This window comes from Anabas testudineus, chromosome 3 (assembly GCF_900324465.2).
Source record: "Anabas testudineus chromosome 3, fAnaTes1.2, whole genome shotgun sequence".
Lineage (NCBI taxonomy): Eukaryota > Metazoa > Chordata > Actinopteri > Anabantiformes > Anabantidae > Anabas > Anabas testudineus.
This window is the reverse complement of record NC_046612.1, coordinates 9,091,942-9,358,167: the sequence shown is the minus strand read 5'-3', so window position 1 is coordinate 9,358,167 and position 266,226 is coordinate 9,091,942. Positions and strand designations below refer to the sequence as shown.

Here is a 266,226-nt window from a genome sequence, read left to right as displayed (position 1 = left end):
ATGGTTTGAAGACCTCTCCCAAGTGATTATGCTGATGACATGAGCGAGTTAGGTCGCTTATTAGCTGAAAAAAAGGGGGGGGGGTGCAGTTTGCAAAACAGGGGCGGGGGGCTTAACACATGACATTAATGCAATTTAGATATGAATATAACCCTTGAGTGATGGCACTGGGGCGGAGAGGGCACAATTTTACGCTTCATTTGCAATGGTTCATCAAGGGTAAATCATCCATAGTCAGACGATTGTGTCCCTATACAGTCAACACTGTGGCTTCTCAATAAGCTGGGATACGTTTTTGAAATACTTGAATTATCACTTGAAACGAATTTTAGAGTCACTTGCATCCTATTTTTTTATTTTAACCATAAAAAACCGTTTTGATCTGTCATTTAAAGCAACGTGAGGAACCAAATACTTTATGATTTTAATGTGGAAAATATAGTTCTGCATGTGCACCAGGCCTGCTTAAATACAGGTGGACTCAAATCCATAATAATAAGGTTACTACAATATTATGTATGCTATATTACTGTCTGCAGCTCTCATATTTAAATGAATTAGGACTCATCAATCAGTTTTGTCCCTTTAGTTTTTCACTTTGGATTTGAGAAATACAACCTTCTTAAACTAACATCAAATATAAAAGGCTGAAGATTTCAAATAGATAAATAAATAAAAATAGTGTTTATTCTGCGTATAACTAAATAAATAAATTTACAACTGGATTCCTGCCTTTTATCTTTACTGAGTTATTTGTAGAGATTTTAGTCATTTAAGAAAGACCACCTGATTTATACTGTAACACCATGAAAACCATATAATAAATAAATCTATGTAATTTCTTACTAGAACATATTTTAAACTAGTCAGTGCTGGTATTGCATTATTGTAAAACCTGCATAAATATATTATATTGTAAGATTACTTATTCTTTAATTATATGACTTGGCCTTCATGAATCAAATATGCCCTAAAATATTCTATTAAAATGTTGAATGTTGTACAAATATATTTAAAACCATCTATCTAGTAAATCTGATACAATACAAAACAGGAATTCCATAAATGATCAAATTGAGTTAAACAATCATGGTAATGCAGCTAAATAATATGCAGGTTTCTCCATGATCCACAATGCACCAAAATAAGTACTGTCATGTTAACCTGTATGTATATGTGGTTATGAAAATTATAAGTGTACTGGGATCTATCATGGTTCACATAGTTTATACTAGTGTGAAAATAAAGAACTGATGTGTGTATTAAAGACACATAGCAAGTTTCCACCACAATTATTTTATATAAAGAACTAAAAAAACTAAAAAGAACAATATTTGAATAGCATTAACTTGACAAATGCATGCTGGGAAGTCTATTAATATGTTAACTTGTTTTGTATTTGATCAACTTAATTTTATGAGTCGAGTGAACTCTAATAAATTAATTCATTAAACTCATAATTTTAAGTTAAGATGTAACCTCAGAACAACTAATGATTATTAGTTCTGTTGATAAAAACACAAAATCTTAAGTTGAATTAGCTTGAAAACACAAAACTTAGATATTTAGATACAGGTTTGGCTAAATAAAAAAAATAATTTACAACTGTTAGTTAGTTAATTGTATTTGAGTAAATTAGATGCTCACACATATATCTCAACTTATGACTGTTGCACAAAAAATTATATTACCCAAGATAACCCTGAATTATTGTCTCAAACTTTTTAAAAATGTGGATTTAAGAAATACAGTTTGGTCGATCTTTATCTGCAGGCATAAGTGTGTGTGTGTGTGTGTGTGTGTGTCTGCCTTTTTAGTCTGGCAACTTTATGTTTGTTCCTCTTCTCCTATGGTGGCACTCCTCCCTCGCACACTCGCTGAGCTTTTAAGCAACCAGTAAAAAAAAAAAAGTAACAGACGTGCAGCTCCAAAGCTAGGGTGTGCATACTACAACAAACACACAATCATATCCATTCAGTCATGCACACATGGTGGACACATGCACACATACAGTACGAGCACATGTGTGAGGGGAAAAAAAGAAAGCAACTGAGCGAAAGAGGAGTTGAAATCTACTCCATTTACATGATTGGTTTTTAAATTAAGTCCATCGGGGTGAAAGGTGCCCATAGTTGTGCGTCTGATGTAATGTTCATGCTCTGGCTCGCACTCAGCTGCAAACTGAGTGTCTCTAGGGGGATAAAGATAAAATGACTTTACAGCAGTTTGTGTTTCATCGAATACAGTCAAACAAATATCTAATTACTTTTAACTCTGGTTCCATATGTCAGCAGCACGATCTATTACAGTGAACCAGACTTAATGATTATTCAGCCGAATTGTCAACCTGCTGGAGCAGTGTGCATCTGTCTGTGCTATTCTTAGTGAGCTGAACCTAGGTGATCATGCTGTAATAATGTTACAGCTTTTACACCGCTGAGGGGTCTTTGGTTACTCCGCAGTCCTTCATTGTAAGTCAAGAATGTTTTGTGTTTGTGCAGTATTTTTCAGGTGTGCTTCGACATATTTAAACACGTTTTGTTCACCACCTCTCAGCACTAAATGTTCACTAATTAGTCATTTCCAACATTAAAAGCTGTACATGCAGTATTCACACGTACTCTGAAATGCTATACTGTTTTTATCTCTAGTGTAGCTCCAGGACGTCTGCAACTGCTGTAAATAAAGATGGAATATAGTGTGTTTTGTATTTCCATTGGCATGTTTAGTGGGTGGTTCACGCTATGGTCACAGGCATGGTTTCATCCTCTTTTAGTTCAAAGGGAAAAGTGTCCCCAGTTTTACTTACTGTAATTGCTTTATTATAAGAACCATGCACTGTTGTTGTTGTTGTTGTTTTATTTATTTATTTTTTACAGTTACAACGAAAGCGATTAGTTTTCTGAAAAGTTACCTACACAACACTTTTCTGGCACGGCTAACCAACGTTTCCTTCAGCAGTAGGCCCATCTGTGGTGAATAAGGGAGTATTAAAAAACACATATAGACTCATGGACGCACACTGTGACAGAAAATGCACTCTGTGTAAATACATGCACGTAAAAAAGAAATGAACCAGCATGTATCTTTACTTTTAGTTTGCATTAAAACTCTATTTAATGTAATTCCTTAAAAAATGTATTTTAAAACTGTGCCAAATAACTAAATGAAAATAGAAATGCATGTATGCTGAATATTTGAAGTCACTCACTATGACGATCAAGAGTTAAATGAAGCCTTTTAGTCTCCTGTGGTGACACAACTGGTCTAAATCTGCTATAAAGACATGATGACAGTCAGCAGATGATAAAACGTTCATTTGATGAAATCTACATCTACATACTAGCGACAAATACGTTTCACTGGCAGCAAAACAACAGACTGCTCGACGTTTGTTTATGACTAAATTATCCAGCATTTTGCATTAAATAATGCTTTCGGTAAAATGTGAAAGAAAGATTTAATTAATAAATTGAAGGGAAGTTTAAGACTGATGCAAAACACACTTTTCCATTCAAGAAGAGAAAATGTCAGCAGACAGTCAACAGCTTCTTAAATATTTCTCATTGCCGGATACTTCTAAACTAAGAGTCTATTGACTTACAGCCGTGACTAATTTTTTAGGAAGCCCTGCGTAATTATGTTTTATTTTCTGAATTTTCCACTATGTCAGTGAAATACATAAAGACATTGAGTACATTGAGGCGCTGAGTAAAACATTGTGCTAGTCACAGAGAGGCACAATGAGTAAGACTGTTGTGACATTTGGTGACCCTGAGATGGCCCTTTGGTGAGTGCTGTTTTCAGATGCCTTGTTCCATTCGCCAGACTTGGGAGATATTTGTGAACGCGAGGGAAAACAACTCCACAAGAGACATTAGCCCACATCCTCGCTGCACTGGCAACATTAAACTTTAGCCTCTCCAGTTTGACTTTAGCCTGTGGCAAAGCAACTTGATTGAGGCCTTTGATGGGCATTAATACACCGTGGAGAGGCGGCTTTGTTCAGGAATGGAAATGAACATAAAACGGAAAGCAAAACAGGAAGGAAAGATGCCCACAAGCTGATGTTATTTAATTTCGCATACAGTAAAAGAGAAATTCCATCTTCACAGTATCAATTTGGGCATCTCAGCATACAGCACTGAGAACCATGCACTGTGTTTGTGCACGGCAGAGATTTGTTGAGCCTTTCTGAAACCAAACCAGCAGAGTCTGGCCCACGTTTTAAGATATTACATGGTACACAGTAAGCATTGAAACACATATGACTTAAATAACTATGGCACTGGACAAATCAGCACTAAGGAATGCAACAACCTTTCATGACAGCGGGCAACTCTGCCCATAGGTAAAACATATGTAATTGGTCTAAACCACATTCTGTCTTTTCCAGAGGAAATAATCAGCTAAACTCCAGTGTTTCATCTTGATGATATGCAAATATCTGCAGCATGTCTGCATTTTCAGTAGTGGTAATATAAACATTTAGTTTTTATTTTACAGTTGCCTATTTTTGCAGTCACTGCCTTTTGTTATCATCCTCCCTTTTCAAATAAGTTATATGTTAAGTTATTACTTAGCAAAATAAAAAGCAGACTTACACTTGTTTTCACCGTGTTTTAAACATGATTTATTGTTTATTTATTCGGCACTGACACTGACAATTATTTCTTACCATACTTTGGCCTGCTGCGTCACAGCAGGTATTCCATCACACATACCATAAAATATTTTCACTTCTTCAAAGCCATAAATAAAATGAAGAACCATGTGTTTAGATTTAAGTGTACACTCTGGTGAACAAAAAGTTTGCTTTACCGATTACGCATCTTGTGCCAAGTTCGTTAGTAGTGCAGATTAGTATTAAATGTAAATGTGGTTCAAAACATTGTAGAGAAATGCACTTGAATGAACTAATGTTGTTAACTCAATATAATTATATGCATTTTATTAATGAAAATATTTAACTTTAAATGTCTTAATTACATTTTCAAAGCAGTTCAAAACATCTATTTAAGCTGAATGAACATATCTTGAGTGTTCACTTCATTACTGTTTTTTATTATTAGCATATAAAACATTGTGTAAAGAAATCACACATGATGAAAATTTGCTGTATGTTTTAATACTCTACATGATATGTCATCGATGTTTCCTCTGCTAATAATGAAAACAACCCTCACACCCTTTACAGATTTAATGAGAACAGTCATACATGTTGTCTTTGTACTCTGGTGCGGAAGGTGCTGGACTGGAGCAGCCACAGCTGGAAGACATCTGCAGCAAGTGAAGAACTGATTCTTCAGACTATGAAAATAAAATGAGATTAAAGGCAAATGTAACACGTCAGTGGGACTTAACAAAGTGGGTTTTACATTACAGTAACTCATGAGTTAAATTTGAGTTAATCGTTGAAGTTTGGCTCAGTCAGCTCAGAGTATCGAGACAGCAGAACTTAGCTGTATTGGATATAATATATTTTTGAATCTCTGTGTTCAGCTGCTATACTTCCTGTTAGTATGTATAAATCAAATTACAAAACACATTACAGCATATTCCTTCTCATACTGTCTGAAACTCTATGCTTGATGTAGCAACACATGCAGCCAAGTTACATTTCACTTATGGGAAAGCTTTATTGGCAAGTGAATACATTTCTATGGTACTCATATTTGCCGGTAGTATGTCATTCACTTTGACTCTCAACTGGGCTTCTGTGTGCGCTCACTGTGGATTTTGGCACACAGGACAGTGAAACTGTAACACAATGTGCATATTAGTGAATGTCAGAGAAGTGAAACAAAATTTTACACAGATGTATAAATGATAGTAATTCTTTCTGATTTACTGTCCATCAGTGAGCAATAGATGAAATTAGTGCTGTCTGAATCGCAAAATGCTGATGCATGCAAAACACAGACTTATTTACTGTAGTATTTATAGTAGAACGTTAAATTAATCCTAAAGCAACAATCTCAAAGACACAAGACCATAGCCGTTCTATTCAAATCTTAGTTTACGGCATTGTGTACTGTATGTGTGTGTGTTTTCTGGTAAATGGCCTGGTCTCTCTCCCGTTCACAGTGGTACACAGAATTTTTTTGCCACTACATCACGTTTCTGTGGTTCTGACTGACTGCACAATGAACATACTGTTGCTTTGTTCTCGTGTAGACATCAGATCGTGTGATAGTGAGTATCAGCCTTTGGTTTTTTGAACACGCGAAACACCGTCTCCTCTGTCCCTGCAGTGGTAACACACCTGCTTGCCCACACATCTATGGGATATCGAGTGTTTGTATGAGCTGATTCTCTCTGTGTTTGAAGCTCTGGAGCAGGTTTTTTATGTGCTTCTGAAATTGGTTTCACATGAGTGAGGGACTGCACTGTGTCAGACGATTTTCTGAACAAATTAAATGAAGAAAGAGAATAGGAAAATGGCTGCAATTATCTTGAATTTGAAGAGGTAAAGATAGAAAACTTATGTGTCCTCACTTTGTTCATAGACGTTTGGGCTGGTGTATGATCTTGGTATATACTACTGTGCACAGTGCACATGATGCTAGTGAAATATTTGCTGTACTTCCTGTGGAGTAGCATTAAACATCTGGTACCTTGGGTCAGTTTCAAAGATAAAACAGGTACGGTTCCAAAAGCACACAGTTTGATTTCTAAATGTGTTTTTATTGTATTGTGTGTCTAGAAACATGTTTTTTTCCTCCCTCTGAACCTTTTTTGCATGTTAAGTCCCTGTTTACCAATCATTTTAATAGGTAAATATCCTGTGGTGTCTCTTTCTTTTCAGTCTTTTCCTGTTTAGGACAGGTTTGTGTTCATACTTTGTGTTTGTTTCAATGTACTGTTCATGTCTACGTGGATTCAGTTCAGCACATTTTCCTTCTGCCTTCCATAAAACACCTTGATTTCAGGACTTGCAGAAAGCCTGACATGGTGGCTAGGTCACCCAGCACACTCAACACCACCACATCCACATATGAAAGTTTATTAGGATCTGGAAAAATGTGTCCCATATGTGACTACCTCCAGAGTCTGGCGTTGATCTTGAGATTCCTCCTTCACTGATATGATCAGTTGAGAAAATTATCCTGCTTCATCAAATTCAGAGCACACACCCAGTTGGCACGCACAGAAAGTAGGGCGACGTGTGTGTGTTCATGTACAGTGTTTCTGAGGAGTTGGGTTCAAGTTAGCAGATTACAGACTATTGCATCCAGATAACCTTTGGAAGATATTAGGGATCACACTTAAGTGTTTTTACTCGACACACTGGTGTGCGCTTTTGTGGTTGGATGTAAGATGTTGGCCTCCTTGTGTTAAAGGGTGTGAAAAACATGAACGCCTCTTAGCTGCTTACGAGCTGCTAATTGTTCAGGTTTAAGTCATTGATTTAGTGTTTCATGCTGAGTATTAAGATGTAAATACGCAGACAATATTTAAGCTTTCACATCAGACCTACACTTCACTCAACAGATGCTTTTGTCTGAAGCAACAGACATGTTCACCTGCTCAGTGGAAATCAGGTTTTCACTATCTTACTGATATACAGTAATGTGTGTATAGGAGCAGCTGGGACTGAATCGTCCATCCAAGCAATAGGTGCCTTCACAATGTGGGAAGCAACAATGGGGCTGACCTCACGCTGTGGTACACGCTGATTTGTGAATGTTGTGCATGAAACAGAAAAGAGAGGCTGTTGTCATTAATCAAATTCTTGTCTATTTAGCAATCACCCACTTGCGTTTAAATGGCTAATGCTCAGCATATTTGGTAACCTCTCTTGCCTAGTGTGTACCCGTACCTATAATTTAGTTCCCAACAGAAACTGTTGTGGCTCTACAGGGCAGAACGCATTTGGGGAGGTCTTCACTTGGCTCTACATTCTCTGGAAACCACAGCCACAAATATGTCCATAGGGCTCCTCAGAGGATAATAACGCTTGAACATGGTAATTGCACAGCTGACAGCAACAAATGTGATAGCAGTGTTTCAAAATGTGCTACTGTATGTATTTTAAAGAGCAGGATAACATAATATGTATTGTAGATTGTGAAGCACGATGTTGCTAATCAACTTTGAGAAAATAAAAAAATCTGGTAACTTTTCTCATTGTGTGTGGATGCATGCGTTGAAGAGATGCTCTGAATGCATTCCTGTGTGAACTAAGCCAAGGTTTTGTCAAAATAACTGAAGTAATATGACATTTCTAACTTCCAGGATGGTGTAGTAAAACAAGCAGTGGAGACATGTGATACTAATGTGTTCAACTATGAAGAGACTTCAGAAATGCCGCATTGGCACCTCAACCAACTCCAACCACTTCTGAGAGATAATGCTGTGCAAATAGGTTGCAGGCTGCAATCTAGAGCACACTGTATTCTGAATAAATTACACAAATGTCCAGCAATTTGTTGTCTCCCTCCCTCCCTCCCAGCCTGTCTTTGTAAATGTCCAGATGCTGAGGTGTTCTGCTTCCTTATAAACTTTCTGGTTTCACGTATTGTGCGTTTCCTGCTTCATTCTTTCAAATGTATACTTATAAAAATAGTATGGACCTTTTATGAAAAGCAAGAAAGCTGAGTGTTCACAGCTGACGGTTTTGTGAAACCCAGAGTCGCTTGCAGTACACAGAGAAAGGGTCTGGAAAACCGCTGAAGGGCAGTTGCTGCCAAAAGCAGAGTTAAACTTTTAGTAATTCTTTAAAGAAGAGACTGACTCAACGCCAAGTGTCTTCAATTCAGACCAAGTACATAACTAGATATTTTCAAGGTTGTTAACTGGAGCTCTTCTGCCTCAAACTAACCTCAACCTTGGTGTTAAAATTTCAGTACCCTACCATGAATATAAAGGTTTATTTAAAACCATAATGTATCTGGTTTTATGGGGTTTTCCAATAACAATAACAAATAGCTTCTTGTTTCAGAAACCATTATCGGTTTATAATGTTCTAATCATATGAAATAGCTTATTTTGATTACAATTAACCAATGATTCCACATTTTTGTGATATATCTAATCTTATTATGCAACACACCCTCATAATCTCGCATTTAAAGTTGCACAGAAAAATATGAAGTCCTCAAAGTAGACAACCTCAAAGTCCTTCACTGTGATATTTTACTGTATATAAGCCTGTGGAAAATTTCTGAGTAATGTGCAAACAGTTAAAATTAATCCATTAATTCATTGATCTATTTATTTATATATTCAGTTTTATTTTCTTCACCGGCCACTGTGTATTCCAACCCTACACCACCTCATGGCAGCAGCCAAACACTTTAAGCTTGTTTGCTGCTCACCCAGCTTAACTTCTTACATTAAGTTCACTTGCAACCATGTATTTAATATATTATGGAGGAAAAATTCCTCAATCTTTCTTTTCAAAAAGGTGGTGTCACATTGTAACATCTAAATGAGTACAAATACAACATATCAACTGCAGAAACTGGAACCTTTTATTGCTTTTGGAAACATGCTAATTTTGAATTTGATGCGAACAACACAGCAACACATTTTTAAAAATGTTTGGACTGGGCAACAAAAGAGTGGAAAAGTTGTGTAATGCTAAAAACACCTGGTGGAACATCTCACGACGAATTAAACCAAGTTGGAATCAGCAGAAACGTACAGAGATGAGACCAACATTCACCTCTATCAAAGAGATGAGAAGGCCAAAGTGTCTAGCAGGAAGAATCAGCTCAGAGCTGTTGGGATGCTTGGCAGCTTCTGGAATATATTTATTGATGCAAGAATTCATGATCAGAAACAATTCAAAACCAGGAGCGTCATCCAGCAAGAAAATCATCCAAAAAACTCAACTAAGGATTTCACTGGAATAAAAAAGTAGTTTGGTTACATCAGTGAGTCACAAGTTTTATGTAGTCATCGCAAATATTACTATTCCAATACTATATCTGTCCCAATACTTTTGCTCACTCAAAATTGGAGTCATCTGGTACAAAAGGTGTTACCTTCTGTGTTATTTAATGTGTTGACGTGTACATGATCGGTAGACGGAGATGAACTGAGGTAACAACAAACGCTAACACAAACTAAAAAAATACTGGGAGAAACTGTTTCACTTTTAAAAACAGGGGCATCCATTAATGAAAAAGACAATAAAGTGGCCCTTATTTTTATTTTTATTTATTTCATCCATGAACGACTGTAAAGGGGATGAATGGATTGAATTGTGAAGACAATGAAATAATTGAAATGACTGTGATATATGTAGTTTTGATGTGATTTCTATGACAGTGACAGATGTGGACTGTCATGTACTTGGTTTACTGATTCATGTGTAAGCAGAGAAAAGAGAAAGACAAACAGGTAGTGGTGAAAAGATCCTCAAACAAGAGTCCCGTAAAAGAAAACAGCCAGAATTCTCCGTCCATCACAGTAAAGCTATGTTTGGTGGAGAAGTGTCACTGGGATAAAAGTTGCTTGTGATCTTCCAGCTTGACCTTTGATCCTGACAGTATTTTGATTATAGAAGGCAGGATCCTGTGCATCCTTACTGTTTAATCTTTGAGACTCAGTCAGAGCTGGACAGGGGGTGCTGTGGGAGGGCTGCAGCCAACCCTCCTTTGTTTATTTTGGTGGGCAGAAAGGAGTCTCGCAGCAAGGTGCTTGCTGTCATCACTGTGACCTACGAACTCAGGCTGCCGGACATCCCCGAGACTCCAGAGATGAGGGCCACTGCCGCATGTGGGATGCACAGTGAGGTCAAAGAGCACGGCTGCTGCTAAACATGAGCACAGATGTCAAGAAATAGCATCGGTGCCTTTTCCATTTTCTTTGACTTGGTGCAGTCTTTTTTTGCAGATGCAGATTTTTCATGAAACAGCCAAATGTGCCACAGACACGACTTCCTTTTAATTAAAGCCTTTCACATGGTTTCTCTGGACGAGACGCGGTTTAACAAGCATGATGACACATTAACATCTTTTGTGGCAACTACATGAGCTTGAAAAGGACGTGATTCCAGTACAAAGACAGCGGGAAGAAGTCATGATACCTGCCAGTCAAACCCTTTCTACAGTATCTCAGTGAATAGATGAACTTTGAAAAATTACCATTACAGTTGTTTGTTTTCTGAAATATCATTTATAAGACATGTTTGGTGTTGTTTCTTCTTGAGATCTCACACATAGTGCTAACCAAGACTTTCACATGAGGTTTTCTGTATGTAAATGGATGGAAATGTGGTTTCTTCTGTTGCACCAGGGGTATGGCTGCAGCGGATGGCTGTTGATTGGCTGCACTACAGAGACACCGCATACTTTAAGATTCAAAGCCAGTAAACCCCATTGTTCACAATTTGGAAACACGTTCAGCTGCTCAGATAAACCATGCAAAAGCATACTGTAGTACTGTTAGTGTCCCCAACTCGTTATACTCTATAGCACTATCTCTTCACAAAGTCTGTTAATGTCTTTTTGAGTTAGATTATGTTGTGCTTCCACAAATCTTTCTTCATTTCAGGATATCTTCGATGGGCAAAGATCAAATTACTAAACATATGGAACCAACACTGTTAAAGTCTGTTCGTGTTTTCAGGTTTTGATTTCAGTCTTGAACGTCACAGAGCTGAGTGCATCTGCACCTCGATAAAGAGTCCGTGACAAAGATGGGTGATTATCCTGCTTAGACCCCGAACAGTAAAACAACATTGATGACCAGCATTGAATCCCCTTTAGTGACCTTTTTTAGCAAAGGTCAGGACCAAGAGAAAACAGAGAGCTCACTCACTGGTCTAATGTCCTGGAATGTCCTGGAAGCTGTGGGGAAAAAACCTCCTTTCAAACAAGAGCTTAATCAGAGTCATGTTCTTTATTTAATTTAAGAGGACATTCACACACATGCAGATGCTCCGTTCTCTTAAGAAGGCCATTTATTCACTTAAGGAAGTTTGAGGAATCAAAGAATGAATGGTTGCTATTTCTGCCACTCTTCATACCAACTGACATTTCATAAGTCTTATGGTCTTTACTCATATTAAACGTTAATGAATTCATAGCACAGATGTAAAGACTGAAACACTGACATGAAAGAAAGTTCCTTCTCTGGTTTGTTTCTCCCATGGAAACAATGGGACACATAAGAGTTTATTATCTTTGTTAGTTCACCATGTGACCGTGTTTTTTAAATACATAGGAATCATCACAAATCTTCTCATCTTAGTTCTGCAGGTGCGTAAACCTGGACAAATTATTTTCAGCAACATCCAATAACGTACTACTAGTACTTAACAGTACTCAACAAAAACCAAACAGACAATTCCACTAGGTTACATCATAATAACTGTGTTTATTCTCTGCCAGATGCTTTATTAATCACACAACGGACACCCGAAGAATGTGCTACATCTCATTGTATCTGCATGTTAAAATATGTTTGCATGTTACTGCTTCTGTAACTATAACTATATCAGTTCAACAAGGAAATCTTCTAAACAGTCAGAAGTTCACTTGGTAAATAGCAACAAGTGCTTGTAAATTAAAAACATCTGTGGAATTAGTCATGGAAATTTGTGTCATTGTGTTCTTTTTTTTGTTATTTTGTTGTCTTGCATTTATTTTCCCAGCCTTTGACATACTTTAACTCTTTAAAGGGCATAATTAATTTGAAAATCTAATCAATATAACTGATTGGAATGAGAACTCAATGAGTCCTTGTTGTTTCCATAGTTTTTAATAGATGCATTCGAAAGTATAACGTCACTGTGAATCAGATTTGATCAAAAATAAACAGTATCATTGTCAATTCTGCCAGTGTTGCTATTATCTTCATTGACGTCGCTATTATTAGCACTGGGAGAGCAATTGACGTTAATAAAGCTCTATCACTGACCACAGTTGCATGGTTTCTGTGGTCCTTTGACCTCCTTGAAGATGTATATCAGGTTCTGGGAGCTGCCACTCTGGCAACAAAGCCCTGTTCATCTTGCTTTAGGGTGACCAAGTGATTCCAATTAAAGCTGCATATGTTGTTTACTGAGGCTGGGGCCGTGCAAGTCAAATTTGAAGAGTCTGATCTTACAATAGAACCTTGGATTACTCTGTCCTGAGTCTGTTCAAACAAACACAGGGTTCTGCTGTCTTTTACTAAATGTTTGGACAGTACAACAGTATGCAACCTTTAAATGCAACACAGCTACAGTTCGTAATAACAGCACCCAGTGCATACAAACATGCATGTTTGCCAGACTTTTACCAGGCTTTGCTCTGAAACACCAAAAAAGAGAACAGCAGAACTCATACATCCTCAGAAAACTAATCAGATCAAATTGAAGGCAATTAGGAAAAAGCAAGACAAATCAATTAGTTTTAGTATAATATGACATCCGCTGACTGAAAGAAAGAAGTAGTCAGTCTGAGAAGGCAGTGAAAGCAGAAGATAAATGATAGAGCCTGAGGTCCCCGAGGACACTGAATAGTAAAGCTTACGTATGCTTTGGTAGAGTCTTGTAATGCAATCTGTTGTCCAAACTCCATGATGCTCATAAAGTTGTTTCACTTTGCTTCTGTAACAATGAGCCAAGGTTAATAAGTCTGTTCAGTTACAGTCACTGTTCACGCACGAGGACAATAGAAATGTAATTTTTAGGAGACTGGTTTGATGAAAAAGGATAAATAGGAGCAGCATGTGGTGGCCGTGCATCCCTGTTGATATGCCAGCTGTTGAATTGGAAAACAGTATAGACTGCTCAGCGGCAGCAATACAAAACACAGCTTCACAGCAATTCAGAAAAAGCGAAAACTGCCGGATAAACGCGGTTGTGCTTTGTTTTCAGACGTCCATAAATAGGCTTTAGTTATCTTGAAAGTGTGTTCATGTACTGTTCTTTGGTTGTGTAAAGCTGCTTTGTGACAATGTCAATTGTAAAAAGCGCTCTACAAATAAAATTGAATTGAATTGAATTGAATTGAAACATACATTTTAGAGATTTTCTGGGCATATTACAGCACTGATGGTCATTATAAAAGTTCTCTTATGTTGGCAGGCTAACTACTGGCCTTGTAGCACAACCTAAAATATGAATGGCATGATGGTTCTGTGGTTTGCACAGTTGCTTCACAATAAAAAAAAAAAGTCCAAAGATCCAACTCCCACAAGGGTCAACTATGGCCTTTCTGTGTAGAGTTTACATGTTTATAGTCAGCATTTGTCAGGACTTTTCAGCTCATAATGCATTACTATGTATAGTAGAACTATAGTAGAGTTGCCTTATATTTGAAGTTATTATATTATTATTTTTTTAAATAAAACTGTCTATTTTATTGTTTCAGTTTCAGGTTCCTGATATTGTGGACCTTGTGGACCATTGTCAATTTAATTAGTAACATCTGTGTTTTTCTGCAATGAGGAGTAAAAATGTCTGCAGTAATCAGGACTATTGTATCATCGGTTCTAATAATGAGAAACTGTGTTTGTCGTTTGTCTATTTTTGCTTGTACAGCTAATACTTGTGATCTTTGGGTCTCATCTTAAGGGAAAAAACAGATTTGACAACTGGCAGCAGCAGTGCATGGGGCTTTAAATATCCCCTTATAGCTTTCCACTTGTCTTTCAGCATAAAGAACATAAAGAATATTGTATATACATATATTACAAATGTATAAGAATAAGTATAAGAAATGCGTCAGGAAGGAAGGGTAAGTTGATTTTTTAGAATGAACAGAGGTGTGTACCATCTGTCCAGACTTCACTCTGAGCAGGGCAGCACACTGTTGGCCAAATGTTGCCATCAGCTTGTGACTTACTGCCTGTCAAAGTTAGGGACTGTGACTGTGAGCGCTGAACAAATGTCCTTTTCATTTCATGCTTTACGTCCACACACTCCTCTGCTTCTCTGCTGCTGATTTAATTACAGCTAATCACCCTATTGAAATCACATGTATGAGCGAGTAAATAACCTATTCAAAGGATGGTGCACAGAAATAACTTTTTCTTCTTTTGTATGTCTGAGAAACAATGTCTTGCTGCAGCTATTCTCAAAAGCTGGTTCGTAGCTCATCTAAACCATTTCCTATTGTAGATTCTAGTTTTTAACTTATTTCCTCTGCCCGCAAAAACACAAACTGCCATAGAAAGTCTATACACTTTTGTTTGAGGGAGATTCTGCGTACAGAAGAAGACGTAAAGCAAGGAAATCAGGTTTGACATGTTGACTCAAGACTGAATTTCCCAGGGAGCTCCATGTGGACACCTATTCAACTGTAATTGCTCTCCTTGCTCATTGGAAGAACTGTGAGAGGACTGGTGAGGTGAATTTTAATGTTCAGTTCACACCTGTTAGTAAAAGGTTATCAAAAAGGGGCTCCGACATGTGTCCGCCCTGCGTGTCATTATTTTAGATGTTTTTGTATCAAACGTAAAAAACAAAAATACCAAAACGCTGTGATCCCGAGGAAAATAGCAGATGACAACAATAACACTTAAAATTTCCTAACACCAGCCCAATTTCCTCATTATCCAAGGAACAAATGCCAAAAAAAAAAAAAAGTTTCTGAGCTTTGTTTCTCGATTATTTGCATAATACACTTTGATGGGTGGATACTCATCTCAATCCTCAGCTCTTTTGTATCTGCAGATTACAAAAGGCCTTTTTCCAGAGCCATGCAGGCTACCAAGAAGAGACTATCAAAGGGAAGGAATGGGCTTTCAAGTCAGGACCCTTCGATTGTGTTACAGATTGATTCCAGGTGATGCAGCTTTGGGAAGTTCAGCCGGAGGAAAATTGCCCGTCCGTGCAGCACTTGTGAGACGCAGGGAGGCTTCACGGTTGGCATGGTGTTCCGGAATTCCAATACTACTCACGTTTGGTGGGATTTCTGAGAGATGAACGCTGGGCCTCAAATATCTTGTTGTGGTTGATTGCAGTTACATTAAAAGCTAAGCCTAGACCAAAAAAAAAAAAAGGGGTATACAGAGAGCCTGGCTGTTTCAAAAAGCATTCTGAATAGCTGGATAGCACCACAGTCCGCAGACAATAATTGCCAACTTCATGTTCAAAACATCCCTTTGATTCACTCATAAGATAAGGCTTAGGTTTATTTTTCAAAACAGACATTTTCCAGCTCCAGTTTTGTGTTAACGTGATTATCAAAATGAGCTATTATGGCAGGAAACTATCTCAAGGACTCCTGGCAGTGATGTACCATAAACATTTTAGCAAAGAATCGTAGCACAACATAGCCATACAGGATTTCCATCTATCACAGTATTGATTCATTGCCTTTCTCAGACCACATTTGCAGAACATTTATATTTATACGGATACGACTGGCTGTTCTTGCATCTTTAGCTTTCAAGCACCAGACAAGTGTCCATAAAACATCCACCAACAGAAGCATCATCACATTTGCGCATCAATCCTAAGTTACCTTGACAACTTCACAGAGTCCTCCAACCAACATCCTGCATCTTTATCTCCTTTTGATGTACTGGTACCCACATTGCCCAACCTCACCTCACAGCCAGGGCCATCTGTACAGTGAAATGCTTCTTAAACAGGTCCCCAGGGAAACTCTAATCAGATGCTTAAGTGTTGCACACATATGTGAAGAGTGATTCTGTATGTCTGCTGTGAACACTCTGCCAGTGCTGATCTGAACCAGGCGATGTGTGGGTTGGACAATTAGGCAGAGGCAGAGCTGAGCCGCGCACAGGCACGCCAAGCGAAGTCATTATGCATCACTCACCTGTCTGACCAAATAAACTAACACAGGGAAACATCTGCTCATGTTTTCAAATAGCAAAAACTCTACAAATATTAGTCACAAAACTAAGGCCATCACTTGTCTCATTTTTCTTATTGATACATTTACTTGTGCATTCGCTGCATCGTATACATCCTTGTCAGTTTCTAAACTGTAAGACGGCTCAGCAGAGATGTTTAAAACCAATCAAAACAGCAAAGGGTGAAAATTTAATTTTACAATGAATGAAAAGATTGTTTCCACTTTCATCGAGCACAGAGCCCGACAACAAAGAGCCTCCTGCAAACTACAGTCACTCCACCTTTCATCAAGGCCACACAGAGGAAATAAGCTGTTATTCCACTGTTGTTTTGAAGGATTGTGAAGAGATTGGTCTTGTAATGAAAAGAAAATAGAAGTGATGTTCCCATGACGGATATGGTAAACTAAACTGGAAGCGCTCGCTCTGTCGGCTCGGACTTCACACCTGTGGTCCAACAGCGCTCCTGCCCCCACCCCTCCTTACATTCATGGCTTATCCTCTAACTTCATTGACTCAACCTTTCCAAAGAATCTGATCGGGCCTAGAGGCCCATGTGCTCATGTCCTGTCGAGGATTTGTTGATTTCTCTAATCACTGTTCCAGCTCTGCTTGTCTTTGTTTGTTTTGTAGAACAAGCAGCAAACACAAGCGCTTAGGATGGTCCTGTGGAACAAAGAGAAGAGAACTGCTGCAGGATACTGAGCTCTTGATTGCATCTGTAAGGTCATTGTAATTACTTTGTCCTGTGCTTTTGTCCTGACGTAGACTGCAGCAGAATCATGTCAAGTGTAATTACAGATGAGATTGTTTTGCACAGACTCAACATCAAATGCATAAAAAAAAAATTAATTCTTGCTTGTTTTGCTCTGTCAGCATGGGATTGGACACTGTTTCTTGTCATTTTACATAGGTTGTCCGTAAGTGGACACACAGCCGTACCTAATTGGGTCTGTGGGTACATTTCTGTGTGTGTTTTTGTCTGTGAAAGATCTGGGAGGAGATGCACAGAGTGGAAGGAGAATGCTGATGAGAATGAAAACCATGAGGAGGAGGAAGTGCTGCATTTACACTGTTCATGGTCTCCTCTCTTTACTGACAGGGGGAAACAAGCCCTGCTGGCTATCTGCATGGCTTGGCCTTATTTCACTGACAGGAGAGTCTCTGAAGCACTCTCTGTTCCTCCTGTGGCGGATACACTGTGTTTAAAACCAGAACCACAGCTCTGTTCCTATCCCGAAGAACCCAGACATGTACCCCCAGACCTAAAAAAATGTTTATTAATATGAACTCAATGGGTGTAATGGAGGCCTTGCTGTATTTTTCTACCAAAAGAGTTGTTTTTGATTGAGGTAGAAAGTATCCCATAAACAGAGAGTTTTCAGACTAGGTGGACTAAGATACCACAGAAAATTACTGACCGAATAGTCAATAGGAACTATTCGAAGGCCTCAGTCAGAGCACAAATCCAAGTATCACTGCCGTCAATTCTTTCCTATGAGCATCAGGAGGGATTAACCCCAGCTTCACATAAGTCAAAGCAAGACAAGCCAAACAGATGTCATGTTTGACCAAGATACATACGGTAACACATATGGAGGCCACTGCAGCACTACAGGCTTATTAGCATTGCTACTTCAAGGCAACAAGCCTAAACAGCCACCAGATTAGCAGGTCGAAAAGTAGCAGGTCTCCCCACAGCACATTGCCGTGTAATGGGACAGATGATTTGGCAAAGTTCTCCATTCTTTTATAGGCAAACAATTCTCAAGTCTACTTCATTTTATCAATAAACCAACAGTGTGGCATTATATTAACACAAAGGGCTTGTTCATTTATTTATTTTTCTTTTTCCTAATACTTTTCTTTTTGTATGGGGTGAGTAAAGCATCTTTGCTTGTCATTGTCCAAAATGTGAATTCCATAGGGTTTAGTTGTCTTAATTAGTTCTATCCTATTTGAACACATCACTCACCAGTCTGTGAAAAAGTTTAGTTTTTCTCTTAATAAAAACATGTTTGGAGATTCTTGCTTACAATCATTTTTAAAGGTCTGTCTCTAGCTCCAGAGCTAACTCAATCCAAATTCAGGACACTTTCTGCTTACACATGGTGGAACATAATTGCGAGTGTATTTGCGTCAGAAGAAGTGCTCGGAATTGGGGTTTCCTTTGAAGGTTGTCCTCTGTTATCAGTTTTAGAACTATATGTTCTGGATATTTTCTCCTCGACTTAATAAACCAACTTCATTTAATGGTTGACAACGGGAAAGTTGCCAAGCTCAATTTTCTGTGGACAGTTTTTTTCTCTACCTGATGTAGCATAAAGCTGCCTCAATGAATGCATAGTCACACCACCACCAATACCACTTGATCTGCAGCTTTAACTACATAATGAACTGTTGCAACTCAGATGTCAGTCACACACAGTCTCCCTCTTTCTGTTTCTCTGCTTGGATCTTGCTCTACTGTACTTTTTATTGGTAAGAAATTGTGTTTTTAATCTCAACTAACTCAAAAACACTTCACATACATTTATTGACAAGAACTTCTAGTAATCGTCATCTTTATACATTTGATAGAATGAGTGAATAAGAACACAAAGATAATTCAATACTAGTGCATCAGTATGGTGCACAGTAAGCTTGTTTTCCACCTTAATCTTGATCCCAGCGACTCAAATCTGTGCTGTGAAAACATTAAAATGATGTGCAGTGATTAAAAAATGGGAGCCGTGGAGTTAGTTCACTGAAAGTGTGCCCTTTTTTGAACATGCACTTTTACTGAGGCACATGAGTCAGGCTGGTGACGGTAATGTGCACAGTATATACTGGTACTGTACACTCTGCCAGAAACACATGACCTCCTCTTCACATGCCCATTCAATAAACAGTGACCTGTTGTAGAACTCTCCTTGACTAAATTCAGCCCTGGTCATTGTGGTGTTCCTGTCGTGCTTCTGGTACTCTTCTTAAGGGGATGTCGCTCTTTACATGGCAGTGTGTGGTTGTGTCTGTGACAGAGTCCAAAGATGCTTGTTACTCTGAATAAATCCACATACAGTGACAGATGCCTAGTGCGTAATGTCAAAATCTGGCCTTTCCTTAAAAGCTCTTCAGGCTCAATCTAGAGTCTGACCCCAGATCATCCACAGAGCACCTGCCACATCAGCCCGTCATCACTGCCACAACACCCACTCACTCACCAGCTCCAGACATGGAGCTAGACAGATGTGTGCACAGTCCTATAATAGCAATGAGACATGAAGGGATAGGTGGGAATGACAACCACACAGCCTCATGTTATTTCTATCATTCGAAATAGCAATCAAAGCTGATCTAATTAAGCCTGCCTGTATAATTGAGGTCTTCAGGGAAACACTGACAGGGTCCAGATACTCTCTCTTTCTGTGCAAACGTTTCACCACAAGCATAGAGAATTGTGGGATACGGGGGAGTCATGACGGAGGCTCTTGTTGAGGATGTAAACCAGACGTCAGCCACCCGTGTGTGTCCTGAAGTTCTATGAATGCTTATATGAAACAATTATACATGTTTCAGAGCTCTGTGTGCACACTCATTTAAAACAGTCCTATTTGTCATTGTCCAGGTCTGCACTTGTTTGTTTCAACTCCGACTTGGCATATGATGAATGTGTATTGTATTTCGTATTTAGGCACTGTCTTTCCAAACCAGTCATGTGGGCCCTTTCTGTGCAGGTCCTCCCGGTCTGCCTTTTTACGTTTCATTTACTAGTGTGGACTTTAGGATGCTTTGTTTACCGATTTCAAATTATAGATCTGAAGTATTTCTGCAAGTCATTGTCTGACTAAGGATTTAAATTTTGAATTTCTACTGTTGCAACACAAACCTTATTTTAGGTCAGATGTTTTTTTGTGGCCGCTCGCAGTTGGTGGTTGATATCATCTTCGCGATCAGGCTACATCCAAGTATGTTTCTAGTTTAACTTGCTTGGATGAAACATTATCATCTCCACATCTCTTTTGTTTTGGTTTTTCTGAGAGTATAGATTTCACCCGAGGTAACAGTGGAAGGCTGAACCTCTTCCATAACTTTGAAATACACAGACTGACAGTGGAGGTTATTTGGCACCAAGTTTAGGTTTAGATTTTCATCTAAATTGATTTGAATCTAAACCCAGAGTAAACATGACACATTCCATCCGCTTTACAGCAAAATATAGTGAGTTTTAACTCAAACCACATAATGTTTCAAAGCATGTATTTCAGCTAAACTCATCTCTTGCTGTCTCCCTGGAGGATCTACTAAATATACTGTGGCATCTGCCCATTTTGACTTTGACTGTTTGACTGTATTTAGTGTATTTTTATTTTATTTTTGCTTTTTTTTATCTCCTTATACACATTTCTATACCTTTAATTCAGTGTGCTACATATGGACGGAAGTCTCATCTTAAATCCTGGTGCTGGACTCTACAGCTTGTTTGTGATTGTGCAAATCCTGGCCACGATTTTGATAAGGTTGAACACCGAGATCTGCCTTTTTGCAAAGGTATGCTACTATTATTACTAACATTATTGCTACTACTGATTGAATTTGTGTATATTTTTGTGTATATTTTTAGGTGGAATTTAAAAAATATATAACCTAGTGCCAGGGGATAATTTTTGTTTTTTGCCTAACAATAATAATAACGAGTTGCACATAAATATGTTTACCCTTCAATACAACATTTAAGTCCTAGATGATGATCAAATAAAACAAGAAGAAGAAAATTGGCCAAAAGTATATTTGTCTTAATGCGGCATGAGTTGGATTTTGTTTAGTTATTAAGTAATTATGTAGCTGGAACTGAGAAGCTGCTTCATGACTGACAGATGTTGCTTCAAATTTAGTTTCAGAGGTGGCTGAAAGTTATGAAACCGTGGTGTTTCATCCTGAAGCTTGCGTCCTATGATGCTGATGGACAGAACTGCCAGGCCTGCTCTAGTTTCATGCTATCAGATAAATTCTGATTGCGTGTTGAATATTTATTACTGAGAGGACCAGGTTAGTCCTGAACCAGCACTACACATTGGGCTTCAAGAACCAAGTCACACATTGCAGAAGAGGAAGTCAAAGGTCATAGTTTACTTTTCTCGTTAATGTTCTGACAATTGACAAATATTAATTTACATTGTAAATGTGTTGAAAGGGGGGTTTAATATTTTATCAAAGAATATTTAATGTAGCAGAGGAGGCCAATAAACATTACCTCAGAACAGCTGTCAATTAATAACAATAAAACATTTTTGGCAATTAGACGCAACAAGACTCAAAAGAAGCTAATTGTCCTTTAAATGCAAAGTAGAAGTAAGCTCTATCATCTTTGGCTAGCTGTCACATAAGTCATGTCATAGTATTTTTCATTTAAGGACTTCTGTGTGGCCTTTAGATGCAGATCAAGCACTTTATTAAACAACAAGAAGTGGAAAGAAGGAACACTTACACCATAGAATTGAAAACTGCTATATGTAGAAATTAAAAATAACCACTCAACAACTACTCATCAACTGTTTATTATAATATATATATTTAACAATCATACATTAAGTGGTTATTAAAAGCAATTGTCTGTGGTATTGGACATTATCAGTCATGTAAAAATTCCCATTTCCTGAAAGGCATCTCTGGTATGGTCTCATTAATATGTTGCTCAGAGAAAACAGTGTCTTTGGTTTTTTAATACAAAGGACCAGATACTAATCATCATAGTTTATCCCCAAGGGTTGCACTGTAAATAAATCCACCCTTGCCTAGCTACACCGTCATGATTCACTTTTTGCAACATGGTAAATACAAATCTCCAGCTGTAATAATGATAATGATGGTAGTTAGGTGGAGATGCTTGTAATCTGTCTGTAAGACATGTGGGACATGAATTATTAATGTTGCCCAACTATTTGAAGAGAGGTTAGGAGTGGAAAAACTCCATCATCCCTCCAAAATGTCTGAAAACATCCAAGAGTTTAGCTTCTGGTGATTTATAAGAAAACTAAAAGCATTTGTTTAGGATAGAAGAAGAATGTGAGAAAGGCAAATGGATAAAAACATGTTAAGATGCATTCTTTGAAAGGGAGAGTAGAAATAGACACAGAGGAAGCCCAAGGGGTTGTAGATGAATTCCTGAGCTCGCCTGGGCTGCACTACAAGTGGTCTGGGGCCAAAGTGTTCGTGGGGCTCTTGTGGTTTTTCAGCCAATAAATCCTCTGCACATATTTAATCCAGTCAGATGTTCTGCAGAAGAGAAGCACTGAAGGATGTACGGCCATTACTCAGCAACCCACATCAGAGAAAGGAGCAGGGATCTATTTACCCCCACCTCAGATAGATGATATATCCATACAGAAATAGACACAGGTGTAAGTAAAGGTGTGAAAATGCAGTGGGGACGTTTATTAGAAAAGGTTCAATAACACGGACGCCCTCATACTATAAGAGGCAAAGTGTAAGTAATGGAAACTTTCACTTTCTGATGTCTTAAAGTGTAAATATCCTTCTAAATCAGAATCTGTTTATTAACCACCATTAGCTTCCCAAATGTAAATATAGGAGAAGAATAGAATAAAGAATAAAACAAAACAAATAGTAAACAAACATACAAAGCCAGCAGGATATTATAATCAGAAATATGACCCGATCTTTACCCAAGACACAAATATCAACAAACACAATCTTTCTAGGTTGATAAAACACAAACAGTCACAACCTTTCCTGTCTTTATGGAACACACCTGAAGCAGGTGCTTCCTGTAACTGTGGATTAAACCTGCACAATGTTCAGGAGGAATTCTTTATAGATCTGCTTCGGCTCAGACAAATTCTTAGGATGTCTGGTGTGAACAGCTCCACAGCTCCCTAGGGGTCATTCCACAGCATCTCTGTACGGTTGAGGGCTGGGCTCTGACGGGGCCACTCCAAAAGACTGATTTTGTCTGTGTAGAAGATTTGCTTCAGTGTTAAGGGTCATTGTCCTGCTGCATCACCCAACGTCTGCGCTTCAGCTTGCAGTCAGTCACCGTAACATTCCCCTTTTGGATAAACTTCATTCTCCTCTCCAGGATGGTAAGTTGCTCAGGCCCAGACGCAGCAAAAGAGACTTAAATTAAGATGCTTCCTCCAAAATACAAAATACTTCACCACTGGCATGATTGATGATTTTCATGTTGGTTCGTGGTTATCTTTTTGCCATGAATAGCGCTGAGAACAATTCAACCTTAGTTTAATCAGACCACAAATCTTTTTCCTAGTACCACTGTGACATGTCAAGGTGTTCTTTGACAAACTTCAGACTCCACATTTTTTATTTCATTTATTTATTTATGGGTAAAGAACACACAACATTACATACGGTGAAAAAGAGCAATGCGAACCGACATGAACACATCATCCCAGCTGAGTCCGTTCTTTAAGGACCAATGGTCCAAAGTTCCTTCTGGGCGTTGTACAGGTCTAATCTACAGCCGCAGCACTTGCTTGAGGCTATTGCTGCCAAAGGCGGTTCAACCAGTTCAACCAGTTATTAAAAGTGTAATGTCTTTACTTTACCACCATTAGTGCATATTTAATCCATGTGTTCCATGTGATAAATGAATGACAGATCATGACTGTGTGTGTTTTGTCAGCTTAAAAAGTAAAAAGTAGTTCTGTTTAATGACCAATTTATGCAGAAAGCCAGGAAAGGAAAGATTATAGCATGACAAGAACATATTGACTATGACAAAAACTGTCCAAATATTTTTTGTCGTTTGGCTCATACCTATAATCTCAACAATTTCCTGTGTTGAATTTGGATTGAGTCGCCATTGTGTGCAACCACTAAAAACAATTTTCAACAACAACACAGTGAACAGAGGATTATCTGATCAGCTAGACCTAGTTTGGGGACAGAGCACATTTTAAGCACCATCATTTTCCAGTATACTAAACATGTCTGCCATCTTCTGTTCACTCTTTGATATTACTGGGGGGCTTTTTATTTCTGCTGGACTCTAAGACCTACACTGGCTCCATCACTTCATCTCATCCTGAGATTTCTCGTTTGTGAAAACTCTACTTAAGGAGAGACTTATAGCAGTGCTGATAGAACCATAAATCATTTTGCATGATGCCATTAACAAAAAACAAACAACAATAAAATAGTAAACCTTTCTGTTCTTGTTTTGGAAATATGTGCTACAAGAGTTTCTAGTATCCAGCAGAATGACTTTAACATTATTTAGACATCAGAATGGACAGTGGATGAACATTTGCAACTACAGGTGACAAAGTCAGCCCCATCAAACACTGAACACAGTAACACAGTCTCATCTTTTCCAGATGAGTCTCTACAACTCCTCTTTTTTCCCCAAATGGAGGTTTTACTGTCAGGCATTCAGGAGGGAAGCACAGGGGTCCTTGTAGCCGCTACAGTTAGCTCCGTGGCAGCTAGTCAGCTATCGGCCGGTGAGAGACTGAGCATCCTTCTAGAAGAATACCACTGAAAGTAAGAGACACGGCCGACACTTAAACAATACTAACGTTAAATCCCACAAAGGAAATCTCTTTGAAGACAAAGAGTATAAAGGTATGACATTAATTCCACCGTCAAAATTGTCTGTTGGTTGAATCAATCGTGTTTAATTACCTTTTACACGAGACGATCGCTCTGAACGACTTGTCGCAGTGTCCCGGGTTTGTCTTTGTTTTTCACAGTTGAAAACGTCGTCGTACTTTTATACAAGAACCCAAATCGTGTTTCTACTGGGGTCTGTTAAAAGACATGCGGTTAACTCACATGCCACTAACACGCATGTTAGCCTCTCTGCTAACAATGGGACAGGCGTATTAGGTCCTGTGTTCGTCGCTGATTTAATAGATTTGATGCAGCTAGCTAACGTTAACGTTGTACCGGTGAAAAGCTAGGCTGCTAACGAAGCTAAAGAAAAGAGGAGCTTACAACGTTAACGGCCATTAGTTAACAAGTTACGTGGATTGGGTAGATGTGTATTGTTAGCGTTTGTCATTAAGGCTAGCCGGTTTAAAACTTTAAACACAGGGCCGACAAATTAATTTTATGTAACTTAGCCTCCTTACATGTGACGTTCGCTAATGTTACAGTTAGCCCCAGAAAACTAGCTAACTACCTAACGGCCAATACTGTAGCTATTAAACATCAGAGCAGTGATAAACTCATGAAAATCGAGATTATTTATCTACTCGGTCACATCACCATCACTTTCACTCTTCTGTGTGATGGGCTACAGGGAAGTTTCAGTGTCCTGATTTTAATCTGTAGACAGCATAAAGTATGTTAAGCTAGTAAAACCAACAGCAGTCCTGTTCCAAACATGCAGACAACAGGCTTGTATGTTGCTGTAGTTTGCAAACAATTAATATTTTAATGTGTAAAATACATTTGTCCTTATAGATGCCTTCAGCAATAGTTGGCAACAATGCTGTCCAGTCTGCCACTCCAGATCTGGGAAATGGAAGTCAATCTGAGACCATGAAGCAGTTCCTTGGTGTTGTTGACAAGAAGGTCCGCAACATGGAAAAGAAAAAGGTATGTTTAGATTTACAATGTTGTGTCACAGCACAAATAGGTTGTACAGGATATAATGAAACATTTTGAAAATGTTTGAAAATGACTAATTACAGTCGAAATCTAATTTGAATGATGAGTAGAACATCAGGTACTGTTTGTTCATAGGTTTGTGAAGTGGATTCTTCTAGGTGATTGAACCCCTGTCAAAACATAATTGATATTATAATGTCAGAAACGACTCATTTCACTTAAACATTCTTCTAAATTATAATATAAATTCAGAATTTCAGGATATTTCTTCCCAAATGTGGCACGTAGCAGCAGAAGTCGTTTGTCTGTTTTTTGACCACTTGGCTACAGTCCTAGTTTTTGTTCAGTTTGTTCTTACTTGTCTGGAAATGAATGTATCTTTTCTTACAACATTTTTACAGTCCAAACTGGATGACTATCAGGCAAAGAAGAATAAGGGAGAAAGACTGAATCAGGATCAGCTGGTAAGATAAGGCAATTGACACTTGATTTTAAGAAAAATGTGTTGCATAGCAGTTTGCTACATTAAAAACTTTAATTAAATCATATGACTATTTACAAAGAAATGGTAGCAACATTATCAAAATCCCACTAGTGTTGTGTTCTGTAAAACAATGCACCTTTATCTGAATCATTTTTTAATTTTCTTTCAATGGTGTACTTGAAGGAGGCCTTGTCTAAGTATCAGGAGATCCTCAACAACATTGAGTTTGCTCGAGAATTGCAGAAGAGCTTCCTGGCGTTAGGCCAAGAGGTGAGTCCTGAGTTTCAGTTGTTCTTACAATTTGCAGATCAGTTCAGTTTATTTGTTATAAATATTATTGGGAATTATTGGGTGTTTTGTAGAAAAAATACACTAAATGTATTTCTTCTAATTTTGTATCAAGAATTTGCTTACAAATATCAATCCATTGTAACAAATATTTAAGGGTTATCCCAATGTCAAAGGACAATAATTCACTGAGAAGAGACTGTGTCAGAAAACATCGAATAGCACAAGTCATTGTCAACAGGAGAGTGATCGATAACACAGTTCAGAGCCTATATAGTGATATTTAGGTACTTTACAAGTGCTGCAGGGTGCAACATGACTAGGTACTGATTTGTTTAGAAACATGTCCGACTGTATTTTTAGGTTCAAAAGGCAGTGAAAAAGTCTGCAAGACGGGAGCAGCTGCAGCGGGAGGAGATGGACCAGCGGCGACTGAAAACGGTTTTGGAACTTCAATTTTTACTGGACCAGTTGGGAGATGACCGTGTCAGGCAGGACCTCAAACGGCCTGATGCCACTGGTTCATCTTTGCTCACTGACACAGACCTCACATCCCTTGATGAGTTTTACAAACTGGTGGGACCTGATAGGAATTATGATGTCAGGTGTGTGTGTGCATACTACAATATGTGCAGTACTTAAAATATATTTATCACTGCTTAAGTATGTTCTATAAATTATAGTTGTTCTAAATTGTATATTTATCCTCCTGCGTAACTTGTAGGTTGACTGAACAATATGAAGAAGCCTCGCTACACTTGTGGGAACTGCTCGAGGGCCGAGACAAGCCTGTGGCAAGAACCACATGTAAGTATTTTGATGGCTCTTGATCCCACCAAAAAAAAAAGAAAACGGTTGACTTAACAGTTGATCAATATTAAATGCATGTCATTAAGCCATGTTTTTGTTTTCTTACTTCTCTCACTGTATTTGAATCAGACAAAGCACTGAAGGATACTCTGGACAAAGTGCTACTGAGTGGTTACTTTGACAGAGCACACACTCATCAGAATGGGACATGTGAAGAGGAAGAAGAGCAAGAGGAGCAAACTGTGGTGGCCGACTCTAAATCTGGAGAACAGCCATCAGAACCTGGTAACCAAAAAAAACGCATTAACAAATATGTATTAGAGATTTTTTGAGTAAAAGAAAATGTCTTCACATTTCTCTTTTCTTTTTACCAGAAGGAACCGCCACTGAGAACTACACAGAGCCAATTAAAGTTGAAACTACAGAGGTGAGATTTCTAAGTGTTACATAAATGATGTAAGACATACAAATCAGCAGTGATATACGTATATGTATATATTTTTTTCTCTTGTTGTATTTAATTTTCAGTATGTTGTTTTGTGTTGTAGTTTGTAAATAGACAGTTCATTCCAGAAACTACATACAGCAGTACAGACAAAGACCAAGTGGAGGAGTGGACAGTGGAGGCTCAGGTATGCTGTACTCTCATATCACAACTGTTCTTAATGCTAATATGCATATGTTTCAACACCTTGCATTCTAACATGCCTGTCACATGTCTGCGTGTTGCATAGATGGTGAATTCCCTCCAGCACCAGTCTCCCGCACAGATGACTCCAGAACCAACCGTTGCTGTAAACCATGTAACTCCCACTCCGGCCACTGACCCAGTGGTCAGAAAGCAGGCAGTGCAAGACCTCATGGCACAGATGCAGGGAACATACAACTTCATGCAGGTAGGAATGTTCAGCAATTGTGGCATTGTTACTACAGATTAAAACTAATATGGTAAATATTATTCCAAATAAATAAAAGAAATAAATCAGCCAGGATAAGATAATTAAAAACATCACATATCATCATCTTCTTTTTCTTTTGGCTGTTTCCTTTCAGGGATTGCCACAGTGAATCATCTGCTTCCATTTAACCCTATACTCTGCATCCTCTTCTCTCACACCAACTAACTTCATGTCCGCTTTCACTACATCCATAAATCTCCTCTTTGGTCCTCTAGACCTCCTGCCTGGCAGCTTCAGCCTCAGCATCTGTTTACCAATAATCTCTCCTCTGAACGTAAAACCACCTCCATCTGGCCTCTGTGACTCTATCTCCAAAACATCTAACATGGGCTGTCTCTCTGATGGACTCATTCCTGATCCTATCCATCCTCATCGCTCCGAAAGAGAACCTCAACATCTTAAGCTATGCTACCTCCAACTCCCTCTAAGCCGTACAGCATCACTAGTCTCACCATTGTCTTGAACACCTGTCATGTCGTTCTCGCAGATACTTTTGTCACAGTGTCAGGTGTGTTGCCTGAGACTCTTCTCCACCAGTTCCGTCCTGTTTGCACATGCCTCTTCACCTCTTTGTCACACTCTCCATTGCTGCGAACCTACCTAAGTACTTAGTATTACCCCTTCTTTACCTCTGCTCCCTGTAACTTCACTGTCTCTCTTGGTTCCCTCTCTTTCACACACATATTTATTCTGTCTTGCCGTGGCTAACCTTCACTCCTCTGCTTTCCAGAGCACAGCTCTAGATTTTCCTCCACCTGCTGCCCGCTCTCGCCACAGATCACAATGTCATCTGTCATCATAGTTCACAGATCATCACATTTCATTAACTTTTCAAACTCCAACAAGCAAAATATACGCTGGCATAGAAAATCTTGCAGTTAACGATAGTGCGAATCACTTTGTCACAGCACTGCTATTAAGTCTGATCCATTTTCTCTTGTTTTTCCTAGGACTCTATGTTGGAGTTTGACGGCCAGGCTCTGGACCCGGCCATTGTGTCTGCCCAGCCGATGAAACCTGGGCAGACTGTTGACCTGCAGCAGATAGGCTGCCCATCAGGTGAGCACCAGTTAACGTATTCAGAAAAGATTCTCTCACAGATATTATTAGTCTGGCTACTGCCAATTAATTGGAGTCAGATTTTTTTTTTCAACAATATTTTTTTCTGAAGTGCTTGTATTTTTAAACTTTCTTCTGAACAGCACACTCAGAGTCCAGACTTCCTCAAACAAGTGCAGTGTCTGGACCACAGGAATCCTCACAAGTAAGTAGAGCAAAGCAAAACAAAACGGGAAGTATTTGACGAACTGTGGTGGTTTTGATTTACCTGAAAAAGCAATCCGTTTGTTGAACAACAAGTAGGATATTTATGAGACTACGTAGGCTCGATATTTAAAAGCGTTACTACAAGGATTAAACGTGATCCTAGCATGTCTGATGTTATCCACTGTGGTATAGGGAGTTATTTGATTCATTTGAATGCGATAATAAGGCAGAAAGTAGCATTAAAGTGGAAAAAGACATTCCATCCTTCCCTCTGACCTCACTACAGTCCTTGTTTATTTGCCTTCTAAATCCCCTCCTCCCTTCCTTCCTCCCTCCTCAGGCCTCCATGTCTCTGTCTTCTGAGCAGTCCCCTGCCCCATGTTCCCTGTCCTCTGCCTTCCCACCTGTATCCAAACCCACTCACACTGGAGGCATCAATGTCAACGCCGCACCCTTCCAGTCAGTGCAAGCGGTACGATTTCTACCTGGGTCAAATTAAACGATTTAACGGTGAATGTTTTCAGCTTAAATAAAACATTCTGCTGGAAACATTCAGGTTCCATACTTGTTACAAGCTAATGCAACAAAACAGGTTGATCAAAGGTTCATTATTAGTGTACTAAACAGGCAACAATTGGAAACCTACAGTACCGCTTCCTCCCCAGATTTTATATTTATCTTATAACTTCCTGATATATATAAACTGTAATTGTGATATTGTTTTGGAATGAATGAAAATACAGAAAATACTTTTCTTTCCCTCTTCAGGTATTTAATCTAAATGCACCTGTACCCCCAGCCACTGATGGTCAAGCAGACACTCTGAAACAACACAGCCAATTCCCTGGTGGCTATGGACAGGGCTATACTAGCCAGTCAGAGAGTACTGTAGACCAGCCAGACATCCCACAGGAAACATTACAATCAGGTGAAGGCTTGTGGAGTTGGAGCAGTGTGTAAAGCCCATGCAGATGTGCAGCACCTTAAATTTTCATTGTGTCTGAAAAGTGCTATATAAAAAAAAACAGATTTTAACATTAACATTGACAAAATTTTGATGTTTTTGTATAGAGCCTCTAAATACCTGATATTTTATGTTGCATGACTTTATACTAGATAAATTGTGTTTCATAAGGCTTTTAGTTTTGACTCTATTTTATCTGGCAAAACTGAAATCTGAGTTGAGTGAATGAGTTGATCAGCATGCCAGGAGGCAAAACACTGCAGCTTAAAAGAAAGAAAGCAAAGCCAAACACATACCAGTACGTCATATACATGTAAAGTCATGTGTTTTATTTATTTTTGTCCAGTTGTCGGTGGGTTCCAGCCACAAGACCAAGTCATGCCCCCATCAGGTGGCCATGAAGATTCCTCTTCAGGTGTAGGCTTTGGACAGTCGGGTCAGTCCTATTACAACAACAGGGCTGTGCCTAGGGGTGGACCCAGAAACGCTCGTGGCATGATGAACGGATATCGAGGCTCCTCCAATGGTTTTAGAGGTACAAGGATAAAGCACTTTTTACATTATTAATGTAGAAGAGACTGTAATGACAAAAGCAGGGTTTGAAATTAAGACCTACCCAGCGCCAGGGGATAGAGCTACCTGTTTGGCATGTAAATGCCAGAAGACCATCTGCCTCGCTGGTGGATTAATATTAATAGCAAAAAGGTCAAGTAAAAAATCAATATCTTATAATTCTTTACTGAGTTATAGGAACTCTTCTGTCCTGTGTCTGTGTTGAGTTTGAGTTTGACAAAACATGGCTGACATGACCTCCCAAACATTTGTGTGATTGAGAATCTAACAGCTAACTGGATATTTCTCTGCACTATTAAGAAATGATGGTAGTGGAGAGGGATTTTCCTTGTTATAAGTGGACTTATCACTTGCCTTTTTGCATATTAAATGTGTGTAGCGTTTGCTTCTGTCAGAAGCACCTGATCAGTGTGAGGCGTTCAGGGTCTGTACTGAATGTAAGTCATCTGTTCTTGAGTTGTTTTCTCCCTTTTTTTTTTTTTTCTTGTCCACCATCCTCCTTGGCTGGTAATGAAAATTAATTTTGAACCCTCTCTTATTTATTGTCATTTGTCATCAGGTGGATATGAAGGCTATCGCCCTCCTTTCTCAAATGCTCCCACCAGTGGTTATGGTCAAACCCAGTTTAACACATCTCGGGACTATTCCAATAGCACCTACCAGCAGATAAAGGTTTCTTTGATTAATAACTATAATACACTTTATGCATGACATAGCTCAAATAAAATTTCTTTCAGATTATTGTGTACATTTCTAATTTTCAAACATGGCTCAACCCTGTTAATCTCTTTTGTTTCTTTAAGGAGGGATATCAGCAAGGCTACAAGCGGGGAGCTGGCCAAGGACCTCGAGGTTTGTCTCGAGGAAATGCTCAAGCAATGCGATCCTAAAGGTATAAAAGGACCTTCAAGTTACGCCACGTTGAACATTCAGGATTTTTGAATGTGTTCGTCCCAGCTCACTTTTCTAACAATGTTTCCTTTCTCATCTGTGATGTTTTGTTTATTTTTTTAACTCCTGGCCACTTACCAGTCTGCTTCGGTCTGTCTACATTCTCGTAATGTTTTAACACAAAATGCTGAACTTCATTACGTATGATTATCAGCAAGTCTGTGATGTAAAACAAACAGATATTCCTGTAAACTTGAAAGATTTAATTAATTTATTTTTTGTACAAAATAAATGTAAACAATACCCTGCCACTGTCGATCTGATTCCATGAGAATGATTTTCTTCTGCCCTGTGCTCTCAGCCACTTTCTCCTTTCGATCTTATTTTCATCAAGGCAATTAATGTTTTTTTTTTTGTTTGTTTGTTTTTTTTAAAACCTGTCACTTCTTGCACCATCACTTCTTTGTACACTGTTGAGACTGTTTCAATAAAGCATTCTGTTACCTTCTGTTTAACAATATTACATTCTGCTATTTTAATTGTTTTATTTTGTCAAATTGGTTTGCTTAAGTTACTGAATCTTGGTTAATTTGGTTGGTGGTTACATGGATTTTAAATTTAGTTATCTTGAATTATAGATCTTGTAAATTATGTCTTTGTAAAAACAATTGTAGTAGAAACTGGTGCAGACATGACATTCTAAGATGAGGCATTACAGACACCCATAAGGACAAACATTTTAAATGATGTTTAGGATAATTTGTCATGGTCATACTTAAGATTTCCACTCCAACCAACAAGGTGCCAGTGCCTTACATTTTAATATGTAGTATAGATTTACATCTTTAACTGCTGTTTGACATTGTACTTTAATAGTTTGATAACTCATCAAGTCTGTTCATGTCATAACTGTTTTATTATCTTGAACTGAAGTGTACAGTATGGTCAAATGACTTTATCCAGCAGCAAGCAATCAGAAACACCACCTGTACAGTTTGTGCAAATTATGATGCAGTATTGTTTCAAAGGAACACTTGTCACACAGAAAACAGATGACACAGCAAAAAAAATGGATCTATTCCATGTCAAATGTTTGTATAACGTAAAACCACAGTAAGGCAGAGCTGTCAACACCTATTTTCCATGGCCACAGTCTTCCACCTATAATAAACCACAACATTACATTATAAGAAAGACAAAAGCAAACTGGCCAACACAGCAATTACACCAAAGTGGTCATTTGTGGGGGGAAATATGTAAGTTATTCCATTTTTCAAATAAGACCGAATTATGCTGATGTGCCAAATAAAATGAAAAGAATAAGGAAACCAAACTAAGCTTTATATATATATATATATATATATATATATATATATATATATATTACACTTTGACTCACTTAAAATACAGCTGCTTACTGTGACCACAGTGATATCAGACTCAGAGGTCTGCTCTTTAAAATCTATCCATGAATTCATCTTGAAATGAACTAAACCAATTAAAGAAATCTAGCAGTTGAATTTCAAATCTACACCCTAACTTGTAAAATGAGCAACATCACCACCGTTTTGAATTAAAAAGGATCAACTCATAAATAAATATAAAAAATACACATTTGTGTATGAAGAGACAAAAATTACAATTGTTATAGTGCTGTTAAGTGAAACAAAGCATATACACTGCCTGTCAAAAAACAAAACACCACCTTAAGTAGGCAAATAGATGTGAGCTTCCCATTAGATAATTACTGCTTATTAGCTGGCACCAAGTTATTTAACTCTAACTGAAGCAGTGAGTAGCTTCTCATTTCTTAAACAACTACGTCTGAAGACACATCGAGTGGTTGTGGAAAAGATGTTCATCTGTTTCAGAAGGGTCAAATTATCTGCATGAATCAAGCAAAGAAAACACCTAAGGAGATTGATGTAATTACTGGTTGCTGCAGCTGGTCAGGTTTAGGTTCAGCAACATTATGTGCTCAAAGAATGAGGTCAGCTGACTACCTGAATATACTGCATGACCAGGTTATTCCAACAATGGATCAAGATGACGTCAGGATTCATTGAGCTCAAATTGTGAAAGAGTGGTTCAGGGAGCATGACCAATCATTTTCACATATGGATTGGCCACCACAGAGTCTAGACCTTAACACCATTGAGAATCTTTGGGATGTGCTGGAGAAGACTTTGCGCTGCGGTCCGTCTCTCCCATCATCAATACAAGATCTTGGTGAAACATTAATGCAACCCTGAAAGGGAATAAATGTTGTGACACTGAAGAAGGTGGACGGGCAGTGTATATGAATTTAACATTGGCTCACTCTGGAAACATTACAAATTCTTATTTGCAGAAATGTGGGCTTAGGGTTGTAAAGAAATTCTGGTAATATTTGTTATTTGGGGTATGTGATTTCACACTCATATTCGTTTTAAGAACCTAGCACCTTTATTTATTTGAATGTCAAAGTCAGCAGAGAATAGCTGCAGTGTGGCCCAAACATAGCCAGTCCAGTACCTGATATGTTGTTAGGCAGAGCAGACAACTTTTGAAGTTGAAAAAACTAAGAAATTCAGACTATACTGTTAGAAACCTTTGTTTTGTGGTAGGTAAACAGTTTGTAGGTTAACCGCAACAAGAATAAAGTAGCAAAAGAATTGGTAAAATTAACTCTTGACAAAAGTATGAGGACTGTGAACAACCTGACTTATGAGAATATTTCTCGTTAAAATATCATAATGTTATCTTTTTTTAAGAAATGTGGGATTATCCTGATAATAATGCCAAAAAATTTAACTCAAAATATTAAAATTACATTTTACACCTCATCTCCCTCATCACCTGCACTGTATGTATGCAACAGGTTCTTGGATCAAACCTATCACATGGCCAAACTTTCTCGATTGTTTCATGTAATTAAAACACCACAAGAGTATGCACATCTTAAGATGTACTTCCTTGGTTGGTCATTTTACTAATGTACGTCCATTAGTAAAGATTACAGTTATTTTTAAACACTTTCAACAGGGATTCCGTTTGTGCTACTTTCCTTCAACTCAAGTGTCCACTACACGCCTAAGTCATGCTGGTTAAAGAGACCTAACACTCAGGAGGGACTGTTCCTCTGCACGCTGGAGTGGAGGTGCTGCATAAGTCTGGTTGTGGACGCTCCGGTTTTAACAGTGATGTTATGGCTGGTTCTGATGGCCCTGTTCAGCCTGGTGGCCTGGTGGCTGATCGTGATGTGTCTGAGGCACGACTTGCTGGGCCTGGACTTCATTATGTTGTTCATGTATCTGTGGGTCCTGATGTGTGTCTTGAGGAGATTGGGATGGTAAGTGATGCTCTTGTGGTTGGGCCTCTTGGTGGTCAACTGGATGCATCTCCGGTATAGCATTGCCTTCAAACGTAACAAAGAAGCATTCTCAGAAGTCAGCCTGTATAAATAATTCAACTATGATGACACAAACAAAATGCCGCAATAAACAAACACTCACCTTCGATCTCTGGAGGAGGTTCTATTTTCTGTGATTTCAGCCGTTCCATGTGTTCAACTGCCTGTAACAAAGGTTTTCTTTTAAATATTATTAAAGTACACACAGTGCTGTGGATAGTTACAGTAATGTCATGCTCTAATAAAACATTAATGAAGTTCAAGAAAATTAACTGTTAGCTGGAATTTAGAAAATACAGTCACAGTGAGAGTCCACCTTTAATTTCTTGTTCAGTTTGAACCTCTACAAATCTATTATAGTATTTTATTGTAAACTTACAGAATCTGGTTTTGATTTAAACAGTGTTACTTTTAGAGTACATCTACAGTATCAAGTCTGTTAAACCAGTTTTATGTCCCTTTACCTGTTGCAGCTCTATTTTTTGTGCATTAAGCTGCTCCTGCTGTCTCTCCAGTTCTTCTCTCTGTTTCTGGAGGTCCATGGCTTTCTCGCTGAGGTCCTGTTCCTGCTGAGCGAGATGCTCCTCAAATTCCCTCATTTCTTCATCTGTGTAAGCCTGGTTCTGCTCCAGGGTCTGAGGAACACCATTCATTTTAAATATTTCTCCTCAAATCATTTTTTTTTATTGTTGTTATTGATTTATTGTTATTTATTGTGCCTCACCTCCCAACTATCTGGCTCCAAGAATTCTTTTTTCTTTGTAGCAACCATAAACTCGTCTAACGAGACCAGCCTGTCTTTATTAGAATCCACCTATGACAAAGACAAGGGCACAGAGGTTTATACCAAGACTACATATTCTACTACTCACTGACAAGTATTCAAAGCAAATAGAGAGAAAATTAAAGTCTATTAGTGGCACTATTGTAAAAAGGTGCACTGACTTTATACATAGTTTAATTTTTCTATAAGGTGAGTGCAGCAATACACTGGATAAAGAACAGCTTTTAAAAATCGTGTGAAGGAGTTAAAGAAGGCAACATCACTGGAAATCTATGCAGCATGGTGTCTCAATTCTAACTGACATCCACAGTTGATTTGTTGTAAAATAAAGTGGTGATAGTAACTTACAGTACCTCATTCATAACATGTTCTCTCATACGTAGCCTCTCTTCCTCCATCTCCACCATATCATCCTCTTCGTTTGTTGGGTCATAAATTTTTTCCAGCTGAAATCACAGTCAGTCAGTGATAAGATCATTCACTGAAGCATCACTAACTCTTAGATGCTATGGTTTTACCTCTTTGGTGAACAATGCCTCCAATTCCTGTTCATCAAAGAAGCCATCTCCATTGGTGTCTGCATTATGAAGAAAGGAAAATATATTGATGAACAAATGCCCAATTTTCTGTGTGTATCCTTCCATTCTTTAACAGACACAGGTTGGTAAAAGTTTTACCATGCAGATTGAAAAAGGTCTTAGGGTCAAAATCTTCAGGGTCCAAGCCATCAGCTTCCTCCCACACCTCCTTCAGCTGATTCTGGCTACCCTGAAACATTGAAGCAAAATCACATTAGAATTACAATGAAAGAAAAACAACATACAAGAGAAAATATTTGTGTGGACCTAGATCAAACTTACAGGGTGGTTGACTTTAGGATGGTCAGCATGTTTCTTCCTCATCTCCTCATAGTGCTCCTCTTCTTTCTTCCTTTCTTCCTCATCCAGTGTTTTCAGGTGTTCCCGTCTGTCGTGCTCTTTCATCATTTCATACCTCTTGAACTCGTCGTGTCTGTCTTTGTCAAAGTTCTCCAGATCCTTAGTGGCCTAGATGTAGGGAAAAACATTTTGACAGTTATTGATAATGAAAAGTAGGTCAAAGGAACCTAGTTGCAGAATACTGCAGGTTTCCCTACTGAATAAACTGTTCCACATCTATATACATTTAGCTTTTCCTGGGCCATTTTTCAGAGTACAGATAAAGTGGTTGTGTGTTCTCCTGTTTTAACATTCCTCTACTACCATACTCCACTATGCTAATACACAAAATTTCTGTAAAAAGTGTGTTTGCTCTCTGGCTTAAATAAGTGATACCCTTTTAACATGTCATTTTTATGAATTGACAATGGAATTTACCGATTTGATGAGTCGATCCAGGTCATCCACCTCAAATGTATGTGGGTTCATGTGGTTCAAGTACTCAAACTGTTTCAGCAGAGCTTGGTGGTCCACTGCAATGTCTATCCAGGGATTAATTGACAACATAAATACATATATATAACTTAAGTTGTAATATCAAATTTATAAATAAATATAAATGAAATTGAAATTGTACTGTACAGCATACCGTTCCCTCCTTCAATGTCTTGCTTTGCCTTAATCAATGTTCGGAGGCGGTTCACTTCCTGTCTCTTCAACTCATCCAGTTTTGTTCTGACATGGTGACTGACAAAGTCCAACTCTTTGGCCAGCTTACCTTGCTGTATTATACATGGATACAAATGTTAATATTATTTGCATTTCGATTTATAGCAGTACATTTAATTCTATAATTCTTCCAGAGGATATGTCAAGTTAAAGTCATTTACTATTACTTTATACAGACCTACCGAAAGCTCCCAGTCATGCTAACATAAATATACCAAAGAAAAGCAGGATACCTTGATGTCTTCCATGTCTGTGTTGTGTAGTTTTTCTCTGAAATGCTGATCTTTCTCTAGAAAATCGATGACTTCCCTGAGGTAGCGGTCATAGTGGAGTCCAGTGTCCTAAAAAATGTGACAAGTCATGTTTTACCTACAGTAAAAACTGTGTGATCTAGTACCAACAACATAATCAGTAATTATCCAATCATCATCACTTTGTGGTCTTTGCTCTTTAATCATGTTACTTTATAAATTAATATATTATTATCATCATTTATTTCAGTGGTTTGATGAATGTCTGCTGACTTATGTAACAGATTCCCTCTCTAGATGTTAGAGAAATGATAGGTTATGGTCATAATGTACAGTATGTATGTAAGTTGCGCTCTACAAGCTGCCATACACAATACCACTTTGTCCAAGTGGTCCACACTGTTTCACCACGATGACCACAAATATCTGCCAATTTGTCAATATTCAACATTAAAATAATGAACATTTTCTAAAATAAACATCGGAGACTCCAACCTGTGCACTGACAAAGCTACAGCATCTGTAGCTGATGCACTGAAGGGCACATATGGGATTTGTGCTTGATTAAAAAAAAAAAAAAGATCAGCAATTGATCAAAATCAGTACCACATTAGCTTGAGTTTCTTCAGGCTTTGGTTCGGGCTCTTTGACTTTTGTCTTATCTATGCTGATGGGTACTGCCTCTAGGCACAGCAGGTGGACCAGCACCAGCCCCCAGCCAGTGAGAAGGGCCCGGCTCCAGCACATCTGGAAACGAGAACAATTATTTAACTTATGAATTACAACATTATTTATATTATAATATATAGTATATTTAGATAAACAATCAGCGTGTCTCTGAATTGTCAGATTCTTATTCAATCAGCTTTTCTAACACAAATAGCGTGTTTACTGTGGCTGGCTAACAATATGAGGGGATGCTGTTAATGTTAGCAAACTAGCTAATGACAATCAAGCCCTAAAAAAACTAGCCACTCATGTAATGTGCTGTCAGTGTGAGCAGCGCAGCTAACGTGACATTAAAGGTGATGTTAAAGGGTTCACTAAGAAGCACAACACATGTATGTCACTGTTATACTCACTTTATTATGATTCCTAGACCTCATCTACTCTGCTTTACCACCGTTGCTTCCTCTCAGCTGGACTATCAGATGCTAACTCGCTAGTCAGCACGGTGGGTTGCGTACGTGCTAGCGTTAACCGCATTGGTCAGTTCAGCTTTCTGTCAGACGGACTAGCAAGTTGCGTTGCATTGAATCGTACGTGGCGAGATGACGATGAAGCAGGTGGGCGGGCCTTTCTTGGAATCGAAAGCCGCATTTAGAAAGACAAGATCGGGAACCAGCTGGGTACATAAAAGACATATCTCCTGTATTATTATTTTTTTTTTTATAGGAACTGTTTTCTAGTGTCCTCTCAATGTGTACTTACTTTTTCTATTTCAGTTTCAAGTAATTTGCACAATTCAGCTTTTTCCTATCAGTCAGATATTTCAGTAAAATGCCCTACCAATAATGCACATCACATTAGTTTTTCTTATATTTTATCTGTGAAAAAGTCAATATGAACGTTAACATTTATACCATTGCTTCACTGCACCAGTGACTTTGAAACTGTTACTAACCAGCCTAAAAATTGATTTTGTATTCCTCTAGTTTCTGCAGAAGTAAAGGGTGAGTAACTAAAACCCTGTCTCTTTTCCCCCTCAACACAGGAAACAGCAGTCTGTGATTAAAGGCTCCAGTCCACCTCTCACCCCTCACAGGGAGGTCTTACCTGGGACCTTGCAGCTGTACTTACAGATGGTGACATCTCTGTCAGTGCAATATTCATTTTACAGGCTGATGAAAACAGAATTGTGGGTCCAATGTGTAGCACTTTTTAATGACATTATTATATTATATTATTATATATTATATAGTATTATTTTATGCCCTTGGTGTAACCATAACCACAAGGATTCACACAGCAAAGGCAGAGAAGTCGATTATCCTCAGTCCATGTGCAGAATCACATGCTGAGCTCCCATCTCTCCAGCAGAGCTCGCTGTTGTGATATATTGGCTGAGTCCATTACTGCTGTACATCTGTACAGGCTTAGTTTAACTGGTCAAATATGCTTGAAGGCACAGGAGTTAATGAGTGCACGATTAAAACCAACTAAAAACTATGATCAGTGTTGACCTGCAGCAGTTGTTCTGTTCATTTTTCTTTATTATAAACAATGAAAAAAATCATTCAAGAGAAAATGCTGGAGCTATGACTACAATATAAATACACAAAAATACTTTTTATGTGTCTTGGCAGGTACAGCAAGGCAATGAATCTAATTTATATCTGGTTCGGTTGGCTTATGACTAAAATAACATCCCTGCCCTAAATGTCAGTGTAATAGTTCAATGGACTGGAAGGCAATTAATCATTGTCTTTAATCATAACTAACATGGTAAGTGAAAGAAAGCTCCAGCAGATGGGGACAATCACAATTTCTTTATAAACGACTACCATATGATGATTAAATGTGTTGCATAATGAACAGACCACTGTTGTCTAAAGATGACTTTACACTGTGAGTTAGGTTACCGTGCTGTAGACCTTGCTGTGCTGCAATAAAGGGATAATTTGAGAAAAAAGGCAGTTCAAATAAAGATGGCATTGATTTCCTATGTGGGCATTTGCCAGACAGTTTCTAAAGTACTCTTAACTGAAGATCTCAAAATCACAAGAGAATCTTTATTATATTTTCTGCTCAACACCTTTAGGAATCCGTGATTCAGCAGGAGGGGGCTCTCTGAGGAGAAGACAATAACATTGAGTCACCTTGCTGCATTGTGAGCCTCTGGCAGCCAAGAGGCAGGAATCAGCAGCAGAAGCAGCAGAGTTATACTGCAGCGCTGCACTGGACTGCGCATCAACACTGTGCGGATTTTTGTGTTGAAATTAGTATCTAGAAGTAAGTGTATGTGTAGTAGAAAGGATGATAAATAATAACAAGGTCAAATAAGAGCCGCTGACTGTTGAGGTCAGTTGATTAAATTGTAGCAGGTATGGTTTCCAGCTACCCTGTGCTTCATTTGGCAAACTAGGTTGTTGAGTGAGTTCATTGAACACAATCCAAACGGCATAGAAGCTATTGGTGGTATTTGTTCTGTTTCTAAACTTCCCTACATATAATTTGTCAGTGTTGTATTCAAACTTTTCAGTGCTATGTGAACACAAAACGATTTTGTTTTGTTAACCTTTCCTGTAAAGCAGATAAGACTTTGCAAAGTTTACACTGAACTGATGTGAGCAAAGAAGCTGTACTAATGTTTTTCCAGGAAATGTTTTGTCTGTCTCTGATGAACGGTGCCTTCAAACAGTGTTTCAACAAAGTCTCCCCGAAAGGGAATCAGAGATCAGACCTTTATATGGTTGTCAGTGTGTTGCTCTTTTCCTGCTGATGTTTCCTTTCACATTGGACACAGAAGAGTTACTGTTATACGCCTCACTAAGTCTGACTTAGTGTTGCTGTATTTCTCTATTATTATTATTGCTGTATCATTTTACAGTATGTATTTCTGTTCTGTTATTTTTTCTATAGTTATTGGACACATTTTGCTGCCCGAATTAAAGCACATATTTGTTTAACTGAGCACATCGCGTTGAATTTAAACCTTGCTGTTTGTCTCCTAGCGTTCGATGCTCAGCAAAATAACTCCTGTGTCAACACCGCTGTGACTTTGAACATTACCTGCGCTCTTGTAGCTCAAGTGAAATTTATGGCAGCATTGGTAAATTGGGCAGGTCTCTTTGATGCAGTGTAAGCATTATTGTAATGTGTCATGGTCAGGGAGGCTCATTGTCCTCAAAGCGTGACTGCAGTGAAGGTGATGTGAGACGGATAAACTTCACCTAAAGCTTCCTGTACAATTTATGCACAGGGACACACATGGAGTCAGGCTGTGCTCCACGCACACAGACAGTAGCATTTTTATACACACCTTCTCTCAGCTGTACTGTGTCTTTATCTCAAGACACAAAACCACACCACACAAAAATATCTTAAATTTAACTCTCAAATGTTGTTATGTGTACAAATTATTCAACTTGAATAAATGAATGGAGGAACGTAACAAAGCCAGATGCTTCCACACTGCATGGTGCACTGGATGGCACAATTAAACAATTGACACTGATTCACATTCACTCATGCTTTCTTACATGTTTAGAAATGCTGAACAGGCTCAATGGATTAGATTGAATTTGGATGAAGGTACCAAGAGAGGCCTTGAAATAACATTTTTAGAAGGGATGCAGGAGATTCAGTCACTTCTCAACTTGTCAACAAGTGAATAAAGTGACATCTGCATTAAGATCTTTGGGAAAGACGTCAGTGGTTGGTGGCAAATTAATGAGATGCTAACGCATTTGTTTTTTTTTGTTAGGAATAACAAGAGAGAACCTCTTCCTCACGTGAGTGAGAATGTCAATGCAGAACGTGATCAGACTGTGTCAGCAAGAACAGTTCATCGACAATTACACAGAGAGGGTTATTGGATTGCACTGCATAAACCCCTCATTACAAAGATAAATGCACATTTGAGAGTTCAGTGTTGCAAAAACTAAAGACACTGCTGGTGCCGGTCAGATGAGTCATTCCACTCTCAACAACTGGGAAAGCATGTGTGGCGTATATTGAGAGAGTGGTGCAGATCTAAACACACGTGCCCTGGAGTGAAGGGATCCAGTGTCCAGTGCTGTGCTGTAGGGGGCACTTTACCAGCGTGGTCTGGGTCCACTACTCCCTTTAGAGGGTAGGGTCACTGCAAATCAATAAAAAGTTGTGAGTGATCACCTGTGATGAAATATTTTTATGATGAAGGGGGTTCTCTCTTCCAGGATGACACTCATAGGGCATGAGGGGTCAGTTGACGGTCTGATGGGCATGGAAATGACCTGAATCATATGCTTTGGCCTTCACAGTCAGCTGATCCTAACCCAGCTGAAAACACAGTATAGGTATTAGCCAGACATCGGTAGGCAGTCCCTCTGCCGAAGACTCACCTAGTTGCCCTTTTCTTTTTAAGTTAATCCTTGTTTGCTACCAACTTTCTCTTGTTTGACAGTGTCACTCTCAAATATTCCTAATTTATATTCCCAACTAAAAGAAATGCTGGCTAAAAATGAAGTTGTAAATTAATTCAATATCCCCTCAGACACAGCTCATCTGTTTCTTACAAAAACAAACAAAAAAAAATTTCCTGAAAAGAGATAATTATACTTCATAACACTTTAGGAACTAGATGTTTCTCTATGTTCTGTTGTACTTATGTGTTAAAAATCACTGAAGTGAAAGGCTAGGATCCAGTGCACCTCCACTACACCCTCGGGGCTACACCCTGCTGCTGTCTGCAGTGAGCTCCACGCTTTGTTACCATCATGCAGACCAGACTGCTGCTGCTGCTGCTGCTGCTGCTGCTTGTGGGAACAGGTTAACGCGTTTCCGTCTGCTCACATTACAACAACTACAACAGCACACAGAATAGGAGCCTCGCAGCGAGCCTGACGCCCTGTGTGGTATTCTTCCCCTTTAAAAGTATGCAGCCCTAGCGGTGGTATTATCTGGGATCCCTGGGAAAAGTCTGCGGAGAGGAGAGATCATGGCGGCACCTCTCGGACGGGACACTCTACCTGACCACTGGTCGTATGGAGTTTGCAGAGATGGCCGGGTCTTCTTTATCAAGTGAGCGGCTTTTACCGATCAACACTTGGTACTTTACGAGTCCATGTGAAGGCGGTGTGCAGGATTTGTGTTGTTTTATCACCGTCCAGTAACAGGTGTCTTTCTTGCAGTGATACAACTCGTAGCACCACTTGGCTACATCCGCGCACTGGAGAGCCCGTTAACTCCGGGCACATGATCCGGTCAGGTACGCGTCCGATGAGCACCATTTGTGGAGACGTGTGTTAAGGCTGCAGTGTGTTGTTCAGTGTGTTTTCTCTTTTTGTTCGTGTTACAGACTTGCCGAGAGGATGGGAAGAGGGATTCACGGACGAAGGAGCCAGCTACTTCATCAAGTGAGTGGCTCATGAGCCCTGTTGCATTGCTTCAGCCGTGCACAATTGGATCCTATTAGCTGGTTGTCTGGTTTTAAAGTGCTGTGTGTGGAAGGGATTTTCTACTCCTGTCGTTTCTTATGTCACTGTGCACTTCTCACGTGTTGGAACTGCAATCAAACCCTGTTAAAAACAAAACAAGGCCATCCTGTAAACACTCTTTTATCTACAGCTGTTGGCAGAAACACACTGACATGTGGATGAACAAGGCACATCAGGTGTGACCTGATAGGTAAAAACCAATTATCTGTGTGTGCCTTTGTGAATGGAAAGTGGCACAGACTGGCAGGACAGGAAGAAGGCTATTAAAATTCTCCTCACATGCTCCATGCAGGACCTCTAGTCCCTCTAATAGATAGGTGTACAGCCTCCTGTGTGTGTGTGTGAGAGAGAGAGAGAGGGGTGTGACCATGTGGTGACAGAGATGTATGGCATAATTGCATTATTGAAGCAGATAGGGCAGAATTTCCAAAGTCACAGCCGACGCTGTGAAGTTCTTTTCTGTCAGATGTTCATGTCCTTCCCACATATTGAAGCGCAGCATGTGGTAACGAAATGGGAAAGGTACGGGGACGTGTTGCTGTAGATGCAATGTCAAGACCTGTGTGCATTTTCATCGTCAGTCTACACTATATCAGGTGGTTACTGTGAAAGAAACCGGGACACGAGGTCAGCTAGAAAATCAAACCAATCGGACACCAACATTTGTTCCAGACAGAAGGTCTGGATGGAGATTTTATATCCCTGCAGTTGCAGTTTTTGTGAGGTCTGACACCAGTAGGTCTCAGCAACATCCAGTGCTTTGCAGCAGGAAATAACAGTACAAACACTTGAATTTTCATTCATTTCCCAAATATCTGCTCTACTTAGAAATATAAATCATGTTGTTTTATAAAAAACAACTAATTACTACACTACAACTTAGAGGTTACACGGGGTCAAACAAATGGACATCCAGAGATGTGGGCCGTGAAGAGAAACACACAACACGGTTTCAACTAACAAATTTGTTGTGGCCGACTCTTACATTGTGTGCAGAATAAAGGCGGACTTTGTGTTTCCCTGGTTCACTAACTTTCTCAGTAAGAAGCGAGAACAATGCAGCAGTGAAGTTGTGTGATATATGGCAGCCTAAATGTCAAGGCTGTTAAATCAGTGGACCACTTGTTGCCCATTTGGCTTGGTGGAAGGATCCTGTTTTGCTCGTGCTCCCTGTTTTTTCTTTGTCTTTCAGGACTTATTTCTTGGAAACTGTGGACAGGAACACCCTAAAACTGTTCCCCTGTTCTATTCAGCGTATTGTGAGCACAGATTACATTTGTCCGTGTTGCCTTGGTGTGTAAACAAAAAAGGTAAAACTGCTGGTTAGTTGTTTTCATTAAGTCACCAATGCCATAGACACAGATGCCACAGACACGTGGTCTGACGTGTCTTGGTCTTTTGGTTTCTGCACAGAATTGGTGTATGGCTTTCTTCTTGCATAATAGAGTTTCAGGTCGCATCAGCTGCAGACTGTGTTGTGACAAGTGACAATGGTTTTCTAAATTAGTCACAAGCCCATGTAGGTATATTCATTACAGCAGCATGACAGTTCCTCACCTAATGCCACCTGAGGGCTCAAAAAGGTCATGCACTCTGCAGTGGCCTTTGCTTTGACTTTATCTTGGCTGTTTTATTTAATTTATTGGAGACATAGATGATGCCAGTTGTCTGTCTCATGTATCAGCAGGTTATTTTTATAGTAAGCGTCACATTTGTCAAGCTTGACTGGCTTTTTGCTCCAGCACTCAGCTGCAAAGGAGGATACACAGGTGTGGTTGATTTATTACCAATTTCCTAATAAAAATGAGTTGGTTTGGCAAATGAAAGAGTAAAACAGCTTAGCTTCTAGTAATATCATAACAGCAAGATAGCTGTAGTTATTAATGTTAGCTGGCAAAGCTACAACACTGCGGACAAATAGTTAACATTCAGTGGGTTTATTTCTCCAAAAATTGGAGATGGTGTCCCATTTAAGACCATTATTGTCACAAGTGTTAGTTTTTAGTTTGGCCACAAGTCTGTATTTTATAAATCCCTTTTATTCTAAATGGGATAACCACTATCAGCACTCAGTTAGGTGAGATTATTTTTTTGATCCAGGATATGAATTTGATCCCACACTGTAATTTTTAAACAACAGACTCGCTTGAACCAGACAATCAGATTTTTTTTAGCACACAGCAAGTTGGCTCAGTCTGCTGCTGTCGATCCCGCTTTTCTTCTCATTTCTTAGCCGTCCAGGAAGCACAGAGCAACAAACTCAAGCAACAAACGCTGCTACCGTTGCCACATGGTGCTGTCGTGACAACAGTGGGTAGACGTGGTTGTGTGTTGATGGTGGAATTTAGCTGAGTTGGACAAAGGAGGGATTGTTCAGACACTGCCGCTGTGGCAAAACTCACATTTATTTACATCGTGTTTTGTAGGCCAGCCTGTGGCCTACAGACCTGAATTATGATTAATGGTTGCCGCTATTATGTTCAGTGTGGCCCAAAGTGCCTTAGCTCAAACTAAGTAGGATTTATTTATGATGAAATATAGTTTAAATATAGTTAACAGTACAGACACTCTGACATTAAGAAGTCAGTACACTGAGTTGTGGAAATTGGAGGAGAATATTATCTAAACGAATAGGCAAGGTCTGCTGTCATCTGTGGCAGCAGATTGAAATAGTGTGTGTCTGGCTGTCATACTTTTGGCAGATCTCCAAGGAAGTGACCCATTTTGAAAATCATCTTTTAACATCACCCCATTTCAATCCCTATAGATAATGTGGTACAGATGAAAGAGGTCTGTGCACATCAAGTCATGCAGGTCTGTGTTAGGGTCCACACATCTAATGAATCTGGATCAGTAATATTTAGCAACAAGGATGTTACCTGACATGTGCAAATGAGATAACACACTATATAATGTTACAGCTATTACAGCAAAGTTAAGCATCCATTCAACTTTTAATAGTATTTGTGTTTAAGTAACTCTTAATTAAAAGTGGGAGTTCAGGTGGGTTTACTCATTCACTGAGCATAGTAAAAGTGCAACACTATAGCTCCCAGAGGGGAAAAAATGACCCCGGTGAAGCACAATGGTGTCCTGTTGAGGACACAGTTCACATTGTTGAATGGACTTCCAGTGCTGTGAGACAGACCAGGAAGAACTGTTTGATACCCACACTAGAACTCATATATCACTTTCATCTACTCATCTGATGTAATAACCCCATCAATATTTTATTGTTAACTCTGATGCTTGAGATAAAGTGTTTATCTTCCCATTCTCCAGCTGCTTGCTATGTTTTAGGTTGTGCTCGCATTTTTAACTAATGGACAAGTTGATCAGGGCTGTGTGAGTTAATTAGCTACGGGATGTTCTGGGAGTTTTGAAGCAGGGTGTTTTTGTAGGGGATGATGAAGAAGAAGAAGTTTAGCATCCCTACAGGCCCTTATCTTAAGGCGCGCTTAATGAATCTTTGTGTTTGTGCAAGCACAGCAAATCTATACCTCAAAACATCATTGCCAAAAAAAGATACATCATAAATTAGGCACAAGTGCCTCAAATAACCTTTGCACTTTGAGGCACTTTATATATTTATGTGTAGTCTGTTTTCTAACAACAAGGTAACATTTATTCATTATTTGGCTCAAATATCATCACATCTGAAGACTCCATGTGAGCTTGTGTGTAAACAGAGTTCAGTGTCTCTCAACTTTCCCTCAAGCTGTTTACCGAGACAGTGACCTTCAGCAGCAAACAGTCATTCTTGACAGCCAAAGTCCTGATGGATCAGATTATTTCTGCCTTATCTTTCCAAACTATTTTAGATTTTTAGGGCATTATTAGTATGACAGGAGACTTAATTGTAGAAATACTAACAAATTGAGCGCAGACTCAGTGGTACCATATTGCAGCCAAATGTTTTGTTCACTTTCTGCAGGTTGCTGCAGGTTTGGAAAGGATTATTATTCTGTGGCTGAGGCAATAACATCATGCATTTTATTTGTACTTTCTCATGAAATTATCAGATTATCAAATGAGCTCAAAACATGATGTCCTCCATCTGGCTCATTGTTGCATCAGCGTTTTTAACAAACTCTCGGATTGCTTATTTTTCCATCATTGCACCATTTACGCTGTGCAGGGAATTAAAATACTGAATGGACAGGTTAAATGCATTTTAATTTCAAGGGAATAGAGCATGGTGCTGTACTCCTTTGCCAGTCCTTGCACCACATATTACCAAAGTGAAGCAAAGAGAGAACGCACACACAGACGCAGATTGCATGGGGCATTAAAAACACTCATTTTCCCTATAACAGACACGCATTGAGTCGCAACCTTGCCGTGAAGCATGAATCATAAATCCTGTGCACATGCATCCTCTGCAGCTTCAGCAGCAGATGCAGGGATGCAGAAATAGATATTGGGATTCATGGCCTAGCAATTGTAAATGGGCTGCAGACGAGAGAGCAAGTCAGACGAGTCCTTTCACCTCTGTAGGGGGATTTATGTCATTATCGTCACAGCCTTGTACCATGTTTTAAATGTGTGCAGTGATTATGTTTGCACATTTATCTTCTCCCCATGCCTGCTTGGTGTTATGAACCTTGAGGCCATTTTATAAACAGAGGTGTCTTGTCAATATCATGTCGGCGGTGACTTATCCTAAAGCTTGTGACAGTTAAACAATACACATTGTAAAGTACTGTCAGGGCCTATAAACAGAGTTAAAGGTCAAAGCAATGGACTGGATAAAGATGTTGAAAACAAAGAGTAGATTGAGAGTCTGGTACAGTGGGCTTTTGTGCTGCAGAACAGAACGAAAGCTTTCCATCAGGCAATATTTAACCCAAGAACCTTCACTGAATGAATATATTAGGAGCACCGGGCCTGAGGAGTGCTCTGTGTGATGATATACATTATCTAGAATGAGTCACTCACTGTCGAGCCAGCTTTAGCAGGTTGACCAGTCGGAGCTGGAGCAGGAGTCAGAGCAGGTACAGGACAGGGGAGATGCCAGAGTCGGGATGGGGACCTGCTGTTGCAGCTGTTTGCCCCTTGGTCAGGGGACTGACACGGCACATCATGAAACACAGCCGGTTGATGAGGTGCAGCTCTCCAGTGTGGAGAAGAAGAGGCAGATTGAGACAAGGTAACACTGGTTTAATGTTATTACACAGTGAACCTAAAGATTTCCTATGATATGGGTAACTGTAAGATGATATAATAATGTAGGCTACTGCAGATCAGTATGAAAAAAAAAACAGCTGACAAAGATCCTAACATGTTTTATAGAATGACAGCAGACTCTTTATCTGTCATTCATCACTTTGTATATTTCCTTAAAGAAGGAAGCTCTGCACCTGAGTAATTACAGCTGCCTCTCTGAAGGAACGAAAGTGTTTGTAGACTCACTCTGATTGAATTCAGATGGCAGTTCTTTGTGCCGCATTCTGTCAGCTGAGTGTGACTGGAGCCACTGCAGAGAGATCCAGGTCCCACACTGTTCTCATCTCTCCAGACGAGTGAGAAAAGAAGTGGTTAGTTAGCAGCCACAAAGAGAATAACATATTATATAGAAATATTATTTTCTTCAGAGATTTAAATTTGTTAAATAGCATCTAGACAATAAGCACTTTGGTTTCGGTGTAAGTATGACCACCTGGTAAAAGTTAGAAATTGTATGAGAAGTACTGTATATTACTTAGTTGTTAAACTGCTAAAGAGCACTTGTTCATGTCAGTTCAATTCAACACAATGTGCAACTTTTGGGAATGAAACCAGCTGTAGTATGAAACCTGAACTCATCCACCCAGTGCGTCGAATACTCATCAAAACCAGCTCATGGTCAAATCCTGTGGTGTCTCCTAGAAATGTGCACGTATCATTTTGCATTTGTGACGCACAGGCCTCCTCATGACAGCAGACATGAGGCTCTGCAGGCTGAAATTCATCTTCATTTTACTCTTCTGTGACATTTCTGTGAACAAAACTTCACCACAAATGAGCAGACAACTTTACATGTCATATTCCTCAAATCTCATGAACCGAGAGTGCAGTAAAGAGAGTTTAGTGAATCTCACGTGGAACTCTCGTATGAACAAAACTCACAGACGAGGAATATTTAAGCCAAAAACAATTTCTTATATAAGGGCAGTTTTTTGGTTTTGTTGTTTTGACTGACTCTTGTCTATTTCATTCGTGTTGCTTTCAGCTTTAGCATGCAGTTATGTTTTGTTTTAGCAAACAAGCTCTGACAAACCCTTTTTACACGTCTTGTCCAGCATTAAAAAGCAAAGTTAGCCACTGGCTGGTGCCCAAAGTGGTTCAATGAGCAGCTAAAGAACCAGATATTTATCTCAGTTGATAAAGCTGAGTGTCAATATTAGACTTAAATTTACCAGGTGGTCAAAAAACATGTTATCTGTAAAAATATAGAATCCACCTAACAGTGTGTTTCTATGCATAAGAAGTGTTTTTGTGTGAATTGCTTGGTAGAAATCAAGTCAAGGAAGAAAACAACTTGTCAAGTACAAGATGACCTTGAACATAATTGTTATTTCTCTGTGCTCCATGATCTTGTAAGAACAGGGAACGGTGCCATGATCTGATACCAGCAGCCAGTGTGTAAACTCCCTACACCTATTATCACCTTTTTTATTTATACACATTTGTCAGCTTAATTTGCGTGATCCAATGCTTGTAGCTGTGGAATCTGGCTCTGTGTACTGTACATCTGTATGATCTAATACAATCCAGTACAGCAGCTCTGCAAAGAAGTCTACTTGTATTAAATTGTAATTTAATATTTTGGTTGAAACTGTCAGAAAGGTGATAATTCTATAATATTTTTATTATTGAGATCATAGTGGGTGGTGAAGTCGTACTGGGATGCATTTTATGAAGAGGTGTTTATAATGTTTTGGTCCCTCTGTTTACATAAATAACGGGGCCAAAATATTACACCTCAAGTTATAAAGCACTCTAGCTGAATTGCATTGCATTAGATTGTACAGCCGTACCTAATAAAGTGGGCAGTGAGTGTATTCCTTCAAGTAAATTGTCTGAACTCTGAATAACCTAACACTTCAATTACCATACTGTGTGTTTAATAACAGATTGAATGCACAAGTTCTAAAAAAATATTTCTCATCACGTAGGTCTTTATTGAATATTGCCGTTCCCATGAATGGAGTATTGAGTGTGAAAAAGATTAATGAAATGAGCCGTCTGACTACTGCTAGTGAGATGAGGTGGTCATGAAAATCCCACCCACTGCAGCATTTATTGAACATATGGACCACATACAGCTGTGGGAGTCCTCTCCAACGGATTTATAGCAGACTGCTAGACTGATTTCTGTGACCTGACTAATTTCTAAATGTTTGCAATTTGATCATTTAAGGTTTATGTGATTGTTTTCTTTTGAGGTAAAGCTTGGATTGAGCAGCACGGCTGAAATCATATTTCATATTTGTAACTTTTCTAATCACGATCTATGATGATAGACTCTCTTATCTGTCACTGAATCACTGAGACCTAGTACGTGTGCTGATGCTCATTTGTTAGTGAGTGTAGTTCTGTGTGTAACCACTAGATATCACTATTGAGTCTTTGTCATTGTGACATTTTAACACAATTTCTTATTTGTTTCTGTTTCTTTTTAATCAAGACAGGCCATTATATATATATATATATATTGAACAATAGAAGAAAATTGTTTATTTAGTTTAACTCACTGACAGAGTATTTTACCTTCACACATTCAGTCCAACATTGCACAGTCCTTTGACAATATTTTCAGTTTACAATATTTGAGTCTCTTCAACCTGTGGTATATTTACTTTAAGTCTTTTTCTGGTTTGATGAACACAACAAGCTTGATGCGATGTTATTAAAACTTGATTATGTTATACAACAGTTAGGGTGACAGGAGAAGTGTTGACCTGGCTGTCCATCGTTTATATTGAACTAAACCGACCTCATTCAGGCCTCCACTTTTATCTATATGTCTGTCTGTGGATTATTGAACTGGCACTGCAGCAGCCTGAGACAGCTACTCAGCTATAGTCTGCCCTCCATCCTTAAGCCTTCTCTCCCTGAGTGGGATGTGATCTCATAAAATAGGACTCTGGGTGAGGCAGAACCAGGCTCTGGTTGCATGCAGAGACCAAGGTCAGCACTTTATGTCGACTGGACAACACACCGAGGTGAATACTGTTCATCTGGTCACCAGAAAGAGGAGTAGTTCAGTTTCTTAGCACGAAGGGCCCCATTCTTTTATCCTTATATATGCTTTGAACAACTGAGGTGTAGAATTAGGACAGTTTGCTGAGTTGATCAGGAGGAGTGGAGAAAGGGAAAACGCAAGAGGGGAGTGGCCAGGTGTGTGGGAGAACATGACATGGGAGTGGGAGAGAGTGGAGCGAACTTAGTAACAGGGGGAAACCAAGGGCAGGACCTGATTATAGGACAGAACCATGACATAAAGAAGGCTATGTAATGTAAGTGCTGGCAGTGTTAGAGAGTGATCAGTAGATAGAGAGGGCTGAAACAGCAGTTATACATACTTCTGTCTGACACAGCTCTTTGTGTCCTTTTTAGCACGCCCACCTAGCTGAGTGCACACCGTTAAAACAGGCTCAGTGAGTATGTTAAGAGAAAGAATAGAAAAAGGACCCGTGATATTTTTCATCTTCAGAATAAGGAAAGATTTGGACATTTGAATTTCTTTCTGCATCTACATCCGCGGTAAGTGGCAATGTAGTGATGTGCATGACTGAGAGGAGGCAAGCTGAAGATACTGAGAATATGCTGAGTAGAGGAGAAGAGAAAGAGATCCATGGCTTATTTATATTGACATCAACCATGGTTGATGGGGGGAAAATATAAAAATGTCCTGTTTTCCAAATGGAGTCTATGTTGTTTAATCTTTGAAAGTGACGTCCCCTCTGCCAGATTTATAGTTTCATATACATGTTATTGGACTGTTATAGCTTTTATAGTACTAGTAACTAGTATGCGGAAGTAAAGGCAATATGCGTCTATCATAAAGAAATAAAAATACACAAGTTTTTACAAATATTTATTATATATATTTAATTTTGTTATTCAATATTTCTGGCATTTTGGTGGTTCATCGTTGTTACTTTTAAATCATGTGCATGTTGCAGTCAGTGAAGGAGAGGCCTGATGAACAATTCTGAACAATTCATTCTGATCTTCACAGCACTGAAAAGGTCTTTACTTGCAGTGGGAGTGCCTTTGACTCCTGGGGTGTGCTAACGAGATGTAAAGGAGAGTGTACATAGATGGATGGGAAAGAGCAGCAGAGGATAAAACTCATGGGAAAAGAAAGAGGTGCAGCTGGATACAATACCTGCACCTCTGTGTGTGTGTGTGTGTGTGTGTGTGTGCATGTGCAGCTAATGTGAGATTAATGTGTGAGTTGACTTCCTGAGTCCTCAGATGCTGCAGAAAACATTTTTCATGTGCACACCCCCTCTCTTTATTAGTTGATAGGAGACATCATTCTATTCAGCTGTTGGGTCAAAGCCCGGTCTTCACTTCTATTTCTCATCTCATCTGCAGTTCACATTCTCTCCCCTTCATTTAATTTATCCTGCACGGTAAAATTACTACATTTTTTAGATGACATGTTGTTGATGTGCTACAGTAGAATGTGTAGTGAACATGTAAGAGCTGAAAATCATATCATGTCATAATGATCTACTTCATACAACTATCTACCATAGCATTCCATGTTAAAGCTACAGTGACCTTCTGTCCCTTTCTCTCTAAAACTTCACCTTATCTTTTTTCCATAGTCACTACTGTGTTTCCTCCTTCTCACTGCTCACTCCTGAGTTTGCTGTTCTTGCTTGCTGTGCATGCTGTGTGCCTGCATGACTGCAGAGGGAATAGAGCAGAGGGAGCGTCCGGTTAAGGGAAATACACTGATGGCAGAGATCTGCTGTGGAGCATTAGAGAAGAGGTGAGGAGAAAAACAGTACCACGTCGAGGAGGAAATGTTAGAGAGGAGAATAAGATTATATGGGTATTGGTTAAGGCAATCTGCCTGTGCTTTTATTTATCGTAGATGATGGTTGTTGACCGGCCTTAATGATGCCCATAACTCTCAGCGACAAGGGACAGTCCAGTGATTGCATGTATTTTTAGCACCACCTCAGCCCAACACAGGAGAGGCGGGAAAGAGGAGGTTTTGAATGAATTGACGCCACAGTGCTCAGCAGAGGACGTCAGCAACAGCAGCACTAACAGCTGAGAAGCGTATACACACACACAGAACCACCACTGAGAAGAGCACTGCACAGCAAATCACAGACCTGCGGCTAACATGTTGGGCCAACCAGGACAGTCAGCCCTACGCGTCCCTTACAAGAGGCAGCCAGTGTATCAGGCGACTCACAGGTGTGTATCCGAGCCCCTCTCTAAGCACATAAAGTATGTGCAATTGCAATGCTACATAGCTACTCAGGTGGTGTGTCTGCTAAAGCTCTCCAGCAGCTGCAGGAGATAAAGTGCTTCAGATTGCATGCTGTTAAGTGTTTGTGCAGGCAGGAGAATTTAAACTTGCATGTTGGAAAGTGCCTTTGTTTCGCTTTTGTGCCAGAAAAGGCAACAAGCTGCTTTGTCTTTATCCTTTTGCTTCTCTTTTAGGAAATGGTTGGTATATACTGTATATCAATATGTATTATTGGAGCGGTCTTTACTGGAATGAGAAGACAGAGAGGGAGAAAGAGAGACAGATACTCACTGCAGTGCCTCATGATCACAGGTCATTGACCGCTGTGTTGATGTCAGCAGAACTGATCAGGCAGATTATATATGCATGATTAATGTGGGATGCCCCTGTAAGTTGGACCGGAGTGAAAGTTTGAGGCAGGAATGTACATGTTTACATGGATTTTCTTCTAAATCCGTAGAACTTAACCCATACACAGTCCAAAGACATATAAACACATATCAGACTCTTGGCATATCCGCTCATGTTATAGAGTTCCACATATGAAAATAGTTGTACTTTTAAATTGTGTGTGTGTTATTTATTTGTTTGACTTTAAGCAATGAGATCTAACCATTCACTGATACATGCAAAACATAAAACATCAGCTTGTTATTATTCTATCTGGGTCTCCATGTCAGGTTACTTAGCCTCTTTGTCATTTCCGTGTGCTTCCTCATTGGTGAGCCCTCCTGCTATGCTGTCACCCACAGAAGCAATGAGTTGTTAACACCAGGCAGCAAAATTTCACCTGTGGGCATCAGATAACAGAGGGTGACAGATCTGAGCCATTGCAGGATATAGTTCACTTTAAACTAACATCGGTGATAATGTTTAGTGTGGTTGTCTGTTTTTAATAGTATAATAAGAACTCTGGTTCTACTCAAGGTGGTTGATAACAGCTGATTTTATGTTTCCTCCACCCAGTCGGTTCCAGTAATGTTGAGTACAGCCCAGTCACACCCAGGTTAGTTCATCCTTCCTGTTTAATCCCTTGGCAACGGGGTGAAATGTGGCCAAAAGCCACAGCTCTTTATTAGTATGCATGGATGGTACAGAGGTCATATCTTTGTTAAGTGTGGGTTTTAATGGCTGGACCACTTGAGTCTGAAAAACTAGACCTAAAATTGGTGCAGGAGACAGAATATTCATGGACAGAGGAGAGACTGGATCAGAGTAAGGAGGGGACCTCTCCTTAACCACAGACATTCTGCACATTTCCAGGGAGATCGAATACTTCTAAGAATAGACTTAATGATGATACCTAACAGAGGGTTGAGGTATTTGAAAAGGGAGTATGTTCTCTCCGTATGAAGATCATGACCTTTTAAATTCCCTCGATTGTGATTTAGTTCAACCTTCATGAGTGGAAGGGGACTGCTCTGCTAAGCTCTCAGTCCTGCAGGCCGGTTAGCTTTAGAGCCGTGCACCAGATGTGGCCTACCTTCCTCCACTGATGCCTGACTTAATAGGCCTACTAAGTCTCTACAAGCTCTAAAAATAGGCTCTAAATTTATTTACCCTCTGCCAGCCAAGTGGAACCTCACCTAATTCATTTAATCCATCTGTTTAATTTCCTCTATAAAATGATAATATGATAGTCTTTGTGCTTTGTCAACCAAGAGGGACACACTGGAGTGGACTTTAACTCCATTTTTAGATCTGTATTGGATTTTTGTAACACTATGTATTATGTTACCATACATTTTATTTTTATCTAATGTATATGAAAATGGCAGCAAGTAACACTTTAGATACTTATATAGAAATAGAAAGAAACCTGCTGATAGCTCTGTGTGTGGACATTAGCACATCCACACTGCAAGAACAACAAGTTTTACGACATTTAAAAAATCCTCCTGTAGTAAATGCTTGCGTTTTTTTGGGCTCTTTTTCGTGCCTCTGTGTTGTTTATTGCCACCGAACAGTGCAGACATGGAGTTGCTGTGTTGTCTTTACCCTGTGTATCACTGTAATGTAACTCCCCAGTGGGAGTGTGTTGAGTGGCTGCTTTTTTTCTCTGCGGCATGTGTCTGCACAGATTCTGTAATGAGAACTGCAGTAGTGTGGCCCCTTTCAAGGCTGGAGCCAGTCTGGACACAGTAAGCAGAGGGAGAGTAAATATTACACGTATATTCTGTATTGTGAGTGATAGAGGAGGCATTTGCTAATCATAGTCATCACTCAAACAATTCTTCTGTGTTTCTGTGTTTTGCCCTGCTGATAACACGTTGTACACACCAAGGCAAACACTGCTGTAAAGACTAGTCTGCTGCAGCAAAGTATGCTGCGCTATACAAGCTGGGACACCCTGTGGGCCAAGTGTGTCTGCAGCAGATTTTACCAGACTAATCACATTTCTCTCATACAGTAGCTTCTTTATTGCTACTTAAATGTGATGACTTTATCATTTGCCGCTCTACATTATGCAGAAGAGTCATTTGATGTAAGCAAAGGTATGAACAATATGTTTGTCTCTTACAGATCCTTACAGTGCATTTTCAGAAGTGGGATAATTTGATAAACTGTCATCTTCTTGCTGACAGAAGCCCCCTGGTGTTAAAACAAATGCTTGTTTTTATGTGTGTGGCAGCTTGTGTGTATATGGGAATATGAGGATTTTGCGTAGGAATAGTTGGAATGACATAATAATGCCTCTAACATGACGTGACTGTGTTTGGGATTTAGACATGTTTCACAGCATGAATCCGATTGTTAGCGGATCCAGTGGCTGCTCATCTGCTCTTGTGCTTTTGGAGAGAAGTGTTGGCAAGTGACCTGCCTTTTATGAAACGGGGATTACCCTGGTTCACATAATGTAATCCTTAAGGATACAATGAAATCCAACTCCATTTTTAGTTTCTCTACATTGTGAAGGGCAGATGTTAAAAGGAAGAACCACATGAAGACACTGTGTCAAAACATACTTCCACTCCAGGGATACATCCCCCCTAATTAATAACCTAATAATTATATTATATTAAAGAAGCGATACTGTAGATGAGAAAAGTTGTGTTTGGGCTTGCTGAGCATAATTTTACTGACATACAGGTCTTACAGAGGTGTTCATGTAAAAAACATAACGTAAATAAACTGCTCTGCTGTGTTCATCTGTGTGCTAGGTCTCATTAGTCAACCCATCTGCAGCTTTTTTTTTTTCAAACACAGTCACAAATATGATCATCTGCCTGCTTACCTACCCAGTTCCATGAACTACTGTATTTTGTCATCTAGCAGAAATGGGACATATTTAATACAGCTATCATTCACACAGGTCATATTAGATAAACTAGGGATTAGGTAAGAACTGGTCAAAGGTAAACTGGAAAATCTGCCCTAGTCATATCATTTCTTGTTCAAACATTGGGATGGCCTCAAAGATTGCCTGACTATGTTTGTCAGAACTGTCTGTGAATAGGAGTTTTTTCGTGAAGTTTGATTTATTTTTGATGTTGAGGGATTATGGGGCTTAGAGATCAGACAGATAATCTAAGCAAAAACATATGCAATTTGTGTTTGTGTGTGCGCTTTGGAGGATGTGTGTGCAGTATGATAGACAGTGTTCCTTTGGCAGAATCAGTTGGGCTGCAGGTCATTAATTTGGTAGTATATATTATTAGGAAGCAGGAGGCGCTTTGAACTATTAAGACGAAGGAAAATGATTGATGACAGCTGCTGCATGGTGCTTGCACTGAGAACATACAGGTAAGCCATCTTTGGGCTAATATACTTGTTCCATGTGTTATGTCTGTCTGGATTAATAGTAATAAAGATGAAGGATAAGTGATAAGTGAAACAACTGCCTACTTAGGTGCTGGTGCATTGTCTAGTTGACTGCCTTTCTGTTGCACAATGCTTAGACAAGAAGGATAAGATAAGTTGCATTTCTGTTAAATGGTCTTAGCACTTGTGACTAGGACGAGCATTATCTTTGATCAGAAAAGAAAAACTTACTATACGTCTCTCAACTCCACATCCTGAGCATCGCTGAGAGTCATTTATTGTGTAACTCTAAAGCTGTCACCTCCACCTGGCATCTGCTGCAAAATCACTGCAGAGTTCAACACAAGCCGCCTTGCTATAAACTGTCTGTTGAGCCATAACCAGCAGCATAAGTAGGCACTTAACATGGATGTACACATGCATCTTTTAGAAAGCTTGCTGAGAGCCTGTGCAGTGATGCGCCATCTCCATTAGGAATGCAGAATCAGTTTTATCATAGGGAGGATGCTGTGACAGTCTGTCAGTGTTCTTTGGATGAAGGTCAATGACAAATGCAGTATTTCATTATGAGTGAAAATGTAATGTAGAGTGAATTTTACTCTACAGGAAGACAGAGTGAATCCTGGTCTCATCCTCTTCTCCACTACTCTCATAATTCTGCTTTGGAGAGATGTTTGGGAAACATTTAATCTCATCCTGCTTTCTAAATGTGTGTGTTTGAATGGTAAATAATCTTGATATCTGACAAGGTCACTGGAGCTCGACTTTAAACTTCTGCTCTGTATTTATCATCAGTCCAGAGACAAGATGAAAAAAGTGTGATCTTCTCATGATCACTGCTGTCTGCATAGTAACATAGTACTTTTCTATTGTATGTTTCCCTTAATTGCATGGCATAGGGCCATTTTGAAGTGTTACTGTATGTGTGTTTTCTCCACTATCTGAATTTTATGTCTTATAAGACAGTCATTTCTTCTAATGGCACTTTGCTTCAAACAATTTCCCCCTGACTTAGATTAGTTACTTCATTCGTTTTAAAAACATCTGCTGTCATTGATATGTGGTGGTGTGTGTTTTGGATGAAATTAAATGGACATATGGGGTGTGTACAGGATGTCTTTGACCTTGGAGGAATTATATCTTTCAATCTGGTCGGACTCTTTTGGGACCAGAAAAGACCAAATTCTTGGAAGCTTGTGGATGAGGATGTGGAAAAGAAGGAGTGTTATCTTGTCTGATTCTTTCTGTAACCTCAGGCTCTTTAATATTATTTCTTTCTGTTCTGCTGACAGTGTGATGATCATTTCGCTATAGTTAAGCCTTGTACACATGGGTGGAGCTCCCTGAAGGGATTCGAGGGTGAATCGGTCACATTCAAATGAATTACTCCTTAAGTCTCTTTCATGGGGATGTAATAAAAGTTTAATCAGTGAGCACCATTTCACACCAAATGTGGGATTTTCATTGGTGTGATTGTTAAAATGTATATAATTGCCATTAGATGTGATTTACAATATTTCACATTTTAAGATTTAGTTGTGCTTTTGTTGTTGTTATTACACAACGTCTCTTGGTGGTTTAGTGTTTTCAAGTTACAGATGGCAGCACCATCAACACATTATCAGCGCGGCTGCACATCATTGCCACTGGCCTATCTCAGTTCCCTCCTGCCCACAGCTGTATCCATACCCTCTCCCGCCTGAGATTTTCAGCTTTAACATTCCCTTGCACTTCACATCCCCTTCTGTCCTACATTGCGCAGCTAAGGCTAAACGTTTAGCTGTGTTTGGCTTTGCAATGTGGGTTGGACTTTGCCTTTAGCTACTGGGACACACTATGCAACACAGAAGCAGATGCTCTAGTTCAGTGTTTTTTAGCCACAGGCAAAGATTAGATTACATATCGGATTAGGTATGATATGTAACACTTTAATTAATCTGAGTGAATTTAACAGTTTAAGGGGTCGATGACTAGAACTCTTCAGACTGTCAAACAGCGACTGTGTATTAGCCGTCCTGAATAAAGAAGATTGCAGCAACATCTCAGACTCAGTTTCACTCAGGAAATCTTCTAGAGTAGAAAAGAATGAGCCAGAGTGTCTTTCTTTCTGCTTGTCCATCAAAGAGTAGAGCTGTGCGAGCATGGGAAAGCCATGAGTGTGCCATTGCCAAATGGGAGGATGGAGGCTCATCTAAAATCAAAGATAACCTATCACAATTTATATGTAGTATCATCATAGCTCTCAAGCAGTTCATCAAACGTACACTCGTCCAATTTTGGATGTTTAACGTATTTTTTCCTTCCATGTCCCATATACACTAGTAGATCTTAAAAAAAGGGAATATTGTGAACACTTTTTTTTCTGGCTGTAAATCAGTCCTCCAGCCGAACAGATCCTGTGAGCACAGAGAGGACGTGACACTGTTGCTGGTGTCCTGCTGAGTGCTGACGTGCTGTTTTCACTAGACGGCCGTGTACACTGTGATGACTTATCCATGCTTCATCTTTCATGCTCAAATTCCCCCTTTTAGTTTGGCTCATTTATCTACATCTCCCTATGACCTACAGAGGTTAGAGAACAGAGGTCAGGGGTCAGTGTGCTTCTTCTCATTAAGCTGTGGTTTCCTGAGGTAAGTGGCTCATGGTCTCCTCAAGCTCTTCTAGTGATGTGCTGATCACAGTGAAAGTAACGCTGGCAGGAAAGAAAAGAGGCATTGGCTATTCTCATTTCATTAGGTTCAGAGTTGGCTAGAGTAAAGGTTTGATTAGTTTTCTGTCAGCACATCACTTAGTCTGACCTATTACACATTTTAGGATGGTCTGTTTATGGGATAATTTGGAACTCCACTGATAGGATCCACTGCAAAATACGGGTTGCAGCTTAGACTAATGGCATCCTCGCGTGGGCTGTGAAAACTACTTCTCATCTCTTGTGCACTGTCAGGTATGTGATGCATTGATGCATTGTTTTGGTAAAAGATAATTGCTTTGCAAAGTTGTCTATCTTGCAGCTTTTTCGTGCCCAAAAAATATTTTTTGTGTGTGGATAAAATACATCAGTAAGGTTGATTTTAAATGCAGAGTTGCAATAGAGACTGCATTTGTCACATATCTACTATTGACTAAAAGAGGGTCTCACGCACTGTCTGCTGGGGTCTATAGTCATATTTCTTTGAGTAATATTTGGTCACAACTGAGCAGGAAACTGCTGCAGGTTGGTTTCTCAGAACTAAACCGATTGATAGGTTGGTGTTAATAAAGGGGAATTTCACTAATGTTGCATTGAGAACCAGTGAAGCTGTCATTTACGCTGACCCCATTTTATTGTAGATTAGGTATCAAACCTTCACACTTTTCAGATTCTGATCATTCTTGACATCACAAATGAAAAGATGGAATAAAGTTGACATCTGGTTGCCCTGGGTCATCATTATTCAGTGAGTAAGGTGCAGGATAAATCTACCTGTGTTAAATATTGACATGAGGCTGCAGGGACCCTCTATTGATTTAAACTCCAGAGTAATGCTTGCTGCAGAAAAGATTTTTTTTTCTGTTGTAGCATATCCCTGTCATTATTGATCGCAAAGATAAGTGCTTTTGGAAGTCATATTATAGTCATGGTTGGAGGCATTATAAAACCACAGTTCATTTGATCAGTTACTTTAAATCACCCTTTATAAATATTAATCAGTTGAGCTAAATGTGTGCCAATGGGTAAAGGTACTGCCCACAGTCCTGTATGTATTGATCCTTCACTAATTTTGTCAGTGGCTGCAGGTATTTGTATTAATGATTTCAGGTTATAGGTCAGTTTATAATCATACAACCAAGAACCAAATGTCCATGTGTACAATGTATTGATATGAGCTTTTGAGTGTGAAAACATAATTTCCTACTGAGCAGGATTGAAATGAGATGTAGCTGATGGGCAAAGAAGGAAGAGCGATATCTACATATTCACTCAGAGCAGTGTTTTTGTTTTGCTCAGAATTGGACTGAGGAGCCTTTCCTTGCATACTAAGTCTTTATTATTGAACCAACACAGACCTTTTCTTGCATTCACTGCAATGCCATTAGTTGTTGCTTTGCTTATGTTCTAGTACAGCGTGGCCTAAAGGACCATTGTGACTAAACTGAAATGTGCTGTGTCAGTGTGTGCTTGTTGAATACTAATAAGGTGACAGCTCTTTCAATTTCTGCCAAACCCTCTGTTTGACACTGGTTCAGGCACTGGCAAGTCTTTGCACCTGCTTCTGTTCTGCATTGGGCCTGTTTGAGTCTGTTTTTTCCCAGTGCTGCTTGAGTGGTTTGTTGGACTGCAAGCTCCATAAAAGCAGAGTTTGCACCAGTTTTTCTTCCTGTTTCATTGATACTGTTTTAGTTAACTGTACGAGCATGCAGAGGCCCAACTGTTCTCCAACTGTGTTGTACTTAATGTAATATACTTAGCTTGGAGTTTCTGCACTTGTAAACGATAAAGATTATAATGATAGCAGTCAATGTGTTCAATGACAGGGAACAGCCAGTGTGTTTGGTTGGCTCCCCTAATTTCCATACAGAATGACAGGGAAATCTCCCAATAACTCCTTGGAGAGGCTGTCTCGATCATTTCCAGAAATGTCAGAGAAATGAAGCTGAGCGAGGCTGCCGAACTGCTCTGCTATGAAACCGATAAAGGTCAGTCGACATGTGAAAATCTTGCTGCAGACTGCTTATCTCCTTAATGGCTCACTGTGTCTGGATGCTGTGCACAAACCACTGTTATTAGGGTTTAATTAATTTTGCGTGCTAGGCCTGGGATGCTGCAGAGTGTTTGGAGCTCCATGATATCTGTCTCTCACAGAATGTAATGTCCTGTCACACTCTGTCACACTACCTGGGTCCTGGGTAGGCTGTCGTACACACACAAATTACCGTCATTATAGGGTTCAGTATCGGTTCATAGCACCTCATTTGACCTATCATGTGTTTATGCCTGCAGCCTTTTTTAAAAATGTATCTTATTCTTTGGATTCTACAGACGAATATCATCTTCACACTAATAACTTAATGATATCAGTGATAAATTGTCTACAGCTAATTGAATTGGTCTGGAAATGAAGTCAGCAGCCGATCTAACTTAAATGATTGCTGCTCTGTGTTTTGTGGTGATTAGTAGAATTGCACAACATTGATCTGTGTGTCACTTCACTCAGAGCTACAATGTACTGTAAGACCAAATGCAGGGTACTAGATGACATTTACTATATCGCACTAGTTTCAGAGGTGAGTTCCTGTTCAGCTGCAACATTCATCATTTTGATTATCACATATTTATCTTCATCATCAGTCACTAGAAATCTTAGCAGTCAACTCAAAATGTACATAACTGATTAAAAATGGTGCATGAAGTAAGGTGAAGAACAACAGAAATAAGAGGTGCTCTCATTTGCCATCGATTCCTCCTGCTTGAGATTTCAGACATCACATTGATGCTGTGATGCTTATTATGAAAACTGCATGAAGAGAGACAAGAGGCTCTTCTTATCTGTATCTCTAGCACTGGAAGTAATTGCTTGCCGTTCGGGTTACAGCTAAGGTACTTCTCTATGGGTTATATAACTTTAAATTTGATATTGTTTGAAGGCATATGAATTAAGACAGTTGACAGTGAATAAAAAAAAGATATTAAAAAATGTCTAGGGCAAAACACTGGAACAAACTCAGACCTCTATAGTTGGACCTCTATAGTCGGTTCAGTATTTACCACATGGCTGGTGTATGTTGCTTTCACCTGCTCCCTTGGTTTTTGCATTCCTCAGGATTAGATCCAATTCTCTCTTAGTGTAGGTCAAAGGTCATTATTATCGTTAAACTAGTGTTTCAAACACGGATGCTAATGCGCTCTTGAAGGGGCCCAAGAACTTTGAGAGGTTATCTATTTTTGGTTTTTGGTTTGAGTTTCTTGTTTGTTTTGTATTGAAGTAGGAACACCAGCCTAAAATGATGCCGTAGCAGCACAGCAGATTTTTAGCAAAAGCTGGTGTGGATTCTCCAAGTCTGATTCAGTAACACTCTCCATTGCTATAAATATTATAGAATGAGGCTGACTTGGCCGGTAAAATAATGTACTTACTCTTTCTGACTGAGAAAAACAAGATTGATGGCATGTTTCATTACCTCCGCTGCAATGCTGTTGCTTAAACCAACCAGTATACTTGTGTGAGAACACTAGTCAAAACCCATCAAACATGCATATTTGAACAATATCGAATGCGTTTTGACAGCACAGATGGAAGTCTGTAAAACAACTGCAGTAATGCAGCAATAAATCAGACCCTGTACAAAAACTTACTTTTTCCTTGAAAGAGAAATATTTCTGGAAAAACATGAGGGGAAAGCAGAAAATGCAGAGGGAGGAGGATCTGATGAGCAGTGGATGTATTCCCTTCATGGGAGGGAGTAAGATCTCCACCATCCACTCAGCAAGTGTGGGACGAAACTCTTAGCATGCTTGGGTGGGTGAAAGTGAGAGCTCCCCCTCCTGCCCTCATCCTGCTGGCTCTACTCTACTCTGCTATTTGCAGATGCCAGCTGCTATGAGAGACCCTCCCTGCATCTTCCACCTGACATGATAATGCAGACAGGATTTCCGTGACCTGCAGCACCACAGTGAATCTAACAGCTGATTCACAAGGATTCACTCTCTCCCAGCAGGTGAGGCTGTCTCCACTGTGTGCATGATACTACAGAGCATAGTCAGTGATGAGCAGAAGTAGAGAGAGACCTGAGTAAGTAGTGAGTATTCAGTTTTACAGTGTCCTTTTTTTCCTAGAGGAGAGGGATGTAAATACATACAGGAGTGAAAACTGTATGCGGATGTTGTATTTGATGTGTTCTTGAGCACTTTGTGTGTGTTAGAAAAGAGAAAGAGGTTCACAAACCACAGATCGTTTTTTCAAGCCTTAGCCCTTAGTGCTGGACAGGTATTACCCTGAACCTCTTGCTTTGTTGCTGAATTGTAAACTCTCGTTCTTACAAGAAAAGCTTATTGCTCCTATGATGTGTGCTGCTGTGTCTACACAGTTCCCACTGAAAGGTTTTTGCTGAAATCAGTTCATCCTTGTTCACGGTTTTGCCTTCTTTAGATCAACATTTGTTAGTTTCTAACTGACACAAGCTTCTTTTCACAGCTAGGTTTGAACCCGGTCTGTTTACATTGTGGTAACACTGCACTGTACACGTCAACACTGCTGCATTGAGAAATGCCCTCTTGAGTCTCTCAAGGAGACATACCTCTCATTCTTTCTCTTCTTTATCTGGCCTGATGGAAGCAGAAACTCTTGACCTGGTTGTTTGTGTTTTGCAACCCGGTAACATAGTAGAGGTGTGAGGCTGTGCCTGACTTTGGAGTCTACAATACTGTAGTGTTGTTTACCAAAGCTTTATTGACATGTACTGAAGTTTTGATCAGTTTTTGTATTAATGAATAAGCCTGTTTCAGCAATAAACCAATAATTTGATTTATTAATGTATATATTTCATATAGTTATAGTAAAAAAAGTTGGGTAGAGTCTTAAATCCACACGTAACTCTTTCTTTTTAAGTTTCTCTGTGAGTTGAACTTTTCTTTTGGGACAGTGTTGTCATAAGTGTTGATGGAAGCTCGTTTTCAGCAAACAAATAGACGTGCTGTGCTGCAGTGTTTGTATACTAACTGGGGATGCTGCAAATTCCATGACAAATAGTTCAGAAGTAATGCAGCTAAAACAAAAGCCTCAAACAATGCACATTCGTAATTAACAGGGGAAGCTGGTGCAGTGCTGTATGTGCTTGGCAAATTATGGATTGTTACGAGGAACAAGCGCATTCGAGCCCGTGTCTATATGCCTGTGTGTGTATGTGTGTGAATACATGCATGAACAAAAGTGGCAGCTTTATATAGTGTTTATCTTTGGTGCGACGTTGTTTGTGTGTGCAGTATTGCTCAGCATCATTCCTGGTCAGTGCACCCTCTGAACTTTTCTGAAATGTCAACTCATAAATCTTTCCACTCTGCTCCCTTTGCTGCATGCTGCGTCTACTTTGTAGTTTGTTTTCTGCTTTTTGTTTAATAATTTTGCACCTTCATAACGCAGAGGCTTTGCAGCTGTCCTTTAGGTGATTCATCCCTTACTGGTCGGGTCGATATTCGGTCATTTATTCACCCTTTAGTGAAGGAAAGAATTGTGTTTATCTCGGCTGTTTGTGCCATGTGTTCATGAAAAAGCAGCATGTTTATTTAACCTCTGCACAGCAGTATTTACTCTGTTTTTATTGGATGCTTGTGCATCGTATTTTCCAGCCTCTGGGAAAATAGTGTAATTTGTTTTTTTTTTGTTTTTTTTTGGCTGTATTAAACTGTGTATGATGGTGATGCTTAAAAGATAAGAGAGGGTCAGAGGGAATAAAATCCAGACTTGAAAGCATAATATTGAAGTTCTCTACATGATCCCCCCCAGTCGTTTGCCCTAGTTTCTCTTCTACACTGAATGGGGTAAAGAGTCTCATACATATCTATTGTATGAGTTGGGAATTATAAAAATATATAAATACATGAGTGATGAAAAAGTGATTTAATCGTTTTTTTATAAATCATAAAAAGTGTCATCAATGTGTTAGATCAAAGTTTGCTTAGACCCAGTGATCAGCAGTTTATGAATGGATTGATGTAAGATTTTGTTTTATCGAAAACTGTAAAATCAAAGTCAATAGTCCAAATCCTGTCATATCTGGTTACATATAAATATAAAATAGACAAGAAAAACAAGAGGCATGGCAAAATATTTCAATGCTCTCAATACCAGCACCCCTGACCAATCGCCCTTTTCTTATTCTTTCTATCCAGTGACAGTTACATGCATTTATGCTCTAGTTAAAGCAATGAATGGTCTTGTCTAATTGAAATCAATACAGCCTGGTGAGCTGGATGAGGGCGAGTGCTGAGCTCCACATTTTGTGTAAAAGAATATGAGCTGCGGTTCCTGACCTGGCTGCAGTGCTACCATAGATTTTTTACTGCTGACTGAGGAATCATTGTAAGCTTAGAAACTTGATGTGGTTTGGATGTAACCTCGACCAGCAGCCAAACAGAAGTATAGAAAAACATGATAAAGCAGGAATCTGATTAATGAGTTGATGCTCATTTTGTTAACTCCCTCTGTGTTTTCTCTCCCTCTCCCTCTGTCCTGCAGCCACAACCTAAGGGCCACATCATTTCGGCACCCTGTGACTGGACAGATTTCCCCCGAAAACACAGAATACACACTGCAAGACAGGTGAGTGAGCGTATCACAGGCTTGAACACATAGAGGTTAGTTCAAGGTCACGCAGTAGGAATGAGCATTCATTAACTAACTGTACTACTGTGACAGCTGACTGGTGTATTCATAGCAAAGACTCCGCTGCAAGCAGAAGCATTTTAAGCGTTAAGTGTTAAGTTCTCAGTGATTAAAGCTGTTCTGCGGAAGCAATGCAAAACTCATTGTGGTTAATCTACATCCTCCACTGTCATTCATGTTCATTATCCCTAGTTCAGTTCTGTTGAGCCATTGATTTGTATACAATCAAGGAGCTTTAAAGCTATAGCTGCCTCACTTGCATAGTTCCAACAATATAGGGATGACTATGGTATTTTGAAATGCCAATCTTAATCTCTTAAAGCTCGCTGTAGTAAAAATAGAGTGAGTTTTATTCCCACCCCACAACAACATGACATCTAATTGGCAAAACAGTTAAACTGCAGCAGGTGCCCCTAGCTCGTAGGCTAAGAGAAAAAGCTTATTTTTGGATATACATATGTGTGTGTATATAGCTTACAGGAGTAAGGTGGACTGATACCTGTACAAGAGTTTGAGCTTCAGTTTAAGAACTGCATCACTCACTTGTGTAATGCAGTGGAATGATACCACATAATGCTCCATTATTCACGCACTGGTACAGTAGTTTAAGCTCTGTCATAAAATAAGTAATATTTGGCAGGTTTTGTGGTGTAGGTTCATTCCGCAAAGTTTAGTTAGACCTATTTAACTCTTGCATTTATGCCTAACCACACTGTGATTTAATATTACACTTATTATATTACACTACAAAAGGCATCTTCCGTTAAACTTTCCTGTTTAAAATCACAAGTCTCACGGTGAAGCAGAGGAAATCCTGATGACATTTCACATTTATTCTCTCAGCCTTTAGAAAGCTCCCTCAAGCGCCACAGAAGATATTATACAACTGTTTTCACAGACTGGGGGCTCACCCTTGTGTAAAATTGGAGGACTGCCCTTTAAAGCTATTTCCGTCTTTCTTCTGCACCTACTTATATTTACTTCATTTCCAGTTTTTGTGCCTCACTTTTCCACCCTATTCTGTTGAAAATCCTGTTGAAGACTTGAGCCTAGAGTGTGACAGCCAGGATGCTGTTTTAGTATTGAATGTGTTTGATGCAGGCATGACTGTGACTGTAGAACGTCCTGTGCACAGACGTGGTGTTGTTATGGGCTTATAATGGTTTCTGGATAGGAGGTGGTTTATGAATCACAAACTCTCTTAGTAAAGAATACCAAACTGTTTTTCCTGGAGACCCGTGTGGTGTTGAGGACAAAGTAGGAAGGAGAGCTTTAGAAAACCCTGTTGACCCCCTTGTTATAGATGATCATACATGCATTGCCTTTAAAAATGTCAGATATGCCCGCCATGTTTTGCAGCAAGAAGAATTAGGAGAAACTCAACTGTATGTCTTTCTCTCATCTACACTTCTTGATGTGAAATATTGCTCCTCCCCTCCACATGCTGCAACAAATTTCCCAGGAACTGTTCCAATGACAGTGGTGGTAAACAGTGTGTAAGCTTCACATAAAACATAAGTCCGGCAGTCCCCTTATGACACAAATATCCTGAAAAATGCTGGCTGTAGTCCAGCCCATGAGTGCAGATACTGTAAGCTTTGTTCCACTATAATATCCCTCTTTTCCCTTTGTTCTAGCAGATTTTTTTCTTGCTTTAGTCTTAAGCTTCAGTGCAGTGTGAGACACAGCAGGAAAAAGCAAGAGGGTCAGTGCTGCTTTTAACCTCTTGCAAAACAACAGGAGGGGCTAGTTGCCATGGTGTCAAAGAGATAGGTCACACATTGTTTTGCACTATAAGAGCAGTCCTGCAATCAGGAAAGAGGAGGTTCTCCTAAGTAGTTGCATGTTGCAGTTGCATGTCAGTTATGTGGCTGATGATGAGGGTTAAAAATGGTGCAGAGGTTCAGCTACCATTCTGGCTTTTGTTAACAGTGGTGTTGGTATTGCAAAGGCCAGGCCACACTAGAATCACATTGTTGCTACCTTGTTGCACCCATTCTTGGGTTTTTAATTGACTTAGCAGAGCTAAAACAGTCAGTAGTAATCATCTGAAGACAGTAGAGTGTGATGTACCAATTTGTTCAAAAATTAAATGTTAACACTTAATCAGCATTGACTATAATTTGTGAGAAATATTTTGGAGACCTAGCCTGGGAAAAAAACTAACTGGAAGCGAATATGATGTGATAACTAGAGAAAAAAATGGCTACCAGTCTACTTGTAATGCTCCATTATGCACATCAGTTCTTCTTTTAATATAATTTTCACATTGTACACACGTTAGTTGTAAACATTAATGTTGTGTGTTTTCCTCTTGACATTATTATTATAAAGGCTTTATTTCTGATGTCTACTTTATTTAATGTGAAGTACAAGCCCACACCAAATGTGCTTATGCTCAGAGGTATCTGTAATGTTTGAGCTTCGAGTGACATCAAGCTCTGGGAGTGTCTGGCAGAGGAACAGGTCCACTGCCGGCTGCCTCACTGTTCTCCTCATTGTTCTTTACTGCAGGTTGAAACTATTTGAAATATGTGACGCAACACTTTGAAAGGCATTATGTAACAAAGAAAGAGGCAATTACCATAACAGTTCAGTTCATTCAATATCATTGTAAGATGTAAGTGGCCCAGGATACTGAAGTTAACTGTGTTACATGTACATACATTTTTATAAATTAAAAACAAATATATTATAAATAAATGTCTTTTTTCCTACATTTTTTTAAAATAATCAATATGGTTTATTTACAAAATAGAAATATTATTGCTTGTATGATTTTTATAGGTCATTAATCATGAGTTCCTGCTAAATTAATTCTAACCTCTAATTTGTTCTTGTGTAGGACGCTTCACTAGTGCTTAGGGATATTTTGCTGTAATCGCCTCAAACTGTCCCATTCGTCTGACTCATCATAATACCTTTGTTGTACTTCGACATTTGGCATCATTTCTAATTTCATAAGTGATGAGTCACAGCTAAATAGGCCACCGCGACGTTGGGGACAAAATGTGAACAGTAATAACACAAACAGATACAGCACTGAAGACTCACACGTAAAGACATCCTTCTTAAGAATGTACCACAATATCATGTGTACTTTACTGTAAGCGTATTCACACTGGGGATAGCTTGGGACACAGCACTCTCTGAGATCAGCTGTCATGTCCATATTATGTATGTACTCTAGTTGCTTTAGGCCCAAAAGAACCTTGTTAAAAACGGTTCTAACATGTTTAACCAGTCAGTGACACGATCACGTTTGGACAATCTCTCTGATTGTAACAATAAAATGATGTTATGTGTGTATGTGTGTGAGCTCAAGCCTGCGTATGTCTTCAGATGAAGCTTCTGTTTGTTTGTTTTTTTGCTTGGGGTTGTCATCTTATTGTCTATAAGTTGTATGCCCTCGGGTGAGAGTCAGGCCAGGTGTCAGTGAACACAAAGTTTCCAGCGCTAAGGTGTCCACTAACGAGCCATTGGCTGTGACAGGTCGCGTGGCGGTGTCAGGAAACTGTCACATCCTTTATATGTGAAAGCTCAGCGCAGGGCTGTGCTCCGTTTCACTGCATGTCTGGAGGATTTTCAAAAGGGACATCCCTATCCGATGTTTCTCATTATGTGCTGCTGATCTCCTTCTTCTGCTGCTGTCCGTTCAACTGTAGGATAGAGTCCCGTATGTCCAAGTCAGCAGCCAATCAGAGATCCCCCAGCATGGTCACAGAGTCTTCCAAGGCTGTGACCTCAGCAGCAGCAGATACCACTTCAGGGTCGAAGGTGAGTTTTTTTTTTTTTTCCAGTCCAGCTGGTCATGTCGAGTATGTTTACTTGTGTTAGTTATTTTTATTATAAGAACTAAACATTCAACATCAAATCAAATTGATCCTAAAACATTTTTTTTAGCATATTAAAACTCAAATGCACATCCTGTGGGACTGAACAGGGGTGCGGTGTACAGAATGCATTTTTTTAAAGGCTTGCTGTTGTTTCCAGTAGGAGAATGGAAATTTTCACAGCAAAAATGTTTTGTACTGAATATGGGACACACCACAGAAACAAAGGACAGTGATAACACACCACATTAGCCTCACATCGCTACTGAAAAGCAACTGAAAGCCACTTAAAGAGAGTTTTCACTACTCTTTCTAAAATGACCCTGCCTAAAAATATGAGTATAAATAGCAAGTTGGTATTTCCCCTTCACATAATGGGCAATAAAATGAGTTCCAGGAAAGAAGGAAACATTTCTGAAACTTTTGTTTCTGTTGTGAGAGTAGGGATACAGTCAAAACAATACTACTCCCCATTCATTACTGTATCTAACCTCACATAATCACCTAATTCGTTTTTTCTTTGCTTTCTGCAGAGCTCCAGAAGTACAGGGAAAATACACAGTTTTGGCAAGAGGGATCAGGCTATTAAAAGAAACCTCAACATCCCAGTGGTGGTGAGAGGGTGGCTCTATAAACAGGTGAGTAGTGGTGGAAGTATTGTGATATTATGTTATGTGATATTTCACTGATTCCCAAAACGCTATTGATTTTAATAAATAGTTGACATGCAAAGATCTATGTCAGAGAGTGGATTACTGTTGGAATCTATGCAACATAACAACATAAACTCTAGTTTGTTTTTGCTGCCATCCTTGCAGCTTCTGATTGGCTAAGCACACCTGATCTAGGTAATCAGCAATGTGTAGGAATGGAAGGCAAGGATAACTGAAAAACAAGCAGGAGGGGGTTAGACACCAGGGACATGAACTGTTCTTTCTACTATAACAGTTTTCCTAAAATTTGATTTAATAAACCACCTTGGTTTAAGTAGTGTACATCAAGCTGTTACTGTCACACTATGTTTTTTTAAAACATGACCTCCAATCCAAACCCAGTTAGAGACCTACAGTACTGAGATAAGTGTAGAGGGTGCAGCACCACAAAACGAAACACATGAAATTAAATTACGTTATTGTTGTAATGATATGCATAAAAAAACACCCCCATTCCCTTCTTTTTAATAAGCCTTCTATTCCCAAACTGAACTTTCTAATTAAAATGTGAATTAACTCAAGTTCTTCGGTGCATTTCTAAACTCGCTGTGTGTCCCCTGTCCACCTCCAGGACAGCTCTGGAATGCGACTGTGGAAACGGAAGTGGTTTGTTTTGTCAGACTATTGCTTGTTTTACTACAAAGGTGAGTCAATGAGAAGTGCACTTGGCCATAGTTCAGCAGAAAACACAAACATAAACATGGCTGTGAAATGAACTTGTGGTGATCTTCTGTAGGAAGATGCATTTCCTGATTAATAACAGCCTGTAATTAGACATATGACATATCCTTCTATCTCTTACTCTCCTGGGCTTTCTCTTCCTCTCACTTCTCCTTCCTCATTAACTTGAGTGTTTTACTATGGGATGTAATCTTTGCTTGTGTTGCCACAGCATCTACCTCCTCTAGACCACATGCCACCTCATGCCACATGCTGCCACATGGCCCCATCCAGACAAGAGTCACCCATGAATTATATCTCAGTCATTTACCTGCTGTTCATAAATCTGCAGCCAGTTGTAAACATCGTGAAAGATTTTATTCGAACTAGAGGATGTTGTTCTGGATGCTTGTAACAACATTCTGTGTCTGTGTGTGTATGTGTGTGTTTTTTTTGTTTCACAGACAGTCGTGAGGAAACAGTGCTCGGTAGCATCCCTCTGCCCAGTTATGTCATTGCACCAGTTGAGCCTGATGACCACATTAACCGCAAATATGCTTTCAAGGTAACACTGAAGTTGTGTCTTCATGCATCTTCATGTGTAGTTAGCAAAATGTGTAAACTTTTTACACTTTTTTAGGAATACTTGTAGATAGTGTGCATCATATTGTATACTTGATATAATGATTGTACAATCAGATGCTTCTTGTTTCAGTTTATATGTTTTCTGTTTATAGTTTATTTTATTTTAAAGATTCAGTACTGCTTAGTGTGTTATAGTATAACTGAACAAAACACTAAGAGGTTCCACTAATTCTGTTAATTTAACAAAGGAGTTTTGTAGAAAACATAAAACTCTTGGTTTTTATATCTGTATCCTCCTCGAATTTGCATTTCAAGTTTAGCAGACACAAGCATTGGCTGATTTTATTCAACAAAACCTTTCTGCTGTTCTTTGGTAGTCCCACCAGTGTGCCGGAGAAGCTGCAGCAGTGCAGTCTTCAGTATGATGTTCACGGCGCACAAGCTTTGTTCTTTCCCTGAAATATGAATGACACATAACTTGCTTATTATACCTGAAACAGTCAACCAGCCTTTGGTAATGGTGTCATTTTAACTTGAAAATGTGTGGCAGAACTTTTACTCGCATGCTGCAAAGTCTCTTTCTTTTCTTCCTTCTGTGAATTCTCAGTACAGCAAAGGGATTTATGTCGTTTGGTTACAGCAGGAGTGTTATCTAGCTCCTCCTCTGTGGAAACACAGAGCTTACTGCAAAGAACAATAGTGCCTGAATGTTTGATGCACCACTGTAGCTCCATGGTATTCTGTCGCAGTCCTTTCAGCTCTTTGGTATTTGGGCTTTTTGTTCTTGGATTCTGTTTGTAGATGCGTGTCTGAGTGTGAGTGTGCATCAGTGTGGGAACACACAAGGTCTGCTGCATTTTAAAGATCATATTACTTACAATGGAATTTGTATAATTGTTCTGCTGGGAATATTAATTATACATTCAGCCTGTTCACTGCTTCCTTCCAGCACCTGCAGGGGAGAATATGTAAGATTAGGTGAAAGAGGCTGCACCACTCTATTTAAGAGATCCTTATTCCCCTCTCAGCTTTCCTGGAGCCGCCATGCATAAAAAAAAATAATAAAAAAAACAGGAGATTTCATTACCTATATCTGAAGTGCTTCTCAGTCACTGCTAAGTAAGCATGACAAAAGCTCAGCATGTGTCGGATGTTGTTCAACAATCGGATGTTCCAGGCTGTTAGAGCTACTGACATTTTATGGTGTATTACAATTACAGTATCAGGTAGGCCTGAGATAGATAGAGAGATAGATAGATAGATAGACAGATAGATAGATAGATAGATAGATAGATAGATAGATAGATAGATAGATAGATAGATAGATAGATAGATAGATAGTCCCACTGAGAAGTACAGTAGGAGAATAGGTTGGAGTCAGTACAGTAATTAGTAATAGCAGTAAATATTTACACTGAAGAGTATATTTTTAGCTTCTTTAAAGAACTGTGAGCTGTGATCTGATTGTAAACTCATGATTCTCTCACTTTTACTCATCTTTGCTTCTGTGATGACTGTCAAAAGACTATAGCCAGGGACATTTCTGTTCTGAGTCAGCACTGATCTGCTGTAACGTCCTCTTGTTTTCTGTTCTCTTATTTTTTGCTCATCTGACTGTGTTTCTCTCATTCCCTGTTGGTCAATTGCCTCCCATTGTGACCTGGTGTGTGTGCGCGGGCGGAGTGAGTACTGTTCTCTGCGGGTGGCCATCCTGAATCACACAGGCTTCCTGTCTTGCATGAATAGGTATTTGGTTTCACTTTCCACTCATCAGTGGATTGCCATCCTTAGCTCCCCTGGTTTCATATCATCCTTCTCGCTGCTGAATGCACATTTCTAAATGTGCATCGAAGTCTCACCATGTATGGACATGACTAAGGCAGCAGTCATCTATGGACAATGTCAGAGCTCATACTAGCGCCATTAGCTGTGTGTTTTTTCTTTTATCATTAAAACTAAGTATCGAGGCACTAACACTTTTGTTACTGCTGTTATTGTACTGAACAGCAAATTGGTTAAAAGCAGCAAAATTTTTCACATCCAGAGAGGGAATCTTAAGTTGTATTTGTAGTTTGGCTCAGGAAGTAGAACAGGTTGTCCACAATAAATTGTCAAAGTAAAGGTGGAGGTTGGTACTTTAATTTGAAACTCATGGTTAAATTTAAATGTCTTGTGCTGGACCATCAAGTAGCACATAGCAGCATATTTAGTAAATTAGTCTATTGTCAGTTTTAGAAATGTGATCAATTGGTGGAGCATGAGACTCATATTACCAATGGATCTCTCTCATGTACACACACTGTACGTTCAGTGGCTCTGGCATTTGTCTTGTCAAGCTGCACATCACCTATCACATTCTCATAACTATGGGAGAGGTGGGACAGCAGGGCCTCAGCCATTTTTTCCACATTGCATTTCCTTGAATGTTTGTTGCCATCAGTTATTTGTCCCTTTTTGCATTATTTTTATACAGTTGCAGAATACAGAATATAAGTGCCTTATTATAACTGATAACTGATAAACCATGTTGCTTAGTATGCTCGTATTGTGACTCTCAAGCACCTACAGTAAACCAACGAAGAGCTCAAAGGCCAAAACCACAGAGCAAGTATGATATATTCGTATTGCGGGTTGTGTGCATCATGGAGTTTGAAGGATTTAATGGCTACGTTGTACATTCAAGCTTTTAGAGCTGATCTTTACCACTGTATAGAAATAACAAAAGGTAAGCTGATATGTATTGTGTGATAAATGTTTATATGTATCTCAACTATAGGGGTGGCAGATGCTCTTAGTTGCCTTTTCTTTGCTACTGTACGGTTGTTTGCTGCAGTTGCTGACAAATTTCTGTGTGCTAAAGAGATTGTAATGAGCTTTTCTCAAAAGCAGCTGGAAAACATAACCTGTGTTATGCCTTTTCTTGCCAGTAACGCCGCATTGTTCACATTGTTTCTGCTGCAGCACTTTGCTTCTTCCCACTTCTTATTTTCAGTGATGCTGTTAACTTGAACCTCACTGAGTTGACAGTTGTCAGTCTCAGTACAGAGGAAAGCAAAGTTGTTTTCTCACTGGCAGGTTGTTTCCTGTTTTCAGGAGGAAGGTCTCACATCTGTCCCTTTTCTCTGTCTCTCAATCTCCTTCTCTTTGATAGGCGAGCCACACAGGAATGCGCTCCTACATTTACAATAAGAACTCTGTGATTGGCTCACAGGCAGAACACTGCGGGATGCGGACATATTACTTTAGTGCGGACACACAGGAGGACATGAATGGCTGGATCCGGGCCATGAACCAGGCTGCACTGATGCAGCAGAGTCACACAATAAAGAGGTTGGTCTCGCTCTACAGAGTAAGATTCACCTTTCACCGTAGTTGGATGTGTACTAGTACCAACATCTCGACTTCCATAAAGCACAACAGTCTCTTTGAGCTAAATAAGCCTTGAGATGATATATAGAGAACCTGGTTGAATAGCTGCATGGTATTCGGCTGTATAGCCTGGTAATTCTTCAGTTTTTCTGTCTTACAGTTTTAAAATTATAGCAGCTAAAGCAACTGCTTTAATATTAGTTTGAAAATAGAAATTTCCTCATTTTTCCTGCTTTCACAGACCTCATTTCAACAACAGTCTTCCGCAGCCCTGTCCGTCTGTTCTGGGGCAGCAACATCTCTGCAGTTATTGTGTGTGTATCTATGTCTATGTGTGTTTATGGCATCATGCATCTGGCTCTGATATAGATGAGGCTTAGTGTAGCCACTGCCAGCTGAGGTAATACTCACGAGACCTCCACTGCAGAATGTGTCTACAGCAGTAATCACAATGTACAGATGACGCTGGTGTAAATAATGTCTTCTGAAATTGTGAAAATATTCCCAGTCGGTGGCATAAATAGTCTGCAACACATTCTGATAGTGTGTGGCAACTGTATGTGTGGTAAACTGCATTTAGATATCTTCAAATCAGCTGGATTTACTGCAGGGGTTTAATAGCCTGTGCAACAATGTCACCTAGAGGCCAATGTGAGTCAATACTTTTGAAATTCTTTTTTTTTTTTTTTTGTGAATGAGTAATCATCAAGTTTGTGTTTTATAGAAATTGAAAAAATATATTTTTATTTCTTTAACTGGGGGAGATGATTATGAATTCAAATGTAGAACCTAATGAATTAAATTAAATATAATGATAATAAATATTACAGTAGTATGAAGAGATAATTTCAGTTTCTGTTTGTGAATTCTCCACCAAAACATTACTAGTCTTAAAAAGTTTTTAATTGAAACTAGCTACCTATGGTCACTGATCTTTCCTATACCATAGAGTATAATTCAAAAGGCTATCTGATCATCTGATTATGTGTCTTTGCAAATTAACTGGATGGAATTAGGACTGGTCATTAAAAACAATTTAAGTGACCACTGTGTTTTTTATTCACCTCTTATTGCTTTTTTTAATCCCTCTTTTCAAAAACGTCGCCATTCTTCACCATAATCTGCAGTAAAAACGTAAAACAAGATAGTGAATAAAGTGTAGCATCACAAACTATCAGGTAACTACCACACTAGCAGAATATATTAACTGTTTTATCATCCGCTGTCACTTTTTTACAGAGAGGTGGAGAAAGCAGAGAAGGCTGCACAGCAGGCAGTCCCTCAAACCAACCACGTCCGCATCAACCAGAACTCATCTCAGCCAGAAAACCTTCGCAGGACAGACAGAGAGGAACCTCAGGGTAATGGTGTCAGACTGGCTCATGGAGATGAGGCGAGGTATGGATTAGAGATCCAAGGGAGGCCCAGTCAGTCAGCCACAGAGGAAAGAGTAGAAAGACTCTCTCCAGACTCGGTTGATGGTGCCGCTCATAAGAATGGACAACAAACTGTAATCCAAGTGTCCCTGCTGCCAGAACAAAACGGGAATCTTATCTATCAGAGAGGTTTTGTTTCGCAGAAAGACACTGAAAAACACGTGCAGAGAAAGAATACACTAGCTCAGGTGGAGCAGTGGGTCAAAGTTCAAAAAGGAGACCCACCAAAGAGGTGAGTTTGATGTCACACAATCAACCATTCAATCATTCTGCTGCATTACAACAGAACTCCTCTAATACCTAATATGATGATGTGTATTTAAAATTGCCCAATGACTGTTGTTGTTTGATTCTACATAGTAGAAAACATTTCCTTATACAAGTAAAAGATGTCACTGTGTTTTTCTGTCAGTGTTTCCACTGCTGAGTACAACCTCCCTCGGCGGACTCCTCCCTTAAAGCCCAAAGCCAGCACAACGGATCCCGCCTATCAGTCATTGCCAAAGTCTCCCCGTCTCCCATCGGGCAGCAACTCTCCTCCAGCAACATGCAACCTGCCCAGTGACTACAAGTATGCCCACGACCGACTCAGCCACTTCCGCATGTCCACAGATGAGAGAATGGCCACCAAGGAGGGAATGGTGTGGCAGCTGTATGAGTGGCAGCAGCGGCAGCAGTTCCGTCACGGCAGCCCGACCGCTCCTATGTACACTGGTCCCAACTTCACAGACTCTTCATCTTTTAGAGTTACTGTGGAGATGCCACGCTCCATCTCTGTCCCTCCATCCCCGTGTGAAGTCCCACCGTCAGTTCCCTCCTCTTTCAAACCCCCTTCCCCTCGCAGGCCACACACTCCTTCAGACAGACGCACTGTCAGACCCCTGGATGATGTGGCACCAGGGGACAGCACGTGGTCCAGCTCCCCTGGTCATATTTGTGCCCATCTTTCTCAGGTAGGACTCCTACATATGGAGGAGAGGTGTTCTCTTAGTATTTAGAAAGAATTGTTACCAGACAATTTAGACATTTATTTAATGTCAGCTTTAGGTGTTAATAAGTCAGCATTACTCATCATAAAACCAAAAGAAATGCAAATATTGGTGCACTGGTTAAATCAAAGAGGTAAAGTCATTTCAAGAGAAAGATACATTATAATTCTGGTAATTTGTTCTATTTATTACCTCATTTTAGTTAAGACATCTTCAAAATGCTTTTATTTTAAGTCCCACACTGATGACCAGTCCAGAGTGGACTGCAGTGAGCCTCTTGTCCAACATCTGCTGTGACAAATCTAGTTCCCCACAACCCAGCACAGAATAAACAGGCACAGATAATGTTGAAACAGATGACTTCATGTTTCATGTTTTTGTGTCATTGGTGCTTTAACATTGTAATCCTGGCACACAGCAAAAGTCAGTAGGCTGTCATTGCCATGGGACTGAAGTAAAAATTGTTGTGAGACAACAAAGGTCTCATTCTCACGGTAGCTGTGGATAGTGGGTGTGAGGGGCCTATTGATGTTCACTTGAAGGATGTTGGGAGCACACAGGGACACCATGGGAAGATTAGCATATGGAGCATGAGAAGGCTCCGACTTCTCAGCGCACACACTTTGATGCTCGTGTGAATCATTTGCAGATTCACACAGTCCACACCCAGGCACCCTCCACAGGTGGTGTGAGCGTGTGTGAGTAAAAGCTCGCTCCTCTGCCGTTCCCCAAACCGTCACAGCGCTCAGACAGCACCACTGTCGCCGCAGGAGACGAAGCGAGGGGACGTCCTGTCATCCACACCCTGTGCTGTCTCCCCACCACACCCTCCACATGTGAAAAGCTCTCTCTCCAAACCATCGCCACATTTGCCAACACACACAAGCCTCATAACCAACCCGTTGGCCTTGCACAAGTAAACAAAGTGTCGCAGATCCTCTGTTTCCTCCATCATTCACCCGAGTGACAAGACACTAATTATAACCGTAAAATAGAGTGACGCACAATTATGGAAAACCTTGTAAAGAAGATACTGTACATTTTTAACAAAAGGAGCCACGGTGACTTTGCAAGATGATCCAAGGAAGAAATGTTTATGGGAACTACATTTAGTCGGCGATGAACTTGAGTTTTGGTGCATCCAGCATCTTTGAGGCTGATTGTGCTCTCTGGCTGGAGTTCGCTTAAGTAATAGCAATCTGTATACCTCTCTGGAATATCATTAAGAAGTATATTTTATTAGCAGCTAATCCAATTTGCCCAGGGCTCCTCAGCACCCTATAAACATCTCTACTGTATCTCAAACATCAGCAGCGGTCTCTTTCTTCTGATCTTGCATTTAAATAAAAAACCTATTATACAGCAAAAAAATAGTGGCATGGGAATCTCAAAGGGAATGGCTTACAGTGCTTCTCTTGCTGGTAGCAAACAAATGTTATTTTAAGAAAGCAGGTTTAGTATAATTTATGTGTAGTTAATTAAATCTCTTGTTGTTTGTGTCCTTTTAAGGTTCTGTAGTGGGTCTGATTTTCATTAATTCTGTATGTTAAGCAAAAACGTCATATTTTCCAAGCCCTCTAGCATCCGAAACTCAGGGCACACCTTGTTTCGAATAAGAGTACGAGTGATGAAAGGGAGAAAGGGATACATGGAAAAAAAAATCTGCTGTGTAGTCAGATTTGTTTGCAGACTTGGAGGCAATGCTTTCACTTTGATTCAATGTGATAGAGTGGTCTATCTCTCTCCTTTAAGTCTATTGAAGATTACTTATTGAATTAGATATTCTGTTTGATTTCTCTTAATAGGATCTGTAATAACAAGTTTAATGAATTTTGTTTTTCCACAGACTTCCCAAATAGAGAGAAGGTCCATGCCATCCATGGGCTACATCACACACACTGTCAGTGCACCCAGCTTACATGGCAAAACGGTATTATTCTCTTTACTCCATGCACCACATAACTTAGACTCATTTATCAATGGTGTTGACATATAGTATTGCCATAGTCTGTTAGTGGTACAGGACAGTCCATCATGGTACAGGATTAATTCTGTGACAGATGTAGAATCTAGAGCTGACTAGAGGTGACTGATTACCTCAAAACATGGATCAGTTTGTATGTAGCATTTGTTTTAGTGTTCTCAGTTCTGGTCTTGAGATAATCCCCGACTGCACAATAAATCATCAGCGTAGTGCAGCTCTAGCTTTTACATCTTATTACAGTTATTAGGAAGCTAAATATACAGGCATCTGCACCACTTGGCTCTCTCAGCTCAGCTCTCAGCTACTGTAGCTCAGCCTCTGTATTGCCCAGATGGTTCTCAAGTATTTTCTCTCATCCCTCTGCACTTTCACTGGCCTCCGGGCCCCTAAACCTGGGCTTGGCTACAGCCAGAGGAGCTGACTCTGCTCCTCATTCAGCTTCGGAGGCACCAGGCCAAGATGGCTGGTGTGCATAGCCCCAGCGATGCGTTTGCTCACCTGCAGCACCACCAGCACAATGGCCTTCTAGGCCCCAGCATGCAGGTCAGGGGCCCTTGTACTTCCCTTACCTCTTGTACAGCTCACTGCAACCCCTGCCAGTGCATTGTGGCCATCTTTTCCCCAACCAGTCCCATACATTACTTCCCTGCCATTCATAATAATGTGCAGCCTGTTGGTTTTGCTTGGTTGTCTTGTTCGTTCAACCATGTTGGCATGAGATATATTACTCTTCAGACTTTTAAGATATATGTTAGTGTCTTAACAGTTAGGATCCACCTTGCTCAGAAATTGAAAAAAAAAAAAAAAAAAAACTACCCAAGCCTCGTGTCATTTGATTTGTAAAAGGAATACGCCCATTTAAAGCATGTTGCTCGTTGACTGTGCCTGCACTGTAAACCCAACTTCGTTGGATAGATATATAACCTTTTGCAGCATCAAATAATATATGATGAATGCTGCACATTTGTATCCACGTCTCTGTTTGCTCTGATAAGTCTTTTGTTTCTGTATCCCATTCTGAAGCAGCCATTAGTCTCTTTAGTGAGCCTGTTAAAAAACATTGCATTGCTGTAAGACTAGCAGACCACAGTGAAGCTGCAATGCTGCTCAGTAATGACAACTCCACCCAGTTCCTAACATCCAGCTATTCTCTTGTCATTCCCCACGTTTATGAAGATGTGTAATCACTCAGTTTGACCACATGTCATGCACTAGACCCGTGTTGCTCAGTTGTGTACGAGGTCAAACATGAGACATTAAACCAGTTCAAAAATTACACAATTACTTAATTACAGTTTAGCTTTACTCACTGCAGATAAAAATACAGAGGTAGGAGTAAACTGTAATTGAGACCAAGTTAATTAAAGTTCTGTTAGTAAAGCCTGAACAGCAAATAAAGGCCTTAGGAATCATCTGGTCATCCATTATCCTTTGCAGCTTCATTTCAAATATTTATCTCTCCACTGCTCATTTGAAGGCTGATGATACTTACATACAACTGAAGAAGGACCTGGAGTATCTAGATCTGAAGGTGGGCCCCAACAAAGTAAATGCCACTTTATTCTTTTCATCCTCTACTTCATCTCCCTTCTGTGGACTGCTGCTGCTTCCTCCAACATCTGCCTCCCTCTCTCCATTTTCCTGTCTTTCCTCTGTTCCCATGTTTGTACTCTCTACTTATGAATTAACATATCTTTTAACTTTGATTGTGTAAACTTTTATAAAAATTAATTTTTGCATTAATAAACTGGTGAATCCAACAAATCGTCCAATGTTACACAAAGCGATAGCTAGTTTCACTGTATTTTCTATGAGACAAAAGTACTATATGTTCATTTTAAGCTTGTTTTTGAGGTAATTTCAGTTTTTACAAGCACATGGCTGAATTAATTTTGAAAATGTTTGAGTCTTGTGAACTCAAATTCATATATATTTATATATAAGGCAATTTCAATTGCCTTAGTATTGCTTTATTTATTTAAGCAATTCAGCTATTGGCATATATTCCATTCACACCTAATTGATTTGTATGTTTTACACCACAATGCATTAATTAGAAATTTGAGTTGTATTATGGGATGGAGGGAGATCATCTAGCAATCTATTTCCTGTTTCAAAGCAGATCCAAAGTATTGACCCAATGATCGTTTCAGTAGACAATACCCCTCCAAGTTTTGGCTACTGTTTGAATGTAAGGATGGTGTGCATACAAAGTGAAACAGGTCATTCCACTGCTTTTTAAATTGAATGTGCTGCATCCCTGGAAATTATGACAGATTTTGCACAATAATCCCTTCACCGTAGCATCCACTATGTCATACTTGAGCACTGCTATGAGGTTTGAGATGCTGGAAAGGAAGTCGTAACGGCAGATGGCTTCCTTGCATGCTGATGAGCACTTCTGAATGAACTACTTAATGTCTCTTTGATATCCTCACTTTGCTACTGTTTTGCTTATTAGGCGATAAGAGACCCAATGGTGCTCTTTAAGAAATAGATTTGCGACGTCATTACGATGTGACAGTGACCACCTACGTTGTGGGGCCTCTAGTTTCATAGTGGTAACAGTAGGTGGACTGAATGAAAACCTGCCATGGTGTGTGTTCTTAGTTATACACGTAAATTTTGCAAATTTGTCTTTATAGTTAACTTTCAACTTGATACGGTTTTTCCTGTGACCCACTCCGAACGAACACAGGCCTTTTATTAAAAACTCGTAGTGTCCAAGCTAAGACATCCTGATGATCACTTCAGTAATTTCCCAGACTTGACAAAGCCCCCTCCAGAACCACAGAAACATTGAAAAACTATTCTCACGGACTGTACAGTACTCCTGACTACTGTAGTACTGTAATTTGACATGTAAAGTAGGTGGAAAACTAAGTCTCAATCTTAGCAGTTCATACCACTGGGCTGGGTGTGGTGACCCTGATGTGGGTGTTATGACTATTCCACCCACACTTCTCAGCTTCATGCATTACTAACTGTGACGAGCAACTGGCAGACAAATCTCTGACCCTTTATCATTAGTACTTGTGGTGCTGGAAAAAACATTTACTCAGGCGTTGTACCTGAGTACAATGATGTACTTAAGTTGAGCATTTTCAGTTTACGTTACTATTTAATCGTACTCTACTACAATTCAAATGACAAAATACACTTAAAAATACATGAAATAAAAATGACACACATTTTATAATGTTTCCACCTAAATATTGCTTCTGTTTTTCACTAGGTCAATAATTCAGTGCAATTTATCTTCTGCCATTTTCATTTAATACAGAAATACAACAGGCAAAATCAACAACTCACTTCAAGAGTAACCCAGTTGTTAGTGAGATACAGAGAAATGGAAAACAATAAGAAGAAACTAAATACTAATTTAGCACAGGGGACAGATTTGCTTATTTTTGGAAATGCTAATTGCATAGCTCTAGGGATAGCAATGTCGGTCTGTTGCTTGGTCCACCACTTTGGTCCGGACTGAAATATCTCACTAACTACTGGAGGGATTGCCAAGGAATTTGGTGCATATATTTATGCCACCCTTAGAGAAAAATTGAATCACTTTGGTGATTTTCTGACTTAAGGGCTAGATCCATCATCATCATCCTCATTAGGTTAAAAATGACCAGCTTCAGCTGTGCCTTCTGCTCATGCACAAAACAAAACATACAATAGTGGACATGGTAAAGATGAAATCAGTTTAACATAAGTATATTAATGTTGTGTCTGGGAGCATATAATAATAATAATAATAATAATGAATACTTTATATTAGCATATTTTGCTCAAAGCATCTCAGTTTATAACTACAGTCTCACAGAGCTACTATCGCGGCTGTAGAGTTTGCTGGAGGCATAAAGTATTAGCTACAATCAAGACTTAATCTGTGAAGATGTTTCTAAAACAATGCCTAGAACACATTATTATATTTGATTATTCCCACACTGCCAGTACTATTTGTGGCAGAATATACTGCGTTACCACACATGATACTAGAGGCTAATGAAAACTTAAGCATTTTGTATAAACTCTGTTTCCAGAAAAGTTGGTTTTGGTTGAATTTTTCTAAAATTCAATAAAAACATAAATATGTGATTTGTTAATTGACTTGAACCTGTGTTTATCTGACAAAAGTACTCAATCCAATAATCAATTCACAGATAAACTTAATGGTATTATGTCAATGTAGGTTCCCACCTATTCTGGAAATGGGATTTATGGCTGAAATTAAAGTTTATATTAACCTTAAATCTTGTCGATTTAAAACAATATTTTTCTAGCCATTACATTGCAATTTCAAGAATTAGATCTTTTCCGTGTTGTATTTATAAATGACCTTGTTGTTGAACTTACCTACGACAGTCATGAAAGCAGCTTTGGGGTTTTTATTATTTCCCTAAATACAAAGATGCAGAAACTCCCCCTGCATCCAGTAAATGTTTTTGCTCAGTTACGGCAGCTGCTTTGTTTTTTTTTGTTTGTTTGTTTGTTTGTTCATTACTTCCAACTTGACTTGGACAGAAATCTTACTGTATTTTGAAAATCCATGCAGTAGTTAACTGGAAGTGTCTGGAAGGAAATGTATTGAAAATCCATTGATTACTAAACATTTAATTTTATTTGTGGCTGTTGGGAATTTCAGGTTACTGGACGCGAGATTTTAAAAAAAGAAAGACCCTCCAGGCCTGTGAAAATAGCAGAAAGTGATGCTGATGTAAGTGAATCATTATGTTCTCAAGATTTAAAGAAACAGACGCACCCTGTTTTGAAATCTCTTTTTTTCTTTAAGAGCTCCCGTTCCACTACAGAGAAGCAGCTGACTTTAGTCTGACTTTACTGTGTGTTTTACCATGGTGTGTGTGTGTGTGTGTGTGTGTGTGTGTGTGTGTGTTCTTAAGTTGTGGTAAACAGAGGCTACAGAGGGAAGGGAATGTATGTACATTGCAACACTGCGGGGACATCCATCCACACTGCACAGTGAGGGCCTGAGTGTATCGACCACAGCCTTTATTTTCCACCCTGCAATTTAAAGGGAAAAATACATGTAATGGGAGTTTTAGATGTTGAGCTGTTAAATTTTTCAGTTTGATTTTCCTGATCCTGCTTTTCTCATTCTTTGTTTTCTGCTGAATGGAGGTAAATAAGATGGATGTCCTGGCTTTTCATCATTAGCATTGTTCCACTTTAACAATTTATAAGAAATTGCCAGTAAATTTGTCTGAACAATGAATATTTTATGCAATTAAAAACAACAATATACGGCAGCAAAATAAAAACAGCTTAATTATTAATTGAACAGAATGATAAATAGATCTGAGAAAAAAATACACTGTGTGAGAAAGACTGTGAACTAGGCAGTCTTATGTTGTTTTCATAAACACATAACCCATTTCTGGGAAAACAAATCTGTCGCTCTCAATAAACACGGTTTTCTCCAAAAGTGAATTTGAAAATATGGATTTTTGATTATGATTACTCATAATGGGCATTACCAGATCTCACCCCCAAACTAGACAGTATAGAGCCTTTTGATATTTCTCACTGCGCTGATGAGAGGAACTCCTCTGGGCTTTTCACATAGATGAGCCTTATTGATATATTTACAGACAGCGGAGACTACAGTAGACGATCAATTCATCTGATCTGGCTGTGTTGTTAAAATATGTAGTTGAATGGAGACAAGAGTGGAACAGGTGATATCTAATGTGGACAAATACTGTATCTCGTCAGACAAGTCGTGTCTTTATTTCTGTCCCGTTTCTGTTGCATTATGTCTACACCACACTGCATATTAAGCAAGAAGGAGAGCTAGATCTAAATTCTTTTCCCCCATTCATATTATGTCAAATGTTTTCCCTTTAGGTGAAACTAAGTCGACTTTGCGAACAAGACAAGATTCTTCAGGAGCTAGAGGCCAGTATGCGCACTTTGAAGGAGGACAAGGTTTTTTATTTAAACTTATAATATATCATTTGTATGTATTGTATGTATTTACATGTACATGGCTGTATTAGTGTTTTCCTAGTGTGTTATTACAGTGTCTTTAATGTCCTCATCTAGGACAAGCTGGAGTCTGTTCTGGATGTTTCCCACCAGCAGATGGAGCAGTACAGAGATCAGCCGGCACATGCGGAGAAGATTGCCTATCAGCAGAAATTACTACAAGAGGATGTGGTGCACATCAGGGCTGAAATATCCCAAGTCTCCACCGTAAGACACACGCTACACTCACAGGTTCATTATAATTGTAATGAAAAATGCAGCTTCTTTGACCACTACAATGTCTATTGTGCCTCATCATGTGTGGTTCATTTAGTTTTAACAAGTGAGACTGACATTGATTTAGACTGTGCAGAATCTGTCTTCTGCTACATTTTACCATTTTATGTTTTTATTGGTTAAAAACAAGAAGTTCACTTCTATTTTTAGTTGTTCCCTTTTAATGGTTTCTGCAACTGGCGCAATGTTTCAGATTGACTGTGACTTTCAAGATGAGTGCTCAGGGACAATCCTGGGGCGACAAAGAAACTAATTTTTCTGTCGCTTTGGTAATAAAGTTAATTTACATTCAAAATATTCAGCGTTAAAGTGAAAAAGATGAGTTGCAAAAGAACAAATAAACCACAAGACTGCACAACAGTAAACAAGAGTATTTTTGACTCTCAGTCTGAAAGTCATTTTGTGCCACATTGCTTGTATTCAAACATTTGTGACGCTCTCTGTGGTCCATTGTCCAACTGAAGCAAAAGATGACGTCCAAGTGATTCAGATTTAAATTATGTGATTACAAGTTAAAAAACCTAATAAAACTGAAGTACCTCAACACACTTTTTTTTTTTTCTACAACACTTCATCACATACTGAATGAAGGTGTTCAGCGGCACATCATGTCTATGATGTGGGGGAACTCTCAAAGCATTAAAGCAGCATTGCCTTTGTGAGATGAGTACAATATCAGAAATCTGTTTCATGTCTTCGAAAACATGAAGTGTGTTCTGTTTTGCTCCACAGGAGATGGAGAATGCGTGGAACGAGTATAGCCGGCTGGAGAGAGATGTGGACTGGCTGAAGTCGGCCCTGCAGGGACAGATGAACCGCAGTGATCTTTCTCAGGTCTGTGGCTCAGTGATCTCCGTTAACGCACACAAGCAGTCGCTCACTCTCATGGATGGGTGTGTGTGGGAAAATGACTCGAGTACTGATTTCGCATGCACAGACAAAGCATTCTGTGGGCTTGATGCTGCGTCGGTATCAACCACAGCTTCAAATTAAAAGCAATATTATGATGAGGGCACATTAAAGTAAATGCGCCTCTGTATGTGTGTGTTTCTTTGTCTGTGAGCAGCAAGAGAAAGTCCAGATCAGGAAGGAGCTGTGGAGGATAGAGGACGTTATTGCTGGTCTTAGCGCCAGTAAAGCCAACTACAAAGTCACTATTTCCTCTGTTACCAACCCAGGTGAGACAAATGCTACCTTGATATTTGATTGTACAAGTCATGTGGTCATGTCGCTGTATCTTATCTTTAAAGCTCTTGATCACATACATGGTGCTAATGTCTTGAACATTTCCCATGGGAAAGGAAAGCACTGTCTTTACACCATGCGTGTATTCTTGTTAACATGTTTATATACATCCAAATCCCCAGAGAGGAAATTTGTGCCTTCAGTGTCGGCATCATCAGTGCCTTCTGTATCTGGGAGCCCGTCTGCTATGGAGATGAGGTTGTCCCAACAGCAGCAGCACAGCCCCCACCTCAGCCCTAGCAGCCACACCCCTACCCTTTCCTCCAGCCCCAGTCAGCAGCACTTACATCAATCTGTAACCATCACCGGTGGACTTAAATGGGTGAGTGAGCTCTGCCATAGAAGTAAACTTCAGCTGAGTCTTCCAAAGTACTGTAATTCATCTGTGTCTTTCCTATGTCTGTAAAGAAGGCTGAAGCTTGGGAGCACGTATCTACATGTTTATGTAGCATTAGATATTGACAGAAATGACACAGCACAGTCAAAGTAATGTGAGGTAGATGCCTGTCTGTTATTTGAACTATTAAAAGTTGTTGCTTCGTGTTCAGGGGGAGGAAGATGTGCCTCCTAGACCGCCTCTACCTCAGCTCTACAGTCCCGATGAGCATCCCCCTGCTGTGCCCCCATTACCCCGGGAGACAACGGTCATCAGACACACCTCTGTACGTGGCCTCAAGCGACAGTCAGATGAGCGTAAAAGAGACAGAGAGATTGGCCAGTGCACTAATGGAGACAATAAGGTACACACAGTGTGCGTGAATTTTGGTCTTTATGCTGTTGAAATGTCTCAATTTCAGCTTCACGTCTGTCTTTTTATTCCTTTCAGGTGGAACTGAGGCCTTTTCTGAGTGATCCAGAGCTTATGGGAGGTGGAGATGGCTCCAGCCACATCAGTGTTGTAGCATCTGGACATGTTGGAGGTTACCAGACTTTACCTAGCAGGGGTATGTGAATGATATAGAGAGTTGAACTGATTTATTTAGTTGAAGCACATTTATTATGTTAAAAAATCCAACTAGTGCTACATGTCACCTCCATTCAGTAAGATTTTTTTGGCTGGAGTTTAAGGTGAAGAACAGTGTTTTAATGTTTTTTCGACTTTCCCTTAGGAGTGTCTGGCTCCTCACTTAGGCTAAATCAGTCTTCAAGTATCTCCTCATACGTGACCCTCCGAAGAGCAGCCTCAGCTGCTGGCATGAAGGTGAGTCTTCTCATCAAATGATAAGAATCACATCAGAAGTGAGTGTCCAAATATGTAGACAGTACAGATAGAAGCATATGTAGCTTAATGAATTACTGGAAAGTTAATTTGCAGTTCAAACCAACACTTCCTACTGCAAGTCAGAAGTACTCTGGAGGAATACACAGAGGGAAAGTGTGTAAACATCCTGTTTTTATTTGTGCACCAGAAACTTTAAAGAATACAGTGTTCTTTTAAAAGTGCTATGGTCATATTCAGATGGAGATAGTGTAGGGTGTTCTGATGCACCTTATACTCCTGTTATCAAGTCTGTTTCCTCCCATGTCTCTCAGGAGAGACCAAAAAGTGCCTTGGAGCGTCTGTACTCTGGGGAGCCAGCGCAGCAGCAGCAGCAGAGGGGAAAGATGAGTGCAGATGAGCAGCTGGAGAGGATGAAGAGGCACCAGAAGGCCCTCGTCCGCCAGCGCAAACGCACCCTAAGTCACGGGGACCGCCACGCCTCGTCATCGTCCCGCACGTCTTCTTTGCGGCCACTTTCAGCAGACCTGGGATCAGTATGTTACTAGAACAGTATTACATGTCACACCTTCATGCATGACGGCAACCAAACCGAGAGGGGGATCTACTGTAGTAGTGCATGCTTCTCCGGAGAGAAGTCGTTTTTTTTTTTTTTATAAAGTGGATAGAAATACAAGAAATAAGCACAGAAGGGGAGTTTACTATGTGGCTATCTGTGCTTGTTAATTTCAGACTTTAATAAGCCCTTTTTTGACAGCACACAGTTTTATTTGTTATAGTAGAAGAGCACTGTTAGGCTGCTACTAATAACTTTTTACAATGACTGTTATTCTACTGTCTCATTAAGAGATGACAGTGCAACAGTGAGCCTACATGTCAAATATAAGGAGCAGCTACATGGAATTCATCATTAGTTGATTATTTTCCCCCTTTCTTATACTATTGTGACATGTCAGATTGTGGTCTGTGAAAAAGATCTATGCAGTCAAGTGGATAACAGTTTCTGCACAATATATATGTATAACTGCTGACCAGTGTTTTTGAAGTGTTAATAATTACATTTACATTCAAATAGGGGAGTGGTCATGCTTAATTCTTTACAATTAATAAGGTATCCCACCTATCAAACATGTAACACACTGATTTACTTCATTTTCACATTCAAACTTCACGTTTAACAGTTTCTGGGTGTTTCTCCCATTATTTTGTTGTAGACTCTAACAGTTCTTTATCCATCCCTTCTTATTTACATTTCCTTTCATTCTCACAGCATTTTTTTTTTCACCTTACTACCATACAGTTTCCTACCATATAACAGCGGCTGTGCTTTAGAATCCAAGTGTCTGTCCACCAGAGTCCTGTCTCTCTTTTAGACATTAATGTCTGCAGTTGTTCAGTTAAGTGCTGCTGCTGTCGTTTTATATATGTGTGTGTGTGTGTGGGTGTGTGTAAGAGAGAGAGGAAGAAAGTGCCTACTTATTTTCTACTGACCAAAACACTGACATAAACTTAGCAATGCCTATTTAAGCTTCCTTATCACAACTTCATCATATATTTCCCGCTGGATGTTTTATATGTAAATGAAGCTGCTTCAGATGGCCTGATGGTTTATTAAACAAAGGGGCCTTCTACTATCCCATTTACTACTTCCTGGTTTATAGACAATACTAATGTTTATGCCCTCTATTTCATATCAAATCATAGGTTAAATGATTTCAGTGTTTGCTCAGTGTTATATCTGCTAAATAATTTAGTTAAAAGAACTCTTCCTATTTCACATGTGAATGTGTGCAAATAAACACTATTTTCTAATGAACACATATTGCCATGTTTTTTTATTTCAATACATACCAGTGTACTACGGTTGTGTTTGGTGACGTTGTCTTAAGTGTGAGTGAAGTGATACTTCCTGTTTATTTTAGTGGCACTGCGCTGTTTTCTTTATCACTGTGGTAGAGAATCTACAGCATGCTGTGATTTGAGAGCTTTCAATTTCATAGAGCATGCATACTCATCTATGCTTGCTCCCTCTTTTTTATTTCTTTTACACACCTGTACACACACACACACACACACACACACACACACACATCCCTGTATCCTGTACATTACAAGTTACATGAAGAGTGTGAGGACAAGTCAGTTTCACATTTATTTGATAATCAAGACAACTTAATGGCAGGACTCTGTTATTTGATTCATAGTCTCCTGTGTTTCCTGTGTGCGTTGTCCAGTGGAAGAGAGAGCAGGAGTTTGACCTACAGTTGCTCGAGAGGGCTGTTCAGGGGGAGGAGGCACAGACAGTTAGGAGCGTCCAGGGGGAGGAGAGACCTCCAGAGCACAAAGAGAGACCCCGCTCGCACTCTGACGAATGGCTGACCTTCCGTTCTGTGACCACAACTCCTACTCTTGAAGTTGACGCAGAGCCACTAGACTATGACCTGGATCTTAATAAAGAGGTAAGCTGCTTCTGTCTGAGCAAAGAAATAGAAATATAATTGATGAACAATATGATAAGGGTGGAAGACTCAACTTATTGAACGTAGACACTAAATAAAAAACAATCTAGCTAAATTGAATCATGAAATCTATGAAATGCTTGAACTACAGTTTAGTTCATTAGCTCGCATGAAAGGGTTTTATCATGAATACAGAATAAGTAGAAAAGACTGGCTGTGGCACAGCATAGGAAGACAACAGAGTCTTCTACACATGTACACCAGACAGTGTGTAGCAACTCCTGTACGTCTGTATTAGATAACGAAGGAGGAAGATAAAGCAGCTTCAGTCTTAACACACCTTATCTATGTTGTAGCTGTCCAAGCCTCAGAAAGTGTTGATCCCGGAGCGCTATGTGGATTCAGAGCCTGAGGAGCCTCTCAGTCCTCAGGAGGTGGAGGAGCGTCATCGTAAGGTGGAGCGCATCAAGAGCATCTTGGCAAAGTCCAGGTGAAATTGGATGATTTATTTCTATTTTAGTGTTTGGTGGTAGAGTCATACAGCAGTGACATATATTGTATCACGTTATTAACTCTCTTGTATTGTTTTCTTTCTATGTGCATCCACAGTGTACAAAACCTAGTACCAACAGTGTCCGTGGACAAGCAGGATGTGGGGCTGGTGGCAATCGACTCAGCTCTACAGGAGCAGGAGAGGATCATCACCATGTCTTATGCTCTTGCCTCGGAGGCTTCACTCAAGAGCAAACTAGTCACAGGTTGGCCATTCACATCATTTCAAATCATTTCCTGGAGAGATTACTTTGGATTAAGGAAAATCACTGCACACTTAAAACCATCACATTCAAGTCAATAAAAATACGTTAAGTATAAGAAAAGAAAAATAAAGAAAAATAAAATAAGGCGTGTGTATATAAACCTTGGTCAAGTTAATCACTAACCATTCACAAAAATCCTTATTCTACAGAAACACTTACAGAAATAATCACTGTGTTTGCGAAAAAGAAAAAAAAGCACACCGATGCCGACAATTTCTCCCAGCATCAAACTGACATTTTCTGTGGAAAACGAGATAAAGAGAGGGAAGCAGCCTTTCAAGAATGCTGGATTGATAGAGTGGAGATGAGACGGGCATAAGGTGCGGAGTTGCTCAAGCAATAAGGCTGTTCATTTCCTAATAACTCAACATTATTCCTTATTAGGAGCTCAGATAGTCTCTAATTGCAATGCGTGTAGAATCTTTCAGACAGGGGAGGAATCACTTGATGAGGCCATTTTGTGTGTTGATCAATGACCCAGTCAAATTCCACTCTCCTTCTGCATACCATCGCTGCTGCTTTGAACGTAGCTCTGAACTTGCATAAAAGACACTGAGCTCACTTTTCATCTCTTTCATACTCTACAGCAGGCAGGCAAGTTCATTTTCACTGTAGCTGCAGCAGATTGTCAGTCTGTCTGCCTCGCCCACACACACACACACACACACACACACACACGTATGCATGCACGCGCACACACATATCTGTCACACACAGTAACACTCAAGCTGTCAGCGTGTGTGGAAGCTTAATATGCACAGTGAGGCAAAGTCAACAATTATAACATTATTTCCAGCATAGAGAAATGTCAGAGAATATAACTGGTGGCATCTTGTCAGTGGAGACTGAATCAATGACTTTCTCTCCCTTTGGTGTTAAAGGAAGGTACGCTGGTGCACTTTCAAATCCCTGAATTAAAAGAAGAGTCTTTTTTCACAGTATTATGCATGAGAGACTTCAATAATGCTGCCATGAAAGCAGGAATATTCTGCTCCCTGCAACGACGTACAGTATACATTAAAAAGGTGTTTTTGATTGTTGAATTTGTTATTCTCAAAACTGAAATCATTTGGTATTTTGTAATACTTGAATATTGTGCAGGAAGAATTATCCACAAAATATTAATGCTCTACAAAATCAACTTCATATTCTGTAGCCCTAAACTCCATAAAACGATATTTTTATAGTATTATAAAAAATATAGTGTATATTCTGTCAATCTCTTAATTGACTCATTGCAGTTTATACTTAACTGTCTCCAGTCACACACACACCGCAGTAATATTGGATTTATAGGACTTGTATCAGTAGTCGAGTAGTTTGATCTTAGGGGTTATTTATTAATTGCATTAACATTCCCAACTGGTTATTTCAATTAAAAAAGGTTTCTAACGTGAGTTATATATAGTGATATTAGACTGTATCTGTGTCGTTTTTATTATGCAGAACACAGGAAGTGAGAGAGAAGCTGAGAGAACTTAATCACGGTCACAGTTGTGTGTCCTCTCTGAAAACACTGTGTGGTACTCAACCGGTTCTAACCTTCAGTGTGGCTTTAAAACTGTCCCTGAACAGGGCACTTGGCTAACAACCAATGTCCCTCTCTGTCTTTTCCTCCTTTTCTCTCACTATAGTTCCACCACAGGCTAACATCCCCACTCCTCCACCCCCTCCTCCTCTTCCTCCTCCACCTCCTCCTCTTCCTCCAGTATCTCTGGCGCCTCCTTCTCCTCTAAGCAACGGAATTCACTACACATTTGTCTAAACCATGAAATAAAGTAAGGCCTAACCGCATGTTTTACGGTGCTCGTGCTTTTGAGGCCCTGATAATTCTCTGTAACGCCGGGCTCCTGTGTGCTTTGCACCTCGCTGCATGCTTACTGCTCTGTTGTGATTATAGGAAACACGTCTTCTCTAGCTTAGGGAAGCCCTGCCTCTGCTCCCATTATAATCAAAACAAACATCTGCAGGCAGTCTGCTCATCCCACTGTGATAATTGTGTGTAAATTGTTTTTTTTTTTTTCTTTTTTGTACCACTGCCAAAATATTTATGGCTGGTTGAGGAAAGAAAGGGCTGAAACGAACATGACTGTTTGTAGCATTGTGTATAATTAACAAAAGAGACAGCTTTTGATTTAGCACCTTGACAGTTCACTAGTCTGCACAGCTGCATTCCACAGCACCAATTAGCTCCCCATCTGTAGCCTGGCGGAGATAAGTCGAAGTAGATATCACTGTTGTTACTGGGAACGCAGCGCTTGTGTCATTTTTAATGCCTTATTTAAAACACTTCCATCCATCAGCCTCTACTGACAAAGGCTTGATGACTATATTTAGTTTCTTAATTTTTAATGATAATAATCATTAATATGACTATTAGTCGCCCATTGTCGAAAAGGTGTGAGATTTAAAACTGTTTTATTTTATTCATATATATTATAATGAGCAGTGGTGGAAAGCGCTTTTACAGTGGGATTTTACACTGCAGTACAGTATTGTAACTTTTACTAAAGTATTTCTTCCACTGCTGATAATCAGATGATAAATAAACACACACACACAGTAACAAACTGTCTGGTTCGTTGTGTTTGACCTTTGACCCATCAGCATAATGCAGCATTCGTGTCAAATCAGAAGAAGTAAAAGCATGAAATAACCAGTTTGCAGTCTGGCATGACTTGAATGTGTAATTATCTACTGTATAAGGAATAATTATTCCTTGACAATGCGTGTGACTGCATGCTTTTCTGTTTATTGTTTCACTGTGTGTGATTTGTATTTTTCACAAACTTTTTTTTTTCTTCGCTGTAGTTCATGCACCTATGTCCAGCTCTGCCATTAGAGGTGGGCCTGTAATCTGTAGCTTAATAAAAGTGGTCTGTGTGTGACCTTTTACACATTGTATCAGTGCAGTATCTAAACAGTACCATTACTGCATTGTTGCCTCTCTTTATATTATATTTATTACGTGTCTCTCATATAGGGATAGCAGCTTACATCTGATTATGTCTTTGATGACTGTCGTCCAGAGCCCCTTTAGTAAAGTGCATGTTATTATAGTTATAGTAGGTGTAGTGATGTAGTTAATGTTGCATCTTTACAGCAAAAAGAACATCTTAAAAATCAGTACGACTCTCTTTGTCTGTCAAAAACAGTATTATATCATTTTGATTTATTCTTCTGTGAGAGCTATCTTGTTTTCTAATATCAACCATTCTTGGACTTACTTTGTTTTTCTCTCTTATCACTTAACAGCTCAAGCAATTTCTGGACACTGAGGTGCTATTCCACGATAGAAACAAACAACTGGATTCTGCAAGAAAAGGGGAACTAGAAGAATTGTACTAAACATTTAACTGCCCATCCGAGGCACACACAGCGCTGACTTCATTTGTAGCTGCTAAATGTGACTGTCCTGAGGAAAACAGAAGATTCTGCTGTGGGAAAGACTGGGCGTTATAATTATGGAAGCGTCTAACAAATGTAAATCTCATAATAATGAACATATTTTCTACACATTGTTGCACTTTTAATTGTACTCTATCATATTTTGAAGGTGTGACTGAGTTGGTTTTACTACAGTGTGATCTCAACTGGAAATGTTCACGTTATTTGTTTTTTCCAGGTACAAAATGTTACAGACAAGAGGTTTGAATGCATCATGTGTCTTTTTGTCGGAAATATTCTTACATCAAACCACTTGAAATACCATATGTTTGTACCTGTAGCACTGCCAGTCTCCTTTTAGCTTGCCAAAATGAATTTTATTTTTGCTTACATCACAAGGAAAATAGCCCTTAACATATTTTCTGTGTGACTGGGGAAGTTGCACAATGGAAATTTATAAAAATCAATAATAAAGAGATTAACACAATCTGGTTGGCCACATATGTATTTATTTCAAGTGTATTTCTTTGTTTCATACTTATTTGAATGAGTTTTAGGCCCAAAAAGAGAAATTCTCTGATATTTAAAGGGAAATGAAATTATCTATTTCTGACCTTTTGTCTTCATGCTTTAATCATGAGAATGTTGTTTGTGGCACAGTTGCTGCCTCGTAATTAACACAAGTGGCATTTGATTGTTACAGTTATGTGTCACTCCCTTAAAGAGAAACTGTCGAACTGCACACGAGAAACAGAGGTTTGCTAAAAAGCACACTGACACTCCTCAGCAATATTGGCAAACTGTTTTGTGGACTGACAAAACCTAGATTGAACTATTTGGAAAGAACACACAGCACTACATCTGGCATAAAAAGGTCACTGCGTGTCATCATGAAAACATCATCCCAATCATAAAGTATGGTGGAGGAAACATCCTGATTTGCTTTGCTGCATCAGGGCCTAGACAGCTTTCAGTGATTGGGGGGAAAATGAATTCCCAAGTGCACAAAAATGCTTTAGGATAATGTGAAAATGTCTGTGCAACAGCTGAAACTCTGTAGAAGTTGGGTGATTCAACAGGACAATGACCCAAAACACCAGAGCGTCCACAACAGAATGGCTTCAGAAAAATATTGAGAGCCCAGACCTCACATACGTTTTCTTGCCTCTGTAACTCGTCATTTTTCTGTCTTTTATGATAATAAATGTTTATTTTGGCCTTGATGCACAACTGAGCGGTGATACCAGTTCTAACTTTCAGTAGACATTTATTCACCTCGGAAACAACAGGTGACGAAATAAGTGTAAATGATCTGCAATTATAGCTCTTTTACACTCATTCACCCATTGTCACACACACACTTACCAATGGCAGACCTGAGTCAGAGGCAACTTGGGGTTCAGTATTTTGCCCAAGGACACTTCAACATGTGACAGGAGAAGCCAGGAATCGAACTACAAATCCCTTGATTGCTGGACGACTGCTCTACCTCCTTAGCCTCAGCCGCCCTGAGTTCCCTTGTCAAAGCAACTGCAGAAGCAGGAAACTGTTGCTTTATTCTTACTGATTAAGAAATCAGAATAAGAAAGGGAACTTTGACTAAAATGACTACTAATACACCAGCGTTTGGCTCTTTATTACATTGCACTGATGCATTTATTGACCGTATCTTTATTCTAATCATGTACAAAGGAATAGTACAAAACGTGCACTCATCATAGCTCTAAGATTCTCTTTGAACCTCCACATTGATTGCCTTGACCTATTAAACTTCGTTCTATTATTTGAAAAGGGAACCAAACTATGGCATGCTCAAAGGAGGTGAACTTTCAATACAAAAAAGGAGAGTCTTCTTGAAATGTTTCTTAAGTTCAAAGCTTTTTCCATCTCAAAAGGCATTTTTAATTCCGTGTATTTTCAACCAAGAAGGTGGATACTAATAACTGTGGATTCTGAAGTACAGAATTTATATCTTTAAATCATGAACTATGCTTCCATTGCAATTGTAAAATAAACCTGTGAGAAATACATTTATTGAATTTCTGATTCAAAAAGAAAAGAGTGGGTTTTTAAATGGAGGGTGTAACAGTGCTGTTATTAACAAATCTTACAGTTTTAAACACAAATAATATAATTGGGAGTGATTATTTATCACGGATCACTGTGGTGCTCATGCCGACAGGATGTGATATATACACTTTTAATGGAGACAGCACCCTCGCCTTCGTTTGCTCGCCCGCTAGTGAGCTGTTGTGCGGCGGCTCCCTCCCAAGTGACATCTTTATCTTTAATTGGAGAGTAATTACTTTCACTCGTCTGCATCGTGGTGTGCTTTCAAAACACCTGAGAGAGAGGATGCACCTCCCTCGGCAGCCGCATCCTCTCTGCCTCCCTCTCTCTCTCCTCCAGGATCGGGGACCCCACAGCTCCTGCTGGCCCTGGTGGCTAGAAGACCCATCGCATCCTCTGTTCTGCTTATTCTGCAATAAAATGGGATGTTTTTCCCTCCCCCTGCAAAAATTCACCCAAGACCCTCCACTGAGGATTGTGGCATTTCCATGTATTGACGTTTGGCTGGTGGTTCATGTACATTTGTTATTCTATGCTCTGGACTTCAAAGAGAATGAAAGACAGCCTATTATGCTAATTGGGTCCTGTTCTGTTAAACGCAATCAAGGCCTCCCGCATTAATCCTTTACTAAATACTTACTGGCTTCAGAGATGCTTTTTCAGTTGCAGAGAGACTGAGACACATACTGCTCAGTTTCCTGTCAGGGAGGTTTAGAAGGAGGTAGTTTTTGTACAAGTAAATAAAAGATAATAAGCAAGTAAAAGTAAATAAGATGGCTCATTTTAAATCACACAAAAAGTAAATGAGCTTCACGCCAGTGTTTATAGGCTTCGTAGAGTGGCATTGATCCGAGTCAGGCTTTAACTTTTGTTGCTTTTTTTTTTTTTGCCAGGTCTGTGGTTGAAAGGAAGAGCCTTTTGAGACCATGCTGAGGAGCCTGACCTTGTTCTCAAGTATGTATTGTTCACCGCACTGCACATTGCATTTGTAACATATTCACACTTTTTCCCCTGACAGGAGCAGAGAAAGGAGAAATCCTACACCGATTCCCAGTGATACCTATATTTCCATCACATAAATATTATTGTTACTTGCCGTGAATGTCTGAGGATTAGACTACATTGGAAACACAGCCGGGGCCTCCTTCCCCACACTGTGGGGATCCAGATTGTAGTCCAATTGTACAAACACAAAACCAAGGAAGCCGGTGCAATAGGTGCTTTGATTTCAAAATAGTATTTTATGCTGTTTTATCATTTTCAAGCTCCACATACGGTACATTTTTTAATATGTAAGAAATGCAATGGTGATTTGTTGAATAATTGAAGAGTTAGGAATCACTGAGTACTCTTCCCAATGTGCACACATGCTATAAAAAGAATAGAGAGAAAGCTGAATTACAGGCATGCTGCACTACATTAACCCAACTATTTACAGAGATTAAAACAATACATTTTGTGGAATCTTTTCTTTCAAAGCTATTCTGTTCAGGTATAGCTATTGTGGTGCAATTTGGGAGATGATAGGGGGAACATAAAACTGCTAAATATTGAATAATCCGTTTACCGACTTAATATATTAAACACAAAGAGAACACAATTCCTCCGACATAAATGATTAAGTGAGTGTTGAGAATGTGCTGTGTTACATTAAACAATGAATGAATCTCGTGTTCCTTAAACGGAAGGCTTTTTACAATACCTACAGTGAATTGGGCTTTTTGTACATAAAAGCAATTGCTTTGTAAATGAACAAATGCCCCTGGGCCTGCGCTTTAATCTAGCAGCTTGGTGCACACATACACACTGAACTAAGTCAAATTTACTACATCAAATGAAATGTGAAAAGGCTGTGAATGAACCATATCTTCAGCTCTGAGATGCATTGTAATGGTGATAAAATAAAGGAAATATTATATTCTCGTCTCTTACAATGCAAAACAATTACTTTGCACATATCTAGATGCAGAGCATTCATGAGTGCTACAGAGTCGATGTGTGTAGTATTGTTGGTCAGGCTGTGTGATGATGTCCCTGATAGCTATATAATTAGAATTGGCATGTTACACTCCTTATTTCAACATGATAAATCAGTGGCTGTCTGTTAACTTGAAAGGAAATATTAGATCCTGACTAAACTTTGATGAAATCCAGAGTTACAAGTAAGAGTTTTGGGTCAACTAATGAGAACAGAGCGTCCCACTTTGAAAGTCCAATTGGGAGAGAGACGATTTGCATGTATGCAAATAGTTTTTGAGTTAATTGCATAACTTGGCTTCAGTTATGACTAAGATGTGGTGGTTTTGGGGATGTTTGTCCTTTACGACCGGATGATGTCACTGACAGAATCGTCACCTTGGTGGCAGGTCAGGGTTGTTCACAGTTTATGGAGGTCATTTCCTGATCTTCTAAGAGTTAGACATTTATAGGTTTTTATAAAATACATGACGACATTTCAGGATAATGCTTGTGCATAGACAGTTTTTACTATTAAAAAATGCACATTTTAAACACTTGTTTTCACTGTCCATCCATACTTCTCACCATTTGGTTTAAGACTGGCTGTTGGCCTCACATGGAAAAGACAGCAAATTTAGCCACGTGTGTACAAATGAATCCCTGTAAACATCATTATTGTACTAACACAGAAGACAAAGGTGTGCCTGCTCATCTGCATCTCTTAAGTCAGGGTGCATAGCTCCAAATATCACAAATATAAGGATTATGATGTTTAATAACTAGTCAAATTACTATTATTTGTCATATTAAAAGTCCATGGTGAATATAAACATATCTGAATGCATGTGGCTGCATACAATTTATTTCAGCTATATTTTTATGGAGTTGTCAACAAATAAAAAGGTCACTTGTTTCCGTTAAATGCAAAATAGGGGGTTAAAATAAATACAATTTAAAGGTATTGTGTCCCGTCACAAGTTAGCTTTAATTGTCGTAATGTCATGCTCAAATGTTGATGTAGATCTTTTACAATATTCTTCTTTTACAGTATAGATAATTGTGACTCCTCGTTGACGATACCAATCACAGTAGTTCTGAGCTTGAATCAGCAGCACACCTTTCAAACCTGCTCTGGCTGCACTGTAATCAAAGCAGCCTGCCTCATCCTCATTCACTGACTGAATGGTGTGCTCTAATTAACCATGCAGAACAGGAGAAGAACACATGTTAATTTAATGTAACAAAAATGTTGATTTTCATGCACTCTCCTTTTCAAATATTTATGGGCTAGACTTGAATTTCTAGATGCATCAAAGACTCACAGGGTATGCAAATGTGTCTGCCTTACCCCCCAACAAGTTGGACTGTCTTTTACTCTTCATGCACTAACATCTGAGCTATAAAGAGGAAGCCATCGCAGTCACCTCTATAAAAATAGCAGCCTGTACTTGTGTTTTGAGAACTATCGTGGCACTTGCTGGCACCTGCTCGGCTGCACCCATAAGTAATCATCTCTCACAGGTTAAAGCCGGGTAATATGTTAAGAAAATCACTGAGTTGTGCCACTTTGCATCTTTTTTTTTTTTTTCCATTTCCTCTAATGCAGATCACATTGTCACGTTGAAAGCAGCAACAATGTCACTCAAAAGAAACAAACTCATGTGTTTGGAAGAAATAATTTTACTCCTAACATGCAATCGTTACAATGAACCCGTCTGAGTGCGCACCACAACACAGTGTTGACCACATGTCAACAAAATGTAAGCAGCAGAAGACACTGAGGTAGAGGGCTGGAGGTCAAATCGTTTGACTTTGTCTCTGCTTTCCGTCATCATGGTATTTGTGGGATGGATGGTGTCAGTGCAGGTGTTTCTCGCAGTATCCAAAAGGTGGCGCATGAGACACGTCAAACACACATTTCAGTCCCGGTGGTGAAAGGAAAAGTCCGCTTCTGTAGGAGCTGCTACACACACACACACACACACACACACACACACACACAGCAGATACGACGTATGATTCATCACGCGTGGATGTGAAAAACACTGTGTTGGACTGGTGCAAGAGTGTTTCGAAGTTTCCCATACAACGACATTTCCACTGTGTGAGAGTTTCTAGTTAATAAAGCAGGTGACATGTGATGTTCCTGCAGTTTCACACTGTTGAATCTCAGGAGTCGCACAAGTCGCAGAAGTCTAGAAAAAGTTTCTCTCCTGCAGGTAAGTCTGTCTGTCTGTCTGTCTGTCTGTCTGTCTGTCTGTCTTTCTTTCTTCCTTTCTCATCTCCAGCCCCGTGAAAACAAAGACAGAAAAAAACAAAACAAACAGGCTTCAACTTAAACTTTGCGCCTAAGAGGAAATGAAGTGATGCGCACGGCGCAGACGGTGCTGGACACGGGGGTGGATGCTCCTCGGCGGAGCTGTGGTGCGTTTGACTTCATCACGAAACAAAAAGAAAGAGGAAAGTGCGGCACACACGAGTCTGAGCTGATGTTGTAGATGAGTTGTGTAGACAACTCTCTCTCTCCCTCTCTCTCTCCCTCTCTCTGTCACTCTCTCTCCCTCTATGTGTCTTTCTCAGCTTCTCCTCCCTCTTTTACTTCTATGTGACTCTGCAGTTAACAATCTGAATTTCCTCCTGCTGTCTCCTCTCTTTGTAAGTAACTTTCTTCTTTCTATTTTGTGATACATGACACTGATCGTACTGCTGTGACACTGAGGGCAGCTTGGAGAACAGGCTGGTTGTGGATGGCTGTTGTGTTTGTTTTTCCCAAATGCTGCTGTTGATTTCTAGATTACAACTTCACCGTCGGTTGTTTCGCTCCTTTTGCTTCTTTTTTCTGAAATGTCTTGAGATCTATTGTGATTTATTTTGTGTGACTGACGTTTGGGGGCCTCCTCCAAGCTTGAGCTCATAATTTAAAGCGTACCCTCCATCACTGGAGATAAGTGTCTCGTTGTAAAAGCTGCGGTAATGGAAAGTGATCCTAACCTGTGGGTAGCCCGGGTCAGACGCTGGACGTTTGCTGTAAATGTCAGATGTCAAAGATCTTTTTCTCAGATCTTTTAAACATAATATAGGATTTAATTGAATTAATGACATCGGTCTGACATAATATTAAATTAGTTTACATGATCATACTGATTATTTCAGTTAAAGCTTCTAGTAGAAGTGTTAAAGAAGAAGAATTTTTACACTAAAAAAACAAAATTGAATAAATAAAATTAAGCTGTGAGAGTTAAAAGTTAGTGTGTTGATGGAAATGGACATTTTCTGTCGTATCCATGTTCAGACTACACGCTATTACAATTACAAATTATTTTCTATCTATAATCGGTGTGTTAACCTCATTGATCAGGCTCTCAACGCTGACCAGGTCAGGAAGGAAAGTCTTTTATTTTTCACCATATTTCTTTTTAAATATATTATCATTTAATTACCTAAAAACAAATAGATGGCATGAAAACAATAAAATAATAATACAACTCCTAGCACAAGGAAAATAATGTCAAACGTTGGATAAACTGTGAAAATAATCATTTCTAAATGTGGAAAAGCTGATGTGCACACTGCGACTTCCAGTTCATTTCATTTACAAATATCTGAAGAAGAAGAAGAAGAAGAAGCTGGAGACGTCTGGGTGGCGTGCACATCCAAATGTCTCACTTCTAACGCGAGTGGCTAAAAGAAAGAACAGGGAATCTCATTTTGACATATTTGAGGTGCTGACTTAATGTATGCAAATAAATCCTGTTGTATCACACAAGTCTCAACTAGTCCCTGAACTCTGCAGCTTCTGCAGCGTTTCTCTCACCTGCTCTCATATTATTTCACATCAGCTCAAGTCATTTTTTCACCCCTAAGGAAGCGGTGATTTTGAAACTGTTTCGGCGCGTTTGGAGAGGTTATATCTCCTCTAACGTAATTAATTAAAAACAAAGGAAAGGTGTATCGCTCCCAGGGGGGGAAAGTCGTGCTGAACTTTGCAGCTTGTAAGTGATGTTCATTTAAGTAAGCTAATTAAACGGACTAAACTGCGGGCAGCCATCCTCCACTTTTATTTCGCAACAAATCTCTCTCTCTCTCTCTCTCTCTCTCTCTCTCTCTCTCTCTCGCTCTCTCGCATCTCTTGTCTGGGAGGAGGAGGGGGAGTCCTGCCTCTTTGGCTTCCTCAGATCAATGCCCTGGCCACTCACTTTCTGATGTTGCACGACGGGAAATGCTTTGAATACTTGCGACATGGCTGCGCGCATTGATTGCCAAGATTGACAGCAGCTCTACCCATCGTCTTCTCTTGTCTGAGTGTGTGTGAGAGAAAGAGAGAGAGAGAGAGAGAGAGAGGGAGAGAGAGAGGGGAAGATAGAGAACAGATAGGCGGACAACAAAAGGTACTTGTAGTTTTGGACAGCTCAACTTAACAGAGAGTGTACAGGATCCCCTCATATGGCCCCGAGTGAGTAGACTGAAGTTTTCACTCAACAGATAGCGCAGAGATCCTTTTCTACAAAGTACAGCAGTCTAGTTGTCTTTACGCACGGGGAAAGGACGCGCACTTATCTTCTCCACGGCTCGGATCATCAAGGTAAACAACACGTTTGCTGTACTTTTCACCACGCTCTGTGTTGTCCTGATATTTCCTCACCTTGTCTTTTATTGCTCGCTCCTTCAAGCCGAGCGCGCTGTCGGTGAAATGTTCCGCTTGAAAACCTCCAGAAAGTAGCTCAAGTGTCGAGGCTTTCCACGTGTTCGCGTCTTTTGCGACCCGGGGAAAACGACTGTCAAACTTTAATTATTCGCGATTATTTGATGCGTCGCTTTCGGCCACACGCGAGACGAGAGCTGCGTTCAGCTGCGAGACGAGAGCGGAGGAGCGCAGCGCTCAGCGCCGAACTTCACCGCAACTAAAGTCCCAGCAGCCCGACGCGTCGCTTGAAGGTTTGCAATCACATTATTATTATTTGTATTTTCTTGTTGTTGTTGTTGTTGTTGTTGTTGTTTGTTTCAGCAGCGCGAAGCCGTGATAGCGGCGGACTCAGGCTGAACAGTGCGGCGCGGACTCCTGTCACCGTGAACCTTTTTTCACTAAACAACCTGGAAAACTGACGATTCGTGCCGAGCACTTAAACATTTCAAGTTTGCCGAGGCTTCGGTGTCTTGTGTTTACATGCCCCGTAACTTTCTTCTGCTGGTGGCAGTTTCACTTCTGTCCACACAGCGGTACCATTCATTGACAATGACGCGCGCCCTGGTAGGTTTCCTGTCTCAGCATGTGAGGTGGACAAGTTTATGTGAAGCTTTCGCCCAAGTCTCATTAGAAGCTACGTTTTCTACGTTTTATCCCTCAAACTGCACCAGGCTCCCACAAACTGTTGTCAGATATATATATTTTTTAATGTCAGCACCCGGGAGTTTCTGGCCCCAGTGTAGCCTGGGAATTTGCTCTTCCTTAACTTTCTCGGGAGGTCAGGGGAATTGACCTCTAAAGAATGCATAAGCCATAAATTAAATTCAACAATCGCAGGGCTTGTCCATTTAGAGAAGATGTACTTGAACAGACAGTTTTCCATTTAAGCCGAAAGCTGTGTAGCTCGGCACTCCGGACTCCACAGACAGACAGACACAAGTTCTCCAGTGAAAAGTGCAAGTAGAAGAGCTTAATACGGATTAATTCACGTCTTTTATCCGGTGGTTGTTGCGACACAATTACAACAAAATAACGAGCAGACATTTAAATGAAATAACTTTTGGTTAAATGTTTTTTTTTAGAAGCACAACAATAACAAAAACGATTTTATTAAGAGTCGAATTACTTATTTTTTCCTTACACTTTGAATTATACAATTTTTTTATGTTGCACAAACCTAATAATAAATTTCCTGCTTTATCAGAAACAGGGAAATATCACTGACAGATGAGGATATTGAACGCGTGTGTTGCGCGGACATGGCTCCTTCTTTTGAGATGTTTTCCAAAATTAGACACACTCCCTGTGAGCAACGAGGAGCCTCTGAAACTGCCGCGGGAGTCGTGATAACGTTTTAATAAGTTGTTTTAAAAAAAAATGTGAACTACTCACTTGTGTCTTTCTTTTTCCTCCATTTAACACTAATGACGCGCGTTTTGCCCAAACACACCTGTGGCTCATTAATGAAAACACCATTATCTGTGTTATAATACATTCTTGTCTAATTCTCTATGTTGAGAGACTCGTGTGCGGTGTCAGAGTAAAGTTTGTGTTGAGTTTGGAACAGTTGCTCTCACTGTAGCTGCGGACGTAGGTTTCCTCATAAGGTAAGACGGTCCAGGAGACCAAACGCATGTCTAAATGGCACATTTATAATTAGACTGCCCATTCAGCACATTGTCCTGACTGCTATACAGGGACACTCGGCTGTGTCTCTGTCTCTGTGAGAGTTTGTGTCTGACGGCTTGTGCAGCTCAGCGTGTCGAGAGAGGAACGAGTGAAAAGCGGCATTAGAGCCTTTTGATGCCAGGGAACCGCACTTGGCTCCTATTTAACATCTCTCTCTCTCGTATTTCTGCACAGGAGAACCACACCGGCATCTTAATTAATCCCCTTCTCCCTTTGTGCGCCTTCCTGCGATTGTTACGCACAAACATAAACGAGCGTTTTAATAAGTGGAGAAATTGTTACATGTTAATTCCTTCAATTAGTTTCTGCACTTTTCTTGCAGATGTGCTTTTCTCCCGCACTCATTAGAGCCGATTTAAACATTTAAGCAAGTTGCTGGTGATGCTTGTGAAATAATATCACAGTGATCAGGTTTCATCCTCACTGGCCTCGCGCATTTCTCTGTATTTTCAAGGACTAATCTGCGGGTGGATCTCGGGGTTGAGCATTTCCCACCTGGACTCAGCGTAACATTTAGACTCGCTGACGCTGGTGTGCCAGTAAGTTCAAAGATTTTAGGACTTTCGTTTTGGCATGAAGGGAGAAGCCACCGGGCTCACTTGTCTAAACACATCCTGCACTCTGTCCAAGTCCAGTTCCTCCCCTTGTTGTAGGAGCAACTCTGCTGCTGACAATCATTAGCTGTTCATCACAATCAGAAAAGATTTTACAGTTTGTTTTGTTGAGTGAAGGGAGAGATAATGTGAGCCCATCCTAAAAAAAATATGCCACCAGCTGAATTTCCTTTTAGCTGGAACTGTCCTTATCACCTACAGGTAGTGTTTGTTTAAACTGAGGTCTTGTGCCAGCAATTAGTGGGATCAAAGAAATAGCAGGAGAGAAAAAAGGAGAGGGGAAGTAGGGAGGAAAAAGGGTGGTGGGGGGGTGGTCTAAAGAGTCAGAAGGGAAGGGATGCACACAGAAATGTGCTTCATTTGATATCGTTTGAACGTTTTTCTATATTTTTCTCCATATGTACAAACTGATTATTCTTCAGGCTGATTTTCTGTTAACACACAAGGTGAATCTGATCTTTTTCACTTAACAACAACTTGTGGTGGGAATTTTATTCTCTGTTTAACTTAGTATGAAGTACTAGTCGGTGCTGTGTGTTAGTCATTGCAAAGTGTTTTTTTATTATTATTTTGTGTTAAAAAAAAAAAAGCAGCTGTTATTTATGGTTAAGCTACGCAGTGATGCAAATGAAAGTGCTGGTTTGTGTAGGTTTCATTTTACGGCCTTGCTCTTCTGCTTAACAGTTTTACCCGGAGTGTATTCCCCTGCCAAACAGAATTCTTTAATGATATTACAACCAATTCCAACTCATGACAAGCTGATTTCACAGTTGTTGGGGGAAAAAAAAACCAACATTTTTATTTAATTTTGCAATGGGAATATAAATAATTCTGATGTGTTGTCATTTGCAGACAGAGAAATGCTGCAGACAATATCTGTGATACTGTATGCAGATAATTTTGTAGTCATTCCAGTCAAGAGCTCCGTCAGTCTCCCCAGCCCTTGATATTTTACATTGTAAGGTGCAAAAGTCTTGCTATTTTATTATGCTGGCGTGTGTGTGTGAGCCCCTGTACGCTTTGGCATGCATGCATGAGTGATATTTTTCCCCTGAGATGCAGTGCGAGAATGTCTTCACTCTTGACACTGATAAACGCCGCTGTTTATTTTGATTTGAAACGTCAAAATTCAAAAAAGCCACTCCGTCTCTCGCAGCTCGATGTCATTTAGGCGGCGTAAGTGCGACCTTACACCTTGTGTTATCGTTCCATATATACTGTGTTCTGCAGAAAGACAGCTATTTTGTTCAAAGTGACAGGACACTGCGAGGATGTGAGGAGAGAGAGCAGGGCTATAGAGGTGGGGGGCTGCAGCTGAGGGATGCACAGGTACTAGCCTCCCTCTCTTCATGGTAGTGGAGGTAGCGGCTGAGACCTGATGATAAACAAGATGAGAAGAGGTAAACAACAGCAGGCCTGGTAAAGGTAGAGGAGGGGGGCAGCAGAAGGGTGGAGGACTGCAGGAGATAATAAATGTGGCAGCACATGTTGTGACATCTGTCTTTCTAAGTGTTATCTAATTTGCTGTAGAATATTTCAACAATGTTCAAAACTGATGGGAATATGCCACAGCAGATTTTTTTTTTCAAATTATTTTATTCAACAAGAAGTTTGTGACAAGTTGGTGACGAGTCACAGTCGGTCATAGTCTTAATTTTCTTTCACAGGACACTGTGGTTTGACGTTGCACAGTATTATTTCTGATGAATGCATGCATGACAGGGAGTCCTTGTCCATACAGCCAAGTAGCGTTTGGGTAGAGTAGAGCCGGTTTGCCAGACTGGGTCGTGGCTAAAAGGAAGTAAGTAGAGTGCAGACGCTTTCTCTTTAGATGAAATGAAATTGTGCTCACACATGAAGAAATTGAGACTTTTCTCTGTCTGCACCATTACCACTTCTCACAGAGGAGAAATACTGATGAAATCAATGGTCAACTGAGTCATTAGGAGCAGACAGTGGAGCATCACCTCCACTAAGTCACCGCTTTATATGAAAAGCTGCGAGAACACGGAGCCAGACAGATTAATGCGAGACCGCACTGAATACAACAGCTGTTTGAAAAAGTATCCCGAGCATTTAGATTTAATTTTCATCCAGCTTTTGCTGTTAATTTGCCACAATCTGATTGAGAGACTTTCTTAAGGTCATGTTTTTCCCTGAACAGCATAATGTCAAAGATTCATCTTAAGAACACCTCATTCTTTACTCCAAACAAATAGCACCTATATGTATGTGCGCCAACACTTACTGAGCAGTGACAAGGGCAGGGGCAAATTTTTTTCTGCTCTGTTAGATCTGCGTGTCCCTCTGGCTGCTGTAAGTGAACAGTATCGCTGACATTAAGGGATTACAGATGGAAAAAAAAAACAAAAAACAAAAACTAAATATGTGCATCTTTACAGGAAGTGTATAATTGTGCTAGTAACCTAAGTGGACTATTTTGATCTGTATCATTCACTCTCCCACTGAATATGTTTTTCTCAAAATAATTGGACATTTTCTTTTAGTCCATAGCATAGTTGTGCATAATTAACATTGACTTCAAAATGCAACAGCCCAGGCTATGGTAAGTAGCCTCTGTTGATTTTTTTTTTTAAATCACACATTAATATGTAGAATTAATTGAAAGGGCCTTGGTGGCCGTGTGTTCCTGACACAGGTCTGGGACTGTAATCAGGTGGAGGAATTAATCAGGCTCATTGTTTTTTATGAATCACATGAAGATTTGTACAGTGACTGTGTGAAGATGGTTGCCTTTATTTCCATATCAAAGAGACACATAGTGCAGCCGGGCAGTAATTAAAATGTGGTGGATTTTAGAGTCCCTGCACATGTACACACACACAAACACACACGCACACACACATTTTCTCTCTCACACACAGGCACGGGGGCGCAGGCACATGCAGCATGTGCATACACACACGCGCTCTCTCACACACGCGGCATATGGACGAAGGCTGGGAACTGTCAGGTTGTGTGAAAAGAGTGCAGGTGTTTGAAACTGAATTTTAAACAAACACTTATGTTGCTCCCATGTTCCATTTGCAGACATTTAGGTATACAATCCAAAGCTAGTCAAAAAAAAACTGTTTTCTTTTTTGTGGCAACCATGTTGTTAACTACAGAACTGTTTTTTAATATTATTTTTATTAGTCTATGTAGCTCCGTGTGACCTTGCTGCAGAAAGCTGACATTATTTAACAAAAACAGAAAAAGAATTTGTGATCTTCTACCCTGAGTGAATTCTGTCCTACTAGAATTGGAGAAACTCTGAAGACTCGAGATTGTGTCTTGTGAGTCAACAAGGGAAAAGAGATTAGTGTAATGTGGGCTTTTGCGCTGCTCACACACAAAAGCATCACAACAAGCCTTTTCCTTGTGATCCCCCCTCCCATTGTGTTTGGATCAGGCCTTCCCATGGGCAAACCATTGCCTTGGAAGAAGTGTTAAAGAACTCTGTGAAAATATCACTTGAGCCAACATGGGCAGCTGTGACAGTAAAAGTTTTCATATAAATATAATGTCAACGCAGACCTTAAAAACCTCACCCTCTAATAAGGGACATAATGAATTTGAATTTCTTGGCTCTTATGAATAACCCTGTTGCAGAAAAAGAAATCCATCAATTATTTCAGCATTTAGGGTTGAGCATGAGTCACAAGGCTGTAATCATTTACCATTTGTGAATGGAAATATAATTAATCCAGTTTTGCAAAGTTTACGTATGCCATAGTTTTCACTCCATTGTCTGTAAAAGCTGAACAATCAGACATTATCCAGCCGGTGGAAGCTGACAGCCAGCCTGCTATCTGCCAGCGTGATCTGACAGGAGATGTAAAATATGCTCCATAGTTATGATTAAGTCAGCCAATCTGGCTTCTGTACACTACAGATCAGCCTTTTGGATGCTGGGAACCGTTTTGTTGGCCCACAATCGTGGGCACCTTAGTTTTTTAGCGTGCACATTTGTGGGTGGTTGTATTTTGCCTGTTTTTGGAGTATGTGTACACACTCATGAGTAATATGTGCTTTTAATACATGATATTGTATGTTATATTCTTCAGCATCCTCTGAAATGACGCAGCCACTATGAGCACTTTCACTATAATGTGTCATTTCTGTCTACGAGGCAGAAGGCAGGTTCAAATATTTGGCTTCACTAGTTTGATTGACAAGTTTGAGTCAAACATAAATATGAAACCAAAGGCCTGACTTCATCAAGAAAATCCATCATGCAATTGCATAAATGCAAAAATGACCTGAGGCACCAATCGTGCATATTCAAACCTTTATTCAACTATAACTTGTTGGTTTCATTACATTTTTCAAGACAAGCCTCATAACAAAAACACACTAGCTCTTTCGCTGCTGCTAAATTTCAGCCTTTCTATATATTGTGTGTCAGCCCTCTTGGATGGAAACAAATACTGATTAACCACTTGCATCATGGAGCAGCTACTGTGACATCAAAAACAGGCAAGGAAGTTATGGAAAAGAAAGGACATATTGTGCCAAAAATCAGATTCCCAACAGTTTTTCCTGTGGAAAATGCTAATGTGTGGTGCCAAAAATAAATCAAAGTGACAAAGAAGGAGGGTGGGGGAATAGATGGAAAGGGTTTTGTGGCTAAATGTTCTGATCATGTTAACCATAGCATCTCCTTGCCCAGGTCTTTTGTTTCCTTTCTGAATAATTTCTTCTTACACTGACTTGGATGTATTACAAGGCTTTGCCCTTAATATGCATTATGAGAAAATGGCTTCAGCAGACCTGACCACAAGCTTTCTCTTGGTCTCTGTCTTTCTCCTGCTCTGTCTTTTTGTTATCCTCCGTCTCTCTTTTTCTGTCTCAGTCAAGGGAAGGAGTATTAAGGCCTTGTTGGTGAAATGATGGGCTAGCAGGATATTCCATACATAATAATAATAATAATAATGTTCATGCTGCTTCAGACCTCTGTGTCACTGAGTAAGTAGCAGTGGAAAGGGATTTTTCTCCTGACCTGCACAAAGTGAATTCTTCTCAATTTTCAAGGTGGTCATGAATAGCTATTGTACTTCCACAACAGTAGAACGAGATTAGACTAGATGATACTTTCTCATTTAATCGGTTTCAAAATGTCAGTGTCCTGCTCTCACTAGCACCAGTGGATTTTATCCATCACTCTGTCTTTTAGCATAATAATCACAGCAGCAACACTAATGTTGGGGGGAAAAAGTCAACTTTGAAGAAACAAAACAAACATCTGATTTAAATTTACAGTCATCTGCTTGTTCTTTGACATTCAATAAATTAACATACACACTTTAGAAACAACTGTTGAAGGCAATGGAAACATCTTGCACAGTTTGTAATTGCACCCAAGACATCTCTGATTGGCTCAGCTGCACATTTATAAGCAAAGTGCTGCTCTAGTGAGGAAAGCCCAGAAAGCTTAGAGCTCGAAGAATAAAGCCAAAGAAAGAACCGAGTGCCATAATCACTTTCTTGAATGGGACTAAAAAAGAGAAATCTGCTGAAATGATAGAGAAAGCCTGTGGTTTGGCCCATGCAGTAAATTTCCCATGAGCCTCTTTGACAATCTGAGGGGATAGCCACTCTGGCACACGCCACCCGCCCACATACAATACACACACACTAACACACACAGAGCGCTGTTTCTGCCTGGCAGTATGGGTGTAGAAACCTCTGGGAGAGGGATGGTCCGAGGGAGGATGACTGACAGGAGGTGGGTGAAGACTAGACTGAGGAGGACCAGAGGAAGACGGGAGGAGTAGTCCCGTCTGACGAAAAGTAACACTCTTTTTCCACTCGACAGGACGTCTGCAAAGTCTGCAGAGGCTTCACCGAGGAGAGTGCGATGACACTGTGGAACAAGAATTAAAAAGCAAAACTATTTTTAAAAGAGATGGATATTTAATGGAATCTTATATAAGCACCATTAATGACCCTGTAGACTTCAAAAATGTGTACACAAACGGCTTCCGAACCTTCCCGCATGTGTGATCTATTCATATGCGACTAATATCTAAAAGCTATTTGTGTTCGCCGTCAAAGCTTGTTCACAGAGTTACGCTCTTACACCACAGTGTAGAGTCAGAGGGGGAAGGTCAGGGTGGACAGCCAGGCACATGACTCCTGCGCTGGGTTTTACTTGCCATCAAAGTGGACTTTTTTTTTTTTAATATTTACCATACTCACAATGTCTCTCCTAACCTTAACGAAGTCTTTCAGTTTTCCAGACTAAACCGTAATGTACTTAGCATGACCGCAATGTTTCTCTAACTCAAACTCAGTGCTCTTGAGTTCCTTAAACATAACCATAGAAAATGTAATTATGCTTTAATTGCAGTGAATGTTTGTAGCAAATGCCCAAATGAAAAACACAGACAGTAAACATTTTGGAGCAATGGTTAATCTGAATGTTTCGTGAAAAAAAAAAGCTCCCAAAAGAACGGCAAAAACGGAACACAAACTGATATGACCATAGATCTCGGTTGGACTTTACAATTACACTGAAACACTTGCTCGTACGCAGGCACGCGTAGGGCTATGGTTGTGTTTTTTTGTCAGCAAAGAGAAAGGGTTTATGTCCTTGGTTAGGGGTGGGGCTGAGGGTAAAATGGGAAGGTACAATGTTCCTCCTCATCTTCAGCAAAGCTAAATTTATTGGTTACCATCTGCAGGGTGGAGGAGTTTGGGGTTGTGGCCAGGCCAAAGAAAGGCTTCTAATTAAACAGTCATCATTATCAACTTGTGGTCAGCGATCATCATCCCCAACACTGGTTCTCCAAGATGAACATGGAATCATTGAGGCTTTCCTTGAAGCCCATGCTGGACTGAATTAGAATAGAAGAAACAGAGGAGAAAAGTGCTAGCGAGAATGTTTTTTTTCCTCTCTTGGCAGAACAGGCAGCATGAGGCTCTGTGCCATATCCACTCAGGTTTAAACAATTACCCGACATCAGAGAAACCAGTACAGCCTCAGTGCTGGCACAACCATCGTGCTTTTGACTGCTGTACTTCAGGCCATGGTTTCAGACGTGGCCAAGTGTCACATGTAAGCAGAGCTTTCGATAATTTCAATTAGCGTAAGAGGGTGTGCCTGCAGTATCTGTATCACTGCTGCTGGAGGAGCTTTCCTTTGAGGTTGACAGCCCCTTAATATAGTATTTCATGGTTTGATGTGTGAGTGACACAAAGGCGCTCCAAGAGGATGGCAAAATGGTTTATTAGGACCTAATTAGAGCCCTGTGATTAAAGGGGAAGTGACTGTGATTAGGAAACCTGCAGATGATGTGGAAACATAGATGAATATTCAGAGGAGAAGAGCACAGTATGTATTAGCCTGTGTGTGTTTCCTGTGTGTGCGCGCCTTTGTAGAATATGTGAGCACTACAGAGTCCACGCTGCCTCGAAGCAGCCGTGTTATGATATCATCTTTACAGCAGAGCTCGGCGGAGGAGCCTTGCAAGTTAAGCTATTAGGTGCAAAATCCACCAAAAATATGCTGGTAGAACCCTAAAGATGATGTTTGTTTGTTTGTTTGTTTGTGTGTGAGTGTGTGTGCACTTGCTTCATGCAGGAATTCAGAAATTTGATGAGCAGCTCTTTAACCCCAAACATCATTAAAAAAACGAAAATGACCTCCATCTCTGCTTGTTTTTAATGGTTTCAATCCAGCATGGACAAGCAACGCTGTGGACTTTTACAGCCAATTGAACATGAAACCATGAGGAATGTTCAGCAAAGCCAGGTCTACTTCAGGAAGCTTAGGGCACTCGCAAAGAATCCCACATTCTTGCGATTGTCAGAATATGTGCTGTTTAATCAAAGCGATAAATGGTCTTATTATTATTAGTCTCTATCAATGGAGAGATTACCATTGGATTTTCTTTCTTTTCGCCTCACAAACTTCAAACTTTTTCAGATATGTGATAGCCACTGCCATTAGAAATCATTTATGGGAGTGTTCTGAGGGCAGGAGATTGTCAGCAGGGCCTTGCGATTTTACAATTTCACAACTGACTTCCTCCTTAAAATGACACTGGCTTACCTGCCTATTACTCCCTTTGATTTCTACAGTACATGCTTCTGCGCTCTGAGAGGTATTCATAATAAGCTTAAACTCCACTGGCTTCATTGCTAAAGGGTGCTTATCTCTCGGCTATTCAAGAGAAAGAAGGGTAATATTTTTTCCAATTTCGACATTTTACTGGTAGGCTACATTCTACAGCCCAAAACCACATTCAGGGGACCGTTGTGGAGATCAGGCATGCACACACATGGATATACGGACACATACCTGCACACACGCTCTGACACAAGCAAAAGTACATGCACACACTCAACACACACACACACACACACTTTGTCCATGACTGTTCTTTTAAAACATTATTTTTGCCATTTAAAAATTGAAATGGTCCAGCTGCAGATTTTTTTACATGAATGGAAGTCACATATTTCAGCACATTTATTTATATGTTTTATTCAGTATACATTTTAATCCACATTTATGAAGGTTGTGGGAACCAGTCTGCTAGTTTTATTTAAAAATCTGCTTGACTCATTCAATTGAAATTCATGTCTACTACATCCAAAGAGAACCCCCCGAAAAAAGGTGTTTTTCTTTTATTACATTGATCATACTGCACTTAACTTGCAGCACTTATTTCAACTATGAACACGCAATTCAGTCTATTTATATTTTCATTTTGTCCCAATGGCATGTTCAAAGCATATTCAGCTTCACAATGTATACTCATATGTAATAGAAGATATACTTAAAAATTAGTTTGCGGTGAGTTGTAGTGGCCATAAAGGGCACGCTCTCTTTTACTTGGACCAATGACAGTTTTACTTGTGGAATAATATGAAGCATATGTCTGGGCAAGTAAAAAAAAAAAGATCATACATGATTTAACTGTATTTTATGTGATCTACCACTATGTTGCTATTGTCTAGACAGCTACTTATAAGACTATGCACCTCTGCTGCTTTCCTACTTCTGCAAAGACGCCTTAAGGTGTTTACTTATCACTAGCTGTAGCAAACAGAAGCCAACTAGACACCGTAATGACTACTAGAATTTAAATACACATAATCAGTAGGTGCAAAGTGTTTATTTGAACTATACCTTTCTCCAGCAGTTAACAGCGTGCAGAAGATTTGTACTGTGAGACTAATACTCCCCAACCCCCTCTGCCTGTAGACTCAGTCTGATGAGTTTCTCAGTTTTACCGTTGCTTGTGCCATGCTGTAATGGGCTCCCAGGACATGATGGGAATATAATAACTGCTTGATGATGTTTTTCTTACCCCCCTCATTCTCCACTAAATGTAAAATGTGCCCAGAAACATGGCATATATGGTACAGATTGTGATGTCAGTTGTTATTACTGGGCATGCAAACCAGTAAATCTTGGATTATTTTCCACAATATGCTGTGCTGAGTGCATTATGTCACAAAGGCCACATTGTTAGTTGAGTGTGGAGCAGTGTTGTCGCCCTCTTTCTTTCCCTTGTTCTGTGCATTTCTTGACCACCTTCTGTGCTTCCAGTCCAGACTGCAGCCTACTTTATGCCCATTTCCTTTCCTTGCGGTGCAATCAATGGACAATGGGCCTATAGGATAGCTTTAATTTTATTTTTCTGTGTAGCACTTTCACTTTCCTTGCTATATAAATAAAGTTGTCTTGCCCTACATAATGAGAAAATCATGCATTAAAAAGCTTTCAATCTAAAGGCCAAGAATTTTATGCAGAGTGAAGTTGTTTTTCCTCCATAATCGGTGTTTGTAATTTGATCATGTAAAAATGTGCTGTGGCTGTGTTTGCAATATGATAATTTAAAAGACAGATTTCTTTCACTTTGGGGACTTTATATTTGTACTGATGGCACAAGATGGTTGCAAGCTCTGTGGATGTTGACTTTAAATCATAAGATTGTGGTGATTTTAAATCCTTTACTTTGCAATTGTTGCCTTTTGGGACTCCAACACCGGTTTTGTTCAATGCAGTATGGAATGGAAGAGTGTCTGATAGAGAGCCTCCTGTTTTTCCACTAATTAAATTTGCCACTAACATATGCTGGCAGGAACCTCTTACCTTGTTTGACTTATTTATTGCCTGACTGTGGAGGTAATTTGACCTTTCATTTCAAAGGTTCTTTTTTAATCCAGAAAAGGAGTGTTAAACTCGATTATACTAGTGATCAGTGACTCAAACACTACATTTGTTTCCTCTGAGGGGACAAGCCAACTATAGACCTGCTCTTAGCTCCTTGTCCCTTTCCCCCAGCCCTTCCACTCTTACAGGGCAACAAGGAGGGGGAGAGGTAAATTAGGAGGAGAGAGAAATGGGGATGGGGGGTGGGAGGGAGAGATGAGTGAGATGGGAAAGGAAGAATGGGGAAAGAGAGAGAGGCAGAGAGGAAAGTGCCCTACAGTTCCTGCCATGTCACTGGAGATTTGTGTCCTCCTTTTAAATCATTTCCCTCTTTAGAAGATTAAGAAGGCAGAAATATTCTCAAACTGATCATTTTCCCTCCCCCTAAATGGACTAATTTGCATTTTCAAACGCTGCCATTAATTGTGGGTTTCAAAAAAGACAAATGACCTCTGCAACTGTAAATAAAAAGAAAAACAGAGGTTATAATGTTAATTGTTAAAATGGCTGTACAGGGCCCAGTGGAGCTGAAGCAAAGCATATGACCCATCACTATGAAATTTACACCTCGGCCACACAATCTGCAGTATAGGCTGATTTTTGTTATTTACAGTATATGACCCTTAAATCTTAATCAGGATTTCAGTCATTTTTTCTCAGGTAAATTAAATTGTCATGTGCGCCTGCTCCCTTTTTTGCCAGTCATTTATTTTGTTTAGTATTCCAGCAAAAAAGAAAAATGGCTTCATTCTCTATATCAGTTTTTAGCAGGAGAAACATGCAGAGTGAAACGCTGTTATGATGTAGAGTGCAGTATTATATGAATAGAAGATGAAAAGTGATTTTTGCAACATGGAAATGAACATTCAATGTAGCCCTTTATTTTCTCCTAAGAACCCCACAGTCCATTTCAGACTTGTAACATACAAAGGTTTCCCACATGTCCCGAGTTACAGTTGTCTGTTTGCACGACGCTGAGGTCGCCAGTAAAATAATTATTTGTCAACTTAAGCCTGCTTTTGCAAATGGAAACTTACAACGGCAATACATGTCATTGAAGGAAGAGGCCGCGATCAAAATTGTACATGTCTGCTTCTCCTGGAATAAGGAAAACACAGAATAATTTGTGGACACCAATGCCTTGTTGTAACCTGATCATTTATGGATCAGTTGTTTCCTTTCTGGTTTAATTCACCATGTGATTGATTTTCTGTGCAGTACTGTTGGAAAATATCCACACTAAACCATGCCTGAAATGGGGAATCATTTGAATACAGATGCTTACGGCTTAGGCCTTGTCACTGGAAACCACTTGGAGCCAGGAGACAATTGCAGGTTGATTATGTTGCTTCTGACAGAAGTTGCAAGTCCTTTGTACAAGGCAGCGATATTTGCATCTAAATGCTTATTGTAGACATCTAAACAGCATAAAGACTGATTGTAAATGCCAGCTGTTGGGTTGTACTCAGGAATGAAAAAAAAAAAAGAATTTCAATAAGGAAAATTGGGATGGAAATGAGGAAATTATTTTCAAACAGTGGAGCTTAAATCAATAAATAGGAAATGGCAGCGTTTGTTGTGCTGGTTGTATTTGTCATTTTTATTGAGCATGTTTGTACAATCACATATGAATCTATTTACAGTTAGCACTGTACGTCGTAGACGAACCAGTGTTTGTATTTATGTTATTCTTCGCTTACAGTTGTGGGTTCTTTGAATCTCTAACGGTGAAGTTAACGTTTTCTACCTGTAATATAATATGACGCTTTTATATTTAACATCTGCTTCTTTTAAACACATTGTGTTTACAGGTATTTGAGATTGTTGAAACATGTCATTCCAACCTTTTGTGATGCTTGTGCGTGATGTATTTGTATGTGCACTCTGTACTGTATGTAAGTGCAGCTATATACGTGGGTGTACATGTGTGTGTGTGTGTGTGTGTGTGTGTGTGACTGGTGCCCAGAGCAGAGTGATGCCCCTGCTGATTCTGCTCCTCTAGCTCTTTGTCCTGCAGCACTCAGTGTGTCTGCCTCCTCGGGAGACTGGCAGGCTTCTCTAGTGTGGCTCCACAAAGGCCCAGCCTCCTTTGAGGTGTTAAAAACTTCCATTTATGCATCTCCCTGGACAAAAAAGCACCAAGCCCATTTGAGTCCAGTAGCAACACAGGCAGACATTGTGGCCACGCTTCTCTAGCACTCATTTCACAGATTCTAAAACCAGTATGTGGTGAACAGGATTTGAGGGGCTAAAGTGCCCCGCGAGGGCCAGGCGATAAGAGGGGAGAAACGCCACCACACAGTAAACTAGAAGATGGGTCCAGGAAAATAAACACATTACCTGGGAGAGAGCGAGAGACTTGTTTTCATACCCCTGCCCCCAACATACACAAATATACAAACCCCACACTGAATAAGAAAGAAAGAGAGGAAGAAAGAAAGAAAGAAAGGAGAAGGAGAAAAGGGGAAAATAAAATATGTGTGTATTTCTTTTGGAAGTTAAGAAAAGAGGTCTCAGTGTGCAAAAAGACAAGCCTATTCTGTGTTGTCTTTACAGTTACACTTTGGAGTGAAGAATATGTGAGAGGGAATCAAAGAGAATTGATAGGTTGCACACCCGCCTGTTAGGAGCACTGGGGACTGAATGCCGTCCACTGTGGAGGAAAACATTCTATTTGCTGGTCGTTTCTCTCCCTTCACCCTGCCTCAACCCAGTTGCTCAGTAAATAGACTTTTATTCTTGTTATTTGACGCAGAGGAAATGACAGATAATGTATTTGCCAAGCAGCACATGAAACCCTCGTTCAGCCACAGCAACATATCGGTATTAGACTGTTGCTTGTAACAAACGGGGTAGAATAAGCTTCTCGAGGGTGGAGTATTTCTGATTTTATCCAACACTATAGCACTTCAGCTCTGCCAATATATGGGTCACAGTTTTACTCTCAACAAAGATCTTTAATTGGAGTGACACTCTGGTAGTTTTTCTTGACACTTTAACGCTAGACGTTTTTTTGAGTGTCTCGACTGCAGTAGTTTAATGTCAGAGAAAGAAAAACGGAGTTTGAGAGAGACAAGAGGGTGAAGAGAAAAAGGAAGAACAGAGATATCTGTAAGGTTGTGACAGTTAACAGTGTGCTCGAGCATGAAACAGCTGTTTGCATGTGTTTGACCTGCTTCCAACACCAAATAACTCAATGATATGGTGGCTCTCTTGTAGAGATTCAGCTTGTCTTTTTAACGACAGTAGACTGAATGCACTGGGCGCTTTATTTACTATGTCCACTGCTGTCCCCATTTTACACCACTAGGAAATAAATACATTTCAAAGCTAACAATGACTTCACAAATACTATCTGAGTAAACTGTTCCGTGCCAGCGTCCACCTGAACTCTCGCTGCTTCCTGACCAGCAATGTTCTCTCATATTGCGGCTATGGATATTACTCACTGCATGGAAGCTGTCGTTTCATATTTCACAGATGATGCGACTGCAGAGAGGATTGACTTTGAGGAAGTGGATATTTAACAGACAATCACACGTGTTCAATTACTCTATCAGACATTTCTGTGCCAGAATGTTCTGCGCTTCGCCCCTTCGCCCTGCGCGCTCACCACCCCCACCTCCTCCTCCTCTTCCCATTTTCCTATTTCCCCTGAGACCACTGTTATAGCCCCACCTCATTGCATCCCAAACTCCCCCGTGCAGTCCCCGGGCCTGACTGGCTGTGTGGCTGCTGCTTCTGCAGAGATAACCACACCGCATCCAGGTAGGGAGCAGGCTGCTGATGGCATAGATTACCTCTATTGTCAAAATAACTAACTCGGCAGAATTCCTACTTTAGCTTGTTTGGACACAGGAGAAAGTGAGGATTTGGAATAGAGGATTGGGAGAATATTTTTTAACATGTTGCAGATCTGGATGAATTCCAAACAGAAGTTGAAGTACAAGTTTTAGCTTGCCTAATGCACATTCACATACAACTACAACAAGGTACAACATACATATATGTGCATACGTGCACACATGTATGTAGTAGACACATTAACATACGCAATACACCTGTACATATAATTTAAACATTTCCTACTTATACTAGGGTGAATGCAATAAAGAGTTAACTAGAGTACATGAAACACTAAATCTGAATTAGGCCCAATTCAACCCAAGCCATACATGAACACGGGACATTTCTGAGCTGCGGTAGTAAAGCTGCTGTTCTTCGTGTACTGTACAAGAGGCTTTAGCTTGTATTGCAATTCTTGCAGGCAGACAGTATATTAGATCTGTAACATAAAGGCACATGAGCTGGATTGGATCGATTTTAAAACGGTATGGATCAGGGACACTTTATTCAGCTGGTTCCCCCAATTTCATCTGCAGGTTCATCAAACACAAACAACATGGCTTCTCCCTAATGCTCCCTAATTTAGGGCCCAAAAGACTAAGACCAGTGTATGAGTGTGTGTGTGTATATTCCCTTACAAATTTCAGCACTGGAAACGATGTTATAATTTTCGACTGTGCTTCAGTGCATATGAAATCTCTCATGGCAGCGTGTGTGTGTGTGTGCATGTTTACATTTTCATTTACCTCTTTCTTTTGTGTTGAGGACGTGTTTGTGTGTGTGAGGCAGCTATGACCAGCCAAAGCCAAAGAAAAGGCCACTCTTTGACAGAAATGCCACAGGTGACTGTCTGTCCCTGCTCCTTTGATGTCAGCATCAGTCTATTTGGATTTTTATGTGTGAAAGCAGTAGTAATGTCAGTTTAGTAAAAGTATTTAAACTGAAATAATAGTGTTTGTGGCTCGGTCATATGGGGCCTAATGGGACCGAATTTACTAATCTCCTCTTGCCAACAGGTTTTGTCTCTAACAAAAAATAAAAAATAAATAAAATAAAATAGAAATGAAAAAAAGAGGATAATATTCTGGTTAGGTGGTTTTCAGTTTATTTATGAAAACGTGGCGAAACTAATAATATGAAATTGGGGTTGACTGGAATTGTGTTTAATACGTCCTCAGTCCACTAATTAGGAATGGGGAGTGCCTGCTTTATATTTCCTGTCTGTAGGTCTAAGTCACAGCAGGAAAAGAGCTGCTACATGCAGCTACAATAGGCTGGTTGACACTGACTCTTATTACACCACAGGGATTTCTACATTTGCTTCATTATAATATCATTTGGGGTTGCTCATTATTTGCAATCATATATTCTTTTGTTTTTTCCCCATCAGACGAATAATTAACTTAAATAACCAATGAATAAGGAAACATACAATTCCCCATTTATTATTTACCTCATTGTTCTCAATTAACATCAGATTATGAATTCAAAGGTTTATTAATATCTACTCTGTGTAATGATAAGAGTGCTCATTTATTTAGACACAACAGGAATTAAGCCTATAGTCTGATGTTGACAAAGACTGGTTTACTGAATTACCAACCATATAATATGTGGTTTATCCAGCAGGCAAGGATTGTTGTGTAGACTGAATAGCTGCTAATATAACTTAATCGTGTGTGTCTGTGAATACAGGAGTGGGTGGTTGCAGCTAGAGCATAGTTCAGAGCAGCGACATAGTGTGTATTTAGCACGATTTGAGAGGCAGACATAGACTTTAAACTCAGAGGTGCTATTCATGTAACAGCTTTTCATTCATCTGGGGTCACCTGGGTCCCCACTCCCCCATTGTCACCTCCAGCCTCAAGGATACCACATTCAGACCCGTCTGAAACTCTTGCCTTTATCTGGCTCATTCTGTTAGCCCTCCAGCCTCCCACGCTACAGACTCCATGCTGTGGTCCAACAACAATGCAGTGGTAGTTGGTACATTTATCTGGTCTTGTTGTTGGTGGCTTATTGGCCCCGGCAATAGGAGACTGAAGTGCTGTAGTGCAAATTAGTGACAGATCAGTTAAGCATGACCTTAAAAAACCCTTGGCCTTGTTTAATTGGCAGTGCTGAGGCGGGCTAATTGTGTAAATCAGCTGGTAATGAGACCTTGGCTTATTGTGAAAAACAAGATAATGTGAGAAAATGAACATCAGTGAGCTTACAGTATTTCCCTCCCTCAAGCTGGACGGTCTGATCAGTAAATTGTTATCTCTATTGCCATTACTTCAAAACTTAGTTTGACGCCTAAAACTCTCTGCAACGTGCTGAAGTTTCCTATTTGAGTGTTTCCAACAAAGCTCTTAAGTTGCAGCCGTTCAACAGGCACGCTGAAACTAGCAGAGCGTGGCCCCCAAATAAATCATTAGCAGGCAGTGCTTGAATAAAGAAAGTAAAATTAAATAAAACAACTGCTTTATATGAAAGCTGCTTATTAGTGGAATCTGCCAACTGGAAGACAGATTAATGAGGTAACAGAGAAGTAGATTTTAAACATTGTCTTGGATGGATTTCCATTGGTGTGAGCTGTGAGCACTGGAGGTCAGACACTAACAAAGCTGTTTTAGCTCAGCTGTGGAGACTCTGACCCTCAGCCAACAGTCACTATGGCCTCAATTCTCTTCCTCTTGTTCTGTCTCTGTTTGTTCTGATGTGGGTAAATATAGTTATCTAACCCCTTGTTGATAACCATGTTCCAAATTCACTGATGTTTTTTTTTAATTTTTTTTTTACTATTGACACAATAGCTTTTACTAACAATGAAAATATGTTGCATACAAGGACACACGTAAAAAGTCATTTTCTGTCTTATTTTTGCTTATATTTCAGGTTATTTACATGAATTCAAAATCAACCAACCAGTGATCGCTGGAAGCTGGGGATTGAGTCTTTCAGTTTTTGTAAGTATCAATTTGCCTTTTCAGCTATTTCTGTCTTGCCACATGTCTCATACACTCCTGCTGTCTTTCACCCACACTGAACACCTGCATCAAATGAGGTGGACAATTGGATAGGTGCACAATGTAGGCACGAAATTACTGAAAGGCCTCTTAAAGATTAGACCTTAATGGTTATTAAAAACCTTTTCTAACAGTAGAAAAAAAAAAAAAAACAACCTTTAGCCAGACGTGTTCTGAAAGTCACATAAAAATGTATGTGCCAGTGAAATTAAACTTATAAATGTATTACTGAACATGTTGCTCACTTGTAAACAAATTTTTGCCTTGACATGTGCAGTGTTTTTCATACAATAAACAGGACTCGATCATTACTGTACCTTCACGTCAATGCAAACACATAGATCTGAGTACATGTAAAAAAAAAAAAAAGATGTAAAAGACTCAGGCCGCAGTCACAGAGCACGCTTTGTATAACTCTGGTCTTATATCAAAATATCAGCTTAAAAAATGTTTTAAGTGAAAAATTTCAGAGCAATACAGTAAGACGGTTTCCATGAAGTGTGGCATTTTGCTTTAAAAAAACAGACTAGAGAAAACTGCATTCCTCTCTGCATCAATATAATATTACTTTAACAATCTTTGCTCAGCTGCTGCTGGTGCAGGTTTTCCAATAAAAATTTATTGTGGATATTAAGCAAATAAAGGTGAGAAACTTAGTTGATGTTATTCTTTTCTTCCAAATGTCAGTAGGAGATATCATGGGAGTCATATTAATGTGGTTGAGAAGCTCTTCAATAACAGCTGCGAAATATCTCTCTGAATTCAAAGTTCAAGGCCATTTACCATTGTTTAATCATGCCATCTCACGTCACACGCTGCATTCTGCACAGATGAACATGCACCTGTCTGCTAGTGAGACGCCTCTGCTGCTGCGTACGAGTTTGTTGTGAATGACTGAACTCGTAAAACAGTCTTACTATGACAATCGGTCGTCAGTCAGATGATGCTCCCCACGTTTTTTCAAAACATAAAGAACATCTGATTAATCAATATTGGGCAAAACACTGTGTAGACACATCAGTAAAATACCTTAATGCACACATTGTTGACAGTGATGCATTAGATTTAGAGATACAACACTACCAACAATCGATAATCATAATTGGCATTTAACAGTTTTTTTGCAAACGTACAATTTATTGTAATTTTAAAAACAATATGTCTGCGACAGGTGTGAGCAGGTCAGATATACTGTACCTAGCTCAACATGTACATTATACAATTAACTGCTGCAGCATCTCTTTTAATATCCTTTTGGATTATTTGTAACACGCAGTGTTAGGTGTTATGATAATACTGTATAAAATCAATAGCGTATTTAAAATATATACAAGATTAGATCCCATGTATTTATTCAATGAAAAGGTGTTTAGGTTTAAGACTTAAGAAGTGACTAGTTTCTTTGCTGTTGAAATGTAGGACAGGTAGGTGATTGCTATTAAGATTCCAATAAATGAGAAAATCAGAAATAAAATCAAATCAAATCAAATCAAATGCTCCAAAACTTATTAACCAATCAGAATTAATAGAAAGTTCTCTGATTGGTTAGAAGGGCGAGCCTCACATCTTACTACCTTAAAAGCAAATATAGAAATATCTCTGCATTTCTGGGAGTGATTGTAGCTTAGGGCAGAACCTCTCCACATTAAGATATGTTTTGCAGTATATTTCAAGTAATAAAAAGTTACCTAAGGTATCTTTAAGGGCTTGGCTGAATTCATTTAGCTGTAAAACGGGCCTATCTATGGTATAGTAATGACCATACAGCAAAGAACAAAGCCACATCTCTACTGAAAGGCATATGCCTGTTTCAAAATAATGCAATATGAATCAAAATAAAGATTACTGAATAATCTACTTGTTCTTGTTGCTAGCTGTGACTACTGCCACCTGCAGGTCTGCTTAAAAGTTCTCTTTCTCACATAGTTAATGAAGTTTTCATCATATATTTTCATATTAAAGACTCAAAACTAAAGTGTTAATGATTATGTTATCTGTTGGATTATAAAACTTATGTTTTAACCTAACTATGAAGTTCCAAAGTTATTTGAAAAAACACTGCATGAAGCCCTAGTGTACTAGCTTTCATTGCCATATCATCCTACAGAGACATTCTCATACAAAATCTACATTCATTGACCTACAGGTTTAATTAATCTAAAAAAAACACGACAGGAAGTAATTTAGTTTGTCTGGAGCACTTATACAACAAGATTAATTACACTCATGCAATCTCATTTGGAAACACCTGAGGATACACTAGACCATCTGAATAGGCCATATACACACTTTGTTAGTATGTGCCATTTATTTAATAAGCCACAGTCACACTTCCTCACAGCCCACTGTCGCTGCACCACTGAAGGGAAGGATGCGGGGGAGCCATTTTGTCAGAAATTAAATAAACAGCACTTCACCATAAAATGAAATTAAATAACCTCTGAATGGTTATTCCTCATCTATTATTTATCAAATGGGCCTCTTCAGTCCACTGACCCTGCAGTGATTATGGTCAATACGTTGTTGAACACAAACTGCTCGACAAAGACTGCCTAACAAAGATTTTAATTTCATCAGCCTCAATTACTTCAGAGGATCCCAGGGCGAATTAGGAAAACTAATTGTTGCACATGCCATTACCTGGCAAGAATGTGAAAACCCACCTGAACTTATTCTATCTTCCTAAACTCTGCATTCAATTAATAGGCTGCTCTCTCTATTACTCATGGATAACCTCAGTCTGAAGTGCTTAAACTAAAATATACTTTAACTGTTGGCAATTTGTGTGGGCGGGCTGTTGTCTCTCCTTACAGCTGCTGATTAAGTGTGATCTATGTTGAATCACATAAAAATGACCTAACCCATCAGTTTATCGTTATTATTATTTGAAGGTTTAATGGAGTTTATTTCATTTTCAGTAGAATAAAAACCTAATATGGCTGCTGTCCTGCTCCTCAAAGTATGTTCCCTTGTACTGTAGGACAGAGTTTCACCTAGCAGCTATATACAGCAGAACGCAGGGCCGGAGAACATGCCATTAATCTTCTTGTTACCCCAGCTGTGGAAAGTAATGCATAACTAAAAGTCCGGTAAAATGAATTAATGATTTCAACCATGAACTTTTCTCCCAAAACACCATGAATCGTCTCCAACTGATAATGCACCACGACCCTGGAGTGTGAAATCCCTGTTGCGTTGAGAGTAGCCAGTTAATTGATTCGCAAATTATTTAAAGTTTGTGGTGCCCAAGGGAGTGCTAGGACCTAATGACGGCCCATTTTGAAAGAGACGGAAAAAAAAAATCTTCTGAGGCAAACCAGTATTAGGTCTAATGGTAAGCCAACAAGTCCAATCTGAGCTCTACAGCATCGCTGATTTACAGTATTGTGTTGACACAGGTTTTTAAAATTTTGATATATCTCATTTAATAGAAGGTTAAATTTAATTATCACTTCTTTCTTTATTGAGATGCTCAATTACTTCTTTTTTCTTAGTTGCACTGAAGTGTACTATAGAAATAATGATCAGTTTTTAATACAGGTACAAAATCATTTTTACATTTTATATTCGGCCAGTTTGCAGATGATGTTGTTTCTAAACTAGGTATATATGACACTCGTAGCAAATTCGATTATAAACTTTGTGTAAACTCCAAAGTGGATGGGGTGTGATTGAGTTGGTCAGGGTTGGATGTCGTTACTCTGTTTCATACTGGTTGATGAGCATTACTTTCCGCCTGTGGCATGTGTGATATTTAAAAGGAAAGCTGAGTATATGAGTCAGAAATTAGTGAGTAAAAAATAAATTAAATATGTCCAGAATGTTTTGTTCTGGTATTTCAGTTAAAAACTGGTCATTCTGTGCAGAGGAGGCTCCTCTAGTAGTACAAACACAGTACTGTTTGTTCCATAGCTTTTTAGTAGAAGTTGTTGGATCTCTGCATTAGTATGAAGAAGCCTCTAATCTTGACTCATTAGCAACTGCTGTCATTCAGACACACGGTGTCGGCCTGATTTAAATAAAATGAAATGAAGATAGTTGTTTCTGGTCCCTTGGCTTCACTCATTGCCATAAACATATGCTCTGTGCCCCGCTTCTTTCCATCTTATTTATGACTTTAATTTGTTGTGTGGGCTGCACAAGAAATCAAATTTAATCCAATCCTCCCAGGGACCCTGTCATATAATAACATGGTAATTTCTGTGTATCCTTTTGAAAAATGAGGAAATTAATTCTTCCTGACATGTTCTAATTATTCCAGTGTGAACGGCGGATGGGCTCCCCTCCTTTCTCCCCATCCCCCCAGCCCCCTAAGTGTCAGTTGCCGGCGGGTGGCGAGGTGCTAATGCTGACCAGCAGCGCGTTTAATTTGAAACATGAGCAGACACCTTTCAACACACCTTCCTAATGTTGGAGTGGCTCACACAAATTAATTCACTACTCATCTGGCAGCTTTGACTGAAATATGTGTGTGTGTTTGTGCGTGTGTGCGTGCAAGTGTATGTTAGGGGATGGGGTCAATGGGACACCAGTGCCATTAGTAAAGGTAACATAAGGTGTATCTATGTGTGTGTGACACTGTAGGTGTATTTGCATATATGTCAGTGTGTGTGTGGACACATGTGCTGGGCCAGGTATCACCATATTTCATGTGACTGGGTGTTGACTTGGCGTAATGCTGCCTGTTGGGATGTTGGGATTGCTTGGACAGCTTTTTTTTTTTTCTTGCCTGGATCTCCCTTCTACCGAACCTTTTCACACATCCCACTGCTCCACTGAGAGCACTGAAGGCTTATTTAATTAGCCTGTCATCAGGCAGTCTTTAGCTTATCACTTCAATTTACATAGGAACACTACTGGAGGAGACGTCGAACAATAATTTGTTCAGGTATAAGGGTTAAAAACTTTGATGTAATAACAGCCTTTTATATGCAAAAGCATTTTTAAAAGAAAAACACTACAAGCTGTTGTAGATGTAAATGTGTAATAAAGTATGTTATCTAACATTTTTGCATAACACTACTACTAGTACTACTACTAGTACTTATACTAATACTACTACTACTGATAATAATAATAAATCTTTTTATAAATACGTTATTTAAAGAAAAACCTTAATAGCAAGGGATGATAGATGCATATACTATTATCATGGAGAAAAAAAATTATTAATGACAAGAAAATCAGAAAGTAAGATAAGAAATCAATTATATATAAAATTATGAATCACGTATTCAGATTTTTCAAAAACTACTCAGCACTGTAGACATGAAGGCTGAGGAGAGAAGAAATGTGTTTTCACTCTAATTGTACAGTATCCCAGCAGTCATGACAGGTCAAAAAAATAAACAAACAAAATTTACTGAACTTTGGAGTTGGGTTAAAATCACAGAACTGTAATTGATTTGGTGTGTGTGTGTGTTTGTGTGTGTGTGTGCGTCTCTGGGCTGTAGAGCAGAGGGCTCTTAGCCGTGGCGTCATAGTCGAGGAGAAAAGAACACGGCTTTGTGAGCGGTGGGTGGGTCCCCCCATGACTCAGAAAGGGAGAGGCGTCAACATGGCCGCCCGGCCCACAGGGATTAAAGTGCCCCCCCCCGATACACACCCTGCAGGGCTAATCACTTCCATTTTGGATCCATGCAGAGGGAGCAAATGAACTCTCCATCACTGTGGAAGAACTGAGACATAAGCCACCAGTTAGACTGTCACTGCAGCAGCTCCGTGGGTAGATCTACTTCATAAGCTTGTTTCCACTCAGTACAGTAGGGTGTTTTGAGCCCTGTTTCACTTTCTAAAGAAGGTTGGAGTTCCTGGATTAGTGCAGGAGTCTCGCTCTTTGTATCCTCATCTTTGGATATTGCTACTTTTTCTCATCTGGGTTTGTTTAAGAGAAATACCAAGTAAACTGGCATGTAGTTAGTGTTGGAATCTGTGGAGCTAACTTCTGTGTCTTGGTGAGCACTGCACACTATGTGAGCCTGTTAATGACTGAAGGCTGAGAGAGCCGCCTCGTGCCAAGACCCACATGGCTGCTGGCGGTGCATTAAATCAGCAGTCAATTTGACTGGAAGTTTGAAATCTGGGCTAGGTTAAGGGGATGTGCTGAAGCCGCGTTAATAGCTAGCTTGTTGTCCATATGGTACTGCTTTAATAGAGCACATTTGTTGCAGATGGTGAGAGACTTGGTTAGGCAGAGGCAGCTTTTGGCAGAGGCTCATTCTTCGAAAGGGCTGCCGTGCTGCTCAGACTGGCCCGGGCCAACTTAGTGATGTCTATCCTCCCCGTTTCTCCTTTGCCGAAAAGCCTGCCCTTGAATTGTGGCCTAACCTTAATTTAAAGACATTCTTGTTTTTTTGTGTTCAGAGACGAGCAAATACAATGCGGCTCAGTCACTTTTTCCTGAGTTTGGTCATTTGCTCTCCAAACCACACTTTTGCTTCCATAGGCTAAGTTCAGTTGTTCCTGACCACAATGGGACTGCAGACAGCAGGCACAGCTGAGGAAACACAAGCACACAGAGAGCGAAAGAACAAGGGTTATGGAATATAACCAAAGATAAAGATAGAAACTGAGCAGGGCCTAATCTATTTCATTTTCTCTTCTGCTACTTAACTGTTTTTGCAAAACAGCTGAAGGTTTGAAGATTAAAAAAACAAAAAAAAAAAACAGAAAGTGCAGGTGCCAGTGAAGTAAACACACATGCAGGAAAAAGAGCAATGTCCTAATTCTTTGCTTCTGCATTAAACTTGTTGTTTTTATCCGTCCTCTTAATTTCTGATCCAGGGATTGCTGTATAAAACTGTACTATAAGTTGAGAGAGAACTGTTTTAGTTTGTGTGCACCTTGTGTGCGAGTATGTGTGCTTTTTGCACTCAGATAAGTGAGGAGACACGCTTGATCTGCTCTGCACTGTTTGACGGTTGTTTTCTCACGTTGTCACTGGCTTGGTGTGCTGTGGTGTGGTGATGGTATTATGTGCGCTGGGCCCAGCTGAGTGGAGAAAAGAGCAGAGCTGTAGCGACCCTGGCTATGCCACTCCCGCCTCCCCAGACACCTTATTGTGAGAAAAGTCTCGGCTGAGCCCTCTGGGCCTTGTGGATCCACTGCCTCGCTAAGTGCTGGCCAGACTGAAAGGCACAGTGTCCTTGGGCCCAACTCATTCTTTCCATTCTCTCAGAGGCTTTGTCTCACAAGCCAAGAGAGCAAGGGGAGAAAATGCCAAATTACACCCATGTCGCTAAAACTTAAGGTGTTAAAGGGCTGAAATGTCATTTGCTGTTGTGGCTGGTGTTAGTCATGATGATATGCATGGGGGAGTGTTTGAACAGAAGAAGTTCAGAAAATACTATTTTTCTTTCTAATCGTGTTAAAAAGTAGTGATTTTCACAGAAGGAGTCCTGATCTGTGGATTTGTCTGTCGCCCCTCGTAGCTCTTGAATGTAAACGTTATGAAATAGATATTTGATATTCACAGTGATGAAATGTTAAAATGAAATGACCTGTGATTCTAGATAGATATCTTTGCCATATGCCAGTGGCTGGGTGTCTTTACAAGGCCAGTTGTGAGATCTGAAAGACACTTAAATTTCACCCACTGACAAACGTTCCACTCACAAATGTGTTCTCTGGAGTTACTGCTTGGTTTTACCACTTAAAACATGCAAGCTCTAATCAATTTCCACCCAATCTTAACACAATAAAACCTTATATTATACAGACCAATAACATAGGCTAATGGAAACCTGTTGTAAGTAATTTTTAGCAATGTGTCGCCAGTATTTTGTGGGCAAGGCTTCTGAACGACCCCTGCGAGTGGTGACATCATGACCACATCCTTTTGCCTCATTGGCGCTGTGAATCCTAGCTTGCGTCCTTTGCGGCCGGCCTCCCAGAAACCACAGCACCCTCGCCACACATGTGCTGCATCTGGACCACCGTTGGCTACTCTGAACAGATCGGAGCTGAATCTGTGGTTACAGAGCTGGATGTACATGTATATATCTGCACACAGCCGTGGAAAAAGACTATATAGAGATCAGTAGGCAGAGTTTATTTGATGCAAACATATCATCAGGCTCTCAGTGCAAACCGATGTTGTATGCAAATCCACTCCCTCGATGGAAAGAGGTATAATTAATGATGTCAGTTCATAAAAAGAGAGGATGGGTTCGTAGCTATATTTCTGCTTTAATTAAAGACATGCCTTATTATAGGAAGAAGATGTATGCTCTATGTGCTTTTCTTTCTTTCTTTCTTTTTCTCTTTCTCTCTTTCCCTCCTTCTTCTTTTTGATTATCACTCGTTTCATAGTGAAAATGGTTCTCTGTGATTTCTCCTGCCAGAACCCCACACGCTGACATGGATGGCTTTCTTCGTAGCAGCTTTTTACTGAGGTTAGTTTCATTTCCGTTGTTGCCATTTGCCAACACAGGTCGGGCAGGGGTGGTAGTGGGTTAACGGGGGTTAAACGTTCGGACACATTGTTAGCTTTAGACTTTGTCCTGTGTGTGCGTATGTGTCCATGTATTTGAACAATGTCTAACATGGATTCTGACATATTTACACAAGCTGTGTGTTATCATTGTGTTCATGTACTGTGGGGCTAACTGGCATGCTCACCCTGATAGTCACCAGTCAGACAGAAAGCACACACCTACAACTTGAGGGACATGTACAACTGTATACAGTAGATGAGTTTTTTCTTCCTTCTCTTCCTCTCACAGTTCTAAGAATGTGCAGACCAGCCTTTCTGTGTCTTTACACTGCATGCTTTTGTCTGACCACTCTCCCCATCTGCCCTCCCTTAATAACCACCCTAATCAGGGATGTTGGGGCAAGGCAGCCTCTGGCATACTGGTCTTGTGATGCGCTGTTGTTTCCTGTTGTGTTCTGTGTTTGTATTCAACCTACCATAAAGATTTACATTTTTTGTCTTTACCCTTCCTGTGATTCTAATTAAAAATCGGAGCTGTCATTACACACAGAGGAAGTAAATAAGAGAGCGTATTTACCATTGGCTCCTTTCCTAGTCAACCACCTTCTCTAGGCTCCAGTGTTGCTCCCTAATTAGGGTTGGCTCATTAGAAGCCACAGCAGCAGCATCTGCCTTTCAAAGCTGCTGTCAGCCAAACTTTACTAAAGCTAATGAATCCTCTTTGATTTCTTTTTCAAAAGGTCACTTATTTGATTAAATTAACAGCATTTTTTTTTTCTCTCAGAACTGTTGGGGGCATTTTAAAGAAAGGACAATTTGATACCATTACTCTCACTAGTCAAAATGTCCTTCAGGGATTCAATAGGAAAAATTCTCATGCATTTAAATTTACTTTATTTATCTTTAGAATTCAAACATTTAAATTGATTTGAGTACCACATTTAAAAGCTCCAGAGAAAAACAAGTTGAGTTCTTAGTGGTGACAAAATTGAAATTAGGACCAAAGTTAATTCTGCAGAATTATACTTTATAAATTATAGGCACAAGGACTTTTCAGGCAGGCATTTATGACATAATTTGAAGGATATTTAACAAAATAGAAAGAGCCATTCATAATTTATCTTACATATACATTATACAGTATATATTTACTGTATACACACAAATACTATATATACAAGTGGAGTAACCACACAAATATAGTATGTTCAGTCATATAAAAATGTCCAGCACCAGTTTGTTTGGTGTGCTATACAGTATTTTCTGTGGTTGGACAGGAGCTGTTGCTCATTTCTACTTTCTAACCCAAACCCTGGAGCAGTTCTACAACGTGGACAAGGGAGTTTAAATCTCACCACCTGACAAAATCTGTTTGGTGTATACCTACTGTACTGAAGATGTACTGCATCCTGTTTGCTGCAGTGGTAACACAGGATAGTAAAGCTATGTATTAATGTAAATTCTGGACTTTATGCATGTAAAAAAAAATCACTCAGTATAGATTTGTTATTTGTCATATTCACCAGAGACATTTCTACATGAAATCCCACATCTACAGAGAAAAAGAAAGAGGATGAGAGAGAAAAAAGACTTGTGACCTTTGACCTTGGCTGTTTCTCAACAATTTCCTTTTGTTCTCGGAGCTGTGAGAAAACACTGTGATCATTCTGAGTAAAGACATTATTGCAGTGCTAATCCACATCCTTCTGTCAATGTCTGTTTTAATTAAAGGAGAAGCGCCAGTAGAAAGATATCACGCTCGCTGGCTGGAGATTGGAGGCCGCAACAATCAGGCCAAGATTAAAGGCAGGCTTTGCTGTGGGGTTAGCCCTTTTGCTTGGATAAGACTAGTGTCCTGGAGTGGGCGGAGGTGTGGGGGCGGAGGGGAAAAGGGAAGAAGAAGATAGAAACATGAGTTGGAGGGATGTGGCCGTTAGACATTCCTCCAGAACAACTGAGTGAGGTGAAAGGGGGCTTTCTGAACATGCTCATACATATCTGCTTTGTGTGCAGATGTTATTGACTTTTGATACTGTACTTCATATCTCGGTCGTGCAACGGATGAGCCTTTCATTATTGCAATGAGTCATGAGTTTGGTTTTGAGTTACATGGCAGTGAGTTTTAATAGCTGTAAAACTGCTTCCTAATGGCACCGGATGCATCAAACTCTTCAGATGTGATGGAGAAAAGTTTAAACTCACATATTTTATGTACAGGTTAAAGCCTTTGTACTGTCTCATAAAAATAATGCCAGTCTGTTTCAAATTCTCAATATTTATAAAAAAAACAAAATACTTCCAAACTACCACAAAAGTCTCTTTAATAGACAACTATTCATGCTCACGTTATTGTAAGTCTCACAGTTTCTCCTCGGGCTGAAAAGGAGACGTGATTTCATTTTGGATCAATTTTTTATGTTTATGAAAGACGTTTACAGGTTTTTGTTTGTGTAGTCAAAGAGACTGAGAAAATGAGGGTGAGAGTATGAGAGAAAGGGGAAGGAAAAGAGACAGTGATGTGATCACACACACACACACACACACACACACACACACACACACACACACACACACACACACAGAGTGATATAAGCAAAGAAAGAGAGAGAGAGAGAGAGAGAGAGAGAGAGATATCTAGCCTGTCTACTCCCAGTGGGCAGGACCTCCCCCTACATTTCTGCCATTATTTGATGTAATGAAAGGAGAAAGTGTGTAACATTGAGATTGTTAATTAATTTAGTCTAACAAGATGAAGATAAATGAAACCCACTGAAGGTTGACTAGGCTAAGGGGCCCACTTAGCATTCCTCCTGCCCTCGAGCTCTGTCTCTCTTACTCCTATACAATGGCGCACAGCTAATAGGTGCAGCGCCGTGTTTGTACAACCCTGCTGAGCTCTCACCCAGTAAGTTTAGATGTAGAACTTTTTGACTAAATATTTCATTTCCAGCCTATTTATTATACTCTACTTGGATATTTTAATTTCCAAATGGCTGAGCTGCATTTGTAATGAAGTTAGTTTTGGAGCACAGATATGCAATTATCTAATTGAATCATCTTGACATGTTAGATAAAGCTCAGTTGACATACATGAGTGGTAAAACAAATTGACTTTTTACATATATGTAGCAAAGCACTGATCAAATATGAATAAATTATGACGTTAAGAACACTTTACAGCGCTCCTGTGGATAACAAACACATCTTTTATTATCTTCTGCTAGAGACAGTTATATATATTTCTGCTACCTTATATTTTAGTGAAATGGAGGGAGGTTATATAAATGGCAGTTCTCTTGAGAAACTATGTGGCCCCTTCACATCAGCCTGTGTGACTCCCAGCCTTTCACCATATGAATGGTTCTTGTCTAATGCGGCTTGGGGGCTATTTGAGCGGCAAGTCAGACAAAAAGCAGAAAGGACTTTTTTTTTTCTTCTTTCTTTTTTTTTAACAAAGCCAGACAGTTGTCTTCATCCACAGCCCATATAAGCAAATCAGTAGTCTATCGAGGTTCTTCCTCAGTGGACACTTTGTACAGGATCTTCATTGCAGCACAGACCAATCATTATAGCACCCATTCTTTGCTCCTTTGGTTCTCAAGTCATCAACAATGGGTTGTTGATTGTATGGAAAACACCAGAACAATTATGTCCTCTGTTTTGGTGGCAGGGCAGCGTTAAAGTGCAATCCCCGATAATGGCCTCATTATTGTTATTCTTGGAGCAGGCCTCAGGAGAAAGACGTAGCTGCTTGTAGTACGTCATTATTTCGTAAATTTCGATTAGCTCATCATGCTGTCTCCTGGCAAACCGAATCATAGCTAATTAAAAGTGAGGGAGCGCTCATGCCTGTGACTTAAAAGGTAGTACTCGATAGGCTGTTAATATAAAAAAAGTGGTAAAAAAAGGAGGATTAGAGCTGTTACCCTGGTAACTTCAACTTCCATCTGTGAGGGAACAATGAACTTATGTTCCTCCACCACGTTCGCTTGAAAAAACAGAAAGCAGGGAAGTGAGTGTTCTGAAAGGACAAGACCCTTTTTAACAACAAAGTGGGACCCAGGCCTAATAGGCTCTTTGGTGCGAGTTGTTAGGCGAGATCACTGGGGGAAAGAGGAGCAGAAAGGTCAGCGTGTAATCCTAGGACAGTGAAGGTTGCCTGAGGTTTTTTACAATAGCAGTTTGTTTCCTGAGTCTGTTTGTGTAAGAAAAACTCAAGTTAGGCTTAAAAAAAAAAAAAAAAAGATTGACCAAAATACTGCTAATAACAAGTCTCTTTGTGATAAAGGGGGTAAGATGCCTCAAAGCCAAAAAAATGTATACATTCCCTCAGCTGATTAAATAAACAAACAAGATGCCGAAGAGTTAGCCCAATTAGATGGAGCTGTCAGAAGCTGTTTGAATTCTCTCTTGCATCTCTTTTACTGATACAACTGATTCTGCATTGCTTTCTGACACTTCAGCTCTGTTGGAAACAACATGAACTCATACATGCTTCTTTAAAAAAAACACTTTAATATTTAACCAGTGCACTCTTAACTTGCACTTCTTTTGCCTTTTTTAAACACAAGATGCTATATTGTAACCTCAGCATTTCAGTTAAATCATTGGAAATCTTGAGGTGAGAATTGGTGATACTGGTTGTTATGAAAATGCTGGTTGTTGTGAGTAATACATTTCCATAATGTTCTTTTTTATTTCATCCTGCATTAAATCAGGTTTCTATGGCATTACTAGAAATAAAAGCATTGGATGGGCTTGTAGTTAAAGAGCTGCTAAAGAGCTGCTACTCTGAAAAGGAACGCTCCTGCTCTAAAACACTGCTGAGTTATAATGATCCATGACTGTGGAGGAACAGTATGTGTTTCTCTTTGAGTTTTATGTCCCTTATTACAGCTGCAATACGTCTGCTCACATTAAGCTAATTTATTGCTGAGGCCAGCGTAACAGCAGTACAGGTTAATGAATTTGGCATTACTAATTAAACGTTATTGAGGGATGAATATGAATCCTGTGGTCGGGTGGGACCACAGAGAAAAGGTGAGGAGAGGAGAATGGGACAGAGGACTTTTCTGCACCGACTCTCTTCTTCATTTCTCTCTCTGAGTTGTGTTTTCAATGAGTGAGGTAAATGTAAAGACAGCACAGTCATTGAAATGAAATGGGGTACAGTTTAATATCTGACACAACACTATACAACAATACAGACTAGTGTCTGATTAGATGCATTTAATATGATTACTTGTTAATCCAGTGTGTAAGGAAAGGGGAGGAGGGTAAAAGGATAAATGAACAGCTACAGTGATTGGACACTCTCCTGTAAGCTGAGCACCATTGTGTTCAGCATAGCGCAGAACATATCTCCTTTCACACGATGGTTGTAACGCAACTGCTTCAGTGCACTGCTGAAAACAGGAATTTAGGACCCACTTACTATGGTCTACTCAAGCTAAGAGGGATGATGGTGACAATTACTGAACCACCCTCTGACCAAGCTGTGAGTGTGAAAACAACACTTCCCTGGGGTTTTTAATATTTGCCCCTAGTTGTTATTAAAAGATTAAACTACAAAGAAAAGATGTGTTTATAGAGCGATTAGCTCATCTCGTTAGGTTCACTGTGAGCTGAATACGCATATTGATACTGAAAGTAGCGGCAGGAGTAAGCACCAATTCATGTATGAAGAAAAGTGAGCTTTTAATAATGTATGTCAATTTTAGAAATGATTATTGTTTTTTTATAGATGTCAAACAAGTTTTACCTCCTAACTGGATTACAGAGACATTTGTTAGAGCTTGTTATAGTACACGTGTAAAGCAGCCCTATTTTTCCCGTGTGCATTGTTAGAGGTGTGTGTACTACACGCACAATTTAAATCTTATTTTCCTGCCACTCTTTCTCTCCCTCTCTTTCACTCTCACTAGCATCTCTACACTCCATGTCTGACATACTCTCCCTAAGAGCTAAGCCTTTCAATTTAGATTTCAATTATCATGTTAGTTTTGTGATTAGACTTTAGTCCTCCAGGAATCAGACATCTCTGCTCCTCTCTATTCCACTCTATTCCACTTCCCCTGCAATCACATCACATCTGATGAATTGCGCATGTAATTACGGAAGTTATTGAAAATGCAGATCACTGCTGACTCTTGGTGTGTGGTTCATAATGCATCAACTCTAACTGTATCAAACAAGGGTCTCTGATAAAGACCCACTCTGATAATGAGAGAGGGCCAATGTATGCTATTAGTCAGAGATAACAGACACTACAAAGGATGAGACTCAATTATAACAGAGCTACAGAATAATCTGTGGGGCTCCATGTGTATATGTATGTGTGTGTGTGTGTGTGTGTGTGTCCCTAAACAACACTCAGGCAAGTGTAGGAGGTTGGCACTGAGCACAGTCAGCTCTACCATTACAACCAGCGCAGCACAGACCAGTCTAAGTGGCCAGGCAGCCAGTGTACAAGGTGTTTATGAATCAACCAACATGAAGTATTTCCCTCATGTTACAGTATGTTGCTACCATCGCCTTACACTCCATCTCATGATGCAATCCCTTAGAGCTTTTCAAGAGAGAGGAATGAAGCACTTTACAGGCACACCCACAGGAGGAGGATGTGGGAAATTTTGAAACTTTTGCTTTTAGAGAGCTTTCTTAAAATCTGGCTTGCAAGCAAAGACTAAAAGGTCTCTCATGCTATAATTTTTTTGCAATTTACTGTCAAAATACCAGAGATTTGTTACTTGCTTTTCAATAAATCCAAAACCAATATAATTTTTCCCCACATAAAGCTAGTCTTACAGGGTTTCTCAGCTCAAGTTTCATACACAATTGAGAATACAGGGAAACGGAAGAAAGCAGGTCCTGTATTTTTAGCCTGTGTTGTAGTGATGTAGCTTCCATTTATAGCTGATATGCCAGGCTAATGCTGGAATGCTGCCCTGCTGAACCAGAGAGGACGTTTTATAGACCGCAGAAACTCTGCACAACACATTCTCCAACTTAAAAACATGCAAACTAAATAGACGCTGGTTCATATTAGGCAGTGTGTAAAGTATAAGACACACAGACTACATATTTCATTAAAAAACAGATATCGCTAAAATAAGCAAGTAAAATGTAAATCAGTTCGGCTCAGATATATTTAATTGCTGAGCAAAGTATCATATGTCTGTATTTTAAGATTTGTGAGACTTGGTGACTCATTCTGTGGACATCTAATAAGTGGACCCGAATGACAAAGGCAAAAAAAAAGGAAATCCCTCCAGACTAACATACATGAGTCTGGAGGGTGCAAACATCAAAACGTAAACATTATAGAAGTGTAGCAAATATTTGTGATAAACCACTATTTGTATTATGTCATATACACACGTGTGTGTTCAATATAGCAGAGACACTTTTAGGGCCTTTTTGACCACACCCAAGTAGTTGACAAGCTCATGCAAAACACCTTCTGCAGCTCACCACCTTTCTCCTGATTGGTTATTACTGAAAATCTATTTAAGTCTCAAGAATCACATGCTCTGTAAGTCACGGACAATGGTTCTTTAAAACTTGTTGCATCTGATGTGATTGTTCTAGTTTCTTTTTGTCTGAACACCGGTGTTTTTTTTTTCTATAATGATGGGACCTGTTCATTGTGGCTATCTACTCATAATGACGCTTCCTGGTAAGTGTGAAATCAGTAGTGAGAAAACCCTTCCCACATTGTTACTTCGGTATGCATTTTACTCACAGTAGCTTAAGTGGTTTATTCATAAACAGACCATATTTGAAGTTTCCCTCTAAATGTGTTTATAGCCTCTGAACTGAAAATAGCTTTACAGCACATTAAAATAAAACCATCATTGATCTGGTATGTTGTGAAATGTAGTCACTCTTTTGTTTCCCCACATCCTGTGGTCACAGTGGCAGGTATTAGAAGCGTAGCTGCTGCTGGATCGTTTTCACTGTCATGGCTGTCTGTTATAATTAAGACTCAGAGCAGGCTTTTAGCACAAGGCACTGTGACACTTTACCCACTCCAATGTATATTATTAGGTTAATAGGATTGAACATGTTTATACCAACTGTTAGCTTAACAGGAGGTCAAAAAAGTGACTTAAACTTTGCTAAGGGGCTTACAGTGGAGCTCAGATAGCATTACACTGGCTGACTAATGGGCCTTAACAGAAAATACACACAACACATGGACTGCACTTGTGTGAATTAGTGGTCTGTAAAAAGAAAACTAAAAATTAAAGGGCACAGGACCACCGAGATTTGACTGGCCTTTACTGTGAAAAATAAAGGCCAGTTGCAAGTGCAGCGACCTTTGTCAAGTTCCAACTATTGTTTGCAGATTGGTTACACACTCCACAGGCTGTGAAAGACACATCTGCTACCTTCAGCTCAGTAGAGAACAGATAGTTAGTTAAGGGGTGTGTGTGTGTGTGTGTGTGGGGGGGGGGGTCTTCGGCTACCCTGTTGTGCAGCTCAGCTACAGTCCCTATCCTGTTATCAAATATTTGTCTGGCCTTCACTCCTTGTTTGCCTTCCATTCTGTTTGATTTGTTTATTGAAATCTATCTAAGGGGGTTTGATAAAGTTTCCAGAAAGTTGCTTTCAGATTTTTTTTTTTTGTTACATAGTGCTTATGTTTAGATTTAGGTGTTAGATGTATTTCTATATTTTTTATTGTACTTATGTTCGTAAAGATTTTATGCTGATACAAACATTTGGCCCATTATTTAGGTTTCTTTGTTTTTTGAAAAGTCACAGTAGGAACTGTGGTTTGATAATACAGGAGTATTAAATCAGATATAAAACTATATTTGTTTAATGTGTTTTTGATTGATTTCCTGATTGAGATCTGAAGGGTGGCCATGAATGTTTTGGGACAAAGGGTCTCTTTGTGTGAATGTGGCCCCAATTGCAATGGAGGTGGTTGAGGTTTGAGATTACCCGATTATTTCCTACTAGCCCAGTGAGTGAGTGAGTGAGTGAGTGAGTGAGTGAGTGAGTGAGTGAGTGAGGGAGGCAAGGCGAGCCACAGCCGTGCACCGTGCTGTGCTGAGTCTGAGTATAATGAGTGCGGTGGCAGGGAACCACAACAGAGTCGGGGCAGAGGCTGCCTGGGAACCAGAGGCCCATGGCCCGCAGCCAAACACACACACAAATCCTGCTGCACACTTGTGGCTTTTTAAGAAAGCAATTTAGTTAATGATTTCATTTTGAAGCACTGTCATGATGCATGTGTCTTCTGAGTGAGTCAGCAGATGAATAAAGAAGAAACTAACACAGAGAAGAAAGGTACCGGTAAACCCAAGCCTCCCCCGACAACCACTGAGGAAAATAACATGCAACAGAGCGTAATGTGGCATTTGTTGTGAACACAGCACAAAAATCACTTGGGGAAAAGATTGGTGAGAGGTATAGTGCTTGTGGCTCCTGCGTATTTTGCCCTGGACAAATGCAGGGAAGAGTTGAAGTACAGTATACGAGTGGTCAGACACATGGTTAGCAGCAAACTGCTGAGGCATTTTGTGTTTCAGTCAGCGTCTAATCCACTACAGTGCCCACCTCTCCGGACTGGAAATACAGCACATTTTTTCTGTTCAACCATGTCTGTCAGCTATCTGATTTTATTAGGGCTGTGTTTCACATTCATTTACGTAGGTTTCCTCTGTGCCGACCCATGAATGAAACCATCTTAGCATTTCTGAAACAGCAGCTTGTATGTCTTCTGTGAATCACATTTTTGGGCAATTACTTAGATCAGTGGTTGGGCTTCCTGGTTTTGCTCTTCAGATCTCATTTTTCTCCAGTCCCTCTCTTTTTTTTTGTATCAGCTGTCAATCACTTGTGGTAACTTTTAACCACCTCCAAACAGAGCTGGGTGCCAGCCATTCATTTAGTGCTTCGCTTTTGCTCTGCTTCTTCCTACCCAGACTGTCAGAATGACACACACTGTTGACCATGCTTTCTATTCAGCACTGGCAAATTAATTGGTTTCAGTGGTTTAAATCAGCAATCAATGTCAGTTTCTCAACATAATAAGCCTTAATCATAAATCTTTGAGGTGTGGCTTGCCTGACCCCTATTCATCATGGCTCTACTAGATGGCCTCATCTGGGTGGAGCAAATGAACTACCCCTGTTTTGATTTTCCAATTGACGTGTCACATGAAACATGGTTACTCTCTCCCCTCCCCATTTCTATGCCAGACCTTGTTCTCACAGCCCTTCAAAAAAACACACACAGACAAGTCTAAAGACAAATAGGCACAAGAAGTCCAGTTGTCACAAGAGAAGGCACATTTGTATACCTTCCCTTGTTCAAGAGCGCTCAATGAATACCATTAATTTATTCCAAGAAAGAATAAGAATAGCAGAAAGGAAAAAAACAACAACAAAAGAATTAGAGGTGGGTCCAACTGTAGCTAATGAGCTGTTGTCCTCCCAGACCCTAGAATAAGAATAGAGCAGCTTAATTACAAGAGTGTTGATGGTAATTTCCTCATTTTTTCCCCTAGTTACAGAAATCCATTTATGAGAAGAGAATAAAAGGGAACAAAACTGCTATTCTTTCCTGTAGGCATTGTAAAATTGCCAATTTGGTGACCAGGACGTGTGAAGCAATCTACATTAGGAAAAATGAAAAAGAAACACGGATAGTGACGGAGAAAGTGGCACACCATGCGTCGACACTCCAGATGTCCTAACCAAACCGGCAGTTGTACCAACTCCGTTTCTGCTGGGCACTGAAGTTGCCAATGATGACTTCACGATGGCAAGACCAAAGACTGAGGCCCACAGTTCTCCTGCCATGCATTACAATAACCCTTCCCCCACCCACCCCCACTTTCATAAACCATTCACAGTCACCAATACCCATGCTCTCTGGAAAGTTGCCTTCATAGTTAGCTATTGTTCTTATTTGGCCAAAAGTCTGAGATTGTGGTGCTTTTTAATTTTCTTTGCTCCAAAGCTTTCGTCTTTTTAAAGTCTCCTCCTTTAGAGTTGTCTGTGCACCCTATAGACTTATTGTGCATCTCTTTAGCAACTTGGGATGTATCCCTTCACTGTTGTTTGGCACCCCCCGGCTAGCTCGTCAACTCACTTTCCTGGCAACTGTGAGAGATGTTACACTCGATTTGTTGAACTAGAGCCATTTACTGCAAACTCTCCAGTGCATAGAAGAAGTTATCTTTATAAATGACAGAATGGACCTGGCCTCAATGGAGCTTTGTTTACTGTTTTACAAAAAGGGGGGCCCCACTCTATATTTCATCTGTCACCGTTGCTTTTCTTTCCTTTCGACAATGCTCGATTGTTTCCGTGAAAATTTCAGGTTCCATGAACAGGAGAATTCTGTATTATTATGTCCCTGCCAAATTCCGATCTCTGTTTTCCTTCTCCTGCTCACAAAGGGCTCATAACTTACTGTCAACTATGAGGCAAGCCACAAAGCTCCACTGTTGCTCAGCAAATAGGGTTGTGTTGGTTGATGGCTTGACTTGCTGTGAGGTTTGCTTAAGTGCAGCAACAGCAACAGAGGGCTCTATGGGAACTCCATCGCCCCAGCAGGCCCAGAGAAAAAGAGAAAGTAGAAGAATCAGAGAGAGGTGAAACAACAAGTAGCTTCTCTTTTCTCAACATTTCTTTTGTATCTCAGGCAGGAAAACAGTTTGGCTAGTGAAGGAGACTGCTGAAGGTGTTTTCCTGCTGCTGTTTGCGTTTCTCCTAGTGTCACAATATCCAGTATGCTCCTCTGCTTGAGTGATGCAAGCCCAGAAAAAAGGACAGTAGTGAATTTTTTTTTTCTTACGCATGAGTGAACTTGTGTGTGTGTGTGTGTGTGTGTGTGTGTGTGTGTGTGTCCTGGGGAACTGAGAGGCTGTTATAACATCCAGCACTGAGCTTGTGTCCTGGTATCAGGAAAAGGGCCAATGGCACAGGGGATCGAAGGAGGAGGAGGAGGAGGAAGGGGGGAGGGTAGAGGAGGAGGGGGCAACGAGGGATTCAGTGCGTGAGTGCTCATCGACCCTTCCTGAGTAGACAGACAGGGACACTTAAGCACTCTCACACCTGCATCTGCCTTTGCCTTGCGTGGGGGGCAAGGACACCAACCACGCTGTCATGGCAGCTGCACAAGTGTTTAAAGTGAGATACAAGGCAGTTCCTCTAGCAGCAGATTATTGCAAATAATTTACCCTGCAAAGTAATTATCAATGCTCTGCTCAATATGTAAAGTGTGCACTTCAGGTGGCTTGCTTAATTTGCTCTGGGTGGCTATCATCTGAGTGTAGATTTTAGCTGTGGTAACTGTGGCAGTTTCTAATAGAGAAGCCATCAGGAAAGAGTGTGAAGTGAGGATGAAGTGCTGCCGTAATTGAGTTGACTTTTTTCGGGGGAAGGTCAACAATAATGGAGGAACAATTTAAACAAATTCATTTAGACAACTCTCCAGTCACTGTACAGTAAGTTACTTAGTTGGAAAATCTGTATTTTCCCAACCATTTACTATATTTTAATATCATTATATATAATTACTTTGTCGGATAAGGTTTAAGAGATTTAAATCAATTTGTGCAGTGCTTGAAGTGACTGGTAACAAAAGGAAAAAAAAAAAAAAGAGCTCCCTTACCTGTTACGGGATTTTAAAGCTGCAAGTATTATACAATAGACAGTATATGTGTATGCACGCTAGAAATGTGTGTATGAGTGTGAGAGAGAGAGAGAAAAAGAGACTAACTGCGCTCGATATACAGCCCGAATTACGAGTTGATTATGTATCCAGAAACCTGGCTCCTGCACAGCATGGCACAATCACAATGGAGGGTGATAATTTAATTGTGCTAAACGGTGGATTCCGTGTCAATGCTCCTCCAGCTGGGAGCTGTCAGGTAGTAATATCTCATTATGGCAGGTGAAGAACCCAGAGGAACCCTACCATGACACCTGTTACAACAGGAGGAACCCCTGAAGGGAAACACACAGATGATTTTCTCTCTCTCTCTCTCTCTCTCTCTCTCTCACACACACACACACACACACACACACACACACACACACACAAACACCAACACACACTTAAACCCCCCGAATGCTTCTCCTCATCTACTTCCACCACTAACTTTAAAGCATTACTACCAGTTAGAAAAGACATTCAAGGTTATTGAAATTATATAAATTAAAAAATGTTGCTGTTGTTTTTTTAGTGTTGTGCTCTTTTAATACTTTAACACTAGAGTAACAGACTTAAGACTTTTGTCTGTCATCCAGTTATTTTACAACAATAATTTCCTTTTTCCCCTCCTCTTGTCTGTTGATAACGTGTGAAGGAAAAGGGTGTAAAATTCACCCCTGTGGGGACTTCAGCTCAACATGAAGGTGCAAGACATCAGCAGTGAGACAGACAAGAGGGCACGTGGGTGGGATGGGGTGACAGGGGACATGGTGTGGAGTTACTTATCACCATTGTCTATAAAAGGTAAACAGTGTGACAGAGCGCATACAGCAGGTGAAAGTCAGTCAGAACCTTTTATGATGAAAGTGGAAATGGGATAGCCGAGGACACATGGCACAGAGTCTGACCCCCGGGGAGCCCCGGGATGAGCAGTGCACAACACTCCTCTAATACTTGCCAATTAAGCAGAGGTTGTTTTGCGCAACGATGAAACATTATCGCAGGGAACAATTCATGACTCGAAGCATTCAGGGCTATATGAGACCGTGGCTGAAGAACTGAAGTCGTAGCCATTCGAATGTGTGCAATATTGTCAGCTATATATAGACCAGCTCTCTTTTCTATCTGACCCTCCCTCATCTCTGCCTCAGGTCTTTGTCTTTAAGGAGGAGCCACAAAGGCAGCATTTGATGCACTTGCAATTGATTAGTTTGTTTTTTTTAGCTGTCCATTGTTATTGTGTAATCAAGCACGAGGGATAGCAGCTTGTCAAGGATTCCTGTGCTACCTCTTCGGTTCACCATACTTTCTTATGTAAAATCATATTCTGAGCTTATTTTCCAGAGAAACCGATTAAATTATTAATTAAGTAAAGTTATTCCAACAGCACCAGAATACACTGTAGTTGTTCAAACTGGGCTGTTTTACTGATTTTATTCTGCGAGCATGGAGGCCAAGAGTGTAAACAGTGTTATTCTATCAGAAAATATGATCCGGTTCTCCGTGTATCCACAATACCCACATTCAGCTGAATTCTGCTTTTTTATCATCATGTGTCTTTGTTGTGTCTATGTTGATCTATTGCACACAAACCCCTTTAGATCTCAGTGCTGTGTGATCCCTGCTCCGAATATGAGGACTAAAACACCGTATGGTTGCCCTCAGATATTTTCAGAGAATTACTGCTGCACTTCCCCTTTTCCCTTTCAATAATATGAGGTAGTATTGTATGGGGCTTGTCAGAGGTGGGGGTGGGGCAGAGAGGGTTCTCGGCACTCTCTAGCTGCCTGAGAGCAAGCCGCCCCCCCCCCCCAGCACTGCTAATAAATTATTAACTCCTGCTGACAAATACTGTTATGGAGCCTGCTGCAGATCTGTTGCATTCTTTAACAAGATTGCTGTAGACACATGTTACAGGAGGATGGAGTCTCCATTGCTCCCTCTCTCCTTTTCTCTCTCCCGATCGCCTTCTCTCGCTCACGCCTCAGCAGTTTGACTGATGGCTGGAGACCAAAGTAAAAGTGCCTGAGAGACTGAATATTTTAGTGGTAAAATAATACCACTTGATTTACTGTGTAATACAAAAGCAGTGCTTTGTTTCACTCTCACACTCCATTGAGGGCGACGTGCTTGTTGCGCTTGAGGCTTGAGCTTTTTGGGTGCATGAATAAAAAATACGTCAGGATCTATGTGCTCGGCCCACACTCACCACAGACACACACACGCCTCCCCTTCCAGCCCCTCATGTATGCTCTGAACTTTGCTCTGACTTCTGATTTTCAATTAACACTACCCAATTTTGAGATCACTTTCTATTTGATATAATTACAGGAAACAATTTAATGGCTGATTAAAATTGAGGGCTGAGTCACACTAAAGACACAGTCGGCAAAACATCCAGACATAGACTCTAAAAGAAAGAAGGAGAGTCAGACAGTCAGGCACAGGTCTCACACTTCTTCCCTGCCATCTACCTGACTTGCCAGGTTGTTTGTACAGCTGCTGAGTGCCATGAGATTAACTTAGGCTACCATTGTTTAGGTCTCAACTCTGCATAGGCAGAACTGCAACTTTCAGTGTGTGTGTGTGTGCATGTGTGAGCCAAAGAGTGTGTGGTAAAGCATAGAGGCTGTTGTATTTGGATATGCAGTTCATGTTTCTGAATAATAAAAAACAGAATTATGTCTTATCTGCGTCAGCAATAATTCTCTCAAGTCTTCTGGGGTTGGTCTGCTTACTGTTTTGAAGCTTCAAACAAAACAAAAAAAAATCTCTGCTTTACATATTTAAAAGAAATATCGAGAACATCTCAAGACTAATACAATAAAACAGCTTCTGCACTACAACCTTTTAATTATAGTTCATTTTTTATATTTTATCATATTCTAGTTAGTTTTATTCTCCTCTTGCTGTCATTTACATGTTGCTTTATACTAGCTGTTAAATAGAAATAATCTAAGGCACAGACAATAACATTTCAACAGTCTGTGTACATGATCGCGTCATCTCTCATTCTCATTCTAAGACCCAAAAACGTAATTTAAAAAATTGTTTCCAAAAGAAAGCTAATCTTTGCCTATCTGTCAGTGCTCGACTCTCAGCAGAAAGTACAAGGACACAATTGCACCACGGCCTCCCTCAACCTTGGGAGTCAGTAACACCCCCCCCCCCCTCTCCAAGGCAAATTGGAGGTGGAACTAAAGTACTGTCACACTGACCCCTGTGGCTAGAACTGGAGAATGGGGCTCATGTTGGCCAGTGATGAAATGTACTACAAGATGTTACCTTAAGCATTTCTGTCACATACAAACACAGACACATAACTTCACACCCTCAGTTTGTCTTCCAGCTCCTTCTCTCTCAAACACACACAGACTTATGATACTGTAGGGAAGCCTGCACCCCAAGTAGTCACATTCTAGTTTTAATTGTCGATGTCCTGTAACTGAGAAAAATAAGCTGAACAACAGCTCAGGGAAAAGCGGATTAGGAGTGAAATAATGCTCCAACTCTCTCTCTCTCTCTCCACTTCACAACATTCGAAAGGCCATATTATCCCCTTTTTAATTTAATACCAAATGCATAATTAGATTTGCTGGCACAGTGTTTAATTTCATTCACTGTAGCACACAGGATGAGTGTGGCCTCATTAATTGTGATAGAAAGCGGAATTGGTTGTATAAATTCTGCACAAAAAAAAGAGTTGGGTTGTAAAAGAAAAAAGAGAGAAATTAGAATTAAGATGAGTTTTCTTTGCACTTGATATGTCAAATCCACTCTTTACTGTAATATTCATGAAAGCATGTGACAGATTTGTGAATGTAGTCCTCTGCTGTTGACTTTGTTTATTTTTTTTAAGCTCTTAAGTAGGATTTGTTGGCTGGGGGTACATGGTCAAACCAGAATGTGAAGAATTTCCTAATTTGATGAAGAGACAAAAGAAGACAAGGCTAGTTTTTGTTTCATGTTTGATTGCTTCCAAGCAAAATCAACTCGCACAAGGAAAAACGATACTTGAAATCAAATCAAAATTACTCAAAGAAAATAAAAAAGCAACCTTGTTTTACATTGCTGTATGCCAGGAGTTAACTTATTTGTTGAGTAGTTGTTTTTTTTTTTACATTTTATCTGGATACTAGTTCTAATGCCTGGCTGACCTACTGCCTGAGTTAACTGTCTTGGGGTTTGGGCCAGGACTCAAAAAGGCACAGTTCCAGCTTAGATCAAGCCATCCATCTGCATTAAACAAAGGATTAGAGACCCCAAAGCCAACTCAAAACTCCACAAGCCAGAGCAACTATAGACAGTCAAGTGGAGCATTCAGTTCATTCAGCATGATCTGTTCAGGTGCACACTTACAGTCCCAGTTACAGCCATGCACAATCACTTGAACACACCGGCCAAGTTGTTCATGAAATACTCAAGGAAACTGCATTCATTTTCAAGTATTAGGGATCATACAAGATATAATTTCTTTTTCTTGACTCAATTCTTGTTTTCTTGCTTTACAGCAGAGTCATGTCTTCCAAGCAAGCCACATCTCCTTTCGCCTCTGTGGTTGACGGGGATGATGCCATGAGTCAGGAGCACTTGTCTTGGGAGAAAGAGGAGAGTACTGAGGCCCATGGCACACCACAGCTGCCACTGCACAGTCTGCTCCATGGAAAAGCCCATCCCGATGAAATGCAGCCACTCAGCAGCCTACCACCAGAGAGCGATTGGGACAGCCTGGTGTCTGCCCAACAGCACATGGTGAGACACGTCAATATACTACACTAATGCTAAACCTGGATAACTACTAATGCTAATACCATTCTCAGGTTTATACCAATGTTTTTGCACAATTTAGCCCGTTTTCAACAAGTAGAAAGTACTTAACAGTGAATATGACAATCCTCCCAAACAATCCTACATTTAAATTTTATTGTTGTATTTTCCGACCTTGAATGCAGCGCTTTCAGTATAATGTAGAAATCAGCTTGTAAAGCTCACAGCGAGCATTATGTTGGGCTTTCAGTCTGCCCGTTATCATATTACAAAATACATTATAATTGTGTCTAGTGCTGCTGACAGTGAATAAAGGTAAACCTTTTACAACTTTGCTAAACCAAAAACTTCAAATAAAAGATTCTTCAACTCTAAACCATTATGCATTTCCATTGAGCAGAACACGCGCAAGATGACACCTTGGGTGTAATTCAATTTACAGATGAGAAAGACAGAGAAATACAGAACTTGGATCGCTCTGAAACTTTAGTGAATGCCTGATGGTAAAGTTTTCAGAACTTTGCTAGAATTGTTAAGTTTAAACTCAAAATCTCATTTAATTATTTTCTGATGCCTTTGTGGTAGGAATGGGATAAAAGAAAAAAGTGTTTAAATAGTTGTGAGGGGCAAGCATAAATCATAAAGTAAAAGTTTCTTTTTAACGAAAATATAATAAAGCAAAATCATTTTAAACCTGATGAATGGATGCCACTGTCTTGCCGTCCTCTCTTGGGTATTCAAGATCCAGGCACTTATTGTTCCTGATATGCACTGTACAAAGAATCTCTCCAGTATTTTTTACGTAATACCTCTAGCACCTTGGTTCTCTAGTGAAATGTCAGGGATTCTGGGGACCTCAAACGGGCAGTTCAGCAAAACAAAATAGCATATAATACATACATAACTGATGAGGTAATGTAGTAGTATATGTGCTTCCTTTACCTTGTATTCTTTTTGCTATTATGAAAACTTGTTTTTTTTAGCACGTGTTGTGTATGAGCTACTTCTGCAGTCAGGTCCCAGACACTGTATTCTAAGTGCAGAGGTGCATCCATGTAAGCAGTGCAAAGAAGAGCACAGGCACTTGTGGGTTATAGACATGGGAAGCAGGTGGCTGTCTGTGACAGACGGGTCTCTAGTAAAGAGACCCAGAGGGCCTCTGAAGTAGCGCTGCAGTTGGCCACTGAGACGTTCAACACATCACCGTTGCAGCACAACACACATGCAAACAGACACATGAATAGCCTTTGTAGCAGAGTGTTACTCATAATTCTGGAGTGTGGATGCTGCCAGTGCAGGTTGTGCATTGACAAGCAACAGACTGCATGGGTGGCCTCTTCATCTGTAGCACATTATGGGACATCAGCAGCAGAATAAAAATTCTGTTGATGATGTCCCATAATGTGCTGTGTTATGATGTGAAGTATGGACTATAAACATACTAATGTATTTGTATGGCACCAACAAAAAGTGTTTTCAAAGTGTCTTTCAAAAATTATGACAAAATATCAATGGAAAAGGTCAAGTCTTATCAGTCCTAAAACACAGAACCATTGGTGGGGAAGAATGCCTCAAAATGGAAGAAAACCTAAACACTATATTTAATTAAATTGTAGCATTAAATGCATTTTTGAGTTTTACTTTTGAGCAATTTGCACATTTTACTGTAACTCTTTAGAGAATAAACAAGGGTATTTTCTACAGAAGATATTCGACTTTACAATATGAACCTTTTGAGAAAAAACGTTGAGGTCAAAATGCAATCTTTTAAGGCAGACCTTTTACTGAGGTAAACAAAGTAACATCAACAAAGATGAAAGGGAGTTTGATTTGAGTACATCACATGGTCGATAGAAGGATGATGGGTATTCTAAATGTCAAAGGTTGCATGTTGAGAATTTCAGTATCATTGCCTCTATAGCCTTGACCTTGGGTCATAAGGAGAAGCTCATCTGAAATATTGTAGGTGTATAAATGTTTCTACAGAATAATAGCTTAAAAGAGTAAGTGCAATCAGGACACCAAAAAGAGTACAAAGACAAAATGAGCAAAAGAGAGAAAAAGTAAAATGGAGGATGACAGGAAGCGACTGAAAGGGGGAAAAAAGCAGGCATAAGGTGAAAGGAATGAGAGTATTGCCTTTGCTGATTACCTGACTCCTCTGCCGTGCCATGTGTCTGTGTGGGCTGTGCCCTGAACCCGCGCCAGCTGATTAACCCAGGACTGCTCCACTCCCCTCAAGCACTCTCCACTGTCTCTGCCACACTGCATAATCATCCAACACTGGGCTGGGAGGTGCAGAGTAGGCCAGTCGGTCGTGCCACCCTGGCGCGTGGTACCAGACCACCCTCCACACCACTGTAACTCTGCCTGGGGCTCGACATGCCACGAAGTAATGAGAAATTGGCCCTGTCAACATTCCTGCCCAGTTTACCGCATTCCTGACTTTTTATTTAGGACTGTCAGTGGCTCCAGACATGATTCTATCATTTTAACCATGCTGCATTACAATTTGAACAACTGTTAACACATTGCTGTTGATTAAAACTCACTTTTCAGTGCATTTATTTCTTTTAGATAAATATGTGTCATGTTTATTTTCTTTACTATGAGAGCCAGAGTTTAAATCAGAACTAACTGTTCCTCTGTTAAAGGCTGCAGACTGCCGGCTGCTTAGCTACCTTCTGCTTTCTCAGACTCTACAAACCATAATTAACACCACCTTCTGTCAGACGCAACCCTCAGCCATGGTCTGTGTGCTGACTGTACACTCCCATGTGCATGAGTTTTCTCTCCCTTTTCGTCCCCCTTCAAACTGTCTCCCATTCTTCTCCCCATTTCCTTCATGTCTCTGTTTGTGCACAGGGAGCACTTAGCCAGTCAGCCAGAGACAAGACCCTTAGTTAAATACTAAACCATACACAGGTGGGATTGAAAAACAACAACAGCTTGAGACAGGACACAGATTTACGATGGCTCAAGGCACTCAGCTGAGAATAGGTCTCCACTAGAAAATGAACAAATTACACAGCAGTCACCCTAACACAAACGCACACTCAAAAGCAATTTGAGAAATTACAGTTGGGAGGTTTCTCTGTGTAGTCTCTGCAGATGAAAAGTAAGGCCTGAACACATTATGGATATGCCCTATGAAAGTGTACCTCATCATTTCATCTCAATTTTTCACTTGTCATATCTCATTTACCAGTGCAGCTAGCTCTGTTGAAGATACAGAAGCTGCTGTGTGAAAGCCAGAAAGGGGCCATTTGAATTGGTCAAAACACTCCTGAGCAGTAAAAACCTAGTAATCAGTGCATTTGAATGAAAATCTGTCAAAAAAGCTCAATGGGGCTCTGACAGAATGCAGAAACACACTCATCCTTAAATACAAATGTAATCCCTTGTTGCCACCTCTCCCCACTTTTGTTTGTCTTGCAGGAATCTGACAGCAATAAAGTATGTTCCCTCTACTCCTTCCGGAACAATTCCACTTCCCCACACAAGCCGGAGGAGGGGGCCCGGGAGCGAAGCGACCTGCTGAGCGGATCAGCGTTTGGCACTCCGGAGCGCCGCAAAGGAAGCCTGGCAGACGTAGTGGACACGCTGAAGCAGAAGAAGCTGGAGGAGATGACAAAGACAGAGCAAGACGGTATGAGTCCCTTTCGTGTGCATGTGTTCGGGGTATTGACGTAGGAATACCTTTTCCTTCGAAGCACACCTGGTCTTCCCACTTTTTCCCTATTTTCTTCTATAATTTCCTAGTTTGCCAACTGTCCACATCTCTTGTATCTCTCCGTGTCTGCCGAAACACACAAGTTGGGAATACTGACGTTACAGTGTTTCCAGTTTGTTCTGAATTTCTTCCAATGTGACAAAGACTGTGTGGCAGTGCACCTCAGCATAAGTGTGGTCTCCTCCCATGCCAAGGCAAACTCTTCAACTATAAAACCCATAGTGCTGACCTCATGCCAGGAACATTACCTCTTTTTATTTTGCTACACAGAACTCTTTTCACTCTGCACAGTTATTCATCAAAACTACTTACAAACAACCTCAGCCTCTCACTTTTTTTTTCTGCAGTTACATGCTGAGAAATTCTGTGATAAGACTGTGAGGTCTCTGTCATATATGCACCCCATTTCACCCTGCGTGGCTCTCCCTCCCACAGCCTGCAGTCTATCAAGAGTAAAACAAATATTTGAAAGAGCTGCTGAAACACATCCCCCTTCTTAATTAGGGCTGTAGTAATATAACTACATCCAATCAAATGTTAAACCCCCTTGGGAATGCATGTGTCTCATTTAGTGTCTGGGGAGCTCTTAGCTTAAGCACTTCATCAGACGAATAAATTAGACCTCTGTTAGCCTAAAAATAATTTGCCACTTCTTTTTTTTAAGTGTTCGTTTGGTGATCTTTGTATCAGAGCATCACAGGCCTCTCACCAGATAATCATTTAGCCACATCCTGATACGGAAACTGATTATTTGTGGTGGTGTTTGGATAATAAAAATGGGAACGATCCCTCCTTATAAATGTAGGAAGTCATTCAGAAAAGTTTAGATGCTTAAATTGGATCAATATGACCAGCAGAGAAACATTAAATACACATGCTGCTGGTGCACTTTTCACCATTAATGCCAATTAAGGTTTTTATAGATGTGTTAGCAAATTTAATATAATTGTATAATATCAACATACACTAATGAATATTACAATTAATACTCATTATACTGCCTACAAGGAGGATTCTTCGCAGTACGTAAGCTTAGACCTGGAGTTGATCCCAACATACAAAATATTGGCCTCCCATAGCACCTATTACAAATGTGGTTAGAAAGTAAAGCAGTTCTGCTGCTACATCTTTGTTTTACCCTAAGGTAAAAATTGGATCACATATGTGTCTTGTTTCCTACGGAGTTGATTTTCAGAGCAAGATTGTCAGTGCTCTCTGTAGTGACGGTGGGTGTTATGGTAATGAGCCCCAGCTGGTGAAGGCTGGTTGTTGCAGTAATTTAAATGGTCAAGTGCAGCTTGTAATCCAGGGCCGTATGTTAGCGCAGGGAGGAGAGGGTGCTTTAGAGTGCCATACAGCTGTTTTAATCTCCTGTTAATAATAGAGACTTGGTCTGCCTCATGCTCTGTGTATCATCACCACCAAAATAAACTCCCTTGTTGGAGGAAATTAGTTTCTGAGCAGGGAACACAGCAGAAGACAAGAGGCTTGCAAAGTTCAGTATGCTGTCCCCAAGCTACAGGAACTGAGAGATACTCTGTTTTTGAGAGCACTTCAGGAAGCTTCAGTGGTGATGATCAGTGATTACTGTAAAATGGAGGGAGAGGGGCTCTTAGAAACTGCCAAGGAAAACCTCACAGAAACCTCGGAGAAATCATAATCTTGTGTCTTTGTTTATAGAGAGGGAGACAGTTGGAAGTTGAAAAGGGCAGGATTAAACCTATTAAATAACATACATGTAGGCAGGAGGAGCCATTTGTTCTCTGTAATGATGTTGCTAATGTATCACGAGGAACAGATGAGCTAAATATATCACTTATCTAAGTATGACAACTGTTGTGTCTAATTCTTCTGCTTTGGTGCCTGCCTGGTCGGGATCACCGAGGTCCTCAGAGAGTCTTCACCATCTGCTGCCATTCTTCTCTGGGTTTCCTTGTCTGGTCAAGATAGTTTATTGTCCTGATGGACTGAGGATTAATGCAATGACCTCAAGTGTTGTGGGAAAACAAATGTTCTGTGGTCCACTTTTTTACACAGTGCATAGCTCATATATGGAACTTGAAATCCCACTTAAAGTGATACTGTTAATACTGTTGGAAGCTGTTGAAGAGCTCTTGGGTTTAAAAGATTCCTTGACGATGTGTCTGTATCAGCTTTTCCAGCACTTCTTAATATTACAAGATGTGATTTTTTTTTTAATGCTGCAAAAGGCACCTGGATTGTAATGTTGGTAGAAATCTTGACTCTTTTTAATAAAAAGAAAACTAAATTTTTACTTTTATACTCTGACAACTTATGATAAATCATTAATATTATATATCTCTATTCAAATAAAGTGGGTAAAATATAAAGTTTTGTTCACTGACAATGATGCCTTTTAAACACAACAATAGAGGTGGTACTCATTGTAGGCATCGCTCCTCCATCCCTCCATCTCTATATATTTGTACCCTTTCACCCTCTCTATCCTTCCACCCTTCTTCTCCATTTCTGGTCCTTAAAGTGCTTTAAGTGCTTGTGACTGTGCTAATGAATGAAAATGTCCTCCCAGCAGCGAGCACCGCATTTAGCTGAATAGTCACCTTTGCTGTAAAAGCTCTATTAGGCCCAGTTGCCAGCAGGGCTAACGATTGTGCCCCATGTTTATTTACTAGGTATTGTAAATGCATTATTTATGGATAAGTCTCCAGACAGCACTTGTCAAGAGTTAAAAATGTCAGTATAAAGTATTAGCAGAAAAAGAAAAATGGCCACCATTATAAAAAGCCAAGGTGACCTTGATTTGATTCACATGCAATTAGAACAGTTTTATATAATGCACTAAAGTATGAATCAATACTGCGCAAGTCAACACAGAAATACTTTGTGTGTTGAGTCTTTATGATCGTCCCCAAGACAAGGACGGGTAATTGGGTTTCAGCTTCCTGCCTTTGCTTTTAGGGATTTTCCTGGGCTCAGCATCTACTTGTTGAATCGTTGCCAGTACGACCAGGAGTGGATTGAACGCAGTTATGTATCTTTTGTCTTATGTGTTGAGTGGAATTTGGAAACAGAAGCCATCTCATCCTTTGTTTTTAGTCTGGTGAGTGAGAGAGATGTAGAGATTGTGTCAATGTTTAAATTTATTATTATGGTTTTTACATTTTGTATGTTTATTAGTATCTCTCCACATGCCGTTCCATTGTTTACAATAGCTGTGATACTCCGCACAGCGGTGAGAAAACAGTGCTGCGTGAAATCTGTGAAAAGCTGTCATGTGAATATATTCTACAAAGCTGTTAAACTGACAGTGGAGACTGTTTTAAAATATACTCTATAGCTGCAAATTAAAGATATTAATAACTATAACAATAGTGTTTCAGCTTTAATTTAAAGAAAACAGTCAAACAGGCACAAAGAGAGTTAATTTGAAGTTTAAGAGTAGGATACTGTAGGTGCTCGAGCAGAATATTCAACACCTGGAGCCCTTTGACAGAGCTAATTAGCTTAGCAAAGGGAGGGGGGGACACCACCATTCAGACAAACTGCAGCCCCTTGTTAGAAAAGAGTTCCCTTATTACAGCAGTACTGTGAATAACCTAACCATTCCTTGTGACATAAAACAGCACAACACACTGTGCCACTGTGACTAATTGTGTTTGGGCACAGGGTTATGTGTGTAATTGTATGTGCTTCCGTATTACCACTTAGACCTCTCTTCCTCTCCCTCCGCCTTTATCACCTCTGCTCTATTTGTAAGTGTAATCCCCCTGGTAAGGTTGTGTATTATCACTGTATAATGACTGTGCAGTAGGTTGAGTGTGTGTAGCCCCAGGTCATTATCCTCTATTACAACAGGCCATGTAATGAGATTCAAGGATGGATGAAAGCTTTGGAACAGAATAGGATCAGCTCTAAGCCTTTGGTCTGATTAGCACTGATGAACTCTTGACTCTGTTGTAACACTGTCCCCTGTCAGTGTCACAGCCCCTGCTGACCCGACACGGGAGCTCACTGGAAATTGGTTGCAGGTGCTTAATAACAGGAATTGATTCATTTTAACAAATGTGTTTATTTTAATTGTAACATTAAAATATTTATAACAATCTATATTATTTAGATTGATTTTTAAAAGATACACCCATCCCTCCCCCGAGACAGGCTGATGTCTTTCACCCCTCCACTTTTAGTTCTCTCCCTCCTCGCCTCTCCTCTCATCCCAGCTGCCATGTCATCTGGTTCAGCTTTATCCCACCTAATTAATAGGAATCTTTGTTATAATGATCTGAGCATGAGACTCTGACTATGCATATGCAATGAGGGAGATCCAGTTGCCTTGGTTGCAAATTTTGAGATGTTCTTCGCACATGCCGCTATGCTGCTTCCTACCGGACAGCATAAAGCCGGGACCCTCCTGGCAGGACACACACACACACACACTGGCGAAACATCAGTCAGGAAGCAGCATTTCTCCCGTGTGCTGTGTTCCCATCTCCTTTAATAATCTGTTGTTTATTCTGTCAGCGTGATTTTAGCAAGCTACTTGATCTTGATGCAAGTGATCTATTTGATCAAATAGCAGATATACTGAGGTGGTGTGTGTCTGTGTGTGTGCATGCACACATGCTTAAATATACTGCATGTGTCAATAGGGGCCTTCCCGTGTGTGTGTGTGTGTGTGTGTGTGTGTGTGTGTGTGTGTGTCTTGGCCTGTGGCGTGGTGCACTAGCCCAGCGGAGCAGTGCTCTGGTCTGTCACTTTTGTTTGAATAGGTAATGTAGATCTGTTCAGGCTGAAGAGACATGAGCTGGAATCGCTTGTTAGGATACATGATCAAAAGCGGCTCTCTGCTCTCTGCCAATCAACCCTCTTGTCACCCTGTGAAGCAGACGTTAAATAGATTTTTCGGCTGTATGCCGCGGGCAGCCTGCCAGCCTGACATGTGAACTTTCACAAAAAAAAGGATACCCTGCCCCTCACTCCTCCCTAATGTCACTTTCTTCTCCAGATTTGTGCTTTTTTTTACTCTCTGCTTTTACATGTTCTCCGTTCCATCTTGTCACCCTTACCTGAAACAGATCAACATTTTCCCTCCTCCTATGATTTTGGTTTCCCACCCTGTTTTACTCTCCAGCGACAAAGTTGCTCTTCTGCCAGGCTGAGATCAGAGCCCAGGGCTAAATGGAGTGGCTGTATGAGGGGAATCGGGAGCACAGAGTGCCTGGTCCGCTGCTGAATTATGTATTTACTATCTGTTCCAAAACAGGGCTCACACATAGCACAGGCATGTCCCAGTAGGACGGCGGATGCCGACACAGGTTTCACTTTACACAAGCTAAGGTATAGATTTTGTTGCTGCTTTCAAAATGGGAACCCTTTCTGCTGTCTTGGTCATTCAGATGACAAAACAAGCAGCTGCTTCTTCAATGTGCCATTCTTTGCATTCAAGATCACCTTCCCCAGTTCTCATATTCCGATTAGTCAACAGTAGCAACTGCTGTGGAGCATTCCAGGGGCCATCTTCCCGGGTTTCAGCTGTTGAGCGTGTCCCCCTGCACCCATTCAGCACAAAACTCCCATTGTGATCCTGGCTTACTGGCTGCACAGGAACCCCTTAATAGGAGGAAACGGGTGTCTCTGAGAGACAAATCACAGCCAAGGTTGCACAGAGGCGTGCTTGTCTTGATACTCTCATACCCACACGTTGGCTGTAGGTACGTCTTGTCAACTGCATTTGTAATGAACAACATATATAGTCAATGAGTGACATCACTGATTGTGCAGTGGCGATTTAGAAATAGTAAAATATTAGATTTTACTGTTAGAAAAACAACAGGTTTTCCCCTGCGTTGTGTGTGAGTTACTACTGTAGGTGATTAAATCAGCAGCAGTTTGTAATAGCTTGACTGTTTAATGTGACACCACAGTATTTGGGAGGGGGCACAGAGATGGCAAAACACTGACACATTAGAAGGCAGAAGCAATTAATGATACTATATTTGTAATTTAGCTGTGAAGCCTAGAATTGTGAAATAGCAGTCTAGTTTTGCAGTTAAAAGGAACATGACAAGGAAATAAGCAGGTCAGAAATGGGAAGAACAGGGGTTATTCCACAGGGTGGGGGGTGGGCAGAGGAGCAGGCACATGTGTCCTGCTGTGTGTGTGTGTGTGAGTGTGTGTGTGTGTGTGTGTGTGTCTCCAGCAGGGTTACACTGGGACACTTGTGTGCCAGCTCAGTATCACTGTCCTAGCTGTGGCATTCAACTCCCAAGCATTCTCCACACATAACTTGACAAAAGAGCCGGTGTCATCTGACCAAGGATCAAAATAGTGTGAGTGTAACTCACACCCTGAGCACAGACAGCCTCTGTGGCCTGCTAATGATTTCAGAGAACATTGTAGGCTTGTTCTGTAAGTCGGAGGTACGTCAGCCATCCAACCCAAGAGATCTGCCGTGACACAAGCAAACATGACAACTAGCGTAGATGCAGCCCATTTACATATTTGAATTGTTTTTCCCAAAAAGCAAGAATGGTTTACATTAAACTTTGATGTGTTGCCTCTTTAACAAAGAGACTCTTTAACAAGGAGTGATGAAACAGATGTTTTCTCCCCCTCAATTCTTTTCTTTCTCCTTGTTCAGTATCTTTACATGAGCCGGGATACGTGATGAGGATGTCAAAAGAAACAAATAGAAATGTTTTTTATTGCACTGCAAAGCCTGAGTGCCAGTGACAATAATCATTTGAAGAACGTCATCTCTCTGTCGAAGTATCACCAGTATGATTTTTAAGTCTCCACTGGATGATTGGTTAATTTGCTTTATGACTAGTCAATAGCAAATAGCATATTGTAATGTTCAATCAATAGGTTGATGTTACTATTTGAAACTGAGAAACCTTTTTGTATTCTTTTTGTAATTAGTATAATATAGGAAAAGTGGGTGGTTGGATTTATGTATTTCCTGTACCCCCCCACCTTATTGCACATATCATCTTCCCCGTTGCATCGTCCTTGTCATTTTTCTGTGTGGGTGGCACTTTGCTTTACAAAGCCAACACTGTAAGCTCTCCCGTTGTGAACTGGACCAATGAGCTCAGTCGCTCATGAGAAGCAAATTTCTCCAGTTTCTTCTCTGTCTTGCCCAGCAGGTCTCCGTCCGTATGGCTCTGTATCCCACAGAAAGAGAAAAAGAAGCTGAACCAGCTTGAACACAGTGTTACCTACAGTATGGCACCTGATTTAAAAAAAATGTATATAAAAATGTATATAAATTTTTATCATTAGATTTGTATTAATTTTAGTTAAAAACTAAAGCTTTAATAACAATAATAATAATTATTATTATATGCTTTATTGGTCCCCTTGGACTAATTTGAGGAGTTCTAGTCTTCATCTGGGACACTGTTATGTTATTGTAATGTAACGTTAATGTTACATCCACAGCAGTTCACAAATCAGTTTCATCCAAGACACGATAAATGTCAGCTGACAGTGACAGGATGTCACTCAGTGTGAGATGCTTCTTAATAAAGCTACTAAAGCTGACTCAGTAATAACCTTCACTGAGTTTAGAATTAGTTTTTTTCCCCTCAACATTAAACTAAAACTGAGACTTCTGGAGCATTTTCTCACACACACACTGTGCAGTACCTTGTACTAACAAGCGTACAGTGTATCACCCACCTTATGCGTGTCATTTCTGCTTTTTTTATGTCTTCCCTGTCTCTGAAGCACTTTGCTATCGTCCAGCGTTTATGATGAAATAAAGTTTCAGTCTCTATACCAGACACTTGGCTTCACTGCAAATTGTAATGCATTCATGTGGATCCTATTAGTCTCTTTTTGTCCTTGTAGAGTCAGACACCCATTAATTTACTAAATCACACTGAACAACCATGATCACAGTACTCCACGTTTTCTTCACACATCCATTAATTTAACATAGATGAATAAATGTGAATGTTTTCGAGCATTGATTAACAGGCAAGTTTATATCTGACAGTTAAATTGCAGGGTACCCAAAAAAAATCTCTCAGATGCAAGGTACCCAGTAATTTAATTTTTGTGTGAAATTATTATAATTTATTACAGTGTGTGGACCCTAATGATTACACACATCAAATGGAAATTATAAATTGAAATCAAGTCCACATATTTCTCATCGCAACATTCGTTTTCACAAGTGCTGATCCCCTCATCAGCATCGGCTGAGATTCCAGAAGTAATGTCTAGTTTTTCTTTCTAGTAAACCCAAAGCTTGCACACGGTCAAAAAAAAAGAAATGTTTTGTTTTATCCTTTTTTTTTCCTCTTACTGCTTTTCTGTTCTGCTCTTTTAATCTGGTTGAAAAAAGAATAAATTAATCAATGTCATAGGATATGAGATATCTTAAAGCAAAATGTTTTATTGTTGGCTTTATTTGGCTGATTATTATTTAACCACAAGTAACTAAAAGAAAAAAAAGACTGAATAAATAGCTTTATCTTGCTCAAATTAAAAAATCTCCACTTCTCTTTGACCTTGTCTGGTTCTTTTTACAAGTGCCATTTGGGCTTTCTTAATTACATTTAAGTAGCAATTGTTTGTTTTCCTGATGAATTTTAGAGTGCATTGTATTGATAGCCATGTTAAACAGACTCCCTCTACTGCCTGAAAAGAGACTTTAAAGCAGTGGAGAGGAGAGGAGAGGGAATGAAAAGTTCATTTTGCTATCCAAGCATTTAATGGTCCTAGTTCTTAAAAGTGACCTTGTGGGGTAGAGAGTGGAGCAGCACAGCAGCTCCTTCCAGCTGCACACATGGCATCCATCGGGGGCACAATCACGCACAGTCTCAACACCTCAGGCTCGGACATATGTTGAGTTTTATTTCATTCTTCTGACATTAATCCTATGCACCAGCTGTTCTGCCAGCTGCCACTCTCCGGCTTAAGGGGAGATTGCAGTTTTGGGGGCTCTGAGTACTGGTTTAGCTTGGCTCCTCATCTCCTCCTCACGAAGTTTTGATTGGATTTTTTTTTCTTGCCCTCTTTCTACTTCCAGGTTCCTTGAGTTACATACTTCCCCACAATCTGTCCCTATTTCAACTTCTTTGCCTTTGTTCCCCCCGCCCCTTCTGATTTGTGTAAATAAGATGAGGTTGAGGCTGAAATTTGACTTTGAATCTGTCCCATGAACTTTACATGGCCCACAAGACATTAGTAGTGTTTTTCCAAGACATGTATTAAAAATGCACAGAATATATAGTGTAAATATTGATATTAAAAGCCTTCACACTGGGAGAAAGGTACAGGAATTGGCGACACACAGCACTTTTGAGCACGAAGCACACTACCCTCTTGTTTCCCCGCCCTCAACATCTCCTGCTCTTTCCCTCAAGGAAGCATTTGTAAGGAATCACAGTGCTGGAACCTATTCACCCCACAGTCATCTAACAGCATTTCTGTGGGATTAGCCTGAACATGGCCTCAGCCTGTACAGTTATGATTATTGACATATTGGGTCTGACATATTTCACATTTATGTGCATTGTCTGGAAGCATACTCAAGTGTTCTCAATGTCATTTCTGCTGAAGTACGGCCGGGCAGTCTGCAAGCACGGGCCGCAATGAATTGATCATTGCTCACTGCTCACTTTAATAATTCAAGCCTGATTGCCACAGAGTGCCGCAGTAAAATGGATTGGGAGAGGTCACATGCTGCTCAGCTCAGGAGGTGAAGCCTCTTGGGGATGGTTAATTCATATATGCTTGATAGACACGTGTCCTATTTAGAGAGGTCAGGGTGCTGCATGTGTATACGGCTTCTCCGAATGGTCAGGTCAACACTGCGGGATTAAGACGTTGGTCAGTGCTGATAAAGGTGAGGAATAGGGGAGAAGTTCCTGGTCACATAGGTCAGCATGTTTAGCTGCCTGAGGAAAAAGATAAAACACTCAGGAAGTTACCTGCGTCTTGCATCTGTTTCTCCTACTTATTACTGCACACGTTGTGCTGGATTTTTTGACCTGTGGTATGTGTCACAGTTTTCAGTCTATTTGGCATGTAACTCTCCAACCTTCAACTGCTAATGAGATAACTACAGGGAATGGAAATAAATGTGGTGGAAGCAACCTCAACATCATCAATTATCACAGAAACACAGTTGCACAAAATACCAACAAAACAGTTATTTTAATTTGGGCGCAAACTAATAATCCAGTTTATACAAAGCTTCTGTTCGGTGAAAACTTATCAGGGTTTTTCTCTAACTAACGTTCTATGGTTTCTATGATAATAACAAATTAGGCTGCCATTTGATGCACAATTAAAACACAGACAGGCAGATTATATAGCAAAGAAGGTACGGTAAGAAGTAAGGAAACTAGTAGGGAAAGGAGGATATGGGACCAGAGGAGATGTGTTCTCTTTCTGAACCACATCGCGTCTAGATTACCCACAGTACAGTATATTTATAGCAACTGTTTACATGACCAAACAGGTTAGTCTAAAGGTGACTAACAGAGATGTTCACCAAGTGGAATAATGATTAGGTGTCAGTTAAAGAAAGCCCACCATGATGTGCAGGTGTTCCGCAATACACTGACACGTCTCAAGGAGATGGACCTTTTTATTTATGCATGCCAGCACTAGTAATTATATATTAAAAAGCTGGAATTATTTAACTGCACCAAAAAGTCTCCTGGAAATGGTAGCAGTTATTAAAAATGTTGACAACGAGGAAAGGTAATTGCCTGAAAATGAGCGATAACGCACTGTTGTGCTTAGAATGTTTTTTCTTCCCTTCAGTTCCCTCTTCAGCGTTTGCATTGTGCGGCATCACCCGGGTGTGTAACCTATTGCGTTCCGATTGCTCCCTTGCAATTAGTGCCCTTTTTGTCCTCACTTCAATAACGCCATGATTATGGAGACTTCAGGAGTATTTGCAGCATCCAACAGCTGTTGTCTCAGGGACTACCGGCTGAATGACAAAAACATGTTTTCTCTCTGCATTTCACTTCCCTGCCTGCCTCTTGTAATTATTATGTTTTATTTGGTGTGATGATGGGGTCTTGTTTTTAGTGTGTCTGTGATTAAGATATTCAAAGGACTCCTTGGAGTGTGTCACAGTCATTTTCTTTTTTATCAATCTCGACTTTTGATTTGTTTCCCGTGCGGTGCAGAGTGGATGGGAAAATTAGACGTCAGCCTATCATTGTCTGACTTAGAGTATGAGTTTTAGCGCTGAGATAGAAATTTATGCATGAATTATAAAAAAAAAAAAAAAAAAAATGTATCTAACACTGAATGTAGGAGTGAAATTTCAGTGCATTCTTTAGTTTTTGGATCATTTAAATTATTGCAAGATAACAGTGTAATTTTCAGAATAGGCGTTTACTTCATTATACATTTTTGCTTGTAAGATGCTCTGATTACACTAATCATCACTGGGCTATAATCATTAACATATAATAATATATTACTAAATATTCTTCACAATCTTCAAATAAAAAAACTTTTTTTTTTTTTCAGATCTCAGCAATTTTTCCAACATGTTTACTGTGAACACTTTCAGGACATGATACAAACCAAACCAGGTGCTATAGATCCTTTACGGGGACCTTTTCAACAAATTGTGTATGCAGTGTTTGCACACATTTTCCACACCTATGGCTTGTTTGGTTAAAGCAAGCAAACTAAGTGTTTTCATAAGCATATTGACCTTCAGTCAATACTGTGGCATGTTAAAGAAGCTTGTTTACGGATTATTGGTCGTTTGTCAATTTTTGTTATTACTGTGTTTTTTTTTATTTTCAGATGTTTAAAACTGACAGGAAATGACTTTTCATTTCATGTCACTGCTCACAGTTGCACTTTTAATGTTACATGCTTCAGTTTTGTCATTGCAGTTCATAGATTTTCCTAATGTCCAGTCTAATGTTCTGTGGAGGTTCTGGTTGACTATAACTGTACCGAATGAGCTCTATTCAAGCTGTAGCTTGATTAAAGATTCTAAGACTCACTCCATTTCCTCTGTTCCTCTGCCCCACACTGCAAATTGCATTGTTTCCTTACTTGCCTCACTGTGCGGGCCTCTGTATTCTGGGGAGGAAATTATTTATATGGTCAGTGTCAGCTGATCATTGATTTGGTAATTACATGTTTCCCCTTGAGGCTGGGACAACTGATATACAAGGCCAATGCTAAAGGGGAAGTCTCTTAGTCTGTTATCCATGACTTATGGCTAATTTAACTCTCCTAGAAAGCCTTCTATTCCCTGCCAACGGCTTTTCAACACAACAAACACTCAAACACAAGTATCATCTTTCTCCCGGGAGAATAGTGCACACAGAGAAGCTCAGAATGTGGTGGCAGACAGTTGAAACATTTTCATTGCTGACAACACAGGGTAATAAAACACCCACTGCTGCATGTTGTAACAAACCAGTTTTGTGCTTGGAGGCAGTCACACTCTTTAAAAACATGACGGTGTGTTTTGTTGCATCAACATATTTAGAAGATTAACCTTTTAAAGATTGAAAACCTTGACATGTAAAAGTAAAGTAGGCCTTTTTGAGTAAGGAGTGCTGGTATATTTTCTAACATTAACATACACACTGGACATCACACTTCTATAGCAGTTTTGAGAACTGTTTGAAAATGGGTTTGTCCTTTTGTCACACATTTTTAAGATTTGCTGTATTAGAGACACAATTTGATTTACCTGTGATAGTGTCTGTTTAGTTTGCAGTGATACTTGAAATGGGCCTCTCTGTCTAGATCAGCAATAAAAACATAAATTAGCAAACGATTGGCATGTACCTTTGCTTCTCAACCACAGGCATTTATAGCTTACCAGAATTCATTTTAAGAAATATTAAACAAATTCATATTGTTCAATTTTTCAGAATAGATTTTAAGATTTGATTAATAACATTTAAAGCCCTGTATGGCCTTTCCCCCAGCTATATATGCGAACTGTTAAATCCTTATCAGCCTGCACGTTATATATTCCCCTCACCCCAACCAGTCGAGGCAGATGGCCGCCTAACTTAAGCCTGGTTCTGCTGGAGGTTTCTTCCTAGGAGTCCTAGGGAGTAATTCCTCTCCACGGTCCCTAGTGATTGCTCAAGTAGGGTTTGTTGGCTTTTCTTATTTCTATTCTTTATTTGAATTTTCAGTTTTCTATGTGAAGCACTTTGTAACTTGTGTTTAGAAAGATGCTCTATAAAAAATTTATTATTATTATTATTATTATTATTATATATATTACTAGTTGTTGCATTTAGATTTCAGGGAGATAACTGTGAGAGCACACTGAAGAAGAAAAAAACAGAAGCATATGGACAAAGAGCAGAAATTAAAACATATCCATATCTTCTTTCGAGCGAGTCAGGGAGTCAGTCGGTGTCAGGACAGATGGTTAGTGGTAACCTACTCTACTGTGGTTTATACTGAACATGATTCTGGCAGCCATAACTGCCAGGTGCTGAAAGCTTTGTTTATGTCACACATCAACCTGGAAACATTCCTTTGTTGAGATTTATGAGGATCATTAGCTTTGTTTTTGATACAGTAAAAAAAAAAAAAAAAAAAAAAAAGTAAGTAGCCTAATCTAGTCAACTCATCTCAGCTGTAGGTGTCTCAATCTGCGCCTGTTCACCCACATCAATATGATCACAGAATACCTGCACAGGAAAGCTGTACACCAGAGATGACAGCGCTGATAAGAGATAGACATGTTGAATTTGGCAGTATTAAATTAGTAATGACTATTCCCTTTCTTTTCACTGCCACTTGGAAGCGCACAAAAGCTAAAGGTTCAGGGAATTCTTCCAGCTTTATAGCACCAGCCCCAGAGAAGAGACAATGAAACCCAGACCGGCTTAGTAGTCCAGAAACCATTCTGCTCTCAATGGAAACACGTCTTGGACACACACTCCAGTAGTTTTGTCTTCTATGTTGCTATCTGTGGAAGCTGCAGAGTGGAGGAGGTCTGTGCCAGGCAAGAGTCCATAGGGACCATTGGAATCACTGGGGCTGGAGGAAGTTGGTCTGGGTCCAGTGGGGCGATCTGAGCTTGGTGACAAGCCAAGCTGTCTACTGCAGGGACGCTGGGAAAATGTAAATAAGAGCCTGATAAGGGCTATTGTTTTCATTCCATTCTCATCCCAGCTGAATGGCCTGCTCCCCAGCCACAGAGCATTTTATCTCGAGAGGAGGAGGGAAAGAAATGGAAAGGGTGGGGGTGCAAGAGATTTAAGAGCCCCCATAGGAAAATAAAAATAAACTCACTGGACTCTTCTCTTGTTTAAGCTAATTCCCCAGTATTCAATGTCCTACTTTAAGAGGACAAGAGTGTAACTCTTCTTTATGCTACAAACTTCAGAAGTTCTGCTCTATCTTAAAGAATTATGTTTGCCTTTCACTTGCAAATCCTCTGGCGTTTGATATCCATTCAAATCACCAGTGTGAATCTTTTATTAGAATTAATTTTATAGAGAGCACGGTATCATTTTCTGACATTTTCTGTCATAACCTGACAGTAATTATTATGTTGATACTAACCAGTGTTACCATTGGCATCTATATTTTCTCCAGAGAACACAGGCATTTTAGAAACTGAAGTAGCATTCCTCCTATTAATCTAAATTCTTCTGAAAAAGAGGCTGTGGAAGGAAGGGTGCTTTGAAAAAAGCCAGACATCTGACTCATTTACTGCTTTCCTTAAGTACGCCTGCGCAAAAGTTGCTCTGCTTTCATCAAATCCATTTTTGGTTGCCTGTTTTGTCCATGCTGTTCGAACACTGAAAGGTGTTTGAGAGTTATTTTATAGACTAATCCAGGTCATTATTCACCTCTCCCAGGTGAAAGTCAGGGAGGACAGCGGTGCATTCCAGCTGTAGTCTCTCCTGTTGGAGGACTTGGCAGGTTGGGTCTGGCCCAGCGGAGGGGATGCAGAAGTGAGGGAGCGGCAGCTCTCCTGGGAGGGAAGTGGAAGGGAGGGGGAGGACTGGAGTAGAATGGAAGCTGGCACCACATTATCTCCAACAGTTGGTGCATTCCTTAATGATCAAGTGCCGGAGCAGCATCTGTGATGAAAGTGTTTGTTTGTGTGTGTGTGTGTGTGTGTGTGAGTGTGTGAGAGAGAACATATGTGTGCATATTAACATATGTTCACTGTGTTTGTTTAATTCCCCTTTACACCACTTTAAAAACAAGCCTTTTCTGTGCTTTAGGGGAGACAACATTGTGCACCGATGTTGTTCAGTCTGTCTGTAGATCGTGATTTGAGGGGAGTTTGTTGTTCTGGGAGAGGAAGCTGTCTCACGCAGGGCTGAGGCTCGGGGAAGAAGCGCTGGGCTACGCTACCCTCTGTGCCCTTAGCCCTTGTTTTGGGATCTGTGATACTTTTGCCATGGAGGGAGTTAAAATACGCAAACACACACAGCCTTTTCTCTCTCTCTCTTAGGGTCAAGGGGACAAACTGTGAGTTGGGAATTGGAAAGTCAATAAAGCAGAAGTAATGTTATAATGACCCTTGGCTGTAGATGTCCTGTCGACCCCCATCACATAGAAGGAAGTGGACAATCAAACAAAATGGTCACTCTGCTTGATCTCTCTGAAAGCCATCCTTAAACAAGAACTACTGACTCCCTGTTACTCCCAGTTCCTCTGAAGTCAGTGTGTTTGTCAGTAGGAGCAACAGTGTTTGGTTTGTGGAAGTGAAGGGCAAGAGATGTAACAGCGGGATAGAAGGACACAAAACTTGTATACATTCTAGAGAATATTAGTGAAACTGGAAGAGTCCGAAATACGGCATCATGTGACTTTTCTGTATCTCCCTATTTCACATTTAGCACGTTTTGGGATCACAAACACGTGGCAGCTACATCAAACTGAGGCAAAGACTCTCTTCATAAACATTAACATGCTTATGAATTCTGCTCTTTTTGTTGCTATAAGTTTGTTCCTAAATTAACCATTAATCGGTCTGTGGTTAGACCACCCCAAAAAAAAAAACGAGTGCCATGTGGCATGAAAAGGTTCAGAGTAGAGGCGGTTTGTGAAGACAGTGGCTCAAGGTGGAGGGGTGGAAGCTTGCTTGTGCTGCTGGTGTTTGATGAGAACAGGTTGACCCCTAAGCAGTACAGTGATGGCGAAGGCCTAGGTCAGCCAGCCCAGTGTGTTCTTTATCAGCTACCCAGCGACAGCATGGCAGATTGCAGCCATTCCTCCTCTGATTCATTGTCTGCTGGACAAATGTTAATTGTTTTCATCATTGGCAGCTATGTGAATGCTCGGATGTACCCAGTCTCACTCCTTGCCTCCCACTTAATGTGTCTCTCTGCCCTTATGCTCTCCCCACAATGCTTGCTTCCCTCATCACTATACCCTTCGCTCATTCCTCAACTGTCAGACTTAGTCTCTTTTAATGTTCACAGTGCAATACCATCAGATAAAATACTTCTCTTTCATCTTATACCTTCATTCTTTCATTTTCATTTCAGTGAACAGACTTTAACAACAACCACAATATTTAAAAAATCTAGAATAAATACCATACATAGTGGGTATAGAAAAACTGGCTCTGAATTAACGTATTCATTCATTTAATTAGACTTCTTTGTTCCTTTTTTTTCTCAGAATCCTCATGCATGGAGAAACTTCTTTCTAAAGACTGGAAAGAGAAGATGGAGAGGCTCAACACCAGCGAACTTCTGGCAGAAGTAAAAGGTAAGACTACAAGGACTGTATCAAAACGCGCACATTTACCACACCAACACCACTTTAAGTCATGTTAACAAGTCCCTCATTCCTATCAGACTTACATAATCTATGTGCTGTATAATCTCAGAAACAGCCATGTACTTGAATGAAATAAAACAAAGGCCTTTGGCTGCCCTCCTAATTCATTTCTCTCCTCCCTTATCTTTTGTTGGAATGCCCGACTCTGCCCAAAGTGCTGTCTTCAAAATCCCGGCCCATTTAGACCCATTCTGAGCCTCTGTGGTTGTCAGCGGTTTATTGTTGTTGTCCCTTCAGAAGGCCCCGAGCTTAGCTGCTCTGCTCCGGACCATGCGGTGTGTTCATGCCACTCTGATAATTGTTGAACCCCGAAGTGTGCTCCATGTAACCAGAGCACGGCTGAGATGAGAGGAGAGAAGCCGCTCAGAGAGGAGAGGCGTGCGGTGCGTAGAGGCGCACAGTCGTCTCCTCAGCGAGACGGCGTTTGAGTGGAATGTCTTGACTCTGACAGTGAACGCCCTGCACAGCATATCAAGCGCAGCACGGCAAGGATCAGCTCAGCACTCCCCCGAAATCTGTGTTTATGGCAGGCTGAAAGTGGGCTGAGGCTGGGCAGGGCTGCTGCTTAGTCCTTAGCACTGACTGTTACTGAGAGCTTGTGTGTTTATACAGCACGGCAAAGCACAATACCAGCTGGCTGATAACACCAGGCTGTCACTGGCTCCTTCGCTTCATCATACAACTTCTTGTTTTTATTTCTTGAAAACCATCTAGGCAATTTGAACTCGGTATTTCATGAAGACTACTTTAGTAACTATAAAGAGCTTATTTCACTGTTTTTTATCAGGTGATGTTGATCATTTGCTTAATTGTTTCTTTTTATGAAGCACGGGTGGCATTAATGAAACAGTTGGGTTTAATTATTGAATTATGTTTTCTCTATTTACAGAGGAAAGGAAAAGAAGCTGTTGAATGTTCTAATAAGTATATTCAACGGCAATAACCTTAATGAACTGAAGGATAAATCATTGCTCGGTGAACTAGATTCGTTGTACCTACAACAGTGTACTGTATGCCACCGTAGATCAAAGTGTACTGGGTAAAATGTTTAAAATGATTTAGCCTTTTGAAAGCTGGTCTGTTAAATTACAGATAGGACATTTTGTCTATTTGATGAATGGGAACGAGAAGGTTACTTGGTGGTCTGTAAACAGGTATGCAGTCTGATAATAAACACTATGGCCTCTGTCTGTTGGTGAGTTATGGAGACAGTGTATACATCAATATAAATGCTTCTCCTATCAGAGTGGCAGCCTTAGATATTTAATTAGTATGCCATTTCATATGACTGTAGACATTTCAAAGGCCCGCTTTGTGCTCCCCCTTAAAATGTCTCTCTCTCTATGTTTGATGTCTGCCTGATGTAAATATGGGCAATTAAAAAGAAGCCCAGGGTTGGAGACGCACAAGGTCCACCTAATTAAAACACAAACAAAGGTACCAAGCAGAAAACACCTCATGATTAAGATATAAAGTGTTATGATGAAGTAGACATTCTATTAATTGTTGGGTTAAAATCAGTACAAAAGGCAAACATGCCTGTAGGTTTTAGATGAATGAAAGAAATAATAGAGGATAGAATAGATGCTGGCATGCAGATAGATACTACACTACCTACTGGCAGAGTGGCCTTGTATATTCTGCGCTGATCACGCTCACTGTTTTCTCTGCCAATTATACCGAGCACCTCGTAGGCTACCTCCATCAAAATCTTGAAGAAAAAAGTAACTGTGTCGCGACAGCAGCAAGTAGTGAAATCTGACGGGTGTGAAGATAATTTAGTGTTAAAAAAATGAAAATGAAAGACAATAGGTATGACACAATTTGACCTGAGGCTTTACCAGTAAAAAGATAGACCTTCTTTGGCTGCAGCTGTGTTCAAACATGCCCTGAATACTTTATCCTGTTGAGGTGAACATGCACGTAAAGTAAAACAAACAAAACAAAACAATAGTATCAACAACAGCAGAGAATCGCTTTCTGCTAACCCAACCAACCATTTACCTCTCACAGACGTACCTATAATTATAGCTTATTGTCATGTGGGTGTTGGGCTACATAATGTGCTGTTTCCGGGGTAAAGACGTGTTTTAGGTTTTACAGTTAGTAGAACTAAACACAATAATCCCGCAGAAGCGGCAGAATTGTGTTATTAAGGGTTAATGATTTCAATGCTCCATCCGCCCTTTCTTGTATGTTGTTAGGGCTTAGAATCAGCAAAGGAGGGCAAAAAAAAAGCGAGTCTGTGAAGCAGCATTAGCGGTGGATTTCTTATTACCAGTCAATTCCAGAGCTAACTGTTTGTTTTCATACCTGAGCTTAGCTGTCAATCTGTAGGAACGATGAGGAGGGAGATGAAATCTCTTGAACAAAACCACAGAGCAAGAAAGGGAGGCTGGCTGGAAGGGCTCCAAACCACAGAAAGTAGCAGATAATAGGAGGCAAGGTGGAAGGAGGGAGGGTGTAGAAAAGAACAGGGAGAGAGAAACAGAGAGAAACACCTTGGGAGAGAAAAAGGTTTTAGATGTGGATACTTATACTCAACATTTCTAATTAGATTTTTCAATTTCTGTTCAAAGAATTTGAAATGATTTAGAAAGCTTCTAATCTCATACATGCACAGTGCATATTTCAGTGTGTATTTATATTTATATGTACACACACACACACACATTGTCAACGATATACAAATAAAATAAATATAGTACACAGTGTCCTGTGGCGGATAAGGTTGCTCTCTGTTCCCTGGTAGCTGTGTGCAGGGTCTTTGAGCCTTATACTCAACAGAGCTGTTTAAGTTTCCCTGCTGAGTGCCAGTTTACCCGGCCCCCCATCGGGGAAAAAAAAAGAGAGAACGCTCAAGCATTTAGTCAAACTGAAGAAAAATATGTAGTCACTAAATTGGAACACAAGCTGTATTCATTCTCTTGGAATTTGCTAAAAAAAATAAATAAATAAAATAAGAAAAAAGCTTAACATTGTATGCTAGCATTGAAATCACAGCTTGAATTCTGAAGCAGAAAAATCTGGGCTCTTGCACTGTCACAATCAATTTGAGAATGGTGTCTACATGACAGTGGTCGAGTGCACACAGACACTCCTGTGGCAGGCAGATAAGTGGAAGCTCTTTAGGAGGAGAACACAGGGCAGGGCAGGGCGGCAGCTGAGACTCATTTGGTGCTGGCCCTACCTGTGCTGGCTTTACTCCTGCACAGACAGAAAGGAGTCCAGTGTGTGAACACAGAGCGCATATTGTTCAGTCATATGGTTAGCTTCAAAACACGATTATTCACTTTAAAATGTAACTTTATTCCTAATGGCTTCCATTAAGTGGGGTTTTGATGCCACTAGACACAGACTAGTATCTGTGCACACATTTTCTAGTGACACCGACTTGTGTAGATTTAAAACAAGTAAGGATATAATTATGTGTAGTAGATTTAAATTTACTTGTGTACAAACTGTACATGAATATTATATAGGATGTTTACCAAACATACAAACACATTCACAAAAACAGCACAAAGCGCTATCTGTCCAGTTGCTCAAGTCAAAAAGGCCTCAGTTAGCATTTTCTCCATAACACTTCAGTCAACTGTTTGCCCTGTGCACTCAGGTGAAATATGAGACACAGTAAATCATTATTCCTCAGGCCACATTTGCCAGATGAATGTATGAGAGTGTTGGACTGTGTGTTTTTCTCCTCTAATGAATTGAGGAATTTAGCTCATGGCAATAGAGGTAAAAAAGAAAGTGCTGTGCTCATGTGTATCTGTGTGTGTGTGTGTGTGTGTGTGTGTGTGTGTGTGTGTGTGTGTGTGTGTGTGTGTGTGAGAGAGAGAGAGAGAGAGAGTGTGAAAGAGAATTCCCTGCTTGCTGCCTGAATTATATTCCAGCAGTTTTGCATGGTTTGATTGAGAAATGTTTCAAAAATCATATAATACATTTTATATAAACAGCATCAATCGTGTCTTCATTTGAGGAAAATATAAAACATTGATGGGACTGAAACAAATAGTAGCTTCATAGCCATGAAAAAAGCTGCTGATGTGCAGATCAATGTTAGCAATAATAATTTAAACAAATACAAATACATAATAAGTAATAATGCAACCAAATCTGAACCCCGGGGTCAGTGGTTTGATTCCTGGTTCGTCGTGGCCACATGTGCATTGGAAAAGGCATTGAAGTCCCATAGCAGCGCTGTCATCGACTGTCTGGCGGCTGTTCCCTCTGGACTAAATAAGGATTCTTGAATTTGGAATAAATGCTAATGCTAGTGTGACATCTGAATTTTGTGAAGCATCTAAAAAGTGCATGACTTATAGCCACAAGAGACATTTTACCAAGCCAGTCTGACATATAGTTAAATTCTAATGCAAACATTTATGATCTCTGATTAGGTCTAGTGATTTGAATGGTTTGCACAGTATTTAGTGCTTTTCTACCTTATTGGTACTCAAAGTGCTTTACACTGCTTCTCATTCACCCATTCACACGTTCTGAAGCACCAGCTGACAATCAAACCACCAACCCCACAATTGGCGGACAACCACTCTACTTCCTGAGTCACAGCTATCCATCCACCACACTCTTAAGAACCAAGCAGGTGTTCTTGTATACTACTACTGGTCTCCGCTAACATTGCTGTTTGTCCAGCTATTTCAATCAATCACTTGTGATCTGGATTAAGACAAAATGCCTGCATTGTTAATACACTTATTCACTAAACACAGGGCAGTCTGAAAGACTTCTGAAATTGCTCTTGTGCACAGTCCAAGGAAATATGCATGTTCTGATTTAATTATCAGCTGTAAACAGAAGGACAGATGAATAAATGTTCTGTGAAGAGAATGGAATAACATCTAACTCCTAATTCACTCCCAAGGTTTTGTAGACAGTAAGTTGGTGCCTTGATCACTGTCTCACCGGCTTTATATGCGGTGTATAAACGAGACCTTGAAAACTGTGTACGGCTTTTATATTTTAAGGGCACATGAGTCAGGCTCATCATCACAAAGGCTATGAGAGATGAATAGAACGATTTGTTTCAGTGTGTTGACCTTTGCTATATGTTGTTTTGCATACATACAACATCCTCCATGGTGCCAGTACCTCTGGTCTGTTGCCCTCTATTACAGAATCAAAGAATCAAGTATTCAATAACGGAAAAAACAGAAGTAAAGTTTCCGTATTGAGATTTTTTATTTTCTTTTTTTATGTTGAAGTTAATTTAAGTGTCACTAGCATTGCCATGTGCTCAGGTTGAACCTCTATCTTAGCTGTGTGAAGTACCCTGACCTGAGTCATGGGTAGACAGTACAGTCACAAGTTAATAACACACACAAACATAATTATAATCTTGCACCTTCATTGCAACAAGTGCTTCTTGTAGTTGTGGATCAACCTTCTGCCATAGCCATTAGATGTCTAGTAATCTACACCTTCAGGTAAAACAATCATTTTCTGAGCCACTAAAATCTTTTTGATTCTTTAAAACCATCTTACAATCACATACAGACACTCTGTATGTGATACTGCATATGCACACACAACAAACAAGATGAATCCATACCATATAAGAAAGCTTATTGACTGAGAGTCATTGCAGCCAGTGGATAACGTGCTTGTTAGTCATTGCTCATGCTTGTTAATGGAGTTTTATTGGCAAGATTAACAGCTTTTATATCATGGCAGAGGCAGCCAGCCAGGTAAAACAGCTGTTGCTCATATTGTCTTGGTTGTAGGACATGAAGTTGCATTAACACCATATTACTGGAAACACATATGTTCATGCAGCAACACTGAACAAGTGTATATAGTACAAAATAGTTGTACACTTTTTTGTCGGTGTAGATCCTCAATAAGACATTTTCCTGACCAAATAATAAAATGTTTGAGCTGTTTTCAAGAGACACATGTGGTCCAGACTAACTTCTGTTCCATCAGTTTCAGTAAGTCAATGCAATGTCTGTTTCAGCATGTTTTCCCCATCAAACAAAGACCTCTTCCCAGGGATTTTATTCCCCATAATCTAAGACAAACTGCAAACTACTAGAGCAGTGGTTCACACAAAGTGGAAGTGAAAAGTGATTTTAAGAGAAAATAATCAAATATTTGCTTTTAGGGTCCAAAAACAACAGCTGCTATGAAATAAAATAATAGGAAATAAAAGATTTTATATCATCGTAACATGTTTTCAGCCATATCTATAAAACTCACACAACTCTTTTCATTCTAGGTGTAATCTGTGCAGTACTGTGCTCACTCCTCAGTCCTGTTTTTATTTATTACAATAAATAAGTTAAATAACATTTTGTTGTATACAGTAATTAGTTATTAGCAATGTCCAAAAGTCAGTGGGATTTTCTTACTTTTAGGAGAGAACCTTTAAGTTTATGTTTAATCTTCACAAAAGTGAATTCTGTGGCTCTGTCTATCAGCAGAAAATGATTTCTACTTTAAACACTAAATAAGGTAATGGATGTCCTTAGCTGCTACTCAATTTACTTTGTTTCCAAAGAAAGAATTGACAAAGGATCAGATAACCACAGAATTCACACGTGTGCATTTACTCAGAGGCATGTACCTTTTATTGATTGAAGCAGCGTGTAACACACATCTGTACACACTCATGTCTACATTCACACACACTTAAGGAGAGAGCAGAGAAAAGAGTCTCAGCATGCAAGGCATTCAAGCTATGTGGGGTCTATGTGTGGACAAAGCTTGGTACAATCGTAGCATTTAGACAAGTCCTAATTTACTTAGGATGGGTTTGCAGCATATGGAAGCATCCACAATAGCTGACTCATAGAGAGACAAAGAAATTCCAGTCTTCTGGCGTTAAAAAACTCAATTCAGATCTGGTCATAATGGCTCAGCTGTCCTAACCAAAGGAAGGGAAGAGAATAGGGTGCCTTGTGATTTTCCCCCTTTTCACCCTCACCCACCCTCCCTTTTCTTCTTTTTTTGTGCCTGAATCTTTTATCTGTGTTATTCACTCGGGATTCTTCAAAGTAACAAGCCTCCTTCTTTTTCCCCGGTACTGGACTTGGAACCCAAATTAGAGACTGCTTGATTAGAGCAGAGAGGAGGGAGCCAAGAGAGAGAGAGAGAGAGAGAGAGGGAGAGATGTGGGTATTGGACAGAACAAATCGCACCCCTACAAAGTGCCTTTTATCCAAAGACCCCAAGGCTCAAATACCCCCATCCCTTCCCAAGCAACCATGGCTCTGCTTCCTCTTATCATTTATTTAGTCGCCCGGTGATGTTTTCTGCCCTACTTTGTGACGTTTAGAAGAGGCAGGAAAGGTGAATCCTGAATGGGCTGAAACTGAACAACGCAGCTTTACGTCTCCACCTCCTATGTGTCAATCTAAAATCTTAAGTTACCACAGTGGTCTGAGGGGGGAAAAAAACAACACGAAAAGTGGCAGCACAGCTTGACCACGCACTCCTGGGATCTCCTTCTTGTGTCAGGCTGGTATTGTACTAACGAACCTCAGTCATCTAACAGGAGGATGTCACAACATGTTAGGTCTGGTCAGGCTGCTGGGGTTTATGTAAAGCCAAGGCATCTTTGGGCTGTCTGTCTGCCATCGGAAGTGCAATGTGAGGAGACATGTTAACGGGCAGACCCCAGCCCCACCACTGTTAAAAGCCATGCAATATGCAGGAAACGGCCTCTTTTGTCAGCAGGCTGGTCAGACACAGACCACGACTCTCCTCTTCTACACCACCCAATAAAAGTTTTATCTGCATTTTAAAGCTGATCCATAATTTAAAGCAGGAAGAAAGAGATTTTTACACTAACCAGTCAACAAAAAACATATGTGCCCGATTTTCTACTAAGCTGTGTACAGTCTTCAAGGTGAAATTCCATATTTAGATGTTTGGATGTGTTTTAATATTCGCCTTCAGCACAAACAAATATAAAAACACAAAAAATTATTACAATTAAAGTGAGCTACTATGGAAGGCCCTGACTGCAGTACAGATGGCACTTTGGGCTTCCCACAATTCAGCTCAACATCCAAACAATGGGCTCTCTGTTAGTATTCTTTTGGTGTCCAGGCGGGACTGCACACTCCCCACTCAAACTAACCCATCAGATCCCTATGTGGAGCCTCAATATCAGTCCCACAGCACATTCATACACACCAACACGGTCACCTTTTTTTAAACAGTATTGACACTTTTCCACTTCTGAGTGATCATCAGAAATGTTTAATTAGGCAGCATGAGAGGGCATCAGTCCAGACGGACTCCCAGTTCAAGGTCATCTATGCCGGCCTCAGGGTCTGATGGCCCTCATCTTCACCTGGGCAATGATGATTTCTTATCCCCTTTTCTTTCTTTCTCCTTTTCTCCTTCCCACCACAGTATTGATAGCTGTGATTTATTGTGACAACGACTGATGCATCTTGTTGGTGACCTGTAAAAGGCGACTCATTCATGGACACAGGCAAAGGTTAATAAAATTGGTGCTGATTGTATCAATTTTACAGATACACCATTCACCAAGTGTATTTGGATGAATAAGAAGTCAATTCAGGCCTTGGAAACTGCACACAGGCCCAATGAATAGCTGCTTTTAGGTGCTTTTTTTCGTTAGCAGGATAAATGGAGAATTGCAGCTCTCTTCCATTGCAGCAGGCAGCGGAGGCATAGCGAGGCGAACTGAGGTTCAGACAAGCCTGCCAGTAAATTGCTCTGAATGGGATCTGGAGGTTGACAGGCCCTATTAAGACAAACGGCTTTCCTCATCGGAGAGATAAAATAAATCAGGTGTTTAGTCAAATTAAAATAGTTTGAGTGGAGAGGGCCCCTGGGAGCTCTCGGAGAAACTCAAGACAGATGTGGCTAGAGACAAGAGGAAGACACCCAGGAAAGAATTCAGCTCCTGTTGGCCCCAGGCCAGATTTAACTGTACTCTTATCTAGATCTCTATGCTTTTATCCATCTACCTCTCTTTCGCGGGCTGTCTCTCTGTCTCTTCTTCCCCATCTCTCCCTTTTTTTTTTTGTATGTTCCCTCAGATCAGCCTGTCATACAGGAGTGCAGTGGGAGGAGAGTGAGTTACTGTCTAGCCTTTCAATGGCAATTATGTTGGCTGTGTAAGTCAATGGTAGGATCACTTAGCATTGATTAGGCGAAGGGAGAGAGCAGTGCAGTGGAGCAGCCCGCTCTATCACACACAGTGCAGACATGAGACTATACAGTGAATAAGCCTTTTGGTCTGTTGTAGCTTTTAATTTTCAAGTATGCCTGGAACAACTACACCGATGATATAAAGAGGGTGTTGTATGGTTATGATACAAATCTGTCTTTAATTATGAATTATTATGATTGCCATTATAATTTGGAACATCTTTTTACTGGGTTTTTCGTTCAAGTATTGGCAAGTTTGCAAAATCCTTTTAAATTAAATGTGCGAGGGGTTGTTGTTCTAATATATTGCTGGAATGACCATACAATAAAAACTTGTGTAGTTTGAAGGCCAGTGCAAAACTGACTTGCAACACCTATGTTCACCCCTTGTAGTCTTGACATAAGCTGCCACCTCAGTTTGACAGCTCCCCGCAGTTCTTTGTCTATGTGCTGGAAACAATGCTTTCTCTTTCTTCGTCTAAAAGCTGTGAATACCAGCTCGAGTAAAATAGACAACTCCAGACTGTGTGTGACCTTAACACTTTCTAGTGAATTCACTGCAGTTGGTTGCTGCCTGTGTGGTTTTCTTTGTGCTATATATTGTGTACAATACAATAGCACAATACGATTATGGGTGTGTGCACCATGGTCCCTTTCCTATATTTTGCAGTATACAATGATCGAGGCCTTCTGCAGGCTTTCTTACAAAAGTCTACACCCTGGTTACTTAGTCAGGCCACTATGAAACCTTTTGTGTACTGTTTTCTTTTCAGGCATGTAAAACTTATGACTCAGGCTCTCCACTTAATGTTTATCCTTTCCACTCCTGACATCAATCTTTCTCTCTCTGTCCCCCCCTCACTAGGTACTCCAGAGAGCCTGGCAGAAAAGGAACACCAGCTCTCTACAATGATCACCCAGCTGATCAGCCTGCGAGAGCAGCTTCTGGCTGCCCACGACGAACAGAAGAAGCTCGCGGCTTCACAAATGGAGAAACAGAGGCAGCAAATGGAGTTAGCTCGTCAGCAGCAGGAGCAGGTACCTGCTCACTGTTTCCCTCCCTTCCTTTTTATTTCAAACATTGATTTCCCTTCCATTTTTAATCCTTTTTATGCCATTCGCCCCTTTGTCCCCATAATAAATTCCATTAAACACATCTGTGACAAATTGTCACGTAACTTTCTATTTCATATTAAATTTCATGCCTGAAATATGCCAATAAAATTTTACTCAGTAGGAATTTGGAATAATATTAGATTTAAGAGATGTTATATTCTATATTGCCGCAGATATTTCAGTCATGCTCTCTCGCCCACATTTATGCTGTGTGGTAGGAAAAATGTTATTATGACTTGTACTAACAAATGCAGGGGAACGTGTGAATTAAACGTTATATTAAACATTGAAGTACTCTATATCTTATAAATCGACTCCTATTAGAACAAGCCTGGCATTAGATTTGCAGCACAAATCAGGCCAATGAGCCATATTGTACAAATCAGCAAATTAGCAGAGGCCATGAAGTGTGTTAATGTCTGAGAAGAAATAAGGACACAAACTATCCACACGGGCGACACTTTTATTATCACCAGCCACCCTAATGGCTATGAGTCAATTATCAGCAAGGAGTTCACTCAGAGTTTTCTCTGCACACTCTCAGGCCTGTGGTAAATGAAGAGATAGACCATATACCTTGGAGTGATGCATTTGGTCATAGTACACTAATAATACATTAACAGTATTGATTTCTTTTTCAATCAATGATGCTCATTTGCAAACTACACTCAACTCTGTGGGCTTTGTAGACACTGCAGCATAAATGAACACTGATATAAGATATTTTATTATTTGATCTTATTTTAAAATGGAAGAATATTAATAAAATGGAGAGGGGAGGGGAGGGGGCAGAGCAGAGAGCCTGCTGAGAGATAGAATGTCATCAAGCCATCAAGATACAACACAGTAATTAACTGTTGACACTTGTGAGGAAGCCAGCACAAATTAATCTTGACACATTTGCAGACGACCGATATCTTACAGTGAACACTTTGTAATTATATTTAAAAATGAAAATTAAATGACACTTAAAACTAGGTTGTCATGCTCAATGAAGTAGGCATGTAGAAAGAGGGACTGCTGGGATGAGAAGGATTGCGGTGTGGCTGCTCGTCACTCAGGGGCAGCAGGGACCTCTGTCACCCGTACACTGCCTGCAGCAGTTATCTCCATCATAACCGCGTTTGTCTGTTCTATAATTCATTTATTCTCCGAATACTACTAATTTTAACTGAGCAGCTCAGCCCCGTTTATTTCATGTTAGGGTTAGGGTTATTTTTTTTTATATATTTGGCAACATTTTGTTTGCACTAATGTCCTATTTTCTCTCAGTAGATAATTCCTCTTATACACTACAACTGGATTTTAATTTGAATATATGCCTATTGATGTCCCTGCTCTTCTTTATGTCACTTTAACCAGGACTGATTTAATTTACCTTCTTTTTTTTGTCCCCGACCAGATTGCAAGACAACAGCAGCAGCTTCTGCAGCAGCAGCACAAAATCAACCTCCTCCAGCAGCAGATCCAGGTCAGTGAGTGTGTTTCTCTTGGCCCTCTAACACTCTCAGAGAAAGTGAGAGCTTACACCTCTCACTTTCTGCACAGTGATTACTACAACATTTCTCCCTCTTCGGTGTAATTAGTGCAGCAGGGCCCTCGCCATAAGCCAAATGTCTGGATGTAATGGCACAGATCAATAAAATTAAACATTAAAGTAAATACCACTGCTAAACTCTGTTAGTCTTCTTATCTATTCCTTTTTTAATATTTCTTGTCTCTTTATCTTTAATTCCTGTGTCACACTAACATTCGTCACTCTCATCAAATGTTAATTGCCTGTTGGTAATGGTGAGGGTTTTAAAATATGGAGGGGAATAATTAGCACATCTTAATGAACAAAAAAGGGGGAAAAGTAACAACAGCTAATGAGTCATATTGATGGAGAAGAGCTTAGAGGTGGGGGACATGAAAGGGGCTGGTAAATGCCTCAGAAACGAGTCGGTCCCAGATGAGCAACATGGCATGGTTTCACAGAGCTCCTACCACTGACATTATCACTGTGCTGTGTGTGGATTTCTTTTTCTCCTTGTTCCTTATTGCTTTAGTTTTGTGTTTGTGGTTTGAGCATCATGCCAGACTCCGTCATTCTCATTAGTGTGTGTGTATGACCACCCAGGTAGCATGTTTCTGGACATAGTCAGGCAGTACAGGGGTAACTGTGCTGTTGGTAAGCGCCAGTGGTCAAGGCTATGAGCCTGGCTGCCTGTGTGAAGCTAATGTTATCTTGTTGGGTGTGCTTGGTGTCAGGCACATGCTTCTCCATTCACCTCCTCCTCCTCCGCTTGTTCTTTTAACAGACAACTCTCCACCCTTGCCTTTCATTATGTTCAGACAGTACCTTTTTGCATTACGCACAGGAGACACTTTTTGTTTTTCTTCAGTTTTTATCTGTAGGCATCCAGTTTGTTCTTCAGATACAGATAGGGAAAAGCAAACTTCTGGTCTCAAACGGCACTTTTCTTTACTGCTAGGACATCAGAATGCCTCCTTTAAGGGCTCTTTGCAAGAGAAAGATCACACTGTCAACATGTTCTTGAGAAGCCACTAGCCTGGACAGTCTATTGGAAAAATGATTCCACATTACACTCCACTCAAGAGAAGCGTGGAGCAAGACATGCTGTCTAGAAAACACTCTAAAATGAAGTACCTTACACAGACTGAGGGGCTAGTATTACTAATATCATGGAGGGCCCTTTACTTATGCTCATTGAGCATAAGGGCACAGCCCTAATGCATCTCACTTTTAGAGGCCCTTGCTTTCATCACAAAGTTAAAGGCAAATGATACCTGAAAATTCCCCTTGATGCATAGTTTTGAGAGAGCATTGGGGGGGTCGAGTGTGTATGTGAACTTACTTCTAAATATCCATTTCAAACACTTGAACAGAGATACAAGTGGAATCCTTTCTTGCAGAGCCGAGTTCACCGGCTTCTCCCTTGACCAAATGTGGCACAGATCCTCCCTGATAAAAAAAGAAGCCACATCCACGAGTAAACAAAAGAGTCCCATGTTCACACCATCTGTTCCACTGCACATCAGCCATCTTCTGGCTGCACTTCGCAGACAGAACAGCACCCAGGACCAAACACAGGTCATTCTTAATGCTTCGAGTTGAGCTTATTTAGAGCGAAATTTTTTCTGTCTCCCTAACATAATTTATCCAAATATCCAGTTTGGTGACGGCTGCTGCTTTAGAGTTGGAGTAGCAAAGAGAAGTTAGTAAAGCATTTTTGCCCCTGTTTTCATTACTGCTGCCTCTTAAAAACGCTCTGGCCATTTTAATATATAACAGCTTCGACTTAATTAGTTCTGTAAACAAGCTTCCAGCCTGTATGTCAAAGACTTTTTGCTAAGTAGTAAGCACTGTTGGGGGATTGAGTTACTCTGTTATTAGCATGCAGAGCACTAAACTTTATTGGAGACCCTACTGGTCATCAAAGTCCTTCTGTTTTGGCTTCAGGGAGACAACGCAGAAAAAAGCCTCTTGCTAAGGTCTTGTATTGATGATGTAAGTCATCCCATCGGTGGACACTGTTAACTGTCCAAACAATAAAACCAAGGAGACTGCAACTGGAGACTGCTGTTGGCACACTGCATGTGGCTTTCAACAGGGTTTTGCATGTGGATTGAAAGGAATTGGAGAGGTTTAAAGCATGGCAGTGTTCAGTTTAATCAAGTTTTCCTTTTGAATAGCCATCTCTCTTTTTATCCTTTCTCATCACTCCTACAAGAGAGGGAGAGAGATTTAGTTTTTGTCCTTCGGGATTACAATGTCACTTGTTTTAAGATAGCAGATGTTTTGATTGCAGTGTTTGGGGCTTATCAAAAGTTAAGGCTCAAGGCTCTTTGTGTTTTCCCCTCAGCTTGTTTGTATTCCTTCAGTCGGTCCTCGACATTGAAATCGTCTTGGCCATAATTCAATGCCAGGATGAGATTAACTCAGGTTGATTTAGTTGAAAATTTGACATGTAATAATTAGACATCTATATTAGCGGAGAACTGGTTTGTCCCTTAAGTTCTTATCTCTTTGATTCTGTAGACACTGAGATTACAAAAAGAAAGAAGAAAATCACACTTCTTTCCTTTTTTGTCTTGGCACAACATCTGACCCATTCTCTCCTGCACCAAATGAATCAACAGTCACAGCCGATGAGCAACTAAACCACATCGTGTCAGACTGTTGATGTTGATGTTGACTGTTCTTTCACACTGATTTTCTATACTGTACATGCAGTACACATGCAAGGAGCATGTGAGCAGCGATGGTAGTAACAGCAAGTCCTTCTTGGATATAAACTAAAATAAACTACACCCATGAGACGTAGAGGTCTATGAAATTTAAGCAACAGTAGTGTCCACAGTCACGCAAGCACCATCATCACACCTCACATGGTAATGACTCCAGTTCATGCATTCCTCAAGGAAAAAAAAAATCACAGTCTTACTCTTGCACACAGGCACGCAGATATTCTTGCACAAAGGCGATCGTGTACAGTACATAGACACACAGTGACCCAAAGCACTGATACACACATCAAGAGAATAAATGCTGGCTGAAAGGTCAGGGTGAACTTTATCTTCACAAACAGGCTGGAGAAAGCAGAGCTACCCAGATGAAACAGAGGGACACTTTTAATCCAGAACATTTAATTAAAATATTTTATCAATTAAAATATCACAATATCATGACATTGTCATTTGTCATTGGCTGTGGCATTGATGTGGCAGCCCTGAGTACACAGTGAAATCCAAGATCTGAAAGATGATACATTTCTATGGAGGCCATTGTCAACAAGAGTTTTCTCACACTTGTTTTTGAAACCTCAAATGATGTGTTCATCAAGCAGGTCGGGTTCTATTTATCTTACTGTGACCTGCCATTCTCTTCCTATATGTGGCCCGGCTTCAAATACCAACCTCACTTTATGTACACATACATTATCTGTGCCTCTACATCCTACCTTTAACCTTGTGTCTACAAAGACACACATACACACATACAGAATATGTGTCTCTTCCAATAAAAAAGAAAAAGAAATTCAAAGAGAAAAGGCCAGTATATTGTTGTCTACTGCACACTTCAAAGTTAAATTGGCTTTCACATGCCTTTAATGACAGTGGGGGGACATATTCATTCAATGGTTAGATGCTAAAGGTCCCAAGATTAAAGATGAATTTAAACACACCAGCATTTAGGTGCTCACAGTTTAAAGCAGGTCGGTGGTCATCACTAACAGATCTCCCTCTGTACTTCAGTGCATGTATGGCACACAGTGTACTACTCTCTGCAATATGAATGTGAATACAGACAAAATTATATTACATGTGACTGTTTACTTTCAATTGGTGTATATTTAGAAGAAATAAAGTAAAAACAGGATAGCACTGAGTTTTAGTCAGTTGCACAAAGATTTCCCATTTGCCTCTGTTACAAAGAAACCAGAGAATTCACAGAGGAAGCTCTGTAAAAGTGTCTTCTGTATTCTGTGGCTGTAGAGTCTACCCAGTAAAACACTTGGGCTTTTGTGTTACATACTCACAGTAAATGATGGCATTGATTGCTGATGCTTTAGTTTGCTTCAAATATTTCAAATCAATTTATAAACTGTGATAGTACATTTTAACTTTCAAACTTTTAATTGCTCCATCAACAATAAAGCAATCTATCTAGTTCTATACATCGTAGGAGCAGTTTTGGCAGAGATCCCGTCTGTGTGAGAGTGGATTTTAGTTTTCTCTCCACCTAATATGCTGTGGAGATGTGGTCGAGAGTGGTCAATTTAGATGTCATGCCTCACATGTAGCTTGACCTCCAGCTATCGTGAAGTCGTTCCGCAGACCTTCAATAAAATCCACCTTCTGCTTTGGCTTCACCACTCAAGGACTTTCACATTCTATGTTGTGATGCCATTACAGTGTGATTCAGCTGTACGCTCGGGGTCATGCTCCTGTTGCAATATGAATTATCAAGCAAGTGTAAGGTCTTTGCCACTGAGAAGCAGTTTCCCCCTAATAATTGGCCTGTATTAACTGATTCCTCCATCCTCTATCCAGTCCCACGCAGCCTGATGCCTCTACTGTACCATTGTGCTGTGCAGCGAGGACTGAAACCATTTTTACATTAAAGCCGTTTTATTACAGCTGAAACATTTTACATTCGTTATCTAACTGAATGTCCCAGCATGAACAAAAAAAGATTCTGTCAAATTAGTGTGGTCTGTATGATCTTTGGTCTTTTAATAGCACTGGTTTCTTTATTATTAGAAAAAGGAATATGCATGCCACCCAATTCAATGCAGTAATTTAATGCACTGATTCTGTTTGGTTACCAATTTAGAGAAGCAAAGACTCCAAAACTACAGCATTATGGTAAATATTTTAAATCAATCAGATGAGTTTAAATAAACACAGGGCTGTATGGTAATTGCACAAAGATAATAGCGCTAATTTGTGTATTCTCAGATGCTTTGTTGTCTCCCCGGCACAAATGATTTTCTCAGTGTGAGACACTTATTAATGCAGTGGCAAAAAAAAAAAAAAAAGAAGAAGAACAAAAAGAACAAAAACAGACATTGTTAAAGAGAATGTGTAAGTCCCCCAATTAGCACAGCTAGATTGGAACCGTTAGCATGATAATAAGAGAATAATAGAGTAGGGAAATGATAATGTGTGTGCATTTAAGTGTGTGCGGCTGTATGCACACGCACGCCTGTGCTGCCAGTTCCTCCCCTTGTGTTGAAGACTTCTGTGTAGCCTGCTACTAGGATTATGGTGGGGCATCAACAGCCTAGTCAGACGGGCTTGGCTTTCGCCCAGGGAGGCTCAGTCCAACATGTTCATCCTCCATTTAAGGGAGACTGTTAGCTGATGAAGATGTGCACATGCAAGACTGAAGATAAAAGAAAGCAGTGACCCGACTCATTAGCCCCTGTGATTTAATATATTGACACTTGGATACAAATAATTTCATTTAGTGGACTCTATCGGGGGGAGGGAGGGATCAATTCAATTAGTTATGAAATGTGACTTCTTGTCACAAAGCAGAAGAAATGCTGACATTAAACAAAGTCATGTGCAATATAAACAATAAAGCCATCACTGCCCAGTTAAAACTTTATGATGCACAAAAAAGGTGAGAGAGCTAGAATCTCAGCAGTGGCAGTGATTTAGGATGTAATATCTTTTGTCTGGTAAAACAAATTAATGCTTTTGCTTTTTTATCACTTAGATATAAAGAGTAGAAGCTTGAACCTTTCAGTGTCTGTGGGTTTTGCTCCTTACTTTCTTCTGGAAGACAGAAGAAAGGTGTGAACCTGAAAGGTAACACACCTCGGCAGGGTAACTGAACTGTATATTTATAAAGTAAAATGATTTGCAGATTGTGTGAAAACAGACGCAGTCAGATGAAACCCATGTTTCTTTTCCAACTAGCCAGGAATGTAGACAAACAGAGCTCAATTATTGCTGTAAATGACACCATGAAGTCGTTTCTTTGTGCAACTGGCCTTTATATTCAGACACCTCAGCGGCGTAGGCAGCAACAATTAAGAGGCTCCATATGAGAGGTGACACATGAACGACTGTGATGTGCGAAATCACACCTGAGGGTCTACTTGAAATTAGTCACCTGAGGGGTTTGTAGAGCAGACCTGGGATGGATTAATTTATGACACAAACTGCCAGCCTTCGATTAGTCCACACAAGCGGCAATGCAGGGGCATACACACAACGTCTATTGTACCAAAACCCTACCATAACCAGAGAGAACATGTCCTCTGGTGTGATGTTGAGTTTGTTTCTTCTTCCGCTCTGCATAGACTGTGTTTTCTCTGCTAATGTTGTGCAAACTGTTTTGTCTTCATGTTATGCTTTGCGTGGCCACCATCCCCAGCAGTGGGCACACTCACAGGGAGAAGGAGCTGCATTAATAGGCTCTACTGTATACAGGCAGCCGGCAGGGAGAAAAGGGTGCGTGTTTTCTTTGGGCTGGGGTGGCAAAGCAAAGCATTCAGCCCATGGCCAAAGCAAACTAGGAGCTTTTTGTTTTGGAGGCAGAGGAGATTCGAGGCATTCCTGAACAGAACACAATGATCGACCAATTTTGTTCTAAGCACAGAAACTGAGGGATGTAAATCTCCTTAATTAAATTTCTAAATTTTGAAAATATTACAACTTTAAGAGGATTTTTCAGACATGTCATAAAATCTCTCGTTTGATGTCTTACACAGATTTTTCTTGATCATCATCAGGTGATGCTATTTGAGCACATCTGCAAGTCTTAACACACGTGTGTCTCTAATAAAGTTGCTCAGTTGCTCTCTGCTGATCAACAGAGTGGGCTCTGTTGTCTTCTGCTGCCCAACAGCTGGGAACTAATAATGAAGACAGAACCTTAGTCTGTGATTGGAGGACAGGACAGAGGGGGAAACCCAGATGTAATGTGGACAATTCCATCATACAAATAGCATCACTTGGAGTGGTCTACTGTTTTGCTGTCAGACAGAATATTTACTTTATAACTACTAAATGTTTTCCCTTGAATTTTAAAAACATGTTCAGTTAAATAAGACATGGAAATGGAAACTAAGTGTCTCAAAGGTCAGTTTTTAAAAATATCTTCTAAAATGTAATGTACAGCTAACAGTTGGACAGTCTCTCTGCTTGCTTCAACATGATGTTATATTTCAAACCTTTCCAGCCACATTTTATCTTAAGCTTCACAGACTTAAATTCCTGTATTTCCCCCCTTTACACTGTGTCCAATTTACTTTAGAACCTCACTCGCCCCTGTCGAATGAGGGTCATAGGCATTTCACTTCCGAGGTATACACACACACATTTATATATATATATGTACGTGTGTGTGTGGAATACACAGGATAATGATGAGGGCCTTAAATCCACTTGTGGGTTTGTTTATGTCTGGTCTCTCCTTTCCTGTCATTACACATGCTGTTTGAGGGTTCCCTGTGGATTTCACCGGTTTACTGTGAACCTTCATTTTATGGCCAAATTTTTGAAAAAAAAAAATCATTATTACATCCATGTATGTCCCTGTTTTAGAGCTAATATCAATTGGAAATATAATGAAATTTGTGTTTAAAATATTCAGTACTTTAAAGGAACTGTGGGATTGTGTTGCTGTGTGTACACACACTGTGTCAGTATGTAGGAAAGCCTTTTCCTACTACTTATATCATAATGTGTCCTTTTAATGTGTTCAGAATCACACAATATTTAATGTAATTTAATTTAATAGACAGTAGATAGCATGAAAACTCTCTTCGGTCAGTTAAACATACACCAATTAAAAAGCTTTAATTAACGAAAAGCTTTGAGGCATGAGCTTAATATTTCTTTTCTGTCCAGATTAAAATTTTCAGACAAATTTAACTGAAAAGATTTTTTAAATTGTTTTTAAAAAATATATGTACTAATAACATTTTATATATAAATGTTGCGTTTTAGTATTTTACACTGTATGCATGTATGTATGTATGTTTTACTATTTTATTTTATTATTATACTTTTAAGCTTTTTTTAAATCCTACAACATTTAATACTGAAACTGCAATAAACTAAAGCAGTGCTCAGAAATCTTATAAATGCCAGGCAGTGTATTGAAGAAAACAGTAGCCTGCAGTTTTATCTAGTATTCCACAGAAGTCAGGAGGAGCAATGAGATGGAGGAGGGCTGGAGTGGAAGGATATGGGGTGGGGTGTGTTAGGCGGGTCAGAGGGTTGGACTACCCTGGTTTCAAGCTTCCGTCTTAATATAGACATATTGGAATGGCTGTTTTCCAAGAAGGCTTGTTTTACTGTGTAAGGAATTAGTGGAACAAGAAGTCATCTATTGGTTATTCCCTCTGGATGGCCTGATCTCACTCAAGTGTCTGGATTTGCTACAGTTTAACACAGACACACACACACACACACAGGCATGGCTGTGAGCGTCACACTTAAACCTGAGCACACAGCGCCTGCTGTTAGAGTCAGTGCTGTACCCTGCAATTCACAGAAAATATTATGGGTCTTTATTCAGGGTATTGCTTGTACAATACTAGATGTCTGTCTTTAATTTTTGTAGCAAAATGTGTTATAAAGGATTTCAGATGTATGAAGCAAGTAAGGCGAAAAGGTCAGAGACTTGACCAGGACAAGGGCCCTTTGTTGGTGACCTGAACCTCTCCAGTGTATTTGCCCTCCCCATTCCAGTATATTCACCGCCAGAGCAGACAGGCAGGAATAATGTGCCTCAGTCTAGTGGGTGGTAATATGAAGACCTTCATTCAAAAGCAGAAGTCTGGAGCATCAAAGTCTGGTTCAAATCTATTGATCTATTTGTCTGATTACCATCGGCTACAGACAAATCCAAACACCATCACATCTCTGTCCGATCAATGTGTGCGTCTGCTATGTGATGTAACTGTTCAGCTTTATGGCAGCCAATCAGCTGATAAGTGACCTGTAGTAAAGGAGTAATATGTGCTTAAAGAACCGTTGATTGTTTCACTAGGGGGGGGGGAGATCCTGCGGCAACACTAAGGATTCGCCAGTCCAGAAGAGCTTCCACTGAGTGATTTTCCTCATGGTTAGGCTCCAGTACAGTGTACACCCAGCGGGTTGTGTACACAGTGGCGGGTGTTAAACATATCCTGCTGTCTAGTGTCAGTTTTATTGTGTTTGCTGCAGTTGGGATAAAGCCAGACTTTCCTGTTTCCCCAAGATCACTTTCCCTTTAAATGGATCACAAAAGGTGATATCTACTCCTAGGCGTTTGGTGTGCAGCTCAGTGGAGAGCAGGGGGGAACGAGGTGTGAACTATCAGTTCTTAGAGAAACAGCTGGAGTCTAACATCCCTGGGTAAAATTAGAGAACCCCTCCTATAGGAAATGTGAAAAAGAAGGTTAGCGAGAGTTGCGGATCTGACAGCTACTAAAGTGTGGAAGTAATTTTATTAAAATGAGATGCCAGTGTAACACAAGTCCCCTTCTAAATGATTACGGGTGATTGTGATCTTTTCCTAATGGGAAAGGCGCCTATTAAAATCAAAATGATTGTACAAAATAAAGACTATCATCACCATGAACAGAAATTTTTGGTTACTTGCACTCGTATTGTTTTTCGGTATTACCATAAAAGAGATGGAGTGGTTTTACTTTTTACAAGTCTCCTCAAGGCAAATTAATGCAGATTCTATCTAAGATAAGCATCCGTGTGTGAGGTGTGTTAAAAGGTGTCAAGAAGCAGTTCATCAGGATATTAGACCCAGGATCTCACGGGTCCTTTCAAGCTAATAACCATGAACCACTGTGAGAATTAAGTAGATGTTTGTCTTTTTTGCCCATTTCATCTTTCAACCCTGTTAATAGTGACCGACTGTAACAGCGCTCCCAGATTCCATCACACGCACATTGTGGACAAACGTGAGTGTGGATCAGTGCATAAAAGTGCAAGGGGTTCAGAAAGAAAACCAGCAGGGGGTCTTCAGGCCTCCTGGGTGCTTTGTAGAGGCTATAACAGACAGCGAGGAACATGGGTGTTGACAGGGGCCCAAGTGAGTGCTGTAATGCGCTGTACATCTCCATTTGCACTCCGTGTTTAGGAGCTGCCTGCTTGCGTGTTGTGTCTGCATTTTATCACAATCAAACCTAAAAGAAAAAGTACAAATCTAGCACAAAGAAATGCACAGTGCATAATTTGTGAGTAAATGAAGTGTTAAAACAAATGATGCAGTGTATACTGTATTTGTCTGTGGGTACGATTGTAAGTGCTAGGAGAAATGAAGGGAGCTCTTTCAAGTCTACCCTGTCTCTTACACCTAGTGTATTTACACATCAGAGATGAATCTGTCTGAGTTGTCTGACTTGACCTCGGCTGTCTGAAGCCAGAACTGACTGCACAACTGGAATTAGTTTGCACAGATAACATTTGTTTTTCTGTATTTTTCTTACTTAAAAAGGTAAAGACGTTAATAAAGCTGAGTGGCTCCTATATCATATGTTATCTATATGGTATCCCGCTCACACTAGGACTGCAAGTTGGTTCTATTTATCAAATATGAGCATCAACTTGAGAGGGAAACAGATTGCGTGCTGGCCTGCTACAGACTTCATCAGGTCATCTGAATTGATGATACATGTTGCAAGGCAGTTGAGTTCCCCCGGAAACCTCTGTTGGAGCGTGGGCTGGCAGAGACGGGGGCCTCAGCCAAGTCTGTCTGACTGATCACTACAGATGCTCCTCTTCTAGTATTCTGAGTCAGATCCTTAGTGCTGGGTCTTGAGGGACAAACAATAGCACCTGTTCCTCATAAGATAGCCCATTCATGTATCTTTAATGAAGCCTCGGGGCAGATGGTGTGAAATGACATTATCCAGTACTTAGCAGTGCTAAGACAAAGGAAGAGCAGTGCCAGCACAACAATGCCGCTGTATTTACGAGAAGGGAGGACGCTGCCCAAGTGCCCCACTCACATCTGCTTCACTTCATTCTCCGACTCAAGATCATCTTGGCAATAGAAATATCCTGGGCACTCAGCCCACACATATATGAACTTGAGGGTAACTTAAAGGGGCGGACTGGTGGGGGGTCTATTACATAAGGAGAATGGAAGTCGCACATATGTACACACCTTGCTCCCATCACAGTCTTTTAAAGAATGCTTCTTAAATTTTTCCTTCTATTTTAACACTAAAAAAACACTCATGAAAATATTATAATCTGCTCAGCCAGTGTGCCAGCTGTTAACTGACAACACAACTAACCTCCACTATTTGTTGCCACCTTGAAGCTCCTCAAAATATGATTTGCCTTTCTCTGACATTAGTTGCCGTAAATTAAACTTTAATGTGTGAAGCTCATTACTGCAAATCACAGCCATTCAAACTCAATGCATTTATTTCCCCTTCAACGCACATTTACACTCTGTCTCGCCTCGATGAATCTTGTATATTCTGCTCCATATTTTAAAATAATAATAGTAATAAAAGCTGATATCCCAGATGAAATTATATCATTTACATTTAGTGCTGCTGGCGAAACGATACCATCGAGTATCTGTAAACCTTTGCTGATGTCTCACAGTAAATATACTGTGCATAATCTGGTGCAATTCACTTATTTTAATTAATGTAGTCACATATTTTTTAAATAAATGAGTGTGAATGATGGGAACTATTTATATGCTTTTTTCCCCCCATTGTGTAACATCAAGACTATTGTTTCTTCTTGTGAAGCAGCTTGTTTTGCTATATGATTTAAAAAAGGATGATTATAATTATGTTTGTGAGAATCCTTAACATTAGATCAATACACTTTTAAGGTTACACCAGTCTTGCAACAATGTTTTGACTTCGGAGAGTGTTTGGAGCTCCGAAAATTCGGAGCCAGAAGAAATAAAGAGAGAGAGAGCTGTGAATGATTTGCTTATTTTGAAAAACTGATTTGAAAGTCAAGAATCGTCACTTCTAGGAATCAGGTTTTTCATTTCTTCTGTTTAGTTTAGTTGGTTTAGTAAAACACCGTTTTATTTAGAAGAAGAAAGAATGAAAAAACGTTTAATTTACTAGCGATGTATGTTAGCTAATTCTTGAAAATGAACTACCGTGCAACACATTTGTAACACACTAGGAGGCATGTGGACTTAAGGGAGTCTTTTTCTGCTCTGTGACTACCGCACATTCAGCAACAGACTCCATCTGGTTTTACAGTCCAAATACACAGACAGAGAAAAGCTGTGTTCTCCAGTGTCCCCCCGCCTGTCACTGGCCCTACCTCATGTTGTGACATTAATTATTGTGTTTTTCCATATGTTCCATACATGCAAGGCCAAGATCCATCTTTCATCCATTCAGCCTGGAAACTTGGAACACACATCCCTATAAAGCAATGTTTTATTTGAGGTCATTTGTCGCAGTCTCCTTGGCCATTTATTTTTCTTGAGCAACAGCACATTTTATAGAATTCCATACTTTTCTATTCTTCTGTAATGCACTTTCTGCACTTGCACCTCTGTAAAAGCTCAGTAGACATAAAATGATTCTATTTAGTTTTCAGTCTAGCTCGGCACCTCTGGACAGATCAATAAAGCAGTTTTAAGTAGGTTTAGTGTGCTAAGAAAACTAGGTGCGACTACTCCGGTAAAGGGTCTACAGGGGTAGCAGCATGGCCCGAAAAAGTGGAGATCATAGCAGACCTCAGCCAGAACATGGGGGAAAAAGTCATTGCTCAGAGCAGGTTGATTTCATGCCCCAGTGCAGCGGCAGTAATTGCACCCAGACCTGTTTTATTGCGAGTTGATTTTAAGGAGGGATGAATGGAGAAACATTCTGTAAAGTGTTTATTTTGGGGGATAACCTTTATTAACCCATTTTCCAGGCAGGTTCCCCTGAGGTTGCCTGGCTCAGTGCTAGATTAACCCTCGCAGACCCATGATAGTTGGGCTGCTCCCCATCATAGAGTTTCAGGAAGCAGGGAGTGACAGTAAGATTGGACCTTGCAAAACCTCTGAACACCACTCCTGAGACAAAAGCTACTCACCCACTCTTGACACATACACACATTCAGCAGGCAAATCAGCAACAGGCTGGATGATGAAGGTTAATATGAGAGTGGAAGAGTCAGTCAGAGAACGACATTAAAATGAAATACGGCAAAATTATGTGAGTAGTTGAGTAATGTTCCCTTGAGGTGTGTGTGTGTGTGTGTGTGTGTGTGCACATGTACAAGCTGATCAATTCAGCCTCTCCACTTGTGTAGTACTTTCAACAATCTTCTTGCTGACATACTGTATCTACTGCCAATCTGTACTTCTCTACAGAAGCCAAGCCTTTCGGCTCTTTGTCCTGCTTGTCACTTCCGCTGACTGATACCGGAACAATGTGCCTACGCCTTTGATGTAGAGCGGTGAAATTGCGGTTTGGATTAAGAGCAGGCGTAGCTTGGCCAGGTATTGTGTGAGCACACGAAGGCCGTCATTGCTGCAGAGCCCCCTGTCAGCACGTGTTAGGAAGGGCTGTGATCTGGCCTCCCCTTGATTGGGCTCTATGTTTCTGTGTACTGTGCTCATGCTTAGGCCTCTCTCTGATCTCTGCTCCTTATCTGTTCAGCAGGTCCAGGGTCACATGCCTCCGCTCATGATCCCCATTTTTCCACACGACCAACGCACTCTGGCAGCAGCAGCCGCCGCCCAGCAAGGCTTTCTCTTCCCTCCAGGAATGTCGTATAAGCCAGGTATTTTTTCAACTCACGTCTTCATTTTGTCATTCTCCCTTTCTCACTCTGCTTTACTTGTCTTGTTCCTTATTTATAATTCCAATTTGTAGTTGTAAACTTAAAAGTTCTTGCACAACAAACATATAGCAACAAACACAAGCTCGTTTCACTCGAGGCCACTGACGTGCTCTGCTCTGTCTGGACTTGGACTTGAGACCAAAGCCCAGGAATGTTCTAGACCGTGTGGAACAATAGATATGGGTAGAGAAGCAGAGGAATGTAAACATGTCTTCAACATGAAAGTATCCTTCAGAAGTGTGCTGGCTGTAATCATTTTTCAAGTACCCACTGTTAGAGATCTAATAACACAGGAGATGAACACACAATCAAAAGTCATCCTACTGTTAGCAATTTCCCTATTACCGTTCACACAATTATGTTTCTCGACTATAAAATTAAGTAATTAAAAGACAATAATAAGGTGGATAGTTTTGGGATGATGCGAAGGAACAGGTTTTCCTGCACATATAACTGTTTTCATTGCTTGTAACAGCATGTCTCTTTATCTCCCTTTGTCTTTCAAATAGTGTAAAAGACAAGCTCCACAGCCTTCAAAATAAAAAAGGAATGCAACATGTTGTTAAAGCAGTAACCTCATACACCCTTATATTCCAGTGAAAATTAAAGATGTGCCTCCACAAACTCCACATGCTCATATTAAATATAATAAAAGATCCATGGACTAAATTGCTCCCTGCTTCTCTAAGCCTTTCACCTCACATGCTCTAGTTGGTTCCAGGACCAAGTCATTTTTAGATGCCTATAAATTATTTAATCAAATTAAACTAAATTTGTACATTTAAAAAAAAAAAATGCTTTCCCAATTTCTCTTCTCTACACAAGTAGAAGAAGAGAGTGTTACGCTGATGAAAACCTCACTGTCCCAGCTAGTAAAAGGGAAGTGTGCTCGTCTGTTGTTAGGCTGAAAACAGAAATAAGAAAACACTGGGAAGTCAGCAGGTTTGCAGCAGAACATTAAAAGGTGTGGTAGTGCAGTTAATGAATTAACTATAAAACCACAAGATGAAAAAGAAAGTCAGCTATTTTGGAACTATGGAGCCATGACAGCTTAAACAAAATGCCTGAGGGGGAGTCTTTTACCAGTGTGCTTTCTGCAATAGGTTTGACACGGAAAATGTTTTAGTTCAAATAACAGGAGCCATTATGGAATCATGGTCAGGGGTCGGCATGTGTATGGGTCCTGCATAATTCATGAGTTCATAAAGAAATAGCAAGGGGGGTCTGAAAATGATTGTAGTAGTCGGGAGAGTTATTTTCAAAACCTCTATTATTTCTCCCTGTCCAACACAATATACACAATATACCCAGAAAGTACAATGTTATCACCACCACCTGCAGGGTGTACAGGATGCTGCCGTGTCCTTTCTCCATGAAGTGAGTGGCCAAGCATTCACTTCTAAGACTAAGGCACACTAATCTGATGTTATCATTATGAGACAGCTCCCAGGGACCACTGCTTATGATCCCCAGCCCTGTGGTGCTCACATGCTAACAGAGTCATTCTGGCATCGTAGTGGTAAGTCATCACCCCATACACTGGCTGTGCTCAATGGCCTGGTGTTGCATGGTAGACAAGCACAGTCGTAGAGACACCAACTCATCTTTAAAACAAATATATACAAGACGGACTTCCCCAGTCTGTTCGCACTGTTTACACAGACACGGCAGCATTCAGTCTGATGTGCTTCTAATGGAGAATGCAGAATGGCCGCTTAGTCTTTAGGCTCATGTGCCAGTCTTCCTCATAGACAACCTGCTGACAGTTACCAGTTTCCTCTCCTTACTATTTTATTTTCAATCTTTTTCTTTTCTTTCTTTCTTTTTTTCCACATTCTAGCTGTCAGAATAAATCAGGTTCTCTGACGTGGTGTTTATTATTTAAGTTATTCAAGTTGCACAACATGTTTTTTTTCACACTGTGTTCACATTTAAATTAATAAACTTAAATTTGGTCTCATTAGATCTACTTAAAAATTAAATCTTAACAGTCTAAAGTTGTATACATAAGCTTGTTATTATTCTATGAAGAGCTTTAGTTATTCAATGCAGTTTAAAAGCAGGTGATTAAAGATCATGTTTGTGGGTTATAGTCATTCATCATCAAATGATCTAGCCTAAGAAATGTCTCAGCTATTTATCTGTCAGCCCCCATATATTTTATGGTATCACATGAGCGTTGAAATACAGCCTCCTGTGACCATGGTGTCACCTGCACTCCCCACTCAGCCCTTTAGCATTCAGGGTCCAGGATCTAGGCATGGGACCAGCAATGACCAGTTAAAATAAGTTTTAAATGTAGTTTCCTTTCGCCAGTGATGTCAAACTGGCACAGTGCCCATCCTACTGGAGTCTGGTGCCTTAACGCAGACCCTAGGCCCAGACCTTGGAGCCTGAGCCCCCCCTCCAGCAATGGTGGCATGCTCACTTAGCACATGATCCTCTCCAGGTTTCACATGACATCTAAAGACACCCAGCAGTTTATTATTCCCAAATCCGACGTCACAGACAGCACAGAGAGACGCTGAGAGAAAGCGATACCAAAAAGAGGAGGTGTAGAAATAACCACAGTGCACCCCCACATATCCAACCCAGCACTATTTGAAACCACTTGTGCTGTGTGATTTTATTTGCTACTAAATGGGGATTGAATTTCCATGGCCTGTATCACATTGTGCTGTGCTGTACAAGATTGCAAAGTGAGGCGAGCGGGCGAGGGCAAAGTGAAAGAGAAGGTATATACATTTACCTTGTCTGTGGCTTAATGGCTCCATATGTTTGTGAGGAGAAGTGACAGGCAGAAGTGGGGTCTGAGCGGAGGCCAACTACCCCTCCCCACTCCCCTCCTCCAGACACATGCTTCAAACCAACCTTCCCTCTATGAATGCTGTGCTGTCCAGTCTCGACACACTAGGTTGAGTGTGTAAAAGCTTCTTCACCTCAATGGATATCACTCACACCGCAGCCGTTTTTATATCCCTGTCTGACAAACGTGCTGATTGCAGCCCGAACAGTAGTGAATAGTAAAATGAATAGTGTTGCTATTTGAAGCCCAATTCTTCCTTCCTTGATCACAGTGATATGTGTGTGTGTGTTTTTTTTACCCTTGTTATTGTGACTGCACACTTGTTCTAACCAGTTCGCATACAAGTGTTTTCCCTGCCAAAGCTATTACTCAGAAACAAACAATATAGCGTTGAACAATAGCCAGACAAGTTTCCAGCTGTATGAACAGCCTGAGAGAACACGCTAGTCCTTTTACATAATTGCTAATTGAATACCAAGGGAGATTTAGCATTTATTCTGAACACAAACACACACACGCGCACAAACATCCTTAAAGAACCTCCAACTTGTTAAGCTATGTCGTAGTTATTGTTGTTATAGTGTTTTCCAAGAGGAGTGCAGGTGGAGAAAGGAGGGAATGGTGTGGAACGTTCCTAAGTAATCCTGCTCCAGTCAAACCAGCTTAGCCTTTTGTTATTGCAGATATTTGGGCTTGAAGCCGAGGGCTCGTTGCAATGTGCCACATTGCTGTGGCAAAGTAGTGGAGGGCCCGGGAACCGTGTTGGCACTTGCCTGGTGGCTGTGGGCCGGCTCATTGTCTGAACCTGTATGCATTGTTGTCTCTCTCTCCCTCTCTCTGACAGGTGATAACTACCCGGTGCAGTTCATTCCATCCACAATGGCAGCTGCAGCAGCGTCAGGACTCAGCCCCCTCCAGCTTCAGGTATGTACAGAACTATGACAAAGAATGCTAGGGACGCCTGCCAAGCCCAGGGCAGGCTAAGCAGCTGTATGCTCAGCAATGAGCTGTGCACTAAATAATCCTGGAGGCCCCCAACTCACATACGCTTATCACCTTACATATGTAATTTATCCTGTTTTATAGAGGATTTATCCCCACTCCTCTGCCAGACAGAGGAGTTGGGAAGATAATAGTTATTATAGAGAATGAAAATCACTTAGGTGCCTTAATCACCTGCCAGAGAATTTATCACAAGACAATTGTCTGTGTGAAAATCACTTTATTGCTTTAATCTAGTAGAACCACTGTAGTAGATATTGTAACGCCGCGAAGAAAACAAAGAGTATTTTAAGTGTTTGTAGTGAAATTTAACTCATGGTATGTGACAAAAAGTGAGGCAGAGTAGGGGCTTTGAACCATAGAAAATCTTGGGATAGGATCCAAGCCCTACAGGCTCCTCCAGGATTTTTCTCACAGCATTTTAAAAAGCTCAACCCAGATCAGAGCTTAACCTAAGGCCATAATGCTTAATAAAGATAATTATCTGTGTTCTATCCATCAAGTTGTTGCTAATATAAATACTACTGTTACCACTGCTCTCTCAGCCCATGCTTGATCTTTGTGTCCATGTTGGCCATAATTCCTTTGATAATTTTTACTGACTTTTAGTCGCAATGACAGGCTGAAATAACAACCATATTTATTTGGTCACACTTCTGCTCATGGCTCCTCTCATCATCTGTTTATTTTGCATTTGCTGAGTAATTGAGGAGCTTAAGTCTGATGTATCTACAAATCTGTTCTGATTATTGGAAACAAAAGAAGACAACAACTGACTAAAATGCATTTATGCCTAATGTATGGTTAAGCGGCCACTGCTGCTTTGCTGCATTGTCAACAACAGCGAAAACATATTGAAAGTTACAACACGTGATGCTCAACAGCAGAGAGATGTGTGACAAGATTAAACAAGACTGAGTAGGGAACTCTGTGCACACTGATATATGTGGCATTTGTCCTTCGGAGGCTACCACTGTCAGCGCTAACGAGCCTTGGCAAGTCCTAACAATGCATGCAGCTGGCTCTGAAGAGCTGTGCGTCATTATGCAGACATGAGAAGAGCTATCAGAAGCATGTAAGGTGTTAAATGAGTCTGCTCATGTTTGAAAATGTGTGTCTGTGAGAGTAAAATATGGAGGCTGCGTAAGTGAATATGTGCCGCTTACTTTGTGTATCATAGCAAAGTCCATTGGAAAGTAGTGATAGTTCAAACAGGCATGCTGAGTCTATTTATAGTGGTGTATGAGGTCAGATGAGACAGTCATATATCTGAAGGTTGGAGTGAGGAGGGGAGACAGGTCTAGAGTCATTAATTCTGATTATGTATCTAACCCTGGGAATGGGCAAAAACAGTGCCTCCAAGACCATGACTTGGCTGACCTTTACAGAACACAGTAAACAAAAAGAGGTGCATTTTCCATTAATTGAAGTCTGTCAGCCTGTCACATATTCTGCCTGCTGGCTGCTATTTACCCTGCACAGAGACTCCCCTTAAAACAGCAAGGCAAGTCAAACATGCCCTTTTCTACATAGCTGGGATCAACAAACCATGTGACTGCTACCACTTCCTCTACAAAGCACTGGGAGCCTGCTATGATTAAAAACATCGTATCAATCCAGACAGTGAATTAAGTTGGAGTTGTCTCCTCCCTTTTAGAGCAATAATAGCAGCAGCACCCTGATTCTTCAACCGAGGAGTGTTCTTCAGTGTGTATGTGTGTGTGTATGTGTGTGTGTGTGTGTGTGTGTGTTAGGACTTTTTGAGTACAAAAAAAAGTTCTTCTCATGAACAATGGCAAATCACAACACAGTGTGTAAGGGGCTTATTTAATTGAAGTTAATTTAACAGAATTGAGGAGACCCTTTGTCAATTAATGCAGTTTGTACTTGTGGCTGTAGTGTGCTGGGTCAAAAAAGAGTGACTGCTTCTTCAAAATGAATATATTATGTTCACTGTTGATGCAACTTGTAATTTAAACACCGCTGGTAAAATTATTTAGAATAACAGAACTATTAAAATCAAATAAAATAAGATGATTAACGGCTCCCTACAAATTTCACTTATTACTCATCACTAAATATCATATCACTGTATTTTTTTGTATATTTTTCATCAAGCACAATTCTCCACTAACCCTTCAAACTGCCCTAAACTTCTCCAGTTTCAAGTCCATTCTTCATCTTACACGCACGCACATAAAGTCTCACATATATATGACTGAATAGGCTGCCCTCCAATTAAAATATCTATTCCTGTCACCTGCATGGCAAGGTATAATTTACACCAATTTATTCAGCTTAGATTGTGCAATATATGAACCTTAAAAAATGATCTTATTGGAAGAATTAATTCCCACAATGCTGTCGAGGTAATGCGATCAGCCATCCAGGCAGAGAGGCCAGGCGCTCCGTCAGTCTTAATGTTGGCCACGCAGCCTCTTCACAATCTCCTCTGTCATAACAGTCTGGGATCCTCCCCTCTTTTCCCGCCCTTTCTCTGTAAGAGAAGAAATCCCAACAAGGTAACAAAGGCTTAGAGCTGATGGATGTAAATGAATCTTCCAGGATGCGTTTGAGTGTTGGAGACTGTAATTTGCTTGTCAATACAGGGTGGTAGCGTCACTCTGGTGGCTGGCAGTCTGCAAGTGGCTGTCACCAGGCATTGCTGTACCACAGGGCAATTTCACTCAATGTTTTCCTGACAGATTGGCTCTCGTCCTCAAGTCACAGGAGAGGAGGCGGGTAAACTATCCCAGCGCGACATGCCCCTCTTCATTAGTACCCACATAGCGCGGGGATGAGCCCAGGACCAGCAGGAAACAATGGCTCCATCCCTGCCTGTCCTTCCCTGATTACAACTGACACCTCTCACCTAACAGAGGAAATTGTGCTTAGATTGTACCCCAATCTGTCCGGACACCTACTATATTCAATTGAGTGAAGAGACAAGGAGATGAGAATTTCCCTAATTCCACAAAAGAATTTTCTATTTGAGATAGCACTTAATTTGCTGCTTGTACACTATAGCTTGCATCAGTTGCCAAGTGAAAAAACAATTTAAGAAAGGACACTATGAACTTGATATATATCCCCCGTCCTTTTTACAGAAACAGTAAACACGAGGAGCACTGTTGGGTCCTGTTTTTATTATTGGAAGCAGACATTGGGGTTTAAGCCATTTTAAGGAATGTCTTATTGGATAAAACAGAACATCTGGGTTCTATGTATGCACTATCACTACTAGGACTGAATAAATAGAAAGCACCATTTTCCAGCTCTTGCTGTCTCCGTATCACTGTCTTACGTTTCCAATTTCCCATCCACATCTTCAGTCTTGTCTCACTGTCTTAGTTTGGGTATTTCTCCCTGAATTACTCCCATCCTCTTCTTTTTCTCCTTCTGTCAGTGTGCTTGCACTTCTTTCCCTGAATTGTCCAAGCCAATCACACCAGTATACTTTACAGTACTGATAGTAAGCTGCTTGAAGTAAAACTTAACATCACAATTACTATCTACTGCATTGCGGCTGTGACACTTCTCTGGATAAATGTTCAGTGACAACCCAGACCAGATCTCACACAGACACATCTGAACAAGCACTTAGTGGCTTAAGATGATTGGAGTGATAAGAGCGTTACAGCCAGGGACAACTGTTACAGAAGAAAGCAAACCACACTTGTTTTGTCTAGATGTAAAGGCCTATGCAGTACAGATGTGAAGAAACAGCTTCCATCATTAACAAGTGAAGCACTTTTGACTTTGAAAGAGAGAGAGGGAGAGAGGAGGGGAGTAAGGAGAGAACAGACATACTGTAGAGAGCAGCTGTTTCTGTGTTTATGAGCAGAGGAGCTTGGTCTTTGAAGGTAACCCAGAGCAGTGCAGCAATGCTAGCTGTGTGTGGAAGACTGGCTAATAGGGCGGCTAGGTGAGCATCTGGATAGAGGCTGTGGTGAACAGAGGGACAGATGGACAGATAGAGTGGATAATGCAGTGAGCAGCACTGAATGGGAGGGCTGGCTCTGGGGCCCCTGGGCCTGGAGAAACCCATACACACACTTACACAAGATGGGCTGTGTTTGTTTATGTGCCAGAAAGACAAACTGATGTGAAGTGAAATATATATATAGTGTTGATGTAAGATAGAGATAGACAAGAGGAGGAAGGAGGGGTTAGAGCAGAGCAGGTTGGGTGCCAGCAGATGAGACAGATGTTGGGCCATACTGGAAAGCTTCGGCACAGTGCACCAGGATGCCTTGCTCCACTCCCGACATCTGGGCTTAGCCTGGGTCAGCCTGCCTGGTCGCCCTGGGCAATGAGCCTGTACAAGCCTTGTGGCAAACAGGGCTGGCGTTGTGCTGCCTTTTAAATGGTGTGGTGCACTGAAGCACAGTTAATGTTCTCATATCCAGCCCAGTGCTCAGCACCCAGGCCAGGCAGAGGTGAATAAGACACTGACAGACAAATGCACTCATACACAAAGAGACGCGCATTCATCAGATAATGTTTACATCATGTAAAGAAGGATGTTCATTGGTTTTAAAGCAATTTATTTGTCTTTATTTTAAAAAAAAATGTTTTTGCAGGCTGCAGTTGTAAATGGTAAATGCACCATAACTGCTGGCAGCAACAAATCTGACACTGTATTTTCCAGCTAATATTGCCATCCTGCCAATGAGAAAAATTAGATGCACATGTGTTTTTCCACAGAAAGTTTTGTTCCTCTTTTAAAAAGGTATGTGGCTCCAGTGTTTTTGGAAAGGAAAAAAGCATTCGATTAGCGATAGAACAGAAAATCTATGTTGTTGTTGTAGCTGATTGTATTGTATATTAAGTCATAGTATCAGCTTAGTTGTTTTACTAAACAAACAGAGGCTGTCTGTCTTAACTGCACATTGTACTTATGACATGTCTAACATCATCAGCAGAGTGTGTAATCTCAATTTAATGTCGCAGGCAGAAAAGTAAACCTCCCCGTTTAACCTCTGCTGCCTCCAGAGGGCTTGATTTTAATTACCAGAGGCTAACAGGCTGACCTTGGGCGTGCTGCACTCACTTTGAATCCATGCTTGCTGAGATCTGCTCCACTCTACTGGGAAACGGGGAATGATGGGGTCAAAAGAAAGCCCTTAGATTTTGTGTTTGTGTGTCTCCCCATTCATGTTATTTCTATATAAAAATAGCTTTGATTTTTCGAAAAAGGCAAATCCTCAAAGCACCAGACAACAGAAAATAACACGTACTGTGTTTTGCTACTATACGCCACACTTGTAATATTGGAAAGTGGTGTGAAGCTTAGGGAACACATAATATACAAACGCACACAGTATATAATTTCTGTTTTGCCAGATTTATGGCTATTATTTTATTTTGCCATGTTCTACCACATGACCTGTACGTTAGTGTGTAGCTCTAATGAACTAAACTACTATTGTTTGGATTATAGAGAGGAAAAAGGGAAAGAACGCCACTCAGACTTCCACCTATAGTTCCAATACCACAGAGGTGGAGCATTGACTTTCAGCTTGACCCTCATTACCATGAACCTTTTGCTGCCCCCACCTGGCAAGTAGATATGAAGAAGGCGTTATTAGATGTGAGAGTGTCAACTGGGGGAAACAGGCAGATGTCTCCTGCTCGGGGAGACCAGTCTTGGCAGGATGCATCATCCCTCAGCCTTAGAACCAGAATTCCAGTTAAATTGCCAATCTGTGAAATGCTTTGTTAGGTTGTTGTTCATAACTTAAGTAAGGTGCTGGGTGCTAATGTTGTAGTCGACTGTAAATTTACTGTCTTTGATGTTTTTTACCTAGCTATTCGATAATGCTAATCAAAAGCCACTAGACTGTACACAATTAAAACTGATGTATTTCATATTTGCCTTTGAGTGATGTATGGTAGCGATGACCTTTCATCTGTCTTTCCCCAATTGTATTTATTGTACTTTGGCTCTTGGCGGCAGACTGCTTCTAGTTACAAGGATAACTACTGCTTCTCACCCAATGGCACTGACCTGTTAATCAGTCTTGTAAAGGGGCATCCTGAACGCCTCTAATTTGAGGCAAACTCTAATTATGCTCTTTTTCCGGGACAATAAAGTTCTTCCCACTCAAGGTCAGAGGCATGCCTGTTGGCAGGCCTGTTAGAAAACATCTGTCCAACAGACTTGTAGCCGGGAGTGACAGGTAGTGAAAGGAGTATCCCCATTCTCTCTTTCTCTGTCACACACACACACACACACACAGAGTACCTTTACCACTGACATTAACTAAGTCTAGCTCAGATGAGAAGAAAAAAAGAGTTGGGTTCGCCTGTGTCCATTCCTGTCGGAGACAAAAGGCTGTTTGTGAGGGAGGTGGGGGCAGTGCTATCATTGTGGGAACATAATCGGTCTGTCATTTCCGCTGCCCATGTGCTGTTGTTATCCCCAGGTCCGCTGGAAGAATGGACCTTTTGTACTGCCGCTTATGTGGCAGCGATAAAGTTTCTTACAGGAGCACATATGTCTTTATATCTGGAGATATGTGCATGGACATAAAGTGCTTTGTTTGGCTTTAGTCTGCAACTACACAGCAGATGAAGGTGAGGCCAGAGGGGTCGGCGGGACGCCGTTCCTACACACACAAATGCGGTCTGTATGTGGCCAGTCAAACCAGGAAATGAGACTGGGTTTGCTGATTGGCCAGAGGAAGAGAAATTAGATTCTCCCTGACAGCACCATCTGAGTGAATAACACAACAAACCATAAGGTTTACCTAGTCTGGGGATGGTCGGCCAGTGGGGGAGTTAAGGGCTACTATCTGTCTGATGAAGTGAGGTCTAAGGCTACATGGAGTAACACTCTTTCTCAGACAGTAGTTCTATTTGACAGATCCCTGCCATTTGCAGCAGGAGACAAAAGCCTATTTCATCACTTACCTGGTGTCCAATCAATACAGACCTGGGGCTAAAAGAAGTCTCAGCAGTGTGGGAGTGCTGGGCTCTACAGGCACAGAAAAACAAGGGCAAAAATAAAAAATAAAAATTCTTCAGTTCTTCTTGTATTATTTGTTATTAAGCATATTTAAAAGAAAAAGGCATGCAGCTTAATATCAATACATGAAACTATACTTTTATTAAGGATAAAGGATGAATTACTATGTTTAAAATATGCTTAAACAGACAATCAGCAGTCTGTGGCTCACCAGATTTTTTTTTTTTTTTTAATACTTCCCTCATATCAATGTCTTCAACCACATTTTCTATGCCATATAATCAGCCCAGTGGTGGACAAGTAAATTGCCCTTTCAGACTTCAACGCTGTTACAAGCACTACTGTTACAGTACTTCACCAGTGATTTGAACCACCATCTTGTGTGGTAATGTCACCAACAGTTTGACAACTTACTGATTTAACGCCAAGGAAAATAACGACGATTACATCAATGTTCTTTGTGTAGGTTTCTAAGTCTTAATAATGCTGGTGTTTAACATATTCTGTGATGGCAATCCAACTGAGGTTGGGTTTCTAACATTATGGAGTGGGACTGTCTCACATGGTGGTGTGGAGACAAATGACAGGCCAGAAACTCCAATACAAAGCTGTGTATATCTAGAAAAATGAGAGATCTTTGCTAACACACTTGCATCCAGTCGGCAAACTTTTCTCTGTGATGGGTGGAAAATAGGGGCTCCAAGTATTTTGAATGGAAGCCATCTCTGTGTGGTTTTTAAGACTGCTGTCTCTCTCTGGGTTCAGCCTTTGAAATACAGTTAAGACCTTTGATGGAGGTTCTCTGCCAGCCTCATGGAAAGAGAGGAAAGACGTGAAAGGGAGGTGGGGAGGGGGGGATGAAGGCAGACACAGAAGCAGAGGGTTCTAGGGAGAGGAAAAGACAGAATATAAAACTTTGAATGTTTGCTGGATTTGGATGTTAACGCCTTGTGGGTTTCTCTACCTCCCTACAGCAACTGTATGCCGCCCAGCTTGCCAGCATGCAGGTCTCTCCTGGAGCCAAGATGCCCCCACTACCCCAGCCCCTCAATGCTAGTGGGCCCATTTCTCCCTCCTCTCTAAAGAATGACAAGAGTTCCTCCAGCCCCATCGCTCAAGTCAAGGTACAGCGCTCAACTCCTTCAACCTGCCCACCCAGCAGCACATGCCTTGAGTGGTACTTGACCTAGACTAGCCTAGTTGGTGTTAATAAATGGTCCTCTACACTGTTCACTCCTTCAGTCTTACACGACCGGTCAAAGTCCAACCCCACAGGCCATCAATCTGTGGGGTTTTAAGGCCCTCTCTCTTAACCAGAACTCTGTGGACATGGTTGCTATGACTAAGGCTGCTCCAAGCCAGTAATTTGTGGAACACATGGTTTCTAATATTTTTTTTTCACAACAAACTGTTTTGTCTTTTTCTTGGTAACTGAAATGGAATAAAACCATTACAACAGTGCTACATTAATGCTGACAGAAGTGAAGCAAAAAGTAGGATTGATGACTTTTTGGCCTTGTAAACAAACAAAATGCAGATGTCTATTTTCTGCTGCTGTATGGCACGCCTCCACTAGACCTCCGTGCAGAGGAAAGGCCATATACATCATCTTCACTCACTAAGACCATAATCACAAACATATGCCCATTTGGAGTGGTTTAGCTTAATAATATCACAATGGAGAAAGGCAATAAATCAAGTCTTGAAATTGTAGGAAGGCACTCTGGTTCTGTTCACAGACACACACACAATCCTTTAGGTCTCCTGCTTCCTGGGATTGCCACTGAAAGACTGCCATCAAACGGACTCAACAGCACCATTTCACCATGAGTGCAATTCTCCATTTATCAAATTAGACGGATGGCAATTATCCCAAAATTAATACAACACCGATCCTAGTCAAAATATTACAAACTTTGCCAAATATTACAAAATTAAGGCCTTCAAATGAAATTAATCATATATAAATGGAAAGCAAACATACACTGGCATCCTGCCATCTGTATCCACAGTCCAATGGAATCAGATTGCCTTTAGTTTTGTTTGTCCGCTTTCGGCTTCACTGCATGACAAACTGTTATTGGCACAGCAATAACAAGGCCTTGGGGCAGTCTTTGCTTGGGCCATATGTTTGGACAAGGAGACACTTGGGCTTTGAAAAATACTGTTAATGACAGCATAAGCCCTAATCTGATTTAAAAGACGGCTATATATACAGCAAGATTTATAATGTGCAAACAGACATTTTTGATGCAAATGCTCGAGTTGATTTTATTCAGAATCATCCAGCACTCATTTTATTGCAATATTAGTTTGGATATTGATTTTGATGTTTACTAGCTTACAAGGAATTTTGCCTGGCATCTTGGATTTTTTTTTATATTTAGGGAATATTATGTTTCTTATAAGAAAACACCAGCAAATTTTCAGATTAATTGCTCATCTGCACTTTCTTTACATTTGTTCTGTGTGTGTTTATCCTATTCTCAAGAGTTCAGTTCTTTAATAATTTTGAGCAAAGGAGTGACCTCTGAAAGTTCATCTGCCTCCCACTGTTTACCTGCAGGTAGTCATAGATAAAGTGTTTGATCCCAGTGGGAAAACTGCTGAGGATGGCACCTTGAAGAATAGCACTCTTCATCTAACATCAGTAACTGCTCTTAACACGGCAACAAGCCTAGAAAATATAATGCCAAACATCTTAGAACTAAACTATTGAGTATTTTATTTAAATTACAACATATCTTTTAGGAATAGGGATACCAAACCAAATGATAAACCCAAGTATGCACAAATGAGGAACAAAATTAGAAAACAAGTTAATGAAGTAGATAATGTAAGTCGACATCTGATGAATGGAACAGCTGTCTTTGATCACTGGCACCGCCGTTATCTGGTCATTATTTATTCTTCGAACCAGAGTGCAGACACAGAGAGCAGGGAGGAGGAGAGGGAGAACAGATGAAGATGTACAGAGAGACAGAATCTGCTTTAATTAGTGTGAACAAAGGCGCTGGGCAACTGTGAGGAAGATCGCAGTGGCACAGCTCCTAAGGAAGGATGGATGAGGAGAGTAGAGAAGAGGGAAAAAAGCAAAGAGACGGAAGAACCAGGGAGGAGGTGTGGGTCAGGATAGGGATCCTATAATTAACTAGGAACAGTGGAGAACTGTGCTGTGTGGGAATCCAGTGCTCCTCCAAAAGGGGAAGGGGGGAGGCCACCTATTCATATCTGTCTTCTCTCATACTCCTATCTCTGCTGCCATAGGAGGAAGGAACACAGCCGCTCAACCTGTCTGCTCGGCCAAAGATGACAGAACTGGTCAAATCCCCCACATCCCCGACACAAAACCTGTTCCCCGGCAGTAAAAGCAGCCCTAATAGTCTTCTTGGCAAGGGTGGTATCCCCAGCCCACTTGGAGGAGGCCTAGCCCGGGGCTCATCTCTGGGTAAGACCTCAGAGTGTCTCCACTTCACAAACAAGATCTCACATATACACACAGATTTGCTCTGTTCAAACAAATGCTCACAGTATGAACTCCAGAGAAACCACTACATTGCAAGGTTTTGCTACTTAATATCTCAAATAAATACCCCTCTCAGAATGTTGTGTGAAGTTTTTTTTGGGCGGTGTGTGTTCTAGCAGACTAATTTTGCTGTGTGTGTGTTGCGTATAGATATTCTGTCCAGCCTAAACTCTACTGCGCTGTTCGGGGATCAGGACACAGTGATGAAGGCCATCCAGGAGGCTCGAAAAATGAGAGAGCAGATCCAGAGGGAACAGCTGCAACATCACCAGCAGGGCATGGAGGCGAAGCTGTCCGCCCTCAGTGCAGTGGGCCTTAACAACTGCAGAGTTGACAAGGTGCGGACTACTGTCATATCATCTGTTGCTGTTTTATCCCTCATCCAGGTCTTCTCTATAGCAGGCTTTTTTTTCCATAAAACAAAAAACAAGCGGTTTTAAAGTGTCATGCCTCACTCACTGAAAGTAGTTAAGGAAAGAAACTAATAAAGAAAGTGGAACATGGTGATTTTGATTTAGCAGTAATTCTTAAGACTTTTTTAAATCTGTGTCCGGGGTGGCCGTATTGATAAGAGCTGGCATAGTTCTGCGTGTATGTGTGTACTCAAATTAGTATGAATATTTTTGTGTGTGCATGTTTAGAGGGCTCAGTGTTGTTGATGTTGGTGTGAGGGCCGTGACAGGCCATGGCAGTGCCCGGTGTGGGTTAAGAAGACTCTGAAGTTTCTGCCCAATTAAAGCAGACTTACAGCCCTCTCCGTCCCCTGATGCAGGATGGGGCTGCTTTGTACCAGGAGCACACACTCCCAGGGATTCCCTTTAAAAATATCTTCAATCGATGAGTCAATCAAGGAGAGAAAAAAGCTGTCCTCCTCTCTTCAGCTTGATGCCATGTTGCCAGTTGGCTGTGAGGAGCAGGCAGGAACTGGGAGCGATGCTCATTAATATTTCAGCACCTGACACTTTCAACCAACAGCCTCAACTAGGTCAATGTATATGTAAAATAGTCAATGAATATCTATTTTGATTTCCCTCTAATTTGGTATTTGGAAGAGATCACTGTCTATGCAGGTGGCAATCAACTATGCTCTTGCTGAAGCGAAGAAATAAATCGGTGCACAGAGGCAACAGCTATGGAGCCTCTCCTGCACTGATCCCTTAGTAACCAGAGCAAAAATCTTAATGATAATAAAACATTATAAATAAATTAATTATACAATTATTGCACTTACAAAAGCATAATCATGCCATGGCACAATTTCTTTCAGAATTTTCTCTTGCACAAAATCTAACTTCAAGCTGTGTATTTATGTTCTTGGCTTTATGGAGTTACAAGATGTATGTGAACCTTTTAGCATGAGAGTGTGTTTGAAATAGTCACTTATCACCTGTTTCATCTATTGTTAGTCCTAGTTTGCCACCTGAGGAAAGACTGTTTTAAGAAAGGGATAAAGAGAGTGTGTGTTGTGGAAGGGTAGATAAATTAATAGTAAAATAGTAACAAATGGGCCATAAACTGAAATAGCATTTTAGAAATGACTTTACTATCATAGTATTGACAATGCAAAAAGCAAATACCAGATAATTATTGAAAATATGATTGCAGCATAGCTACAGCCACTATATAAATGTTTTGCATGTATGACTCTCAAAAAGGCCTATTAATATCAATAAGTGAAAGCGTCTGCTAAAGTTCTGTGCTTCCATTTTCACTGCAGCATCATGTAGATTTTCTTGATCACGTCTTGCTGAATGGCACTTTAACTGAGCTCACGTTTTGACTCTCCGGCTTGTGCAAATCATAGTGAGATATTGTCACCTCTAAGTTTCAGTGACACTGGTCCTATTAGGATGGTGTGAAATTAGAGGCACGCTTTATCAAGCCAGCTAAAAGAATTGCCCCATCATCTTCATCCTTTGGCTGCAATAAAGAACAGTAGGTTATAATTCAGCAGTGAAATGAGAGAGAAGGAGAGAGAGTCTTTTGCTGATACAAGCCAACGGACTAGAAAGGTTTGAATGCCCAGATAAAAGCTTTCACTTTGGTCAGTTTCAGAATATTAATATTTCAAGAAAGCGCCTCACCTGACATAAATATGGTGTGGTCTTTAATAGCCCCCACCCCTCCCCATGTCCCCCAGTCTCTTGTTTGGAAGTTTATCATAGTGAGAGCGTACATGAAGATTCTGGAAAGGTAGCATAAATGGGATTAAGGAGAGGTTAAGATCATCCAGTGTGGCTGTTAAAGGGGGATATTAAATATTGATTTATCCCACTGTAATGACCGGGCAGAGGAGTGGGTCTAAGTGCTGCTTACAGATGGATCAATTCATCTTTTCATACAAAGTGTGTCCGAAGAGTACAATGCATTTCTCCCTAACCCTTATCATTATAGCTATCATGTCCCCCACCCTCCCACCCATAGCTGTAGATCAGCCTTTAACCTGAGGACATGTAAAAATATTCGTCCTTTACAGGAAGGAATTTTCTTTCTTGTTTTTTTATTTGCTTGTTTTTACTCAATCCCATCAGTACAATAAAACCTTTTACAATCCTTTGGCAATTTACCTTTGTGAAATATTTATCTAAACGTATTATTTTCTACAGAGGGCAATTACTTTGTTCCATTATTTACCATCTCCTCCTCACCGGGTAGAAGCTTTTACCTAGAATACACCAGTATGCCTACAGTCAAATACAGTACATCTGAATCCATTTGTAACCATTTGAATTGTTTCCCTCTATTATGCACTGTTGCTACAACTAGGCATGCTACATTTCAGGGTCACGGTAGAATACCTACCAAGCAGCTCTGTGTTTTCACTTAGATGGTGCATATAGAGATTCAACCATGTTACTATATTGCCAACAACATGTAAGATCTCAAAAAGATGGAAGTCCTGCATTGTTTTTGCTTAGTAATCAATGGTAAAAATGTTATTTTTTTTCTAAATCACTAAAAAGAATTACTTTCTGACAATACATATTTAACAACTTTAAGCAATGTCTTTTTTAATAGCATATCAGTTTGAAACACAATAAATAAAAGGTAAATAATAACAAATAATTCCATTAAAGACTGTATTCATCTAGTGTTTCAGCTGTATTCATGTGAATCCATCTGTCTTGTCACTAAAAACTAGTCAGGTGTAGCCAAATGGCTGTACTGCCAGCACGCATAATAGGTACTACTGGACCCTGCTGCACACATCAATAGTGTAATTGTCTGTAAATAAAAAATAGCAGACTGTAATATAAATTACTTTTACATGGAAATAAAGACAAATAGAAGAGTGCTAATTCATTTTTTTGTGTGTCAGCAACTGTTTCCTCTATCACAAAACAAATCTATTTTCACTTTATAGTTTACACTTTCAAACTCCATCTGTAGTTAAACACACACAATAGATTCAAGATTCAAAAAACTTTGTTAATCCCAGAAGGAAATTGCTTTGCATTGTTGGGATTTAGCAGTTCCGTGACGCAGACGCTGTCCAATGTGAACAGTAAGAAAAGGCACCACAGAGATGAAAGTCAGGCACTGGTCAAACAGATTAAGTATTATTTATTATTATTTTGGTCAGTGGTGACAAGCTGTGGCCTAAATCTGCAGTGTATTAGGCCTGAAGCATTGGCCGAGCCTCGTTATTGAAACCTGTATACTGTATGACAGATCTCTCCACTGCTTTAGTTCTGCTAGATGTTGCTTATGTGACATCTTGGAGGTTGTGTGAGATAAAATATATTCCTCTGCTGACATGTCCCTAACTGGAATCAAAAGGTGAAAGGCCAGTGTATTAACCTATTGAACGGCCCTTTTCTGCCCCACAACACCACCTCTCCTCAGTATTGATGACTTCAATTGTCCATTTCCCATATCCCAAAGCTCAGCCTGTAAATATTCAAATGGAGCTTACGCTGGTGCTCCACAAAATCCGGACTCCTAACCTATTGGTTATAGTGGTTACACTGTTCTCTCCTGAGTGTGTGTGTGTGTCTGTGTGTGTGTGTGTGTGATGCCAGGGCCCTATTCAGGCAAAGCCCTCACAAAGACTTTGAATATAATCTTGTCTGGTCTGCAGCCCTGGAAGCAATTTTCTGCTCCTTTTCGACTGCTGTCTTGGAAATTGCAAAGCAAGGCGTTTTGGCTGCAATGTAAATCCTTGGCATACAAGGGTTTGCCCATCCAAATTAGATTATGCTCAGCTCCCAGACACTGGCTGTAGCCAGCAAGTGCTATTGTGAAGATTGCTTACATTAATGCTTTGTCCAATTGTTCACGTTTGCCAAAAGTATAAAAATAATGTATGACTCTGGATAATATGTGCCTGTGCGAGTGTGTGCATCTGTGGGCACCTGTCCCAGGTCAGGTCTTTTGCTCTGTCTCGCCTCTTCCCTAGAAAGACATCAAGACTGCATCTTGGTAGGGTCATTTGGCGGCGGTAGCTCCATTATTTTCTACAGTTGTCATTTTACATGGTGAATTTCTGGCCTGCTGCAGTTGCTCAGAAATGCTGCTGGCCGCGGTGGCTAGGACCTGTGATGCTGCACTCACCACAAGGCACACACAACAAAGGAGGAGGAAAAGAATAGGCCACAAAGGACCATTTATAGTCTACAGTATTGTTGCAGTAGGAACATAATGGCTCTAGTGTCCAACAAGTCTTGAGGTTTTGTCCATATGTGAAAGGGGTTTTGGTAATGTGCAGTTTCTAATATCCTGCCGTTTGCAACCTGGAGCGTTTGATAAGGCAGGAGGTTTTAGCCCAACTTCACGCTCCCTGGAGGACTCAGAGAACAGTTCTGGATCATTGAGGACTGGAAACCTGTAAAAGTACATGATGTCAACACAAACAATCTCAGCAGTGTGGAATGGAACATAACTGAACACGGAGTCAAAATGTTATCGCAGTGATTAAATGCTTTTAAACAACATTTTCAGCATATCTGACCTTAATTAAGACGAGACACAATTGATAGATTTATCAGTGGTAAAGATTTATACATGTATTTGCAAAATTTCCTAAAGTAGACATTGTAGCACATAGAAGAAATTCAGTTTTTATTTAATTTCCACTGAAGGTTTACATTTCTGGTTTGACTATTAATATCATTTGAATAAATGGGGTTAGGTTCATTTTAATTAAACACCTTTCTTTTATCTGTTTTAAAAAATTAGATGTCCTGCAAATACAAATAGGACTGGAATAGCTGGCCATCCCTGCTCTGTGTGATGTTAAGGACGACTACTACAGAACAGATGCCAGCCCTTTGTGGCTGCTACTGTTGATTTTGCTGCTGCCTGCATTAGCCTTAGCTCCGTAGAGCTCTGGGTAAAAAGAGAGCAACAGCCTGCATGAAAGGAACTGTGGGTTTACCGCATGGCTGGATGTACTTAACATTTAAATGGTTCAAAACTAGCAAAAACTACTGGAAAGCTGCAGAGTTATAAATAGCGTTGCAACTGGTTGCAATAAAAATACAAAACAGATGAGGTGCTGAGCTGTGAGGAGCTGTAGCCATGTCAAAGTGCAGTCTTTGTCTCCATCAGGATTGAGGCAGATTGTTGAAGGAGACCCTAAGAAAGAAGACTCAGACCACTACAGACCCTAGTGATGACTGACACTTGATACACAAACCATGTATTGTGGTCAGAGAGCCATTGCCTTCAACTTGCCACATACCAGGTGTGTAATATAACCGGAGCAAGTTCAGCACATTATCAGACATAAGTGGCTGTTTAGGCTCCCGCAGCTGTTAAATGTTCCAATCTTAAAAATTTTAAACATATGTGAGCATACAGTATACTGTACTTTGCAGTATGAGGGAAACATGGATGAGATTTTACCAACAGCTTAGAGATCTCAGAATTCCAGCAGTTACTGCCGTCAGATTTCACAAAAGGGACAAACGTGCCATTTACACGTATATACATAAATCAGGAGTAAAATATATCACGCTTGACAGCTGCCAGTTTTCTCTTTAAATAATTATTCTGATGTCAAAATGTTTTCATAGGCCAACATGTCAGCTGAATCTGTGCCTACATTAGTTGCATATTACTTATCCCTTTTCCCAAACGGAGTTCTCAAAGTCAAACACATTACGAGAAAAGTTACTGGTTATTATTAACAATGGCAATTATGTGCTGAATTATAATATAACAAAATGAACTAAAGGGCATGTTATTAAAATAGGTACCAAAGCCCGGTTTGTCCCCTTGTTTATGGCATTTTAACATTTAGAACGTAAAGTATCCAAACCTCTCTGGGCTTTGTGCCAATGTAATGTTTATTGTTTGTTTTTATAGCCTGGTTCAGTTAAACCTCTCTGACCAACAGCAGAGTCAGGTTTTTATCAACCAAAGAAACAAACTGTCAATGGCACATCTTGTGGGCTGATAAGGTGTGTATCAATTTCTTATGATAAAGAAAATTTAAAAATCTTCTAGATGAAGACATGTCCAATCTCAGGGGTACTACCTGACCCAACCATCTGAGCAGCCTCCAAAACAACAACATGCTGATCTGCACCACAGTCGACCTCACGCTTGAGTATATTTCTCTTTCATCTGCATTTGAACAATCTCAGGCCATATGCCTTTGCCTATAGCCTGCAGCTATTTACAAAGGAGATGGTGAAGGAGTGTCAGGATTGGCAGTGTGTTGCTTAAATATAGGGCAGGAGTAGGCACAATGCACGGGGCCGTCCGCCACCCGCCTTCGCCCAGAATACACCCTGTGGGCAGAGCAGCAGGCCTGCGGCACATGTTCTGCGGCCGGCCAGATTAAAGCTTTCTTTTACAGCATTGACAAGGGCTCACCCAAGAAGTTCCACAGACTCTCCTATCTATCCTCTTTCTACTCTTCTCTCTTCCTCAGCGACTCGCAGTTTCACTGGACCAGCTCAGAGATCACTGGGCATCCTAGTGCAACGGAACAAAACACATCTGTTACCAAACTTTAAAGACAAAAGACTGAAGGGGCAGGGCAGATGAGATTATTGTGGGCGGCAGTTTTCCACTACAGCACGGAGTGCACTGCTATAATTTTAGTTGTGGGGTGGAGAGCTGCATGCTGAAGTCATTTGAGGGAGGGACCGGGTGCTTGCCAGCGGTCGTGGTTAGAGTGGGAGGGGAATATTGTGTACTGTTATATCTTTTGTTTCCTGTCTCTTTTTATCACTTGATTTGTTCTTTCGTTCCCCTTTATTTGTGTACCACGACTTTCATAGGCCTACAGTATGCTCTGTGTTTAAAGGCTTTCATCATTCCCTTGTAAATACATTTTTAAATCAGCCATACACTGTACCGATGGGCTCCCTCTATTTCCCTCACCCTCACTTTTCCTGGCAGAAAGTCCAGCTTCTCTCGATACTGCATGTCCTTTGCTACTTCTCTGTGTCAGAGTGATCAGTAAAAATTTAATGACACTATAAAATAATAAAAGTGCCATCAATTTATCACAGCACTTGATGCGTGGGCAGTAAAGAGGCATTAGTTCACTGAATATTTTCCGGCCTTAAAACAAAACCCTGATGCTGTGCAGATAATTTATGGCTGTAATTTCAACTATAATTTTAATTTGCAGATATAAATTACCAAACTTATAACCAATAAGTATATTAAGCTCAGTATATAAAATTTTATGAAAATTTGTGGTACCATATTGCACAGATAGTCTGATATTAATTAGAATAGCTAACACGCAGCAGTGAGGAATACTAAGTGTAACTACACCTTCATATTACATTATGTAAATTAGTACTTTGTATGAATGTATGTATATGTACTGTAAGTAACCACAAAACAATCCCCACACGGTCCCTTTATGTTAAATGAAGCGATGTGATCTCAAAGATTGCTTAAACAAGGGCCTCATTCAGTTTTGTCCCTGCTATCTAATGTGGTGATGTTCACTAATCATACGACTTTGTGCAGTGGAGAAAGAAGTTCAACACTGAGCTAGTTATTAATGAAATTCATTGATGGATGGGCCCCGTTCTCTCTCCTTCTTAACCCAACATGATGCTTAATGATCATGAGTTTATAAAAGGACTTGATTGATCAGGAGGGACCAACGAACTGCAGAAGAGGGATGAGATGACTACTTTATTACAGACAGACAGAGCCCATGAACGCTGTGTCTTCCTGGTGGACTGTCCAAGTAGCATCTGAAGCAGCACCAGTGCCTATCCAGCTAATCACACATCAGTCACTTTGTCATCAGGCTGCTAGCTTCTTTCATTAAGAGCAATAATGCTGCTGGGTGATGAATAAGCTTCTGTATGTGCATGCATGCGCACATGTGCATGTCTTGCTTTACACAGAATGTGACACCGAGAAAGGCACCATACTCCATCTTCTTTTTACAAAGCATCCTCTTGCCCAGCAGGGACCACCACATGTCATAATTAGAAAACACTTAAGTAAGCAAAGGGCCGTCAGATAGACAGGCTCTAATCACAGGCCATAAGCAGGTAGTGGTTAATTGTATATCAGAATCACTCAGCTGGCCATAAATAATGACTGCTTCAAGTATGATGGTAAATTGCAGTGCTATTTCTGTCTGTCTCGCAGTCCTTTCTTTTGAAGTATATTTCTTAAATAAATAAAAGCGAGAAAAATTTAAATACTGATAAAGGCCTCAAATGGACTTCTGTCTTTATCTTTTTAAACCCTCACGAAAAAGGTTATACAAAAGAAAAAAATTGAATTCTTATTTTTATAAATGTGCTGTAATTACTGATGTCTATTGTTGCCAACATGTCTTTTTAAGAAAGACACAACAAACTAAATTATATGCAGTTGTAAAAAATGCTTAATTTTTTTAGCACCTTCTCATATTAGTGGTAAAAATAAAAAAAATTAAAAAGTCCCATGGGGGAAATGTGGAAAAAGCAACAAAATGGTGTAATGTTTTACAAAGAAGGAGCTAAAAGATTCATGTGTGTGTTGGTGTGTGTGTGTGTGTGTGTGACAGGGGAGCTGTTAGTATTGTGTGGGGACTGTACCTGAGTATGTGTTCAGACTGCATGTGATAGGCAGGTTTAGAAAAGAAAAAGGCAGAGGTCAGTGCCGACTACACATCTCTGGCTGAGGTTGAACGCTCACCCTGGGAGTAAAACAAATGCTTTTTTTTCTGAATGGTGGCAACATGGCTGCTTTTACTGTCATCCAGGCAAAACCTAGTAGGGAAGAGATTATTTGTATCATGCAGAGTCAAAGTGTCCATCTCCTAGTTGAGTCTTTAGAGACGAAGACAGCCTTTTGCTAATGCCCTGTGTATTCACTGAGGAAGTAGGTCATTCAACAATGGAGCCAGCAGCAGTCGGCACTCTCCCCTTGCATAATACATTAAGTGTAATGTGCAGCAACTATTCAGAGGCCCCCCGAAAGCTGTTATTTTATTCTGTAAATGCACATGGACATGACATTTAATATTGTCACGGAGCGCTGAATGACAGGGTTTCATTGTGCGTCAAGTACAACATGATGCCAAGTTTAATCTGAGCACAAAGCGACATGACAAACGGGAAAACACGGTGTGTTCTCCAAAGCATGAACTCTGAATAAATGATGTTCGCTGAGCTCTGGGCGCTGTAGACTGGAAGAGAGGATGTAAGGAGCAGATTACAGAGGAAAATCTGAGCACAGCAAAGAGGGCCACGGCCCCATTGTGTGCTTGGGATCACAAAGTATCCCTCTGTAAATCTATTTACAGCACCCCTGGCCCTCACTGTCTCTCTGCCTTCTGTCATCCATTATAGCAGCTGCTGAATAGAGAGATGAGAGAGGAAAAAGCTACATCTAGCTCATGTCAAAAGAGCAGCTTTTCAAAAGAACCTCCATTTATCAAAGACACTTTTTTTCTTTTCAAAATTTCAGATTCCTGATGGGGTTATTTTTACAATTCTATCACTGTAAAAACACCTATGTATGTGCTTGTTTGTGTACCTGACTGTTATTATTTCCCTGTAGGAGAGGGCGCATTTTGAGAGCATCGGCCACCACCTTGGCAAGCTGGGTGAGGAAGGAAAGATAGGCCACAGAGTTATTGACCTCACCAGGCCAGAAGATCTAGATGGTAAGGACATATTTGAGTTTCAGATGAAAACAAACATCTCTTTCAGTTTTTTGTTTTCATCACACATATTTGCTATTGCGTGCTTGTACACGAGCAGTGGCTTTGTTTCCTTTAATACGATTTCACAAAAATGTTCTGTGAATTCTGTGCTGACGAGTTATCAAGCGCATTCTCCATTCACTCTAAACTAATTCGATACTTTGAAAGGGACTTTTGATGAGTGATAAAGGTGCAGCTTCGTGTGTCTCAGATGAGTTGTATGGGTTTATGCAGAAACGTGTGTGTGTGTGTGTGTGTGTGTAAGAAAGATGTCTGTGGCCCCAAGGTTTTCACAGGTAGGTGGCTGGAGGACAAGGGTGCCCGAGGACAAAGCTGGCTTTTTTACAGGCTCGGCTCCTTTTGCTGTTGTGCTTGTAAATTCGTGTTGCACCAGTGTGACAAAGCGTCATCTCCCTTTGTGGCACTGGTTCCTACACAGGAGCAAGAAGTACCTCAGTGCACCAATGTTTGTCCAACATAAATATTTGTGGCAGTTTCCATGGCACTTCAGAGCCAGAGCAAAGAGGAAAATGCTTCTGACTCATCTTTGATGCCTCAAAGAGACTCAAGGCAGAAGGATAGATATTTCTCAGGACAATGTAACCCATCAACAACTTTAAATGGCATTTCAGACACATTTCCCATCAGTTTTAGAAAGAAAAGCCCCAACATAATTGGTTCACATAGACTTTTATATAAAAAAAACCTACTTCCCATAAAATGTTTGTTTACCAACTCTAATGAAATGTCTTATAATCATGTTTCACATCACACCCAGCACTGAAGATGAGAATTAGAGATATATTTAGTGGAGTCATTGACATGTTTCCCATGTGAGCCACAGCAGCAGATCCCATCCCACCCGTCTGACTCCTTGGACAGATGTGCTCGGAGTGCTCATTCTCCCAGTGGGAACCTTCCCTCTGTGGCTACTGTGGAGTCAGGACCGAAACAGAGCGCACACCAAGGCAGTTGTGTCCTTTTAAGTCCTGCTCAGGGCCGAGGGAAAGGCTTGTGCCAGACGCCTCACATCAGTGTTCCCAGTGGGCTATGGATTAGGAGCAGACAGAGGTTAAAGGAGAGGAGAGGTCCTCTTCCCAGGGGAAGTGACTGGGAGCCAGGGCACCACACACAGCTCAGACACAGTTAGCATTTCTTCTCTTACATCACAAATACATCTGCCTGGCTCTTTCAGTTTTACCAACAGGAAAACACATACGGGGGAATGATGTGAAGCCGGGTTTCATGATGTAAACCACAAAGTGTTTACTCTTCTGAGAACATGTTTACTTTGAAATCTTTGTTGTGAGGTTTTTCTCTTCCTTGAACCAACAGAGGCTTGGCTCCCCGGCATACCTTATTACATAGTAACAGTCAGTATTTATTTAATTTCAGTTGATCGGTGTTCTCTTTAATAACCAAGAAAACACTGACTTGATATAACTTGACAGACATGCTGATTTTCACCAGCAAATTGCCAAATCAATGCTTGCCGAATGTGCTCGGAATTCATAACTTTATAAACGTTGTAAATTAAATTATTTTTGGTACAGAAGGAGGGAAATTCATTTTCAATCTCTTCTGTATTTCAAAAACACTTCATCTGTGGTTCAGAAAACACTGAATATAGTTTGGTGTTTCCTAAAAAGGAAAATTACTGGGTGTACCTTCCAACCCTGACACAGGGTGTGAAAGCCCCTTGGTGTGAAGCAGTTCTCCCTCCAGAACAGAGTAGCCACATTGAGAGGCCCAGTGTACAGCGGACTTCTTTCATCACAGCAGTTCACAGAAAGCTTTAGGTTGCTTAAGCTAATATTTGCAAAGCATGCAGCAACCGAAGTCTTGAAGACTGAGACTGAGGGTAAAAAGAATTGAGCCAGCAAAGAAATGGAACCAGATAGGATTTAATTCATTTCATAAAGCCACGAGCCACACGCATGATCCCACCACAAATTCATTAGGTCTTTTTAAGCTCTGATGAAAACATCACCAAATACCACAAAGGCATCAGCCCAGCCAGACACTCTGTTCATTCGCATATGGTATGGAGCTGCTACATAGCTTACATTGTGTGTTTGTCTAAGTCGCCCCCATCAATGAGAACAAAGAAGTTGTTGAAAGATGCGTGGAGGCAGGAAACCGAATTGATCTAAACGCCCAGTGTGATAATATCAACCAGAGAGTGAGAAAAGCTGCTTCTGCTGAGCAATGTCTCTAAAAAAAAGTCCTGATGGGATGGGATGAGTAGAACAGCACTGTTTCTACACATCACTGGTGGTGGTTCACTTTACATTCTACAGCGCAGACTTTTTATGACGCTTTGCATCAGATGATTGTTTCAAGAGATTTTTGTCATTTTTCCTCCACTGTGAGGCCGTGGGAATCGGCCTCTGGCTTTTATTGCTGAGGACTTTCCCTTGAAGAAAGCTTAGATGAGGAGGTTCAGAGATCACAACAACAATAGCTGAGCGGGTCAACACAATCAATGAGCAAGTTCTGTTTTGAAGTTGGCAAATTTAAATCTATCCCCATGAGCTGCTGTTCCTGTTTCTTTGTGTGTGCAAAGCTGGGATGTTGTGAAAGATTAGACACCACTTTTAGGCTAAATGCATAAGAGAGAGGATAAAGCAGACAGACAAAAGTAAAAGTCTTAGCCTGCATGTTTAAACAGGTTGGCTGTTTGTTCCCATGTTTCTACATGCATGCACTTGTACTAGATCATGCAGATCGTCTCAACTGGAAAGGATAGAAAGGACTGACATGTTGTTATACTGTAGGATTAAGATCACTTCATTTGTAATGGTTTAATTAGAATATGAGGTCCGGCTGGAGCAGGGACACTGAGCGCTGTGTCCTGTCTATCCATGTGCATGAATCTAGCCTGATCCTGCTCTGAGGGAGAGGCTCTATTGTCAGCAGTAAATACCTACAGTCGGAGGTGTTAGATTTGATCCCAACAGGGAGGGCTTGGCAGGTATGCGTGATTGTTGCCTGCTCACTGAGGCTCATCCTCTCGAGCGGATTCCTCTGTGACATTATGTGTCTGCCCACAGAACAAAAATGAGTAAGGAGGAGAAAAGGGCGAGGAGAGGGGACGGCAGGGGCAGTGCTACCCTCTGGCTCGGTACGTGGTCGAGTCTGAACCTGCAGTTCACAGGTGTGACAGGCATTCGGGCCTCACTGCATTCTCTCAGTTTCTCTCACTTTTTTGTGGTACTTCGTTATCTGCTCTCCTTATTTCCATGTTACCCCCCCCCCCCCCCCCACACACACACACACACACACTGTCTTTCTCACTGTAATTCATGCTGCTCATCTGCCGTGTTTCCAGGAGAGACAAATTAAAAGAGGATTCTCATATCGCTCTGTCACACTTGAGCTGCGGGCCTCATGAATCACAATAAATTCTATTAAGCAGCACTCCCTCTGGTTCCCTCCTTCCCCAGCTACCACCCAGGGGCCCTGCCCCTGTCACTGCTAAACATCTGTGTTTATTTACACAATCACACACCTAACTAGCTGATTCCTAAATGTCCTGTCCCTCCTGAGTAAAAAAAAAGTTAGTGCTCATTTGCAATGTCAAAGCTGCGTCATGCTATATATATATATATATATATATATATATATATATATATATATATATATATATATATATATATATATATATAATTTGTACTGTAAGCAAGAAGATTACCGTGAACAATATAATTACAGCTTAGTTTCCCAGAGGTGGTCTCAGGTCTGAGTCAGCTTCAAACCTACATCAGTTTCTTCTTTACACACCCAGGACCAAAGCACCTGCCACCTCAGTATGGGTGTACATGATGTAACACTGCTCTTGTTCATTTGAACGGCTTTCTGTATCATCAGACAGAGCAGACAGGCACTTTTCTATGTTCCATGCCTCATCTGGCTTCCCTCCAATCAACCAAGTCACGTGGCTGGTTTCCTGGCTAACTATGGATGTGGCACTAGCTGATGGCAGGCGGTTGTTTTGTCCCCCTCCCCATAAGAAGCTCACCTCTGCCCATATGCATGCACACCAGTATATAAATTGCTGAATCAGTGTCAGTGATAGAGTAATGGCACGAGAAGCATCGTAAATTACAGCAAGCGATCTTGGGGCACAGACACTGGCTGTCGTGTCTGAGTGAGCGCTGCGCTCCTGAGCTAATGAATACCTTCATCTGGCCCCGGCAGTCAGCAGATTGCCCCGCGTTGATGGATACTGTCAGCCCTCCACCACACCACATTTCATTGCACAATAAACATGGTTGTCAAAACCAAACAAAGTGAAATCAATTCATCCTGTACAGTGAGTGCATGCTAAATGAAATTAACGTACTGTGGGGTTCGGTGGCAGCAAATGTAGTGTATTATTTGTGAATTCATGATGGCTTTAAGGCCTGTGGCATTCTAGGAGGCAGAAGCAAACAGAATAAGATGCGTTTGAAAGTAACTCAAAAACATTGGGTGAAATGTGGTATGTATGTAAAATAATGTTTACATGCATGTTTGGGTTACTTTACATATTGTTAAAAAGAGACTAAGTAAAGACATGTTTGGAAGATTAGGCTATTTGGTGAAACAAGTCAAACTTTATAATTAAAATCAAATGATACAAGATTATGATGAGCTAAGGCCAAGGATATACTCGCAGTTGATGGATGTGTAGGAGTAGATAATGGCTGTGATATTGACATCGTTGTTCACACATTTTATTGCGTAGAGAGGTCAGCCATGTGGGGGCAGACTAGAGCATAATCCTCCCCAACTGACAACAAAATTTCTATCTCGTGCACACGCTGGGTTCATTTGACACTGCCCCAACAGTTATACACAGAATCGCATCTTGTGTGCACACAGCGTTAAATTGTGACGACATGCACAACCAAAGAAAATTACTCACAACATCACTGAATCATTGATGGATATGTTAAATCAATTTGGGATGCTAGAAACAGGTTTTCTAGAGCACAGATCGACCTCAAATATTCTGTGGGAGCATAAACCAACTTCCATCACACCCCGATCTCTATTTTAGGTGCTGCCCGTGTGGCTACAGATATTGCCATTTCAGTACTTGTCTCCAGTAATACAGTAGTTTAGAAAAGAAGACATGCTCTTCTGAAGTGAAGACAGTGAAACTCTTCAGCACATTCAGTAATTAGAGCAGAGCAAGGTTTCTGTGCATCTGAAATTAATACATCTGCACACCCCTCCATTACTCATTAAGAGTGATTTTGTTTATCAACTGAAATAATAATAGAAATCAAACCCCAGGTAACATGTGCCAAGGCTGCTAGTAGAATGGTCTAATGAGAAGGCTTCACATGTGGATGATGAAATATGCATGAGTCATCCCAAGCTTTCTTTTCCAGATTTGAGATCATTAAAGATGTATCGTAGCATATGGAAGGCTTTTTTTGTCTTATTTTTCAAGCCTTGTTTATCAACATGTTTTTGTTTGTTTAAATATTCATACCGCTTTTATTTAATTCTTTCACATCTTACATATAAAAGGAAGCAAATGCGCATGCAAACAGAAATCATTATCAGCCTCATGTACAGTTTAATACTGAGAGAAACTCTCTTATGCTGATTGTGAATGCCCTGATTGAGAAACGGCTCTTGGAGAGTCAGCACACACACTCAGTGGTAATGTGTGCCCGGTTTGTTTGTTTGTGCTTGTATATATGCTTGAAGGCGAGAGGAATAGTGAGAAAGTGGTTCACTACAGCTCTGACTTTTTCGAGCAAGTGCTATATTTGTTCTTCTCATTGGCAAATATATGTATTTGAATCTGTGCAAGTTTTATCAAGTTCTATCAGAGAGCCCATAAAACCATTTACTAAAATAGACTGTTCATCTATTCCTACCAAGCAAAGTTTATATAGCAAAATAACATAAACAGGGCAGCATATACGAAGGCCTCAAGGACTCATTAGAAAGTCTGCCCTGTCCATAAGAGTCTGTAGCCTTGCACTGCTTTTAATCATGGTCGTGATTATGACAGCAGTGACGACAGTAGATGAAGGAGAGTTTGAACATGGCTCGTCATTAAATCAATGTCTTGCCTCGCTCTCTCTTCTTGTTCCTACTCTGGCTATTCCAGGGTCCAGGGAAGTCAATGGCTCTGCAGATAAACCCCAACCCTATTATTGTTGGCCAACAGGAGGTGCTGGATCAGCCGAGGCACGAGTCTTCAGAGAATCCAGAGGAAGGAACAACAGCGAGCCACACATTAAAAGACCAATGAATGCATTCATGGTGTGGGCCAAGGATGAGCGGCGCAAGATCCTCCAGGCTTTCCCTGACATGCACAATTCCAACATAAGCAAGATTTTGGGTAAGTCTTTCTACAGCTAATGTAATTAAGTGCAACAAATATTTAAAGGTACCCTTACTTAAGACAGCATGACTGTTGCTGTGAGGGGGGAAAAGGGGTTTTTCAGTTGCACAAAAAAAAATCTTAAGTCAGTTAATCCTTAGCTGTTGATAAAAGTAATAAACCTGCACTTTTTCCAGCTCACTGTTAAAATAACACCTTTCATGACACACTGTAGAGACAGCAAATATATTTTTTTGTGTACCACACCACTATAAAACAGCACTTGCGTTATCTGATTTCCCCCATAAATGTGAATTCTCATTGTACCTTAGGAGCTTTTTCCGTCATAGGCCATTGTACGCCACATATAAGTATTTTTAATGAAAAATGACAGAACAAACCAGTCTTGTCCTCCCAGCACTGAAGTCCATACATCAGAGCTGTTAAAACTGCTGTCATCAAGTACCTATTAAGACAATTCAGAGCTTTAGAACTTCCTACATTAGCTTTGTCCTTACTGTTTGTAGCATGTCTCTTGTCTCAGATAGTGTGCATACTAAAGGCAGAGCAATCACGAGGGTGGTGGAGAATGGACAATAAATCTTGATGATTTCAATAAATGGATAATAAATCTTGATGAATCATTATTTTGCTGGAAAAGCATTTATTCTTCAATTAAGCACTGAATCAATGCAGTAAAATGTGACTGGATGGTAATTGCACTCTAGATTTTGGCAAAACTGCACGGTGTCTGACTTTCTGCTTATGTCATTATATAATCTGCCATACTTTAGAAATTGCATCTATAATTACTTCTTTAATTATTCTTACTATTAGTTAGTCAAATAGTTTTTTCCTGCTAACGTTAAAATACAGAAATTTAAATCTGCTGTGTTGTGTAGGTTCTCGATGGAAGGCTATGTCGAACCAGGACAAGCAGCCGTACTATGAGGAGCAGGCTCGTCTGAGTAAACTCCACCTAGAGAAGTACCCAAACTACAAATACAAGCCACGGCCTAAGAGGACCTGCATTATCGATGGAAAAAAACTTCGCATTGGAGAGTACAAGCAGATGATGCGCTCACGGCGACAAGAGATGAGGCAATTCTTCACTGTTGGGTAGGCGCACAGTCAAAAAACTCCACAAACCCACTGCACTAACGCACAGACATTAATAAAATGTGCCCTTCCCCTGAGTCAGTTCTCATACAATATATGCACTATTTCCAAGTGTTGAGTTAACCACTAGTGTATTGGTTTAAACTTAAGGGCCTGACATTCACACTAATAGCATTTTTCAATAGCTGTGATTTAATAATTTTAGACAATAGCAGTCTGCAAATGGAGCATGAAGTGCAGACATTATTACAGGATATATGCTGTAAGTATAGACTTACAGAAGCCTGGAGGGCTGGAGTCTGAAGCTTAACACTTTAATTTACTGTGTGGTTGGAAGGAGAACCCTTTTCCAGGTGTTCCCTTGTCAGTCATAAGCTTCAGTGACTGGAGTATCAATCATCTAGCGCAACAGCAGACAAGAACAGCACTAACAACATATTGGCTTTATGTCACCAATAAACTGGGCAGTGTTTCTGAACAGCTCAAAACAGGAGCTGTCAAGAGAACCACTCTTTTCCCAAATCATTTTTACGGAGCTGAAGGCTCAAAGCTGACTGTTCTGCTGTGGGAAACCCCTCATCCAACCATCTCAGTTCAAATGCTACAACAGAAAACCCCACTTCTTACTTTTTGAGCAACACGTTTTCTTTCTTTCTATCCATTCTTTATCATTTTTCAAGATTCAATTTGTATCAAATGAAGAGTGTTTAATCAGAAATGTGTCCCTTTCTCCCACATCCAGCCAGCCACCACAGATTCCCATCACCACCAGCGCCAGTATGGTCTATCCCGGGGCCATCACCATGGCCACCACCACACCCTCACCTCAGATGACATCAGAGTGCTCGAGTGCCTCAGCGAGTCCTGAGCCATCCATTCCCGTCATTCAGAGCACCTATAACATGAAGCTAGAGCCTAATACCATGGCAAACAACAGTGAGCCAGTCAATGGTGAGGATGAAATGGACATGTATGAAGATTTCGAGGATGAGCCCAAATCAGACTATAGTAGTGAAAATGACACACAAGAACCAGTCAGCGCCAACTAAGAGCTACAACACTCATACAGGAGGATGCCCTGTGGGCTGGTCTGATCTGAGGAGGGAAAGATAAAAAAAAAAATGACACCACAAAGGTTTAAAAACAGAAAAAACAACTAATCATCTAGGAGTCAGCATGCAGATGTGGCTTCATCAGAATCAAAAGCTACTTGGTCTTAAGTGTTTCTTCAAGTGTGTGAAGCAGTTTGGTTGTAGTAATGTAGATTTTTTTAATCATTGTTTATTTTTTCATTGTGATCATAAACATGTACACAGTGCGGTTGTTGCCTAGAACAAAATACAGAACTTGAAATTGAACATTTGATACAAACTTATAATTCTTACAATAATTTACCTTGTTTTCCTCTACAATTAGATGATTTTGATATTTTACATAACTGTTCAAGATGGGAATAATATTCTCACTCAGGTATAGTGTGCCAGCCAACAGCTTGTGAATGTTTTAAATCAAGAGTAAAATAGTATCAGTATACAATATCTCAAAATTCGCACGGAGTGATTCCACCTTATTATAGAGGGAAATTACATATTATTATGATGTTGTTCTTGTTATTACACAAAATTTAGTGCAGAAGTGCCAAACATTTCAAGTTGTTTCTAAAATCTGTAAAGTCTTTTGGGAGAGGCTTCATGAGTCTTAGACAATCTCTTGATCTCTTAATGCAGCTTCATTATCCAGTCTTTCTTTAATTTACCCTAACAGAATAAACAAATGAAACTCAGGAACTTTGAGGCAGCAGGCTCTGCAGGAGGTTACAGTATGTGACATATCTGGATGGTAGCTTATGACGCTAGCTGTTCTCCAGGGAGCCCAATGCAGTGATCATCAATGAAACCAGCCAGCCTTTTCATTTCCTTATCCCAGTCCACACAGAGCACTGTGGCATCGTTCACTCATTTCCAGCTCTGCAACCCAGTCTGACTCACCAAGGTCTTAATCAGAGTGATTGTAATCAGGCCAGAATGCTAAAGGGCCAAAGGCCTCCAATCTGTGGGATTGGACGTGCAGCGAAAGGCAGCTTTGGGGGCATTACAATCTCAAATTGATGTTGTACAATGTGTAGCTACAGTACATTCTTTTAAACGCTTTAGCCACATTTGGACGGCAAGTTTAAAGTCTTAGGTCTTAAAACTTTGTTTTTTTTTCCCCGATCTTAATTCTTTTTATACATTGTAAATCTTAAACTGACACTAAGAAGTCTTAAAGTAGAGCACGGCCATCGGGTTGATGCAATGAGTTGATTACTGTAGAAGTCTTAAAAGTAGTGACAGCTCATGTGGATATTTCTAAACGGACAGTACAGGCTAAGCTCATGTTTGTTTCATCAATTACCAACAAAGGTGACCTAAAACACTGATTTTGAGCACTTGCATCAATTCTGTCATCGACTAATTGAATAATCTTGTCAGCTTTGGACTGCACTTACCTCTTGCATTTAAAAAAGACATCATGACAACATGATTCTGAAACAAGGGACAGAAAGCACCCTTATTTCAGCAAAAAGCTGACAAGTGGTGACCTTCTGAAGACTGCAGCTAGACACAGCTCCTCCAGTGGCCAGGGCCTTGATGTTGCGACTCAGCTCTTCTTTTCGGGGCAGAAGGTCTAAGTGGCTCCCCTCCCTGCTATGCCCTGCTCTGACCCCTGCCCATGGTAACCTCAGCACCCAGGGGGCACCATCTGGCTCAGAGAAGGAGAAAACACCAGGGAGGGATGGGAAACAATAAAAATGGGGTGTGCATCCCTCATTGTGCTCTCCATCAAAGTGCTGGAAGTAAGGCCTCAACAGGGCTCCCACCCTGGCCCAATCACCAGGCACTGGCGAGCAGATGGAACAAGTACATCAAGCTGTGGGGGATTATTAAAATGACTGACGACTGGGTATCATCTGAAATACAGCATTATTAATGCATGAGTCCAGCTATTCCCCTCCCTTGCCCTTGAACCTGTCCATTTTCAGAAAGAGCGCATAGGTTTTTGAAGGATCTGAATGGCTGGTCACTGTATTTAACTGGTCATGATCACCACTGCTGGTCACTGCATTTTTCTCCTAGGTCTAATTGGTACAGATGGCTCTTTATATCTCTTTAGCACCATTATCTTCTGTATTCTGTCAATACCCATAGTGCTGGCTTGCATTGTTTCTACTTTTTGGAAGGATTCATATTAAGTTTTGTAGTTTTCTTATTTTAAACCACCTATTAATAATTCCTTTGTTTCTTTTATCTTATCTTTTCTACATTGTTCTCATTTTGAGGAACAAAACATTTCAAAGATGCTCTCCTACAAACAAACCCAAATTGATTTCCCTCCAAGTCAACCTGTTTGGTATTTTTAAGCTGTTTGCTCCTGTTTGCTGGTCGTTAGATTGATTTGTATGTGATTGTAAATATTGTCATGACCATGCCACACTGGTTTAGTTGGCTGGTAGTTAAAAAGGACTCTTCACAGAACTGAAACTTGACTGTGCTTATATAGCAAAAAAAAAAAAAAAAAAGGAAAAAAGACAACAACAACAAAAAAAAAAAAGAAAAAAGTCGTGAGGAGACGATGTTTCATAAGTGTTATAAGCACTGGATATAAATTGTATTTTTATCAATTCTGATTAATGTGAAGCTGTTTGAGGATAAACACCATGAATGAACAAAATTCCCCAGTTGGACTAAAGTGGGTTTGCTCTCACAGTTGCCAGGTTGGAGTCATTTTTTTGTGTACTTATTTTGTTTATTTATGCAAAGACACATGTGATGAATGAACACTTTCTTTAAGCTTCAGGGCTGCCTAGGGGAGAGACTCAGCACAAGAAAGTGAGCAGAATTCAACAGCAGGCTCAGTTAGCCGTGAAACACCAGACTTCAGACTTCAGTGCATTGTATATTGTATTTGAAACTGTAGAGTATCGACATATTGTATTTATTATTAGCCAGTGCTGGCTCTAAAATTGTCAGTAAAACAACATGGACAATCAGTGAAATAAAAAAAAAAAACATTTGAATTGGAGCTAAAAATGGTTTTCAGTGAATTCACCATCTCATTTAGATTTTATTGTAAATATAACATAGGATATATATTTTTGTTCATTAGTGAAGTATAAGTTATGTATTTGGCTGTTCTATTTTATTTTTTGTTTTAATTTTTTTTTGTTTTTGTATGTGATTTCATGTTGTTTAACCTGACAAGTCACTGTACCTCATGTAGATGCTGTTTTGTTTCTGCTTATTGGAAGAGAGCACCTGGGAAAGGGAGACACGCCTCACTTGCTTATGTTTTGATAATCTTCCCTGGACTATTCAAAGAACCAATCAAAGCTGTACTCATTAGACTTAACACATTACTCAATTCAAGTATGGTACTAATTTAAACAACAAGCACTTGATGTTAAAGAATTACTCATTTTAATTGTTTCCAGTCATGACAGAAGTTCTACGCTGTCCATCCTCACTTGTGTTATGTTTACTGCAGAACTCAGTTACGTGGCAAATTTCTTGTGAGGAGCTGAAAACTCTGCATGCATCTGGCATCATGATAAACAAAAGTTGTGTTTTTTATGAATGATTATTTCAAACACAAGTAATGTTTATAGATTTTTTTTTTAAGTGGGAGTGTGCAAATATGTGTTTTAATGTGGCAAAATGCACACATGTTGTGCATTCCTTTTAGTTAATTCTCTCCTTTGCCATCTTTCTGTATGTTGCTGATGTTCACGACTATCCAGCCATCTGCAAATGTAGCCCTCACAATTGTTTTCTCTTAATCCACTTGTTAGATATGCAAATGGTGTGAATGAACTGAAGACAAGCGCTTGTATGCTGTTTCAACATTATTTACTGTAATTGGGTTTTGTTTTTCTGTATGAACTTTGTGATGTATATGGTGGGAATGTTCTCTGTTAATTTAATCAGCACAATTCACTGACATGCTGGACTGAAATGCTAGCTGCTGTTCAGAAGTGTAAAATTTGTTGTTCAGGACAACATTTATAGTTGTCTTTGGTACTTTGCTTTTTAGAGTTGTCTCTCAAGCAACACTGTGTGTGGCTCTTCTATCACTGGAGCCATTGTTTTGAAATTGTTGGCAGCCTGATACAGTTTTCTGCGTAGAAATCTTTTTTTTTTCCCTGGCAGGTACCTAGGCCCATGGCAAGTATTGTTCGGGTATTATTAGAGAAAATGAAATACATAGTGTCTGTTGCTGCTTTAAAAAAAAGTTTATGTCGGAATATGTAAATAGTTTATCATAATATCTTGTACAGTCCAATGTAAAGTTTTTAATTCAACTTAAAAAAATGTTGCCATCACGTTTGTGTTCACATTCTTCTTTATACAGTACAAAAGATCAATTATTTGCTAGGGGTATTATTGCTAAAAAGGAAAAAAAAAAGAAAATGTTACTAATTTTTATTATGTTTGTTTTGTTTTGTTTTGCTTGGCTTCAAAGTGTACACCAGCAAGTCTTTGGTTTCCATGTGCAGTATTGACGTGAGGTAAACTTAAGGTGAATAATTTTACAGTGGTGTGTGTGGAGAGCATTCTCTTCAGCTTTGGTAGTATTAATACACTATATCGAGTAAAAACAAACCAATGAGAGAGACATTTGGGTGCATCTGTGCGCCACAGAAATGTGTATACTGTATATGATTAAATTATCCCCACAGGATCAATTCAGGCATATTATAATGTAACATCATTTTCTGTATGTCTCAGTCCATTGTAATAATGTAACAATGGGTTGAATAACTGCCTGTTTAAGCTCATTTACCTCAAGAATTTCTTCCCTTTCTGTAAAGGAGACAGACATTGTGTTACAGAAAGCTTCTCACATCACTCCATCTTTTGTACTGCTGTTGACACTTACAAATTAAAGAGACCTTTTGTTTTAAGATTTGAGTAATTCTTTTTTTTTACCCTAACCCTCATTTAACCATCTATTTTGCGATGCTTATCCATCAGATAAACTAGACAGGTGTCTTAAAAAGCACACAAGAATGCCATTAAAATTGTGTTATGCTTTGGCTATCTAATAGTTTTCCCTGAGACAGAGATTATTAATTTTTAAAGCTAGTTTTACCAGCTGATATTTAACTGCTGTACAATAATTTGGTAAGAACACTGATGATAAAGTTTAAGAAAACTGTTTACTGCATAAAACATGCAAAGTCAAAACTAGTTTGCTTAAAAGGGAGCGTAAAATACTACTTGGTTTAGTTTTGTACATGTTTATTGTTATCTTATTGTGTCAGTTTATTAATAACTAAAGATAATCTATTAATATTATTAGCACTGTGTGCTGTATTATGTATTTATAGCTCAATACCACCTATAAAATATAATTGTCCATAAGAAAGCAAGTGAAATAAGTGATTTTTTTATACAATTATTATTCTACAATAGCATTTATATTATTGCTGTGCAAATATTATTATACATTTGGATGAGAGAACATATCGGTTCTATTTGTTACTTAAACTATAACTTCCTCATACACAAAGTTTATAGCTTATAACAAACTGTCTCTTTTGTGGAGAGTAGGCTTATTTACATTTTAAAACCAATTTATACTTCCTGTTTCCACGTGACAATAGTCTGCAAGTCTGCAAGGCTCATAAAGACTGGAAAACAACTTTGCCAATGTTCACTGTATTGCTGTAGCCAGATAGCTGCGGATACTTTAGCAATTGACTGGCCATTTCGGACATAAATGGATGTAAAAAAAAAAAAAAAAAAAGTTACAGAAAAAAGCCTAGATGTTGATTTTGGCTGACATTTTGTCTACATATTTCAACATTTGAGAGTACTTGAGGAGCATGCTGACCAAAAATAGTGCTGGGTGCCAACAGAAATTCAAAGGCTGTTCTGATTCAGATGAAGAAGGCCAGTTTCAATAATAGGAAAACCACAACCTCAGTGGGATATAATGCGGTGAGACAGGATTTTGTCATCATCTTAATAATTGTGCACTGAATTACAGAATTAGCCATTCAATATAATAATAATAATATTAATAATAATAATACCTTATTAATCCCTTTAGGGGAATTCTTGTGGACAGGCAGCCCTCTTAATGCACCAATGGTTCAGGGTTCAGTGACTTGTCCAGGGACACATTGATATGTGGCCAGGAACTAGTAGTCAAACCACCAACCGTGGGGTTTGTATATTCCTGCCCTACCAACTGAGCCACCGTTGCATTACAAAGATTTCCCTGACAGATTATGAGAAGCTGTATCGTCTCCAATCCAGCTACATTTTACTACATTTTTTTTACAGCTAAATTTACTAAACACCAAGTAGGTGAATATAAGTATCGGATCAGACTCAACTCAGGCCCAAATACACTCAATTGAAACATCCAAAGAAAGGTCTCTGGAACATGCATTTACTTACAGCATCATCAAAGTTACATTTCATTGCATTAAAAGTTGAGCTCATGATTATTCAGTATATACTGTAGTACGTACAGTATGCTGTAGGTATATGCATCTGGCATGTGTGCAGGCTGGTCTGCAGTATATATCTATTTGGACTAGGATTATTGGCATGTTTTGGTGCAAAAGGAGGTGGCTGGGTCGAGGTTCCCACAGGGCCAATGAGCTAACCATCCACAAGGAGCTGCATAGAATCAGCATGGCTGCAAATTGCAAGGTTTCGACAGGTTTCGGAGGTTTGCAGAGTATGCACTGGGTCCGCAGACCAGTTACATTTACATAAATTGCAGAGGTTTTCAGGCACACCAGGGAGTTGTTGTTGCTCAGTTGATTGAGGGCAATATTGCAAATGCGATACAATCAACAAACAGTCACCCATAATAAGTCTACCTGTTTGGTTATTATGGGAAATACACATACCAATGATATGATAATGTGGTATAGTCGTTCAGCCCTTTGTCAGCTCAAGTTGTGCTTCACTTTGACTGCTTTTCTGTCCCCCACACAGCAGATAACACTCGTTGACTAATTTAAGCAACTCACCACATGAAAAGTAGTCATTTCTAGTTGTTAAATTTGCTGTGAGATCCTTTTAAAAAAAAGTCACTACAAGGGTCTGAAGTTGGTAAATTTAGCAATACAGAAGCAAAATGAAAAGATGCATGTTATCGCCTTGCCCCACTGCTTAAACACAGATTGACCGGTCATCTCTTTGTTGGGGGATTAGATAATGAGCAAACAGGTTGTCTTTTACGGTTACCTAGCCACCCAGGCTGACATTGTGCAGTTGCAATTACTGTAGATCAATGATGCACCGCTAATTTTAAACAATTTTATTACAACTTGAGTTTTTTATGTAATTCAGTATGAGGAGGGCACACTGTATACAAGCATATTGTGGTGCAATATTAAAGGTTTTTAGCATATTTAATCTGGATATAAAACATTCAGTTTGGCAGATTTAACCCAAAAGGAAAATTTACTCACACTCAAGACCACTCTGAAGACTCTGGTGAGCCTGGTGTGCGAGTCCTTTGTGTGCCCACGACCCTGCAGACTCATGTCCTTCTATGGCATCGGGGGGTTTCTACCTATGTTAAAGAAGAACAACAAGAACGCACTTTCGATTACGAAACCAATTTATCAATATAAAAACAGACGTATGAGCAAAATCGTCAGTTTAGGAACATGTCATGAATCCAGTGTAAATTTTTCTCATGACTTTTCTCAAGAACAAATTTCAAGAACATGAATAATGCATGAGGCCCAATATCTACAAGCATACGTCCTAAGGCTCCTTGGCCTCCTGAAAACAGACATAAAGGCTCACTGTGTGAATGTGTGCCAGAGGTCATCTTGAGTGTTGTAAGCCCAGACTATGTCCATCATTCTTCTCTGGATCTCTGCCACCTATGGCTCATTATCATCATAATTATTATGAGTTCTACACCCTGCTACCTTTTTAAATAATGTCTTTCTTGATGCAAGGGGTAAAACATTTCAAATTAATTTTGAGTGTGGTTATTACTGATGTACGGCTTGCAGTTTCACTCACCTACAGAAAATGAATGAAAAGAAGTCTTTTGAACATTTGGGGGAACTATTTTGTTTTTTATTTGTTGTCAACGTCCATCACTTTGTCTTTTATCACTGTGGGGTACATTGCCTTTCTAAAATCATCCGGAAGCTACAGTTTAACTGCAGTGTCTGTAATAGATGTCTGTGCAAACACTTGCCAGCTATAGATGGAAAGCTAGCGTTTACCTCTGCACAATAAATCTTATAGTAATTTTCCAACCCTATATGACAACTAATGGCACTGAGAAAAGCTCTGTGCTTTATGTATTTGTCTTTGCATTATTATGCGAGTGAGTTTGCAACATTATGCCGTAGCACTGCTGAGTTGGTGTTATGTTAATTGTGAGTAAGGAATACTTTTTTTGAATATTTTTAGCTGCTTTTGCTTTGCATTGTTCTCATACATTTTTTTGTGAGCCAAATAATATGTTGGGAGAAATAATTGGGAGCCTGGTGAGCTATGGAGAGTAATACTGCTGTTAGTAAGTGGCCTGTTTGGATGAACTGTCACAGTTGTACAAAGATGTGCATGTTTGAACAGCAGATAATAATTATTACAGCGAAACTGTCGTGTAGCGGCGGGACTGCTATTTCACAACTCTGATGACTAAACACCGGAGGAAAGGGGAGCAGTGAGGAGCGCCTGGAACAATATTTTACTCATTTGGATCTGCTCAATGCTACAGCCGCTGCACCCAGTGAATTTGTCAGACAGCACCATTTCCCCAAGAACAGCTGCTATTTATCTGATTTTCTCATTAGAGTTGACTCATGACATCATTGTACGGGCTTTGGCAGAGGTACGCCTTTAAAACAGCTGAGACTTGGCCTCTCTGGTGTTGCTTGATGAAGGGACAACAGTCGATGTTGATGATTTTCAGAATTCAATTAGGAATTTAAAAATGTTAAATAAAATTGTATCTGTTTAAATTTCCATGCCTGTAGCAACACTTCACAATCTTCTTTGTATTTTTACACACACGTGACTTTAAGCTTATTACTATCCATTTCTAGCACAGGGGTTAGAAAATATGTTAGGATTGATCTCAAGAGTCATTAAACGTGTATACAAGAACAGTATGTAAGAACCGCCTAGAACCTTAGCAATGTTTTAATCCTTGGAGGTGAAGGACTTAGGAGATCTTGCTAATTTCACAGATGGTTTAAAATAGATTAGTGTGGAGTAGCTGCTCCCAGAGAAGGGCTGACCCACCAGGCTCCCTGTGCAGCTGCCAAACCCTGCACCTGATGCTCAGAGTGTCTTCCAAAAGTCCTGCAAGGTTAAACTCAAACTTAAGCATCCTGAAGTGACATTCTTGTTAATAGCTTTAATGCATCTTTAATAAATCTCATCTTGCTTTTCTTGTTTGTAGTTTGTTTGTTTTTTATATTTGTATTTGTCACTTTTTAAAGACATTTAATTTTTTTCCATTTTGGTTTTTCAGCTTTCTCAGATTTTGGAGTTTTAAAAAACTAAACTTTATTACTTCCTGTTCTTGGCTAAGACAATACCCTGACACACAAAAGATTTCACTTTAAAATTGATGTGTCAACTTGGCCACAGACGCCATTCTTACTTGTTACTTTGTGTTCTTTCTCATTAGACATTTTGTACAAAGCATCCAAGAGCCATTTTTTGTTATGGAATAAAGGAGTGAATCAGACTCTGCATGGTATTTTAAAGAGGCCAAGCCTGCTGCTGAAGCTGGGCTGTGTCCGAGCAGGCCTGACACAACTCTGGCCTGACTGAAAAGGCCCAGCTTGGAGTTAATGTGGAAAGACAATGGCACAGGGTGAAAAACTCGACATGGTTTTGTTGGACTTGTCATTCTTTGGTGCATAACTGTGAGGAAAGCCTAGGAACCATCTGAATGTTATTTGTGCTTTTTTTTTTAACCCATATTTAGGGCAGCTTTCACAAAACCCTTGTGAGAAGGTTCAAACAATGGAGAGGCACTCTCAGAAGAGGGACAGGCCTCGACTCTGGCCAAACCATTTTGGACCTGCTTCATTGAAATGGTTTATTTCTAAAAGGATGACATCATGGCACAGTTATGGGTTAATTTTAACTATCCTGACAGTAAATAACGATGACTAATGCCCATTGGGAATTATTCACCTATTATTATTCTAAGAATCATTGTAGATTTTAGCATTAAAACCCAAGGATAGGTACTGAGAGTGGACACAAATGTGCACCTACAACCTAACACAACAGCTGTATGTGTGTCTAATGCACTGGGACTTTAAATACAACCTTTGACAAATGTAAGTATCAGATATATATATTTAAAAATATATTCAAGAAAAGACACAGGTAATGGATTATTTTGCCTCGTGTGCAATGCAGTTGGTGACCTGAGATGATACTGAAAATGCATTTGTCTATGTAAATCAATCACATTTTCTGAGCACAGTTGTTAGGAACACTGGGTTGCTAAATGAACTTTTGAAAATCCACATGGGACAATATGTCAGAAAATGTTATTTTGCATACCGTTTCACATCATTGCATCTCCTCAGTGCATTTGTCTCCCAAAGCATTTGACTGCATTTCTGTGGGGAAGAATAAATGCGTAATGTTTTTTTAAAAGCATCTCTGCTCCCTCAGCTTTTTGAAGAATTTAACAAAATAAAGGTTTCTTTCTCGGAATATGTGTTATTCTCTCAAAGCTATCACTCAGCTCGCTCATGCATATGTGAATTACACACCTTTATGAATATGTAAATGTTGCGAGAATGCCTCATTAATTAGTAATTCATGCATTTTTCACAAGCCCAATACTTTGCCAGTGTAGTCTGATGAATTATCAGCCAGAAGTTAAAAAAAGGGATTCATCATCACGTTTTCAGAGGTTTTCAGTACATCTGTAATTTGTGTAATTCAATGAATATGATTTTCGTAGCTTTTTATGGCAGTATCGTTGCAGCTGTCTCACAATATGATCTATGGATTTCTACTTGCTATCAGCAAGTGCACTTATAATGTTAACAGGAATATTTCGCTATGTAGATGTTTGCTTACATTATTAGGTTCTGGGTGAAAATTTCAAATGCGAGCATCTCATAATTTCTTTTCAATAAGCTCCTTTTTAATTTTTAGGATAAATGTGAAGAAAAAAAAAGACGAGGTGTCAAAGAGCATCTTGTGCAATACACGGCGTCGCAAACTGAACTTAGCCAGCACAAGTGCTGCAAATTCAAGAAACCTCACAGAAGCATCTTATTCATGAACACAGGTTTTGCATATCTTTCTCCTTCCAATGAAAATGTTATGATATAAAATGTTAGAAAGGAGGAGCACTCATTTTTGATCAAATCTGTAACATTCTTAGGCTTTCAACAGTTTTGCAGCAATATGTCAATTAATATAAAAGATAAGTAGGTCAAAATTCAGAAAATGTTTGTGGCAACAATTTGAAAATCTTGTCCCACAGACCACACTAACAAAATAAAATGGAGTGAAACTTCCAGCAATTTTCCAATTCTTTAAAGTAGACATGTAAATTCTTTATAAACTAACAAACTATATTTAAATGCATCTAAACAAACCTCTACTAATATCGGCTGTGTGTTTAGAAATAAAGAGTAAGACAAGAGTCTGTAGTGCCCAGTGCCCTTTACTAGACTATGCATTTTACAGAAAGGCAGAGACAGAAGCACTTGGGGATGTTGCCTTTTCCTGTAGGGGATTAAAGTCTGCTACTTTGCGGATGCAGCCACTTTGTTCTTGTTTCCCTATTGGTGCAGGAATATACTTAAGTAAATGGATGGGCGGCCCTTTGTTACAAACATGAGTGTAGGAAAAGGTGCCAGGGGAATTTCAAGCAGTAAATATGTGATGGCAGGGGGTGGTTAAAAGAAACAAACAAATGTGTCATCATAATAATATATACCACTTTACAATTCAAAAGTGCAACAGTAAATCATTCATCTTGATTATTTAAATAAAACTGTATTAGTTTTGAATAATGAGTTGTGGGCTGATTTAGTGTCTCTGCTCTCACTTGAGGCGTTCTCTGAGATATGACAGCAAATCAACTTTGCGGGACATATATATCATGAACTGAAAGAGCCAATAGCTCATTCCAGCTCAGTTATTTGTAAAAAAGAAAAAAAAAAGTATGTTTCTACTTTTATCATATGTTTGTAAAGGAGCAACCATAAACTTTCCCTGCAATTAATCTCTCAGTGAGAAATGACAGAAAATGAGGAGATATATATATATAAATAATATATAATGAGTTATGAATAATGATGATTTAATTACTTCCTAATTGAGTAACAAGGACAGCACTGAATATAGCAGAACATGCTGTTGTTGATGGTCAATTGTCAAATCTGCTTCTGAATGTAATTTTAATTATGATTTCATAGTACCGTACAGTACAGTGAAACATAAAGCTGATGCCTCACACCACCATGGCTGTGCTGCACCTACAACCTAAAGGTTAGTAGCCAAGACAATCCAGGACACTACTAGAGAAATATTACTGTTACCAAGAGAATCTACATTAAAGCTGCTATGAAAGCACAATTGCAAATTTAGCATGAATTGATCAAAGATGAGGGAACGACACAAGTTGCCTTACATCTGTGGATAACTTATGTTTTAAAGATTTGTTTTTTGGGCATTTTTCACCTTTATTTGACGAACTGTAGAAAAGAGGTCGCAGAGGGAACATGGGGTGCGACATGCAGCACAGGTCCTCAGTCGGGCTCAAAGCCAGGACTCTGCAGTTACGTGACATGCACTGTAACCACTGGGCAACCACAGTACTCCAACAAACTTCTATTTAGTTCTTACACAATTAAGTTCAATAATCTATTTATCTATTGAATGAATTGAACCATAAGTATATGTTAATAATAATAATATAAATCAGATCAGACCACAGTAATCTATTCAGTTTAAAAGCAGGATTTTTCTCAGCTGTTTGTTTTAATTCCTATGCTCGATGTCCCATTACAACTGTTTCAGGGGAGTTTGTCGACATTCTGAATCTTTAGAAGAAGAAAGAGGGAGACAAATAGCACTACACTAGAAACTATTCTGTTTTTTCCTGTGGTAAGATTACAGTATATGAAACCTGTCAATTGCTCTATGCTAAATGCTAAATTTATTTGTGATAGTTTAGGACTTGCTCGCTCCAGTTGGGGACTTTTCTGGCCTCTGTAGATACAATGTTGTAATGAAAAACCAACTTATGATTAAAACAGAGCATCTGAGGAATTCAACATTGTCTCTCCGGCAAATTTGACATATTGCATGAACCTTGTCAAGCATTTGGGTTATGATAATTACTATGCAATCATATAGATGCAACTGATATAAAATATTCATTTACTCATTCCTTGAGGAATAATGGTGATGGAAAAATCTCGGAAGTTGTTTTCTATTTTTAATGATTTTTTTCTTTAACAAAGCTAAAAAAGCCTTGCTGTGGTAAGATTCAAAATTTGTTTGGGTAAGTCAAGACAGGAGGTTGGGTTAAGACTATGATTTTAACCTAAGGACTTAAGTGTTATTCTGTATATTTAAGCGAAGCAGTTCTATATTTCTAATTCTTCCCTCATTCATGCCAAAAAGACTGACATAGTAATAAACTGATATTAATTAGACACACTTTGAAATTCTCCATTCTGCTCCTCTCCATGCCCTACTGGAGCTGGTGGCTTATTAAATCATTTGCTGCTCTTGGGTGATCTTCTTTTGAATCTTGGCCTGACCCTGCGGGCACAATTTATTTTTATTTCAAAAAAAATTTCACCAGCAAATTTTGCATTAGTTCAAGAGAATTATAAATCATTATTACACAGGCAGGCACTTCAAACATTTTGTTTAAGAGCTTTCTGCTCGATGAGGCATCAAAGGAGATGTTCACTCTGATGACTGTTACACTGGCACGTATCCATTCATTAGCACGCTGAAGTTGTCATGATCAGGTTTTGTATATGTTCCCTCTATATTGATTTATTGCAGTGTCTAAAATGGATAGGGTGCCAAATATTGACGGCATGTTACGAAAGAGAGTATTATCTTACAAAAGGTGAGCATACACACTGTTCTGTTGCAGAGTAACAGTAGCCTACAAGTTGGAGCCTACTGTAGGTTTCCCACACATGTCAGGAGCTCCAGATTGGCTAAAGGCCCTTAAATAATTTTAATTTGTTGGACTTCTAACACATAAACTGTGAAAATAAAAATGAAGAAGTCACTACAAATAGTTAGGAAGCTCTGTGCGGTGATACTGGCCTGCTCGTCTCCACGGAATTTTTATTTTGTTCAATTTCACTGCATCTTGTAAAATAATGTTAAAAGTTATTAAGTTGTGATAAGGCTGGGGTGTGAAGCGATTTGTGTACACTGGCCCCAGATGTTCATATTTTAAGCACAGATCATTACTACTGGGCATATGCAAACAATCCATGTAATTCTTGGAAGATGCCTCTCTCGGAAAGATTCCTTTACATGTACTAGGGAGTATAACATCTAAGATAGGATATTATGTAAAAATATATTTTGTGAAACAGATTTCTTAATTTGAGTCAGCAAAGAAGAGAAGGAGCTTAATTACAGCACAATAAGGCCAACTGAGAATCCCCACTGGGTCTCCAAACAGCTGATTAGAGTTTAAGTCTCAGAACTGAATTCATGATCTTTATTATTCTCATCTAATTAGATGGCATATTCAACATGCATTGACCCAGCGTAATTGTAAGACTCTAGAGGAGTTGTGAATAATGCTATTGTTAGTGTTTCGGCAATGCCTGTGGCATGACCAGTGGAACAGAAAGAAGTCTTAGGATCAATTATAGTGGCATGATTAGTATGGCTTTCTCTCCCAGTCCCATAGAGCAGAACACTAGCTCAATTACGCTCCACCCAGACGTGGCAAAGCCTTTTGATTTGCCCTGCCTTTTAAATATCTACTGTAATTCTAATATGCCTCATTATGTTCCACTGCCACAGTGTTGGCGAACGAATCTTAAACACAGACAAAGACAACAGCAATGTCCAGACTACTCAGCTTGAATGCACAGTGTGCGGGTACAATTAATTCAAAAGCACCTGCGCTGAATTACAATGCATTACTTCTTATCGAAGAGTTTAGTTACTTGCAAATATAATGAAACATTTGCTTTAAAACTGTTTGAATTGTAAAATGTTTGGCAAACATATCTCTGTATAAATAATAATACAGTTCCTATAGTATAGTGTATACTATATCTTTATAATAAAATGTAAACGTTGTGGCTATTCTGCAAGAGTGGCAGATACAAAACAAGTAGATGAAGATGGAAAAAGGAAGAAGCGTAGTAAAGGTAGGAGGAATGAATGGGGCATGGAAAATATCTTAATAACCATCAGAGTATGGTTTCACATTTATTTAAGGTTGTTGGCATTGTCAAAGAGAAAGAGGGATCATACTGAAAAGTATTAATTTATCAGTTTATTGGCTTTGCAGTTAAACACAGTGTATTTCATTTAAGGATCTGGCTGATACCACCACTGTGGTTTTGTACTTAAAAAGATGTAAAAGCCCTTGTTGGAAAAAATCGCCTGACTTTTTTTTTTTAGTTACTCTACTCTGGAAAGAAGACTTATATGAATTATTGCAGTCCATTTATATTGTTAATTCGGGAAATAAATGGCAGTGGAAGCCTCAATATCTAGGTTGTCAGAAATTTGGCACCTTGTCGAGACACATGTTCACTTCTGGAATCACCGCAGCAAATTCAAACTTTGCAGTCTGTTTCATATTAAGATTCTGGTTTTAAAAGCTTTCAACTAGTCCACTAAATTGTAATGCAATTTTTCCAGAGCCCCGTGCTCTCAATGTGATTCAAGTTAAGGATGTAATGGTGTGTGGTTTGAATTATAATGCTGGCTCACTGGAAAAGTTGTCATCTGGTTTCTTGTGACTCACTCTTCCATCATAGGCCTCAAATACACTGTAGGTATAATTATGAGTGAATATTCAAATAGAGAGATGTGGAAGGGAAATTGAGTTGTCAGCTTCGAATTTTCTCCTCAACATATAGTACTGTAAAATACTCCATTTGTTGTCACTAAAAACTGTTGTGTGCTCTGACATTTCATATATATATATCAATACATCACAAATCTTCTGAAGAATAAAAGAAACACACTGTGTCAGGACAGGGGTTCTTGTGCTCCACAATGAAAGTGTTTCCCTGAACCGGTGATGCTTTGCTTAAAGAAACTATATGTTGTAGGGGATGTCTTAGAACCTGTGTTGACGCACTGATTCAGTGAGTATCAGGGCCCACACACATAGAGTAACATTATTTTTTTTAATTAATTACCGTAAATAATGTGTCTGACTGTCTGTCTTCTTTGTTTTAAGCTACTTACTCCAAATCAGGGCTTAGACCAGTTTTCAGCACATTAAGCCAGACTACGTCTATGACCGTGTGTAAGAAAGTTAAACTCTGAATTAATAATAATTAATTCTTTTTACAGAGGATAAACAAAAAAGAATAAAGCAGATTTTAATAAATGAGCAGATGTTTGTATTCACCAGAAAGTGGTAAGTAAGTGTGCATCTTCATAATTATTTGGACAGCGTGTTTTTGGACAAATCCTAATTCCAATCCAACAAAAGTTACCACAGCAAGTTCGAGTGACAACTGATCCAGCTGATCCACAATCATCAGAAACAGAAGTCGTGGCAGATGATGGAACAGAGAGAAGGCACGTCTCATGTCACTGGGAACCTACTTCCTCAGCTCCTCTTTGTGCATCTTTTCTTTGCACCTCTTACATGCTCCATGCTTTTTCTGATTGCTGCCACAACACAACTGACTTTCAATCAACACTGTGCCCGAATGCATCCTTTGTAGACAGACAAAGCAGTGAAGCTGCTGTGCTGTCCTGCGAATGTGCTGCTTTGGCAAATCAGGCTGTGTAGACACCGCTAGTGTCCATTTAAATCAGACATGAGCGATGACTGGGGTATTTCTTCTTGAGGTGGACAATAAAGTCAACCTCCTACACTCAGAGAACCAAAGTATGTTGTGTTTGTGATCAAAACCTTTTCTCTTACGCCTTCATTCAGACTATGCCCCACTAGGGAAACTTGTTATCTTACTATGATCTATCATGTTAAAATCACCTTCTATCAACAACACACACACACACACACATCAAACAACGTACAGGACATCAGCAATTAAAACAAATGTGCCTGTACCATGAATCAACACAAACTTAAATAAAAGCAAAATTATTTAATACATTGGCACTTGATTATTGATTTGAGCAGAGGTACTGCCTGCCCTACAAGGCTGCCAGAAGTGATTTGGTTTATAGAGATCATATGGCAGGTCACTGAGCCTTGAAGAACCAGATCATCTTAGAGCCCGGGCTTACTATTTCCTATTGAGATAAACAAACCCTAGCAGCATGTGCACTAAGCCCAAGACGCTCAACAGTGCAGGCTAATTAAACAACAATATACACACTGTTTCCACACATCTTGAGCTTCATTTGCTAACAGGAGCAATGAAAGCGCTGCAAACAATTTAACAACAATTTTGCCTAAAGACCCACATACTGACATGGATTCCTTGTTGAGAAATGTAAATGTTAAATGCATGATTAAAAGTTGCCTCTGACATTTTTTAAATTACAGTAGAGTGAAAGTTTCCTGTTCAAAGTTAGCATCTAGTTTATTGGCGCTTAATATGACTTGTTATTGTTTACATTCCCCCTGCACACTGGAAATGAGTGCCAGCTGGTCATCTGCAGAGAGGGGTGACAAGAGACTTAAAGCTGGGTGGGCATAGGTGAGTAGGTTTGGGGCCAAGGGGTGGAGTGACAGGCTATTTAGACGTGCTACTTCACTTTGCATTAGAGTGTACAATATCGGGCATGGGGAGCCAAAGTGAGGCCGGATTTCAGGCAATGCGGTTCAGGCCTGGAGCGATGGATCACTTACCTTAAGAAATCAAAGTCAATGGCAAAAGATCTGATCTGGAGTGGGGCCCAGGAGTACAGGGAGAAAAGTGTGAAACCTGGAGAAAGAGAGACACTCATTGAGGAAATCCATTACCACTGGAGAAGCCAACAAGCATGAAAGGAGCTGTCTTGTTAAATTGGCTGCTTGATAAAGCAGGTCTTTGGCTGGGGAGCCACTCAGAGTCACCACTACTGACACCAGACAGAGGAAAGAGAGAGACCCTTATTGATACGGTGAAATGTTGAGTCACTGGAGTCCACCCTCTGTGTTTCACAAAGAGAAAGAGAGAAAAGTGTCCATCTCAGAGGGTTCTTCGTACAGTGCCATAGCATCTTTGACAGCCAATGCAGGCATTTCAAAAAAATGTACAGGTCATTAGTAACCTTTTATTTTGTAGGTTTGCAGCATTGAAATATCAGGGAGGCAATGAAACAACTTGCTACAGGTCACCTGACAAATCTTACTGAGTGTTCAACACCCACCACCCACCAACCATGGGGTCTGGGGTCGATCCCCAGCTCCTCCCACCTACGCATGGCGAAGTGTCCTTATGCCTGTGATTAGTTAATAATACAGTTTTACTGGAGGGTCACTGTAGAGGAATGTTAAGCATTTTAACAAATGCGTTCAAAATGAAAACGTGACATGAAAAGTTAGTTGTTTAAGTAGCTAAATTGAATTGAATTATTGTCCTTTAATCAGAGACAGTGTCAGACAGTCAAAATAAAACCCTTTGCTAAAGCCCTTAAAAATAAAAGCATGCAATGGTGAATTGATTGCTAAAAATGCTGAATTGAATCAAATTATTGCCCAGAACACAGATAACAGTGAATAAAACTGTCAACCATACGGCCTTGGGTGCACACATCTAGTGTCTAGACGCTTCCAGAGCAGAGGCCCACAATCACAATTTCTGCTGAAATTGTTTAGTTATCTACTGTAACTTTGCTTTGACCTTCACAGTGTCTCCTGTGTATGTTCTTGATTTTGAGAGATTGGTTTTGGCAACGCCTCTTGTGAACCAAGGTGAGTGGCATCAGGTACGTTCACCCTGCAGTCTATGACCACTGACCATTTAATCGTCTTGGCTCACTTAAGCTGCTGGTGGATCCCCCAGTAGATTTGTTTTTAATGCGCTGAGATTTTTTTCTTCCTCCAAAGCCCCCTTTTTTATCTTCTTCCTGCTGTGTGGCTGAAAACCCCAACGAAGCCATGGCAAGCCTCAAATCCTCCACATCAGAACAAGCAGGAAAATACAGCTCAATCAAATCCTGAAAACATATTAATTCTACTGAATGGATAAAGGACACTATTATGAATACGCACAGCAACTGTACACTGTACACTTACCCAAGATACACAGTGCAGAAATGTAGACCACCAAAATCTTGGTTTTGATCACATTTACGTGAAAAGAAAAGAAACTCACAAGTGTTTGAACTTGGTTGGTCTAAAAATAAGTTGACTGATACAACAACTCAGACTAGTCCTTAAATACCTCGCAAAGTGTCACACTTCCTGACCTACAACGTAAACCTCTTTACTGAAAATCCAGGGAAGAAGAGGAAATTAACTACAGCCTAGACAACAGATAACACTCTAAGCGCAACAATTAAAATCTACTTCAGACTAGTATTGCATTTCAAATGATTCACTGATCACAGATAGCACATTTGAAATTATTTGTGTTTGAAATGATACATGTTATGAATAACTACAATTAAATTATGCTGTATGTTGTTGTCCCTAGAAATTACTTATTCCTGATGTGGACAATAAACATAAGTAGGGAAATAAAACCTTTACTTTCTACCATTTCCCCCCTATTATTCACATTTTATATTCAAATCAACTTACTTGGTTTGCCATGTACTATAAAATACAGTTTGTGTCACTTAAAGAACACTGACTTCACTTCTCCTAATTATATCTATTAAAAACAAATCATGTATATTGCAGAGCACTGCACCTGCATTTAAGAAGGGAGCAGAGATTCAGAGAAAGGCAGGACAAAAAGAGGTATTGTAGTTTGTAGTAGGTCAGTGCTGCTGCTCCCTAGAACATTCCATGGTGTCACATAATACTGTCAGTTTCCTGCTGGAAGTGCCAGCCCAGAAAGATTGAGTGTGCCCACAAAGTCAGAGAAGTGTACGACTGTGGGGCTGTAGTTTTTTGTTTTGTTTTTCTGTTAGTATATTCATTTGTGTACCTCTCTTTTCATCTACTGTCTCTGCATCAGCTGACATAAGTTCCCCAGTTTTGAAGACCTGCATTTCGTCTCATCTGCTATTGCTGTAGACACTTTATTGCTGTAAAAACAAAGAGAAAAGGGAGTATTTCCCTTAGCTGTGAATAACCAAAAATGTGCTTTGTGTGTCAGAACACTTGGAACAAAGTATGATACATCTCCTGCACAGGGAAATAGGTCTGCACTTAAAAATTTTTATAGGGTGCTCTATAATATGCATGAACACAGTTATGTGTAAAACACAGCCAAAGAAATAACTCACCTACCTTCTACTTGGAATTGTAAAAACAATTGTTCCCACTGGATGCCACCAATAGAAAGGCCTTGGACAGAGCCTACTATTTGTTTTGCATTATGCTTGGGTCAATAGAACTACATGCTTAATCCAGAAAGGTGCTGATCTAAAAGACACATTTTTGTTATATACAGTGGCAAGAAAAAGTATGTGAACCTTCTGGAATTTCGTGTTTTTCTACATTAGTTTGTCATAAAATGTGATCCGATCTTCATCTAAGTCAAGAGTATTAACAAATATAAAGTTCCTAAAATAACAACACAAAGAATTCTGATCTTTTAGGTCTTTATTGAGAACAACCATAAAAACCTCATAGTGCTAGTGGAAAAAGTATGTGAATCCTTGGGGAAAAAAAAGGCTTTAAAAATAAGAATTAGTTAGTTAAGAATTAGTTTGGAGGTGTGGACTAGAACTACTTTGAATGACCAAATCATGACCTCTGCACAAGAAGGATGTGCTGAGAGCCATGACTCGTTAAAAGGAGGATCTACGATCAAGAATTGATGATTTACAAATCCTGAAACCTCAAAGAGATGCTATGGAACAACTTGAAGAGAGCCACACACGAGACGTCCAAAGAATATAACAGAGCTAAAGCAGTTCTGTAGGAAGAAGAGGAAGTGCCTGGCTGAGGTTATTGCTGCCAACTAGTTATTAATTCCAGTTAATTCACAACCTTTTTCCACTAGTACTATAAGGTTCTCAATGAAGATCTGAATTTTTTGTGTTAATATTTTTTCACATACTTTGTCTTGTCAGTGTAATCAAAAGAATATTTTTGTTACAGAATAATGCAAATGCCTAATTTAGAACATGATCTATAATAGCAGGAGGTCACAGAAATATCAGACACATTCCTGTTTTTGTCACTGATTGCCAACAATATATTACCGTATTTGGATTTATTCAGTGTTATTTAAATTCAACCTGACGTTCCTGTATCTCCCTTTTCTTTTATTGTCTTGTGCTTATAGGGAGATGTGCCGTGGCCCTGGCAACTGCAGAAAAAGTATTAAAAAATACACTAAAGCAATGTTTTAATAGGCTGCTTTAAAAAAGTGATTTAAAATTTAACTCTAAATGATAAAGTTCAGGTGAATGAAGTCCATGTCCATTAATTCATGCATGGCAACCAGGATGAATGTTTTTGGTAAATGCTTGTCTTTGCACAGGAGACTCCTGAAGACAGTCCAGTGAGTTTAAATAAAAAAAAAAAAAAACACACTGTCCAAGTCAGGAACTTGTTTTTTATTCTTCTTTATTGAAACTGTCAGAAATAAATCAGCTCAAGTTTCAGTGTTTCAGTGTTCATTACAATAAACCAATTAGCGACATGTACGGAGATCGAGATCTGCTTTTAACAAAATGTCTACAACCTCATAATCCCGCCCCTAACTTCCAACCTCCCACACACACACACACACACACACACACACACACACACACACACAATATCTGCAATGTAGTCAGTAGGTGGAAAACACCCTTATACATGATGCCAGTAAAAATGTGTAAATTAGACTTGGCTCTGTGCAGCTCTGGAGCTCAGTATGCAGGCTGAGGAGACATTAACGAGGAAGGGGAGACTCTGTGATTTAGAAGAGAAACAGCCCTTCACCGGGAGGGAAATAAACTAAAATAATAGATCTCAAGGATATAATTAAGAGAATTGTGATTCAACAATGAGGTAACTATCAAGTCATTCACCCACAGCAGCCAGCTAAAAGTCACATTTAGATGGGTGATGACATCATTTATGTTTTCCCGCTTTGGATCAAGTCTAATGGTGCTACAGAAACCTGTTATCAACAGTGTCTACAGTTACACTCAGTTAATGGTCATTTAGTCTAGTCATTTATTTAAAATGTCTCCAACCCATTGTGCTACTTACAAACAGAATTAGTTGGTGGGGAAACAAACTCCACAATATGATCAATATTTTGTCAAGCTCATCTGGTCTGAGTGTTGGTTAAGCTAATATGCTAAATATGCAACACACCTCACCAGGGACATTAGAGGTCCAAGTCTGATATGCTTGTGTACATAAATCACAAAAGAGCAAACCGCTCACTTACAGTTCGCTGTATTGCTTGATTAACTGCAAATCATAACATTGTCCCCAAGCATGCCACGAGTAAATAAGAAGAGCGACAAGCAACAAACATTTATTTTCTTGTGCGTCTGCTTAGAATTTAATTAGCCTTTTTTTTTTTTAACCTGTGAACCCAAAGCCTCACCCCTGCTGTAAGACGCAGAATTCATTAAGCTGTTTTCTGCCCTCAGATTTTCACACCACGGCTTTGAACATCTGCACCCTGTCATGTATCATCCCATTCATTTCTACTTAATTTGATCCTAATAAGTGCCTACACGAGGAGCCAGATGTTGCTGCTTCGACTGTGGCACTGAAAGTTTTGTTTGAGGGGAGTTGTGCTCTGTGCCTGGTGGGCAGGGAGGTGCATCCAGTGCAGGCAAAGACTGTTTGAAATCACTCATTAATATGTAGAATAGTTTTGTGATTTCTTATTTTCTAGATATTAGTTTTTACTTGTCAGTGCACACAGAAATCCATCAACATTTGACAAGGTCCCTCAGGGTAAGCCTGAGAACTTGCTTTTCATTTTCATTAATTCCAAAAGACCTGTTTACGAGAAAATCATCAAACACACACTGTATTTGTATGAGCTGTTTAAAAAACAGCTCCAGTGTTTCCTTTTAGAGCAAAAATTTTAAAATAATAGAATTTAATTTCTTTTTCAGAGGGATCAGTGGCATCCCGGGGGGAGTCCATGTGTGTGGGATGATGTTCAGTGGGCAGGATGCTGGGAGTAGGTCTGATTATGTTCTGTGGATGGAGAACCCCTGTAAACTTGACTGCTAATCAGCACCATATGCCAGGTCCTGGCTCTCATTCACATCTTGTCATTTCAAGTGGCTCCTAGACATGGCTCCTGACATGCCCTGGACTGAGCCGCAGCAACTAGCAGCCTGGCATGTCATAATGAGTGAAGTGGTGGACACCGAAGACTCTCGTGTGGCTCACAGATGCGCGGGGGGACTGGCAGAAAAGCCAAAACGTGAGCCATAAGACTGTTTTGAGAGGGCCTCTTTACCTGTCGAGGGAGCAATGGCGGTGCTGCCTGCACATCCATGGGGAAATGTGTGTATGTGTGTGTGTGTGTGTGTGTGTGTGTGTGTGTGTGTGTGTGTGTGTGTGTGTCTTTATGTGTGACAACTGGTGGTTTTTACATAATTTGCTTATATTTACAGGTGAAATCTGGTGAAATGTCTCCCTTTAGATACAGATAAATCAATATCCTTTAACACATCTCCATCTATGTAGGTTTAGTATATCAACTCGAGCGCAAGTTGGCCTTGAGCTCGAACCTCCATCGTACTGAGTCACTTCTTTGGCAGTAACCTGATTCCAAAGCTGGCTGTAAACAGGAAAAGGTCAACTTGACAGTGAGACAGAGCAGTGGAGCACTTCCATCAGTTGAACATCAAATCAGTTCAATCTAAATAACTCTCTTGATTATAATTCCTATAGCCTTTAAGGTCACGAGGGTCAAACGTGTCGTCTTGCTGTGGATCATTATTAAAGGGGAAGAAAACTGAAGGGTCTAGAGCTGTGGAGAGTCACTCACCCTTCTAAGTAGGCGTCTGCTCCTATTTCACCGCAGGCCACAACAGCACTCTGCGTAATCAAAGTGAACACTCTATTTGTGAAGAAGGTAAACATATCACAGTCAAGCATGCAGTTATTCCTTCCATATAGCAAAATATTGTCACTACACAATGTGATCCGTCTACTGTACCCCAGCGCAGCAGTGTGAGAAGCTCTGATCTGTTAGAGCCTTCTTTCTGTTCGCAAAACTGTTTGTACTGAGTCCCACACCAGGGCCTCCGCTGCCTCTCCCCTGCACTGTTGTCATTCAAAGTGACTCCAGCTTAGTGTAGCTGTCAGCTGACTGGTTTCTCATTGTTTTACATGCTCGCAGACTATGCCTGTGAGAGAGAGACAGTGCAGGCCCCTCAGGCAAACATCGTGTCAGCCAGCTTTGTTCTACAGGATGCTGGTACTCCCTCAGCTGCCGCTTGGCTCCTCTGCTAACTGGGGAAGTCAAGGAGATTAAATGGAACATCCTGAATCTCATACTTCCTAATGCTTTGTGACATCCACACTCTGCTGAGACTGTAGGCATGCCTACACAAAGGAATGGGGACAAAACAAGTAGTGTCTCTTTGAAAGAGATTCTATGCCACAAGACATGTGTACATCATTTGCACTGATACACTCTGACAGCAGTGGGAATTTTCACAATGTAACCTTTAATAAATTATGGAGAATGTTTTAAGTGACATTTTGAGATTTTACTTCGTTATTACAACGAACCTCCTAAATAAATGACTTCTCAGAACAGGGTTATACAGAACGTTTTAAAAATATAAGAATAACCCGAAAGGAAATGCTGCATTTATACAATAATCTTTCTCTTTTTTGCATGGCAAGTAATAGTATATTAATGAAGCACTTGATACGGCTGTATGAATTATTGAAAACAAGACACCAGCCCCAAGTCAGTCAGTCCTGTCAACCCAGGATCTCTGGCATCAGGGAGCAGGTCTCAAGAGGAGAGGGTCCAAAGCCAAGCTTGGTTGAAGGCTGTGGTTGTAGGTTTTAGTTAGCAAGTCATTTTGAATCAGAAGAATGTTGAGAATTGAGTTGTTCTAGATAAAGCTTGGTCGGTCGTGTCTGAATGCTGAATGCACTATGTGCGCCAAAATAAACAAAAAGCAAATCAAAAACTATATTAATCACATAATATCCATAACACAATCTAAAGTGTGCCTAGCTGTGTGAACAAAATTATGATAGAAATGTGTGGAGGAGGGTTGGGACATTGTGGTGGACAGAGAGAGAGAGAGGGGGAAAAGAAGAGACGACAGTCAGATGCAGAAAAAATAAATGTCTGAAATGGTCATTATTATTTCATATAAATGCCTTTTCTTAGCTTGAAAAATTTAAGCTGCAATGGCAGCACCAATGCTGCACATGTCAAAAGAAAGCTCAGGGACCGCAGATGATTTAAGTGGGAGAGGAGAGCATATGCAAAAACCACATGTGTAACAGCCATCAGTAAACAGTGAATATGTGGTAAACTTGGCAGAACACTGACATTTTTTAGAGCACAGCCAGTGTGTTAAATAAAGAGAAGGCCCAGCTCGCTCCTTTCCTGTGTCAGGTTGTGGATGGGCCAAAGTGTGTGCACTGCTGAATATTATGAACCATAACAAGATGTCACAGCCACTCCACAATGCTGGTTTGGTTCCATCACAAGGTCAGTCTGACTAATGTTATTTGTCAGTGTATTAAAGATTCAAGTGATAAATAATAAATAAAAATATATATAATGACAAGTAAAATATAACAGTATAAATTCAAGACTGGAGAAAAACACGTGAGCATGGTTGTCCTGAGTAAATTGATTCTGTCTCTGTCGTGAAGCTTCTCACAGGAGTAAGAAATTGTCATTTTATTCACAGAGCAAGCGACTGTTAATTGTCCTCTTTACTGGCCTTTTTATTTTATATTTCCTCACCAACTCCGTCCTTATCCCTGGTTTAGACCAGAGCAAATAATCAATTTATAATGAGCTCTGAGTGTGAACTGTTTAAAAAAAGTTAGAAAATACTGAGCTTTCTAGTTAACATATCGATCAGATTCCAGTTTACGTATCGATGATAAGCATCTCAACTACAACTGGTAGTTTCATTCAAAGCACACACTTTAAAAATCATGCATTATGCTAATGACAAAATGATGTTTTTCCAAACAAGGAATTTCAACAAGCCTTAAAATTTCAGTCTTGGGTTTTGAAATCCCACTGCCTGATTAGACATGCTTATTGGTGGACCAAGGATGCAACATCATTTGGTCAACAACCAATAAACAAATTTGCGTATATTGCTGTATTCTTTAGTCATTAGTTCACAGGCCATCTGTACATAGAAATAAACAAGAAACCTTCCTGTGTAGGATTCTAACAGTGGCAGTGCCTTTGATCTGTGGTCCTTGATCTATTGGGCTCATGGTGTCATATCCCCCTGTGATGTGGTGGATTAATTAGGTGGAACGGGTATTTATCCCTTAAAATCATAATACTAATTTACCCAATGCAATGTGGTGTCTCTGTGGGTGGCAGCAGAGGGTCCAACTTCTATTAAAAACGCTTAGCCTTCACATCGTCTGATGAGCTCCAGCGCTGAATGGATCACAAATCAGCGGAGACATTCAGCATGCAGATATGCCAATTATTAACAAGAATCAATTACATCAATATCAACAACAATGTGTTAACTGCATGTTTCAGAGCGAACGTTTATTTGTACCATTTAATAGAGCATGAAAATTGTAAGCAGAAATACCTGAAATATTATATTTTTAATATAATGAAGATTTACTTGGTGGAAGATTTTCACAAATTCACTGTCAGTGGTTAGTCAATGACTGAACACACTGACAGAGTCTGGATGCTAGGGACGTGCGTTAGTAAAAAGTGAGAATATCAAGGAAAAAGTGTGTGAGAGATAGAAAAAGAGGGTGATGGTAGTAGCTACTTATCATTAGCAAACTTGTCATAAAATGTAAAATAATACATATGTAATGAAATTGCTGCAACGAGGAGGCAGGAAGTAAACAGAAAGAGGGAGAGTGAGAGAGGTGGGCGTGCTCACACACACACACACACACACACACACACACACACACACACACACACACACACACAGTCTGCAAACAAGACCTGCCAAACCTTACAATAAAATCTTTCCTTGGTTCTTTGTGTCCAGACCAAAGATAGTGTACATTGTCCATCCCTGTGTACAATTCTGCAGTGTAGGGCCCCTGGTTCCCCAGACTGAATGCACTCATTCTTGTGCTCTGGTCTGTGAATGCTATCTCAGACCAGCAGTGCCCAGAATGATGCCTATTCCCACACCCAGCAAACGCCACCAGGGGATAAGGAAAACACAATTGATAGAAAGTGTATTCTTTTTCCATAGGTTCCCAGCAGCATGTCGCTAACTGTTTCCGGTACCTTATCAAAGAACAAATGCCTTTGAAAACGTGGAAACAAAGCACCAGGCTGCATTGTTGCCTGCTTTTTGACAGGAATAATCTTTCTTTTCCATCATCCACCAAAGTAACCTCCACCTAACATTCTTGCGGACAGGGCCACGCAGAGAGTCAGCTACGTGCCATCTGCTGTTGTCTGTTAGACACTGGACAGGCACGGGGCAATACATCACCTATTACCTCTACATAAACTGTCTGTCAGATTAAACTTTGCTTGTTACTTTGTGCAAAGCTGTTCCATATCAATACTATGTTAATATATTGTAACAGTTACAAATATGCACTGTGGAGAAGTGCAGCAGTTCTTTACAAATCCTCTTAAACATGCTTTATCTACTGACCTTGTAATAGTTAATATGATTCTGAGTCTCCTATCCTTTTTTACACACCAGCACTGAACAGTCCCGTTTTACTTCTAAGCCCCACAGTAGAGTACCATCTACTGGCAAGCTGCGGTACTGGATACACAGCCAACAGCATCCACTCAGTCACATGCATACAATCAGATCTCATCTGCTCCTGATCTAAAGGTTTTTCGTTTTTAGCAAACACAAGGAGACCAGCTTTCACATAAACATCTTCTGTGGAATTGTATTCAAAGGTCACAATTTGAATAATATTCATCACAAATCAAGTGTATCCTGATTAATCAAAGGTAGTTAAACAGAATTCAAACACACATTTCTGAAGAAGAAAAAAGTTTTCCTAGCATCACGCAAGAGTGTTTAGTAGTCACAGCTTAAATCATACAACTGTCCTTGAAGATAGAACAAAAAATTGTGCTTTTGTGTCAGACACAAAAGCTGCAGTTAGCCGAGTTATTTCGACATGTAATCTTACTGGGTAAGAAAAGAGCTCACAACAATTACTTGTGTGCAAGAGATTTTCAAAGATAACTCATGGAAATACACTGTACATTTTACTGAAACATTTTTTTTTTCTATTTTTAGGTAACTAAAATAAAAATAATAACAAAAATCACATTTGCTACTGTAGCAGCCCATGAGAAATTCAGATAACTAGTATTACACAATTTTTTGCAGCAACTCTGTACTTAGTTAAAATGCAACATTATTTTCAATATGCATAAAGTTATTTAAATGTTATGTCTAAAATACCACTAAGTGTTGTTTATCATCAGCAGGATTGTCCTTACTGTAATTATTAGCATCAAAAAATGACTTTGCCAAGAAAAGCATGTTTTCACTTTCACCTATTTTGCTGAATATGGAACACATACAAATAACACTTGTGTTGTCTGTCTGTTGGATTGAGGAGGTGACAACCTGTTTCCAAAGCCGGGAGGGAGATGTCATCGGCACTAAAAGATGAATAGATCAGTACAAGTGTCACTATCCTCCCCAGCTTATGACACACAGACCAATGATAATTACTCACAAGATGACAGCCACTGGGGAAAAAAAACAAATAGTAAAAAACCTTGTCTGGTGATTTCCAAAATGAAATGGATCAGATGAGAATCAGATGAGAAATGAAGCATTACTCCTACTAATCAATTATATTATCACTCATATTTCACTTTATTTCACCCTCTTGTCTTTAAAAAAATGTGCTACACAAATTTGATAATTTCAAAAAATTTATAAAGAAAACAAAAAAACTAAATATGTGATTAAAAACTAGTAGAAATGTCCCTAATTTCCACCTCTCACACCATGAAACTGATATGACAGGTTTCACAATGTGCAAGATTTTAGTGAATGCTGTGAAAATGACTGGCTCGGTGAGTGAGCAGGCGAAAGATGGAGAGAAAGAGGAATATTTTTAAAGAACAAAGGACAAAACAAATTAAAAGGACACAATTCATAAAAGAAAATGGCGTACAGACTCAATAGCCTCTCTAAAATATTTAGTAATTTCATTCGATTTCATTATGTCAAAACCTTTACTCCTTGCAGTTATAAAATGTCACCACAAACTAGCAAACATCGACCAACTCCGCCTTTGAAGAAATACAATCTTAGTTCACGGTCACACACACGTCTTTGTGCACTGTTTACACATTCTGTGCAGAATTGTTGATTCGCAAAAGGAGGGCCATGAAAAACACACTGACACTCTGCCATTGTGCCGACATACTGTTGTTGGTCTACACTGAGCCTCGGTGTGGGCTGCTCTGCATCCTCACTGCCCGAAGGCTGTTTTCCTAATCATATTAATGAGGGAGCGATACTCCAACCTGTGCTGCAGAGCCGCCGCCTATGCTCAAGGAGCAGTCCTATTTACACTGTACCTATACTAATCTGACAGCCTTGATCAAGGAACAGAAAATAAAACCCCTAAGGCCTCTATTGATCAACCTTGAGCCTTACTCTAACACTGTTGTGAGGGGCTGGTTAGCTATTACAAATGTTAGTGTGTTCAATGAATTATTTCATCAGAAAAAGCACGCTGCATTAAGTATTTATTTTGAAGTAAACTATCTCAAAGAGGTGTCCATACTATATCATCCCTGTTGAGATCAGGGTCCAACAGAGCAGCCTTTGTGTATTCTTTGTGTATAGCTGCAGCTTGGGTTTGAGAGAGTGGAACCACAGTTAAGGAGGACATCAATAGCAGGAAGCGTTCACCAGTCTCTCAGGCTCTGAAGAGGGCTCCTCAACAGATCAGCCTCAGACTTCATGATCATATAATTGCAATCTCTAAAAATCAGCAATCGTTCATTATTAGTTTCATTCAAAAAAGCCGGGACAAGAATTCAGTGGTTCAGGCAACAAACTTTCATCATGACGTGATTCGTTAATATGAACCTGCACATAGCAGAAAACAACATAATGAAAGAGACTAAATACAATAAAGCACAGGGTGTTTGTTGTAAATAATCTGTAATAGAATTACCCATGCAGACCTGCCTTCTCACTGATTTCCTAAATGTTTACTAATGGACTCTCTCCCTCAGCCATTCTATTACAGAGAATTGTTGAGTCTTGCCCTGGAGGCTCATCTCTCTCCCAGGGCCACAGGCCTGGTTAATGGATGACCCACTTGTTAGCTAATTGCTGTGGTGTCCCTGAACACAAAGGAAATGTTAAATTATGTTATGTGGCTGTTAGATAATGAGCTGGAGCAGGCATAGCGCTTTCTTCCAATGCTCAGAGTAAAGACTATATAAGTATTATTTTAGGAAGCTTCCTGTTCTACGTCTAACATGTTCTTGTGTATAGTAAACTAAAGAGGCAGGCAAACACAAGTTTGTACCAGAAGAATTTTGAACTGTGATAGCACTTTGAGCAGAAAAAGCACATATACACTGAAAGGATGCCTGTACTTCACTTTTTTTGAAGAATCCAGAATCCAGGCCGCCTGCTGTGACTGATCTGAACAGCCGGTTATTAAATGTGTGTTCTGACATCACATGTAAATGGTGACCTCATAAAGAAGCAGGGTCACACAAATCTGACACAAGGAAATAGTACGCTGTCTCTGATCTCTCTGTTAAAACCTCAGCAGACGAGCACGCCACAAAACCAGACCGCAGAGGGGGAGAAACCTGCGAGTTCCTAGACTTGCAGTCACCAAAGTCCACAAAAGCAGACTGAGTCAAACTAAACGTACAGCGTGCTCGTCAAAAACTCTCCTGTAAGAAAAACCCGAGTGTCCAGTGAAGAATTAATGAAGCAGGGAAAAATTTTATGAGTTTCAACGATTTTCTAACTGTTGACATTTCTGTTTAATAGTAAAACATTTCTTTATCTTGATGTGCCAAGTTTGCTGTGCCTGAGAAACAAAATTTAAATTTTTAAGTAGACGACAGAAGAAAATGCATATTTAAGTGACTCAGTCAGGGAGCGCAATGTGGCTGTAATTCACGATCCCTGAAGTATAGACAGCCTCCTCACCTCTTGGACCTGAAGCCAGGAATGGAGAGGCCAAGCCTGGCCAAAGAGTCTCTTTCACTCTCCTCTGAGGATTTGTTTTCACTGGAGGACATGCTGGAACACAGTGCCATGTTTGAATTCTACTGGCACTTTTTTCAAATAGTAGTCACAGCCAATTGGGAAGGCCTAGCTGATGATTTTATTCAATATTTAACGTCCTAGGGCAGAATCTCTGGCAGCACGGGGTAAACAGCCAGAACTGCGCCGGGTATGAAATAAAACAAATAAAAAAACTCACTTTCTTTAGATAGCGCACAATTGAGACTTACTCCAATCCCTAAAATGACATTTTTCAAGCCCTTTTCACGCCCATGGTTTTGTTACGGCTTTATCATCAGTATCAGCCGCCTGTGTTTATTCAACCCTCAATTACCAAAGGCTCAGCCGGCAGGCCTTTAATTGATTACTTTAATTGATTGGTTGGGGGGGTAACCATGGCTGAAAAGCAGTTTATCTTAATCAGCTGAGAGGAAATTTAGAGAGGGGCTTGATTTCCTCCAGCTGATCACCCCTGTGTGGCATGAAAGTGCAGAGTGGGAGGAGGTGTGTGAAAATATCTAGTTACACATCTAAGACTAAGGAAGGGATGAACATTTACAAAATGCATAAGGATGATAAATTCATGTTATTTGGCCCCTCTTCCCACCAAATAATCTTCTTCTCTCTGTCCAATCTGACAGGAGCGGGTGTAAATCCTCAGATGGTTTATACTACAACACCAGACCAGAGTGTCCAAATGTATAAATGATGTGCGTGCAAAGAAAGTGTGCACATGTCATTTCCCAGAGACACTCACTTCAGAATTTGCATTAACACTACGCGTGATACAATGAAGTGAATCAGATTCAGAAATAGGTTTATTGCCAAGTAGGTTGTCATCAGGCATGTGTGAGTTGGTGGACCAAGACAAATCCCTCGTCTTAAAAGCATGTATATGTTTTTATACTGTACACACCAGTACAATGGTATAAGCAAAACCATTTATTTCAAATACATAAATATGTAATATTTTAATATAAATATTTTGTTTATATTTTCTGCTAAGAGTTTACTTTTCACATAATAACACAAGTTCATCTCTATATTATGTCCATGACACTCTCATCTGTATATTGTTTTGTCCATACTTGTCCACCCAAACATTCTGATTATAGTACTTCCATCTGTATATTATGATTATAGTACTTCTATTTGTATATTATGTCCATTGTACATTCACATTATTTTTATAGTACTTTCACATATACATTCTGTCTATAATAGTGCCTATCTTGTACATACTGTAGACACTTATTGCACTTCTGGTTAGATTCTAAACTGCATTTCGTTGCCTTGTGCTTGTACATGTGTAATGACAATAAAGTTGAATTTAATCTTTATCTTTTTCTTACAGGGGCTATGAATTAATTACATTATAATGCAGACAGTTGGCCTGTTACATGGTAAAGCTATAAAAATAATACAGTAGTCCTACAGACTTGCTATAATAGAACAGTAACATCAGAGGTGAAGCTAGTTCGTAAAAGACCTGAGGCAGCGTCAGACGCTGGGGGAACATTTTGGTGACGTTTTGTTGTAAACTACCCAGCTACTGGGATTTTTTTTTCAGAGGAGACTCGTACACTGGAGGAGAAACAGCATTTATGACGCTGCACTGGAGACCTCAGGTACATGCACAGGGCTACTATGATGTCCAAAGTGGTTAGAACAGCAGAAAAAAATGGCCAGTTTGTTTATATAATGACATCATGGGCTCAATTACCGATTGGCCCCTGTTTATCACACATTATAAAGTCATAGCAAACATATACATTTAAACTGCTCATACCAAAACAATTAAAATGTGTCTGAATCGTCTTAGACATTTTCATAAAACAGATATACAACCTGCCTTTAGACTCCAAGATGAACTAAATATTTAACTTTAATAAAAAGAAACAAACAAACAAACAGAAGCTGGTGTAGTTGAACAGTACTTAGAATCACATTATTCTTTTATTTAGTTTAGTTTTTGATCATTAAAAAGACAGCAATCCACTTACACAACAGATGGTTGGTGCTAAACGAAAAAGAAACACGTGAGAAGAACATCTGTGAGTGACTGCTTTACTTTTGTGAATTCTATGGATGTTTGCTCCTGACTGTTGGCACCCTCCAATTTCAAGAGATTAAATATAGACAACAACATAAAGATAACAAGTAGCGTCTATTATTCTCCTTTTTCCCCCCATTCTTGTGACAAACTCTGTAAATTGTTTTAACGTGAGTGCTACTAATTAAAGTATTACTGATGACCTTTCTGGTGTTTGATGAATGTGATGATAGAGATCTCACTGTTGATGATTTAAAAGTGCACGCGCAACAAATTTATGACACCATCTGCCTGTGTTCTTGCCTAATGTAAGACAATGTTCCTGTGTAACTGGTATCATTAGAGACTATAAAACTAATTGTGAATCTTCTTTTGAAATGTACAATGATGTCCTTGATGATGCTCGTAATCTTTTGTCTTGGACAAAGAAGTACATGGGAGTGGGTGGACAGAATATAGAATACATATCATAAAAACACTGTTGAGCGAACATTTTCCCACCTTGACTGAGCGGCAACAAAGACCTGGGGAATATCCTCTAAACCCAACAACCTGTCAGTGAGAACATGTCGCCGCTGACAGGGTTAGAGTTGTGAAACAGCAGGTGTTTAACTGGGATCGTTCTTGTGGATGTGAAGGGGTTAGAGAAAGAACGGTTAAGAGGAGCAGTGATAAGCATTATAATTTCAATGTGCCTAAGAAGAAGGATTCTGCTGTGTATTTTTTTAAAGGGGTTCATGCTGCCTAACTGACCCTAAGAGGTGCATCGCAAACAGTAAATGTTTTATTTTGTAAAAGTTGTGAAAAAACTACCAGTATGTATCTACATGACACAGAAATCTCTGACTGCTCTATACCGAGGCTCTGCAGAACCCTCTCCTTATGACTGGGGAGGGCTTGATTTAAATGTGTCTGAATATTTACTTGAGATAACCTACAGCTCTGTCTGGTCTTTAAGGACAATATCAACCTTGTCTTAATAATAAAGGCCTCTATTGATCAGCAACTCATATCGATGATTATGATGATGATGATGATTGGAATGAATTGCTAATGCAAATGATTTTAGTGAATAAATTAGATAAAGACAATTCAGATAATGCTTCTACAGCAGCAAAGACCCCTAATGGACATCATTTACTTCATGCAGGAAATGTCCACTCAGTTTAACCCTTCTTGCTTGTGTACTTATCTGGGGAGCTATTTACAGCTTTAACTTGTTTGAAATTATAACAACACTGACCTTTGCTATGTATGACCACTTTGACCTGTGCACCTTCATTCATGTCCGCTTACTGTTTGCCTGGTGGTAAGTGGCCTCTGCCTGGCACTAATGGTTACTGGACAGGAATGCTTTATCCCTGTCTGTTATGAGGAAAATGACAAGAGGCCAACGTGACCTTGTCTGGTTGGGAGCAGTGTTCCTTCTTCTGAGAGAGGCCACTCCACCAGGCTCCCACTAGGCTCTGGTGTCTGTCAGGATCTGAAGATCCAGCACTGAAGCAACACAGCAGGCCAGCCAAGCACAACCAAGAGTTGCTGGGAGCAGAGAGCACCATGAGCGACATTTCCCATGGTCCTTTGCCCATAGTCATTTATTTCTCGGGTCTACACTGGACAAATGTTACCAAAAGTCAACTTGAATTAAAGATTTATTAGAGATTTCACAAAAAGCTCAAGCTAGTGTTAACCTCCATTCTATTAATTACAATAGGAATTATTAATCATCATTAAATAAGGTGTTTATTTATTTGTTGACTGTTCATGTCTATGACAAGAACAATATAAATTTATAAATATAAATTGCTGTCACAAGGAGTGAATACTGTTCAATACTGCAAAACAGTAACTCTACCAGCTAAAATATTTTAAACTAAAAGATCAGGTGCCTGTTAATGTGACTGGAGTTTCTAGGTTTCTACTGTAAGTGTAGACTAAACTTTCCATCACATGTCAAACTGTAAAGAATAGAAGATAGAGTAATGGTAACAGACCCACAGTCAGTGCCATCATTTGAGGAACTCTTTTAACACATTAAAAGGTACCTTCTTACAAACTAAGAATTAAAGGACTGACTATGCTCAATGATGCAGCTAAGTTGAACCCCTGGAACACCTGGCCAGATTATAAGCTTTTTGTCAGAGCTCAGCCTCGGGGTTTTTGTAAGTCGTTATCATGCTCAAAGCCTCTGTAAGCTCTCAGAGTATGTTGAAAACTGTGTGTTTGTGTGTGATGTGTATATGTTTGTATCATCCGTTGATGTACAGTACA

The 266,226-nt window shown here is 40.0% G+C and overlaps 4 protein-coding genes across 17 annotated transcripts; 3 read left to right on the top strand and 1 right to left on the bottom strand.

Annotated features, from left to right (window-relative positions):
* The first annotated feature begins 25,167 nt into the window (after positions 1-25,167).
* caprin1a (cell cycle associated protein 1a) lies at positions 25,168-33,094 on the top strand. Of its 4 annotated transcripts, none has more exons than XM_026378189.1 (17): positions 25,168-25,266; positions 26,191-26,325; positions 26,739-26,801; positions 27,005-27,091; positions 27,473-27,714; positions 27,834-27,916; positions 28,049-28,204; positions 28,294-28,346; positions 28,468-28,551; positions 28,654-28,815; positions 29,829-29,937; positions 30,081-30,142; positions 30,485-30,616; positions 30,913-31,072; positions 31,455-31,643; positions 32,241-32,353; positions 32,485-33,093. In XM_026378189.1, the coding sequence occupies exons 2-17, from the start codon at positions 26,191-26,193 to the stop codon at positions 32,569-32,571; spliced, it is 1,917 nt and encodes a 638-aa protein (XP_026233974.1). In that variant the 5' UTR covers positions 25,168-25,266; the 3' UTR covers positions 32,572-33,093. The 4 variants fall into 4 exon arrangements, with proteins under 4 accessions (XP_026233974.1, XP_026233976.1, XP_026233975.1 ...); XM_026378190.1 differs by having other exon boundaries at positions 25,203-25,347; positions 28,297-28,346; XM_026378188.1 differs by having other exon boundaries at positions 25,203-25,347.
* Positions 33,095-35,347: 2,253 nt separating this feature from the next.
* nucb2a (nucleobindin 2a) lies at positions 35,348-39,803 on the bottom strand. Its single transcript, XM_026378193.1, has 13 exons — positions 39,727-39,803; positions 39,251-39,391; positions 38,627-38,734; positions 38,314-38,446; positions 38,103-38,206; positions 37,608-37,793; positions 37,425-37,515; positions 37,266-37,324; positions 37,101-37,193; positions 36,688-36,777; positions 36,428-36,598; positions 36,067-36,127; positions 35,348-35,969 (listed from the first exon to the last, which is right to left on the bottom strand). Exons 1-13 carry the CDS (start codon positions 39,748-39,750, stop codon positions 35,758-35,760), a joined length of 1,473 nt encoding a protein of 490 aa, XP_026233978.1. The 5' UTR covers positions 39,751-39,803; the 3' UTR covers positions 35,348-35,757.
* Positions 39,804-44,106: 4,303 nt separating this feature from the next.
* Positions 44,107-97,857, top strand: plekha7b (pleckstrin homology domain containing, family A member 7b). 8 transcript variants are annotated; one of them, XM_026378410.1, is made up of 29 exons: positions 44,107-44,368; positions 44,479-44,555; positions 44,646-44,703; positions 68,242-68,325; positions 72,054-72,165; positions 72,755-72,859; positions 73,506-73,578; positions 74,059-74,159; positions 77,331-77,509; positions 78,788-79,216; positions 79,397-79,937; positions 81,820-81,903; positions 82,366-82,500; positions 83,435-83,488; positions 86,606-86,677; positions 87,826-87,906; positions 88,024-88,173; positions 88,975-89,076; positions 89,309-89,420; positions 89,610-89,809; positions 90,036-90,227; positions 90,314-90,431; positions 90,597-90,688; positions 91,021-91,242; positions 92,941-93,165; positions 93,522-93,655; positions 93,775-93,923; positions 95,618-95,761; positions 97,239-97,857. In XM_026378410.1, exons 1-28 carry the CDS (start codon positions 44,286-44,288, stop codon positions 95,746-95,748), a joined length of 4,095 nt encoding a protein of 1,364 aa, XP_026234195.1. In that variant the 5' UTR covers positions 44,107-44,285; the 3' UTR covers positions 95,749-95,761; positions 97,239-97,857. The 8 variants fall into 8 exon arrangements, with proteins under 8 accessions (XP_026234195.1, XP_026234194.1, XP_026234200.1 ...); XM_026378409.1 differs by having other exon boundaries at positions 83,435-83,503; XM_026378415.1 differs by lacking the exon at positions 82,366-82,500.
* A 7,720-nt stretch (positions 97,858-105,577) lies between these two features.
* sox6 (SRY-box transcription factor 6) lies at positions 105,578-235,174 on the top strand. Of its 4 annotated transcripts, none has more exons than XM_026378349.1 (17): positions 105,578-105,981; positions 125,281-125,351; positions 133,754-133,804; positions 151,035-151,275; positions 154,729-154,939; positions 171,629-171,718; positions 181,809-181,981; positions 183,462-183,530; positions 197,176-197,296; positions 201,007-201,086; positions 209,109-209,258; positions 211,402-211,582; positions 211,811-211,998; positions 221,639-221,744; positions 227,899-228,132; positions 229,017-229,233; positions 229,976-235,174. In XM_026378349.1, the coding sequence occupies exons 3-17, from the start codon at positions 133,770-133,772 to the stop codon at positions 230,280-230,282; spliced, it is 2,403 nt and encodes an 800-aa protein (XP_026234134.1). In that variant the 5' UTR covers positions 105,578-105,981; positions 125,281-125,351; positions 133,754-133,769; the 3' UTR covers positions 230,283-235,174. The 4 variants fall into 4 exon arrangements, with proteins under 4 accessions (XP_026234134.1, XP_026234136.1, XP_026234135.1 ...); XM_026378351.1 differs by having other exon boundaries at positions 227,959-228,132; positions 229,976-230,282; XM_026378348.1 differs by lacking the exon at positions 105,578-105,981 and adding an exon at positions 106,096-106,334 and having other exon boundaries at positions 229,976-230,282.
* Positions 235,175-266,226: the final 31,052 nt, after the last annotated feature.

Excerpts from the sequence above, each read along its gene's own strand:
- nucb2a (XM_026378193.1), bottom strand. The coding sequence starts at position 39,750 with ATGAGGTCTAGGAATCATAATAAA. Across the intron at positions 37,794-38,102 it reads TGGATCGACTCATCAAATCG|GCCACTAAGGATCTGGAGAA; the intron begins GTAAATTCCATT and ends CCCTACATCTAG. Across the intron at positions 36,128-36,427 it reads AAAAAATAGAGCTGCAACAG|GCAGTTGAACACATGGAACG; the intron begins GTAAAGGGACAT and ends CCTTTGTTACAG.
- sox6 (XM_026378349.1), top strand. The coding sequence starts at position 133,770 with ATGGATGGCTTTCTTCGTAGCAGCTTTTTACTGAG. Across the intron at positions 151,276-154,728 it reads TGTCTGCCCAACAGCACATG|GAATCTGACAGCAATAAAGT; the intron begins GTGAGACACGTC and ends TTTGTCTTGCAG. Across the intron at positions 229,234-229,975 it reads AGGCAATTCTTCACTGTTGG|CCAGCCACCACAGATTCCCA; the intron begins GTAGGCGCACAG and ends TCCCACATCCAG.
- caprin1a (XM_026378189.1), top strand. The coding sequence starts at position 26,191 with ATGCCTTCAGCAATAGTTGGCAACAATGCTGTCCAGTCTGCCACTCCA. Across the intron at positions 28,347-28,467 it reads TTAAAGTTGAAACTACAGAG|TTTGTAAATAGACAGTTCAT; the intron begins GTGAGATTTCTA and ends TTTGTGTTGTAG. Across the intron at positions 31,073-31,454 it reads ACAGGAAACATTACAATCAG|TTGTCGGTGGGTTCCAGCCA; the intron begins GTGAAGGCTTGT and ends ATTTTTGTCCAG.
- plekha7b (XM_026378409.1), top strand. The coding sequence starts at position 44,286 with ATGGCGGCACCTCTCGGACGGGACACTCTACCTGACCACTGGTCGTAT. Across the intron at positions 44,704-68,241 it reads GGAGCCAGCTACTTCATCAA|CCACAACCTAAGGGCCACAT; the intron begins GTGAGTGGCTCA and ends TCTGTCCTGCAG. Across the intron at positions 90,228-90,313 it reads GCACTAATGGAGACAATAAG|GTGGAACTGAGGCCTTTTCT; the intron begins GTACACACAGTG and ends TATTCCTTTCAG.